We start from the raw sequence: 259547 nt of genomic DNA, 5'->3' as shown, positions 1-259547 counted from the left end.
TTCCAAGATGACAACGCCCATTCTCATAAAGCACACATCGTTCAGGACAGTTTTTCTGAGTACGAGCATGGATTGTCGCATCTTCCCTGGCCACCACAGTTAACAGGCCACAGTGCTATTGAACCTTTATGGCCTACTTTGGAGAGAAGAGTGCTTGATCCTTGTCCACCTTCATCATCGTTAAAAACACACAGGACCCGTATTTATCCATGTGAGGGAGTTGGCTGATGGATGATACGGTGGTCGGTCGGAACCGACTGATCCATCTGTTGTCAAAAATGCGATGATTGTATTATAGAATCTACTAATTCTCACAGACACAGATATCTACGCTTTAAGTTGGAGGTCTCCAAACTTTTTTCTCTCGTAGACCACGTGGAAATTTTTTCTTCTTTATGTGAATCCCCTGCCTTCTACACAAGGAACGATCAGAAAGTTTCCATTCGGAGGGCGCACCGTCCATAATCGGTATGCCAATCAGGCAAAATCGCTGTGAACACTGAGGCAATCAGCCCACCGACGCACCACGTTGAAGATACCGGTTTACAATAACTCCGTGTCCTGTTGTGTGTCGGTAATTGTCTGCTGCACATCCTTGTTCGCTATGCATCGTCAGCCACTCCAAGGCATTTTTAATGGATCGAAAGCGCGCTAAACGCGTGGGGAGAAATGAAGACTATAGGGTGGGTGCTCGATAGTCTCCCGTTTCAGTTAGCGTAACTTCTGCGTTACGACATTTGCGAAATGTGGACGTGCGTGATCATGAAACAGCAGTGCCTCGTTTCGCACCATTCCACAGCATTGGTTTTCTTCATTCACCGGCGCATGTATGCCGGTGTTTGTCCTTCGGCAGCTAAGGAAAGAATAAGAGCACGTTGGTCTTGTTTGGTCACATTTGATAATAACGTGAAAGTTCACTATTACGCGTTTAACGCACGCACGTCGGGAAGACGCAAATGGCACACTGATTCCCTACCCACATGTCGGTGCTCATATACCGGCTTCGAACTTACACTACCTTGTATATACACTACAGGAAAACGCTAAGATGGAAACTGTTTTATCGCCATTTATACAAATTCATCAACTACAAATCCATTTTTATAACATATCCAGTGCTAGTAACTTTGATCGGTTTAACTGTAGAAGTGTAGAGAGAAGAACTTAAAAAAAAACATGTTAAGTATTAAATATTTATTTCTTCGGACGACACAAAATCGGAATTTTTAAAAAAAATTCAGTTATAAGAGCTTTTAATGGGAGGGATGAGCTTGATGCTTTATGAGCCGCTTTGAGTATTAGGCTTCATTTAATTGGGTTTTTGACTTTAAATCTTCTAGATAAGTGATTTCAAATCTGTTTCTTATTTTTCTGTTATAAGAAGATTGACAATCATGCTTAAATCACTTTACAGAAAGTACGAAGATGGAAAAGCAATCAAAAATTTTCTCACGGTAGTCCATAATATAGGATAAGCCCAAGGTATGTCGCTCTGAAGCCAAAACTGCCCTTCTAAATTATAGCTATGGTTCTTCGTTACTGCTTATTCCGATCAGTTCATCTTGTGAAATGACATCCGTTTCTTCAGTACCAGGTGTATGGATTGGTAAACCAAGGTGCTGTTCCCATATTCAAAATAGCTTTATGCCTCGTTTCGAAGTCTGTGTGAGGGCATTTAAATTCTGAACGTAGGATGAAGAGTCATCACCGTAGGACTTTGTCTGTGAGCAATTGGGAAAGTTGGAAAATTCGCACTCTCCTTCGTTTTGCTTCATTAGTTCAACTATGGCAAGAAAAGCTGAAGTGATGGATCGTTTTTTATTGTATTTAGACTGTCACCTTGTAACTGCGTGCTAACCACCTTAGATTTAATAAATAAATCAGCTAAGTAAGCAATGTACGGTTTCCGTTTGATTAAACTGTATTTTAAGACCGGATTTTTAGCGTCAAAAACTTCTAAAACAGTCTCAAGAAGTGAAGAGAAATCATGTAAAACATAAGCATTTGCGCAGCCGGTTTACTTTAGTCTGAGTAACGGATTAAAGTTCTCGTCAATTACTCCACATAAATGCGCAAATAATCTAAAATTTAATAGTCGCTTTAAAGTTGTTAACTGACGTGATGATAAATGGTTCAAATGGCTCTGAGCACTATGGGACATAACTTCGGAGGTCATCAGTCCCCTAGAACTTAGAACTACTTAAACCTAACTAACCTAAGGACATCACACTCATCCATGCCCGAGGCAGAATTCGAACCTGCGACCGTAGCGGTCCTGACGTAATGATAAACTGAAGGCACTGATGCCATCTACCACTCAGATTTTTAGCAAATGAATGTTGTCGACGGTTGACGCAGTGTATTAAAAACATCCCGGGTACATTTCGTTTTTAATGACAAAATCTACAATAAACCCAAACATGGCAGATGTACTATCTACTGCCTCTGATGGCATTCACTGGTGTGCAAAACTTGGGGATGAAAGTAACTTCTGCGTGATGTATCACTGCCAAGTTACGAAGCTCGATGAAACTTGGATCATACATTATAAGTAGTGCTGCAGTGTTTGACAAAAAGTAAATAAACGATGTACTCAATGAGGAGATTAGGTATAGCACCTCTATTCTAAGACGGTAATTATACTGAAGTGAGCTCGATTTATGGTAGTTGCTGGACATTACAAAAGGTGGGGCATGGTTAGTAATAGGGTGTACGATCACCAGGGACGGCAGCGCATGCTCTACAATCAACTTCCATGCTGGCCACGGAGGTTGGTTAAGTTCTTGTTGTAGAGCTTTCCTTTCCTCCGCCAGCGCCCTTGACAACTGTTGGCTGGACGCTGGTGAATGTGGTCGTGCTGCAGCACGCATCGTCCTCGCGTCTTACACGTGCTCGGTGGGATTTTAAGTCCTGGGTAAGGGGCAGGCCAGGCCATTCGTCAAATATCCTCTCGTTCCAAGAGCTCCTCTACCTGCGCTGTTCGATGCTGTGAATGTACCGTGTTCAAGTACTTGGAGCTCAGTAGGGGCCATTTAACATTTCCTCTCCACACCATAATACATGGACCATCAAAACGATCATGTCCGACAACGCACATGGGTGCGTTACGTGTTCCCATGCCTCGCCATATGAGGGTACTTCTTATGTTGTGAGGAGGAATAATGTTGCACGAGCTAGTGAGATGGAAGTGAGTAAATAAGTTTCATTTTGTTACTCGTCATTGATTGATAACATTTTAGCCATTTTATCCACATTCCTTTTTTTAAATATTTGTAAGGCAGCTGATATCACCACCGTTGAGCGCCCGTTAACTCCAAACACACGTTGTTGAAGGAGCTTATGGGCGCTCAACGGTGACGTTATCAGCGTAACACACACTGCTACATGGGCGCACTGACCTGGTAATGGTAACACAGTACACTCACTGGGCACGGTTTTTATGACATTATTTCTTCCCCACGTCCGCATAGAACTGCGGAGATGGAGGAACACTTGGAATGAGAGGATATCCGGCGGTGGGACTGGCATGATCGTTCTACCTTCTTAAATCCCGTCTAGCACGTGTGGGATAGTCTGGGTAGACGTACTGCAGACCGTCCACGTCCACCAATGACTATCCAGCAGTTGTCAACCGAGGTGGGGGAGGCATTTATCACTCTGCTACAAGAACTCCATATGAAGCTTACGGCATACATAGGTGCACGCTGCAAGCAAGCATTATTGTTCGTGGTGATCACACACGTTGTTCAAACAATGTCCCGCCTTTTGTACTGTCCAGGGAAACATTATAAATGCCGGAGACCAGTTACTGTTTTTAAATAAAAGTATCATTTGTTTTCGTCTCTTTGCGTATCTCTTTACTACCTGTTGTAATATACTACAGCAGTTCATTCTATGATGCCAGTTTCATTGAGATATTTTAGTGGGCAGAGACACACCTCGCGGAAGTTACCTTCGCCTTAAGTTCTGCTGTAATATGTTCATCCTTCCTGCCGCTGTAGTGTTACCTTGAAGCTGCTTGGAATCAGAGACGATGCTTGAGCACAGACGAAACTAGGAGAGATGTTGTTACATGAAATAAACCGTATGGGGAGAGCCTTGCGAAAATGCAGACGCCTCCAGACGCGGCCCCAGGGCGCTAGTTATCCTTCAAGGAATTAACATGTAACTTCATATGTCGTCTATACGCTGTGGTAGGTTGCAACTGTAGAACATTGTAACGGGCCCTTATTAGCGTATAAACCCACCTTGATACCAGCCCTGAGAGCAGCAACGTCAGTAGGCTCACAAGGGTTAGAAAGAGAGCGAAAACGCCAAAAAACTGTTGACGTAGCAGTCCCCACTCCGGGCAGCCCGAGGGACGGGGATAAATGACGTATAAAAATAATGTTACAAGCCTTGTTTGGCAGAGCAGTTACGTTTAGCTTTCAGCTGAACAATGCTGATACCAAATACTGACTTAGTTAGTACAACTGCGTTAACATCCTCGCCTTAGCAGCTGTAGAGGGGACCTAACTAAACCGCGACTCGCAGGCGCCTGCAAGAGACCTCCGGGGTTGGCTGGGCGGCTTTAAGTGGGAAAAATAGTGCCCCCGTGCCACTCTTTAAAACCTCTAGAGTCCGCATTTTGGCGGAGTACTCAGTCAGAAGATCTGGGCGCCGAATCCGCGTCCATCGACTCCAGCCTCGGTCCAACTCCGCGTAAGTCTGCTCTCTCACTTGGAGTGACTCAGTGAACAGGGTCACATTCAATATGTTTTGTGTTACAACTAAGTTGTGCCTTAAGATGCTGCTAGTGCTTGCTACTTAGGTTAGCATCCATTCCTGGGGCTCCTGCACTGGCTTCTGTTGTAACAGTGTTATTCATGCTTTTCCTAATCTTAGAACTAGTCTCCAGTGTATTAGTTAGTCCTGTCCGGAATAAACAAATATTTCAAAACCTTGTTTGTCCAAGAGTCTCCACAACGAGTTCCCTACCAAGTCTCACCACCTGCATTTCTAGTAAATGCCTGTACCAGTGTTAGATAGAGGAAAACACTCAAAATGCCTTCACTGTGAATTGTCCTTCTGCCTTCTGCTCTGTACCGCTCGGGAGCGCAGACTGACCAGTAACTCCTCATCTCCCTCACCCATCTATGTCAGGACACGACACTGCACACTAGTCTATTTGATTAGGGAATTGCTTTTTCCATGAAATAATCTTTCAAGACATTAAATATTGATTCATCTTTAGTGTATGTTATTACAGTACTCGCAACGAGCAATTCTTCATGGATTATTTGCTCCATAATAAAACGAACTTATGACTACATAATTATTCAATGTCATTTGAAGTTGATTAAAGCTGAATCATCTAGTTGTATGTCCAAATGGGGTGTTCGGAGATAATTACGCATGTGCTTTCAACACCGTAACTCTTTTCATCAATACGTTTTTGACCTGTGTTATTGTTCAAACGAATTCTTTTAACTATATTGTTAGCAGGTTCGTGTAAAAGAGCTTCTGGAACCTCTTCAGTGACTGGCAAATATAACTATTCCCAATAAGGTACGGTTTTCCAGATTTTGCTGTAGGCAACGAGATATAGTAAGAAGCCTGCAAAACATCATCGTCTTTGTGACGTAGATGCGAACGTAGTGTTCACCGCGGGTCTCTTTCAAATGTTTTCCTCAAGCGTCTGAAACTATCTATAATCTTTCGACTGTTTCATCAGTTGATCCTCCAACTTCAATGGTTTCATAGCGTCATTGCTTGATACTTCGTTTCATAAAATGTTCATAGGTAATCGTTTGTCTCTCAATGAAGGAATAAATAAAAAAAAATAAAAACTCTATGGTCTACATCTCTTTTTAAATTAGGTCATGTTTCGTAACAGAAAAAATAACGCTAATTAGGTAATTTGATAAGATGGAAAGATGAACTGGGGAAGAACAGTTCGAATTTAGATGAGAAAGAGGAGCAAAATGTGCTATTGGCCGGTTGAGAATCATAGGTTAAGGAAAAACGGGCTGTCCCAATTGGTCTCTGAAAGCGGAATGTTATTATTCAACAGCACTGAATGTCTGTAATACGTTTCAGGTAGGTCCATCATTTGCTGCGATCAGGCGCTAGAGCGGACCTCAACGTGCTGTGGCTGTGAAGGCCTTTTAGAAAAACGGTGACTGTGTTGCTGCTGTTAAGACGGCAATGTCGTCATTTTTAACCTGAGACTGAATGATCCTGTACCATCGCCACATGCAATCAGGTTATGGGTGGAAAACTTTGAAGCAACAGGAAGTGCCCTTAAACTGTAATTGATAGGTAAGCCCAAAAGTTGTCGCTGAGGGAACGAACAGAGGAGGAGCAAACTGTAGTAATCAATAGGTCAAAGCGTTCTGTGAGCTAATCTGCGGTATTATTTGGAATGTCCAGTCTTAGTATGAACAGAATTGTAAGGGGTAGGTAAGCCCAAAAGTTGTCGCTGAGGGAACGAACAGAGGAGGAGCAAACTGTTGTAATCAATAGGTCAAAGCGTTCTGTGAGCTAAACTGCGGTATTATTTGGAATGTCCAGTCTTAGTATGAACAGAATTGTAAGGGGTGGGTAAGCCCAAAAGTTGTCGCTGAGGGAACGAACAGAGGAGGAGCAAACTGTTGTAATCAATAGGTCAAAGCGTTCTGTGAGCTAAACTGCGGTATTATTTGGAATGTCCAGTCGTAGTATGAACAGAATTTTAAGGGGTGATTTAAAGTTGGAACCGTAGAGGGTACAGGCAGTGAAATACATATTTGAAAGTGATTATGAAGAGCGAAATGACACTGTCTGTTGAACTACTGATTAGAATTGCGGCCAATAAAGGCTTCTTAAATTTGCCAAGGATGAGTGACGAGGCACAGTTTCGTCTCAGTGGTTACGCTAATTAACAAAACTGCCGTTACTCAAACGAGGATAGTCCTCACGAACTCCATCAGTGGCCCAGTGTTGAACGCTATCTCTTCAGTGGGCATTATCGGCCCTTTCTGTTTTCACGGTCAACATGGACGAGCAACCACAGTCACATCTCAGCGCTAGGCTGCCACGGTTGACTCTTCCCTCGTACCTGATTCTTGAACAGTAAATGATATTTGTTTCAGGAAGATGGTGCTACGTATCATGCTCAAATTTCAACGTCGCCAGTGCACAGAGGGTTTGGCAACCACATAATTTCAAGGAACGGAGACATTTTGTGCCCTCCCAGATGGTTCAAATGGCTCTGAGCACTATGGGACTCAACTTCTGAGGTCATCAGTCGCCTAGAACTTAGAACTACTTAACTCTAACTAACCTAAGGACATCACACACATCCATGCCCGAGGCAGGATTCGAACCTGCGACCGTAGCAGTCGCGCGGCTCCGGACTGAAGCGCTTAGAACCGCTCGGCCACAGTGGCCGGCGACCCTCCCAGATCTTCCGACGAATCGGTCTGTGAGTGCTTTCTCCGGGGGGCCAGTGTGTATGCAGACGTACACAAACAATTGCGGAACGGAAAGGCGCCATTCGTGCAGAAAACAGAAAAAATCCTATACAGATACCTGATCGTGCCGTGAACGAGTTACGTAGCAGATTGATTAAGTGTCAACGTAACAGTGGTGGGCACCGGTGTAAGACATCATTCTCACAACATGAAAAGTGAATGAAACGGAAATACGCAGGGGTTTCGTTGTTTTGACTGAAAAATATTTTACGATGTAATGCTCACGCTGTTTCGGTATATCCAAATCGACCCGTTTTTCTGCCACATCCTGTACAGTGAGAAAGGTGGAGAGTTTTATGCTGTTTTTACTGATCACAGAAGCTTTCGACGGAGGTCAACGAAAGACGCTGATGGGCGTTTTGAAGAGCGAAGGAGCAGATTAGAAAAGGAGACGAATGGTACAGAATCTACATTTACAGCCGAAAGTGAGAACAGGGATTGGAAGTGAAATGTCGGAAAAAAGCAGCATTGGAAAGGATATTAGACAAAGTTGTTGCCTTTTTAATCTGTTGTTTAACTTATACCTGTAAGACATTATTGTGAAATACTTATATGGATGTATAAAATTTGTTGATGACACAGTATTAGTGGCAGAAAGTGACCGAACTGTCAATGAAATCCTAAAAGATATAAGTGACTCTTATGTGGGATATGGACTGAGAATCAATATAACAAAAAAAGGCTATGGTGATGGGTGTAGGAAGGATATTGGCAATTTGTTATCAACCAAGTAAGAGCATTTAAATATTAATAAATGAATAGCAACATATTGTGTATGTTCTACACGATTAATTTATTCAGATTAATCGCTTTTCCGCATATAAGGCTTCAGTCCGGAATCGCGCGACCGCTACGGTCGCAGGTTCGAATCCTGCCTCGGGCATGGATGTGTGTGACGTCCTTAGGTTAATTACGTTTAAGTAGTTCTAAGTTCTAGGGGACTGATGACCTGAGCTGTTAAGTCCCATAGTGCTCAGAGACATTTTGAACCGCATATATGGCCGTCATTAAACTTTAACTGAATATCGTCGTCAGAGAAGTTACAATGTTTGTAAACAACAGTGGAAAAGATTTTACTCGTTTAGACTGATGGATAGGCACACAGTAAATGCCTTTCTTTTACAGTATGCAGTTTAGAAGATAAAACGTTGAAAAATAAATAAACATAAGGGGAGCAAACCAGAAAAGAAACATTAACACTAAACTCAGAAAACATTCCCTCATAACATTTCACATTGAGTAAACAAACTCAGTAAAATAAAATAAAATTTGTACTTGACAAGACTGCTTCAATGAAGTATTACAGTTGGAAAGTGATACAGAAATCAAAAACGAGAAAGAGTTAACAACTGAAACAACAGAGTATTTGAAGTACAAGTACAATCAGAATAAAATAAAAAGAGATGAATCAATGCAGGAAAATGGAGGAATACAGTGAAAAGTAATGGGAAACAGACGATAGTGTGAAATTTGGGAAACAGACGATAGTGTGAAGTTTAGAAGAGGTCATTTAAAATTAAATCATTTAAGATTTAATCACGACTGTAGGCTAGATGTATTTTGATTACCAGAGCGTCCAGCGGTTGAATTTTTGCTTTTGTTTGCGAGGTCAAGGAGAAGTGACTGGCTGGTAGTTGTGGTCTTCACTCATTACATGCAAAGCAAATGTAGTGTCATAATACTGCAACTTCCAGCTGCGCCCATATTCAGGCAGCCTAGTTGATGTATCTGTGCCTGACTGACCAGCATAAAACTTATCGCAATCAGGACAAGTAATTTTGTATACCACTCTCTTAGCTAGTATTTGGGTATTATCTTTGCTGTTGAAAATATACAGTGCTGTGGTGTTCTTTACGTAGTACGAAATTCTACAGTTAGAGGATTTCAATGCTGTGTGATACAAATTACAGGTGTATCATTCTGCTCCACTTCTCCAACAGACAAGAATTAACTGGTGAAATTGTAACGACGTTTTTCAGAAAATCATTAAGTGGTTCTCTGCAAATGGGCTCTCATTAAACTTTGAGAAAACACAGTATATACAGTTCCATACAGTAAATGGAATGACACCATTGATAAATGTAAACTTCGATCAGAAATCGGTAGCTAAGGTAGAATATTCAAAATTTCTAGTGTATGCATTGATGAGGGGTTGAACTGGAAAAAACACACTGAGGATCTGCCGAAACGTTTGAGTTCGGCTACTTATAATATTAGGGTCATTGCAAATTTTGGCAATATACATCTGAGTAAATTAGCTTACCATGCCTATTTTCATTCTCTGCTTTCCAATGGCATCATATTCTGGGGTAACTCATCATTGAGTAAAAGAGTGTTCATTGCACAAAAGCGTGTAATCAGAATAATTGCTGGAGCTCATCCAAGATCATCCTGCAGACACTTATTTAAAGAGCTAGAGATCTTCACTGTAGCCTCTCAATATATATATTCACTTATGAAATTTGTTATTAACAATTCGAACAAATTCAAAAGTAATAGCAGTGTACATGGCTACAACACCAGGAGAAAGGATGATCTTCACTACTCAAGGTTAAATCTAACTTTGTCTCAGAAGGGGGTAAATTATGCTGCCACGAAAGTCTTTGGTCACTTACCTAATAGCATCCAAATTCTGACAGATAGCCATATAGCATTTAAAAGGAAATTAAAAGAATTTCTTAATGGCAACTCCTTCTACTCATTAGATGAATTTTTTGATATAATAAGTGGGTAATTTCCCCAACCCCCACAAAAAAAATTAAAAATATTCAGTGTCATGTAATATTTTGTGTAATGTAATATCTTGTGTAGACACCTTTTATTAACCTGACACGCTCCACATCATTACAAAGTGTCGTACTCATGATCTATGGAACAAGTACTAATCTAATCTAATCTTCCTGAAGACAGCGGAAGAGTCAGCAGATGCAGCACAGAGGAGGGGTATCATTTTCAGTTTTTGTTTTGTATACAAGATGTGTTCATTCAGGACAAGACTGTAGTCATCAATTGAGCCAATAAAATTTGTTGTGTCTAACTGTGATTTGAAATCTTCTTTGGGTATGGGAACAGACATGAGATGGTGCATCAGTGAGTCGAAAGCGGTATGTGTATGTGTTACTGGGTGTAACTGTGTGTTACTGGGCAAGAATGTATTACTGTAGTTGCAGCTGTAGTTTTGAAACAATATGTGCCTATGTACTGATGTCGATGGTGAAAACCTTCATAATGAACTGAATATTTTTATGTTGAGTGTGAAGTTCTGCAAAAATTTGTCGAGGTGACTTGTAGCATCTGTCCACATACACTGCACATCACCTATATATCTGAACCAGTAGTTAATATTTGCACTCAAAGGTTCTTTATCCAAAAAATGTGGTTCAAAATGGTCAATGAATGTTTGAGTGTGTGACTTGTTAAGGAACCAAACTGCAAAGGTTAAAAAAAAATTGTTCAAATGGCTCTGAGCACTATGCGACGTAACTTCTGAGGTCATCAGTCACCTAGAACTTAGAACTAATTAAACCTAACTAACCTAAGGACATCACACACATCCATGCCCGAGGCAGGATTCGAACCTGCGACTGTAGCGGTCGCTCGGCTCCAGACTGTAGCGCCTAGAACCGCACGGCCACTCCGGCCGGCAAACTGCTAAGGTCATCGGTCCCTAGACTTCACACTACTTAAACTAACTTATGCTGAGAACAACATACACACCCATGCCTGAGGGAGGACTCGAACCTCCGACGGGAGGGACCGCGCAGTCCTTGACATGCCGCCTCAAACCACGCGGCCACTCCACGCGGCATGAATGTTTTAGCCAAAATTGAACTAATAGTGGACCCCCATAGCTAAGCCATCTAACTGTTGGACAGAGTCCTTTGCAACTGGGAATAGTTTTGTGCTAAGTTTGTGTGAGTGTCCAGTCTGACGTCATTCATTTCCACAGCGTCGACATTAGAGATTTAGGTCTCCCTGAAGTATGATCACTTCAAAAGATGAAAACTGGCATTCCTATAGCGAAGGAGGAGTTCAATAGAAAGAGGAGATTATTACGTCGCAAACTAGACAAACGTCTGAGGGAAAGGTCTGACAGGTGTTTTGTTTGGTGTGCGGCGCTCTATTGGGGCAGAAACACGTACACTGAGACGAGGGGATGACAAAAGGCTGGAAGCATTTGAGATGTGGAGGAGAATAGAGAGGATAAGGTGGAGAGAAAGAATGGGTGAGAAAAGAGCTTTCGAAAGTGTTAGTGAGTGGGTAAGACTGATGCAAGCTAGAAAAGAAAGGAAGTAGAACTGGATGGGATACTTGCTGAGACAGAGTGCTTGTTGATAGGCGCTTTGGAAGGACTTGTTTGTGAGAGAAGACTGAGAGGAGGGAGGAGATAAAAGGTTATAGACGACATCAAAGGAAGCGAAAACTACATGGATCTGAAGAGGATGGCTAAAGACAGGAGAGATATTACTGGAAAATCTACCTTCGGGGCGGGACAATTGTGATCATGATGATGATAAGTAAATATGGTAAGACACAGCAATCAAAATCAATTCTCTCAGCAGCGAGTCATGATCAGTGCACCGCAACGCACTGGAAGGATCTACTTAAAGAAAAATGGATGACAAAAGAGACTCACTTTTCTCCAGTGCTCCCAAAGAACATGACACTGAGTCTCAGAAACTTGTGTTATATCTAACTATAATCTGTTCACAAAGAGGCTTCGGCCCGCTCGTGCCTTGTGTCCAGCTGCTGCCAACCACAGAACCTTGATGTGCGGCCACTGCGAGGTGGCTGTTCAGAAGTGTCCTGTGTGTCGCAAATTAATACATCTGTTGATGAATGAGGATGAACCAAGCATTGAGAGAACGAGAAATTCAATGTGATAAAAATTGTTTTGATTTCGCCAACTAGAGCCATTCTAAATAAATAGCTGACTTACCTGATAAAAGGAAGAAGTATCTGCGCTTGAAACGTAGAGCTGAAATGTATTCAGAGCCGATGACAAAGACAGAGATAGGGAGTTTCTAGAGGAAAATCGAGACGGGATGGGTATTAAATGCTCAAATTTACCAGTTTAATTAATATAAGATCGCACATTCAGTTTACATCTGTACCAATGGCCGACATTCTTTGCCTCTCTTGCCTCGTATCATTGGCCAGTCCTACGAACGCCATTACTCCTCTCTCAACTCTGCTGCACTTCAGTTGTCACCAAGTCCTCGTTCCTCTGATTTTGCGTTGTTGTTTTCTATGGGCATAGCTAGCATTCACAGTGCAGAAAATGTGCATGTAAAAAAATTTATACATACTTTTATACATATCATATAACACAGATTGCCTAAAAAAGAAAAAAAGAAAAGAAAATTCGATTATACCCTTGTTCCCTGGGTCGGACTTATTTAAACACAAAAAGGAAGATTAGGCTTTAACGTCCCGTCGACATCGAGGTAATCAGAGACGGAATAAAATCTCGTATTGATTCAAGGATGGGGAAGGAAATCGGCCTTACTGTCAGAGGAACCATTCTGACATTTGCCTGTAGCAACTTAGGGAAGGCAAGGGAAAGCTAAATCAGGTTGGCCGGACGCGGGCTTGAACCGTCACCCTCCAGAATGAGAGTCCAGCTGCCTCGTTCGATTGTTAAATACAGATTTCACAAACTGGGTATCGACTAGAAATAAACTGAAAAGTATTGTAGTTATTTAACTTGGGAAGAGAGTACCAAACGTTATATGCGATTGCAGGGTTTCTCGGCGTATTTCAGCTATGATATCTTCACAGGTTATCAGCCGAGTGGCGTCGTCTTCTAGTTCCTACGTTTCAGTGGATTGCGTATTCATCATCTTCAGGAGAAGTCTGAAGATGATGGATACGCAATCCATTGAAACGTTGCGACTAGAAGACGACGTCACCCGCGGCTGATAACCCGTGAAGATTTCTTACCAAACGTTATTTCTCAAAAGCTTGACATCATTCAAATGCGATATAGGCCAAGTTAAAGTTACGGTCTTCTCAATGCTACGAACTACTGCTTCTAGGAAATAGCGACAGATGCTACAGCTCATAGGAATTTTAGCACACCGGACAAAGAACTTCCTATCCCCTGAGACAATACGCTAGAAACAGATGTCACCACCTCCAGCCTTGATAATGACCTTATTTTGCTGAGGAAGGTGGTCCACGTGTTTCATCAGGCAAGCTTTGTCCGATCACCCCACTCATCTATTAGGTCCTGTTGAGCTTCGAAATTATGAATATTTTGATTGAAACGTTTCATCCACTATTCAGAATATTCTCAAAAATTTCTGTGTGGTTGAGATCGAAGCATTTCTCGGCCCAGTTTTGGTGCAGTAGTGTTAGTGACGGTTCGTCTGATCTACAGCTTACTGGATGTGGACGAAGCTATAGATACACCTAAAACACAGCACATTAGCATGTCCAGTAAGGTGCAGGAAATCTTCAACATTCAAAAGAGCTTCCAGTCGTCTCTGAACGGATAAATAGAGGTCCCGTATGGTTTTCAAGAAAATGTTATACCATTATTCTTGCCAAATAGTGGCAAGTTCAGGTAATGATGGTGGTGGTATAGCAATCACACTCTCTCCGCCCCAAAGTAGTCCACAAAGAGTCAGTTACATTAAGAATTGATAACTGCTGTGGCCAGGTAAGATGCGACGATTCATCATCGTGCTCACAAAATCAGACGCAGACGTCGTTTCGCCTTGGAACACAGGATCACCATCACCATTGTGTAACGAACATTGTGACATGGGTCGGTCCTGATCAGCCAAAGTGGTCACATAATTCTTGGAAGAATTGCGATCTTGTAGAGTAGCCATGGGACCCATACCATACTATGATACGGCTGTCCAGCCATATTTTCACTCATGGAACATAAACTTGGTCAGAAACAGGAAACAGTGTGGAACAAGACTCATCCGACCAAATTAATGTCTTGCTCCACAGCCCAGGATTTATGGCTTCGGCATTACGGTTTGCAGTTACTGTCATTTCCATCACTGATGTGACGTCTTGGAAATCCAACTCGCCTGCAATTTCCAGCTTACGGAGCCCACTCTCTACTGGTTTGGTGCTACACGGTTTGCGAGTGCGAAATTCAGTTCTGCGACTTTTGGAGCTGTCGTTCTCTTACTTTTCGTCGCAATCCCTCTTTCACGATCACTCAGCACACTCTTTCGTCTACGTTGTGACCTAGCGGACGAAGTTTACCAATCTTCCTGTGCGGTATAAATCTTTAGCTACATTCGAATTCATTTATCTCCGACATACCTGTAATGCACTCACAACTACACAGAACATTGTTCTGAGCTCGACTGGCACTTGCAACGTGTTGAGACCATTGCTTAGGTGTCGTTCAGCACAACCTGCTGCTTGGCTACCACCTGTATTTATGTTCAGGCATGCAATTCTCGTTGCATTTTCATATTTTTGTCCAACCCTTGGCTGTGTACAGCCCTGAGACACGGCATTTATCAGCTTGGACGACGTGAGTACCAAAATCATCTCATCATGAAATTGTAGAAGAAATGGCAATCCTTTTTTTCCACGTTTAGCTAATGCGTGAACAGTCATGGTACGAAGACACACTCAATACATCACAGAATCATTTCCAGCCTAAACAACAACCTCTACATATAGTCGGTTAAAAGCCTCATTGAGCTATTTTTGATTTCATCGCCCTGCAGCGTTTGAAATGAGGCTTAATTTCGTCTCTTCCGTCCACGCTACGCTATCCAGTCAGCTACTGTTTCGACCACTGAACGTGCCGCTGTAATCAAGGACACACTGCGAAGTGCTCGAATTCAAACGTCAATTATATGCAGTTTCCTTCGCAATAATCTCTTAGATACTTGTTGAGATTGCCCGACAGCAACAGTTCCCGTCGGTTTGGCAACCAACTGTACTTCATAAGACGTACAGCACAGACCCGGTCCGTCGGTTGATACCGTTTTACCATCACTGTTCGTACACCGTATTACGCGGCTACAAGTGGCAGAGGATTCCTTGTACACGTGTTGAAGAGCCAGCGTTGTTACAGTAACAAAGCGGATTAGGTGATTCACTGTGTGGTCACGAGGACATCCAAACACGATCTACCATTTTATTTCGTCGCCCCACGCCAATGCGCTAATACCATACAACCGACTGCCACTTAACACCGTGGCTTACGCTGTTGCTGTAGAGTGATACGAACGCGTGGTAGCTATTCAACTCAGTCTACAACTCTCCAGAGCTACCAGTGCGCCCATCTAAGCGAGTGAATAATATTTTGTGCGGCGACCTTGTTTATTCACCTGAATCATCAACTGTACTACAGTGTCTGTGGTGAATCATCATGTGGAATACTCCGCTTTAAGAATGAATAGTCTCACGGCGACATTATTGAGTAAATTCTTCCTGGTACTCCAGCGGCGCCAAGTAATCATTCATCCCCGACCGTTCAATCAAGTTATACGTCGGCTCTACGTCTGCCTGGCGATTAATAATTCTGATTGCATGTTTGGAGCTATGTAGCGTTCTAATAGCATTGCGTTAACTAGTCTGCTCGTTCATCGCTATATTTAAATGATATCGCACGTGTGCATTGTCTTTTTGAACAAACTACAACCAATGGCTGATACACTCCTGGAAATTGAAATAAGAACACCGTGAATTCATTGTCCCAGGAAGGAGAAACTTTATTGACACATTCCTGGGGTCAGATACACCACATGATCACACTGACAGAACCACAGGCACATAGACACAGGCAACAGAACATGCACAATGTTGGCACTAGTACAATGTATATCCACCTTTCGCAGCAATGCAGGCTGCTATTCTCCCATGGAGACGATCGTAGAGATGCTGGATGTAGTCCTGTGGAACGGCTTGCCATGCCATTTCCACCTGGCGCCTCAGTTGGACCAGCGTTCGTGCTGGACGTGCAGACCGCGTGAGACGACGCTTCATCCAGTCCCCAACATGCTCAATGGGGGACAGATCCGGAGATCTTGCTGGCCAGGGTAGTTGACTTACACCTTCTAGAGCACGTTGGGTGGCACGGGATACATGCGGACGTGCATTGTCCTGTTGGAACAGCAAGTTCTCTTGCCGGTCTAGGAATGGTAGAACGATGGGTTCGATGACGGTTTGGATGTACCGTGCACTATTCAGTGTTCCCTCGACGATCACCAGTGGTGTACGGCCAGTGTAGGAGATCGCTCCCCACACCATGATGCCGGGTGTTGGCCCTGTGTGCCTCGGTCGTATGCAGTCCTGATTGTGGCGCTCACCTGCACGGCGCCAAACACGCATACGACCATCATTGGCACCAAGGCAGAAGCGACTCTCATTGCTGAAGACGACACGTCTCCATTCGTCCCTCCATTCACGCCTGTCGCGACACCACTGGAGGCGGGCTGCACGATGTTAGGGCGTGAGCGGAAGACGGCCTAACGGTGTGCGGGACCGTAGCCCAGCTTCATGGAGACGGTTGCGAATGGTCCTCGCCGATACCCCGGGAGCAACAGTGTCCCTAATTTGCTGGGAAGTGGCGGTGCGGTCCCCTACGGCACTGCGTAGGATCCTACGGTTTTGGCGTGCATCCGTGCGTCGCTGCGGTCCGGTCCCAGGTCGACGGGCACGTGCACCTTCCGCCGACCACTGGCGACAACATCGATGTACTGTGGAGACCTCACGCCCCACGTGTTGAGCAATTCGGCGGTACGTCCACCCGGCCTCCCGCATGCCCACTATACGCCCTAGCTCAAAGTCCGTCAACTGCACATACGGTTCACGTCCACGCTGTCGCGGCATGCCACCAGTGTTAAAGACTGCGATGGAGCTCCGTATGCCACGGCAAACTGGCTGACACTGACGGCGGCGGTGCACAAATGCTGCGCAGCTAGCGCCATTCGACGGCCAACACCGCGGTTCCTGGTGTGTCCGCTGTGCCGTGCGTGTGATCATTGCTTGTACAGCCCTCTCGCAGTGTCCGGAGCAAGTATGGTGGGTCTGACACTCCGGTTTCAATGTGTTCTTTTTTCCATTTCCAGGAGTGTATTTACGTTTTCTTATTGGAAAATGTAGGTTTTTGTGATCCGAACCGTGTAAAATTTTCGTAACTCCAGATCTACAAGGTCCAATATATCACTTAATTTTCATCAGCCATCGAATATTTACAGAACGTCCTCTGACTGTCTTGTCGTATAAGCCTACTATTTATCCTATATATTTCCACAAGCTACATATTATTGATTGAAGTTTAAATGGTTCAAATGGCTCTCAGCACTATGCGACTTAACTTCTGAGGTCATCAGTCGCCTAGAACTTAGAACTAATTAAACCTAACTAACCTAAGGACATCACACACACCCATGCCCGAGGCAGGATTCGAATCTGCGACCGTAGCGGTCGCTCGGCTCCAGACTGCAGCGCCTAGAACCGCACGGCCACTCCGGCCGGCGATTGAAGTTTACCTTCACGTCATCCGAGAAGAGTGTAACGGAAAACGTCGCCGACGATGTAGAACACGCGCATGCGTCGCAGTTACAAATACTCAGAAAAGTAGTCCTATTTTCTGTCTATCACTTCTTTTATTATTTAATGACGGATTTCTGACAACGTCGACCATCTTCAGATCATTTCTCGTCATATGACGGTGAAACTGGTAGCTCAGTTAAAGGTGGACTCTAAAACTAGAAGAAATGATATCAACTGGATGTGAAATAAAAAGAAAAAACAGTGATCGACAAACAGAAGATAAGCCTATTTTTTACATATAAGTATCGCGGGTAACAAAACTGACCTGTTTTGACACAAAAATATATAGAGTGAGAAATCCGAACGAGATATACTAATGATGTCGCAGACTGTGATCATGCCTTGTGGTAGCGTCACAACCAGTAACTGTGGACAGTTACACTCCTTCTGAAGGCTCTGAAGACTGCTGCTCTGGTAAATGATAACAGAGAAATAGTAGCTACTCAACATATGTTGACAAAAATAGTTGCTCAACATAAAATGACAATAAACACCTGTTCACAATACAGCCCTTTCCTCATAACTCTATTACAGTTATTTATAGTCTGCCTAATATATACCATGTTTAGCAGTTTAATTTGATTTATGGTGGAAGAAGAAGTCTTTACAAATGTGAAAAAATACCAGCAGTGAGACTTTAACTCGAAACTTTCCTCCTTAAAATAATCAATTATTTGACCTACCGTGTGAAGACTGGCTTCGCTGTGATGAAGGGTTAGGCGGTGTTATCGGTAGTTTTCCCTGATTTCAAAGATGGCTTTTGAGAAACAAACTGTTGCGTACGATTCAGTATTTTTAGTCTTCGATCAGCTAAGGTGGTGCTCACTAAGTGCACAATATAAGTAAGAAATAAATGATTATTTTAATACAAGTGCTGCGCAACCAAACCACTTTTTCTGGAGACACTTCCAAGGATATATCTAAATGACTGTCTACGGTATGTCCAAAGATGCCTCTGTCTCGCGATAATTCACTTGCAGATCCTCTTCAATCACACTGCGCACGGCAGCAATGTCTTTTGCAGCAACAGTTGATTTTCTTTGACATGTATGAAATTCATCATGGACGGAGGCAACATTAGGATGAAAGTCTGCAACTCTATTGCGAACCGTCTTCTGAGCGAAAATGATTGCAAAAAATTGAAAGAATCGATAAATTTAGGGCTTTATGATAACTTTAAAAAATTGTTCAACGAATGTCTTTATTTGAAACTTACGCATCTTCACATTAGTGGTGCCTAAAACACTCACTGCAAACAAGCTACTCGGCGATATCGGGGCTGACACTCTTTTAACAATAATAAATGACAGATTCTAAAAATAATATTAGTGTATGTCTTGTTATGTTTCTGATGGTACGATAATTCGTTTTGCTGAATATCGGTCTCTTCATATATCATCGCAAAGTTATACTGATCAGTTCATTTTGTCATTTTAATTAGAGACTTCTCTTAAATGATTAAATAACTATTTTACTTTTATTGACGTATATTTGCTGAGGTAAATAATATTCAAAATTCTAGATTGAAAATAAATTATTTAAATATTGGCATTTATAGCAGTGGTATACAACTCTGATATCTCTGTAGTTCACTGTACATGTTTATATCACCATACATAATAAGTTGTAGCGATGAACAACATTGACAACATTTTTACGGTTTTAGTGTGTTTTCCATATCCAAAAACGGTTCGTTACAAAAGATGTTGAGGTGTGATTTTACTTCAGATTTTTATGTCCAATTTCCCCATACATCAAGAAAAATCGTCTGCTTGCACCGTTTTGACGCATTCCTACGTTTGTCACTATAGTTTTTCGCTTTATCTCGCGCTGGTTTCAGCACTTCACAATCCGTGACGCGAAGAACGACACAGTGCATCATATCTACTGATTGTTTGTGTTCTGTTCAACAAGGCTACTACTGCACTTGGCCCTTATCGAGAACAGGCGCTGGCGTTGCAGTAAACATGTACAGTGCTGACCAAAGGAAACGCATGCTACTGTCAACGCTTTCAGATCAGTTGTGCATGTACTGTTAACCATAATTACGGGCTGACTCCCAATACAGTAATATTGTGGTCGATATAAGTACTGACACCAACTTAACTGCTAGTATTGGTTTCGACTCGATCGCCTCTGCTTTGTCATATGTGTGCTTTGTAGAGTAGAGGAGTGGCATGGAGACTGAAAACCTAAATAGACACTAGTTGGATGGGGAGCGGGTGGGGAGGGGGGGGGGGGGTGAGGGAGAGGGAGGAGCGGTAAAGATGAGTGAATGTTGTGAACAGTGAAAGGCAAAATAAATAAACAAAAAATTGAAACTGACGAACCAAACCACACATTAAGAAACAGATATAAACAATGGTAAATGTAATACAAGTAACACATTCACAAGAAAATGCCAAACAAAGATTTACCACAACAAACTCACATCCGAATTACGTAACACATTCAAAAACAGGACGTAAACGTCGACTACGGAACAAATAATATAATACAGAAACATATCCCAAAACTAAAACCAGAACCGAACAGATGCAAACAGTCTGCACCTGGTAGCTGAACTACAGGGATTGTAACAAAATCTAAATCAGGATGATAAGCAGGATGTTGACGTAAGATATAAAGAGCACATAAGAACGTGGAAATACAGTACAAACCACTCAACACTTGCAGACCACCTTAAACACGAATATCCTTGGCTAATCACAACAGAAGGACACATGAGCATCACACAAACCACTCACTGTTCGGGAAATCCACCACATGCACAAAGCACTAGCACTCAATAAGCAGCTGCTTAGTGAGCAGATAAATAACGGAAACCACAAACAATACGAAGTCATTGAACAAGTAACATAAAAAAGTTACATCTCTTATAATGTCTTTCCATTACACTCTCTCCTCTATTTCATCCTACCTCCTCCTTCTTTTCTACATTACAATATCAGCTCACTGTCTCCTTTCTTACTTCACATTCACTGTTGACTAAGTTTGCATATCTTGTCCGCCACCCTCCTCCCCCCACCTAGAATTACTGTCGAGTTCGGCCCGTAACTCACACGTTGCTCATTTTGACTTAAGTATTAAATAAGTGCATTTTAAGACTATTAAAACGACGTAATAAACATATAGGGCACTCTGAAATTCTCGTCACAAACTTCTAGGACTTGTACAGTGGACTTAATAGACAATATTTTGAATCAGAATCCATGTCCAGAAACGTACCGTTCCCCTGCTACAACAGTATGTCTGCTAGGAAGGTATGTAATAGCGCAGTCACGGTGAGGAGTGCCTATATCGGAACGGCTATTGTAACTTGACGACTGTCCTACCTCTCTGACATGGTTCCAGCCTCATGCCTGTCTGTGGGTGTTAGAGCAACATGACTGAGTACACGTGTGCAGAAAACATCTACGTTATTCTTCTGTGTGCCGAAGCTGACGTTAATGAAAGAGACGCTCGTCGCCGTTATGTACAACGTTCGACCTCATTGGCCTTTTTTCTCTGGGGGTCGAATAAGGATGTATAAAATGCATGTTTGATCATCAGCTACTTTTACTTGAAACCGAAATATCAACCGGTTCCAGTCATGGACCATCTTTCATGGACGCTCTTCTCGGATAAGGATTAAAATGATTTAAGACACCACATTACCTTTGTTATTACTTAAATAATGTGTAGATCACGTCATGAATATGAATAAACGACACAGGACTATTAAAAGCAACCTACTACTACTGAGTGTGTACAAAGAGCAGTACTGAAGGGAAGACCTTCTCTTCCGTACTGCTTATGATGAAGTCAGGTATCAGAATATTTTATGGTCCGTATGGATGATATACGTGGTTGTTAATCATGTAAATATTTTTTGTTTTTTATGTAGCATGAGGCCTTTTATACTTGGCGTCAGCACATTGAACTTAGTTGGTTAGACCTTGTTTTTTTTTTCTTTAACGGATCTGAAAATGACAGTAGCCGAAACCGTTAACAGCGGAATGTAGAAGTTTGTGAATTTTTAACATTGTGCAGCATTGCAAAACTGTGATAATTGAACTTGTAACACGTCAGCCTCAGTTGCAAATGTAAACCAACGTTTACCCAGGTTTCACCCAAAATAATTTGGCCTACTTCAGGAGCCAGTGACACTAAACTAATGCATGCCAAAGTTTGCCCATGTCAAATATGAAACTGTAGCACCATAGTAACCAGTTATAAATCTACATTACTTGGGTTGAAGAGAAACAGCAGGCCCACTGCCCCGACGAGGTCGGTAGGTCGCTAGAGCTGCACTGACGTGTTACACGAGTAAAAGTTTGTGTGATGAAGAAGGCACACTAAAATAAAGCGGCAGTAATTGGAAATCGGAAATTCGTGGTAAGGTCTTATGGGACCAAACTGCTCAGGCATCGGTCCCTAAACCTACTCACTAATTAATGTAATTTAAACTAACTTACGCTGTGGATAACACACACACCCATGCCTGAGGGAGTACTCGAACCTCCGACGGGGGAAGTTGCACGGACCGTGACTAGGTGCCCCAGACCGCGCGGCTACCCGTCGCGGCTGGCAGTAATTCACCATCCTCTGAACAACGAGTGTATCATCATTTCTTGAATGAAGGTTGCTAGTAGGAGCAGGCTGCTGAGAGATGAAAAGTGGAACAGACAGCTGCTGTAGATTTTATTAACATAATGTATCCTTGTTGTAAATATAATAATTGCAGTAGTCGAGGAAAGAGATGTGGTTTGAGGTAACGCATGGTGACCTCTGTAGATATGCACTTGATACCACGTTTGAAATGTATAAGACAGTAACGGCAGGTCTGTGTTGGGTTTTTCAGGGCGCAGCGGCGGGTGACCGGTTGTTGGTGGTCGGTCGGCTCGAGTGGCCTACCGCGGCCACAGGCGCAGCTTGACGCCGCTGAAGGGCCGCAGCACCAGCTCGCCCATCAGCTTCAGGTCCTCCAGCCTCTCCACCGTCTGCACGCGGAAGTGGCGCAGGATGTACGACAGCACCGTCTTCTCCTCAAGGATGGCAAATTTCTGACCTGTAAACGTGCGCAGAAAAGCAGTGTTTACGTTTAAATTTTCAAAATAGTGTCTACTTAATCTACAGGGTGAAGAAACAATGCCGCACTTGGAGGTCTGCATACGATTTCTCACCCATATTCAAGACCAAACATTATCTTCAAAAATCTGGTCGGGTGCGTTTTGAAAACAAATGTATGAAAACGAGGAGCTGGCAACGGTCACATAGTGTGGCGCATGGGAGAATGTACAGGGGAATCTTTAGAACCTGTATCACACCGTACTACCGTACCAGCCGTCGTATCTCACTAAGCAGTCTGCTGGGACATCAAGCAGACATCCACCATGTAGCTAGGGTTGCTTCTGTGCGCTAGATCTCGTCGTTTAGAAGAAGGAAATCATTTTGTCACAAGAAAATATTCTGTCACATGACAGTGAAATCCACTAAACTGCACCCTTGTGTCTACTAACCGCGCACAACCATAATTGGTCCTGCCTAGTTCATGTAGGGAGACTTCCCGGTAGAGTACAAATTGGAAATTTGTGATAAGGTCTTATGGGACCAAAATGTTGAGGTCATCGGTTCCTAAGCTTACGCACTACTTAATATAACTTAATCTAAGGACAACACTCACACCCATGCCCGAGGGAGGACTCGAACCTCCGACGGGGGCAGATATAGTACACAAACAATGAATTCGTCGATATGCTTTTGGTGCTGGGTGCATCCGATAACGCAACTACTGCTGCTATTGTTGCTCGTACGTATGCTGCACGATACCCTTAAAGGTATCATGCCGGTAAGAATATGTTTCGTCACCTGGAGCTACGCCTTCGGGTAAACGGTAACATTTTTCCGCAGTAATGGACATAGATCGTCCAGGAATAAAACGTACTCCACAGACAGAGGATGCGTTTCTTGAGACCGTTAACCAGTCACCTCGACGAAGTACCCTTGATGTCGCAAGGCAGTTCCAGATATGTCAAAGACTAGTTGTTGAGCTGTTGCACGATGAAGAACTGCACTCAGATCATTACGTGTTAACTCAACACCAGCGGCCAGAAGACAGCATTCGACGAGTACAGTTTAGTGAATGGATTCTGCACCCAGTGGAAGATAACGAACATTTTATATATAACTTCAATGGATTGACGAGCCTAGCTTCAGTCGTAAGGTATTTTCAAGCCCCCAGAACAGGCATTATTGGCTGAAGCAGAGCCCAAAAATTACCCATGAACGTGACTTTCAAGCACGCTGTGGCACAACGATGTGGGCTGGAATCGTGGGAGAGATGCTTCCAGGCCCTTGCCTGTTACCGGACAAGTTCAGTAAGCTCCTGCAGCGTACGTTTCTTTGCAATACTTCGCCTTTGCATTAGAAAACGTTCCACTTAATGTTCGGCTACAGCTATTTTTCAGCATGACGGCACACCGCCACCCTTTGGAATGAATATAAGTACGTAAATGTTTATTCCCCAAGGAAACCAATTGGACGTGGAGGTTCAACGTTTTGGCCTCCACATTCCCCGGACCTAAATCGATCAGATTTTTGTTTGTGGGGACACTTAAAGGAAAAATTTTATAGTGTCCCATCCAAGGATGTACAGGACCTAGCAGCTCGCGTAAATGACACTTCAGCAATAGTGGATGCAGGTGTGATGAGTAGAGTCCAGCAAAGTATGAGCCAGCGAGTGGTGAAGTATTTGCAAATGCAAGGTGGTCGCTTTGAAAAACTTCTCTAAAATGAACGTTGCTTGTGCGTATACGTACATCTACACCTGCATCTACATAGTTACTCTGCAATTCACACTTAAGTGCCTGGCAGAGGGTTCATCGAACCATTTTCATACTACTTGTCTACCATTCCTCTCTCAAATGGCGCGTGTGAAAAAGGAGCACTTAAATCTTTCCGTTCGAGCTCTGATTTCTCTTATTTTATTATGATGATCATTTCTCCCTACGTAAGTGCGTGTCAACAAAATATTTTCTCATTCGAAAGAGAAAGTTGGTGATTGAAATTTCGTAAATAGATTTCGTCGCAAAGAAAACCGCCTTTGTTTCAGTGACTGCCACCCCAACTCGCGTATAAAATCAGAGACACTATCACCTCTATTGCGTGATAACACGAAACGAGCTGCCCTTCTTTGAACTTTTTCGATGTCCTCCGTCTGTCCTACCTGATAAGGATTCCACGCCACCCAGCAATATTCCAGTAGAGGACGGACAAATGTAATGTAGGCTGTCTCTTTAGTGGGTTGTCGCATCTTCTAAGTGTTCTGTCTACAAAACGCAGTCTTTGTTTCGCCTTCCCCAAAATATTAGCTATATGGTCTTTCCAATTTAAGATGCTCGTAATTGTAATTCCTTGGTATGTAGTCGAACTGACAGCCCTTAGATTTGTGTGATTTATTGTATATCCAAAATTTATCGGATTTCCTTTAGTACCCATGTGGATGACCTCGTACTTTTCTTTGTTTAGTGCCAATTGCCACTTTTCGCACCATACAGAAATTCTCTCTAGATCAATTTGTAATTGGAATTGACAATCTGATGATTTTACTATACGGTAAATTACAGCGTCATCTGCAAATAATCTAAGGGGTTTGCTCAGATTATCACGTAGACTATTTATGTAAATTAGGAACAGCAAAGGGCCTATGCACTACCTTTTGGAACACGAGATATCACTTCTGTTCTACTCGATGATTTACCGTCTATCACTACGAACTGTGACCTCTCTGAGAGGAAATCACGTATCCAGTCACACAATTGAGACGATACGCCCTATGCACGCAATCAGATTAATAGTCGCTTGTGAGGAACGGTATCAAAAGCCTTCTGGAAATCTAGGAATATGGAATCGATCTGAGATCCCTTGTCGACAGCGCTCAGCACAAGAACGATATTTTCCGAATCCGTGTTGGTTATGTATCAATAAATCATTTTCTTCAAGGTGATTCATAATGTTCGAGTACAGTATATGCTTCAAAATGGGGTCAGTGATATGGGTCTGTAATTCAATGGGATATTCTTGTTTCCTTTCTTGAATATTGGTGTGACTTTGTTACTTTCCAGTATTTAGGAACAGACCTTTCGTTAAGTGAGCGGTTGTATATGATTGCTAAGAAAGGCACTGTTGTGTCTGCATACTCTGAGGATAAGACTGAACGCCAAACGTACAGAATGGAATTATTGTGCATAGTATAATGTGCTATCTAGTGTAGCCTACCTATTGTGTTTTTTATATCTCATTAGATACAGACGATGTTATTGTATCCACTATTATTTTCTGTTTGCTTGATTTGTGTCATGGACGAAACAAAATGGTCGGTTAGGTCTGTAAGAAGTTCATGTTTTGTTTTAATGTTTAAATACAGCTCAGATAACAGTAGTAGAAAGACATACGCAAGATACGCATTGTGGAGGTGTTAATTGGATACTATTTCATGTTTTAACTGAAAAAAAATAATTGGCGCGAAAGCCGCATATCCGTTCCCCACAGCACCGCTTCGTCTCACTGAACTAATAGGACAGCTCCAGCACAGCGCAGAGCTCATGCTGTCTGTTTTTGGCCACGCCACACGCAGTTACAGCGTTGCCAGAGCCTCGTCTTTAAAACGCGTTTCTATTAAAGCTATTGGCGAAACAAGGTTTTCCTAGATATCTTTTTGGCCATTAATCGCAGGCCGACCACCAGGTGTTGTATTATTTCTTCACCCTGCATATGGGCTCCTTTAACATAATGCGCAGCATGCCAGCTTGCGAGACAGGAAAGTCAACAGACACGGCTCGAACCCGTGTGGTGGATTAGCAACGTGAGGTGGTACATCGACCATGATCGGTGTGGTGTTTAGGCGGTCGCCCACGCTCGTTTAGGCAAATGCTAGGCTGGTCCCCAATTCCGCCTGAGAGAACACGATACACAAACAGATAAAATATAATACCACACAGAACAAAGTTTACGCGATTCAGAGGCAGATGGAGTAGTCGATTACCCTCTTATAAGCTACCTTCACGAATGTTTAGCTGTCGATATTACCTGCAAGTTATTCGAGGTATGTAAAGTACAGGACATTTTTTGTATAGTTTAGGTGTTTGAAATAGGTAAGTATGCACACAGGGAGGAAAGGCTGTACCAACTACTCTACGCGCGGTACTTTACGCTGCAAAAATGAGTGCCCTCAACATGTTTCCTAAAACTACTTGCAGTGCGTCTTAGCAGCTAAAATTTTGACACTGCTTTTGTTCCTCTGTATTCTTTCTACGTATAAAATACCAGGGTAGGTTTCGATATGTCGGAATGGACCATTCCCTTGTGAGCTGTACGGGGTACCCGAAATCCATCTCCAAAATATCGGCAGTTGATCAGGGACCGATGTTCTCTGGTGGTTTCACAGCAATAATCTAAATACGATTTATTTCGTTTGCCATTCCAATTACCTTTGGTATTGCAAAAATACCTTCACACCGCAATATGCAATCAGCGAATAGTACAACCTATTTGAGTTGAACTGTTTCAAGAGAAGATGGAATAGGCCGAACACGTAATGAATTATTTAACGATCTACAGGAAGCTATATTTTAATATACACTGCCTGCACCAAACAAGTGAAGTACCAAGGAAGGCAGGGGGAAATGAGATGAAATTTCATGGACTGAGAAGGTGTGTGAAGTATTTCAATGATTAAAAATTCGAGTAAAATTCACAAACAACTTGGCAATATGAACCCACTTGTCAGCATGAAGTTGCACCCGCTCATCCTGAATGTCTGCACGGATTCAGCTAGAAATTTGAAATTTGAAATTTGTGGTAAGATCTTATGGGACCAAACTGCTAAGGTCATCGGTCCCTAAACTTACACACCACTTAATCTAACTTAAACTAACTTACGCTAAGGATAACACACACACCCATGCCCGAAGTAGGACTCGAACCTCCTACGGAGGGAACCGCGCGAACCGTGGCAGGACGCCCAAGACCACGCGGCTACACCGCGCGGCAATTCAGTTAGGAAAAGTATGATAAAGCCTCTGTATCTTCTCCTGAGGCAGACTGACCAGCAACTGTTGTAACTGGTTCTTAATATCATGATACTGGGAAGCAGTCGACATCACAGGTGGCCCCCGTTCTATTGGAGACAGATCTGAGGATATTGCTGGCCACAAGAGCACCTCAACATCACACGGACAGTTAATAAAGACGTGTGCCGTGTGTGGACATACATTGTCGTGTTGGAAACTATCACCACGTTCCCATTGAGTGAGAGATAACATATGAGGATGGAGGATGTCCGCCAGGAATCGCTGAACCGTGAGGGCTCCCCAAGTCACAACTAGCCATGACCTGAAGTCACACCCAGTGGTTCGTAACACCACGTCATGGGGAGTAACATAGTTGTGCCTCACTAAATTGTTGCAAGGATGGAACTTCTCCTTAGGTCGCCAACATATTCGCCTACGATGGTCACCTGGGGCAGTGAAGAACGGCGATTCGTCACTGCGCGACTCCATTCATCAACCGACACAAAATTTTGCTGAGAGTTCCTTAATTGTCCTTCGATAATATGCACAGATGTGTTGGGTTTACGATATGATTGCTGCACAATACGGCTATGCTCCATTGTGGCGATCAGACGTCGTCGAGCGAAATCTTGACGATAGTATAGCTGCCCTGACATTCCAATGCAGTCCAACATCACTATCACGGGCGAATGCCTCAAAACTCTGTGTGATGCACGATTCGACCAGTAGATCAAATAGAGAACGACAATGAGCAGCATTTCAGACTCAATGAAATACGCAACATCTCTGTGTCTTTCACAGTAATAATTGAATATCTGAGTTTGTTCATGAGCACTAGATTGTATAACCTACGAAGCATTTTAACAATACTACACACCAACAACAGTAACGAACTCTGGTGGCAGTTCTACTTGCCACAGAGAAATGCAACTCTAATACCTTGGACACCCGTAGATGGGTTGTAGATATACGAAGTTACATTGAATCCAATATTGTCTTATGGGTGTTACTTTTTTTATTTTGTTAGGTAGTGTACATAACGCTAATGACCTTGCCGCAATGGTAACACCGGTTCCCATCAGATCACCGACGTCAAGCGCTGTCGGGCTGGGCTAGCACTTGGATGAGTGACCATCCGGTCTGCCGATCGCTGTTGGCAAGCAGGGTACACTCAGCCCTTGTGAGGCAAACTGAGGAGTTACTTGATTGTGAAGTAGCGACTCCGGCCTCGTACATTGACATTCGGCCGGGAGTGTGGTGTGCTGACCACATGCCCCTCCATATACGCATCTAGTGACGCCTGTGGACTGAGGATGACACGGTGGCCGGTCGCTACCGTTGGGCATTCCAAGGCCTGTTCGGGCGGAGTTTAGTTTTTAGTGTATATAACGATGGCGAAGCGATAAGGAACTTCTTTCCTTCATTAGCATAAATGTTTCAGGAAACATTAGTAATTATTTTTTCATATCATTCTCGGTTGTTAGTACCGGCTAAGAGAGTGTGAATTAATTAATCTTCAGCAGTAAAATTGAGCTTAGGTCAATGCGTAAAATCTTAAGTCCGAACGGAACTATTCCATGTTCCACAATCCATAATATCTCATGCGAGGCAGACCTGCTGGGGACGCAGAAGCCACCTAAAGTCCGAATTGCTCTACAGAAAGTCTGCATTCCAGTGCTTTTTTCATCTCATCCAATAAATTTACTCATGACTACAGAGGACGGATGATGGGCTAATACTACTCGTGACACCACCCTCCAATCTGTCGCTCCTTCTCAATCTGATGCTTCTTTGCCGCTTCAAAATCCAACACAAAACGTTCACATGTTCTCTAAAATCACATCTGTCTACGTAATGAAAATCTTGGCTAGTACATGTTATTTTTTCTCCGTAGGTGCTTTAATTCTTGTGTCGTCTTCGGGGTATGTATGTAACAATCTTCCGCACATTGCTTCAACACCAGATTAAAGGGCTCCGGAAGTGTTTCGTGTTCAGCGTCAGGGGGCGTCAGTGTGCCACTGGGCGGGCCGGGGTATTTCAGGCACGACGGGAGTTGCCCTGCGGCCGCCCGCTTGCTACTGCCTTGAACGCTTGGGGCGGAGTCGGTGGCCGTCTTGCCTCTTGCCCTTCGGAGGATTGACTGGACGTCTGTCGAATGATCTACAGTTGCCCCACACGCATTTGTCAGCATGAGTTGCGAGGTGTAGCTTGGCCCCATCCAGTTAACTCTTCATTGTTTGATGGCGCTTATTAGCTTTCACAATGCGGTAGCTCAGCGTGTTCGGTCAGAGGGGCGCTGGCCCTCTGTAATAAAAATACTGAGTAAACGAATCAACGGTCAACTTGAATGGATGTCCTATGACGTCCGCCTAGACCAAACGGAATGAACATTAGCGAACAAAATAAAAAAAAAAAGAAATATTCTCGGTCCCGGGTTCGAAAACCACATCCGCTTAAATTTTGATTAATAATGATCATTGGCAATTGCAGACTTCGAGCATAACAAGTCACCCTCATTATGGCAACAGTCTTGCCAAACAGGGCAGAGAAGCGGACAGAGATTCAGGGCACTCTCTTGTCCTTGGGTGGGAAACGACCCCCTAAAGGCGGAAGCATCGGCAATGATCAACGACATGAGGATGCAGAAGGCAATGGAAACCACTGCATGAAAGACACATAACGTCTATCCACAGAACATGCGGCCTGTAACTGAAAAAGTGTCATGATGATCTCTCCATTGTCAAAAGATTCTGGAATAGTCTCCCAGTGGAATGTCAGGGGGGATATGACCATGAGAAGACTGAGTAATCAACGAAAGGATAACGTATCACGAGTCGGGGCTTGAATGTGGTAAGGAAGTTAGAAAATCTGAAAAGGAAAGTGCAAAGGCTTAATCTAGGTACAGTAAGGATCAGTGAAGTGAAATGGAAAGAAGACAAAGATTTCCGGTCAGTTGAGTACAGGGTACTATAAACAGCAACAGAAAATAGTACAACTGGAGTAGGATGTGTGATGAATGGGAAGGTAGGGGAGAGAGTATGTTACTGTGAACAATTCAGTGCTACGATAGTTCTTATCAGAATCGACAGTAAAGCAACATCGACAACTATAGTTAAAGTTTAATGCCGACGACGCAAGCTGAACATGAAGATAGAGAAAAAGTATATGTCCATATTGAAAGGTGATACCACACAAAGGAAGATGATAATCTAATAGTAATGGGGGACTGGAATACATTTCTAGGGGAAGGAGTGGAAGAAATGGTTACAGGAGAATATGGGTTGGGACAAGGGATGAGAGAGGAGAAAGACTGAGTTCTGTAATAAATTTCAGCTAGTAATAGCGAATACTCTGTTCGAGAATAACGAAAGGAGGGGTATACTAGGAAAAGGCCGGGTGATAGGGAAGGTTTCAGTTAGATTACATCATGCTCAGAGAGAGATTCCGAAATCATTGTAATGCGTAACTAGGAGCAAATATAGACTCATATCACAATGTAGTAGTGATGAAGAGAAAAATGAAGATCAAGAGATAAGACAGGAAGAATGAATGCACAAAGAAGTAGTAAGGGAAGACGAGACACTTGAAGTTCTCTAAGGCTATAGATACAGCAATAAGGGATAGCTCAGCAGGGAGTACAGTTGAAGAGGAATGGACATCTCTCAAATGGGCAATCACAGAAGTTGGAAAGAAAATCATAGGTACAAAGAAGGTAACATCGAAGAAACATGGATAACAGAAGAAATACTTCAGCCAATCGATGAAAGAAGGAAGTGCTAAAGTCTTCAAAAAACATGGAGACATGGCTTAGCCACGAGGTTCTGGCAGAATTGAAGCTATGAGGGCGGTTCGTGAGTCGTGCTTGGATAGCTCAGATGAAGGCAAATGTCCCGATTTCGAGTCTCGGTTTGGCACTCAGTTTTAAGCTGCCAGGAAGTTTCATATCAGCGCACACACCGCTGCAGAGTGAAAATCTCATTCTGAATGAATCTGGCAACATACAGTTTGACTTTCGGAAAAATATCATCCACACATTTCCGAAGACTGGAAGAGCTCCGAGAATTATCGCACAATGAGCTTAACGACTCATGCATCCAGGCTGCTGAAAAAAATAATATACATAATACAAAAGGAAACTGAGAATGTGATAGATGGCGATCAGTTTTCCCAAAGAAAAGGAAGTCACCAGAGATGCAATTCTGACGTTGCGGTTGATAATGGAAGCAAGACTAAATAAAAATTAAGACTGGCACGTCCACAGGATCTGTCAGCCTGGAAAATGCGTTCGACAATGTAAGATGGTGCAAGATGTTCGAAATTTCGATAAAAATAGGGGTGAGCTATAGGGAGAGACGGGTGATATACAATATGTACAAGAGCCAAGAGGGAATAACATGAATAGACGACCAAGAACGAAGTGCTTGGATTAAAAAGGGTGTAAGGCAGTGATGATGTCTTTCGCCCGTAATCTTCAATCTGTACACCGAATAAACAATTATGGAAATAAAAGAAAGGTTCGGGAGTGATATTAAAATTAAAGGTGAAAGAATATCAATGATATGATTCGTTGATGACATCACTATGCTTAGCGCAACTGAAGAAGAATTAAATGAGCTGCTGAGTGGAATGAACAACCTAATGAGTATAGAATACGGACTGACAGTAAATCGAAAGTAGTAGTAGTAGAAATGAGAACAGCGAGAAACTTAATATCAGGATTAATGGTCATGAATTAGATGAAGTTAAGGAATTCTGCTTTCTAGGCAGCAAAATAACCTGTGACGACCGGAGCTGGGGGTACAGCAAAAGCAGACTAGCACTGGCAAAAAGGGCGTTCCGGGCCAAGAGAAGCCTGCTAGTGTCAAACATAGGCCTTAATTTAAAGAAGAAATTTCTGAGATTGTGCGTTTGGAGCACAGTATTGTATGGTACTGAAACATGTTCTTTGACAAAACCGCAACAGAAGAGAACCGAAGCATCTGAGATGGACTGATGGTGTCAGGAATGAGGAGATTCTGCAGAGAACCGGAGAGGAAAGGAATATGAGGAAAACAGTGGCAAGGAGAAGCGACAGGATGATAGGACATCTGTTAAGACATCAGGGAATGACTTCCATCGGACTAGAGGTAGATGTAGAAGGGAAAAACTGTAAGGGAAGACAGAGATTGGAACACATCTGTCTATTTCATGTTGTACTGGATATCGTCAATCAGTGAATGTTAGATTTAGTGAGGCTCCAATTTTGAATACTTCCATCAAAGGATCTACTCTGTAAGGTATTAAGAAATGGAAATAGTGCTTTTTTAGACTTCTGTTGTTGCTGAGGGAGGTGTCGCAGTGGTAGGCCACTGGACACGTATTGGACAGGGCGACAATTCAAATCCACAAAAGTCAATTCAGATTTAAGTTTTCTAATTTTTCTAAACAGCTTAGGGAGAATTCCAGGATATTTTACTTGAATGGGTATTGCTGATTTCTGTCCCCAGGCTTTCCTAATCCGAATTGGTACACCATCTTCAATGACATCATCGTTGATGACACGTTAAACACTAATTTTCCTGCCTCCCTTCTGCTGTTTAAACCGTGAGGTGTCTGCATTATAAGAAATGGCTGTAATTTTTGTGATTTCTGCCACAAGGAGTTCTATACATGAACACACTCTTGGATTAAATCCCTTTGGCAAAGAGAGTTACTGTTATATTGGAAATATAACTACGAAATTCGGTTGCTGTACCAATCATCCAACGGTGGAATGCAGTGAATACTTAAGAGATATAGTTACGTGCAGATGTCACTTCCTTCTTTCCAGCGATACTTATGACTCTGTTTTGTCGACGATCGTACTGTGGAGACTCTTCTGTGAGATGCTGTCTTCCGTGTCTATATTTATGAAATTAGGTGAGAAGTATCATAAACTCTGCTTTTTCCTGCGATCACTAGCACAGTGACATGTGTTCAAGAAATACGTGGATTGACTGAAAAGTAATGCCTCCACCTTCGTAACTCTTTAACAGCTGGCAGCAATGGTTTGTGGCAGATACTGGTTTGTTCTGTAGCCTCTTCTCTACAGCTCCAGTTGGTGGGAAGCCTTAGAATTGAACGGTTGTGTTGTTGCAATGTAAAGAATGGATCTCTGCACAGACGGTCGGTCAATGCGATTCAAACAAAGTGCAGTCATTGAATTTTTGACAGAAGATTCATCAGAGAATGAAAGAAATTTATGGTGATTGTGTTGATGTGAGTCTGTGTGTCGGTGGGCGAGTAAGCTTAAAGATGTTGAGGCTGAAATATCTGACCTGCAAGACAAACGAAGAGTTGGACGTCCTGTGACAGCAACCACCGATTTCACAAGCAAAATATTGACAGATTGATTCAGGACAATTGTCGTATCACTCAGAGAGAACTTGCAAGCACAATCGGCATTTCACAAGAACGTGGGGGTTACAGTATTGCTTTGCTTGGCTATCGGAAGATCTGTGCAATGTGGGTACCCCGGATGCTGACTCCTGAAATGAAAGTGCACAGACTTGAAATTCGCCAGGAACTCCTCTCGCGTTACGAGAATGAAGACGCACGGTACTCACATCAACACAACCACAATAAACTGTTTTCATTCTCTGATGAATATCCTTTGGGGTGACACCTTCTCCTGTCGAGAATTCAATGACTGGACGTTGCTTAAATCGCATTGACCGACCATCTGCGCAGGGTTTCATACTTAACACTGTGACAACACAGCCGCTCAATGCTAAGGCTTCCCGTCAACTGGAGCAGTAGAGAAGATGCTACGGAACAAGCCGGTACCTGCTGCATACTAATGCTGCCAACTGTTGAAGGGTTATGAAGGTGGAGGCATTATTTTTCAGACAGCCGTCGTACTTACAACACTCTGCGCCTTTTTAAATGCACCGAATGCAAAGACAACTTTTTGTCACAGTTGCTTAATGCCCCAATACTGTTTTCCGTTTCAGACTTGTGAATACATGATTGTTAGCGACAAACATAGAGTTCTCATTCAAATGTAACTGAAACTATCAGTGTGTTTTCTGAGTTCTAATATAGTTTTAGACAGGGAAGAGTTTTCCATTTATTTGATCCGAAACCTCTATATTTTCGCTTGATGATTGAAAGTTGAATGAGGATGACCATTCTAAACAAGCATTCCACAGTCGTTTGATAATTCTTGAATCTTTGTGTACGCTTTGCAGACAGCGTGATGTACTGTGATGGACATTTACTTAGCAGTGCATTGGACAGAAGCGTGATTTATTTCAGGAATACATGCCGCTCGTTGATTGTTTACAGGTACTATGTCAGAGCAGGGGAGATCTCCGCTGCACAGGTAACACTGCAGTTTTGGAGCCATGATTAACGGGTTTTGGATACTTTCAGGGAGGAGTGACCTTTTATCATAGTCTATATAATTCCAAAATTGTTTCATAACTGCACGTAGACTTAACATACTTCAGCTAACCCCACAAAGTCTTGATTGCTGATGGTCAAGCTGTCTAAGACGTGCCAGCACGTGTCTGGGCATCAATATCAGAGACTCTTGTCACAAGTGCACTGTGGAGCTTGTTGTCTGTGGCCGAGGCAGAAGTGTAGCCACAGTCTAACATGACAGTTACAACACTCCATCGTCTTTTTACTACCCACTGTGATTGCAGCGCGCCAAGTGGCCAGCAAGTGACACCTCTGAGTACGATATCGGACGATTACAAGCACTAGTATTTTTATTAATTTGTAACACAGTTTTCACAGAAGGGAGTGCATGAAACGCCATAAAAATCGACAGTAACTTAAAAAGTCACCATTTTTGTCATTGTCTAGTTTTCTAAGACTCGCGAGGGTATGAAACGGTACATTACAGGACAGTTCATTTACGATTTTCTTGTAACGTGCGGATATTTATGAATAATGTCGTTTCCAGTTAATAACAAAAAACTGCTAATAAACACCGGAAGATCCCACTTTTTTTTTTTTTTTTTTTTTTTTTAGAAAAACATATATCTTCCCAGAAATGCGAAGTTTTATTTGCTACACTTCCAGTAAAATCAGTGACCGTGGAACGTTAAAAACTTGTGTGAAATGGAATACCAACATAATTTAATGTGCAAATATGCCACCACACCTATAGCTGATGGGAAAACCGCATACACATCATAATAAAATGGTTCAAATGGCTCTGAGCACTATGCGACTTAACTGCTGAGGTCATCAGTCGCCTAGGACTTAGCACTAATTAAACCTAACTAACCTAAGGACATCACACACATCCATGCCCGAGGCAGGATTCGAACATGCGACCGTAGCGGTTTACGCGGTTCCAAACTGAGGCGCCTAGAACCGCACGGCCACGCCGGCCGGCTTCATAATAAAACGTCAAAAGAAATAAAAGTTCCTCATTAGAGAAGAAACCAATTTTAGTATTGTCACTACAACTGACCCGCAACCGGCATGAATCTTCAAGACATTCGCTTTTGAAGCAAAGGTAATTACATTTACAAAAATATTCGTATGTCAGAAACTGGGGCGAATCATTAGAGTCCATAACTTTTTAGGTGCAATTAAAGTGACTGTAAGTGGAGTACGCTGCAAAACGTACACACATTCGAAAGTATTTATTTAGTAACAAGTTGTACATCATGGCACTGAATCTGTGAAAGTCGGATGTGTTTACGCTTATTTCACGATAATTCATGTCTCTTTGTAATTTACTAATACATGGAACGCAAAAATATAACAATTATTTCGTTACTTATATTGAAAAGTAATTAAAAACATGCATGACTCTTACAACGGATGTGACTGTCTGCTTTTTCACCGCCTGGAAGCGCTATTGTCGATCTAGCTGTGAAACGGTAACAACTTTGACACCAGAGAGTGTCGTGACTGTATATACACACACACCAAAAATGTTTTTCATCACCTCGTTCCCGAAAGTTCCGGAACCTGTACAGAAAACTGGAATAAAGATCAACATAAACACCATTTCCGCCATTTTTATTGCTCATGAAAACCACACATTGCATGTTGTACCACCATACAGCGAGACCTGCAGAGTTGGTGGTCCAGATTTATGTACACACCGGCACCTCTAATACACAGTAGCACGTTCTCTTGCATTGATGCATGCCTGTATTCGTTGTGGCGTACTATCCACAAGTTCCAGATTTGTCCCACTCCTCAACGGCGATTAGCTGTAGATTACTCAGATTGGTTGGTGGGTAACGTCGTCCATAAACAGCCCTTTTTGGAATATATCCCAGGCATGTTCGATAGGGCTCATGTCTGTCGAAAATGCTGGCCACTCTAGTCAAGCGATGTCGTTATGCTGAAGGAAGTCATTCACAAGATGTGCACGATGGGAGCGCGAATTTTTGTTCATGAGGCGAATGCGTCGCCAATATGCTGCCGATATAGTTGCACTATCAGTCGGAGGATGGCATTCACGTATCGTAGAGCCTTTACGGCGCCTTCCATGACCACCAGAGGCGTACATAATGCCACCCCAAAAGAGCAGGGAACTCCCACCTTGCTGCACTCGCTGGACAGTGTATCTAAAGCGTTCTGCCTGACCGGGTTGCATCCGAAGACGTCTGCGACGATTGTCTGGTTGAAGGCATATGCGACACTTGTCGGTGAAGAGAACGTGCTGCCAATCCTGAACGGTCAATTCGGATTGTTGCTGGGCCCACATGAACCGCGCTGCATGGTGTCATGGTTTGCAAAGATGAACCTCGCCATGGACGTCGGGAGTGAAGTTGCGCATCATGCATCACATTGCGCACAGTTTGAGTCGTAACACAACGTCCTGTGGCTGCACGAAAAGCATTATTCAACATGGTGGTGTTTCGGTCAGGGTTCCCCCGTCCATAATCCGTTGGTAGGAGTCATCCACTGTAGTATTAGCCTTCGGGCGGCCTGAGCGAGACATATCATCGACAGTTCCCGTCTCTCTGTATCTCCTCCATGTTCGACCAACATCGCTTTGGTTCACTCCGAGACGCCTGGACACTTCCCATGTTGAGAGCCCTTCCTGGCAAGAAGTAACAATACGGTCGCGATCGAACTATAGACAACATGAGCTGTGTATCTCCTTCCTGGTGGAATGACTGGAACTGATCGCCTATCGGACCCCCTGAGTCTAGCAGGCGCTGCTCATGCATGGTTGTTTACATCTTTTGGCGGGTTTAGTGACATCTCTGAACAGTCGACGGGACTGTGTCTGTGATACAATATCCACAGTAAACGTCTATCTCCAGGATTTCTGGTAACCGGGATGATGCAAACCTTTTTTGGTGTGCAGCAGTCGCGACTGTGGTGCAGCAGTCGCGATCTGCTTATGAATGAGGAAGGGCACATACGATTTGCTGGCTGCTACCCAAGACAGAGTGCCTTGGGTAGCAGCCAACCTGTGTATTTGAGTTGTGGCTTCTATAGTGACCGCTGAGTGCAGGCTTTCTTTTAGTCTGCCATATCTCAGTGGTGTGCACTCAGTACAGCGCCCATATTGACGTCTTGGTATAACCGGCACCGAATGCAGGCTGTCTGCCTGATATTGATTCAGTGCCATGTACCAAATACTAGGAAGTGTGAAACTTCGCTCTCATTTGCTCCTAGTGGATGAATATAGCATTTAAGTTACTTGTCATTTGTCTATTTTGCCTGTAACCATGCGTGTTACATGGTGTTACACGTTTTATTCAGACGTCAAATTGTGAAACTTCTCGCCAGTCCAATACTCAAAATATTTATCACACTGATAGTGCAGCGTTGTCTGTTAGATGGTTGCACATACGTGAAGCTACTGATCTCAGGTTGTTATCGCGCGATTCTGATAGGTTTAGTGTGTCAGCTGCGCCAAACCTATGTAAAGACTTCGATGTGTGTTAGGTTAATGATGTACATGTCAAGTATGTTCCTTTTTGTAGAGTTTTGTGTTCGACATGAACTTTGAAAAATTTATTGTCTGCTTGTAAATGTGTCACCACTTGATTCTGTGAACTTTAGAGCGCCATTTGCATTAAGGTAATATAACTGACGTAAATAAATTAAGCATGTTTTATTCTGTGAAGCTTCTGCGTGAACATTTATTTTAAAAAATTGGTGGGTGCTTGTAAATACCCAATTTAAGAGCAGAAAGTATAACTGGTTGCGAAAGTACAGTAACTATAAGTTCAAAATTTGTCATCACTGCTCTCTTTGGTTTTATATTGGACATTAGCATTCAGTTTTTTCATCACCTTTGGTGAATCATTTTGCCTTAATACTGCGCCTATGTGAGTTTTGTTATGTTTTCTGCATAATGAGCACTGGACATCACAGCCACACGTAGTTTGCTGTTAGTAATGAGGCCAAACATTCATATTCCTAGGGTTAAATGTCGTTAAGTATATTTCGACTTGAAGCTGTGTTGCTATCATTTATTATCTTATGGACAATCGTGATGAAATGTACTCAGCGTCAAAGTGTTGTGATCAACCAGGATGAAGTCGATTCATAATTATGCATAATGTTTAGATTTGGCCATTAATTAATAAATGATTAATTGAAATTTGTCCAGTGAAACCACCAGCATGTCGACTCTCACGTTCCCTGCCATATCACTGTCGAGTAGCGTCTGTCACAGAAACAGTAGCTACTTCTCATGTTCAAACATCTAATAACGAAAGTCATGGAACAGATTGCATATTACCGATTCCAGGCCAAGGTAATGAAGTTACGCAGAAAAGGTAAACAGACACCGGTACAGTCTCAATTTCAGTACATAAATTCCGTGTATTGCAGCAGCACAGTAGGAATCATTATTTAGTTTTCGTGTGACAAAACAGTATTTATCAAGTTATCACTCACTGACGCTGTCATATCCCAAATTACATTTACAACATCGCATTTGATAAACGTTAGACGTTGCGTTCGGAGAGTGTCAGTGACATATTGGATTTTAGAATGTTACGGTAAAGATCATTCCACAGAAGTTACTAAAAATTATATTACTATCGTTATTATGGCATTTCACACGAACGTTACTCAACTAGAAACACAAACATAAACTTACAAATTTACTAAATTTAGATTGAGTAGGGGAGATAGTACGAAATGTGGAATACCTTTGAAACTGTTGTGGATATTTAAAAGGGCTTTCAGGAAGTGTGTATCTACTACGAAAATTTAGATTTGCAAATGTTGTTTACAGCTATCTCAATTATGACGACTGTAGTCACAAAAACCATTGCTTTTCACAATATATATAAATGACCTAGTAGATAGTGTCGGAAGTTCCATGTGGCTTTTCGCTGATGATGCTGTAGTATACAGAGAAGTTGCAGCATTAGAAAATTATAGCGAAATGCAGGAAGATCTGCAGCCGATAGGCACTTGGTGCAGGGAGTGGCAACTGACCCTTAACATAGACAAATGTAATTTATTGCGAATACATAGAAAGAATGATCCTTTATTGTATGATTATATGATAGCGGAACAAACACTGGTAGCAGTTACGTCTGTAAAATATCTGGGAGTATGCGTGCGGAACAATTTGAAGTGGAATGATCATATAAAATTAATTGTCGGTAAGGCGGGTACCAGGTTGAGATTCATTGGGAGAGTCCTTAGAAAAGGTAGTCCATCAACAAGGGAGGTGGCTTACAAAAAACTCGTTCGACCTATACTTGAGTATTGCTCATCAGTGTGGGATCCGTACCAGATCGGGTTGACGGAGGAGATAGAGAAGATCCAAAGAAGAGCGGCGCGTTTCATCACAGGGTTATTTCGTAACCGTGATAGCGTTACGGGGATGTTTAGCAAACTCAAGTGGCAGACTCTGCAAAAGAGGCGCTTTGCATCGCGATGTAGGTTGGTCGTCAGGTTTCGAGAGGGTGCGTTTCTGGATGAGGTATCGAATATATTGGTTCCCCCTACCTATACCTCCCGAGGAGATCACGAATGTAAAATTAGAGAGATTCGAGCGCGCGCGGAGGCTTTCAGACAGTCGTTGTTCCCGCGAACCATACGCGACTGGAACAGAAAAGGGGGGTAATGACAGTGGCACGTAAAGTGCCCTACGCTACACACCGTTGGGTGGCTTGTGGAGTATAAATGTAGATGTAGATGTAGAAGACCGATATGAAATGCGTCCATCTAATGGAATGTGTCGATCAAATGGACTGTCGGGTCAACTGTGTGTCTGGAGTCTGGATCCAGTAAGCAGAAAGACGGGACTTACAAAAGTCGTTCAACTGATCCTTGAATGTTGTCGTCAGTCTAGGACACTTACAGGGGGGGGGAGTTAAAAAGATGGAAACTATCCAAAGAAGAGCGGCGCGTTGCAACACTGGTTAGTTTAGGAAGTGCGACAGTGTTATGTGAATATTCATCCAATTACATTGATAGCGTCTGTTAAAGACGCACTGTGCCCAGTGAAAAGTTTAGGGTCACAATTACAACAACGTGCGCTACTAGAAGAGTCGAGCAATGTATTATTTCCTCCCACGTATAACTGACGATAAGATCATGAGTGGAAAGTGATGATCTTGAATGTATGAGAATTTAGAGCTCATACTAATTATCAGTCTTCTTTCCCACGCACCATTTGCGAACGACACAGAAACTGATGGTCATATCGGCAGTACTCATTATCTGTTACCACAAAACGGCTTGCGAAGGTTAGAGGTAGTTCTATCCTCTGATATGTCTACCGTTAATACGGAAAAATAAAGAATGAGCCAACAATGAGAGCTGTGACAAGCTGACTCACCAATGCAGTTGCGTGGTCCTCCGCTGAACGGTACGAAGGCGAATGGGTGTCGCTTCTGTATGTTCTCCGGCAGGAACCTGTCTGGGTCGAAGCGTTCGGGGTCCGGCCAGTGATCGGGGTCCCGATGTGTGTGGATGATGTTCATCGTCAGCATGGTTCCCTCAGGAATATTATATCCGCCTGCAACATGCGTGATGCTCTTGAAACTGAGTCTCATCCACAGCATAACTAATTTGGGAGTTTGTGGGAAAAATCTGCGTTTTGTACAACATCTATCTTTTTTGGCTTAAGGACTGGCCGCCCAACTTACATTTGCTGCTGTAACATGTCAGAAAAAGAGAATTATCAGACTCCAATGAAACAGTCTCGTCTTATTCACAAAATTATTAGCTAAGGTATATTTCTCAATCATTTATTTCTTTACGTATGTTTTTGGATAGGGCCCGCCTTTAGCAAAACACAATTTTGTTTCTTAACCCAAACATGTTTCACGAGCAGTTGCAGCATCTTCAGTGGGCTTTTATATTTTATCTGTTAAAGATAAAGAATGTTCTTTACTGTTTGTACACATGTAACTATTAGTTTTTAAATCGTAATTACAGACATTTGAAGAAAACACATTAATTGTGAATTCATACCTTTTTTAGCACATGGTGTGGTTTTTCTGATGAGTTGTGCTTCTACATTGACTGTTTTGTTCCACAGTTTGTCATCTGCAACCACTTACACCTTAAAGTAGATAAATTGATTAAATCAAAATTACTATTTGAAAATTGTTATTTCTATGCCTGGAATTCACTGTGATCCGTTGATCACCTCAAATGAGAGTGTTCGCACGTGTGAACGCGGGAGATCGAAGAAGTTCTTCGCGAAATTGTTGCTGTGATTACAAACGCCTCGCCAATGACTCACCTTGCTTTTGTTCACTGCCAAGTCTACGTAGAGATTCTGCAAGCACATACGAGTATCTACCGTGCAATAGATTGTCGAGAAAGGAAACTCACTGGCAACTGTCTGCCTGACACGCTCCTTCGTTACAGAGTAATTTTGAAAGATAGATAAGGTACCGCCACCTATCGGAACTTCATGAAACTATAGGGATTGAAGAGGCAATTTTCCCTGGTGATCCACAACTAATTCCTCATTATTCAAGTGAAATTGGCTGAAGAAAGAATGTGTTGCATTACTTATTGAATGTCTCTCGTGTATGCATTGTAAAACACATCGTAGTAAAGGTGACAGTCTCCATGAATGTTTCACTGAAAGCCGAGGAGAAAAGCATCTGGGGAGGAGAGAATGTGTTCAGCAATGTTGAAGGATGTGGGTGGAAAAATATATGGCTCCGTTAAATAGGAAACTATAAAGATGGGGTTAGGTGTTGGAGCGGATAGTGGGAAGACAGAAGGCAAGGAGGAGTTTGCTGTAGGGGTGCATCAGTAGTATCAGGAAAATAGGCATAGGGAGAGATGGAGAGCGAAAAGCGGAGGGGAGCTCTTGTATATGGACTGGGATAGGTGACGAAGCGTTGTAGTCGGTAGGTCGGATAAGGCCGGTTCTCATTGTCTGGGAGAGGTAGTTGGCTGGGGATAGGGTATTGAGTAAGTGTATGGTCGGGACAGGCGGATGTGTTTGTAAAGAAGAGGCAGCACACCAGAAATAGCGATTACAAATAATGGAAATGAGCGTTGGGCGTCATTGGCCGGGAGGCCCCTTACGAGGCAGGTCCGGCCTCCTTGGTGCAGGTTTTATTACATTCGACGCCACATTGGGCGACCTGCGTGCCGGATGGGTATGAGATTATGTTGAAGAAAACACAACACCCAGTCCCTGAGCGGAGAAAATCCTCGACCCAGCCAGGAATCGAACCTGGGCCCGTAGGACAGCAATCCGTCACGCTGACCACTCAGCTATCGGGGCGGACATTAGAGATGATACAATAGGGTTACTAGAATCTTCGAGTAGCTTGCAGATAGGGTAGGATATGCAGAGGTATTCGATGTAGGTGAGGAGAGGTGGAAGTTTGGTAAGATGGTACAGGATCCAAGGGTAGGAGGGTGGTGGAAGATAAAAGAATGTGGGAAACGAGGCGAATTGCATAACGTTCAAATAATTGTAGGGACTTATGGAACTTAGGTGGGTCATATATCAATGCAACAATTGCTTAGGAGAGTATAAAAATGGTTCAAATGGTTCTGAGCACTATGGGACTTAACATCTGTGGTCATCAGTCCCCTAGATCTTAGAACTACTTAAACCTAACTAACCTAAGGACATCACACACATCCATTCCCGAGGCAGGATTCGAACCTGCGACCGTAGCAGTCGCGCGTTAGGATAGTATAGGTCAGGTTAACATATATTCATCTACACTACTGGCCATTAAAGGTGCTACACCAAGAAGAAATGCAGATGACAAACGGGTATTCATTGGAAAAAAATATATGATACTAGAACTGACATGTGAACACATTTTCACGCAATTTGGGTGCATAGATCCTGAGACATCAGTATCCAGAACAACCACCTGTGGCCGTAATAACGGCCTTGATACGCCTGGGCATTGAGTCAAACAGAGCTTGGATGGCGTGGACAGGTACAGCTGTATATGCAGCTTCAACTCGATACCACAGATCATCAAGAGTAGTGACTGGCGTATTGTGACGAGTCAGTTGCTCGGCCACCATTGACCAGACGTTTTCACTTGGTGAGAGATCTGGAGAATGTGCTGGCCAGGGCAGCAGTCAAACATTTTCTGTATCCAGAAAGGCCCTTACAGAACCTGCAAAATGCGGTCGTGCATTATCCTGCTGAAATGTGGGGTTTCGCAGGGATCGAATGCAGGGTAGAGCCACGGGAGGTGACCGAGACGTGTAACCAATGGCACCCCTTGCCATCACGCCGGGTGATACGCCAGTATGGCGATGACGAATACACATTTCCAATGTGCGTTCACCGTGATGTCGCCAAACACGGATGCGACCATCATGATGTAAACAGAAGCTGGATTCATCCGAAAAAATGACGTTTTGCCATTCGTGCACCCAGGTTCGTCGTTGAGTACACCATCGCAGGCGCTCCTGTCTGTGATGCAGCGTCAAGGGTAACCGCAGCCATGGTCTCCGAGCTGATAGTCCACGCTGTTGCAAACGTCGTCGAACTGTTCGTGCAGATAGTTGTTGTCTTGCAAACGTCCCCATCTGTTGGCTAAGGGATCGAGACGTGGCTGCAAGATCCGTTACAGCCATGCGGATAAGATGCCTGTGATCTCGACTGTTAGTGATAAGAGGCAGTTGCGATCCAGCACGGCGTTCCGTATTACCCTCCTGAACCCACCGATTCCATATTATGCTAACAGTTATTGGATCTCGACCAACGCGAGCAGCAATGTCGCGATACAATAAACCGCACTCGCGATAGGCTACAATCCGACCTTTATCAAAGTCGGAAACGTGATGGTATGCATTTCTCCTCCTTACACGAGGCATCACAACAACGTTTCACCAGGCAATGCCGGTCAACTGCTGTTTGTGTATGAGAAATCGGTTGGAAACTTTGCTCATGTCAGCACGTTGTTTGTGTTGCCACCGGCGCCAACCTTGTATGAATACTCCGAAAAGCTATTCATTTGCATATCACATAATCTTCTTCCTGTCGGTTAAATTTCACATTTGTAGCACGTCATCTTCGTGGTTTAGCAATTTTAATGGCCAATAGAGTATATGCCGATGTCGCAAGCCGAAGATAATGAGATAGAGAAAGTATATCTTCATATTAAACGTGTAATGCAGATCGTAACATGAAAATCTAATAAAGATGGGGGAATGAAATGCGGCTGGAGTCGAAGGAGCAGAAGAATGAGTTAGGGAAAAATGTGGGCTAGGGAGCAAAAATGAAGAAGGAGGAGGACTAACTGCGCTCTGCAATAAATTCTAGTTAATAATAGCGAATACTCTGTTCTAGAATCACAAGGGGAAGAGATATACGTGGAAAAGGTCCGGAGATATGGAAGAGTCCTGGTGGATTACATCATGGTCAGACTGACATTCCGAATCAGATACTGGATTTTAGGGCGTACCCACGAGGAGATATAGGCTCAGATAACAATTTAGCAATGATGAAGCGTAGACTGAAGGTTAAGAGAATCTTAGGAAAACTGTGAAGAGGTTGAAAAAGTAACGATTGTAGGATGGACCGACTCAGCATATAAACAGGTCTAAACAAAGTTTGGTAAACTAAAAAAGAAATTTTTTTGCACTTTTCATTCTTTTCTCTGATGGAGGAGTGCGGGCTGCTCGAGGGCTTGCTGTATACTCGTTTCAGCCGTTGGATTTTACATTTTATTTTTAATTGCATTTATTTATTTTCATGCAATTCAGTGCACATTTCATTTTGACAATAGAATTAAGAGACAATGCTCTCATCATCCTGTTGTTCACATTCAGTTTGTAGCGCTCATTAAATAAAATTTTCAAAATCACATCGGTCTCTTGCTCCTCAACTTAACACAGGTTGATTCAGCAGCCCTTTCCTATGGGTTTTATGCTTCCTGCAACACCTTCAAATACCACCCACAAATCTTCATATTGCCTCGCTGGCTACGTGCAAACTATTAGTCTCACAGCAGAAATGAAAAGAACTTTCTTGTAGGATATTTAATTTAGTTAAATATTGTCCCGGAATACGTTTTCGCTACAGGCTGTAGTTTTCGCATTATTCAAGGAAAACGTACAAAATTTACCTTCAACCAAGCGTTTCTTGAATAACTCGAAACTAGTGGCTTAACGGTTCGTTTGTAACGAGAGAGACAATATGAAAATTTCACGTGAGGTTTTTGATATCATTGAAGGTTGCATAAAACTCATAGGTAGGGCCAGCTGACTCACCCTGTATAAAGTCGTTGACTTCACAGAGTTGTGCAGCACACCCTTTCCCCTTCCGCAGCTACGTGTACCAAGAGTGCTTCCCCTGTTGTCCAGAGATTGTTGTGAGCTGCTATGCTTGAGGTACCACTGTGTATGGCAACTCGTTTTTATATTTCTAAAGATGCGGTGGGACCGCCCAATTTTTATTTTATTTCATGAACGCCACAAACTGAGCGTCAACAACCTGATGATGAATGATTGTCTATTGAAGCACATTGTCCAGTTGTGTCACATACATAAGAGGTTTCGTGAAAATAATTACTAGTGATAAAATATAACAATCACTATGCAACATCCGAAGAATGGTAATATTAAGACTACTACATTGCTTTCACGGGAAGATAATGGTAGTCTGTCGTTACCTTACATGGAGATGCCGCTGAAGTCGTCACACATACGTAAATACATATTTCATGATCAATATTTTTTGAAGGCCAGCATAGCTTTTATATTAACAGAAATTGTGCAGGGTGACCACAACGATAAAATCAAAGAAATTAGAGCCTGTAGGAAGTGCATCGACAATTTTTACCATGTACCATTGGCAAATGGAACAGGACGCGTCGATGATAGTAGTTCGAGAAGTACATTCAGCCATATGCTGCAAGATGCCATGTGGGATATGTATCTAGATGTAGAAGTAGGTGCTGGACATTCGACGCGAGTCAGAGAAAAAAAGCGTTTTGAGATCAGTCTGTCACTGATATATACACTACAAAGCCAATAGCAGCTGTGACGTCGCACACCAGTACCAGAATTGGTTATTCGATGCACAACCTTTACTTTGAGCCACAGCACTTGCTGCGGTCAAAGACCGCCTGGCTTGTACTAGTTCGCGTATAACGTCTGACACAGAAAATTTGTCGCACCTGAAACACCTTGTATTTCTAATACGTCACACGTTTACGAGGCTACAGAACATTTTCCATGCAGGTGAATTCACTTCTAAGGTCATTCTCCGTTGTATCCACAAAGTGGTGAGGAGGGGGGGCCCCAAGGAAGTAGCTGCTATACTAATACACTCGCATCTGTTCGTTTGCGCAGTGCGCAGTCAAGAAAGTAGTAAACGGAAACACGACACCATTGAGCGGTTTAATTGATCCCCTGTTTGTGATTAATCTCATGGGTCCATCGCTCTCGACATTCAGAGTTAATATGAAGCAAGCATATGACCATATCAGATCCATTGCTCTCGACTAAAATCTCGTTGTTCCTCTATTCTAAATTTTAACATTTTGAAAATTCGTTCAGGTGCAGCATAAGTCATGGCATAGCGACATTAACACGCATAGATGGCGGTTGTATCGCTTAGAAAAGGTATAAAGGGGCAGTACATTGATGGAGCTGTCATTTGTACTCAGGTGATACGAGTGGAAAGATTTCCGATATGACTGTGCCCACATTACGGGTATTAACAGACCTTGAACGCGAAAGGGCAGTTGGAGCAAGACAAATGAGACATCAAATTTTGGAAATCAACACACCGGGACCCATAGAGACAAGAGTGTGCCGAGACTACCAAGTTTCAGGCATTACCTCTCACTGTGGATAGCGCAATGGCCGGCGGCCTTCTCTTAACGACCGACAGCAGCAGAGTTTGCGTAGACTTGTCAGTGCTAACAGACAAGCTGCACTGGGTGAAATAACCGCAGAGACATATGTGAGATGTACGGCGATCGTATCCGTGAGGACAGCGCAGCGAAAACTGGCGTTAATGGGCTATGGCAGCAGGCAGACGACGCGAGCACGACACCGCCTTCAGCGCCTCTCCTGGGTTCGTGACGGAATCGGTTGGAGTCTAGACGGCTGGGAAATCGTAGCCTGGTCGCCTGACTCCCGATTTCATTTGGTAAAGAGCTGATGGTCGGATTCGACCTCACTAAGACGCGGTCCCCAATTGTCAACACGGCACCACGCGATATGGTGTTGCCTTCATAACAGCGTGTTGACATGGTGCGACAGGATCCTCTGGTTCAACTGAACTGAGCGTTGCCTTGAAAAGACTACGCTCGGGTAGTTGCAGATCATTGGCAGCCTTTTATTGACTTCATGTTTCCAGACAACGATAGAATTTTTGTCGATGACAATGCACCATGTTACCGGGCCACAACAGTTCGCGACTGGTTTGAAGAACATTCTAGACCATTCCAGCGAATAGTTTGGCTACCCAAATCGCCCGACACGTATCCTATCGAACATTTATGGGTCATAATCGAGACGTCATGCACAAAATCCTGCACAAGCGATAGTTTGAGAATTATGGACGGCTATATAGGCAACATGGCTCAATATTTCAGCAAGGACAAGATATTCTGAGGTACCCCATGACTTTTGTCACCTTATTGTAAGAGGACTTAAAATTTTCTTTTCCTTTTGTAGTAATCATAGTACATAATTCATGCATCAGTTTTCAGCATCTTCTCAAATTTTTCTAATTTGTTTTCTTTTCAGAAAATTGGTCTAGGTTACTGAGAAAAAAAAAACAGTGGTTACTGCCAGCAGTGAGATAATAAGTTTCGGGGGTAGGGGGTTGTGCTTCCCTGACATATGGTCACCAGTATCATATGGGAACGCAGTACTGCTTCAAATGGGCGCGTTTCAGAAAGAATTTCTTGAAGTAATCGAGGACTGAGATAAAAGAAGCCCTCGTTTCGCACATTTCGGTCCCCGCACATGAAGACATTTTAATTAATTTGAATCACTTAAAATATCACTATGACACCATCTATTATTGTTGAGACACGCTGCTTACGTAAAATCTCGAAAATCTTACTTGATCGCAGATTCCACTTTCAGATGACAACACGTCTCTTTTAATGTGTACATACGGAAGTGATAGCAGCATCTCACAGTGAAAGACATTTTCTTGAACTGCTTTGGGACCTGAAGTTCCCCTATAAGGCATTATTAGATGTGACTACTTATTTACCTTCATGGGTTCTATCTTATCATACTTGACATAATTCAGAAAATAACAATTATATAGGCCGTATTGCAGATTAGCGTTACGATGACCAAGGTGTTGTTGAACCCTAGTGATATTTGGTCGTAATTCGTGTCAGGTATCAGCCTTTCCGGAAGCATCTTGGATGCTTATGAACTTCCACCAGTTTTGACGAACATCTTAGACAGTGACTGTTATTTATCACGGCACGTATTGTGAAGCTTACAGTAATTCATGTCTCCTGGAATTGCAGTTGTAATACGTGCTTGGTACATATAGCACTTAAGACTGCCCTGTAAGGCTGAAATTGGACAATCGTGCTGAACGTAATAAAGTATATACGAGTACTTGTTAATTGACAGCGTGGCAACCATGACACTGTCCTTCAACTTGTGAGTGTGTATCTTGGCTGAATGAGGCCGTGAGTTAACAGTCTGACGAATATAAGGTACACATGCTGTACTGTGGTGCGATGTGTATGATTTGACTTCATGTAATGTAACACGGCAATCTTATAACAAGTAACATGAGATCAGATGATGGCAGCATAAGGCTATTGAACAATAAAAGAGTCTACAATGCAGTCATAACGTACGAAATGCATTCTTCCTTTTGCAGCTTGACGAAATTACCGAAACTGAAATACGTGGAGAAACGCTGGAAAAAAAGAGTTTTATTTGATAAATAGAAACACAGATGTACACGATTACAGTAGCGTTTAGGTATTTTTATGAGAAGATATTTGCATTTCACAATGATGTATATCGTAATATATATAAAAACCTTATGTAGTTTACGCACCTATTTCTACGTCTTGCGTAGCCTTCCGAGCGATGAAAGGGACGCTGGGGTAAAGCCTCAGCGATTCTTTAATGACCATCTCAAGGTACTTCATATTATGTAAGTCCTGCATCGTTGGTTGCCGCTTAGGATCATCTTGAAATAGGTCTCGTAACTCAGCATAGACTTTCTCCTATAGAGAACGAAAGATTTTCGCGATTCAGTATCGTCAACAGGGGGGTATGTTAGGTTACTATTTAAAACACAAGCAAACGAACCTGTATTTCAGTATGGTGTCCCAATAAGAGAAGAACCCACGTCATGCCTGCCGTGGTTGTATCGTGGCCCTGAAACAAATGTAAAGTTTTAGATTGAAAAGCAAGAACTATCTAGCTGATCAGACTTCAGTCACTGCTGGATTTGTAAGGATGTCAATATCGGTAGAATCCGTTCAGTTTACGTGTTCAGATGCCTCGCAATGTCATCAGATGTAACAGTCCTTTAATCATATCAAATCAAACGGTACTCATATTTCCATCTAGAATACGCTTCATCATCGTAAATGGTCCTAGTATCGAGAATCTCTTCGGATATTATTCCGAAATCACCCTTTATACATCCTGTTTAAATATATCCCTGACAGTTGCATCGTTAGCTGATAGAGCTATTGTGTCAGATGGTGTCGAATGTGGGGATATTTACGAAACATTAATGACTAATACAGTTACTGCCATCAAGCGCTGAATGCGGGTCATAAATTCAGAAAAATCCATTGTAATGCTACATTATACTAATAGACATAAATTCATGAATCAATAACCTCTGTCAAATATTTCCTTCTACGTAATCGGTCTAAATAATAAGTGGAGTGGTGGTGGAAAGTGGAGGGAACAAAGAATCCTCCACATAGCCGTGAAGAAGGTTACTACCGAGCCGTAGATCGTTGCGAGACTTTCGGGGAGGTGTTGGCTGTCAGTGAAAGAAATATTTCACAGCACTTTAGCACGATGAAAGTCTTGTGAATACTTGGCACACGTCGAACCTCTGAAGTTACGATAACATTTCAAATTAAATACAAGAAGATGAAGAACGTACTCAATCTTCCCAAACCATAGCACCTAACCGCCTCAACCGAGGTCCGCACTGTGGAAGACCTGCGAAACAGTAACGAAATTTGACACAAAGTATTAATGGAAGAAGGTCTAGGGCACATCAAAAGCTAGGACTGACACCCTTGGGACTACTTCATCTTGTAAAACCGATGACTTTCAAGTCACTAGAATACTATGGATGGGATTGGCTCAAGTGAGAATGGGAGTGAGGAGATTCAAAACTGTGATGACAGTGTGTAGTCTACGAGGTGACCCTCTGTTTTACAGAGAACAGATCCAGGCAATGAACACTTACTTGGCTGTGATAACTGGGTGATCAAAAAGTCAGTATAAATTAGAAAACTGAATAAATCACGGAATAATGTAGATAGAGAGGTACAAATTGACACACATGCTTGGAATGACATGGGGTTTTATTAGAACAAAAAAAATACAAACGTTCAAAAAATGTCCGACAGATGGCGCTTCATCTGATCAGAATAGCAACAACTAGCATAACAAAGTAAGACAATCCAAAGATGATGTTCTTTACAGGAAATGTTCAATACATCCACCATCATTACTCAACAATAGCTGTAGTCGATGAATAATGTTGTGAACAGCACTGTAAAGCATGTCCGGAGTTATGGTGAGGCATTGGCATCGGATGTTGTCTTTCAGCATCCCTAGAGATGTCGGTCGATCACGATACTCTTGCGACTTCAGGTAACCCCAAAGCCAATAATCTCACGGACTGAGGTCTGGGGACCTGGGAGGCCAAGCATGACGAAAGTGGCGGATGAGCACACGATCATCACCAAACGACGCGCGCAAGAGATCTTTCGCGCGTCTAGTCATATGGGGTGGAGCGCCATCCTGCATAAACATCGTACGTTGATGCTATTCTGTAACATATCGGCGTACCTCTCACCCGTCACGGTAGCAGTTTTGCTGTCCAGCGCCATCTGTCGGACATTTTGTCAACTTCGTTTTTTTTTTTTTTTGTTCTAATAAAACCCCATATCATTCCCAGCATGTGTGTCAATTTTTACCTCTCTATCTACATTATTCCGTGGTTTATTTAGTTTTCTAATTTATACTGACTTTTTGATCAGCCGATATTTCGATTCTACAATGAACCTGCACAGTTGCTTAAGTCTAGCATCGGAATTGCTACATTTAATTAGTACTGTAATACTGAATTATAAAATCATGCTTTTGACACTAATTTTGGAGTTATTTATTTTATTATTTGTGAATTATGTGTGTAGTCCTGTGATATAAAACGTGTAACTTAATTAATGAAACTTATCTGTTAGTGAGACTTGCATCTCTGAAACTGTTACTTCGCTGCCAAGGTTCAAGTGGAACAGTCAAACAAGAATGGGGAGATTTCTTAGTGTTCGGAGCAGAGAGTCCTGTACAGGCAGAAAACTCTGGAGGGGGCCACCATAAGAGAGGTACGCATCACTCAGAATTTATTAATACAACTGAGTACCAGCACTCAGGGTCAGCTTGAGAGAAAATAATGTTATGTTACCGTTTTTCTTTAACAGTCCCGTAGCATACCTAAAATTATATTGTAAAGCCATTAAATCGGAATAATTAATCAACACCGAGAAACGTGATACACAGGGTGGTACATTGATCGTGACCGGGTCAAATATCTCACGAAATAAGCGTCGAACGAAAAAACTATAAAGAACGAAACTTGTCTAGCTTGAAGAGGGAAACCAGATGGCGCTATGGTTGGCCCGCTAGATGGCGCTGCCACAGATCAAATGGGTATCAACAGCGTTTTTTTAAAATAGGAACCCCCATTTTTTATTACATATTCGTGTAGTACGTAAAGAAATATGAATGTTTTCGCTGGACCACTTTTTTCGATTTGTGATAGATGGCGCTGTAATAGTCACAAACATAAGGCTCACAGTTTTAGACGAACAGTTGGTAACAGGTAGGTTTTTTAAATTAAAATGCAGAACTTAGGTACGTTTGAACATTTTACTTCGGTTGTACCAGTGTCATACATGTACCTTTGTGAACTTGTCATCTCTGAGAACGCATGCTGTTACAGTGTGATTACCTGTAAATACCACATTAACGCCATAAGTGCTCAAAATGATGTCCGTCAACCTCAATGCATTTGGCAATACGTGTACCGACACTCCTCTCAACAGAGAGTAGTTCGCCTTCCGTAATGTTCGCACATGCATTGACAACGCGCTGACGAATGTTGTCAGGCGTTGTCGGTGGAGCACGATAGCAAATATCCTTCAAACTTTCCCCACAGAAATAAATCCGGGGACGTCAGATCCGGTGAACGTGCTGGCCATGGTATGGTGCTTCGACGACCAATCTACCTGACATGAAATAAGCTATTCAATACCGCATCAACCGCACGCGAACTATGTGCCGGACATCCATCATGTTGGACGTACATCGCCATTTTGTCATGTCTTGTAGTAACATCGGTAGAACATGATGTAGGAAATCAGTGTACATTGCACCATTTAGATCGCCATCGATAAAATGTGGGCCAATTATCCTTCCTCCCATAATGCCGCACCATATATTAACCCGCCAAGGTGCTGATGTTCCACTTATCGCAGCCTCGTGGATTTTCCGTTGCCCAATGGTGCATATTATGCCGGTTTACGTTACCACTGCTGGTGAATGACGCCTCGTCGCTAAATAGAACGCGTGCAAAAAAATCTATCATCGTCGCGTAATTTCTCTTGTGCCCAGTGGCAGAACTATGCACGACGTTCAAACTCCTCGCCATGCAATTCCCGGTGCATAGAAATATGGTACGGGTGCTATCGATGTTCATGTAGCATGGTCGACACCGACGTTTTTGAGATTCCCGATTCTCGCGCAATTTGTCTGCTACTGATGTGCGGATTAGCCGCTTCAGCAGCTAAAACACCTACTTGGGCTTCATCATTTGTTTCAGGTCGTGGTTGACGTTTCACATGTGGCTGAACACTTCCTGTTTCCTTAAATAACTTAACTATCTGGCGAACGGTCCGGATACTTGGATGATGTCGTCCAGGATACCAAGCAACATACATAGCACACGCCCGTTGGGCATTTTGATCACAATAGCTATATATCAACACGTTATCGACATTTTCCGCAATTGGTAAACGGTCCATTATAACACGGGTAATATATCACGAAGCAAATACCGTCCGCACTGGCGGAATGTTACGTGATACCACGTACTTATATGTGACTATTACAGCGCTATCTATCACAAAGCGAAAAAAGTGGTCCAGCTAAAACATTCATATTTCTTTATGTACTACACTAATATGTAATAAAAAAAACTGGGGTTTCTATTTAAAAAAACTCAGTTGATATCCGTTTGACCTATGGCAGCGCCATCTAGCGGGCCAACCATAGCGCCATCTGGTTTCCCCCTTCAAGCTAGACGAGTTTCGTTCTTTGTAGTTTTTTCGTTTGATGCTTATTTCGTGAGATATTTGGCCCAGTCACTATCAATGGACCACTCTGTATAACAATAGTCTGGCTGTCATCGGCAGAGTTTACTCTTAATTTACGGTTTTATTGAAATTTTCGTACATTATATAAAAAAGAGGACTCTGAACGCAGTGAAAGACAAGGTGACATTACCGTGGAGTCATGTGAGCCACCACCCTTGGAGCGGTTGGTGAAAGCTAGCGCCGGGAGGCACGTAGGTCAGTGGCACACAGGCCAGCTGATAGCCTTGTCTAGTGCTGCACTTGGCTGGCTGAAGCACCACAGGCAAACATAGATAAAATTTTCTATGGCGGTACCCAGCAGCAACCATTTTTACAACCCAGAAGTGGAATAAGAAGGAACGCTGTGCACAAAAAGTAGAAAGCTGTGTTTCCTCCTGAAAGCACTAGGTGCTACGATAGCTGTCTCTAAAATGTAGCGGGGACCCGGGGAGGACCCGCAGTTTTGGGAAGATTTGAAAGGGTGGGACTCCACTGAATGTTGACTTCACAAAAACCAAACATTTATGCAACATATTAACTTCCTGGATTGGCTAATATGAATGACCTGGAGATTAGACACAGAAACTCAACTGTGCTGATGAGAGCCACTGGTTAACCATCTCAACAAGAGGAATCGTTAGCCCTAGGATTTCACCCGGAACAAGTTCCGCCCACTCACCCCTCCGAAAAAGTCCCACCCATTCACTTCCGGTTTTCCCGGGCTTTTTTCCGAGCCTGGGCATCGTTTCAGTTGACCCACGTGGTTTACCGCGTTCGGCTGCACTTAATATCTTGCTAGGTCTTAAATTTTGCCACATAGTTAAAAGACACTTTACACAAAACTGGCACAATTGGCCTCAGCTGTGCCAGGTACTTCCACAGCAAACATAAGAGAAAACAATTTAGCATAAGAGAAAACAATTTAAATATGAGAACTCAGTATTAAGATCAACAGTCTATGAAGAATCATACTTCTATGTGAGAAAAAACACCCAAAGCTAAAACAGGAGAAACCTACCCTCAAAGAATAATTTTCTTGGAGAAAGAGGAACCACAGTATACTTGACACTTAAGTTTCAGAACTCAGTCAGTATATGTGAAACAATCACCAATGTTCACTATACTTCCAAAAGACATCAAAATTACTTTTTTCTTGCTAAATCGATCCAAGCTGTTTTTGCGTGTTATTCATTGAATAGTTTTGATGAAAAATTTTAGTGGTGGAAGAAGAACTACCACAGCATGAAGGACGTTTTACAGCCGTGAAACACTGCAGCATTTATCTCTTCTATAACTGCTCTGTGACAAACATACACATCATCATTATTATTTTTTTAAAATGGTTTGAATGACATTTACGAAGTTAATAAATCTTTCGGCTAAAAACGGTCAGACCAAATAATAACGACAGATAATTTTCCAGAGACGTTTGCAACAGCATATAGGACACTAATCACATAGAAACAGTGATAATTCCTTATAACTTCGCTTATAATGCGTTGGTATGGCATTGGAAGTGTTGTGTTGGGAGAAGAGCCGACACCGTGTTACTAGTGGAGGCCGCAATGAACGCGTTTTAGCTCACGCAGGCTGGCGTGAGGAGGGAAGAACTATTCTGACGTGAGGTCTGGAACATGACAAGGAATTAGAATTCAGAAAGCGGACGTAATTAGTTTGATACTTAACTTTAATCCATTAATGATGAACGTCGCTCTTGACGGTACATGATTCTAAATATTATCTGATCAGAATACATTCATAGCAACTGAATACGGCGCCTTGCTAGGTCGTAGCAAATGACGTATCTGAAGGCTAAGCTAAACTGTCGTGTCTGCAAATGAGAGCGTATGTAGACAGTGAACCATCGCTAGCATAGTCGGCCGTACAACTAGGGCGAGTGCTAGGGTGTCTCTCTCGACTAGACCTGTCGTGTGGCGGCGCTCGGTCTGTAATCACTGATAGTGGCGACACGCGGGTCCGACGTATACTAACGGACCGCGGCCGATTTAAAGGCTACCACCTAGCAAGTGTGGTGTCTGGCGGTAACACCACAGGAAGAATTTAAAAGTTAAAATTCACCCATTACCCATGCAAATACTAACGAAATATGTCATACAAGCAAATATGTTACTGCTTTCTTTAGGCATTTCTACTTTATGGCATTCTTATATTCTTTAATTTCCGTGAGCTACTATGAGGGCCTATATAAACAAAACGACTTTGACTTATTTCTATATAACGCTCATTTTAGACAACAGAGTTATTCGACTGCGTTCGTGGCTTTACTACCGACGTAACAGATTCAATACCACTATTTTTGCATCGTACGTTTGCTCTGCTGTTTCTCTCAAATAAACGTGTTATAATAAGTGAATTAGTTAATGACAATTTGTCCTTATTGCCCTTAAATAACATCACGTTATTTTTTGTTTTCTGTTGCTGGCGATGCTTTCAGTTTTTTATAAATATATTTATTTCTTTAATAATGCAGATTCATATTATATTACTATCCAGAAAAACTTAAATTTCATATCATTACTGAATTTCATCACAGTGTAACATGTGTCGGACTGTGACGATAACAACTTTGGTGTAGCTTCCAGTTTGCGGAACTGGCGGCTGTTTAGGGGAGGGCCTTACACTATGGATAAGCATGGAGGGGGGGGGGGGGGGGGGTGAATGGGCGGGACTTGTTCAGGGTGAAATCCTAGCGCTAAGGGCCTCAACAAGAGGCCAAGGAAGGTGTGCAGCGTTTTCTAAGGAACATTTTTACCGATTGGTGCCTCGAAGATCCATAGGCCAGCCAGTCCGACTAGCCCCCATCCTGGAACCACTCACGGCCAACCCCACAACCCCACCTCACCCAGACAAGAAAACACACACACACACACACACATACATACATACACACGCCCACACACACGCATATATGCACACACCCAAACAAGCGCACTTACACACACACACACACACACACACACACACACACACACTACAACCAACACACGACCATGAACTACTCAAGTAGCTACAACTATCTCTAAGAACCTCCACACTGTAAACAGAAACTGTAAATAGAAATTAAGACTCTACACTTCAATCTGTACCACTCACTCTCCTCTAGGAAAAAGCTTACGACAACCTGCTCCGCTCTAATCGCTCTTTCTGCTCTCCACACTATCATTTTATGTGCTATGTAACATTATTACATTTGAACTAAGCAAAATGCATATCACATTAGAAGCAACACAATCTTTGAGTAATATTATTGTACTACAACTGCAGGAAATGCACAGTTTGATAGAAAAAAAAATCTCATTGTAACAATATCAGAATGAATGATCCAAACTGTAATGTCACTATGAAAGTCTCAATTGTATTGTAAAAATGAAATGTGCACTGAATTGCATGAAAATAAATAAATGTAAATAAACATAAAATGTAAAATCCAACGGCTGAAACGAGTATACAGCAAGCCCTCGAGCAACCCGCACTCCTCCATCAGAGAAAAGAATGAAAAGTGCAAAAAACAAAAAAAACAAAATTAATTCACCAAACTTTGTTTAGACCTGTTTATACGCTGAGTCAGTTCAAATCATTCAAATGGCTCTGAGCACTATGGGACTTAACATCTGAGGTCATCAGTCCCCTAGAACTTAGAACTACTTAAACCTAACTAACCTAAGGACATCACACACATCCATGCCCGAGGCAGGATTCGAACCGGCGACCGTAGCAGTCGCACGGTTCCGGACTCAAGCGCCTAGAACGGCTCGGCCATCGCGGCCGGCCGCTGAGTCAGTCCTTCTGACAATCGTCGCTTTTCCAACTCCTTCACAATTTTCCTAAGATTCTCGTAAACTGCGGTCTGCGTTTCATCATTGCTAAATAGTTATCTGAGCCTTTATCTGCTCCTGAGTAAAATCTAGTATCTGATTCGGAATGTCAGTCTGACCATGATGTAATCCAGCAGGACTCTTCCATATCCCTGGGCCTGTTCTACGTACATATCTTCCCCTTGTGATTCTTGAATTGAGTATTCTCTATTATTAACTACAATTTATTGCAGAGCGCAGTTAGTTCTCCTTTTTCATTCTTACTACCTAGCCCACATCTGCCCTAAACCTTTCTTCTACTCCTTCCACTCCAACCGCATTTCAATCACCCAACTTTATTAGATTTTCATGTTACCAACTGAATTACACGTTCAATATGCTCATATACATTCTCTATCTCATTATCTTCGGCTTGCTACGTCGGCATATATATCTGAACTATCGTTGTCGGCGGTGGTTTGCTGTTGATTCTGGTGAGAAGTACTCTACCACAGAACTGTTCACAGTAACTCAGTCTCCGCCCGCCTTCCTATTCACAACGAATCCTACATACGTTATACCATTTTCTGATACTGTCGGTATTACCCTATTCTTGTCTGAAAGGAAATCATTGTCTTCTTTCCGTTTCCCTTCATTGACCCCGAATATGTTGATTTTTGTCAAAACCTGTAAGCAGCTAATGGTCTGGATTTCCTTCTAATTTCATTCCGACTATATCGAGACTCAGCCTCAGCATTTCCCTTTTCAGATTTTAAGTCTTCATGTTCGAATTTCTGACAACCCAAGCCTCGACTTCGTTGATTATTCAGTCTTTTTCTCAGGTCACCTCTCTTTTGGCAGTCCCCTCCCGGGAACCGAACGGGAGACTAATTCGAAATCTTTTGCCAATGGAGAGATCATCATGACTCTTCTTCAATTACAGGCCAAACTTACTTATTTCGGATGTCTACGACCGCCATTACCGATGATTGTTATTAAAAATTTAAGCATTGGCTACGTTCAAACACAGGACCCTAGATTTTTGATTACTAGTCAAAGATGGTACCCCTATATCGCGGGTACAATCTCTATTTAGGGTATAAGACTGTTAAGTAAACAAATTCAAGTGGCAGAGCTCAGTTAAGAAGTCATTGTATTTCACAAATATATGTTTTTAATACCGATATTAGTGATTGAGTAGCTGTAATGAAGAGTTCCATTGTGGGTGAACTGCTCCATAGTATTGGATGCTATACAGTAAATACAAAATACTATAAAATGAAAAACATATAAACAACGCAGTAATACAGAAAAATCAGCAGAATGTTTGTACCTGCAGACAGGACATAGGAGGAGGTTAATACCACAGCTGTTTACCTCGAACATAAACGTGTCCACTTCCTCTTGAATCTCTTCGTCCGTTAGCTTCTGACCTTGCTCTGATTCAGTGAGAAGCAAGTCCAGGAAAGCCACGCGTCGTTTTCTCCCTGTGAAAGAAAGTCTCATTATCATCCTGTTTTAGAAACCGTATCTGTTTACGAGAATCTCATATGAAAGGTAAAATACCTAGTTCATCGTACTGTGGAGTTTTACCATCAATTTTAACAGTCATCCTCGCCTTTTTCTTCTCTTGGATCACCTGAAAATTAATGGCTTTCGTTATATCAAAATCTTATTGATGTTCTATTCTGTATCTTATTGGAAGTAGTTGATGCAAAATTCACACTCAGAGAGCTAAGTACTTCTCTAATGAAAGTTAGTACAATACGAATACTTAGATGTTGCATGACTGTTTATTTCTAACTACTTAAGTACAAGCATCTTGTCATAAAGCATACATCGGTGAGTCAAAAAAAAAATTTAGATATCCAGAAAAAATATGAAGACAAGAACCGTAGTGATAGAACTTGAGACAGTAAGCTGCTGGCTTATTGTCATATCTGTCTGGAGCCGTTGCGACAACAAGCGTGTTCGAGGATGAATCGATGAAATCGACAAACAGAACACAATGCGAAAGATTCTACCCACGATTTCGGTACAGAAATGTGAGGAGCAAGAAAATGCCATCGTTTCTTTAATACAGCCTGAAGGTTAATCAGAAGTGTGACGGGTCTAACTGTTTCTCCAGATGATTTAATACGTCCCAAAGACAAAAAGAAACAAGTATAAATTTTTCACCTGCTAGGAAACATCTGTCTGCTGCATGAATCAGTATGCCCATATAACGCGATTTAAGCATTCACAGTGTTATGTGTTTTCGATGGCAAGAAAATTATGCAACTCCTCTGTAGTCTCCGCTGTTTGCCTTCTATATGGATAAATGGATCCACATAATGCTGCAGAAGTACTCATACGTGTATTACTGCACCATAATTACCCGATAAGTCCTCTGTATAACAGGAACTAGCTGGATTATGTCTCTAGGTATAGTCATTGTCTAGTTCAATTTGCCTCTCAGTGCAAGAGGAAAACTGATTGGATGGGCACGATGACATTCTGTTAAGATCGCTTAGTTTTTATAGGAGAAAAAGACGAAGATGATGAACAATGTGACAGACGGCTTGGTAAGTTAAGCACTACAGAAACGGGGACGAAATGCCGAGAGAACTGCAATTGCTGTAAGTACACTAAACAAGAAAATTCTATTCTTAAGATTGAGTATTGTACTGTAGATATGGTTCGTGCTGACAGTCACAGATGGTGGTTTGGGGCTGCAGGTCTGCGCTCTTCCAGTAGCTGTACACTGCACACCAGCTCTAGTCTCAAATGACGCTGGACAGAAGGCGTGAGCAAAGTCTCTGTCCATTTCACCGATCTAAATAAAACCATAATCCACCGCCAAGATCGTTTTGTGGTTAACAAAACTAGTATAAAGAGAAACGCAAACAAAATTAGTAAATACAGCAGAGTTGCTATCGTCAAACGAGTGCGACGGGTTACTGATCGCTTCATAGAAAACTGTAAACTTGAGACCCATTATGCCATCTTATCAGCCAGACCCTCCACTAATATTTTTAAAATTTTTATTCCAAATAAACGCGGCAACTAGCCCATACAACCAAGTACATGACTGGAAATCTGAGTCTAAGTTGTAAGACATATGCACAGCGAAACTTTTACAATTAAAATTTATATACGTTGTTTTCATGAATACAAAGGCAAAGAACATTGTGTCGTTCACATTGAAGCTTATCCGTAATGTAAGAGGTAAAGGAACCTGTCAGGTGATAAATACAGACTTATGTATCATTAGACATTCATTTTACAACAACGGTTTTTCAAATACATTACAGGTTTGATTCCTGCATACAGCTTTTCCTCCCGTGACAGTTACCTTCCGATGAAGGGAAGAATTAGAAAGCCATTGCGTATGAGGTATGTGCTGTTACATAGTCCGGGGCCAAGTTCCACATTGTATAATGATGATCGTTCCTCTTCCACAGTAATTGCAAGCTGTCGATGCTAATCACCGTCTGAAAGGAATATCATAGTGGGGGCAAGTAGACTGCTATCTTTATCAAGAGGGTCAGCGTGTCAATTGCCCTTACGCCGATGTATCCCGGTATCTAATGGAAATATATAAATGTTGACCTATCGATCTCGTTAGATGTTGTAGGATGCTGTGTGTTACATAGTTGGTTGTTTCCTCGGAAGCGGCTCTTTCAATTGACAAAAAGACACTCATGGAGGTGGTATGCATGAGTGCTCCTTCTACTTTTAGCTCCGTTACAAATAATATGACCTGTAAGGTAGCGAATACTTAGCTGTTAACTCTATGAGTAGTAAGAAGGATCGGCTAAATCCACTTACTTCTTAGTAGGACATAGCTCCTGCAGAGATGCGAGAAATTTTCGATCCACCTGTAAACAACGTATGTATGCAGAGTGAAGCGACGAATGAAAATTTTTACCAAGGCCGAGATTGTAATCCCACGTCTCCTGTTCTCTAAGGAGACGCTCTAACCATTACGCCACGCTGTCACTGTGGCGTTGCGTAGACTACTCTAGCAAGCCTTCCTCCTCAGTCCAAATTCCCGTTCATGCCTCAGCTCACTTTGCTATTCTGTTCGCTTCTGTCTACATATGTACATAATAGATGTTTGAGACTTGGAAAGATCTCTGGAACAATGTAGATCCATTTCATTAAAGCACCCGCGCCTGGATTTCAGGCAGGATCCCCCATTTCATTCGACCGAAAGGTGCCAATACAGTTCGAGAGCCTCTGCAATGTTCGAGTTTAGAGGGCATGCCAAGTGAATGCGAATTTGGATTGAAGAAGGAGGCACGCTGTGGCAGTCTGTGCAGATGTGCAAAGCCACTGTGCCGGAATGGTGTATTAGTTAACGCATCTGCCCAGTGAGCGGACACCCTGGTTTGAATTCTGGCCTTGGTACAAGTTTTCATTCGTCATAGAGGGCTGGGACGTGAAAAGGTCTCTAGAACCATCTCTAGAACCATATAGTGTGATTTCATCTATAAGCATTTTGTCCCGGACGTTTCTAAAGAAATACACTCATCAAAAAGTATCGCACCACCTCGGTTCCGATACTTCTGGAAACCGTACAGAAAATTGGAATAGTGGTCAACATAAACATCATTTTCACCCATTTTATTGCTCATTGAAACCACACATTGCATGTTGTGCCACCATACAGCGAGACCTTCAGAGGTGGCGGTCCAGATTGCTGTAAACGCACCAGTACTTCTAATACCCAGTAGCACGTCCTCTTGCATTGATGCATGCCTGTATTCATCGTGGCATACTGTCCACAAGTTCATCAGTGCACTGTTGGCCCAAATAATCCCAGCCCTCAACGGAGATTCGCCGTAGATCACTCAGAGTGGTTGTCTGATTGAAGGCATATGCGACACTCATCGGTGAAGAGAACGTGATTCCAATACTGAGCGGTGAATTCGGATTGTTGTTGGGCCCATCTGTACAGCGCTACATGGTGTCGTGGTTGCAAAGATGGACCTCGCCATGGACGTCGGGAGTGAAGTTACGTATCATGCAGCCTATTGCGCACAGCTTGAGTCGTAAAAGACGTCCTGTGGCTACACGAAAAGCGTTATTCAACTTGGTGGCGTTGCTGTCAGGGTTCCTCCGAGCCATAATCCGTAGGCAGAGGTCATCCACTGCAGTAGTAACCCTTGAGCAGCCTGAGCGAGATATGTCATCGACAGTTCCTGTCTCTCTATATCCCCTCCATGTCCGAACAACATCGCTTTCGTCCACTCCGAGACGCCTGGACACTTCCCTTGTTTATAGCCCTTCCTGGCCGAAAGTAACAATGCGGACGTGACTGAACCGCGGTATTGACCGTTTAGGTATGGTTGAACTACAGACAGCACGACCCTTGTACCTCCTTAAAAAATGGTTCTGACCACTATGGGACTTAACTGCTGTGGTCATCAGTCCCCTAGAACTTAGAACTGCTTAAACCTAACTAACCTCAAGACATCCATCACACACATCCATGCCCGAGGCAGGATTCGAACCTGCGACCGTTGCGGTCACCCGGCTCCAGACTGTAGCGCCTAGAACAGCACGGCCACTCCGACCGGCGTACCTCCTTCCTGGTGGAATGACTTGAACTGGTCGGATGTCGGACCCCCTCCGTCTAATAGGCGCTGCTCGTGCATGGTTGTTTATATCTTTTGGCGGGTTTAGTGACATCTCTGAACAGTCAAAGAGACTGTGTCTGTGATACAATATCCACAGTCAACGTCTGTCTTCAGGAGTTCTGGAAACCGGGATGATGCAAAACTTTTTTTGATGTTAGTATAATTAATACAGGGCGGTGAATCTTGTTAGCTTAGTTGGAGTTGTTATCCATCAATCAGTTACCTTCTAGCCTTGTTTCCTACCTCAGTGTTTGTGATTGCCTTCATGTATTATATACATTTAGTATTAAATCAGCCAGATTCAGTGTCAGTAGTTTTAAACAGTATCCCTAACTGTTTGATAAATGGTGAGCCACTGCTCACTCCGAAGCGTAAGTGAGGATCGACCTCATTCCTATTTTTCAAAATCAAAGAAGAATCATATGCAACCAACTGAATGAAAATTTATGACGATACCCTGTTAGGAGTAATAGTGATCGACATTAGTGAACAAGTGGCAAAAATCCGACTTCTTCAAATTTCTTAGGCCGTTATAATCGTATTGTGCACACGTAAAAGAGATTAGCGTTTAACGCTTCGTAGGTGACGAGGTCATTACAGACAGGGCACATCCCAGACTGAGACAGGATATCGGAATCGTCATTTTCGTAATAACCACACGAGAATTAATTGTGTTTTACTGGCACCTGCTCAAAGAATTTCGGACAGGGTTTGAACACTGCTGATACTCCAGAATGGCAGTCCACTGACTTGATCAATGCCGTTACCCCGTTCTGTGGATCAATGCGAGAGTCCAGGTCATACATCTGTGACAACCATAGATGACTTCCAATTGTTCTTCTTCATAATAACGGATATTATTTACAATTTTTCGTGCATATCGATGCTGCTAGACGCAAGTAAACTTACTTTTTGGGAGAATCCATGTAGTACTTTAAGCTGCTTATAGAACTCCCTCCCTGACGGAGATATCCGGAAAATGAAATCGCTCTGCAGCCACGGGCTAAGTATTCTCCAAACTGTGATTTCTCCGACTCTGAAATAAAATAACGAAAATGATGTAGTACTTGTAACACAACTGTTCTCATAAAATAGTACATAAATCACGCGGAAGTAATATAAGATACTAGTGATTCGTGTGCCCTAACTGGAAAAATTGTTGAATTCCCTTAGACTCATACCTTTCCTCATGGAAATATTTACACTGTAGCTCATGTGTGATCATTCGGTGTATATATTTCTCACGACGGAGAGTGGAGTGTAATGTGGAGCATTTGGTGATAGTGGTGTAAATACTTTACTGGTAAATTACATGGAGCTATTCTTACCATACGTAATTTAACAATATGTGACCAGAACTAGTGGTACTAAATCATTCAGTTTTATTGATAACCAAAACAAATAAATATCTTCTAATGTTCAGCAAACATTTATGTCAATTATAGCAAACCTAGTAAAGTACAACGCTGTGCCGAAGCGAACTTAAGATGACCTGTATTGTGAGTAGCACTGTAGTGGATCAAATCCAAGTGAAGCTTCAGAGAACCGCGGGTGAGAAGAACCTCTCTGCTCCTCTTCCATCCTCCAGCCCTCGACTGCTTCCCCTTCCCTCCCTGTCCCCTCCCCTCACCTCCCAACATTCCTAAGTCACGCCCCATTTTCATAAGCTAAACTTTTTAGGAAGTAGGTCAGTCAGAGAGCTTCAAAGCCAAAGTAAACAATTTTGCTCTCCCCACCACAGCCCATCACTTTACTCTTCACATTTTTCAATTCCTTCTCAAGTAAGCCACGCCCTTTCTTGGGAAAATGCCAGAGAGCTTCTAATTCAACACACACGCACACATGCACACAAACAAGAGAGCGCGCACACGTACACACGCAAACTGCTCTCTCAGTCACAACCCAGTTCGTTATTGCCGTAAAAAGCAACACCATCTTTGTTCTCATAGTTCGTTCTATGGAAACCTTAGCCACCATCTTGTTCTGCTATTTCGATCTCTAACATTGTGTTCCGGCTTCTTTGCTCCCGTAGTTTGATCTATGATCCCTGTTCTCCCATCTTTTTCTCGTAGTTCAATTTTTAATCTCTGGAGCTGACACAACGTATCACTTGTAATCGGTGGCATTCTTGCACGTGTAGTTCAAACTCTTGTCACATGGATATTACATTAGTACGTTGTTCTATATAACACAGAGGCTCCCTCCTGCTCTGTTTGTTCGATTTCTGCCGCCTCCTCTCCCACCCATGCTCAACTACTTCCTATTTAAATCCCCTTATCTGCCTTCTACGCTCTTGTAGTTCAATCTCGAACCCCCAAAGATATTACTAAGTTAGTCTGTTACGTGCATTCCAGAACACCCTTCTTACTCTGCTAATTCGGTCCCTGAACCCTTCAGCGCCACTTTCATTTCTTGTAGTTTGATATCTGTTTCCATTCCCTCCCATCTTTGGTCTCTGATCCCTAAGATAGTTTCACTATGTCGATATTGACCACTGCCGCCCCATTTTTGTCCTTTTAGTTCGTTGTCTTACGACCTTCCCTGCCATCTTTGTTCCTTAAGCCTGATTCCTGACCGACGGAAACGTTACAAAGGAGTTTGTTCTATGCACCCCGCAGCCTCCACCTTGCTCTGTGAGTTTAGTCGCTGACGTCTTTCCGCAACATTTGTTCTCATAGTTCCGTCTCTGAATACCTGCTCCGCCCTCTTGATCCTTCAGGAAACTGTAAGTTAAAAATTAAGCTGAATTCATTTCTTAAATAATCATTACGTAAGAATTACTATATCTGTGGAATCCTGATCCAATGGAAGGGCTGGGTGTTTTATATATGACAGAACTATGTTGTCTGACTGGGTGCAGGTTCCAGTACTGGGGAGGAAGGCTCCAGTGACCATATACGCTGCACCATGATCAACGAACTCTAAACTTGAATGTCACACAGGATCTTTCAGGTGTGCAGCAAGGGCTGTGTACATCATTGTGAGACGTCCAGTGCCAGGCAAGCAAGTTCCAATCATTGAGTATGCTGAGACCTGATCTTAGGCCGGCCGGTGTGGCCGTGCGGTTCTAGGCGCTTCAGCCTGGAACCGCGCGACCGCTACGGTCGCAGGTTCGAATCCTAACTCGGGCATGGATGTGTGTGATGTCCTTAGGTTAGTTAGGTTTAAGTAGTTCTAAGTTCTAGGGGACTGATGACCTCAGATGTTAAGTCCCATAGTGCTCAGAGCCATTTGAACCTGTTCTTAAGAAACAGGGAATGACTTATCGGTTGTAGCCGAAGTAACAAAAGATACAACTGATATTCGAAATAAATCTGAGAAAATCGTTGTACCATTTAGCACATTTGACAAGGTATTACATGATGATAATAAATCGACTAGAGAGTATATATGTCAAATTGAGCTGCATAGAGTTTCCACTACAAAGCAATGTAAATTGACATTATCAGCAAAAGGTGATATACACTTCATGCTCGATGGTGAAGTAAGCACTATAGTTGTAATAGGGAACTTATATATTTGTTGAGAACTAGACATCAGCTCAACTACCTTTGTCACATCTATATGGGTCAGAGATCGAACTACAAGAACAAGGCAGTGGAGAGGCTGTCAGGGATCGAACTATCAGAGCAAAGATGATGTAGCGGGGTTAGAGATCAAAGTAGCAGAGCAACACGGCAGCTCTGGTGTTCATACTGATTGGCCTTTTCACTTTTTATGGCAGTAAAATGCAGGGTTATGATTGGGAGAGAAAGATATTCGTGTGTGTGTGTGTGTGTGTGTGTGTGTGTGTGTGTGTGTGTGTGTGTGTGTGTGTGTGTGCATGTATGTATGTATGTGTTTTGCCTCATAAGCTGTCTCTGTGGCCTATGCTCAAGAAAAAGGTCTGATTGAAGATGGAGTTGAAAAGCGCAGTACGCACATGTGTGTGTTTTTTGGATGCAGCTGTGTGCTTTGTATAGAATGTGATACAGCATCCCATTGTTCTCCTTGTCTCAGCCCTACCTCTGCATGTAGGTAACCCAACGGTCAGAGGTCAATTTCTATCCAGAATGATTTTTACTACTAAAGTGTATTGATATCCAATAGACGAGCATTTCGAGGAGGTTAGTTTTTGTCATGATGTATTGTAATACTATGGTCAGCTGGAGTGGAAGTTATTCAAGGAAGTCAGCCGTCCACTTTCTCGACCGCTTACACCCAGAATCTGTCTCCATCACAACGGGTTTATTGTTCCACACGAAGCGTTTCAGCAACAGCCATCACCTGATCAAAATGAGACCTGAAGCATACAAACACTTATCACATCAGTGACTGCTCTGTACTTTATAGTGATAAATGTTAAACTCTGTTAACGTGAAAGGAGAGCTTGTAAGTATAATCGTCTATCTGATTGAGTTAGTGAAGTTAGAAAATTTTCAAGTTAAATTTCGCACCGGCATTGCTGTATGAGAATTTCAGTACTTTGTATCTCTTTAGGTTACATTTACTTTTTTTGTGTGACACTGTCAGCATTGGCTTACTTAGGTTCTTATTCCTTGCATAGTGTGGAATACTAATTTACATCGAAAAATCTTCTTTTCATGTCGTGTTTAGATGGTTTATGGTAACTGGAAAGGTGATGACGAATGTGGTGAACGTAATTAGATAAAGAAGTGAAATTACAAAAATTAAGGGATGTATTGTGATAATGGCTCTTTTTCTTAATGACATTAAGTTAAAATCATCGTGCAATAACACCCCAATATCTAACTTCTTTATAAATATCATTATATGGAGGAAACAGCACTAGAAAAAATTTAAATCAATTGCAGATATCTTGAACGCCTACATCCACTGGTACCTCATTTTATATTAGTGGCTTCAACGTCGTAGCTCTTTTAATAAAGAGAAAGTAAGGAATTTATAAACAACAGCTAAATCTAAACACTAAGCAAGTGGAAGAAAAACAGTATGTTTCCTGATTGTGACTGCATACAGACAGTTATCCAACATCTCCAACAGTAGAAACCTTACATGTTTTTAACTTACTTGACTTCATTGTCCAGTCTCACAACTTTTCAATTAACACATTGTTTACTTTCTTTCCAGTATTTACAAAGTATTTACAAGTTCCTCAATCCTATCATTTCAGGTTGATATGTACTTAGTTTGACTAGGACAGACTAGATAACAGAATGTATAAATTACTCTTATGTGAGAAGGTAAATAAGTGGTTAATATGGACTTTTTATGCCTCATTATTAACTAAAGATCAATAAAATTTTCTCGTAAATGTTGTGAACAGCTACGTCTAGCGGCATAATGTTTGTTTGGTATATTGCCGGATAGAATTACTAAATTTCTGTATCAGTCCAAAAGCTACAAATGTTGTCAACCCCAATATGAGTTAGCTTGCGTCCTTATGAGGCTTGTTTGTGATAAATGGGTGACGGTAAATAAAAATCCTACATTGTGACGATATATTACATCTCAGTGCGAATATTCACCTATTATTTGATGAAGAACGTCTGAGAATGTAGTAGATCAATAGATCAACAACTACATACAATCATGTTTCACCGTATGCATCACGGTTATGCAAAATAAAGGGACTGTGAAATTAGTATGCTATAGTAGCTAGGTGAAATGTTTATGTTCCTGGATCATAATTTGTCGAATTGGCATATATACACATTTCGTTTTAACAAATGAGTTCGTTAGTTTCGAACGTTTTTGGTTTATCACGTGTACCCCCATGTGAACTGGAGATCAGTTGGTAGTAAATAAGCGTATACTTCCAGCTTAGTATAATTATTATCATGAATACTATTTTTATTATTTATTCTGCATATTTTGGGAGTAAATGAATTGAAACAGAAGGTAGAAAGATCTTTCCACGTTTGGAGCAAGAGAGTAAGTAGAATGGCGATGTATTACCGTTGGGATAAATAAGATTACCTGTATATTGAAGTCACATAAGCAGACTCGAGATTCTTCTGTGCGTTAACGGAAGTTCCCATCGCCGTTTCTGTAAAATGAAGAACATATTCCTCTCATTTGAATAGAAGAATCTTTCCGTACAGAGTTAAATTTTGTTACATAACTTAATTACCAGACCCAGCGTATAATCCGAATCACACTTCAGGTTAATGTACGTGTAACTGTAATGCACCTGATGATGGTAGCATGCTATCAAGACGCAAGGTGCAGATAAATATTAGTGAAAAAGAGCTGAAGCAGCAAAACGTATTTCATAAAACATTCATTCAGTGTGGGAACGATATGCAAGTGGTAATAATAGTTCCTCTAGCAAATAGTTGTCGAACAGAGCAGATAGCATCTTTCTCATCGTTATTTATAGGAAAAATCTGGCAGGAACAACATTTAATTTCGGATGACATAACTTTTGCTCTACCCCAACGAACCAGGAATTGTGAGAACCTTACTGGCCTATTTGTACATTCACGGTACACAATCTGTAGTCTAAATATAGTCAAATGTTCTCTTATGTGGCACAAAATCATTATTACAAATAAAGTTATGTTAGAAGGTGGCTCTAGATTCTGTGTCGAAACTTGAAGTGATATCACGATCGTAAAGACACTTTAAACTAAGATATAAGCACTATTTACACTTGCAAACGTCTGCTCATGATAAAATATAGTAACAACGCAATTGGAATGGAAGTGTACATTTTGAGTGAAAGAAACACATTAGCAGGCCTTTTAAGAACAATTCTATTGTGTCGATTTTTGTTGATAACACATTATAATCAGCCATTTGTTAGGACTGGGCCATTTCTTTATGCAAGGTCTGAATTACACAAATCAAGGAATTTCTTGTGCTTTATACTAGTGATGGATCTGCTGATGAAAATATTTATAGCAGATAGGGCTGCATGCTCGTATTCACTCATCTTTCGATGCTTGACGGTAGTCTTTTAAGTAGCTACCGTCGCTAGCGAACTAAAACTGTAAGTTGTGATTAACTCGTATTAACTCCGCACATATACCAGGGGATGAACACTGTTTACGAATAACAAGTCCTTCCTTCCAAAAACTTAATTAAAAGTTTTAGACCACTTTGTTATGGGAGTGTATACACTGAAAATGATCATGTCACCAGGGTGCTCTTATTTTCACTAAGTGGGAGGAGTTAGGTTGCCACTGTTCCAGATTTCTACTGTTGCTGGAATTGTCAACAATCCTAACTGACAAACGGTCACCACTAAGGTGTTGACATGTTCAAACTATCATGAAACAGGTTAATGATTATTCCATCTGACTCTGAAAAGGTAACTACACTGTGCTATAAACTCTGGATAGAACACTGAAAATGACCATGTCACCAGGGTGTCCTTATTTTCACTAAGTGGGAGGAGTTAGCTTGCCACTGTTCCAGATTTCTACCATTGCTGGAATTGTCAACAATCCTAACTGACAAACGGTCACCACTAAGGTGTTAACATGTTCAAACTTCACGAAACTGGTTACTGATTGTTCCATCTGACTCTTAAAAGGTAACTTCACTATACTATAAACTCTGGATAGAACAAAATTTCATGTAGTGGTCTACTGGACAATGGTACACAGTACAGCGTCGTAACACTTCCTTTGAGAAAGTCTGATCTATGTTGTGTTTAGCAGGAAAGTGGGAAACCTAATACTGAATCAATCGTTGAGACAGAATGGGCACACTGTCACATTTATTTTATTTAATTACTTATTACTTAATTAGCTTGAACAGATTAGGACCTTAAGGGCATTTCTTACATCTGACCACGCAAAACACATACAAAAAATATTATGTAGCAGTCACAATAATAATAATTTTCAGTAGTAATAAAATAATAATTAGCAATAATAACAGTAATAATAAGATGATGATAAAATAATGGAGGAATTAAGACTGATATTAATTTAGTTGTTACATAACAAAGTGAGAAACGATAATTTGCATTATTAACAAAAATAATAATTTATAATAATAATAATAGTAAAAACACTAATAATGATAATAAAATAATGAAGACATTAAGAATAATACTGATTAGATTAGCTTTTTTGAAGCCTTGTTTGTTATTAGAAGAAGTGGAAAGAATAATGAAAGAGGAGACTTTGAAGTGGAAGTAACAATGGCTGCTATGAAAGAAGTATTTTAATAGAGAAGTCTGTAAACAAGGAGAGGGAACAATGGTGGGGAAGAAAGGGCTAATGAAAGTGAGCTGGAAGAAGACATATCTGCCGTATTTTACAGACTATAAAACACTATGGACTATAAGATACACCTTAATTTTTAAGTAATTTTTTAAAAATATAGCACTTCTACAGTTTTTATTATTAGATTGCAAGTCCAGACTAAGAAAAAGTCTTCTTTAAAATCACTGAAATCAACATCTGAATATTCTTCTTCATCTTCTTCTTCGTCATCGTCGTCATCTTCGTTGTTCTGTTCATATATAAGACGGTCTTCACTACCACCGAGAGCGGTACTTATGCCGCACTTCTTGAAATACTTAACAATAATGTCTTCTCTCACTTTAGAACACGACTGTTTTTATCCCCTGGCACACTTGTTTCATTGTAGATAGTTTTAAAGCTACATTCGGCTTGAATTCATACTGTGTTTCATCCATCATCCATCCATTCCATTGCTTTCCAAAATGCACTTTAAATGGTTTATTTAACGAGATATGAAGACATTGCAGTTATGAAGTATGTCTTCCCACAATAACAGCAAGCTGTGTATTTCCCTGTTTCAGTTTCTCTTTCACAGAATTTTTCAAATGATTGCTTAGCTGATCTACTACAAGTTGGGAACACTTCTTCAATAAAGCATCTTTCCTTCTCTCTGCACCCCGTTAAGCCGTAATTTCACACAAGAGTGGTCCATCCATCCCTTGTCATGTACGTGAACAACAACACCTAGCCGCTACGGTCGCAGGTTCGAATCCTGCCTCGGGCATGGATGTGTGTGACGTCCTTAGGTTAGTTAGGTTTAAGTAGTTCTACGTTCTAGGGGACTGATGACCTGAGATGTTAAGTCCCCTAGAGCTCAGAGCCATTTGAATCATTTGAACAACACCTGGCAGTATTTTAGAAGGTTTTGGCACTGTTTTGCCCTTGAAAATGATCATTGGAATAAGTTTAGAATAGTCAGCACAGCATCAAAGGGCAACAGTGTAGTTCTTTTTTCATGCCTACCTGTTTTTACAATTACAGTTTTAGCACCTTTCATGGTAACAGTTATATTGCTAGGCACATCAACTGTCAGAGGAACTTCGTCCATATTCGCTATTAGGCGTAGTACTAATCTTCTTTCGATGTTGAATAATAAAGCAATAGAAAGATGTTTTCTCTTCAAACTATTCCGACATTTCCTGAGAAATTTTGCTTTTGGTTCGCCTTGTAGAACCAATCAACTCCACCTTGAAACTCTGTTAAGTTCCACTGTAGCGTTAGCTTACGAGCGTCTCTGTGAATCAGTTTTGTATTAATTCCAGGGCCATTTTGATGGTTTCCTTGAATCCATTTCAATGTGTCATCTTCTAGTATTGACCATTTTGCACTCCGTCCTTTATTTGCACGTTTAGTCTTCCTCATTTTTGTCAGTTCTTCTTTACTAGTCCGCCAGCCGCGAATGGTTTTTTCTGTCGGTGAAGAGCCGAAATGCCTCTCAGTTGCTCTGTTTCAACGTTCTTCTGCACATGCTATTACTTTCAATTTATTGCCCGTATCATATGAACCCCTTTTATTTTTTTTCCATTACGAAACTAGCTAGTAACAAGAGTATTGTACTGTTACCGATAACACACATCACTTTCAGTTCAAGTTTCTGGCACCGTAGGCTGCAATGGCGTATGATGAGCTAGACAGTGTTCTGGGTTTATGAGGCGGGAGCGGAGGGAGACAGTGTTAGCAAGCTTCTGAATCCCTGCAACTCATGTTCGTCGCATCGGTACACTGCTGCTGCGAGTTGAATCCAATGTTGCCAGACAGAGATAGGTTTCCTGCGGCATCGAATATATGGCCATTTTTAAGACTAGCAGGAATTTTAAATGAAACACTGGACATTTTTATATTAATTTCAAATATAAGAGGCACCTGAAATTTGCAGGCAGTTCTTGGAAGAAATAAGTGAATCTTACAGGTCGCAAAATACGGTATTTGCTAGAATGTGAGCCGTTAGCGATTTTGAAGTTTGAAAGGATTTTAAATTCTCGAAGGTTATGACAAAGATTATTTCAAAATTGGGTTCCTGATACAGAAAATTATCTAGAGAACATGGCAGGGTGGTTTAGTGGTACGAAGATGATACTACTTTGTTGAGAACGAGTATTTCTGTTGTGTTGTTCAGACAGTAGCGTAAGGATTGAAGATAAACAGAGAGGAATGCATTAATTGAGAAGATGATGCAGCAAATACAGCTTACGATAATGTCTACGCTCATCGGCATATAGTCATGGTAATTGTTCATAGGCAGGAGTAGTTGGTCGAAATAGCGTACATCATAAATGTATCGCACAATAGCATTCATTGCCAGTTACAGCTGATGTGAGCTATCATAGAAAAATCTTCAGAGAATAGGATCATCTTAATCAAGGATCGGGGAGTACTAGTGGATCCACAAGTTCCTTTTTAAGCTCGAGAGGAAATACTTTCTTATATTTCTATAATGAATGAAGTGATGCTGACACCTTATCACAGACTGTAGTTGAGCGTTCAGTCCAGTATAGGTGATGGTCCAGAACTATCCCCAAATACTTTGCAAAAGAAGAGAAGGTGATTTCTTTGCTATTGAGGACTAAGCGTGGAAGAGATTCTCCGAACTGGGGAGCAGCCAGCGTTTTACGAGCGACTAAGACTGCTTGTATTTTACATGGGCTAAATTTCAAACCTAAGTTCTATGCCCATTCTGATAAAGTAAGTAGCTACCCGAATGAGTTGAACATTAAAACTTTCTTAATAACCCTAATCTTTACAATAATCTTCCTTCCGAGTATTGGGTCTGTTGAGCTGGCACGGTTTCCTCTAGAAGTCCTCCTGCCATCTTTTCTCTGGTCGACCTTGAGCTCTTACACCATTGGCATGTTAGTATAGCATCGATTTTTGGATCCTCTTTGAACTCATTCGCTGTAAATGATTTCTCCAGTTGTTTCGGTAGTTCTGTATATAATGCATGACGGGTGTTACGTGATCTTATTTGCTTCCAGCATTTCATTTCATAGCCTGGTAACCTTTTCGCATTTTTTTGCCTTTATTGGCCAGACTTCGCTGCCTTAGCGTGTCACAGGCGTATTCTGGTGTGCTTCTGGAGAAGAGAAGGTTTCATTACCTTATTAATGACTCCCATTGTTTTTGTACACCTGGTGTTTTCTTCAGTTGGATCAGCTTCTTTCCGGGGAGGACCGTTTGCTGCCTAAATATGCGAATACGTTTGCTATCTCCAATATTTAATTTTCCTCACAGATGCTACTTTGTTTTTTCGGTGGTAATTTCCATGCTGTATTTCTCGGATATGATCTGTTAAATGTCCAGAGAACGCTGCAGGTCATCCTCTGGTGGCACACAGTGAAGCAACTTGATTTTGTGTGGCTATTTTACTGCAACTCGGGTCTACTGGTTAGTATCGCTGCCTCCAGAACGTGGGGTCCCTCTTTCAATTCCCGGCCGAGTCGGCGATTTCTTCGCTGTGGGACTAGGTGTTAGCGTTCTCCTGCTCATTTCTTCTCGTCTTCACCACAAAGAAGCACGATTGGTCGAAGTGCTGTCTCAGGGAAAAAACTGCATCAGGCAGTCGAGCAACACCAGACAGGGTTTGCTGGCCAATAGTCAAAGAACATTGTTTAATTTTTCGTCGTGCTGTTGATTTGAATGAAGCCGTATGCCACTTAGCTCCACTCTTGAATGATTTTTTTCATACAAAAAATAGGCGATATTGGTGAAAAGCCGGATCGTTGTGGTACTTCTACCTGTATTCCGCCTCGCTCTGGTGATTTGTCCTCGTCCTTGAGAGAGATTAAATTTGATGTCTGAATTTATCATCCTTCAGTTGCTGGGGAACTTGATGATCTTCTAGAGTTTGTAATAATTCGTTTCTGTTGACTTTAACGAAAGCTCTTTTGAAATCGACGAAAGCACTATGTGTTTCTTGACTGAATTCCTCGTGTTTTTCAATCATCAATATCCATCATTGCGAGAGTTTTCTTTTCGAAAGCCAGAGTATCACTGTTTTTCAGATTTCCTTTCTTGAAGATGGGAATGCGAATTAACTGAGTACAGCTCTCAAGATTAATCGAATCTTCTGAGGGTTAGAAATTTTTATTTTGTTCATTATTTATAAGTTCACACTTAGACATGGTGTATCTTGAACAGCTCCATGAGAGCTGACCTGTAAGAGGCTCTGAAGTTTGAGGCCATAAATTTTGAAAGTATTGCAGCCGTTTAAATAAACTGATTCACTTTCACATCCTTTCTCTCGCAGTTCAGCGTTTTAAAAATTTTAAACATCTGTGGTTTGGACCTTTGAATATTATGTTATAAAAGGGCCACAAAATCGTCCCAACCAAGTCTGTATTTTGTGCATATTTCTCCTTCAGCGATAGTTTTTTTCCTATGACGTTCTATTTTATCGTTCCGTTTCCTTGTTGACGGATACTTCACAAATGCCTTTCGTTTGTCCACTACAACATCGTTAGCATCATATTTCTAGTTTCTTCATCATTTCTTCTTATGCCATTTTACTTTTCTGGCAAGGCTCTGATCGGCAGCTTCTCTTGGAATCTATTGGAGAGCCTCCCATTGGTCTTCTGAGCTCTTTCTTACATGTGGTATTTTTACTGGCTCACGAAGTCCTTTTTGGTATAAACAAGGTTACTGGGGTTTCTCAAAAGGCTTAGATGAAAAGCTGGTTCATTGTTCACTGGCAGTTTCCAACACTTCATTTTATGTCATTTTGGCCTCACTCGAATGTGAATTACTAGTGATCAGACTCAATTTCAGGACCTCAAAACCCTCTTGCATTCATTACCATATCAGCCACCAGGCGTTAAAACATGGCGAATGATGAAAGGGTTCAAATGGCTCTGAGCACTATGGGACTCAACATCTTAGGTCATAAGTCCCCTAGAACTTAGAACTACTTAAACCTAACTAACCTAAGAACATCACACACACCCATGCCCGAGGCAGGATTCGAACCTGCGACTGTAGCAGTCCCGCGATTCCGGACTGCAGCGCCAGAACCGCACGGCCACCGCGGCCGGCGATGAAAGGGTAAAGACACACTCGACCCGAACTCAGAATTACTAAAAAGAACTAAACCAGGAGCGCAAAAATAGCGCTCAGTGAGCTAGATTATTGCTAAGTTTAATTCAGAAGTATATCTCTCAGACTTTGGAAGTTTTCTAGATATATGACTGCTCCGCAAGTGCGATAAAAGATATTTATTTGGAACAGTTTCTTTAAACAGTCGAACGTAAAGACAATGTGATATCTGTCATGTATTTTTTTCAGTATTTCGAAAATACTGTACAATCATGTGGACATAACTCTAAACAGAGTTACTGTCATCAGTCGAAAACAGTTGATAATTACTTCTCGCCTTGCTGGCTTAGTGTGTTTCCTAATAATCCATCCCTTCTTTGTATAAACATTGTAGCACTATACAATGAAGTGATTAAAGTCAGGGGGTCGGCCGCGGTGGTCTCGCGGTTCTAGGCGCTCCGTCCGGAGCTGCGTGGCTGCTACGGTCGCAGGTTCGAATCCTGCCTCGGGTATGGATGTGTGTAATGTCCTTAGGTTAGTTAGGTTTAAGTAGTTCTAAGTTCTAGGGGACTGATGACCACAGATGTTAAGTCCCATTGTGCTCAGAGCCATTTGAACCATTTTTTAAAGTCAGGGGATACCTCCTAACATCGTGTCACAGCTCTCCAGCGTAATGCAACAATTCAGTGTGGCATCGTCTCAACAAGTCTGTGGAAGATCCCTGCAGAGATATTGAGCCATGTTGCCTCAATAACCGACCATAATTGAAAAAGGGTTGCTGTGCAGGATTTTGTACACGAACTGACCACTCGATTATGTCCCATGAATGTTTTATGGCATACACGTCGGGCCATCTGCGTGACCAAAACATTCGCTCGAATTGTCCAGAACGTTCTTCAAACCCGTCTCAAACCACTGTGGTCCGGTGACGCAGTGGATTGTCACCCATAAAAATATCATCTTTGTTTCGGAACATGATTTCCATGAATAGCTACAAATGGTCTCCCAAAAGCCGAACATACCATTTCCAGCCGATGATCATTTCAGTTCGATTGGAGAACGCAGTCCATTCCATGTAAACATAGCCCACACCATTACAGAGCCAATGTGCCTTGTTGACAACTTTGGTCCATGGCATCATGAGGTCTGTGCAACACTCGAACACCACCATCAGCTCTTACCAACGGAAATCTGGTGACGATTTTCCAGTTGTTTGAGTTCTAACCGATGTGGTCACGAGCCCAAGGGAGTGGCTACTCGCGATGTCACGCTATTAGCAAAGGCACTCGCGTCGGTCGTTTGCTGCCATAGCTCACTACCGCCAAATTGTGCCGCACTGTCCTAACGGATATGTTCTTCGTACGTCCCATAATGATTCCTGCTGCTGTTTCACACAGTGTCGCTTGTCTATTAGCACTGACAATTCTACCTAGTTGGTGTTGCTTTCAGTCGTTAAGTGGTTGCTGTCGGTCACTGTGGTACCCATGGTGAGAGGTAGTGCCTGAAACTTGGTATTCTCGGTACACTCTTGACACAGTGAATCTCAGAGTATTGAATTACCTAAAGACTTCTGTAATGTAATGCCCCATTTGTTTAGCTGTAGGTACAATTTTGCGTTCAGTGTCTGTTAATTCCGGTCGCACAGTTATTATCACATCGGAGACCTAATCATATAAATCATATAAGTACAAATGACAGCTCCGTCAATGCACTACCCTTTCCTCCACTGCAAAAGTGGATGAGTGCTGGCACCCGATCCCTTGTTTTAACAGCGTTGTGCCATAATTCCTTTCGTCTCCAATCCTCCTCATTAGTTATTCGATTTACCCACCTAATCTCCTACATCCATCTGCAGCATCACATTTCAAAAACTTCTGTTCTCTCCTTGTGTGAACTGCTTAATCATCCAACTTCCACTTCTGTAAAAGGTTATATTCCAGATAAATACCTTCAGAAAATACATCCTACCAATTAAAGTTATATTTGTTCTTTTTATCAGAAATGCTTTTCTTGCTGGTGGCAGTGCATTTTCTGTCTTATCTATTATGGCATTCATCAAGTATTTTCTTACCAAAGTTCAAAGGTAGAAAGTTATTTATACCTTACTGACATTCCAGTATGTTACAAAAGCCAAAGCCACACACACACACACACACACACACACACACACACACACACACACACACACACACGCACACACACACACACTTAGTTGTGTAGACTTCCAATATATGATGGTTCCGAGCAAAACAGCAAAGACTATTTATGTCAAAGGAAAATATATTTCCTTGTTAAGATATGCCTCGAGTGTCAGGTACTCTGTGGAAAGTAAATGGACCCTTAGAAATTTTAAATATAATCAGTTGATTGATTAAATATTTTTATAAAACTTTGTTGCCAAACAACTTTTCCTCTGCTGAACAGCTAATGAGATGGCTCGCAAGTACTTGAAAAACTTTTTGTAGCATGTGTATCTTCTTCTTCTTCTTGTTTCGAATGGGCGTACTTTGGACCACGCTTGTTCAGCTGTTGTGCTTTGATCTTTGCCCAGTATTGCCGCATCCTCTGTCGGTGTAACTCCTTCCTTTCTTCTGTCTAGGGGGTCCCCTTTCTTCAGGGATTTTCCTGAAATCCTCGGACTTCCTTCAGGGTGTTTCTCACAGACTGTCTGTTTTGGAGATCAGTTATTCCTAGTTCTTATTCCTAGTTCTTTAATGTCCTTCTCGGTTTCTGTGGTGCAGACCTTCTTGTTTTGCCTGAAGGTGAATAGACAGACGGTCTGTCAACCTGTTTGGAGGTAATCTTGCATCATGGCTATAGAAAGCTACCCATCTTTTTCTTGCACAGTCAGAGAGCCAGTTGATATGTTCATAGAGCTCTGAGTTGCCACCATCTGAATTCCCCAGCTTTTTCTACTGGGCCAAGGATCTTCCTGAGGATTCTCCTCTTTCTGACTTCCAATTTCTCCATCAGACCTCTCTGGTTCATGGAAAGACATTCCATGGCATACAGGGCTTCTGGTCGTATGACTGATGCGTAATGCTTCAGTTTCAGATTGCGTGACAGGCATTTCTTGTTGTAGGTGTTCAGTCAGTAGACAGGCTAGTTCCAATTTGTTGACTCTCACGAATATCGAAGTTTTTTCTGATAAGTTGGGTTCAATCAATTCACCGAGATATCTATTGATAAATAAGAAACTTTGAACTTGATCCTGTCTGCTTTCGTCATTTGTTTAACTATTGAGTTGTTAGAGCCTGCGATTTTTCTAATATCACTATCTCTTAAATCTACTAGAAGTACTTCATGATCTTTTTAAATTTCAATATTTTTCTTCCCATCTAAGCTTTGTCAGCACTGTTCTGGCTATTGCTGTCGAATTGTCTATGTTTACATGAGATAATTTGAGGCTTAAAATCTTCTCCCTTCTTCTAGAGTAGGGTTTTCCAAACTGTGTTCTGCAGAACACTGGTTTTCCATGGGAGGTGAATACATTTTCCACAAATAACTATTAATAACATGCTCATATTTTCGGACTAAATGACTACACTAATAATATTTTTTTTAAATTTTATTGTGAGTTTAATGGTGTTAGTTATGACTTAAAACCGAAATTCTTCTCATTTTTTAAAGTGTAATTAGCCTTCAAAATGAACAAAGCATTTCATCAAAGTACCATAGTTCTCAAAGCTTTCCAGGAGAACAACTGGTTAGGAACCCCTGTTCTAGAGACAGTTTCACATAGACTTTTCATTAGTATTGTTTAATTTGCTTCATTTCATACATCATACATAATACTAATTATCAGAATGTTTTAAATGCTGCACATATCCTCTGCTCCAGTATGGCTTTTCTATGTTCAAATCTGATAGATTCAAAATCCGGTTCCTAAATTCTCTGCAAATGCTTCTAAGATAGTAAATTTTGACTCACAAAAGTGCTTACTAAGATTGTGCCACACTTCCTTTTCAGTCTACTTAATGAAACATTTTCATTTACACCAGATATTAAAATTCGTTTTATTATGAGTTCTTGGTAGAAAGCAGACTCCCAGGTAATTGTCAGGACATTGTTCAAAATGCATGTGCAAGTATTATGTGTGAGCACTGCCCATATTTCGTGTGAGCATTACTCAAATAAAACAAGAATTTCTTTTGTTGCAATTACGTGTAAGATTTAAAAATTCTGCTGTCCTTACTGCATCAATACAGATACTTCATATTACAACTTATTGTCTGTTCTGCAAGCTGTTATCCAGTGATTTACAGGCACCAAACCTCTTACCACATATGATGTCCAGAGCACAGCGCGTAATATACGGATAAATGTCGAATATTTCACCATCAGCCTTCGTCTTCAGAATGTCTACTAATACTTCTGACTTCTCAGCAAACACTTCAGTGAAATTGTCGAGGATGCTAAAGTGGAAAGCAGGTGTTATCATCTTGCGTCGTGAGTGCCATTTTGCTCCTGAAAAAAATACATGCACAGACTTAGACAATCTGACCAGAAGAACTTTTTAATTTCATCATGACCAAATTGCTTTAACGTTTTTTTTTTCTTTCTCTGGTGGAAGCTACATTCAAAAATTTACTATACTAAATATCTTTTTTTTTAATTTTTGGCCTCGAATTACACATTTGGTATCATAATCAGATTGAAGTTTTTGATACTTGAGTGCACCACATTATAACTTATGCATATACGCAAAACCGGTTATGATACCAAGAATTTGACTGTGGTGAAGGGAAAGAAAAAAGTTTTGTTTACAATATGGACATTGGATTCGTCTTTGGCAGTGTGTTTGGTCCATATAAATTTAACAAATGTGCATATATTTTTCTGTTAGCACCATTTTCAAACGTATCATGTGTATAAACAATGTATTATATTCCTTTATAGGTGGTAATACACCTCATTTCTAAAATTTGGTATTCATTTTTCTGCTCTTTTGTTGCAATGTGAGAAATTAGTCCATACAGTTCTGTATGGAAACAAAATGAGGCTATTCCATTTTGTTTACTACAATGGATATTTACAAGTGAGTTTCATACCATTGTAATATCAAAGAGTGCACATAGTGTTTTGAAATTTCTTATTAATGTCGAGAGAGTAGATATTCTTGAGCAGACATGCATGCTTACCTGTTATTAACTACACTTTAAAAAATTCTAAAGTCATGTGAATTTCTTTCTTTTTTCAGTATGAACAGACAGGCTTAACTCTATATCCAACAAGTGAGAATTTCAATGCACATAAATCTGAAAATCCAGGAGTTTAGGAAAATTATTCCATAGATGCCTTATTGTATTTGACAACAGATTGATGTATGGTAGGAAGACTTTATAGTCAAATCAATAAACACTAACACCAGTGGAAAAAGAGGTTACCTTTGAGTAGTCCATCTAAGGGTGTTCTGAGACAAAGAGAATTTCTGAGCCAAATTTGCAGGATGCCGACCAAGAAAACAATTTCCCGGTTTGCCCCAATCAAAATATCTCATTTCCCTAAATCCAAAATCTAATTCTACATAAATACATTGGAAACAAAAATGTCAAGTAAAGTTGAGCTACTTAAGAAAGTTAGAAAACTATAGTAAAGGAAATCTTGATTTAATTAAATAAGGAAACAAAATTTTTAAAATATATTGAAATTCATTAACATGAATAGGCAAACCTATATTCGTCTTCTAACCACAATAAACAAAATTTAAATTTGCATTTTATCTAAACTATCTCTATCATTTTTAAAGATTTTAGAATAATGACCTACAAGAGTGATTTTATACGTCTCATCTAAAACCAATTATATTTTATCTTCAAATTTAGTAGGTAAAAGTACAGCATTTGAAATTGCATAAGATTTAATTTTCTTAAGTTCTGATAAATTGGTACACAATTGTGATGAACCATTACATTAATTGTGAAGGTCTGTTAATAGTTTTTCAGTGCTACCACTCATGGACATTTTTATTCATATAGAAAAAAATTAAAGAATAAAAAAATTAAAACACTTGAAGGGAGGAATAGTTACTGCCTTTAAACGTTTTAATTTGTGAAGAACTTAGGTTTTCGCTGTTTATCATCTCTAGTTTTCTGAAATTATTTAAAAAAGAAATGTAAAGAAAAATTTGAACAATCTAATTATTTCTAATTTTTCTGTCATTTACTTAACTAAAAAGTTTCAGTATGCAGTCTATGTTGAGAATTATAAGTTAAATTCTTTTTACCATACATAAGAAAATATCCAATTATATCATTTGGAATATTCTCATTAAAGGATGCACATAATCTTATTGTTGCTTTTTGGGTGATAAAAACATTCATTCTTTGAGTCATATTAATGACATAAATTTGAAAATTTAAATAAAATTGAAAGGACTTACAGTTACATCATTATTTAATTGGATTATTCCTTAAAACTCCCTAAACGAATCATAATCTTTTAGGAAGTTACTTGGTGGCTAAAGATTCCATAATTCATGAAGAAAAACTTAATTTCTTTGACTTTTAACATAAATATTTTGTAATTTAACATGATCGAATTAAGAAGAATCAATTATTTTGATTATTTATTCGATCAGTTTGGATTAAAACAAACGTAAAGTAAGGAATATGAAATTCTGTAGAATTATAATAACTAGAACTATCTAGTTCAAAATTTCTTTTTGCCTGTAAATCAGTAAATACGACTGTTGGGCATATGAAGTAAGAAAATCGAATATTTGGATTTTTAAGCCCTATGTATTCTAGTTAAAGTCAATATTCTGGTTCATATTTAACAAAAGGAGCATGAATTTCCATATATTTAAAAACCATTTTACCTCCTTTTGGAAGTGTATAATTATCATTTTCAGTAGTCCAACAAAGAATAAAATCATCATGATTTTTCCCAAACTCCCAGTAAAAATAACAGTTAAATGATCTTTTCACATAATTTCTTAATAATCTTCAAAAAATCGACCAAGTAATTTTAATGGATAAAAAACTTCATTTTGTTTAGTTATAATTTTTCCATTGTTAAAAATATGATCTTCCATATTTCACTCATTTGAAAGGGAAGAAGTTAAACATATAAGAGTTGAATGAGAATTTAAAGGATGTTCAATACTATATAAAATATTATTTCCTTTTTTAACTGTAACATGATCATAAAATTTCAAGACATAATTATCATTTAGTTTAATATTACATTTATCTCCATATGCAGAAAAATCAGTTCCAACTTCTTAATAATGTAAAAGGTCATATAAAGTTCTGCAAAATCAGGATGAATCCAGACATCACCAATATTATTATTAATTTCTGTTCCCTTGATAGGAAGATTATTATTTTTTATTTCCCATTTGCAGGAAATGAATAAAATTGATACCTTTCATTTTGGTTCATCATTTGATAAGGAAATACTTATTCATCCATTTCTAAAACAAGTGTTCCACAAGCACCATTGAACTCAATTAAATTTTATTTTCCTCAGTTAAAGGTAATTCTAAATTTTGAATATTACTGAAAATTGTAATTATCCTTGGATGCTTTGGTTCATAAATTATTGAGTGTCCTAATTCAGAATTAGGAATAAATAAGGCAATAATATTAGTTTCTTGATGAAAATGATCATTATGTTTACATAACATTCCATCAGCAAAATTAAAATTTACATTAATTAATTGAAATGGAATAATTATCGAACATCTTCAGCAAAGGATTTTTACGTTCACTTTTTTGATTATCAAACTCTAAAAAACTTGCACTATTATCTTGTTTTATATGCATGTATATTTTTTTACACTTTCAATAACAATTATATTTATAATTTTATCTGCTTTAACTGAATATTTGGATTTTTCGAGGGATAAATTTTTCTAAATTTCTCAGACTATATTGACAAACCGGAACTTCTATTATTTCTCCATTTCAGGAAAGTTTGTTATTCATTGCTGTATTATATAGAGTTAAAAAAGTTGAATGAAAACCTACTGGTTAAACACTTTCATACGTTTCTCTTTTTGGACAGTTAATTTTATTCTTCAGAGCAGAGGACTTATCATGGAATAGAAATAAACTACTCATTAATATTAGTAAACATTATGTAAATAAATGACAGGTTGGGAACCAACAATAAGAGTTCCAGATATGAAACAAGAAAACTTACATAGTAAACTTTTACCAAACTTAGTACATTGTGCAATTGTAGGATCAAGTTGAAGTGGAAAAACTAAATTAGTGATTTAATTATATTTTGGCAAAAGAGTGGTTAAACTGGCAGATATTAATAAATTGCATATTTATTGAAAATTTTAAATGAGTTCACATATCAAGAATTAAGAAAAAGATGTAAAAAAATTGAAGATAATATTACTGAAAAAAATGGTTAGTCTTATTGCAAATAATGACGAAATTATTATATTAGATGAATCTGAAAAACTTTCAGTTGTAGTTTTTGATGACATGTTTCTTGAAAATCAAGATATAGTTAGTGAAAATTTTTGAGGGGAAAAACATAAAGAAATATACTGTATTTATTTGAGTCAAACATATTCAAAAATTCTAAATCAATTAGTTAGGGAAAATATAACTTTTTAAAATATTTTTAGACAAGATGATACACATTTTAAATCATATTTACCACACATTTTTTGGTGGAGATTCAAAGTTAGATGAATTTAAAAAATTATATAGTAAACATTATTTTATAGCAATTGATATGATACAAAAAATTATTGAAACAAAGTTTTGAGAAAATATTAACAAATTTTTAATTACTACAAACAAACATTAACAGAAATGTTGAACATAAACTTTAAAAAGAAACGTTCAAGATATACATGAAACATAAAATATTGAACATAAATCTTAAACATTAACATTAAATGCTAAATAAAAATGATTATCGTGTTTTTATTCTTAATAAATGTTTGCAAAATATGATTGAGAAATTGTTCAAAAAGGAAATGAATTCAAAAAGGGAAAGAATAAGTAAAAGCTGAATTTCAGAAATGAAACAAATCATGAAGAACAAAATATGAAAAATTTAAAAAAGAAACAGTATCAGTTATCAATATAATTGAAAAAGTTTACAAAGGATCCAAAGACTATGGAGAAAAACTGTTAAAATCAGTCGAAGTAAACTGAGAAGTTATTCTCGACATTACTGGGAATAATTTAATGATATTCTAACGATTAAACAATATGACACTGTTAAAAGAGATTATAGCAAGTGAATCAGAAATACATGATTTATTAACGAAATATGAAGAAGATACAAAATGGGTAACTCCAAAAGAACAAAAAATAAATAAAAAAGTAATTGAAAGAATCTTCTAATATATTAATACAGTGAAGATAAAATGTTTGGATTATGGCCGGTGGCTGTACTTAAATACGTTAGGAAATTACCAGTAAAATTTAATGGAGTTAAATTAACTAATGGCGATAGGACATACGAAGGTAAAGATGGATTAATGAATCTCTTAAGTAAAGAACAAATAACAAAGGAAGACAAGAATACACTATTTACAGATCCTCATTTATCACATTATACAGGTATATTGTTCCAATATAAGGTAGGAATTTAAGGAGCTGGGACCTGGATAAACTGAAAGAACCAGAGGTTGTACAGATTTTCAAGGAGAGCATAAGGGAACAATTGACAGGAATGGGGGACAGAAATACAGTAGAAGAAGAATGGGTAGCATTGAGAGATGAAATAGTGAAGGCAGCAGAGGATCAAATAGGTAAAAAGACGAGGGCTAGTAGAAACCCTTGGGTAAAAGAAGAAATATTGAATTTAATTGATGAAAGGAGAAAATATAAAAATGCAAAAAATGAAGCAGGCAAAAAGGAATACAAACGTCTCAAAAATGAGATCGACAGGAAGTGCAAAATGGCTAAGCAGGGATGGCTAGACGACAAATGTAAGGATGTAGAGGCTTATCTCAATAGGGGTAAAATAGATACTGCTTACAGGAAAATTAAAGACACCTTTGGAGAAAGGAGAACAACTTGCATGAATATCAAGAGCTTTGAAACCCAGTTCTAAGCAAAGAATGGAAAGCAGAAAGGTGGAAGGAGTATATAGAGGGTCTACACAAGGGCAACGTGCTTGAGGACAATATTATGGAAATGGAAAAGGATGTAGATGAAGATGAAATGGGAGATTTGACACTGTGTGAAGAGTTTGACAGAGCACTGAAAGACCTGAGTCGAAACAAGGCCACCAGAGTAGACAACATTCCATTAGAACTACTGACAACCTTGGGAGAGCCAGTCCTGACAAAACTCTACCATCTGGTGAGCAAGATGTATGAGACAGGCGAAATACCCTCAGACTTCAAGAAGAATATAATAATTCCAATCCCAAAGAAAGCACGTGTTGACAGATGTGAAAATTACCGAACTATCAGTTTAATAAGGCACAGCTGCAAAATACTAATGCGAATTCTTTACAGGCGAATGGAAAATCTGATAGAAGCCGACCTCGGGGAAGATCAGTTTGGATTCCATAGATATGTTGGAACACATGAGGCAATACTGACCCTACGACTTATCTTAGAAGAAAGAGTAAGGAAAGGCAAACCTACGTTTCTATCATTTGTAGTCTTAGAGAAAGGTTTTGACAATGTTAATTGAAATACTCTCTTTCAAATTCTGAAGGTGGCAGGGGCAAAATACAGGGAGCGAAATGATATTTACAATTTGTACACAAAGCAGATGGCAGTTATAAGAGTCGAGGGGTATGAAAGGGAAGCAGTGGTTTGGAAGGGAGTGACACAGGGTTGTAGCCTATCCCTGATGTTGTTCAATCTGTATATTGAGCAAGCAATAAAGGAAACAAAAGAAAATTTCGGTGTAGGTATTAAAATCCATGGAGAAGAAATAAAAACTTTAAGTTTCGCCGATGACACTGTAATTCTGTCAGAGACAGCAAAGGACTTGGAAGAGCAGTTGAACGGAATGGACAGTATCTTGAAAGGAAGGTATAAGATGAAAATCAACAAAAGAATAACAAGGATAATGCAATGTAGTCGAATTAAGTTGGGTGATGCGGAGGAAATTAGATTAGGAAATGAGACACTTAAAGTAGTGAAGGAGTTTTTCTATTTGCAGAGCAAAATAACTGACGATGGTCGAAGTAAAGAGGACATAAAATGTAGACTGGCGATGGTGAGGAAAGCATTTCAGAAGAAGAAAAATTTGTTAACATCGAGTATACATTTAAATGTCAGGAGGTCGTTTCTGAAAGTATTTGTATGGAGTGCAGCCATGTCTGGAAGTGAAACATGGACGATAAATAGTTTAGACAAAAAGAGAATGGAAGCTTTCGAAATGTGGTGCTATAGAAGAATGCTTAAAATTAAATGGGTAGATCACATAACTAATGAGGAGGTATTGAATAGAATTGGGGAGAAGTTTGTGGCACAACTTGACTAGAAGAAGGGATTGGTTGGTAGGACATGTTATGAGACATCAAGGGATCACGAATTTAGTATTGGAAGGCGGTGTGGAGGGTAAAAATCGTAGAGGGAGAGAAAGAGATGAATACACTAAGCAGATTCAGAAGGATGTAGGCTGCAGTAGGTACTGGGAGATGAAGAAGCTTGCACAGGATAGAGTAGCATGGAGAGCTGCATCAAACCAGTCTCAGGACTGAAGACCACAACAACAACAACATTGTTCCCATTTTAGCATTGTATTCTAATAATAATCGATACAAAATAAAATCCAGCAGGGGAAATATGTATGAGTATCAGATAAAAGAATTTTTGATAACAATTTCGCATCATTAAGACAAAAAATTTGATTGCTCATTATTAGTGATTCAGAGAAAGTGGTGAAGTTTCAGTATAAAAATATTCAGAAAAATGGGTCGAAGAAATTTGGATGAAAGATGATACAGTTTTAATTGACAGATTAACACTAATTCTTTGAGAACAAATAGCTTGGAAATAAAAGTTACCATAATTGGAAAAAAAATCTTAAGAAGCAAATTTAGTCATGTTAATAATAGCAAAAGAGTAAATATGGAAAAGGTTTAGTTAATACTTCAATTAACAAATATACCATTTGAAATGCATCTTCAACACTACAGATTTTGTGGTCTTGGGACTAAATTAGAAGGGAAATAAATTAGAAGAGATCAAGGAATTAATCCATTAGATGATGCATGTAAAGAACATACTAATTCTTACAGAGATAATAAAGAAGTACAAAAAATACACGAAACAGACAGAAAACTTCAGTTAATGGCAAAGGAAAGTGCTGCTTCCTTATATCACATGACAATACTAATCCAAAATTAATTTAACTAACACTCAGTAATGAATAAATGAACATTACTGAACCGTTTTTAATTTATGTTCAAAAGTGAAAGAGAGAGAAAAGAACTGTTCAAAATGTCCTTGTTTCAGTAACTATTCCTATTGTGAAAAGGATTGTTAAATATTTAACAAACAAAAAGGAAAACATACATCAAGGTGAATTTCTCCCATTACTCGTAGCTGTATTACCTTACTTAGTGAACACTGCTTCACTTGCCAGTGGAACTGCAGCAATTGGAAATGCAGTTATAAATAAGAAAAACCTTAATAAGGAATTAGAAGAACAAACAAGACATATTTTGGAAATGGGAAAGAAAGGAAACAGAGAAAACCAATTCAAAGAAAATAAGTAATTTTTGTTCCATTTTTATGATCGTTGAGTTACCTAAAGCAGGAATAGTAAATTTATATATTCCTGATCACAATGAAACTCAACGTGTAGTTATTATAAAAATAAAGATAAAAACTTAGTTTTTGATTTATATAGAGGCATTATTCCAAAACACCTAATTCACTATTTTGAAAAAATTTCTTTAGTTCAATATGGAAAGGAAACAAAATTTTGATATAGTATTTTGTGGACATTTGTGTCATTTTAAAAATATTTATCATGTATTACAAGTTTAATGATATTTTACATCTAATAAATGACATTTTTGGAAATAAACTCATTAGCAGTTTAGAAAAAATTAAAAATTTACGATCATCAGATTAATAACGAAATAACTTCAGAATTTTTAAGTTTTTTAATACCCCCAAAAACTACTGAAAAACCGATACCATCATTAATATTGTTAGGATCAAAATTCAAAGATTTTCAAAATTCAACATATACAAAAATAAATGATGTATTAGAAATGTTGAGAAACGATTTCTATGTTATTTCTAAGGTGGCTCAATATTATGTGTCTTTTAAATATAGAAGAATAGTTAATATTAACAAACCACATGATTTCCTGGATGCATTTAGTAGAAGATATTTGCAAACAAGACTTTGACAACCTAAACAACAATATGTAAATATGTTAACTATGTTCAAAAATTATTATTCCAAGAAAGATATTGAGAAAGATTCATCAGATCATATTATTAAACTCGAAGTCGGTAATTATTTCCAAAAAAAGAAATTAAAGACTGTTTCACCAATAGATTTAACACTGTACTTAAATCAATAAAAAAACGTCATTATATAGTATATCATAAACACATTATTGAACTTACTTTTATGACTGGAGGCTAATAAATAATGCACAAGTTCAGTTAATGTGATTTCATTCTTAAAAAAGCATTGTTGTTGGTCAAGAATTAACATTTGGTGATTTTGATATTTGGATAAGTGCTGAAAGTTATTAAAATGAAACCTGAAGTTCTGGAGTCACAATTTCGTGCAAATCAAATGTTTTTCCGTAAGTGTATAAGATTGTAGTAAAACTGTTCCTGTTGATGTAAAAATAATTTTATTTGAAGGAATGATACAATTATTTTAATTCCATATAAATTAATCATTATAATCAAATTTCCAGTTTGATGGAGGGAAGGTTTAATGAAACTAGTCATCCTCAAAGATTAACAACTAATAATAGAAAACAAAGAATCAAGGGTAATTTTTCAATTTGTAAGACATTAAAGTTAATGCAATTAAAAAAAATTCTTAGGTGAGGGGCTAAGCAAATCACTAACCTTCAATATTCGTGAAAAAATTATTAAACACATTACATAAACCCATCAGAAAAAACTTTAAATGAGAAAATGTAAATTCTTTGGCAGTAGATGATTAATGCTAAGCTCATTTAGTCTAAATGTAGTGTGGAAAGTTGAAAGTGATTTCGAAAACAAACAACAGTTATTAATATTTGTTAACTGTAAATGATAGTTTTTCAAAATTTGCTTGGGCAATTCCTGTTGAAAGTCAAACAAGTAGAAATGTAATTCACTCTTTTCAAGAACTATTCAAGTTCAAAAAAGCAAAACATTTGTGAAGTTATGACAACAAAAAATTTTATAATAAAAATTTCAGTTAGTAGCGAAAAATATAATATTAATCATTATTCTACTTTTAATGAATTGTTGAACGATTTAATAGAACACTTAAAGAAAACAATAAAACAGAACATTGAACTATAGAAGTGGCCCTAAAAGACATAAGTTAAGAAATTGAAGAAGTCTTACCAAAAACATTTTACAAAGCAAATTTGTTAGATACTGAATCAAAACATGAAATTAGTGATCAGGTAAGAATAAATAAAAATAAGGGAAATATTTAAAAATCATATACAGCAAAAAGATCAATGGCAATTTTCGTGATGCAAGATCTTAATCAGTCCAATCCAATTACAAATAAATTGAAAGATTGAATTAGAATACAAACATAAGGAGATTTTGTGAACACAAACTACTCAAAACGATTTTACAGATGTGTACCTTGCTGAAAAAGTTTTGAATACGATAGGTAATAAAATTTTTGTTAAAAGCTTGAGTTTCGATTATTTGCAAACCAGTACGGTTAGGATAATTCTCACAATAATTGAACAAATCAAACTGAAGTAATTTTTTAAAATGTTAAAAATAATTCTATGTATGAAAGGAGTTATCTATCAAAATTTTAAAAATGTCTGAAATTGAATATAATTTTTATATTATAATTGTTTCATTAAAATGATAGGTTTTTTATATTCAATTAAAGGTAAACAAAAACCATTTAATGTAAAAAATTATATGAGTATTTTAATTCTGAGTTGGTGGAACTAATGATTGATTTGGTGAATTTTAATTTTTAATATACGAATATAACAACCATTGAGTGACATTTAACTTTTTACTATGGAAAGATTACTTGGAAATTTATATTTGTATTTTAAGGAATGGTTTGCTAGATTGTTCATATCATCGATGAATTGCTCTCTTGAAAAATTATCTAAAATATTTGAGTACTTTCAATGGCAATCAATTATTAAAGTTTCTTTCATTAGGTTGCAAAAATTAACTGAATTGGGCATATAATTAATACTTAAAAATTCTATATAATTTGTATTTCTATTTCTGATAACATTTATTTGATTTTTAGCATTTTATTTATGTTGAAATAATTAGAAACCATTTTCAAAAATTAGTCATATATCCTTAAATTATCAAAATTTGGTCTTTAATTTTCATAATTTAATTGACCAACAGCATGTGGTAATAATATGTTTGATTCTTCGTGTCATTGGTTTATCATTTCTGAAGCAATATTAACTGTACCTTCCAAATTTTCTATTCGTTTCTCTTCCAACTTACTTATTCCTCATAAATGTAAAGTTTGATTTCTATAGGTATCTACTATTTCTTTTCTGACCTTGTACTCACCACGTTAATGATCTGCTGGTAAAACGTCTTCATAAAACTATATTAAAAATTTTCTGCTATAGGCAGTTTGCATTTCATAGCAAAAAACATATACCAAGGTCATTAAGAAATTATGTACGAGGGCGGTTCAGAAAGTAACCTCCGATTGCTCACAGTGCGGGTTGTGGGGGGAGTAGTGACGCCATCTGTGCGTTCACGCACTCAACAGGTCAGTCGGCATCAAGCCGTGGCGAGTGAACGTCGTACCTGCGCTAGTTTAGTTTTTGTGGCAGTTTGAAATGTGTGCTGCAATAGAAAACCCCGCCAAATGTGAAGTGCATGCTGTCATAAGGTTTTTTACAGCCAAAGGATATTCTGCAGCAGCTATTCATCGTGAGCTTTGTGCCATGTACGGACCAAGAGTTATGAGTGAAGGAGTTGTCTGTGAATGGGTACGTTTATTTAAAAGTGGACGAGAAAACGTTCATGATGAAGAGAGGAGTGGTAGACCATCATTGGTGACTGACGAACTCGTTCAGACAGTTGATGCAAAAGTTCGTGAAAATCGACGTTTCTCAATGTCGGAGTTGTCTACTGGTTTTCCACAGATTTCTAAGACTCTCTTGTACGAGGTAGTGACAGCAAGATTGGGTTACCGTAAGTTCTGTGCACGATGGGTGCCCAAAATTCTTACCGACCACCACAAAACTCAAAGAATGGCCTCTGCATTAGACTTTCAGTCACGTTATGAGGACGAAGGAGAACCATTGTTAAACAGAATCGTGACCGGTGACAAAACCTGGATTAAGTATGTGAACCCTGAGACAAAAGAAAAATCAAAGATGTGGGCACATTCAAATTCGCCTACCAAACCAAGAAAAGACTCGCAAGATTTTTCTGCCAGAAAACTGATGGCAACGGTGTTTTGGGATGCCAAAGGGGTGTTGTTGGTTGAATTCATGGAACGTGGTACGACCATTAATCAAGACGTGTACTGTAAAACAATAAAAAAGTTACGACGGGCTATACAGAACAAACGCCGTGGTATGCTGACTTCCTGTATCGTTTTTTTGCACGATACCGCCCGTCCTCACTCTGCTCGCAGAACAACGGCCCTTCTTGAGTCCTTCAAGTGGGACGTTATCAACCATCCACCTTACAGCCCAGACCTGGCGCCAAGTGATTATCACCTCTTCATGCATTTGAAGAAATGGCTCGGGTCACAGCGGTTTGATGACGACGAAGAGCTCAAAGATGCGGTCACAGGCTGGCTCCAGGCACAAGTGGGTGATTTTTATGCAGAAGGAATTTCAAAGCTTGTGAAGAGATATGATAAGTGCCTCAATCGCTATGGAGACTATGTAGAAAAATAGTGCAAAGATGTAGTTGTAAGATGTATATATTAAAATATTTTTATTTAACTTGGTGTATTTTTTTAAATCAACCGGAGGTTACTTTCTGAACGGCCCTCGTAGGTGGATGACTTTTTCTTAATATCACCATTTCAGTGCTATTAAACTTTCCGTATGTTTTCTAATATTTTGGTTTTACATGCACTTTAATTACGTATCTGTGATGTTCATATCCTAAAATATCAGTAACATGATTTTCATAAAACCAGATAGTATATTTTTCATCAATAATCGTTAAAATGCATTTATATACATAAGTTTATTATTTTTTAGATCTACAAGCGATTTCCTTTATATAGAAAAAAAATTAAATGTATTAATTTTTAAAATTCTTATAGAATTATTTCCTTATAAGTGAAAATCAAAAAATTCATGAAGCAATTAAAACAACAAGACATAATTTACCTTCAAAATTTTCCATCAAGCATGTCAAAGAAGGAGACAAAGAAAACTTCTTCGTAATTGGCAGGATAAAGCATTTATTTATAGGACTGGTGGTAAGAAAGCTAAAAATACTTCTACATATATTGTAACTGTGATAATACAGAAAATGAGAATTTAGCTATAAAACATAAAAATATAAAGAAAGTGACTATTGAAAAAAAGGTGAATGTTTTTGGTAAACTGTATTTGTAATTAGTATTTACCAAGACATAAATACTATAATATCTAAAAAAATATTAAAAAATAATTAATTTTTTATATTTTATTCTGTTCAACATTTTTATTTTTTTAAGAAATGATTTTTATTTTTTGTGCAACTGTTTAAATGTTTTAAGAACCATTTTTTTATCTTGTGTGCACCTAAAACCGTTAATATCATCTTTTTTTTTGATTGAATTTATAATGAATGTATGTTAATGTTTTCATTCCTTCTTGTAATACAATATGTTTACCATCATCAGACCTTAAAACAATTTTATTACACTGAACTGTACAAAACTACTGTTTAAATGAACTAACCAAATTATTGTTTCTATATTATTTTATTTTTTCAGTTAAACATTTTTAATAATCATCATTAGTAATTTCATTTTTCATAACTTCCTTCTTAACTCCTATAATTTTTTCCCTTCTTTTTCACCACCTGTATATGTATACATTTTTTATCTAAAACTAACATTATCAAACATAATTTTTCATCACTATTCATCTTTCATTTTTCCAAATAGTTTTTATATTTACTCGTAGAAGTGCAGAAATAATATGTTTTGTATAATTGGTTGTATCAAATTGGTTTATCGTTTATTTTAAGTCTTCCTAGAAATCTTCAGTTCTTATATCATAAATGGAAGAATCATTATCCCTTTAACATAAATAAACATGTTATCCATTTCCTGTTTTCATTGCATTGTAGTGAACTTTGTAGATTACTATTTTTGATAGATCTAGAATAATCATTCCAATTTAAATCGGTTTATTGAACATTATATTAATTTTCTTCATATTAAGTGTTACTAGCTTCTCTGGAATTGCAGTAGTATGTTCATGGTATGGTTTTGAAATATGTTTTATAATGCATATAATTTCCTGGATCTGCGTTAATAATTTATTTCCTCCTGTAGCGAAGAGTAAATCTCTATTAAATCATTTAATTTTCTTGTGTATTCTAAGTCAACTTTGCAATATAACCACATTTGTAATTATCTGGAACTTCAAGTATTTTTTCAGTATTAAAATTTTTGGATCCATTTAGTAGAATACTTAAAGAGTAATAACTGTATTTATTCTATAGCCATATAAATAATTTGCATCGAAATATGTAGTATAATTTTATGGATTTGTTGTCTTATAACTTTTGTAGTAATTGTTATTTGATTTAGCATATTTCTTAATACTTTAAGAAATTCCACCTCAAATTTCTTTTGCAAGCAATAATATTATATCATAATCACATAATAAATCCAAGTCAATTTTTGTCTTTTTTAAAATAGAATCCAAGATAATCCTGGATCTCTAAAACAGCATAATGGGTTAAATTTTTAGGATTTAATACATTGCTCCCTATAATTTTCGAAAAGTTCCAGCTAAAATTAAAGTTCAGATTTATTAACTCTGTATATAATTTTGTATACTCATCTCAATTTTAAATATTGAATTTTATTACAAACTGTTTCTTCAGTTTAATAATATGCATAAGGAATGTTTCCATTATTAAGGTTTGAATAAAACATTCCTTTGCAGATAATTTGGTTCCCTGATATTTTACTCCAGAATACATACATTTCTAAGGATACAACTATTTTTTATCGTTAAGTGTGGTTGTTCACCTGCAATTTATTTTGCTGTTTCCCTAAATGGTTTTGTCTGTAAGATTGGAAATATAATTTATCAATATTGACAGCAATAAACTTAAATGTAAGAATCTTAAACTTAATCCAATTTGAACATGTTTACTACAAGAAGTATAAATTTACAATTATTTGGAATTTTATCTAAATCTTTATTTTCAGTTGCTAATTCATTTATAAACAAATGAGCATCATAATTTGCTAAATTATGAATATAAACTGGGAGAAATATAGGATTTTTGTAATTAATCTTCATGTGCAACTGCTTGATATTTTCCTATTAAATGACACTGATCTTTTATTTTGTTTTCACCAAAAGTAAATTCTTTTTCACCAATATGACGAGTTTCTGGATTTTTATAATTGATCACATCTTGTTCAGTTTATTTCATTAGAATATTTTGCTTGTATATTCAAGCAATCTCTTGATACTTCGTTTAAGATTTCAATGAATTTTTTGCTGCATCTTTACCAGTGTATGTAGCTTGATCTGGAATATCAACTTGAGAATATTTATTATACTAGATGAATGAAATTGGGCAAAGTGCTTGATATTTGTAAATATAAGATTTTTCAAGATTTTGTTTACAAGTTTCAATATCTTTCAATAAATATTTCAAATCTATGTAAATTATAAATGGAACCCTTGATGAATAATTATAATCATTGAATTCAATATTTTGTCCTTTAGAAAGATATCTATTTTTACTTCTTTATGTACTTTACAGTAATGTTTATGAATGTCTAAGTGTCTTCTAAATCAAAATATCTTAAATGTCGATCACAAAGATAAATAATTTTTTAGTTGTATTTTCTTGTTTGTGTACTAATTTACCTACAAAGATCCGTTATCCATCAATAATGTGAATCAATTTCGCTTTCAATGTAACGAAGATTGACGTATTTTTCTGTTTATAACATGTATGATAAAGATAAATCATTTAATTTTTTCTTCATCTTCATTGTTTTCATATGCAGAAAAATTAATTAATAAATGTGGTTTTTTCTCTTTCCAAAATTTCAGCTAATTCTAATCCAATATTTTTATTTTTAACAACTCTTTTGGCATCATATTCTCCATGATATAATGCAGATTTCACTGAATAAAGAAAGCATTTCTTATCTACATATTTTTACAGTCCCTACAGATTTTTATCTTTAATTACTTTTGGTAAATTGATGAAAGAAGTGGACTGTGTCTATCGACATTAAAGTCCAAACTATCTTAATACAATAAAGATCAACCACATTATTTCCATTGCATTTCTTACACTTTCCTGAATAGATTATTCATTTATTTTTTAGCATAATCTTGTAAATCAGTTGTTCTTAATAGAACTTGAGCAGATTTTTTTAAATTAAATTCTTGCATTTCATATTTCCTTTTAAAATTACATATGTACTTCAATTGCTCTTCCTTGCATTAATAATTATTTACTTTGGTGATAATTGATTAAAAAATTCTTATGGTTCAACAATATTACCAGTAATTTGAATTACATAAATTATTAAACTTGAAAAGAGAAGAAGTTTTTGTATAAATTCGTGTAGCTGATTTCAAGAAATCTTCATCACCTAGAAAATTGAAACTTGGTAAATTTATCTGATTATTTTCTGTTTAATTTACTTGTATTAATTTACAAGAGATATTTGAATGTCACTCTCATTAGCATTGTGATTCTTTGTTTTTTTCCTAGAATTATCTATAAGATCGATTAATATTTGCTTCTTAAGATTAGAATACTTCTTTGTTTTGTTTTGTTTTACAGGCCTGATGATATTGTTTTACAGATTTTTTATTCAAATCGTTATCATTATTAATTTTACTTTCAGATTTTTTGATAGAACTGATTAATTGATATTTTCTTAACTTAGAAGAATTTTTGATTTATTTTTGCTTTAGAGATTTCATGAAGTTCCTTTGCTAGCCATTGTTAAATCTATTGTGGTTATCATTATTACTAATATAGTCAACAGGATTTACAATAAGATCAGTTAAATGACTTTTTCTAGGTTTAGAATAATTCTTCAATTTTTTGGTTTAGTAATTGAAGTTCTTTAAAAGTTTTATGTTTTAGTTCTGTCCTTATTCATTTTCTTCCAGTTAAAATAATCATCGAATCTGAAATAATCTTCCCCAGTTACATTTGAGTAACCTATGTCCTTGAAGTAATTTTCTAAATGATTATAACTCAAGCCATACTTCCCTTTTCATTAATTTTATAAGCTCTTATATAGCTCAGCTTTTCTTCACCATCTTTTTCCATTGTATTAATAGAGAAGGAAATATGGTTTCTCTTATTTAAACGTTTTCAGTTCAGTGCAGTGAGGTTTTAGGTTTGATGGCTCTTATGTATAAAGAATAAAATACACTCCTGGAAATGGAAAAAAGAACACATTGACACCGGTGTGTCAGACCCACCATACTTGCTCCGGACACTGCGAGAGGGCTGTACAAGCAATGATCACACGCACGGCACAGCGGACACACCAGGAACCGCGGTGTTGGCCGTCGAATGGCGCTAGCTGTGCAGCATTTGCGCACCGCCGCCGTCAGTGTCAGCCAGTTTGCCGTGGCATACGGAGCTCCATCGCAGTCTTTAACACTGGTAGCAGGCCCCGACAGTGTGGACGTGAACCATATGTGCAGTTGACGGACTTTGAGCGAGGGCGTATAGTGGGCATGCGGGAGGCCGGGTGGACGTACCGCCGAATTGCTCAACACGTGGGGCGTGAGGTCTCCACAGTACATCGATGTTGTCGCCAGTGATCGGCGGAAGGTGAACGTGCCCGTCGACCTGGGACCGGACCGCAGCGACGCACGGATGCACGCCAAGACCGTAGGATCCTACACAGTGCCGTAGGGGACCACACCGCCACTTCCCAGCAAATTAGGGACACTGTTGCTCCTGGGGTATCGGGGAGGACCATTCGCAACCGTCTCCATGAAGCTGGGCTACGGTCCCGCACACCGTTAGGCCGTCTTCCGCTCACGCCCCAACATCGTGCAGCCCGCCTCCAGTGGTGTCGCGACAGGCGTGAATGGAGGGACGAATGGAGACGTGTCGTCTTCAGCGATGAGAGTCGCTTCTGCCTTGGTGCCAATGATGGTCGTATGCGTGTTTGGCGCCGTGCAGGTGAGCGCCACAATCAGGACTGCATACGACCGAGGCACACAGGGCCAACACCCGGCATCATGGTGTGGGGAGCGATCTCCTACACTGGCCGTACACCACTTGTGATCGTCGAGGGGACACTGAATAGTGCACGGTACATCCAAACCGTCATCGAACCCATCGTTCTACCATTCCTAGACCGGCAAGGGAAGTGCTGTTCCAACAGGACAATGCACGTCCGCATGTATCCCGTGCCACCCAACGTGCTCTAGAAGGTGTAAGTCAACTACCCTGGCCAGCAAGATCTCCGGATCTGTCCCCCATTGAGCATGTTTGGGACTGGATGAAGCGTCGTCTCACGCGGTCTGCACGTCCAGCACGAACGCTGGTCCAACTGAGGCGCCAGGTGGAAATGGCATGGCAAGCCGTTCCACAGGACTACATCCAGCATCTCTACGATCGTCTCCATGGGAGAATAGCAGCCTGCATTGCTGCGAAAGGTGGATATACACTGTACTAGTGCCGACATTGTGCATGCTCTGTTGCCTGTGTCTATGTGCCTGTGGTTCTGTCAGTGTGATCATGTGATGTAACTGACCCCAGAAATGTGTCAATAAAGTTTCCCCTTCCTGGGACAATGAATTCACGGTGTTCTTATTTCAATTTCCAGGAGTGTATATTGAGTTTGAACATTTTTAAATGAGTAAATGAGAATTTGATTTTTATGATGTAAGCAAATTAGATATTTTGGTTCTTCTTTATAAAGAATGAAATTTATCAGTTTTGAAAATTTATAAAGCAGAAAATGAGAGTTGTTTTCGTTATACACAAATGACTTTTTTGTTCTTATCTATAATGAATAAAATTTGATATATTTGAAAACTTTTTGAAGAAAATGAGAATTTTATTTTTTTCAGTATGGGCAAATGAGATTTTTTTGGTTGGGGGAACTGTGAAATTAGAGTGTTGGTTGGCTTGTTGGAAATTAGACACAGAAGTGCTCTTTGGATCAGAACTCTCTTAGTCATACTACTCCTGCAGTCTAGTGAAAAAGAGACATTCCAGCATTAACTTCAGCTAAGTGCTCGGGACTGTTCAACAGACCGCTCTCTACTTAACATATACTGAAGCTTCCTGTACTCACCTGTGCTAGTGAGAAGTCCTTGCCCCAGCCATGGTTCGAGGAAGTGATAGACATGTGACTTTGTTATCAGTTCGCTGCTGGTCATTATTTTCTGAAAAAAGGGAAGAGAGTGCACACATGAGTCATTTACTTCAAAAAGGACACCACACTGAGCGAAACAGACAATAACGCTATTAAATATAATCTTGGCATACATTGCACCCAGATGGGCACAATTAGAAGGAGTTTATCTTGGGAATTTAAAAATGTTGATGGTAATACTGTTTAATGTAAACAGACCTTGTGCAATGAGTTTGTGCTGCTTTGGAGGGTAGGTTCCTTTAATAATAGGTAGCAGCAAATGCTATGGGTGAAGATTTAAATTTTAGAGTTACCAGGAAATAGTAAAGCAGTCTCAGTCTAGCTTTTTTTAATTTAAAGAAACAAAGGACTCACAGCCTGTTTAAGAATCGGAAAGCCATTTTGGTCCAAATGTCATTGGAATGCAAAAGTGTTACTCAGATTCCCAATGAAGCTATTGAAATCAGAGGTAGAAAGGACATGCAGACAAATTCCTCTCTCCTCCAATTATCGCTAAATACATAGTCCGAAGCACCAAAGGCATCTTTAAGAATATTTATCTGCCTCAAGTCATTAAGCATTATAACTGTTCTTGGCTCTATTTTTCAGCTAGATATCAATAAAAAGTATACCATTATCTCAGCTGACTAGACGCCTTAGTTCATTCCTATACACAATCCCTCCTGTTATCGAGATGTTAGAGATAGTGTGATAGCAATAATACGTTTTTTCTTAATATTTGCTCTCTGCTAAAATCTAGCTCTGTGTTAATTTCAGGAATGAGTCTGAATTTATACAGGTTGCTTTATATTTATGATCCCATACTCTCCAAGTATGGCAATATAACTTTTAACATAATACAGACTAAGGAATGTGAAGCGTTCCAGTCTAAAAACTAAACTGGGAACCTTAATAAGTAATTAGTGCGCCAATTTGCAAGTAAATGGCATGTTATGCAAGGACAGTCAAAACAATGCTCATAGAAAATAAGGCCATATTGGTCCATCGACTGATTACTTTAAGATCCGATGCTTTAAATAACAATCAAAATGAATAGGGAGCTTCAATTTTTTGACTGACAGAAAAAAGCCTTCATGTGTTCCTGCTGTAAGCATAGCCTATATCTGGGCCAATAAGAGTGGTCTGTTTCAGCCGCCACTGGACTGAAGGAGCTATTCACTATCTTGCCATAATCCTAAAGCTCTTTTTTTGTGCCAGACGAAAATACACTCGCCAGTACAACGATGGGTTCTTTGGCTTGCTCCAGCAGGAGACCAAGTGAAAATTATAACATAAAGTATTAGTTAACTGCATTAAAACATGAATAAGAAGACCTCTTTTTGTACAGTACAGGAATGTTGTGAGTATTTTCTATTGTCTCTGAACATTAACGTATAGCTTGACATAGAAAATACTGAAGTATTTCTATCAGACTACATTTAGCAGTAACTTTCTCTTTGAGTTAAGCATAATTGATTGATCACATAGCTGGAGCGCTAGAAGATGATGCTAACGTGTTACTCGATGATTGGAGGGGTTCTGTACTGGGCAATAAGCGGAAGAGTGGAGTGTATGTCGCACTGTCCCAGTTGTTAGAGTTTCTTCTCGATCCATTCACATATGCAAGAAGAATGTTGGTTTAAATGCCTCTGGGCGTGTTGTAATTAGTGTAATCTTCTATTCAAGATCCCTGGGGGAGCGATAAGTAAGGGGCTGTAGTATATTCCTAGAGTCATTTAAAGCCAGTTTTTGAAATTTTGTAATTAGGCATTCTCATGGTAGTTTACATCTATCTTCAAGAATCTGCCAGTTCAGTTTCTTCAGTATCTCAGTGACACTCTCCCGTACATCGAATAAACCTGTGACCATTCGTGATGTCATACAGTGTATCTGTATCTCCTGTTAACCATATCTGGTAGAGGTTGTGGTGTCATCGTACGACACCACTCATGTGCTGGCCGTCAAAAGAACGCCAGCGTGACAGTCGATATCTGTGGACACCAGGGGTGGCGCCAGTGTGGCAGTAAACACAAATCAGGTGCCACACGTCCCCTCTCCAAGAAGAGAACACAACACCAATGGCCTCTTCGGGAGTTGCATACAGGACACTGACAGCAGAGATCAGGGGGCCGGTTCATCAGTGTAGATCATTTCCTCAGTTTGACAACTCAGCTCCACGGGACAACGACTGCCGACGTCATAGTTAGTTAGATCTACGAGAACCAGGGTAGCTAAAAAGGTAGATTACTGTTTAGCTGACAAAACTCCTTATTCAGGGATTGGACATGCTTGCTATGTTCTACATGACTGCTTCTCAGTCAATAAGTACATGTGTTTGATTATTCAATTAAAGCACCGTCTATTGATATCCTGTAGTGGGGCCAGCTACCCTGAGCTGTCTTTTGCGCCCTAGTCTACGAATATTGTTGTGACCACCCGAGATACAACACAGGTTCCATACAACTGAGCAATATTCTGGAATGGGTCGTAAGATTTGCAAGCGGGCTCCTATGTAGACTACTTGCTTTCCCCAGTATTCTACCAATAAACGGAGGTCTAGCGCCTGCTTTAGTCACGACTGAGGCTTGTGATCGTTCCACTTCATTTCCCTACAAAGTGGTATGTCTAGGTATTTGTATGAGTTGCAGATTCCAACTGTGGCTGCTTAATATTATAGTCATAGGGTACTACCTGTTTCCATTTTGTGAAGTGCATAGTTTTACTTTTCTGAACATTTAAAGCAAGTTGCCAATCATGACACCACTCTGAAATCTAATCAACATCTGGATGAATATTTATGCAGTTTCTCTCAGACTTCATTACAGGTAATTGAGGCTACTGTTAGTAGTGTCTGCAAGGGCATTGTAGTACAGCATGAACAGCGAGGATTCCAACACACATTTCGCAGCTCACTCGTCCCCAAAATAAAACATTTCCCCAACTCCCGATTTACTGTGTCATCTAATCCCCTTGGCCACATAAGTGATCTCCTTCCGATCCTAATCACGGATCTTTATATCTGACCAAGACATTCAAACCATCTACCAAACATAACACATTATTAGTTCGACGTCAACTAGGATATTTACTTGTTATCCATCGCTAATAATATTCTAAATTTCGGAATAAATCTTGAAAACCAAGGCAACATTCCACTCACCGTAACGTGGTAGAACCTTTAAGTGAATCAATCCCGCCCCTGCCACTATGGAACACTGTATATGATTACCATCGACCAACCAATGCCAACCGATGTTCATCAGTGCACTAATACACACGTATTGTCAGTTGAACACAATTTACAATGTTATTGCTCAACACAACACAAGAAGCCTTTAATTTCGAAATGTTTCGTAGCGTAAAACATAACACAGCCTCTGGGCGCTATTCATTTCCCTAATGATAGTTGAAATAATTTTGCGAAAACTGATAGGTAAACGATCTCTCTGGCTCGAACGCACGACATATGAGTAATGTGATAGGCAAATTCGACGTGGTAAATCATGTAATACTAGCAAATGAGATAAATCGTGATGTTAGCACAAATCGAGGAACCAATGTGAATAGGAATCGAACCTTTGATGTACTAAGCGGAAATCTTCACACGACGACCTGAAACTACGTCAGACCATACATCACTTGTTCAATCTCCGTATACATATTTATATGTGTTCAATTAAAAAATGGTTTTGGTGGCCATTCTACACTTTAATAACCCAGACCTCGCTCCACTACATACTGAGACACAATTAAGGACACACCGCTACTGTAAATTAGCGCATTTAATTTTTTTATTTCTTTTCATTTTTAGGCAGGATAACTAGTTATATTGTGCCACCTTGCGTCCGAATAGCGTTCAAGTAGTACAGGGTGTGTTAAAAAGGATCAACCGATTTGGCACATCTGTACTTCTGAAACTGAAACACATACAATGAAGTTTATTTTTTGATGAACTGGGAACTCAATAAGTTTTTAATACCTTTTCATAGGTGTTCAGTATGTCCCCTTGAGATGCATGCCGAATGTCAGTGCAGTGTTCAAACTGTTCCCACCCTGCAGAGAGCATGTGCTGAGTTACAGCTACCACTGCTTCTATGATGCTATGTCTCCGTTCATTCATTGTTGTTGGTAACGCAGGCATATAAAGAATCTTGTACAAGCCCCCACAAGAAATAATCACATACAGTCAGGTGATCTTGGAGGCCAGTAACGTAAGGCTCAATCATTTGGTTCAGTGCAACCGATCCATCATTCAGTAATCTTTTGATTTAAAAATTCCCACAATTAGAGAGGCCAGGGTGGCGGTGCCTGATGGTAAATAAAATCTATCGAATCATTCTGCAACTGTGGGAAAAGAAAGTTCTCAACCTTATCGAGATTTGATCTTCCTGTAACAGTGTTCTCGGCTAAGAAAAATGGGCCACACACCCTTTCCCATGAAACTTCACAAAACATATTAAATCTGTTGCACAACTTCATTTGGTTTTTCCGTACCCCATAGTCTCACATTATCACAGTTCACCTTTCCATTTAAATGGAATGTTGCCTCGTCACTAATCAATGAGCGTGGAAGAAAACTGTCATCCTCCATCCTGCCAAGAACGAAATTACAGAACTCCGAGCACTGTTGTTTGTCACCTTCACGAAGAGCTTGCAGTAGCTGAATTTTGTATGGTTTCATGTGTAAACGTTGCCTCAACACACGCCAGACGGACATCAGGAAGGTCGCAGTTCGTATTAATAGACGGCAAATCGTCGAGTAAAACTGAAGTTATATCAGGTGTTCCCCAGGGAAGCGTCCTGGGACCTCTGCTGTTCCTGATCTATATAAATGAGCTGGGTGACGATCTGAGCAGTTCTCTTAGGTTGTTCGCAGATGATGCTGTAATTTACCGTCTAGTAAGGTCATCCGAAGACCAGTATCAGTTGCAAAGCGGTTTAGAAAAGATTGCTGTATGGTGTGGCAGGTGGTAGTTGACGCTAAATAACGAAAAGTGTGTGGTGATCCACGTGAGTTCCAAAAGAAATCCGTTGGAATTCGATTACTCGATAAATAGTACAATTCTCAAGGCTGTCAATTCAACTAAGTACCTGGGTGTTAAAATTACGAACAACTTCAGTTGGAAAGACCACATAGATAATATTGAGGGGAAGGCGGACCAAGGGTTGCGATTCATTGGCAGGACACTTAGAAGATGCAACACGTCCACTAAAGAGACAGCTTACACTACACTCGTCCGTCCTCTGTTAGAATATTGCTGCGTGGTGTGGGATCCTTACCAGGTGGGATTGACGGAGGACATCGAAAGGGTGCAAAAGAGGGCAGCTCGTTTTGTACTATCACGTAATAGGGGAGAGAGTGTCGCAGATATGATACGCGAGTTGGAATGGAAGTCATTAAGGCAAAGACGTTTTTCGTCGCGGCGAAATCTATTTACCAAATTTCAGTCACAAACTTTCTCTTCCGAACGCGAAAATATTTTGTTGAGCCCAACCTACAAAAATAGGAATGATCATCAAAATAAAATAAGAGAAATCAGAGCTCGAACGGAAAGGTTTAGGTGTTCGTTTTTCCCGCGAGCTATTCTGGAGTGGAATGGTAGAGAGATAGTATGATTGTGGTTCGATGAACCCTCAGCCAAGCACTTAAATGTGCATTGCAGAGTAATCATGCAGATGTAGATGTAGGAGTCATGTTGAGCTATCGAGCTGCGCGGCGAACGGAGTTTCTGCGGACTCCTTGCGAAATTATGGCGCACGGGTTCGACATGTGTCAGAGACTCGGGGACGGCCTGGCGATTTGCTTTTACACAAACAACCTGTTTCTTGGAATTGTTCATGCCATCGTCTAACGCTCTGTGCCGTACGAGTATCCGCACCATACCTAGTAAGAAAGTCGCGTTGAAATGTTTTTACTGACCTGCACTGCGCTAAACGTAGAACAGAAAACGCTTTCTGTTATCCTGACATCATTTTTACTAGAACTAAAGTGGGCGCACACTGCTGCTACATATCGGTAATTGTGTAAAACTCCAGAGTTTGCCCTCTCCGACACGCACATATCTCAAATAACATAATAGTTATGATTTTTTAAAACCATATGACTCTTTTAGATACATCCTGTATATCCGCCATCACGAATTTTTCCCATCGTTTCTGCTGATGTGCGTGGTAAGTGAGTGGACAAAATGTAGCACTATCTTAGCTATATATTTAGGGGGAAGCTTAAGTTTCTTTATGGGCTATCGACTATTGTGTTTACGAGAGGAACACAAAAGCCTCCTCTAGACTTCTTCATTTATTCGCGCCCATACAGCTCTTACATCTTCTCTACATCCATTCAAAAACATTCCATTAAGTCTTCGCCGCGGTCTTTTCCTCTGTCTCAGAATCTAGCAAAGGAGCGCATGTCTCATTTCGCCAGGCTACGTGTCATGTCTACTACCGTTTATTTATAATCACACTCATAAGCACATGTGCTCAGTAATCCATATTTTCCTCCGACTGTTCTAGTAATTCCCTAAGATGCATCTGTCTGTTGCTTTCTGAAGCAACTTCTGTTCTAAACAGATTTTGCGCACTGAAATTTCATGTATCGCTGCGATAAGTCTAACTGAAAGCGAATATTAACTATTAACTTTTCGTTTTCAGGCACTATGGAAGCTTAGTTCTGAAACCTCTATTTAGTTTACTGAAATAAATGGGCCCATTTTAGTCTCCTATAAACATAATCACTCCAGTTCTCGCTGTCGATTGACTCTGAGGGTTTCGCACTTGAATACGCGTTCTTTGCAAGAGAAGCAGTTGTCGAAAATTGCATTGCAACTGATCAGAAAACCATGTAGGAGGACACAAATTTTGAATTATGCAGAAGGGGTTGTTCATTTGAAGAACTAATGGCATTCTCCTGGGGCAGGTATTTCACGGATATAGAACCCCATGGAGTGTCATGGATACAATAAATAACCATAATGAAATATGCGATTCCGTTCCAACTTACCTCGATGTGCTCTGGTTTGACTACGTGTACGTCTGGTTGAAAACCAAGCCAAACTCGATACAGCGGCCAGTACGTCTTGGTCATCTGATCCAGGTAGGCCACGAAGTCTGTAAGCGAGTTTAACTTAATGTTAGTTCCATAACAGATTATAGCAAGTAATTCTATAAAAAATAGGTATTTGTCTCACATCCTGAAGCACTCATTGCCGACAGTTAGTTCCTTATCTCAAGATATTTCTATCAACTTAGTATGCTCTAATGTCAGAATAATTTTAGACCCGATGTTTTTCGACATGTCCTATACAGAACCTAAACATCAACAAATTAAATAATCATGAATGCTTGGCGTTCCACAGCTTGTAAATATTTGTTAAAGTACGTCTTTTGAACACGCTGAGTTACATTTAACATGTTTTATAGCCAAACCGTATGCGAACGTAGAACACATCGTTAGCGGCATCTGAGGCAGAGGACAACAAACGACTGTATACATATCGATATCTGCAACATAATTTATATACATAACAGTAGAAACGTAAGTTTACTTACTTCCCGCCGGCCGGAGTGGGCGTGCGGCTCTAGGCGCTTCAGTCTGGAACCGCGTGACCGCTACGGTCGCAGGTTCGAATCCTGCCTCGGGCATGGATGCGTGTGATGTCCTTAGGTTAAGTAGGTTTAAGTAGTTCTAAGTTCTAGGGGACTGATGACCACAGATGTTAAGTCCCATAGTGCTCAGAGCCATTTGAACCATTTTGAACTTTCCTCCCTTTATCAATATCTGTGTTAATTATAAGTTATTTGTGAGTACGTGAAGCATTTTATGTTGGGCTTACTTCAAAACGAGTTTTAGACAACATGTTAACGTAAGTGAAGCCAATCGTTCAATATGCAGTGCACACTTGAGAGAATACAAGTATTCTGATAACGACAACACTAAAAAAAAGTCACCTTTCTTTGCAAGGCAAAAAAAGGTATACTATTAAACACATTAAATGATATTGAAATGTACATTCATATGAAGAAACACATCGATAACATCCTTAATCAACAAACCGTGTCACGGAATAAGATGGAAATGCCTGTACGGAATTTTAACAGTGTTGTGGTCAGTTCAGAGTTCCATCCGTCTCCTAAATTACCTAATCTGAACTGATTCGTTACGTCTCCAATGGATCCAAGACCGAAATGACAGCCAAATATTGTCTTGTGACAGCCAGAGCGAGAGCACCAGCAGCAGCGAGTACTGTTTGTATAAAGCGCTTATTTTGCATTTTGTTTACGACCTTCCACTAAGGAAGGGATTCTATTTGTGATTATCTGCTCTTCATAGTAACTAACAGTTCTTGATAAAACTTTACGTAGTTTTCGTGTTAGATTTCTTAGTGTTTTCTTGATCGTTTAGAACAGAAAGCGCCCTAAAACCGTCTTTTGTTTGTTTCGCGGCCGTTAGCCACTAGTTACTTGAATCGGCAGTTGTCTTGTGACAGCCAGAGCGAGAGCACCAGCAGCAGCGAGTACTGTTTGTATAAAGCGTTTTTGTACTTATTTGCTGCGCTTAGCTTTTAAATAGTTTTTCTGGGAAAACCTAGCGTAGTTTTCGCGTCTCGTATTTCAGTGAGTGTTTCTTGATTATCAGAGTAGCTCATCAGAAGATTATCTTGGGAATTTGTCACCGTATAGAGTAGGGTAAACATAGTCATGTGTAGGGACTGTGGTTGTTGTGAGCGGACGCAAGGAGAATTGGCCACTCTTCGGGGGCAGGTGGAGGCTTTGTATGTTAGGCTCATCGAGCTCGAGGCGCAGGCGTCGGCTCGTAGTGGCGTTGGGGCAACTGTGGTGAGACCTATGCCTACTTCGGTGGCCTTGGAATCACATGGAACCACTGATGTCGCTGCGTCTTCCGGCAGTGAGCATCTTACCGGTCAGCCATCACTCCAGGGTGAATGGCGGACAGTGGTGGGCTCGCGCGTGCCTGGCCGAAAGGCGAAGGTGGGATCTGGCCGCGTGGCAGCTGCCTTACCCCTTTCCAACAGGTACGGGGTGCTTCCTAGTGGTGATGACATCGTTTCCGAGCCACCACAGGATGCCTCGCCTGTTGGGCCAGTGGCCGATTCTCCGGCAAGGTCCCGACAGTCACAGAGGGCGGGCCTATTAGTTATAGGGAGCTCCAATGTTAGGCGGGTTATGGAGCCCCTCAGGAAAATAGCGGGTAGGTCGGGGAAGAATGCCAGTGTGCACTCGGTGTGCTTGCCGGGGGGTCTCGTCCGTAATGTGGAGGAGGCCCTTCCGGCAGCTATTGAACGCACTGGGTGTGACCGGCTGCAGATAGTAGCACATGTCGGAACGAATGACGCCTGCCGCTTGGGTTCTGAGGCCATCCTTGGTTCCTTCCGGCGGCTGGCTGATTTGGTGAAGACAACCAGCATCGCACGCGGAGTGCAAGCTGAGCTTAATATCTGCAGCATAGTGCCCAGAGTCGATCGCGGTCCTCTGGTTTGGAGCCGTGTGGGGGGTCTAAACCAGAGGCTCAGACGACTCTGCGACTATAATGGTTGCAAATTCATCGACCTCCGTTATTGGGTGGAGAACTGTAGGGCCCCCCTAGACAGGTCAGGCGTGCACTACACACCGGAAGCAGCTACTAGGGTAGCAGAGTACGTGTGGCGTGCACACGGGGGTTTTTTAGGTTAGAGGGACCCCCCCTTGGGCGAAACGATAAAATACCTGACGGCTTACCAGAGAGGACATTATCATCGTTGATAAAGAACGTCCGTCCTCAGAGACCAAAAACAGGAAAAGTTAACGTAATATTGGTAAACTGCAGGAGTATCCAGGGCAAGGTTCCTGAATTAGTATCTCTTATTGAAGGAAATAGTGCGCATATAGTATTAGGAACGGAAAGTTGGTTAAAACCGGAAGTGAACAGTAACGAAATCCTAGACACAGAATGGAATATATACCGCAAGGATAGGATAAACGCCAATGGTGGAGGAGTATTTATAGCAGTAAAGAATTCAATAATATCCAGTGAAGTTATTAGCGAATGCGAATGTGAAATAATCTGGGTTAAGTTAAGTATCAAAGGTGGGTCAGATATGATAGTCGGATGCTTCTATAGACCACCTGCATCAGCAACCGTAGTAGTTGAGCGCCTCAGAGAGAACCTGCAGAACGTCGTGAAGAAGTTTCGTGATCATACTATTGTAATAGGGGGAGACTTCAATCTACCAGGTATAGAATGGGATAGTCACACAATGAGAACTGGAGCCAGGGACAGAGACTCTTGTGACATTATCCTGACTGCCTTGTCCGAGAATTACTTCGAGCAGATAGTTAGAGAACCAACTCGTGAAGCTAACGTTTTAGACCTCATAGCAACAAATAGACCGGAACTTTTCGACTCCGTGAATGTAGAAGAGGGTATCAGTGATCATAAGTCAGTGGTTGCATCAATGACTACAAGTGTAATAAGAAATGCCAAGAAAGGAAGGAAAATATATTTGCTTAACAAGAGTGATAGGGCACAAATCGCAGAATATCTGAGTGACCACCATCAAACGTTCATTTCTGAGGAAGAGGATGTGGAACAAAAATGGAAAAAATTCAGAAACATCGTCCAGTACGCCTTAGATAAGTTCGTACCGACTAAGGTCCAAAGCGAGGGGAAAGATCCACCGTGGTATAACAATCATGTACGAAAGGTACTACGGAAACAAAGAAAGCTTCATCATAGGTTTAAGAGTAGTCGAATCATAGCTGATAAGGAAAAGCTGAACGAAGCGAAAAAGAGCGTAAAGAGAGCAATGAGAGAAGCATTCAACGAATTCGAACATAAAACATTGGCAAACAATCTAAACAAGAACCCTAAAAAGTTTTGGTCATACGTAAAATCGGTAAGCGGATCTAAATCCCCTATTCAGTCACTCGTTGACCACGATGGCACCGAAACAGAGGACGACCGAAGAAAGGCAGAAATACTGAATTCAGTGTTCCGAAACTGTTTCACTGCGGAAAATCGTAACACGGTCCCTGACTTCAGCCGTCGCACGGACGCCAAAATGGAAAATATTGAAATAAACGATATCGAAATTGAAAAACAACTGCTATCGCTTAGTAGCGGAAAAGCATCCGGACCAGACGAGATACCCTTAAGATTCTACAGTGATTATGCTAAAGAACTTGCCCCCTTTCTATCAGCAATTTATCGTAGATCGCTGGAAGAACGTAAAGTACCTAGCGACTGGAAGAAAGCGCAGGTCGTTCCCATTTTCAAGAAGGGTCATAAATCAGATGCGAATAATTATAGGCCTATTTCGCTTACGTCAATCTGTTGTAGAATAATGGAACATGTTTTGTGTTCTCGTATTATGACGTTCTTAGATAATACAAATCTCCTTCATCATAACCAACAAGGATTCCGCAAACAGAGATCATGTGAAACTCAGCTCGCCCTATTTGCCCAAGAAATTCACAGTGCCGTAGACACTGGCGAGCAGATTGATGCCGTATTCCTGGACTTCAGGAAGGCATTTGATACGGTTCCGCACTTACGTTTAGTGAAAAAAATACGAGCTTACGGAATATCGGACCAGGTTTGTGATTGGATTCAGGATTTCCTAGAAGAAAGAACACAACATGTCATTCTTAACGGTTCAAAATCTGCAGATGTAGAGGTAATTTCGGGAGTACCGCAGGGAAGCGTGATAGGACCTTTATTGTTTACAATATACATAAATGACTTAGTTGACAACATCGGTAGCTCCGTGAGGCTATTTGCAGATGACACGGTTGTCTACAAGAAAGTAGCAACATCAGAAGACTCGTACGTACTCCAGGAGGACCTGCAGAGGATTAATGCATGGTGCGACAGCTGGCAGCTTTCCCTAAACGTAGATAAATGTAATATAATGCGCATACATAGGGGCAGAAATCCATTCCAGTACGATTATGCCATAGGTGGTAAATCATTGGAAGCGGTAACGACCGTAAAATACTTAGGAGTTACTATCCGGAGCGATCTGAAGTGGAATGATCACATAAAACAAATAGTGGGAAAAGCAGGCGCCAGGTTGAGATTCATAGGAAGAATTCTAAGAAAATGTGACTCATCGACGAAAGAAGTAGCTTACAAAACGCTTGTTCGTCCGATTCTTGAGTATTGCTCATCAGTATGGGACCCTTACCAGGTTGGATTAATAGAAGAGATAGACATGATCCAGCGAAAAGCAGCGCGATTCGTCATGGGGACATTTAGTCAGCGCGAGAGCGTTACGGAGATGCTGAACAAGCTCCAGTGGCGGACACTTCAAGAAAGGCGTTACGCAATACGGAGAGGTTTATTATCGAAATTACGAGAGAGCACATTCCGGGAAGAGATGGGCAACATATTACTACCGCCCGCATATATCTCGCGTAATGATCACAACGAAAAGATCCGAGAAATTAGAGCAAATACGGAGACTTACAAGCAGTCGTTCTTCCCACGCACAATTCGTGAATGGAACAGGGAAGGGGGGATCAGATAGTGGTACAATAAGTACCCTCCGCCAAACACCGTAAGGTGGCTCGCGGAGTATAGATGTAGATGTAGATGTAAACACAGATTTTGCATTACGGCCATCCTACACAATAAGTTGCTCACAAGAGATATGAAATATGGACCCTTCCGTATCCTAAATTACCTAATCTGAACTGATTCGTTACGTCTCAATGGATCCAAGACCGAAATGACAGCCAAATTATGTGGTAGATACAGATTTTGCATTACGGCCATCCTACACAATAAGTTGCTCACAAGAGATATGAAATATGGACCCTTCGGCCTGTATGTCTTCCATGTTTACGTTGTAAGACAGCTGTGTCGGATGCGACCAAGAAATAATAACGTTTAAGAAGGCATGACAACAGTAACATACGTGACAACCTCTGTACTGTGAAGTAGAGCAGATGTCATCTCCCACAATACTGACATAGACATGGTTGTAGGTACATTTTAAATACTCGCATGCCTATATGCCATCTGACGGTGTGCTGACCACATGCCCCTCCGTGTCCTCATCCAGTGACGCCTATGGGCTGAGGATGACACGACGGCCGGTCGGTACCGTTGCGCCTTCATGGCCTGTTCGGGAGGAGTTTAGTTTTAGTTTAGTTTGTATGTCATCTGATGACCATAGATTTAAACTTAACAAAGAATTTGTAATTAACACACACGTCATTGATAGAGAGATACATGATACGTAAGTAAACTTGTGTTTTTGATGTTATGTACTTAATTATTATCTTGTAGATATCAATATCCATAGATTTTTATGTTTTTCTCTGTACCAGATGCCACTGATGATGGATTCAACATCTAAATACTGGTTTGCCTATCAAATATTTTAAATACACCTCAGTTGGACTACCGCAGATTTCAATGTGAGGTACAGCCCCAAAGTCTAGATTGTACCAGTCCCACCACCGCAATCCTTAACCTATGGAATAAGAAATCGAAATTACCCGCCGAGAAGAACAGACATCATTGCGTTTAGTATGATGTATTAAAGCAGTTCTATGCACTTTTATTTTCGTTTCGTATCCTTTGCAATCGATTAGGCACTCACTTGAGCAAAATATATCTCTCCTCCAGAGTCATCTTCAATTGTCTCCCGCGAAGAACAAAATAAACGAAAGTGTAAAATGACTCTCCCCTCCCTGATGCAGTCTTGAAGAGCAGACACAAATCTAGAAGCTTGCTAGTAATTACAATAGCTTTGAGAAACGTATGGTGAGTTCTTGTCAAAATGGCATTGTCTAGGTTATTCTGGAATGGAAAAAAAATTACAGAAGCCGGCCTCAGTGAAGATCTGTTTGGGTTTTGAGGAAATGTACGAACACGAGAGGCAATAAAGAACATACGATTTATCTTAGTAGATACTTTGAAGAATGACATTTTTAAATTAAGAGAAAAGATTTGACAGTTACGACTGGAATTCAATCTTTGAAATGCTGTGGGTAGCAGTGGTAAAATACTGGAACGAATGGTTATTTGCAATTTCTACAGAAAGCAGACTTTAGTCGAAAGCCATGAAGGGAGAAAGTGATTCAGAAGGGAGTGAGACAGGGTTATAGACTGTCCCTGATGTTATTCGAAACGCGCATCAAATAAGTTGTGAAGCAACAAAAGGAGAAATTTCGGAAGGGATTACAGCTAAGGGAGAAGAGAGAAAAACTTGGCAGTTTACTGATGACAACGTAACTTTGTCAGAGACAGTAAAAGACTTGGATGAGCAGTTTAACGGAATGAATAGTGACGTGAAAGGAGGTTATAATGTGTACATAGACAAAGTAAAACAAGAGTAATGGAACTTAATCGGATTAAATCAGGGGATAGTGAGGATATTAGACTAAGAATTGAGAAATTAAAAGTAATGGATGATTTTTGAAATTTGGGCGACAAAAAATAACTGATGACGTGCAACAGCAGGTAAAGTATATCTGAAAAACAGAAATTTGTTAACAGTGAATATGCACTCAGGTGACTAAACTCGTGGGACATCTCCCAATACAGCGCCGGCCTCCTTTTGCTAGTCGTAGTGCAGCTGCTCGACGTGGAATGGACTGAACAAGGAGTTGGAAGTCCCCTGCAGAAACATTGAGACATGCTGCCTCTATAGCCGTCCATAATTGAGAAAGTGTTGGAAGTACACGATTTTCTGCGAGATTTGACGTCTCTATTATGTCCCATATTGGGCTATCCGAGCGCCCAAATTATTCGCACAGATGATCCAGAATGTTCTTCATGTCAGTCGCGAACAACTGTGATCCAGTCACAAGGCGCATTGTCATCCATACAAATTCCATCTTTCTTTTTTGTCATATGAAGTCCATGTATGGCTGCAGATGGTCTCCAAGTAGCTGACACCAAAGTTTTCACATAGAGTAACCAGTTACATTGGCCACTGATGCGGTACATATAGGGAACATGTCAGCCCCTTTAGCATCAATTACAGCCTGAAGATGGCACATTGAAGCGCAGAAATTGGTAGTTACAAAACAAATGAAATAATTTTCTCACAATTCTTGCATCGCGTGTTCAGTAGTAGTAAGTGGTTAAAACGTAACGAAATGTCCCGAATAAAAGCAGTAACTGAAAATAAATGTTGTTGTTGAGCGAAATCTTATGGGACTTAACTGCTAAAGTCATCAGTCGCTAAGCTTACACACTACCTAACCTAAATAATCCTAAGGACAAACACACACACACCTATGCCCGAGGGAGGACTCGAACCTCCACCGGGACCAGCCGCACAGTCCATGACTGCAGCGCCTTAGACCGCAGCTGAGTATAAACAGCACTCTTAGTTTGAATGGGAGAGAATCAGTCGAGAAAAGTTTATGTCGCGGAAACGGTTCACTATACGGATTCTGTCAATCTCATCATTTATGTTGTAACGTAGACAAATTATGCAGAAGTACCAGCTTTCTAATTAAAGTCGTCACAGATGTCACTGTCAACTCATTCCATTATTTATGTTGTAACATAGACAAATTATTCAGAAGTACCAGCTATTTAATTACGGTCTTTACTGATATCACTGTTAACTCGACTACCAGTATTTGTTTAATAATTGTCAATAATTTCATCACTGGTGCCAAAGTATGTTGTTCTCACGAACAACTAGAGAGATGGACACGCAGCACTGCTTTCACGCGCTGCAGCACAATCGCGAATAAAAACAGTGGCACAGAAAGTCTAGAGTTTTCTATTGAAGTTTTTGACCTTGTCCGAGGAGAAGAATAATTTTCAACGTGGTCTGAAATTAAAAAACATATGTTGAGAACTTCTTTAACGATATATTTTGAAAACTTCTCTATTAATATACTCTTCGTAGAATCAATCACGGCGAGTTTGAAATTTGCACCATAAGTGAGTCTGATTTCAAAGTTCGTTGTTGTTTTTCTGTCAACGCTACCACTCGCGATTTGCACTAAATTTAACTCTTCAGCTAGAGTCATGCACGGTTGCAGAACTATGGGCACGATAATAACTACCTAAATGAAATGTCGACGTCGAAAGCAGTTCTTTTGCCCGTAGAAAGGAAAGCTAGCAACACGCTTAGCACCATTGGGCGCATCTAAAACCATTGACACCAGGTGCCTGTAGTAAGCCTGCTGATATACTAACGCAAAAACGGCGCGTATATCACACAACACGAACAATCTCAAGGAGCAAAAAGTTGAGATTAGCCCTTAACACTTCATACAGGTGTTGGTGTAGTTTGAGGCTAGTAAATCTGTTATGTAATTGTCTGCATTCAGTATTTTGGGAACATCAGTTAATTATCTACCTCTCATTAAAGGTAACTGATGTCATCGTTCAGTTGGCACAATGAAAGGAGACTGAGAAAATGATACATGATATCGAGTGTTGGACCCCGATCGTGGACACGGAAGCATACAGTAAGAAAAGGTTAGTGAAGCAACTGTGTGTGACAGATGAACTGCAATAACGCATGCGATGCAGCGTATGACGTGTGATGCTGAGAACTGGCACGGGTGAAAGTGTACAATACTAGGCATACAAACTTTGTAGTGAACGTGGGTCCGCAAAAGAGCCGTTTGTGATGTAATTGTGAATGTGTTGCTACGGACCTCCACTGACATCAGTATCAAATGTTCTCGTAGTTAGAAAAAATGTATGAAATACAGACTTTCCGATTAAGTCCCCATCTAATCAGAATCAGATTATATGTAAACTCAGTTACTGTTAGCGTGTTACCGTATGAACAACATTTGCCGCTGAACGTGTGAGCAGGGGTAAATAAGAGTGCTGTAGTTACTGTTAGAAACACTCTTCAAACAGAAAATTGATATATTTTGTTATTCCATTTTGAAATGATACCGCTCACTTTGTATGTGTTGCAGACCTTTCCTGAAATTATATAAATCTATAATAATAGGTTTTTCCAATTGTGGATAAATTATTCCTAAGTCCAGCATAATCACATATCAAGGAACAAATTTTCTGTCCAAATTTAAAAGTACTGATATCTAGAAAACCTTGTCATTACTGTATGTCATAGTCTTTGTGTTACATTACTCTGCTACGCAATACGATAAGTGATCTCAAATGAAGAAGAGGCATTACAGAACTCTGTTACAAGGTACAGACACTTTAAAAGGTATTGATAAGTAACACATATATACATTTTCTAGACAGGGAAAATTGCTAAGTCGTTAAAGCAACTCAGTTTATTCTCAACTATCCCATGTTCCACAGCATAAGGCCTCTCTCTCTTCAAGGCACAGTGTGATGCATGACTGACAAAGTATAGCATAACCGTCTGCGAGTTATGTAACTATTTTTAAAAATGTACAGAACTCCACTCGCTAAAATGTAACTGAAGAATTACTAATATATTCCAAACAGCTTTGATATGTTATACAGCACGAAATGTGTAAAATTATTAATGTTCACAAACGATGCACAAAACGCAAAGTCGTATTCACAACAACAAAAACAGATGAAAATGCCAGAAACTGCTCATGGCGTTGTCTAGGGCACATTACTTAGTGATTCTAAATCGATCACTAGACTACCTCACGGACCAGGATATAACATTCTTTGATGGATGCACTATCCTCCAGGTACAACATTCTTCCCTACTAGATGACCGTCTCATTGGACCACACATCATTCCAGGGAAACTTTAAAGGGGACTTTCGGATATGATCTCAGAGAATTGCTTGAGAATATTCCTCTTGCGCAGCGTTGGGCTTTGTGGAACATACATGATGGTACAACGACGTACTTTGCTGTTGGTGGAGAGGACGACTAACCTGCAAGTATGATACGAGATGAATAGATCGTGCCAGAACTGTAGAATAAGATATCACCTGACCTCAATCCTCTGGACCTTACTGCCTGAAGTCATCACAAACGTGACGTGGACAGCACTTCCGTCCATACAATTAAAGAAATGGAGCAGCGAATTCTACAGCTTTTCCAGCTTTGCGAGATGACCGCTGGTTCTAATTCACTGCAGACATGAATGCAGTATTGTATTCAGATACAAGGATGACGCACCAGTCTCCTTTAATAGGTACTATATGTACGTTAAATTGTATTATGTAAAGTAAGAAGCATTATTTTATTTAATGTTACGGTCTGCCATGAGTGACGATCGAGGACTGTGATGTAGGAAGTTAATCGGAAGGATTACATTTTAAATAACATTTTAAATACAATTATACTCACTGTGTCAATCGTCATACTGAATCCAGTGGCGGCTCGTAACAGCACATCTACAGTTACGTTGCAAAAGACCCGTATGCCGATTTACGTTTACTGGAACATTTTTGATTCTGGTATCGTATAATTTCCTCTGTGTCTGTTTTCCCCATTAGTTACTATATGCCCAATATTGATCATGGGAAAGAGGTACCCCAGGAGTTGAAACTTATGTCACTAGAATTAATGAATTGAAAATTTCGTAGGGGACAATGTGATGGTTGGAAACATTGGATAAACTAAGTAGAATTATTTCTACTAGGGCACTTCCGTCGTTGAGTTGTCCGTTTACTCGGTTCACCTCACTGGAAGCTTCTTCAGCTGTAGCAAAACGTTTTCCACGGAGTTGTTCCTTCAATTTGGGAAACAAATCAAAGGCTCTTACCAGGAATGTATGGTGAGTGGGGAAGTATTACTCATCCATATTTATCGAGCGTTTCTTTCGCTGGTAGGGCAATATGCGGTCTTGTATTACCGTGCAAAATGAGAACCCCTGCTGCAAGCATGTCAAGCCTTCTTTGGCCGATTTTCGGGCGCCAAACATTTTGCAGAAACACTTTGTAGTATGCACCTGTTGCAGACGACCCTGGTGCACACTATTTGCAGCTATGACTTCATTCATGTCATCACGCAAAGATCATTAATAGTTTTACCTTTGATTGTTGGCGGCTGATTTTTTTCGGGCGTGGAGGGTTGAAATTTTTCCACTGTGATGACTAATAATTCAGTGGTGGCTCAAAATACACTCCTGGAAATGGAAAAAGGAACACATTGACACCGGTGTGTTAGACCCACCATACTTGCTCCGGACACTGCGAGAGGGCTGTACAAGCAATGATCACACGCACGGCACAGCGGACACACCAGGAACCGCGGTGTTGGCCGTCGAATGGCGCTAGCTGCGCAACATTTGTGCACCGCCGCCGTCAGTGTCAGCCAGTTTGCCGTGGCATACGGAGCTCCATCGCAGTCTTTAACACTGGTAGCATGCCGCGACAGCGTGGACGTGAACCGTATGTGCAGTTGACGGACTTTGAGCGAGGGCGTATAGTGGGCATGCGGGAGGCCGGGTGGACGTACCGCCGAATTGCTCAACACGTGGGGCGTGAGGTCTCCACAGTACATCGATGTTGTCGCCAGTGGTCGGCGGAAGGTGCACGTGCCCGTCGACCTGGGACCGGACCGCAGCGATGCACGGATGCACGCCAAGACCGTAGGATCCTACGCAGTGCCGTAGGGGACCGCACCGCCACTTCCCAGCAAATTAGGGACACTGTTGCTCCTGGGGTATCGGCGAGGACCATTCGCAACCGTCTCCATGAAGCTGGGCTACGGTCCCGCACACCGTTAGGCCGTCTTCCGCTCACGCCCCAACATCGTGCAGCCCACCTCCAGTGGTGTCGCGACAGGCGTGAATGGAGGGACGAATGGAGACGTGTCGTCTTCAGCGATGAGAGTCGCTTCTGCCTTGGTGCCAATGATGGTCGTATGCGTGTTTGGCGCCGTGCAGGTGAGCGCCACAATCAGGACTGCATACGACCGAGGCACACAGGGCCAACACCCGGCATCATGGTGTGGGGAGCGATCTCCTACACTGGCCGTACACCACTGGTGATCGTCGAGGGGACACTGAATAGTGCACGGTACATCCAAACCGTCATCGAACCCATCGTTCTACCATTCCTAGAACGGCAAGGGAACTTGCTGTTCCAACAGGACAATGCACGTCCGCATGTATCCCGTGCCACCCAACGTGCTCTAGAAGGTGTAAGTATACTACCCTGGCCAGCAAGATCTCCGGATCTGTCCCCCATTGAGCATGTTAGGGACTGGATGTAGCGGCGTCTCACGCGGTCTGCACGTCCAGCACAAACGCTGGTCCAACTGAGGCGCCAGGTGGAAATGGCATGGCAAGCCGTTCCACAGCACTACATCCAGCATCTCTACGATCGTCTCCATGGGAGAATAGCAGCCTGCATTGCTGCGAAAGGTGGATATACACTGTACTAGTGCCGACATTGTGCATGCTCTGTTGCCTGCGTCTATGTGCCTGTGGTTCTGTCAGTGTGATCATGTGATGTATCTGACCCCAGGAATGTGTCAATAAAGTTTCCCCTTCCTGGGACAATGAATTCACGGTGTTCTTATTTCAATTTCCAGGAGTGTATGTTTTCCTTCTTTTCGATAACCTTGAAGCAATTCTTCTGCGATTCTTTCGCGACCTGCTTTCAGCTGTTCACTCACATCTTGCAGAACCCATCTGGCAGCAACTTTCTCATCTTCAACTTCTCAGTTATGAGTCTGTAAACTGAAGTGACAGACATTCTGGCCTCATATGCAGTTTCCTCACATGTCTTTCGTCGATCCTCTCTCGAAATGTCATTAAGAATAACCTGAGAGGTGTAGTCTGTTGCAGTTGATGGCCACTCACTTCTTGAGCTGCCCTCAGTACTTACCCGACTTTCACGGAGACGAGCAGAGACACCGTGATACGGTGCTACAGTTCACTGTCTTACTCCCGCACGTCCCTGACAAAGCGTGGTAAATTTCCATTCGCTTCTTTCCAGGTACGGAACTACGGTAGCTACTTGACTCAGTTTCAGCTTCCATTTTAAAACTGAATTACTCACGACACAGCCATGCGAACCAGACTCGCCAGACTCGCTCACATCTGACTTGATTTTTAACTTTATAACGCCACCATAAAGGCACGCATGCGCAGTGAGTAGGACTTAAGAAATGACCTTCTTAACTGATGTTTAAATAGTTCGCTTTGGGAAATATCGCAAGCTTTATGTTTTCGTAGAAATGATCGCTCAACCAAATCCGGTTTACAGTCGTGATAAAAATTCACAAAAAGCTCAGTACTAGAGGATATGAGGAAGTATATACTGCTTTCATGACACGTCTCAAATGAAGATAATCCAGAGTCTGAATCAGGCAAACGCACTGGACATAGTAAAGGTACGGATCGAATACGCTCTGTTACCAAAGCACACAGCTGTTGGAGTACTCAGTCACTGGTGGTAAGCTGCTCGATTTAAGCCACCTAGTAGACTTGCGGATTCTTTACCTAAACTTGTTCACGGGAAACATCTGTTGGCTAGCTGTAGTGTTGGTGTAATGGCCTTCAACCCAAATACTGGTGTAGCTCCGATCTTGTCGTTAACATATTCTGCCCCAGTCTCTTCTTCTCATCGTGACTACTGCAAGGTACATTCATCTGATACTTCTTAAAAAATATTTCTTTGTCTCAGAGAGGCTTTTCTTTCCGTTGCCAGTTTGCATTTTACATCCTTCATATTTCATACTTTGGCATTAATTTTGTTCTTTTACTGCCTACTCAGTTTACAGACTACAACATTCCGGATAGGCTACAACCTACTCTCATATCCTTCTCAACTATTGTTCCCTTTCATGTCACGACTTGGTATGATTGCAGTCTGGTTTCCGCATAATCCGAACTTAGCCATTCTCTAAGTACATCATAGCATTGCTAACTTTCAGCTTTCAAAGAGCGAATTCCAGTCAACATTGTTGAAAGTTTATCTTGTTACACAAATGATTTACACACAGATTTGCTTTCTTCGGTCTATCTTCTAAGATTAGTCGTAGGGCTAGTATTGCCTTGCTTGTTCCTACATTTTTCTGGAACCCAAACTGAACTTCACCCTAGGTCGGGAACTCGCTATTATAATTTAGACAGAAAACAGTTACACATATTTCGCTGAGTAGCAGAACATTATGGTCCTAGTTGCCTGCACGTTCTGATTCGTAGTAAACATGAATGTTTTATTGCCGCAATCCCTTTGAAACGGTTATTACTGCGTGCGGTTTGGTAAAACAGCCGGAAGAAGTCGCAAGACCAAAACATTATTAATGAAAAGTAATGACATTTCGGGAATACGTATTTCGGTGATTGACATTGGAAGGTTACAGATTAATGTAAGCGTGAAATGCGAAATGTAGAGCATGCTGGATTACAACAGTGGTATGTGGGCGCGTTATTTCGTTGGAAACCAGCCCCAGTAACGCTGTTCCTGAACGGCAGCACAGCAGATCGAATCGTCAGATTAACATACAGATTTGCAGTGAGGCTACGTGGGGTGACCACGAGAGTGCTCCAGCTGTCATACGAAATCTACCACAGTCCATGACACCAAGAGTTCGTCCACTGCGTATAGCTTGCAGACAAGTTGGTTGCAGGTCCTCAGCTGGCCTCCTTCTAACCAACACAAGGCCATCACTGGCACTGAGGCAGAACCGGCTTTCATCTGAAAACACAACGAACTTCCACGCTGCCCCCCCCCCCCCCCCCCCCCGGTGAGCTCTCAATTTACACCACCGATGTCGCAAATGGCAATGTCTTGGAGTCTTCGTAATGCACGCTACAGGGCATTTGGCTCGGAGCTGTAACTGATTTGTAACAGTTCGTTTTGTCGCTGTTGTTTAGATTAGATTAGATTAATACTAGTTGCATGGATCATGAATACGATATTTCGTAATGATGTGGAACGAGTCAAATTTTCCAATGCATGACATAATTAAGCTAATTTAACAACATAATAAAGTTAATATAACAACTTTTTTATTTTTTGTTGTTTTTAAATCTTTTTTTATAATTTTTTTGTTTAGTTTTTTTCTTTTTTTCTTAATTTATATCTAAAAGTTCCTCTATGGAGTAGAAGGAGTTGTCAATCAGAAATTCTTTTAATTTCTTCTTTAATACTTGTTGGTTATCTGTCAGACTTTTGATACTATTTGGTAAGTTCAAAAATGGTTCAAATGGCTCTGAGCACTATGGGACTTAACATCTGTGGTCATCAGTGCCCTAGAACTTAGAACTACTTAAACCTAACTAACCTAAAGACATCACACACATCCATACCCGAGGCAGGATTCGAACCTGCGACCTTAGCAGCCTCGCGGTTCCGGACTGAGCGCCTAGAACCGCTAGAGCACCGCGGCCGGCTTTTGGTGAGTGACCAAAGTCTTAAGTGGCAGAATAATTCACCCCTTTCTGTGCCAAAGTTAGATTTAATCTTGAATAGTGAAGATCATCCTTTCTCCTTGTATTGTAGTTGTGCACACTGCTATTACTTTTGAATTGGGTTTGGTTGTTAATAACAAATTTCATAAGAGAGTATATATACTGAGAAGCTACTGTGAATCTCCCTAGATCCTTAAATAAATGTCTGCAGGATGATCTTGGGTGGACTCCAGCTATTATTCTGATTACATGCTTTTGTGCAATAAATACTTTATTCCTCAGTGATGAATTACCCCAAAATATGATGCCACATGCAAGCAATGAGTGAAAATAGGCGTAGTAAGATAATTTACTAAGATGTTTATTACCAAAATTTGCAATGACCCTTATGGCATAAGTAGCTGAACTGAAACGTTTCAGCAGATCATCAATGTGTTTCTTCCAATTTAATCTCTCATCAATGGACACACTTAAAATTTTTGAATATTCTACCTTAGCTATATGCTTCTGATTAAGGTCTATATTTATTAATGGCGTCATACCATTTACTGTACGGAACTGTATGTACTGTGTCTTATCAAAATTAAGTGAGAGTCCGTTTACAAGGAACCACTTAGTAATTATCTGAAAGACATTATTGACAATTTCATCAGTTAATTATTGTTTGTCAGGTGTGATTACTATACTTGTATCATCAGCAAAGAGAACTAACTATGCCTCTTCATAAATATAGAATGGCAAGTCATTAATATAACAACAAAGGACCCAAGACCGACCCTTGTGGAACCCCATTCTTGATAGTTCCCCAGTTTGAGGAATGTGCTGATCTTTGCATTGTTTGTGTTGTGAAAACTGTTGCTCACATTGCTGCTGCAGATGCAGTACGATGCGCCAGAGCCATACACTGAACGCAGTGGTCTTCCCTATCGATAGTGCCACGTAACTGTCTGAAGCCCGGCCATCTTGCGACTGTACATTCTCGTCACCAGCGCTGCGAGCAATCAGTACAGTACAATCGTACATTTCTGCTAAGCCTTTCTGTAATATCCCAGAAGGGACATCGAATCTCTTGTAGTCGTATTGCGTCACCTCGTTCCAACTCAGTGGGGTGTTGATAATGGCACCTTTGTCGTCTTAAGGCATTCTTCACTAACATCAACTCACCGCGTCCAATCTCAAAGGTAATAAACACTCACGACCGTTACAGCGTGTATTTAAAGCAAACCTGATTTGCATCCACATAGTGGCGGTCACTCTTACGCAACTGGGGCAAAATCTGAATAGACATCAACTTTTAGATGTTGAAACACACCTACCAACTTTCAATTATGTCACAAAACTCCTTCCTTGTGTGCAATTTTTTTCTCTAATTTATTTCTACAGCAGGTGTACTGCATCTCACCCTAACGTACCAGGGCTCTTCGTATAGTGGCCTCTGATTAGCTATTACGAAAAGAAATAAATACATATTTTTTTATATAAAATCTGTGCTTACATGTTGACATTACTTCAACACTGTCGCCACCCAAATTCAAACGTTACTCGTACCGTTCTGACTATTCAACCTCTCGTATCTGTAACTATTAATACTTTCTTTATTTGTGTTCCGTGTAGTATCAGACTTGAAGTAGTTTCTATTGATCTGCGCTAGCAGCGACATCTATCGGGCCTTTATAGAACTAAAAAAGTAGCGTCTTACTAGCGTCGAGTTCGTACAGCTCCCTTTAGGGAAAATTGTTAACTTTGTATTAACACCTAAAATATTTCACACACATCAAAAAAAGTTTCGCATCACCCCGGTTCCCAGCACTCCTGAAGATAGTCATTCCACCAGCAAGGAGATTCACGGTTCGTGTTGTCTGTAGTTCAACCATGCCTAGACGGTCAATACCGCGGTTCGATAGTGCTCGCATTGTTAGTTTCGCCCAGGAACAGCTCTCAACAAGAGAAATGTCCAGGCGTCTCGGAGTGAACCAAAGCGATGTTGTTCGGACATGGAAGAGATACAGAGAGACAGTAACTGTCGATGCCAAGCCTCACTCAGGCCGCCCAAGGGCTATTAATGCAGTGGATGATCGCTACCTACTGATTATGGCTCGGAGGAACCCTGATAGTTACCATGTTGAATAACGCTGTTCGTGCAGCCACAGGACATCCTGTTACGACTCAAACTGTGCGCAATACGCTGCGTGAGGGGCAACTTCGCTCCCGACGTCCACGGCGAAGTCCATCTTTGCGACTACGACACCATGCAGCGCAGTACAACGTGTCAAAAATCATACCGAATGGACCGCACAGGATTGGCATCATGCTGTCATCACCGACGAGTGTCGTATATCCTTTCAACCAGACAATCGTCGGAGACGTATTGGGAGGCAACCCGATCAGGCTAAGCGCCTTAGACACACTGACCAGAGAGTGCAGCAAGGTGGAGTTTCCCAGCTGTTTTGGGGTGGCATTATGTGGGGCCGACGTACGCCGCTAGTGGTCGTGGAAGGCGCCGTAACGGCTGTACGATATGTGAATGCCATCTTCCGACGGATAGTGCAACCACATCGGCAGCATATTGGCGAGGTCATCGTCTTCATGGACGACATTTCGCGCCCCCATCATGCACATCTGGTGAATGACTTCCTTCAGGACAACTCATCCCTCGACTAGAGTGGTCAGTATTTTCTCCAGACGTGAACCGTATCGAACATGCCTGTAATAGATTGAAAAGGGCTGTTTATGGACTACGTGACCCACCAACCACTATGAGGGATCTACGCCGCATTGCCGTTGAGGAGTGGGGTAATCTGTACCAACAGTGTCTTGAAGAACTTGTGGACAGCATCCCACGACGAATACAGGCATACATCAATGCAAGAGGACGTGCTAGTGAGTATTAGAGGTACCAGTGTGTACAGCAATCTGGACCATCACCTCTGAAGGTCTCGCTGTATGGTGGTACAACATACAATGTGTGGTTTTCATGAGCAATAAAGAGACCGGAAGTGAGGTTTATGTTGATCTCTGTTCCATTTATCTGTATATGTTCTGGAACTCTCGGAACCGAGACGATGCAAAACTTTTTTTGATGTGTGTATAACTATAGTTATTGTTGAAAAGCAAACACTGATTTAGGAACTCTTGACGTGTTTGTTGATTGAATATTCAAAAGAAGAGTCGCCTGGCAGAAATGTGGAGTGAGCAAGTGTTCACAAATACATAGATTTGAAAAAAGCCCATACCCTTAACATGTCAATACCGGAAAATGGCTGATGTTACGTATGATGGCAATGAAAGAGTAAGAAGACAAGACTAATGTTGCTGATTGATCTATGGCGCAGGAAAACAGCATTACGCCCGGCGGGAATGTCCTCAGGCGATACCTGCTGTTGTAATAACTGCTTTCAGATGGCCTATTAGAAGCAAAGGCTATAACTACATGCTCATTTTCTATTTGTCTTTATCGGTTAGTTATAATTCAGTCAAAAAGAGCTTATGTGGGTATTTACCTTGTTCAAACGTTCAAACAATGTTGCTCCCGTAAGGATCGGTATAATTACTGTGGTTATTACTAATTCAGTAGACAAAAATATTAATGTGTGAAGCAGTAACTCGACGTAGGAAATATTGAAGTTGTATGATTATTGCTTTACAGGTAATGAAGTCGCGTGTAATTGAATTCTGTCAGTGCCATCCATCTTGTAGTCGACCCGTAAATAAACGTTTATCAGGAAATTAATTTTAGGATTTGTAATTTTAATAGCAATTTTGCTATTTTAGTGATTACAGTACTGATCTTGAGCATGACGATGAAAGAATCTCGTTTCTACTTCGTTGTCCGATTGTCAGGCCGTAATACAAAATCGTACAGCTGCACAATAATATCAAGATTTTTAAATCAATGTATCTATGAATACGTCAAATTAGATGGAAGATTTGTTGTGCGGTTGTAGACAGCACAGAGTGTACCACGCCTATTACTACACGATAGTAAATTTCGAAATTGAATACTCACGTAAGGCCGTATACAGTTACACAGCGAGAACAGCTTATTTATTCCTCCATCAAAGAGTATGCCACCTGGTGCTTGAGGCAGTTGTTAACTGGATCCTTGAGCTCATCATTGCTCGTCAAATGCTGAGTAGCCAGCCAGGCCTTAATCCTGAACAAGATATGAAAGCCAGTAGGAGCCAAATTCGGAGATATAGGGAGAATGATGAAAAGTATCCCAGCAAAACGTCTCTTTTCTTTCATTCGATTTACAATACCGGGTCACCAATTTCGTGAAGGAGAATAATTTCTTCAGCAATCATCTTGCACCGTTTGTTTTTTATTGACCTTCGGGTTATTGCAGGAGTCTCACAATAAACTTGTGATGTTACCTTCTCGCGTTACTCTCATGAAATGCGTCGACAAAAGCGAGTGATTCAACGTACTAAGTAACAGGCCGGAGACGCAATAACACAGCGCAGTTCAGTCGCTTATTAGTTGCGCACAAAATTCCGTTTTTCCGACCACGTAAAAGTGCCAGAAAGCTACAAGGGACTTAATTTTTAATAGTCTAATCGAAGTTAATTTACGGGTAGCCCTCGTACCTACATATCAGGGAGATGAAACAGCTCGTAATCCTTGCTAGATGCTTAAAGTCAGATGTAAGTAACTTCTAATGTTCACCGATAATTTAGAAGAGGACAACAACATACTACGTGATCACTACGTCACTAGCAATGGCCAATTTGTGTAACACAAAAGCTACAGGTTAAAAGAATATTTTCCTTAATAAAAATAATCTTCCACGTGCGATCTGTCTTGTCCGACGTTTGCGGCGATGTATTGAAATAATCTTGTATTATACGCAATGACGTGCTATGAAAAAATTACCAAGTAACAGGAAACAGTTGATGACAGCTCACAATGCTGAGAAACTGGTTCTTGATATTAATCTTAAATAGCAGAGCGACGATAATTTTTCCACACCCTTAGGTGTCAGCGTGAGATAGTTTTACCTGCACTGCTATCTTTGAGTAGCAGAGTTCATCAACAGCACTTATCCTGGTGTTATCTATCCAACCTATGAACATATTAATTACAGTTTTAATCGCAAGCTGTACCGCTGAGATTAAGCTGTTGTTGTTGTGGTCTTCGCTCCGAAGACCGTTTTTATGCAGCTCTCCATGCTACACTATCTCGTGCGAGCCTCTTAATCTCCGAATAACTACTGCAACCTACGTCTCTCTCAATCTGCTTACTGTATTCATCTTTTGGTCTCCCTCTACGATTTTTACCATCTACACTTCCCTCCAACACTAAATTGGTGTCCCTTGATGTCTCAGAATGTGTCATATCAACCGATCGCTGCTTTTGGTCAAGTTTCGCGGTAGTTTCCTTCTCTCACCAAATCTTTACAGTACCTCCTCATTAGTTATGTGATCGACCCATCTAATCTTCAGCATTCTACTGTAGCAAAACATACAAAACCTTCTATTTTTCTTTTATCTAAGCTGTTTATCATCCATGTTTCACTTCCTTACATGGCTACATTCAGGAAAATACATTCAGAAAATACTTCGTAACACTTAAATATATATTCAATTTCAATAAATTTTTCTTTTTCAGAAATGGTTTTCTTGCCATTGCAGTCTACATTTTATATCCTGTCTGCTTCGACCATCATCAGTTATTTTGTTGCCCAAATAGCAAAACCCATCTACTACTTTAATTGTTTCGTTTCCTACTCTAATTCCCTTAACATCACCTGATTTAATTCGACTACATTCCATTATCCTTGATTTGCTTTTGTTGAAGGTCATCTTACATCCTCTTTTCAAGACAGTGTCCACTTCATTCAGCTGCTCTTCCAAGTCCTTTACTGTCTCTGACAGAATTACAATGTCATCGGCAAACCACAATTTTTTTTTATTTCTTCTCGCTGAACTTTAATTTCTACTCCAAATTTTTCTGTGGTTTCCGTTACTGCTTGTTCAATGTACATATTGATAACACCGAAAATAGGCTACAACTATGTCTCATTCCATTCTCAACCACTGCTTCCCTTTCATGCCACTCGACTCTTACAACTTCCGTATAGTTTCTGTAAAAGTTGTGAAGACGTATCCCTCCCAGTATTTTACTCGTGCTACCCTCAGAATTTCTTCAAAGGGTGTTTTCCATTCAACATTTCCAGAACCTTTCTCTAAGTCCACAAATGCTAGAAACGTATCTTTGCCTTTCCTTAATCTACACTACTGGCCATTAAAATTGCTACACGACGCAGATGACGTGCTACAGACGCGAAATTTAATCGACAGGAAGAAGATGCTGTGATATGCAAATGATTAGCTTTTCAGAGCATTCACACAAGGCTGGCGCCGGTGGTGACACCTGCAACGTGCTGACATGAGCAAAGTTTCCAACCGATTTCTCATACACAAACATCAGGTGACCGGCATTGCCTGGTGAAATGATGTTGTGATGCCTCGTATAAGGAGGAGAAATGCTTACCATCACGTTTCCGACTTTGATAAAGGTCACATTGTAGCCTATCGCGATTGCGGTTTATCGTATCGCGACATTGCTGCTCGCGTTGGTCGAGATCCAATGACTGGTAGCACAATATGGATTCGGTGGGTTCAGGAGGGTAACACGGAACGCCGTGCTGGATGCCAACGGCCTCGTATCACTAGCAGTCGAGATGACAAGCGTCTTTTCCGCATGGCTGTAACGGATCGTGCAACTACGTCTCGATCCCTGAGTCAACAGATGGGGAGGATTGCAAGACAATAACCATCTGCACGAACAGTTCGTCGACGTTAGCAGCAGCATGGCCTATCAGCTCGGAGACGATGGCTGCGGTCACCCTTGACGCTGCATCACAGACAGGAGCGCCTGCGACGGTGTACTCAACGACGAACCTGGGTGCACGAATGGCAAAACGTCAGTTTTTCGTATGAATCCAAGTTCTGTTTACAACATCATGATGGTCGCATCCTGTTTGGTGACATCTCGGTGAACGCACATTGGAAACGTGTATTCGTCATCGCCATAGTGAAGTATCATCCGGCGTGATGGTATGGGGTGCCACTGGTTACACGTCTCGGTCACCTCTTGTTCACATTGACGGCACTTTGAACAGTGGTCAGATGTGTTACGACCTGCGGCGCTACCCTTCATTCGATCCCTGCGAAACCCTATATTTCAGCAGGATAATGCACGACCGCATGTTGCATGTCTTGTACTGGCCCTTCTGAATACAGAAAATGTTCGATTGCTGCCCTGGCCAGCACATTCTCCAGATCTCTCACCAATTGAAAACGTCTGGTCAATGGTGGCCGAGCAACTGGCTCGTCACAATACGTCAGTCACTACTCTTGTTGAACTGTGGTATCGTGTTGAAGCTGCATGACAGCTGTGCCTGTACACGCCATCCAAGCTCTGTTTGACTCAATGCCCAGGCGTATCAAGGCCGTTATTACGGCCAGAGGTGGTTGTTCTGGGTACTGATTTCTCAGGATCTGTGCACCCAAATTGCGTGAAAATGTAATCACATGTCAGTTCTGGTATAATACATTTGTCCAATGAATACCCGTTTATCATCTGCATTTCTTCTTGGTGTAGTAATTTTAGTGGCCAGTAGTGTATGTTCTAAGACAAATCGTGGTGTCAATATTGTCTCGTGTATTCCTACATTTCCACGGAATCCTAACTGATCTTCTCAGAGATCTGCTTCTAACAGTTTTTCAATTCTTCTGTAAAGAATTCGTGTCAGTATTTTGCAGACGTGACTTATTAAACTGATTGTTCGGTAATTTACACACCTGACAACAACTGATTTATTTGGAATTGAAATTACTACATTCTTCTTGAAGTGTGAGGGTATTTCACCTGTCTTATACATCTTGCGCAACAGATGGAAGTGTTTTACCATGAATGGCTTTCCCTAAGCTGTCGGTAATTCTGATGGAATATCGTCTACTACCGGGACGTTGCACCGACTAAGATCTTTCAGAGCTTTGTCAAATTCTTCTCGCAGTATCATATCTCCCGTATCATCCTTGTCTACATCCGCTTCCCTTTCTATAATATTGGTTTCAATTTCGTCACTCTTGTATAGATCCTCTATACACTCCTTTCAGCTTTCACATTTCTGCTTCGACCGGGTTTTCCATCTGTGTTCTTGATATTCCTACAGCTGCTCCTCTACTGCCCAAAGGCTCTTTAATTTTCCTGTAAGGGGTATCTCTCCCCTAGTGAAATATGCTGCTAAATCTTTACATTTGTCCACTAGCTATTCTTGCTTAGAAATTTTGCACTTCCTATCAGTCTCACTTTTTAATTGTTTGTATTCCTTTTCGCCTATTTCATTTGCTGCATTTTTAAATTTTCGCCGTTCAACAATTAAATTCAATATCTCTTGTGTTATCCAAGGATTCCTATTAGGCCTTGTCTTTTTACCTATTTGATCCTCTGCTGCCTACACTATTTCATCTCTTAATGTTAACCATTATTCATCTACAGTGTTCCTTTCCCAGGTTCTAGTCAACCGTTATATAATGCTCCCTCTGAAGCTCTCGACAGCCTCTGGTTCTTTCAGTTTATCCAGGTCCCATCTCCTTAAATTTTTACTTCTTTCCAATTTCTTCACTTTTAGCCTACAGTTTATAACCAGTAAATTGTGGTCAGAGTCCTCATCTACCCCTGGAAATGTCTTACAATTTAAAATCAGGTTCATAAATCTCTATCTGTAACCTTCCGGTACCTTCAGGTCTCTTCCACGTATACACCCGTTTTATAGTTCGTAGACCAAGTGTTAGCGACCATTAATTATGTTCTGTGCAAAATTAAATCAGGCGGCTTCATGTTTCATTCCTTTCCTCCAGTCCATATTCACCTACTATTTTTCTTTATTTTTCTTTTCCTACTATCGAATTCCTGTCCCCCATCACTATTAAATTTTCGTCTCGTTTAACTACCTGAATAATTTCTCTATCTCATCACACTTCAGTCTCCTCATCAACTGCGGAGCTAGTTGGCTTCTATACTAGTGCCGCTGCGGTGGGCGTGGGCTTCGTGTGTATCTCGTTAAGATAATGCGTTCGCTATAGCTGTTCATAGTAGCTTACCCGCTTTCCCATTATCGTATTCATTATTAAACCTACTTCTTCATTATTCATATTTGCTTTCCTATTTATAACCCTGTATTCACCTGACGACAAATTCCGTTTCTCCCACCATCGAACTGAAAATTCCCACTATATCCAGATTCAATCTATCCATTTCCCAACTGAAATTTTCAAGCCTATCTGCCCGATTAAGGGATCTAACAAGCCACGTTCCGATCCATAGAATGCAAATTTTGTTTCTGCTGGAAACGACATCATCCTGAGTAGTCATCGCCCAGAGATCCGAATCGGGGAAAATTTTACCTCCGCTATATTTTACCCAAGAGGACGCCATCATCATTTAACTATACAGTAGAGCTGCATGTCCTCGGTAAAAATTATGGTTGCAGTTTCTCTTTGCTTTCAACCGTTCACAGTACTACCACATGTTGTTGATGTTGCAAGGCCAAATCAGTAAATAATCTACAATGTTGACCCTGCAACTACCGAAAAGGCTGCTGCCCCTCTTCGGGAGCCACACGTTTGTCTAGCCTCTCAACAGATAGCCTTCCGTTGTGGATGTACCTACGGTACTACTACCTGAATCGCTGAGACACTCAAGCCATCCCACCGATGGAAAGGTCCATGGTATATGGAGCGGAACATTAAGTATACACCTATTTAATACCTAACTCTGTAGCTTACTCTGTTGAACTCAGACCTGCCTTTACTTTAAAGCAACATACCATATTTAAATATGTGGTAAACATTGAACAATGATGTTAGTTGGGTTGGGTTGTTTGGGGGAACAGACCAGACTGCGAGGTCATCGGTCTCATCGGATTAGGGAAGAATGGGGAAGGAAGTCGGCCGCGCCCTTTCAAAGGAACCATCCCGGAATTTGCCTGGAGCGATTTAGGGAAATCACGGAAAACCTAAATCAGAATGGCCGGACGTGGGATTGAACCGTCGTCCTCCCGAATGTGAGTCCAGTGTGCTAACCATTGTGCCACCTCACTCGGTGAGGGTAGTTAGTAATATTATTGATTTTGTGTGAATCGTTTAGTGTAATGATAGACCTTTCGGAGAAGTGACCGGTGTGACTGGTGATACGTGCTGAAGAGTGTTGGCGTTGTATGCATGGAAGATTTTGAGTGCTGGAAAATAGTGATAGAGTAGTTGAGAATCTATGTCAGACATGGTTACTGGAGTAGGGGAAATGAGAGGCATTACGGTTAGCTTTATAAGGGGGAAGAGTCTGCTAGATGTAATAGAACTGTTGGATAACTGGACAAATTTAGTGATCTGGAGGTGAGATGTGGCTGATACTTCGTTACGAGATGTTTCAGGTATTATTGGTAAGGCTATATGGTTTGTTGTTAGTGCTGCAAGAATACCAGAGGTAAGGGGAAAGAATACCAGAGAAGGGGAATGAAAGGGGTTTGAGCAGTACTGCGTTAGTAGAAGACATAGGACTTTTAAATGCGTTCGATGGCGTTGTGGAAGGTACAGAACTGCGTAAAGCGGCATGTTCTGAGGTGCTCAAGGATTTGGAGGGATTTGTAGCGTCTTTGGATTGCATGCGAGTATATTGATTGCACGTTGCGGAATATAAGGATGGAATGGCTGCTGATAGCAGGCATAGTGGATGGTGCTTGATGCTTTAAAGAAGTGGGTTCAATTTGGAGTGGCATGCAGTGATAGCCAAAAGTATTTTAATGTTTTAGCGAGTAGATTATGATGGTTATTTATCTGAAAATCGAAGTCATGGATTCGTAAGCGGCGTGTAGCACGATTAGTAATTAGCGCTTAGGATCTGGTTAGATTTTTGTGAGGATATAATAGCTCAAGAGTTGACCTGTTTGAAGTAGTACTGCAGAAGTTTCTGGATTATCCGGAATATTGTCTAGGCGTGGTGGTTTAGAAATATGTACAATGAATATGGAACTTTCGTCGATGGTAGGTTGAACACGATGTTAATAATGGCCATCTGGGTACTAAGAATGTGTTGGGGCAGACACTGGAAGTGCGGGTGTTTGGGACGAACAAGAGACCAAAATGCCATCTTCGTAAGATTTCTCCATGTAAAGAGGCACGAAGATCGCGTATAAGCGATATTAAGAATTCGAGAAAGGAGATCAGTACTTTATACAAACTGTTCGTTGACTATGGGTATTAACTCATATTGGATGATCCATTTTGTGTTGGGAAGAATGGACAGATGAGTAGAATTAGCGTCCCTTCAACAACGAGACTTTAGGGACAGAATTCAAGTTAAAGGGACAGGTTGGCGCTATGAACCCTCCAGTGGAACCATCCCGCCATATGCTTCAAGCGGTTCGAGAGAACTACCATAAATCTACATCTGGATGGTCAGATGATGGTTTGTACCACCATCTTTCCGCATACTACAGCAGCGTGTTACCGCTGCGCCACTTCGTTCGATGTTTCTCTCATGGGTCTGGGGATTCCACTTGCCTTTACACGATCCTGTACGACACTGTTCCACAATATTTTCAGAGTCATCGGAGATACATCGTTACTCGGTCAGGAGTGGATCCTGGCTCCTCGATAATTTAGTCTGCTTACTCCACCTAACGGTTCCAGAAAGCAGGACCGCGCTCTCCTGTGACTCGGTGAGGGCAACTATGGTCAATGAGCGTTGTAGCTGCTCTCGTATAACTAGATATTTAACATGTTTGACGAATCGTAAGCCGTTAATGAATCTGCATATATTCGCTAAAAATGCCAGACAGGCTAACAACACCTTTACGTATCTGAGAGACTGATGTAAAGGCATTACTTTCTCGACATGAATACCGACCGATTTTTTACATAAGGATTTTCATACAAGGTACAAGATCTAACACAAAATTACACAACATTAGGTAAAGGCCTAATAATTTAGAGTACCAAGATTAATTCTTCATGCAGACTCCTCATTCACTCCATCAGACATTGGGATAGCATGAAAACTTTGTATTAATAATGAAACAAGATTGAAAATGGATAAAAGGTCCCGGAAATATGTGGAATAGCATACATTTCACTTTTGTTGTGAAAAGCTTCAATTTAATAATATGATGGACGTGTTCAGCTAGACTTCTTCTTTGTTATGTATGAAACGTTGTAGCATTCCGTTAGGAAACTAATATTTATTTAATATGGAAAATTCCTTTAAGTAATTTTTTGTATTTCAACAAGTATTTATGTCATCAACTTGAAATTGGAATGGTGAACTGCTATTGTTACTTGAGGGCGTTGCATAAACCTTTTTTACAATCCTTGTAATGATACAGATAGAAGTTAAATAACAGTACGCACTACACGGTACGCCAGCTGTCACATACACGGAGTGGGAACAGATATCTCGGCCATATATCTGCACAGGATCTATGCAGGCACGCAGTACTGATTCTTCATATGTGATTGCTTATGGCTACGCCACGGCTCATTTGCTGAGTTTGACAATGAGAAGAATTACATAGATTTTTCAAAGCCCTTTACAGCAGCTTCTGTGTAAAGAGAAGCGGGCAGGGCTGCAAATAAGGAGAGAGCGTATTTCCTAGGGTGTCGATAGGTGAAAGCAAGCCGCTTAACGCAAGTTTGAAATCCAGAACTGTTAAGGCCATATTACGTTCCGTTTGGGGTAAGCTTTGCAAGCGATGAAAGCTTGGACTAAGAAGCAGGTAGCTGTGGTTGTGCGTTCGTGGACTGTACGAGACGGGGCGTAGTCAACTAATGGATTGTCGTGGATGAAGATCTGAGAATGGTAACAAGCGAAGTAGGTAGTTTTCACGAAGCTACGAAGTAATCCTTGGTTCATGTCTTAGGACCGGTAACCGCCTTGTAATAATAAATAAGTAGACACCGTCTGGACCACAACTTTTCTTTTACCGACAACAGGTTGCAATCTGCGCTGCAGTTCACCTTCAGATCTGGTGCCACAAAGTGCAGTTTGTGAACGCTGTATGAAAATAAAATCCTTGTTTTCTAGTTTAACAGAACGTTGAAAAACTGCCCTTTGTGGTGCCAGACGTAAAGATGATCTGCAGCGCAGGTTGAAACCGGTTGTCAGTAAACAAGAAGTTGTGATTCACTCGGTGTTTGCTTGTTTATTAATCGTTCGTTGCCGTAGAGGAGCCGTCGGTAGACAGCTGGAAGATTTAAGGTCTGTGATAGTAGACTCTGCGGATAGCTTCTTAAATAAACAGATTCTGAATGCCTTCGAGGGGATTAACGGCCAAAATGAATGCCACTACTTAAATAACGACTAATTTTCGTCTAGAAATACTTGCAAAGGATTTTTTCTCAGAGTTTCTCGCCTGATACACCTATATCCGTCTGTAATGTGAAGCTGCACAGTAACTCATAGGAGAAGACTACCTTTCCTCGCTCTGTATGAATACAGGTCCGATATCGTCGAAAAACGTCGCTGGCATTTTAGCAGATGATACTTACCAGATCTGGAAACTTTATGTAGTAAAGATCCTGATGGACTGATCTGAACACTTGCTCCAATGTAGGTAAAGTGAATAATGATTAATTCAGCACAAGTCTGTTAGAAGACCATCGCACACTATTCAAGTGCCGTCATAGTAGGGAAGCAACCTGTAGCTTCCCCGATAGTTATTCAAAAGATGTAATTATCCATTCATTGTCTGCTTTCACTAGGTGAGGACGCGTACAATGCAAACTTTGCGGGTTCTTTTTTGGAAAAAGCACTTTCACAGCCACAATGCATTCTGTTTACTACGTTTATTTATTTTCTACTAGTATCGGATTAGGAACGCCGTCCTCAAGCATACGCTCTCTTTTAAATTAACCAAGCTATCAAGCTGCGGCTTGACATCATCACTACCCACGCCACTTAGTGAAGCAGTGGTGGCTCACTAACACTTGCTTGGGAATGAGAACTGTGTAAATCTTTAGACTGCTTTTCACTGTCTGCAGAGGATAGTATCGACTAAAGATTGTAGAGATAATTGAGAAGTCCATTAATGAAGATAAACAATTAAGGAGCTCTGCAATACTGACTTGGTGACAAGTCACAAATTTGAATGTTGTCGTCTGGCCACAATGTCGTTGTGTATTGTTTCTTTCCTTTCGTGTTCAGCTGAAATTTATTTTTTAAGCTGATATAACAGTATGACTGTCTAATATGTTATTTATGACAACAAAGGAACTTGCAGGTTTAAAAAGTAAAATCGTAAAAACGGTGTCAGGTAATCTTCCGAGGAATAAAGTGAGTGAAGGACGATCTGCCGGCCGGGGTGGCCGAGCGATTCTAGGCGCTGCAGCCTGGAACCGCGCGACCACTACAGTCGTAGGTTCGAATCCTGCATCGTGCATGGATGTGTGTGATGTCCTTAGGTTACTTACGTTTAAGTAGTTCTAAGTTCTAGGGGACTGATGACCTCAGAAGTTAAGTCCCATAGTGCTCAGAGCCATTTGAAGGACGATCTTTGTAAAACTTATATTCATCTTTCGTCCGACATCATTCACATGTCACTTTCCTTTTCAGCTTTCCTCCTCCTTGACTTGTACTGCGAAGACGTGCATATTAATGTTAGTTTATTTAAGTGAAAATAACCACTCATTCTTTTGCTCAAACATTGTGTTATGGTCTTTCTTTTATACTAATGTCTCCCTTTAAATGTTATTAATATGTTTTGTAAAAATATGCGGTCATATCTTCCAGTATGAACGGTAATAGCCGGTTTGGCTGAAGTTTACTTAGCCTCCATTGCGGCTCTCTCACCGAGATAGCTAAGAACTGTAGTAATTATTAGGGACCTGCATAATATTTAATTTAAAAAGTCCGATTTGCTGGACCGAACAATATTGGCGCACTTGAGATGTTCAAAACTGAGCCGATCGCGAAAAATTAGAAACCTTGCCAATTTTTCCCGAAACATACAAAATTTCTTACATGTTTAAAGATTTTCAGTTCATCGTCAGTTTAACTCTCCAGTAGAGTTGAAATGGCGACCACTCATAGGTCTAAAAAAAGACAGATAATTTATACGTTGCATATGTAATTTTACTTCAAAAGATCTATATTTCACTCCTGTTTCTTTTTCATGAAACCCTACGAGACATACGTATTAATACTAAAAAGGTCATGAAAATAAATAAAATTAACTAAATTTATAGGAAATTTGAGACGAAACTAAAGGAAGAATATAAAACAAGGAAATAATACAATTAATAAATTCTTGTGAAGACATCATTAGTAGCGGCTACAACACAAGGTAACACAATACACCATTCACTCCGCTTCGTTCTGCTTCCTGTAGATGTAAAATTCGTTTATATTAGGCTTAGTAATTCGAAAACTTTATTATTATTGTGTAATTATTGTACTTCTTGCAAAAGAGCCACAAGATGACCGAACTATGTAGGCTTTGGCATGGGTGCGTGTGTTGTCCTTACCGTAAGTTAGTTTAAGTTGGATTAAGTAGTGTGTAAGCCTAAGAAACCGATGACCTCAGCAGTTTGGTCCCATAGGAACTTACCACAAATTTCCAACTACGTAGGTGTGTACCTCCAAGGGCGTGTAGCGTGAGGTTGTGAACTGCCACTGTCTTAAAAAGAATGAAAGTTTGTTTATCTGTGAAGATGTGCGGTGCGCAAATAGCACCTGTGGACTGTCTACACAGATATTGCATTACGATGAGTAACAGATTCTACAAACTGCACTGCACGTTAGTATGGTGATAACTCGACAGCAGTTCAAAATAACGGCTTCTTCATTTCAGAAACTGAGCGTAATCAGGGAAAAGAGAGTGAAAAAATTTTAATAACATGATCGCTGCGACGAGTGAAATTATGCCACCGGGTATAGGCTAGACTATCTGTAAATCTCTTAGTGTTGCAACAGACCCTATTACGTTAATTTTACAAGAACTAGAGACTATGGATGATGACATGGCTTCTATGAAACAACAGCAAGTTAGCTTATCTAATCAGGTTACGCAAAGAATTGACGAGGTCAAAAACCAGACTGAGCATTTAAAAACCGAGGTTCCTAGTCACTTGACTAACGAGTTGCGAACTGATGTAGAAATCATAACCAACGAGATCTCACACTTGAAAACCAACATTAGAGGTATTTTGGAACTAGAACAAGTCCACCCTTTAGCAGGTAGTGACCCAAGTATATCACTCCAATTATCACGAAAAGAGAGCAGATGAGTTTTTAAAGGAAACGGATGATCAGATTACAGAAAGACTAGAAACAGCATTAAAGAAAGTAGTTCAGAAAACTATTACTAAAGTGTATTCCGAACGGAACGCTTTTGCACAGGTGGTCAAAGACTAATTAGGAGTTACACAAACAAATTTTGCGAAGATTTGCCTAAATTGCAAGAGAATATTCAACCTCATTTTAATCACCAGATAGGAAACATAGAGAAAGAAAATTAGTGAGGAAACAAGGTGGGAATGACGCATCAAAGGCGTTCTAGGCGCTACAGTCTGGGGCCGAGCTACCACTACGGTCGCAGGTTCGAATCCTGCCTCGGGCATGGATGTGTGTGATGTCCTTAGGTTAGTTAGGTTTAATTAGTTCTAAGTTCTAGGCGACTGACGATCCCAGAAGTTAAGTCGCATAGTGCTTAGAGCCATTTGAACCATTTTTGAACGCATCAAAGGCAACTCTGGCAGCTGAAACTTGCAGTATTTATCATCGTCCTGTACCCAATGAAAATACGTATTTTGAGAAAGGTATTGTGGTAATAGTTGTCACAAAACTACATAAAGCAGTGCCATGTGGGCAGAGCCCATTTTTTCCTTCCATTTTGTTGGAAGGAAACCTGTTGAAACACGAAGATCTTCAAATGTTTACCTTTATGACAAACAGTAATATTGAGTATGAGGAAAACCACACTAACAGCTACGGTGCGGGTTATCTCTCGCAGCTGCACGTAAAGTTCTGTTGGCGCGTTACGTACTACACAGTGAGGTCACTTCGGTGATGCAAGCGATGACGCGGCCTCTACGTTACGTTCGAGACGCAGAGTGTGGCTTGCCCTGTATCAACAAAATGAGACTGACGGAAACCCAAACGGTTACCGTCCTCCCAATTACGACGCGTTCACGATACAAAACATTTGTATATGCTATGACACATTACACAAACAACGAACCACCAGAACGGGTAGGGACAATTTAATTCCAAATCAGTCACTTGTTAGTATCTCCAACTACCAAGATCTTCTATAAGGAATGAAATTGATTTTATGGGATAGCTTTACATACTACAGTACAGGGTCAAAATACGAATATTACGTAATTCCCCCTATTTCGGCAAATGGAGCAAATCGGTTGGTTCTTTTTGTATTCGATGTGGTCTGCGATGGACCTGAGGAGACTTATGGAAGCATGGGTGGTTTCTCTGAAAACCGCAAAAAAAATTTTTTAACTGCATTTTCACTGTCACCAACGGACGAAAACCCAGCCGTGGATTCGTAGACGGCTAAGTACAGAAAATGGCCGAAATTCACAGGATACATCCCAAAGATCTCAATCTCGAATAACCTAAAAATTTTCTTCATATCTTTATCCGTTTTCGAGATACAGGGGTTCAAAGTTACCCTACATTTACAAGTAAAATACACACGTAAAACGGTGTGAGGCGAAAATATAGTTTATGAAGCGACATATAACGGAGAAATGTGCCTCCGTTATCATTTGGAAACCCCATGTTCTTCTACCGAAGCACATGCAATTTTTTGTTCACTTTAAATCCGGTCTCAAATGTAAAATTAGTTTTGCGTTACTTCAGTTTCTCATACGTAAACTGTAAATTTTACTGATCAATACATTTATTTTCATATAAGTTACACGCCCAGCTGCAACAGGGAAAGGGAGAGAACCAACGGAAAAATCCTCTTATCAGAACACAAAATCTGCGAGTGTGTCCCTGTTATTTAAAAAATTCTGATTGAAAAGTGGAATACCAGCTGCCTCATTGTTCCTTCCACAGCACCCTTAAAAACGTTCCCAAAAATTTTGGCATTCGAACATGCTCGCACTTTTCTTAACATGCAACTATCATCATTCCACAAGTTCCTTATGTGTAACTCCTTCGCACCCTCTAGTTCTTCGCTATAAATCTCTCATACCCACCCACTACTTATTGCCGTTTCTAACTCATTCATTAAGCTCAACTCCCTGCCATTATTTCTTGTGTGTCTCTCTTTCATTGTCTCCTGTGTCGTAGCGACAATACCCTTCGTTCAGCCCTACTGTTACAGTCTCTTCTTAGTGTCACAGTCTCCCTCTTGCCCTCTGTTATTGCTAATATCTTATTTCTTCCTTCCTGCTGCTACTACCTCTTCTCACTGTCACTACATATATCTCCTACTCGTTGTCATTGTCATACACTCTTTCTCTCATTATCACTAGCCGTCATCCTCTTTCTCTTTATTTCTTTGCCCCCCACCCCCGTGGCAGTGTCTGCTTCATTCTTTTGCTAGCACTGTTCTGTCACTGCCAACTATGTTCCACTATCACTGCGTCTCTCTCTTTCTCTCACACTGTCATTGTCTCCTTCGCTCTTTCTATAACACAACCACTGTCTACTACCTTCCAATATATGTTACTTTTCCGTCTCTTTTCCACTGCAGCTGTCTTCATCTCTCTCAGCATGAAAATAAACAGGAACGTATTTGCATTTTTGTACTCCGAAAGGAGCGTTTCTCCGCTGGTGGTTACATGAATTATTTGTTTTTTCTCGGTAAAAATGGTTCAAATGACTCTGAGCACTATGGGACTTAACATCCGAGGTCATCAGTCCCCTAGAACTTAGAACTACTTAAAACTAAGGACATCACACACATCCATGCCCGAAGCAGGATTCGAACCTGCGACCGTAGCGGTCTCGTGGTTCCCGACTGAATCGCCTAGAACCGCTCGCTCACTCCGGCCGGCCTTTTTCTCGGTAACTGGATTAGGAGTACCGTCCAAGTTCTCCCAGGTAGCATGGATGACGTGGTAAAAGACTGAAATCTTTAAGTCCAGGTTCTGTGACAGCTGGATCCGAGACCGGCTTACCTTCGCGCTCCAAGAAGAAGACCCGGTAGGTGTTGCCGAGGAGCGGTAGAGCCATCTCTCCCGGCAGCTTGTCGATCTCCGTCCAGACGCGCCACATCCTGGAGATGAAGATGGCCGTCACAGCGACCACCAGGGCAGCCAGCAACAACGCCGACACCCCCAGCATCCTGCCAGCAGCTGTGAAAACACACTGTGTTGGCGGCTCTCTGGCCCGTGCTGAACTAGACGGACTATTGACGCCGCCTGTCCTTCCAAGGCAGCGACACGCAGGCGATAGACGCAGATTCGTGATTTAACTTCGCTGATAGGAGCGCGTCTCTTTGAGCACAGCAGCACTTATACGGATTCTTATCTGGTTACGTAGGTATTTCCCTCTGGACTGCTCCCAAGTGAATTAATTAATGCGTCTCGTGCAGCAGCACTGGTCCCGGTGGAGGTTCGAATCCTCCCTCGGGCATGGGTGTGTGTGTTTGTCCTTAGGATAATTTAGGTTTAATTGTGTGTAAGCCTAGGGAATGATGACCTTAGCAGTTAAGTCCCATAAGATTTCACACACATTTGAACATTTTGCAGCAGTCTGAATTTTGCGGTCTGTTAGCGGTAATTCCATTATCACGACTGAAAGCGTTGATTAGAACAAACTTCAATGATCAGCAGTGAAGGACGTGAAATAAAATTAGCGTTGCGCTGTCAACTACATATTTGATCGGTGCATTAACTCTGAGCAGCGCGTATGAACACAGTCCGTCATTCTGGCATTCTATCACTTATCCCAAACTTATCAGAAATTCACATGAAATGGTTACTTACCAAAGTGTGATGAGCCCTGACGTCCTCCTCTATCTCCCTCCCTCTTACTCTCTCTCTCTCTCTCTCTCTCTCTCTCTCTCTCTCACTGTCTCCTGTACAACAACTTCTTACCCTTTTCTCTCTCTGGTAAAGGTTTTAATACGTTGCTACTCCTCACTACTTCAGCCGTCTTTCCTCATGACGTGGCAGCTAACGTTAACGTGAACGCGAAAGAGACATCTGACCCCACTAGAGTCAGCGCCTTCGGCACACGAGACGAGCTCGTGAACGTGATTTGCGCTTTCAGCGCTCTCCAGCAGCCGTTGTCGGCGTTATTTAGCTCGCAAGCCTCACAGTTTATTTACGAAAATGCACGCGCATATACACTCCTGGAAATGGAAAAAAGAACACATTGACACCGGTGTGTCAGACCCACCATACTTGCTCCGGACACTGCGAGAGGGCTGTACAAGCAATGATCACACGCACGGCACAGCGGACACACCAGGAACCGCGGTGTTGGCCGTCGAATGGCGCTAGCTGCGCAGCATTTGTGCACCGCCGCCGTCAGTGTCAGCCAGTTTGCCGTGGCATACGGAGCTCCATCGCAGTCTTTAACACTGGTAGCATGCCGCGACAGCGTGGACGTGAACCGTATGTGCAGTTGACGGACTTTGAGCGAGGGCGTATAGTGGGCATGCGGGAGGCCGGGTGGACGTACCGCCGAATTGCTCAACACGTGGGGCGTGAGGTCTCCACAGTACATCGATATTGTCGCCAGTGGTCGGCGGAAGGTGCACGTGCCCGTCGACCTGGGACCGGACCGCAGCGACGCACGGATGCACGCCAAGACCGTAGGATCCTACGCAGTGCCGTAGGGGACCGCACCGCCACTTCCCAGCAAATTAGGGACACTGTTGCTCCTGGGGTATCGGCGAGGACCATTCGCAACCGTCTCCATGAAGCTGGGCTACGGTCCCGCACACCGTTAGGCCGTCTTCCGCTCACGCCCCAACATCGTGCAGCCCGCCTCCTGTGGTGTCGCGACAGGCGTGAATGGACGGACGAATGGAGACGTGTCGTCTTCAGCGATGAGAGTCGCTTCTGCCTTGGTGCCAATGATGGTCGTATGCGTGTTTGGCGCCGTGCAGGTGAGCGCCACAATCAGGACTGCATACGACCGAGGCACACAGGGCCAACACCCGGCATCATGGTGTGGGGAGCGATCTCCTACAATGGCCGTACACCAGTGGTGATCGTCGAGGGGACACTGAATAGTGCACGGTACATCCAAACCGTCATCGAACCCATCGTTCTACCATTCCTAGAACGGCAAGGGAACTTGCTGTTCCTACAGGACAATGCACGTCCGCATGTATCCCGTGCCACCCAACGTGCCCTAGAAGGTGTAAGTCAACTACCCTGGCCAGCAAGATCTCCGGATCTGTCCCACATTGAGCATGTTTGGGACTGGATGAAGCGTCGTCTCACGCGGTCTGCACGTCCAGCACGAACGCTGGTCCAACTGAGGCGCCAGGTGGAAATGGCATGGCAAGCCGTTCCACAGGACTACATCCAGCATCTGTACGATCGTCTCCATGGGAGAATAGCAGCCTGCATTGCTGCGAAAGGTGGATATACACTGTACTATTGCCGACATTGTGCATGCTCTGTTGCCTGTGTCTATGTGCCTGTGGTTCTGTCAGTGTGATCATGTGATGTATCTGACCCCAGGAATGTGTCAATAAAGTTTCCCTTTCCTGGGACAATGAATTCGCGGTGTTCTTATTTCAATTTCCAGGAGTGTAATAGCTGCATTAACTCTGTTAGCGACTGTCGAATGAGAGCGGAGAAAATTGCGAAGAAATTTCTGGACTCGTCGATGGCTTGAACAGCGAATTCCTGGTAAAGGAACACTACGTAATACTGAACAACGATCTGAGATATATGGCAGAATTTAATCGTTAACTCAGTTGCATTTTCATCCTATTTTCTGTATTATATTTAAGATAGTTGAGGTATAGTTTCTAATGTAAGTCTGCGCTGGCATAATATCCGTATTCTCGGTGTTGCATTGACTACCAACATTCTGAAGTACCCTACTTCATCACATAGACTTCAAGGTCGAGATTAGTTTCGTAAGTTCATTCGAATGCAAGAAGAGATTTGTTCGAAGCTTCTCACCATCACTGAACAAGCCATTTGTCTGCAAGACACAAACACGAGCCAGCGCATAACCCCAGAGATATCTATACGCTGAAGCACCAAAGAAACTGGTATAGGCACGCGTATTAAAATAGATATGTGAACAGGCAGAATACTGCACTGCGTTCGGCAACGCCTGTGTAAGAAAACAAGTGTCTGGCGGAGTTGTTAGATCGGTACCTGCTGTTACGATGACAGCTTATCAAGATTTAAGTGAGTTTCAACGCGGTGTTACAGTCGGCGCAGGACCGATGGGACACAGCACCTGCGAAATAGCGATTAAGTGAGGACTTTCCCGTAGGACCATTTCACGAGTGTACCATGAATATGAGGAATCCGGTAAAACATCAAGTCTCCAACATTGCAGCGGCTGGAAAAAGATCGTGCAAGAATGGGACCAACGACGACTGAAGAGAATCGTTCAGCGTGACAGGAATTCCGTAGATTGTTGCGGATTTCAGTGCCGCGCGATCAATAAGTGTCAACATGCGAACTGTTCAACAATACATCATCGGTGTGGGCTTTCGGAGCCGAAAGCCCACTCGTATAACCGTAATGACTGCACGACACAAAGCTATACACCTCACCTGGGCCCGTCAACACCGACATTGGACTGTTGATGACTGGAAACATGTTTCCTGGTCGGGCGACTCTCGTTTCAAAGTGTATCGAGCAGATGGACGAGTACGGGTACGGAGACAACCTCATGAATCCGTTGACCCTGCATGTCAGCAGGGGACTGTTCAAGCTGGTAGAGTCTCTGTTATGGTGTGGGATGCGTACCCCTGATACGTCTAGATACGACTCTGACAGGTCACAAGTATTTAAGCATCGTGCCTCATCAACTGCGTCCAGTCATGTCCATTGTGCATTCTGAGGGACTTGAGCAATACCAGCAACACAATGCGACACCTGACACGAATTGCTATAGAGTGGCTCCAAGAACACTCTTCTGATTTTAAACACTTCTACTGGCCACCAAACTCTCCCGACATGAACATTATTGAGCATGTGTGGGATGCCTGCAATGTGCTGTTCAGAAGAGATCTCCACCCCTTCGTACTCTTACGGATTTATTAACAGCCTTGCAGGATTCATGGTGTCAGTTCCGTCCAGCACTATTTCAGACGTTAGTCGAGTCCATGCCACGTCGTGTTGCGGCACTTTTGAGTGCTCGCGGGGACCCTAAACGATGTTATGCAGGTGTACCAGTTTCGTTAGCTCTTCAGTGTATGTAACTTATAGAAAACTTCCAGTGTGTAGCTTGTGTTTACCTTATGTTCAAAATGGCTCTAAGCACTATAGGACTTAACATCTGAGGTAATCAGTCCCCTAGTCTTAGAACTACGTAAACCTAACAAACTTAAGGACATCACACCCAGCCATGACCGAGGCAGGATTCGAACCTGCGACCATAGCAGCAGTGTGGTTCCGGACTGAAGCGCCTATAACCACTCTTCCACAGTGGCCGGCTGTTTACCTTCTGTCATAGGCTGACAGTCACGTTAAGCTTTCTGGCCAATGCACAAATTTTCGTTGACGTATGCAACAAAAAATGCAGCACGTACATAACATCGACTTTTGAGGTAATACTTGCATTGAATGAATAAGAAAGATCCAGAATCTTTTAGGAAACAAACAATAGAAATTTTTTTCTGGAGGTAGGCAGACACGAACCTGCTATCTTCGTTTTCAGAATTCACAGCTCACTACGCACTCATCTGTATTACAGTTTAAACACTGCTGCCATGACTCTGTATGCCACATTCGCTGTCTAAAGACTGTGTATACACACATCATTATTTGATATTTAAAATGCAAATTGCACCAAAAAGATGCGCTTTTGGTTCTCACCGCGTGTGGTAGCACTGAAACAATATACGTTAGTAGCACACAATCAATAGCACCAGAAAAATCAACTAAAAGAAGCCGTCAGCTACTGATTTTTGTTTATTTTATTATAACAAGTCATAGCTAAACCGAAGCTTTTTCAAGATATCCTCAATTTTCTGATTCTATGAAACCGATTATATCCATACAATGTACTCTATGAGAAAGGAAACCACCAGACACAATGTTTAACGCCATGCGGTGAGGCTACTCCTTTTTTTTTGCTTGTGACGTAAAACGATGTCGCACCTCTTAGGACACGTTCCTCTCCACGAGGCAAATATCTAACATGACAGATTCTTTATTTGACGCTCCGCGGCGTAATGTAACGTGTAATTCGACGCTGTAACTTCACCAGCTCCTCGTCCATGTGTGTTTTCACGTTCCGTAAGAAGCTGGCCTAACGCTCCTGTTCATTTTAACGCGTCGACTGTTGTAAGCACTCTTTCGTTTCTACATTTAAAAGCAGTTTTCTTCTAAGATGTGTTCTGGTTGTAACTATTGCATTGTTAACATCTTTTCCTCGGTATTCGAAGAACAGTTAATTATTCAGCCGTTATCCATTCTGGCCAATGCACAAATTTTCGTTGACGTATGCAACAAAAAATGCAGCACGTACATAACATCGACTTTTGAGGTAATACTTGCAACCATTAAAACTGCAACACCATGAGAGTGGTTTTTGACAAAAGTCAAGTCAGCATTAGGAGGATACACAAATGATTAACATTTCATTGCAACCTCACGACCCAGGTATGAGTGACGCCATATACAGGATAAGGAAACATTACATGGCTATCAGAAATTATGTAAATTGAAGGTGGAGGGGGGAGGAGAGAAGGGAAAAGAAAGAAACTCTTGATGTCATGTGTATTGGGGCTCGATACGGAAATTAACGGTTGCTGATCTTGTTATTTCCACTCTCGAAGTCGGACCTTCTTCTGCGTCGGATCATAACGAACGAAAAGACAGTTTTGATAATCGTGTGAATGAATTTCCGCGTTTACATTTGCGACAGGTTTAGAATGCTATTGCCCCCATGACAGAACCTGCAACAGTGATAAAGAACCGTCGTCGCACTGATGGTGGTGAGTGTAAGGATATGGCTGTGCCTTCTTCTGCCCCAACTTCGTCCACATAGATTTTGTCCACTGCTCCTCTCGAAGATACGGTACCACCCGTCCGCGGTACGGTGAGTGGCGAAGAACTCATCTGCAGCATCCCTCCTGTTCACAAAGTGGCTCCTACTGAGCTGTCTGTGTGTAGAGAGGGAGCGGTATCCCCCCTACCCTTCGTCTTTGTGTACCCCGTTACAGTCTGAGACGTGGCAATGTCCACCAGCTCCTTCGTCTTCAGCCTCCGACGGTTTCCTGAATTTTCCGCCTACAGCAACCCTAGAGTAGAACAAAATTAGCGGCAAAGTATTATCTTTTGCATCTATAGTTTCATAAAATCCTTCCTCTTTAGTGACTGTACCTGCATTACATGTCCTTTGTCCTGAGAGGCAGGAACCTGTGCCTATGACTGCTCCACCCTCCGTCTGAAGAGGCCTCCGTGCCTCTCGGCCGACAGAAACAGCGTTTACAACCTGACCATGCAGTGGCAGGTAAGCAATTTAAGAAAAAAGGTTCGGCTGACAGAGATTCTGGTCCCTAGAAGTCTCATTCATTTGTGGACACCGCAATGGACTTCGACGCTCAGCTTCGACGTTCCGTACATCCCTGAATAGCTGTAGTCAGTGACGCAAGCCTACACCTTCCTTTCCACAAATGTTAATCGTGTGGAGTCAGAATTCCGATTGGTTTCGCTGCTTCAGTTCATCTATGATCCATGGACGGACATAGTGTTCTTACACGAGGTGTTATTTAGGCATTTCTAGTTACGTGGTTTTTGTATGATCTTTAACATAGCACCATAATATTCTGCGGGGACCGCCTTATTCTTTCGCGAAGGCATTCCTATTGCTGAGGTGGAAATGTTGGATTCTCGCAGGGGCATATGTTTTCAACTTTTTAATCTTACCTTAATTTTTTTATGCCTCGTCTGGCGCTGGTCGCACAGCGGATCGTTCGCGTTTTCGTAATGAGTAAGTTGTTTGTTGCGTAAGAGTTCTCCGGGATTTCTGCTGGATGGTGAGTTCAACTGTGTGTTGCGTCCTGCAGATCAATCTCCAAATTTTAATTTCTCTCGTGAATTACATGAATTCGTCAGGTCCTAACGACTGAAAGACGTATGGGTATATAAATATTCGATGTTAATAAAATTTACCCACTTTACTGCGACTTCTACTAGCAGATTAGATAGGTTTTACTTATCAGACTGCCAGCGCGATAGTATTGTTAATGCTGAAAATATCCCAGCTTCCTTTACGGAGCACTGTGCTGTGACTACAACTCTCAGTCTTGGACGGCAACCAGTCAAACTGTTTCGCACTCTGTGGGTGTTAAACGTCGCTCACCTGCCTGACCTCTCTCTCGATGACATGATGCGAGCCGAGTGGGAGCGTACTCTACGGTCCACAGGGAAGTATTCTTCCGTCCTCGATTGGTGGACGCAACTGGCAAAACCGAGGCTCAGGCAAGCTTTGATACTTTTTTGTGCTGACAGCGCGAGACTTTCGGAGAATTTACGAATATTACTATTCCATCGTGCGTGAACTTTATGAGCTGTGGATCATGCCCCTCTGTGAACTGCGCATGTTAGGCGTGTAAAGGCAAAATTGTTGGCCTTGAAGAGGATACAAACGGAAGGTCTGAAAATGCGATCCAAGCAACGTTCATTGGTGACGGAAGAACTGACTTCCTTGTATCATTTTCTTCGGCATCAGACACGTCGCCGGCCCATTTATATTGATTCTCTCACGACAAATGATGGACTTACATGGCGCATTTGATACAGTGCTTGTCTCACACTAATACTATGTAGACATCTACAACATCGATGAGTCCGGTGATACTTTGTACGACCTACTAGTCAGCACCTTGGATACGACAATTACACCTGAACATAATTAAACGCTTTTAGCTGCCTTTCAGTCTAAGGAAGTTTACAAACTTATTGTGCGATCGCCTTCTCAAAAGTCCCTTGGTCTGGATGCTACCCTTACGTTCCTTTTGAATGAAGTGGTACAGGGGAAAGTAGTGTCGATCTCGTTCCAAGTGTGAAAAATTGCTTTAATCCCGAAACGCTGTGGACCGGCTGCCCCTGACAGCTTTCACCCACTTACTTTGTTAAGCTTTGAATATAAGACTGTGGTGAGGGTAGTTAATAGTAGGACGTCGGCTGTGATGGAGATGATTGTTGTAAAACATTAAAGCTGCGTACGTCGTCGTACCGTTCTTACCCATATAGTCGAGTGACGTGACGTGGTTTCGGTCGCTGCTGTAACGTCTCCCTCGTGCCCTTGCTTTTCTACACTTCGATAAGGCATTTGACCATGTTAATTATGATATTTTGCTTCGGTTTCAGGATACAGTTGGTTTTACAGTTGACACACGGCGAGTGCTCTCAAATCTGTTTACCGGTATTTCAGCTTCGGTGGTTGTTAATGGCCAACTGATCCCCCTCCCCCCCCCCCTCCTCGCCACAATAAATATCCGTCGGAGAGTGCCTCAAGGAATCCCGCTGTCAGCAATAACTTCCTTTGTGTCGTCTCTCGAGTCCCTACTTCGGATGCTGACATCACAGTTGGAAGGTTGAACGATTTCCGGAGAGACTATAACTGTTCGTGCATATGCGGATGATATGATGGTTCTTCTCTGCAACCCTGGGGAGATAATTCGACTGAGGGCTGTAATCGATAATTATTGTCAGAGTTCAGGTGCAATAATTATAAATGCAAGCTTCTTACTTTGCAAGGTTTCGATGACGCGGTTGTTCTATGGGCTACTGCAGTGGACCAGCATAATTCTCCCAGTATCGTCATTGATCGTTGTCTACTGAAAATGGCGACTCTCAACTGGAAGTCTGTTACGGACAAAATTCAGGGAGTGATGCTAGAACAAGAAAGGCGTTTTCTTACGCTGCTCCAGAAAGTCCGAAAACTAGATGCATACATCTTATGCAAAATTTATTACGTGGCCCAAATTAATCGGCTTTCTCGATGATTGCGAAGAAACTACAACAATTGTCTGGCGGTATCTTATGGAAACGACATATCTGTCGCTTGAGGTATTAAGTGGTGAAGAAGCCTCGTTGGTTTGGGAGTTCAGCCTGACTGATATACAAAGGAAGACGCAGATACTGTATGTGCGACGTACTGTTTTGTCAGTAACTCAAGAAACTCAAATATTCACGTCTCGTTTATTTCTCTGTGCCCATCCTACTAGTCATGAACCCCCTACTGATGTTGGTCATATAAATTATAAGTTAAAACACATTCGTAACTTCTGTCTTGAGGTGAGCTATTTAGGGGCTGACATTTTATGGAGACCCGTCCTCACTGTGAAATTTCTAAAGATTCGTTAGGAAGGAGTCTCTTGCCCGAAGCTTCTTGAAAGACAATCGCCGCAAACAACCTGGATGAGAGTTTGGTTCAATATCAGTCTTTCTATTTTGCCGATGCACGTAGCGTCCTCGTGGTATAAGGTAGTAAATAACTTAATTGCAGCGAATGAGCGCCTTTCCCGTACAGGGCGTAGTAAGACGTATTTATGTAATCGTTTTACTTCTGCAGATACGTCATCATTTTACTTGTGGAGGTAATACGGCAAATTGATCTTGGATTAGGATACAATTTGCCTTCCTTACTCGTTCTGAGACTGAATACATTACAGACATCATATTGCACCCAGATTCTTCCTTCTTTCCACGGTCGAAAACTCATACCCTAATGTGTTGCTGAGATACTTCTTGCATTATGTCGTAGAAGGCGAGGGGGAAGACCACACGGCCTTTAGGCAGTACATGATCACGGCTAATTGGACATGCCTACGACTGCCTCGATGTCGGTAACTCTCTTGTTTTTCGTCGGCAATTGTTGGTTAATCGTATTTTCTTGATGATCGGTCTTCGTTTTTGTTGTGTATGTCCCCATCTATTTGGTGTCGGCTTGTTCTCCCCTAGTTTTCCTGCTCGTTTTGTGAGGTGTTTTGCCTCGGTATCGTTCCATTTCTAGTGTATAATATGTATAGTATGTATAGATGATGCACATATACATGAGAGCGTATATAATCCTTACAGTTAAATTGGATTTTTTCTCTAGATGGAAGGGTTAGTTTTCGGTGTGGAGCATAGATTTCATTGTGCTTCTGCTTTTAGATTCTATACAAAGATTAAAAAATAAACATAAAGGAATGAGATTTTCACTCTGCAGCGGAGTGTGCGCTTATATGAAACTTCCTGGCAGATTAAAACTGTGTGCCTGACCGAGACTCGAAGTCGGGATCTTTGCCTTTAGTGGGCAAGTGCTCTACCATCTGAGCTCCCCAGGCACGACTCACGCCACGTCCTCACAGCTTTACTTCTGCCAGTACCTCGTCTCCTACCTTCCAAACTTTACAGAAGCTCTCCTGCGAACCTTGCAGAACTAGCACTCCTGAAAGAAAGGATATTGCGGAGACATGGCTTAGCCAAAACCTCGGGGATGTTTCCGGAGTGAGATTTTCACACTGCAACGGAGTGTGTAGGAGACGAGGTACTGGCAGAAGTAAAGCTGTGAGGACGGGGCGTGAGTCGTGCCTGGGTAGCTCAAATGACAAAGTCTGCTTTCGGCGGGCGAACCGTGCGGACGCGCTCTGTTTACGTCCTCGCCGCTGCTGGTCGGTTATGTTGTGGTGAGTGCTACGCCGCTGAGCGTACTTGTTTCCTTGTAGCAACGATTCATGGTTAGAAATTTGTAATGGCACAACCACCACGAAGAGACACATTGAAGTTGATGTTTGACCAGTCCTTAGTACGACCGACATCACTTCAAGTAGAGATCTTTGTAGAGGAATCTTTGAAACTGAATATGGACGATCTTATTGGAATTCACTTGTCGATCTGTGGTAGTACAGTTTACCTTAAGCTGCAAAATGCTGTCAAGTGTGATAAAATTGTTGAATCATGTGGAGGGACCCTGAAATTTAAGCATTCGGATGGTACTATCGGAGAGGTACAAGTTACTCAAGCTGGTTTAGGTCTTCCGACCGTTCGAATTTTCGAACTGCCATTCGAAATTACAGCCGAGCAAATTAACTCTGTGCTAAAACCTTACGGTACAGTTACCACTAATGTCGCAGAAAAATGGTCTACTATGCATAAATTTCCGGTGTGGAATGGTATTGGCCAAGTCAAAATTGATTTACAAAAGCATATACCATCGTATATCGATGTCTGCGGGTACAGAGCAATAGTTATGTAAGACGGGCAACCGAGGACGTGCGCAGTATGTGGTTCTCCCCCGGACATGTCCGCACTGACTGTCCCCAACGACGCCTGACGCAAATACCAGTAAGTGAGGCGGAAATGCAATCCAATATGTCGAAACTGCCGGTGAGGTATGCAGCGGTACTCATTATACCCCCGACCACCACATCCACTAAAGAGGACAACAGAACTGCCACTGAGGCTCTATTACAGCATGAAGTACTGGAGGATACACCCCATCCAGCAGTAACCGCAACTGACGATGAGATATCGGAAGTCGGAAGCACCGAGGTGTCAAAGGTGGACGGCGACTTACAACCAAATAATGTGATCTGCATACACGACGAGGAGAAGGCGGACTTACCGGATACTGAAATGATGGAGACAAATGGGAATGCCTCATGGATGCAGTCCCAGGACACCAAGAAGCGCAGAATTGATCATGCAGGGGCGGAAACATGTGTACCACCGTTGAGAGAAAAGACGACGCAGGTTCGTCATACAATGCACGAAACGTCATCGGAAAACCACCAACAGAGCCAGAAGACGGTCAAGAAATCACGGAAAGAGGACATGCCTGACCGTGCACCGGACACTCTGGAAGCATCTGGCTCTACGGGTACGGGAACGCGCCCTCCAAAGAAGAAGGATAAACAATCAGTGTACATGGTCGAGGAGTAGAAAGGCACACGCACAGACCATTCCTTGATTCCTTGCTGGACTGAGCCCAGGAGATGGAGGACGATGTTGATGACCGAGGACATGCACCCGCAGCTACTACGATAACCGAGGCGATCGCTTCACGCGGGAAAAGGATGATGACGAATCGGAATTTTACTAAATCGTGCACTGCAGATAACGGATGGGCGTACAACATACTGGATTCTGACACCCCAACATGAGAACTTCCGGACGTCAGGGAGTGGTGGTCCACCAACATGCTGGCCAACTGGTGCTGCTTGATAATGATACTATTTGCAGTAAGCGTTGACAACAGGACAGGATAAATACTTAAATCAATAAACCTATTAATCACAGAGAAACAAACACACCAAAGGGTCGTCTTCCCTTGAATGTCACATCTGCAAACTTATAAAATAGCTACATTGAACATAAATAAAATCACGTCGATACAGAAGGTCGACAGTCTCAGGGATTACCTATATAGTGTTGACGTTGATATTGCACGAGAAGTTGACAGTGGGTTCCGGATCAATACTGCAGGTTATGAAGTATTCTTAAACGCAACGTTACGTGGCACATCTGGCACCGCAATCTTATTAAAGGATGGAATAGTAGCATCTGACGTTGAACGATTGGAAAACGGCCGAGGAATATCTTGTTCAATAAATGGGATTCGATTAGTAAATATCAATGCCCCCTCCGGACACCAAAAGCGAGAGGAACGGTTCCGTTTTTACGCCGAAAATTTATTGTATTTGATAAGAGGAGTTAGAGAGGGAATGGTTTTAGCCGGTGACCTTAATTGCATGCTAGCCGGCCGCGGTGGTCTAGCGGTTCTAGGCGCTCAGTCCGGAACCGCGCGACTTCTACGGTCGCAGGTTCGAATCCTGCCTCGGGCATGGATGTGTGTCATGTCCTCAGGTTAGTTAGATTTAAGTAGATCTAAGTTCTAGGGGACTGATGACCACAGATGTTAAGTCCCATAGCGCTCAGAGCCATTTGAACCATTTAATTGCGTGCTTAAGCTGAAAGATCAGCATCCGAATTTTGATAAAAGTGCGGAGTTGGACCGCTTAGTATGAGAGTTGCGATTGACTTAAACATGGGAACTCATTAATGGAGACCGCCTCTGCTTCACGTTCCACACTTCTACACCGTCCAGGAGACTTGATAGGATTTATGTCACACAGTGTTTACGTGCAAATGTCAGGGGACCTGAAACGTGGCCAGTGTACTTTTCTGACCACCTCGCCTATCACTGTCTCCTGAAAATGCCTCGACAGAACATCTTCCGTGACAGAAACATGTGGAAACTCAATGTCGCTATTCTTCAAGAAGATGATTTGCGAACACGAATGGAAGACGTGTGGGGGGCCTGCAGCAGACTACGACGGAACTTCCCCAGTACCATATGCTGGTGGTACAAATGTGCGAAACCTAAACTCATCAGCTGCTTAAAAACGTACTGTTATGAATGAAACCGCGACGAATAGAATATGTTCGAATATTATTTCCGATGCCTTCGGGAATTATATGAAAGCAATTGTCCAACAGCAGACACCTTTTTACGAATTAAAAAAGTCAAGGCGAAATTAACGGCATTGAAGAGGAAACGAGTGGAAGGTATAGTGATCCGTTCCAGAGACCATCATAGCACGGTGGGGGAAATGCCCTCGGTATATCATCTGGGGGCAGAGGAGTGTCGCGCACAGCGTAAAATGATCTATAGTCTCCGGACAGAGGACGGTTAAAAGGTGAATGATCAAGGCGGCATAAAGACATGTGTAGCAGAATACTACACTAAACTTTATGCCCTGGAACCCGCGGACGAGGAGTCTGTGGTACGTATGCAAACTAGCCTATCTGAAAGACTGGACACATAAGATGTAGACCTGTTGGTGGCGGACGTAACCCCACAGGAACTCAAATCAGCACTCCAAAAAGCGCAGGAAAATAAAGCTCCTTGTGCGGATGGGCTACCAGTTAAATTTTATAAACAGTTTGGTATTTACTAGAAATGTGTTTGGTCGAAATATGTAATGAAATTAAAGAAGGGCAAAATATACCTGAAGGCTTCAACGAAGGCATCATCGTTCTCATCCATAAAGAATACCCCTGTAACGACATGAATAAAATCCGCCCCATTTCTTTACTCAATGCGGACTACAAGATAGCAGCCCGCCTCACGGCACCCAGGGTCAAACAAGTCCTTCCTAAAATAATACACACTAGTCAGACGGCGGCAGTTCCTGGGCGCACTATTATTAAGACTCTGACTGACAACAAAGAGATCATCAGCTACTGCGCAACTACACGTCCGGAAGCGGCAATTTTAGCACTCGATCTTAATAAAGCCTTTGACAGGATCCGACACCATTACCTTCTTACGTTGATGACCCATCTTGGATTTAGAGAACAATTCGTCCAAATGACTAAAAATCTCTTGAACCGGGCCACTTCAAAGATCAACGTTGATAGACATCTTACTAAACCAATTCCTATAGAGAAGTCTATGCGCCAAGGCAGTCCGTTGTCAATGATGCTTTTTGTCATTGCGATAGAGCCACTCAATAGGAGGATTAATCAACAACTCCCAGGAATAACTATATATGGCAGCACCATTACTTGCATTGCACACGCAGATGACTTGGGGGTAGTGCTTACTTCTGCACAGGACCTCCGTGATGTGCAATCTATCGTTCAGGAGTTTGAACAAGCGTCAGGTTCGAGGCTCAACAGACGTAAAACAAAATTACTGCCTTTAGGGAATGGGTTCCCTTTCCACGGAAATGACGAATATGAGCGAACCGACAATCTGAAACTTCTCGGCCTCAAAATGTCCAGTTGCCCTCTGAGAACGACAGCGGCGGCTTGGAGAAACACTCTCACCATGACGAGAGCGTGCCTGCAACAGAATAATAGTAGAGTACAAAATTTACTAGAAAGAGTACATTTTGTAAACACGAAAATCTTATCGAAAATTTAGTATGTGGGCCAAATACTACCTATAATTGACAAAATAGCCGGTAGGGTGATGGTAGCTGTCGGTTGGTACCTCTGGCGAGGTGATATCTTCGAAGTAGGAATCAATGTGACGACACTCCCACCCATTCACGGGGGCCTGAGTGTGGTTGACGTTGGCACTAAATGTCGAGCGCTCCTGATACGAAGAACACTCAAAATTTCTCACGAATACCCACACAGTGCACTAAGAGCTGTCATCGAGGCACACAGGCACATTAGTTTAGGGGCCCCTGTCCGCTTGGACACCATATCACCAACATTCAATCACATCAGCAGGTTTTTCCTTGACATGAGTTACCTTCGGCGGCAGACCATTGTCTTACGCGACAAAACAACAGCAGAGCTGTATAAGCATCTGAACGACAATGGTATAAAGAATAGAATGGAAATCAAGCACCCACATATACGGTGGCCCAAGATCTGGAAGAATATAAATAATAAGGTCTTGGATACGGGAATCAGATCCACGTGATACAAGGTAGCGAACGAAACAATTTCTACGAAGAAAAACTTCACAGAATCAAGTTGGCAGTCACCGAGAAGTGTAGCGTCTGCGACCTCATAGATACACAGCAGCACAGGTGTATATGTGGGAAAAATAAAATGTTATGAGAATGGTGTCGGCGGCAACTGGCGCTGGTCGGGAGAACTAGGATCACAGCAATAACACCCGAGATGATACTGCAACCTGATAACGACCTCTTCCCCCCCATCCAAACGGAATATGTGGACTTGGTTGGTAGGCCATACAATATATTACATTATGAATAAAAGGAAAGACGATACGTATGATGATTTCAGAATCAACAGTGTATGTAAAGCGACGCAACTCATCAGCAATCCAAGATATAAAATACTTTTTGCCAACTACCCCATGGCGCTCGAACTAACCAAGATGTCATTAAAAATAAGGAAAAAAAAGGAAACAAAAAAACAAAAAAAATAGTCCCGCACGCACTACTAACATGAGGACATTACGGCGGGCGGAGTCTTCGAAGTTATGAGACAAATGCAACAAGAGAACGACCTTTGGTAAACGATGTACACGTAATTTTATGATCAACAACGGACACACAGAGCAATAGATATCGAGAAGACGAACTTCGTAGAAGGCACTATGCTGATATGAATACGTTTGGCGAATGGAGTGTTCTTATTCTCTTCTTTAATGTTTATTTCATCTTTCGTTTGTGTTGATGGGCATTATTGTTTAGTTTTTATAACTGGATGGAAGGACACCCATTACTTTTCACACGAATGATCTTCACACGGCAGTAGAAACGTAAAACATACAATATAAATAAAAATTTTAAAAATTAGTAAAACTAGAGAAAAATTTTTTCCTATACATCATGAGGGCTTGGTAGTGGCTTGTCGTGTATGTTTTCGTTTTTTTTCCTTTCTCTTTTGTTTATTAACTGGTTACCATAATTAATTTTTTCTCCCATTTGCAGCTTATATTATATGAATACCTGCCCTATTGTCTACTGGAGTTTCATCATAGTACCAAATCACTCTGATAGTGATAAAAAAAGTGGCGGAGTGGTAAAAAAAGAGGCGTGGCGAAATAATTCCCTTAGTTACGACAAACACTGTCTCCGGATGACGCAGTGGTTAACGCAACTGCCTCAGTAAACAGGAGTTCCCGGTTCGAATCCCTATCCTCCATACATTTCCACTCGTTGCCGCTGATACCGCAGTAAGTGCTAATACAACTGACATCAGTAACTGCTTTCCTTTCTCCTCCCTCCTCCTTCAGTTTACGTAGCATATATCGCTGCTACTGATACCGCATGATGTCTGTTCTCTTTGAACATGTCTGAAAGGAAAGACACCACGCATTCATATAATCAATCAGAAATCACATTTGTACGTTGACTAGTTATGAGAAGATCGTGCTATGGCTTGTGTAAGGAAGAGAAACATCAATAAGAAGGGGAAACGTTCACCGTGTCAGAATTCTACAGGAGCGTGGCTCACAACACTACAGTTTATCGTTACGTGGTACTGCTGCTCCCATTGGCCGGGATCCCATAACTATCATGCGTGAGTTTGGAACTGACAAGTTCAGGACGGTCATAGTCAACGGCATACAGGAGACACGTACCGTAAACTTTTAATATACTGTCAAATAAGACTTTAATAGCTCAAAAAAGCGGGAAGGATGAGTAGGACTCGTGCTGTGAGGGTTCTGTACAAACTTGAATGCGTGTACAGACAATAATAATGTTAACTGCATGTGGCGTCCATGGTCTGGAGCAAGTCTTTCTATTGAACGCCTATTTGGTGGCTTGTGTGTCCCTAACCTACCTCATTATTCTAAACAGGGAAAGCGGTCCTACTTTTCAACGAGGAATCTAAATCACGTGTTTTTCTGGTTATTCCACACATCATTGAGGAGCCAAGGGTGGATTAAAACAAAGACTGATAAATCCGTGGTTCGCCCTTCGATTCCGTCCTGCGATTTCTTGGTTTCCAGGCTTAGCTTTAACTCTAGACCACCAGACTGAACGTGTACAAAGATCATCTACAGGTTTCGGTGAGTGAATTTGTGAGTATAAAAATATGTGACACATATGGTCGTATCATTTGACTGCGTTGACTTAGAGGCTTAACTTATTTACACCTCCAAGGGAGTCTAGACCTTAGTGTATGACTTTTTAAGAACGCAATAGGTTTTGATTGCAGTGACTTAGAAAAGTTTTACAGCGGCAAGGGACCGTAGACCATGGTACCCCTATTTGGCTCAAATATTAACTTGGTACGTCTACGCGTTCCTGAGAAAAAGTGTCTCCACGGGCGGCTGCACCTATTGATTGCCCTGACATAGGAGCTTAGGTCTTTTACACCACCAGGGGACCGTAGGACTTAGTATACCTCTAAGTGTTCCTAAGATAACGATGTCTCAACACACGGACAGACGTACAGACAGAGGGAGAAGAAATGGAGAAACTGATATAATTACAAATCAACAATTTCCATGTTTTTCCCTTTGCTTATACCATGAAAATTTCGATCACGCGAAATTTTATGATTCTAGGTCAACGGGAAATACCCTATACATTCAGATGAGTGAGTTTGCGAATATCTAAATACGTTACATAAATAGTCGTATCTTTTGATTCCATTGACTTAGATGCTTAAATTTTTCACGTTGCAAATGAACCGTAAACCTTAGTTTTCTATAAAAATTTGAACTTGATATCTCCTCTCGTTCCTGAGACAAAGTGGTCTTGACTGTAGGACAGACAGACAGACAGGTGAACATCAAATTGACCCTGCAACGGTTACATCTTTATCGGCTGACGTATGCGATCCTAAAACCACACAGAACAAAGCTTACATCATTCGCAGACAGATGACGCACATGCATTTCATTCCGTAAAGTACGTCATGCCTGAAGAAAAGTAAAGAGTATCCAATCAGTATATATTCAGGGTCGTCCATTGATCGTGACCGGGCCAAATATCTCACGAAATAAGCGTCAAACGTAAAAACTACAAAGAACGAAACTGGTTTTATGTCGCAGTCTTGTTCTTCATTCTTACTGTATGTACCATCCTAAGACAACAGGAAAATGATGGAACGTTCCCTGGAGGTGACTAAGTACATATTACAAGCCATGAGGTGTGACATGTAAGAGTATGCAGTCATGAGAAGGGTTTCGTTGATGTGAATAAAAATTGTCCTAAGGGATCAATGTGTGGCGCACTTAACCCTCAGTGATGGAATGGGTTGTTAGATTTTTTTGTGTGAGATAGCCCGTGTGGTGTTGAACTTCCAACAGTTGCGGTGTTCATATACATCGGTGATATATATATATATAGGGTGGTCCATTGATAGTGACCGGGCCAAATATCTCACGAAATAAGCATCAAACGAAAAAACTACAAAGAACTAAACTCGTCTAGCTTGAAGAGGTGAAACCAGATTGTGCTATGGTTGGGCCGCTAGATGGCGCAGCCATAGGTCAAACGGATATCAACTGCATTTTTTAAAATAGGAATCGCCGTTTTTAATTACATATATGTGCAGTACGTAAAGAAATATGAATGTTTTCGTTGGACCACTTTTTTCGATTTGTGATACATGGCGCTGTAATAGTCACAAACGTATCAGTACGTGGTATCACGTAACATTCCGCCAGTGCGGACGGTATTTGCTTAGTGATACATTACCCGTGTTGAAATGGACCGTTTACCAATTGTGGAAAAGGTCGATATCGTGCTGATGTACGGCTATTGTGATCAAAATGCCAAACGGGCGTGTGCTATGTATGCTGCTCGGTATCCTGGATGACATCATCCAAGTGTTTGGACCTTTCGCCGGATAGTTACGTTACGAGGTGCATTCAAGTTCTAAGGCCTCCGATTTTTTTTCTAATTAACTACTCAACCGAAATCGATGAAACTGGCGTCACTTCTCGATGTAATCGCCCTGCAGACGTACACATTTTTCAAAACGCTGACGCCATGATTCCATGGCAGCGGCGAAGGCTTCTTTAGGAGTCTGTTTTGACCACTGGAAAATCGCTGAGGCAATAGCAGCACGGCTGGTGAATGTGCGGCCACGGAGAGTGTCTTTCATTGTTGAAAAAAGCCAAAAGTCACTAGGGGCCAGGACAGGTGAGTAGGGAGCATGAGGAATCACTTCAAAGTTGTTATCACGAAGAAACTGTTGCGTAACGTTATCTCGATGTGCAGGTGCGTTGTCTTGGTGAAACAACACACACGCAGCCCTTCTCGGACGTTTTTGTTGCAGTGCAGGAAGGAATTTGTTCTTCAAAACATTTTCGTAGGATGCACCTGTTACCGTAGTGCCCTTTGGAACGCAATGAGTAAGGATTACGCCCTCGCTGTCCCAGAACATGGACACCATCATTTTTTCAGCACTGGCGGTTACCCGAAATTTTTTTGGTGACGATGAATCTGTGTGCTTCCATTGAGATGACTGGCGCTTTGTTTCTGGATTGAAAAATGGCATCCACGTCTCATCCATTGTCACAACTGACAAAAAGAAAGTCCCATTCATGCTGTTGTTGCGCGTCAACATTGCTTGGCAACATGCCGCACGGGCAGCCATGTGGTCGTCCGTCAGCATTCGTGGCACCCACCTGGATGACACTTTTCGCATATTCAGGTCGTCATGCAGGATTGTGTGCACAGAACCCACAGAAATGCCAACTCTGGAGGCGATCTGTTCAGCAGTCATTTGGCGATCCCCCAAAACAATTCTCTCCACTTTCTCGACCATGTCGTCAGACCGGCTTGTGCGAGCCAGAGGTTGTTTCGGTTTGTTGTCACATGATGTTCTGCCTTCATTAAACTGTCACACCCACGAACGCACTTTCGACACATCCATAACTCCATCACCACATGTCTCCTTCAACTGTCGATGAATTTCAATTGGTTTCACATCACGCAAATTCAGAAAACGAATGATTGCACGCTGTTCAAGTAAGGAAAACGGCGCCATTTTAAGTATTTAAAACAGGTCTCATTCTCATTCTCGCCACTGGCGGTAAAATTCCATCTGCCGTACGGTGCTGCCATCTCTGGGACGTATTGACAATGAACGCGGCCTCATTTTAAAACAATGTGCATGTTTCTATCTCTTTCCAGTCCGGAGAAAAAAAATCGTAGGCCTTTGAACTTGAATGCACCTCGTATTTAAGGAAACAAGAAGTGTTCAGCCACATAAGAAACGCCAACCATGACCTGCAACAAATAATGATGCCCAAGTAGGTGTATTAGCTGGTGTCGCGGCTAATGCGCACATCAGTAGCACACAAATTGCGCGAGACTAAGGAATGTCAAAAACGTCAGTGTTGAGAATGCTGCATCAACATCGGTTGCACCCGTACCATATTTCTATGCACCAGGAGTCGCATAGTGACAACTTTTAACGTCGTGTACAGTTTTGCCACTGGGCACAAGAGAAATTACGGGACGATGACAGATTTCTTGCACACGTTCCATTTAGCGACGAAGCGTCATTCACAAACAGCGGTAACGTAAACCGGCATAATATGCACTATTGGGCAACGGAAAATCCACGATGGCTGCTACAAAGTGGAACATCAGTGAACTTGGCGGGTTAATGGATGGTGCGGCATTATGGGAGGAAGGATAATTGGCCCCCATTTTATCGATGGCAATCTAAATTGTGCAATGTATGCTGATTTCCTACGTAATGCTCTACCGATGTTTCACTGCATGTCAGAATGACGATGTACTTCCAACATGATGGATGTCCTGCACGTAGCTAGCGTGCAGTTGAAGCGGCATTGAATAGCATATTTAAGGACAGGTGGGTTGGTCGTCGATGCACCCATACCATGGCCCGCACGTTCACCGGATCTGACGTCCCAGAATTTCTTTCTGTGGGGAAAGTTGAAGGATATTTGCTATCGTGATCCACCGAAAACGCCTGACAACATGTGTCAGCGCATTGTCAGTGCATGTGCGAACGTTACGGAGCCGGCCGAAGTGGCCGCGCGGTTCTGGCGCTGCAGTCTGGAACCGCGAGACCACTAGGGTCGCAGGTTCGAATCCTGCCTCGGGCATGGATGTGTGTCATGTCCTTAGGTTAGCTAGGTTTAACTAGTTCTAAGTTCTAGGGGACTAATGACCTCAGCTGTTGAGTCCCATAGTGCTCAGAGCCATTTGAACGTTACGGAAGGCGAACTACTCGCTGTTGAGAAGAATGTCGTTACACGTATTGCCAAATGCATTGAGGCTGACGGACATCATTTTGAGCATTTATTGCATTAATGTGGTATTTAAAGGTAATCACGCTGTAACAGCATGCGTTCTCAGAAATGATAAGGTCACAAAGGTACATGTATCACATTGAAACAACCGAAATAAAATGTTCAAACGTACCTACGTTCTGTATTTTAATTTAATAAACCTACCTGTTACCAACTGTTTGTCTAAAATTGTGAGCCATATGTTTGTGATTATTACAACACCATCTATCGCAATGCGAAAAAGGTGGTCCAACTAAAACATTCATATCTCTTTACGTACCACACGAATATGAAATAAAAATGGGGTTTCCCATTTTAAAAAACGCAGTTGATATCCGTTTGACCTACGGCAGCGCCATCTAGCGGGCCAACCATAGCGCCATCTGGTTTCGTTTTTTGCTGTTTTTTCGTTTGACGCTTATTTCGTGAGATATTTGGTGTCCCGGTCACGATGAATGGACCACCATATAATATATATATTTCAGATTACATTTATTTCTTCGTACTTACTCCATAAGATAGCTTAATGTACATGTCAGGGGGCATTTCGGTTCTACGATCATTTTTCCGCATTTGTGTTCGCCTCATGAAAGGTGAGGGTAAGCCTTTCAATTATTCGCATTTGATCAGAAGTTACCATTATGGTAAGATTTATATTTTTATTGAGGATTTCACATGCTGCTGTTATCGACAACCACACTGAAGAAGAAAAGCAAACATTTCTTAAGTAGAGATACATTAAATTTTCAGTTTGCCACTGTGAGAGACTCAGAGTGAAACCATGCTAATTCATTATATTAAGGAAGAACATTAATTTAAAATTACGATAAGACCTCTAATTTGTAAGATAGTGTAAGAAAACCAAGAGTATGAGAGCACTGCAACATATCAATAGATACACAAACTAGTCCTTAAAATGTCTGTTATTCTTTGTAATACAGAGCATTCAAATCAAAAATCCCAGAAATAACCATGAAATTGAGGAATGGCATTCTTTAACTGCATCGAGAGCACCTCTTTACTCTCTGGTGAGTAGCAACCACATAACAGAGCCCACGAGACGACATGTTCTTTAAAATTTGGCACTCCAGCATACGGTCCATTCTTAAATTAATTTATGAGGGGCAGTCAAATGAAAACCAAACACCCGCCACAACGGGACCATGGAATGATTCCATTCAAAGGTAACCACCATACGCGTTAAGACAGTGAACCCATTGGGAGAGGAGACGATCAGTTCCTGTTTCGTAGAACGTGATCGGCCGTTGAAGGGTCCTCAACCGCTACCACTCTTGTTCTCGCTCTTCCGACTGAAACCGAGGTCCAGGCATATCTTTCTCAGGTCCTCGAAGATGTGAAAAACACACGGTGAAGGATCCGGGACATACGGAGGATGTTGCAGTGTTTCCCAACCAAATCGCTGACGCTTAGCCTCCGTCCGAGTGACGGTGTACGGGCCGGCATTATCGTGCAACACGATCATTCCTTTCGACAGCCCGAGGGCAACCGGCAAAGTCAACAATGGAAACATCCCATATCTTTCCCCATCCCCCCCCCCTCCCAACAAAAGAAACCCAAAACTGTTCACATAAGTCCTGGTAAGCTCATCATAACCTCCTCCTTCGGCTGCAGGGGCCCTCTGCTCGTCGTGTTCCTCGAACGTGGTAACACAATCACTGCCCACCGCTAAGAAGACAGTTTGCAGTAACGGCGATTCGCCATGAAGTCCAGATGCCCAGAAATGCAGTCGGAGGAAGTCATCCTGTTGCACGATAACGTCCGCCCCCATCTGGCCAACCGGGTGAAGGGTACGATCATACTGCCCGGGTCGTTCACCGTGTGCTTTTCAAATGTTTGACAAACTGAAGAAAGACACACTAGCAAAATGGATTTAATCGCACGAAGAAATGCAAGAGTGGGTGCGGTTGTGAAACCGTCAGATGCCGACCACGTTCTACGAAACAATAATTGATCCCCTCGTCTCCCAGCGGATTCAGCCTCTTACCGGTTGTGGTTATTAATTTTGAAAAGATCTATTCCATGGTCCCGTTGTGGTGGGTGTTCGTGTTTCACTTGACTGATCCTTATAATAAACTACTTGCCGCTTACTGACCATCAAGCATTCTTCAATAATTTGACAATGGAATAAGGTGCATGTGTGATGTATGTGAGATTGGGGAAGGGTGCGCGGGAGGTGGGGGGGAGAGAGGGAGAGACCAAGGCTTGACTACTGCAAACAAGTGCAAACAATTTTATCGCACCGCGACAAAAACACTGACACGATTCAAAAATACAGTACTTTTAATAAACCGAGTTAATGAATACTATAAAACTTACAATGAAATGTTATGAGTTTCCTTTAAATTTCAAGTAAGTTATCTTCCAAGAAATCTCCCTTGCAGTCCATTCAACTGTAATATGGTCATGTGCTGTTCTCGTCGTATGTGAGGTTTTATCAGGTACTTATGAAAGCGTTCGTAGAGTTGTGTCGCTTTTCTTGATTTTGTAAAAAAATTTGTGATTTTGACCCTTCTTTTAATACATCTGCCACTTTCCCACTACAAATAATATTTTTTTTTGTAATAACTGCAACATTACACGGCATTCGAATCTCCATCAGGAAAGATTAGCATTCAATTTACAATAAAAAATAAAAAACTTGAAATCGTTGTATTAGAAAAACACAAAATGTGAAACTGGCCGGCCGCTGTGACCAAGCGGTTCTTGGCGCTTCAGTCTGGAACCGCGCGACCGCTACGGTCGCAGGTTCGAATCCTGCCTCGTGCATGGATGTGTGTGATGTCCTTAGGTTAGTTAGATTTAAGTAGCTCTAAGTTCTAGGGGACTGACGACCTCAGATGTTAAGTCCCATAGTGCTCGGAGCCATTTGAACCATTTTTTGTGAAACTGTAATGTATGAAAATTAATACAACTTAATAAGGAACATCAATTAGGCACAATTTAAGGAACACAGTTTACGAAAACATAGACTCCTAAATGGGTTTATATAGTGTAGAAATACTTTTTACCGAGAAACGAAATTCATTATGAACTTTCTTTATAACAGGAATGTCCATTTTTTTGTGTACCGCAAAGCACGAAGTTTTGTAATATTTGCAACAGCTGTATTCGTCAAAACAGTGTCTGTTCCTTCACACATGCAAGCATGTACGAAGGATATTGGGATGTACTGACACTGTATAAACACTGGCATTGTAATAATCGATGATATTAACAATTAATCTCAACTTAACCTTATACATGTAAAGTTTCACACCTCATAATCTGCCTCTCTCCATGAATAAATGACCCATGCACAGCAGCCAGTAGCAACGCTGACGTGTCACTGTTCTCGGCGTGGTACAGTATGAAGTAGCTTACAACAAAGTTGGCACTTCTTCCCCGATGTTGACAAATTGCAAGAGGGAGATGTCACGCTTTTCGTGCACGCTGGGGCACTTCACACGTAGTTTTCGGTAACAAAAGCTATTTTTTTTAATTTTTATTTACTAGGGCCACTGCTCTTGCGGGAGTGCGATATATTGCAATAAGGATGAAGAGGCTTTCGCAGGACAGACCAGCATGGACAGGTTCATGAAACCAGCCTTCGGACTGACGACCACAACAGTAACAGCTTATTGACTATGAGACTAACATCATAAACTAACGTTAGATAAGCGAGAAATGTATTGTCATCTGTCGCAGTATCGTTTCTCATACTTATTACTAACTATCTTAATGCAAGCTGCATCGCTCGATTGTATGTATATTACACTGTCTGCAAATTTTTGCACTGACACACCTGAACTATCGCCGTTATATCAGAACACTGCGCAACTGTGCGAAGTTTAACGCCAAACGGGCTATCTAACAGCCCATTCCAACGCTAACGCTCAAGTGCGCCACACATTGACCCGTAGAACAATTTTTATTCACATCAACGAAACACTTCTCATTACTGCGTATACTTACGTGTCACACCTCATGGCTTGTGATATTTACCTAGTGACCTCAAAGGAATGTTCCACAATTCTCCTATTGTCTTAGATGGTGTCCTGGAAGTTCGGCATTGTCAGGAGTTGAAAATGAAGTTCGTGTAAAGCTGAATCCAGTACAGGAAATAATGAGCCAGGCAAAATTGCAGTGAAAAACTGTTAACCCTGTCTCATACAACGAAGTATCGTGTCGGACATCCTTTTGCTGGGCGTAAACCAGCAACTCAACGTGGCAGGGACTCAACAAGTCTTTGGAAGCCCCTTACAGAAATACTGAGCCACGCTGACGCTATATTTTGTGCACGAACTGACCTCTCAATCATGTCCCACAAATGTTCGACGGATGGTCGAACCATTCACACGAATTTGTCCACCGATCGAGGTGGCGCAGTGGTCCACATTCGGGTGGGCGACTGCTTCCAACCACCCACAATTACGTTTTCCGTGATATTCCTAAATGGCTTCAGGCAAATGCGGGATTGTTCCTTTGAAAGGGCACGGCCGATTTCCTTCCCCGTCCTTGACACCGAACTCGTGCCCCCTCTCTAATGACCTCGATGTCTTCGGGACGCTAAATCCAATCTTCCTTCATTCCTTCCTTCGAATTATCCAGAATGTTCTTCAAACCATAGCAAACAATTGTGGCCCAGTGACACGGCATACTGTCATCCATAAAAATTCCGTCATTGTTTGAGAATTGCACCAGAAGACACAGTCCGTCCCATGTAAACACATCCCACACCATTATGGAGCCAACAAAAGGTTGCTTAGTGCCTCGTTGATAACTTGGCTCCATGGTTTCGTGGGGTTTGCGCCACACTTGAGTTTACCATCAGCTCTTACCAAATGAAATCGGGACTCATCTGACCAGCCCACGTATTTCTACTCGTCTAGGGTAGAATTAATACGTTTACGAGCCCAGGAGAGACGCTGCAGGCGATGTCGTGGTGTTAGCAAAGGCACTCGTGTCGGCCGTCTGCTTCGGTAGCCAATTAATGCCACATTTTGCCTCAATGTCCTTACGGATACGTTCTTCGTACGTTGCACATTGATTTCTGTGGTTATTTCATGCAGTGCTACTTGTCTGTTAGCACTGACAAGTGCAAACGCCCCTGCTGTCGGTGGTAAAGTGAAGGTCATGAGCCACTGCGTTGTCCGCCGTGAGAGGTAATGCCTAAAATCTGTTACTCTCGGCACGCTTTTGAAGCTGTGGATTTCAGAATACTGAATTCCTTAACGATTTCCGATATGGAATGTGCCATGTGTCTAGCTCCAACTAACATTCGGCGTTCAAAGTCTGTTAATTCGCGTCGTGCGGCCATAATCACGTCGGAAGCTTCTTCACATGAATCGCCTGAGTCGAATGACAGCTCTGTTAACGCAGTTCTTTTTGACCTTGCGTATGCGGCACTACCCATTTTTGTATATTACGTACATACTACTATCCCATGACTTGTCACCTCAGTGTAGATTTAGCGTGTCGGAAACGTTTCGATTGCCAGGAGTATCACTAGCACAGAAGCGTCGCCAATACAGTGAACGTACGATACTTCATATTTAGAGCTCCATCTTATAAAGGTTACTAATTTAGGAGGGAAACTAAGTATTTGCAACGGGGTGATGTTCTGAGTAGTGACTACAACGTTCTTCAGTGCTTTCTACAATACACTGTTTCGCTATCTAATTCTTTACATGTTATCTTCAGAATGATTCAATGTTATCAGCATACGAAGAACCATGAACTTTGCTTTTACTCGGTATAGACATGGGAGTTCACAGGCTGAAGCGGATTTCTTATCTAATGACATTGTAACGGCTAACAGCTTATTGTTAAGATATCTCACGCTGATATACAGCGAGATGCAGTTCTGAGAAAGGTTTTATCCTAGATGAATATCGTTAAACGTCGAGATACATCACATGGCAGTCAATCTAAATGGAGGGCATAACACACGCACCAGTTAAACGTAGCAAAGTTATCTTCATAGATTCAGCAGTCACGAAACTAAATTACCTGTAGGAAGGGTGTAATATTTGAAGCATTGTTTTCTGATGTACGACAGAATATTCGTTTATCGAAAGCTGCAGTCTTAATTGAGTTTCTAAGAAGAAGAGCCGGCCGCTGTAGCCGAGCGGTTCTAGGCGCTTGAGTCCGGAACTGCGCAGCCGCTACGGTCGCAGGTTCGAATCCTGTCTCCGGCATGGATGTGAGTGATGTCCTCAGGTTAGTTAGGTTTAAGTAGTTCTAAGTCTAGGAGTCTGATGACCTCAGATGTTAATCCCCATAGTGCTTAGAGCCATTTGAAGCATTTTCTAAGAAGAAGAAATTGTGGCTGGTAGGGAAGCGGCCACACGTTCCTTGCACAGTTTGAGGTTTTACAGCCACGTAGATAAGAAAACAGGGAGAGCTTCCTCACAGATTTAAAAGAAGCCGAAGCCCATTTTACAAATAAAAGCGGGACGAAGCAAAATATGATTTCAGGAGAAAAACTGAAAAACATCCGAAGAATTCGGGAGTTAAATTACTTCCACTGGCCTGACGTAGAGTCATAAGACGTATTCGTCTCATTGGAAATCAGTGAACGGCTCAAAGCTTACTTTTTGATGATGATATTGACTTATAACCTGAGTATACCTCAGAAAAGGCCCAAACAGCAAGATCTGTCACACTATTTTTGTCGTTAGGACATCCATACGATTATGTGTAAGAACTGTTACACTCCCTTGCAGCTTTTGCCATAGGCCATTGGAGTAAGGCAGGGTTCCAAGGAATTTACGGAAGTGTCATCCCAAATATAAACTAAAATGCAGCAATCGTCTCCAGGCGCACGAAAATACGGACATAGGTGGAATGGATGATACTCTAGTGCAGTCATTCTAGATACTGTATAATCCGAAACTCGTGGAAATGTAGGTCAGGATTGTCTTGTGTTAGATACTACAGAACTGTTATGAATGTTAGTTTCTTTTATTGATAGTAGAATATGATAAACTGCATTTTTTTTATTTTGATGTGTGAAGTGACGCACCTACATGCTCATTATCTCTCGAATTCACATTGCTTAAAATCATGAGATAAAGGCAGTAATAGCACGTGTTTACTTCAACTGATTGCGCTTTCACACATAGCTGGGGTCCAACTTCTCATGCTGACATTGATTTTTTTTATTAATTTCACTGGAATTTGAAAATGAGATGAGAATGATAAGTTTGTTAAGGGTCGCCATAAATAAAAGGGAAACCTATAACACTCGGTGATAGAATATAACCGTAAAACAATCACAGAGCATATGTCTGGATACCTGTTGCACTCGATGGTTGAAAGTAACAGTGAAATAGTCAGAGACCGAATTTCTGGAAATAAGTGACACGACACCAAACGGCTTGTCACATTCCCCTATGAACTCTTATTATAGAACATCCAGCAGGGAACATTTCGTTGTTATATGAAGCTGTTCTCTAGTTAACGAATGGGAGACGTCGTCAACATTTACTTGAAAACATTATGTGTCTTGTGGGTAATACAGACGAACCCATATGCATATTATAAAAATGGAAGTATGTTTGTGTGTATATCCGTGCGTCTGTTCCACATAGCTTCCTAAGCAACTAGAACGATTTCCATCAAACTTGGTGCACTTATCCTTCACTGGTAAGCAACAGTCTTTGTTGGAGTAAGACCCACTATTATTGTTCAGGATATATGGCGTCATGAATACCGAACTGCATGATAAACTGGAGATTGTTTGCTACTAACTCTTTTCGCAACATATTTCGCAGACAGTATTCACATACACCGCTGAATGTACCTGCGCAAATATTTAGTTGGACTAGACATAGTTCGAGCGATATGACGCTATGAATACTGACGAAATCCCGCTTCAGCCATGAAGTTTTAATACGTTTGTTATTTACTACGAACATGCTCGTACGGTCGAGTCAGCTTACGGAAATCCCTGACACCTGACAGCGCTTTTGAAAGCTTTGTGCTGCAGTGTGCAGACGGCTGTAGGTGGAACCATAGCCGCCTATAGAGCTGCGAAGAGGCTTTGCCTTAGAGACGTCTACTACATCTCGTTGGAGACACGCGAAGCAGCAGCGCCAAGTGTACAGAAACTGTCCGGGATTATCTCACACCGGGTCTACTGAAAAAATTCAAAGGTGTTCTCACGAATACTTGGAAATGAAATTTTTTTTATTACACTACAAACACAGACCATTTTTTGTTTTCGTTTCTAACAGAAAACTAGCACAATAAATACCAGTGCAATTTCGGGTTTTTCAGATAGGTTACAAATAAATAAAAAACCTCTACGTTCACGTACTGTCTATTTTCAAGAGTCTGTTCACGGTACTCATGAAACGGAGAATAGTTTCTGTGAATTCTGTGGAATGTGATGCACAATCTTATTCACCGTTAATCCACCAATAACTCTTTGTGTTCTGTCAAGTTTTCATCCTCCATTCTCTCCAGCTCATTCAAATATTAGTTAAGAAGAAGCGTACTGCCTATCAAGGTGAAATGTACATGATTTTATAGCAAGCTTTGATTGTGATTATCTGTGTCGTTGTTCAGCCACTATGCACAGTTCTTTATGCTTACCGTGGCCCAGTAAAGCAGCAGCACCTGTTGGCGGAAAGGCTCTGCCATGATCTCCCAGACTGAAGTGCATGGGGTAGCAACCCAGAGCGGGTCAGGTTGTGGGAAGGGGCCAAAATGAGGTTGCTGCCGTTTGCACTCAACATATAAACTTTATTTGTCCTCACACATTATTAAACAAGAATGCAAAACACTCAAAGTTGTTACGGATCTCCTTTGATTAACTTTAGATCGTATGAAGGCCACACTCAAAATCCAAGACACGAGGCCTACGTAAGAAATGGAGAGAGAAGGTTCTTTTGGAGGTGTAACCCAAAAATATTTTCTAAATCTTCAATCTAAACAGGGTGAAGTTCTTAAAACTTTAATTTTAATGGAACTCGGCTGGAGGACGCATATTAAGCAATAAGAAGTGTTTCAATCCAATGGCACAAGGCCTAATCTTAAAACAATTGAAGCAAATTCGTCTGAAGGCCCCATACGAAAACATCACGACCGTATGCCTCAAGGGCAAGACAAGAACATTAATTTAAGAGATATTAAAACTCGGCTGAAGGTCACACATCAAACAAATAACTAAAACTCGAACAGAGAAGCTGCTATGTGACAAACACTGAACGACGCTCAGAAGTTCAAGGGTCGTCCGTTTAGGCGAGACAGACAGCCTGACCAATAATCTCTTAATCGGAAGGCAACCCAACTGACAGACAGCCGATGCCAGGGAGGCGAAAAAACCAACAACACTCGTCTTCGAATATTGGTGCGTTAATAAGCCAAGGCACAATACCTGCTGACATACATGAACATCGCAACGGCTGTGAAACTAAACGCCGAGGCGGACAGCATCAACACAGTAAGAAAACATTCACTCACTGCTCTGTCGCAACCGACCAACTGGCTACTGCAGTACGCAGACAGCATTACAGCATTTAAAGCACTGATCAGTCGAACTGACACAGGGTACACAGTGTTCGACGAAACAGTTCCACAAAAACTCGAACACTCTTAAAACGAACTACTGATGAACAACTAGAACAAATCATAGGCGGACACAAACACAAAACCGAAAGACGGTCGGTGACGAAACACATGTTGTCTCCCCAGACGACCAACCAACAACCAACCAAGGTCGTTGTCACTCAAACCATGTGTGTCAGCAACAGTCGGGCGAGTCTTGACTATCCGGAGCTCACTGCAGCTCCAACCCGACTCAACCCGATGTCCGTCCGCAACTGGGAAACACGACGATCCGGGCACACTGGCTCGGACACAACCATACAGAGCGAACACAACCGACATCTCTGCACAGGAAGGAACCGGCCCAAATACACGTCGTCGATGAGACGACAGACCGAATGACCAACCAACAATCGTCCCTGCTGGTACTGGCTGTGCTGACCTCAATTGGGCTCCGTCCCCGACTGCACTGCTGATCCTTCTACAACTGACTGCCACACACACGACGACCCGGATATACTATCGGTCGCTCCAGAGATGGTACGACAGTGCAGTTATCGATACGCGCTGCTGCTGCCGCTCGTGGGCAAGTAAGGTATGAAGTTAGTGACGTCACTAAATGGAATAAGAAAACGAGGCGGCACTACCGTAATAGCAGATGGCAAACATTTAATGGGATGAAGACGAGACGTGCACGGTGTGTTAAGGCACCAGGGGTTAACCATAATAGTACTAGAGGGAACTGTACAGGATAAAAACTGTAAGGAAAGACAGAGACTGGAATACATCCGGCAAGTAATTCAAGCCTTAGGGTACAAGTGCTACTCCGAGAAGAAGAGGTTGGCGCAGGAGAGGAATTCACAGCGGGCATAAAATCAGTCAGAAGTCTGGTGATTGTTCATAGGATGAGCTCTGGCATTTTTTGAACAATGAGTACCTGATAGTGACAGCCACAGAATCTCTTGAAGTCAGCCGCGCGGGGTAGCCACAGGGCCTAGTTCGCCTTGACACGGTTCGCGTGGCTCCCCCCTCCCCCCCCCCCCCCCCTCGGAGGTTCGAGTGCTCCATCGGGCATGGGTGTGTTCTTCTTAGCATAAGTTGGTATAAATCAGATTAAGTAGTGTTAAGCCTATGGACCGATGACCTCAGCCGTTTGGTCCCGTAGGAACTTACCACAAGTTTTCTTGAAGTCAGTGGAAGATCATCTGGGGTTTGATGTAATAATTGGTCTTTCTGAGAATTAAGTGATGCTTTACAGCGGGCAAAGTAACTATCTGGGTCTGTTGGAAGATATGATAAAGCGTCAAAGTTGTAGTAGCGTGTTGCATATCGATAATTAATTGACTATTGGAAATTTCGCAAATAGAGCTCCCACCTTAAAAACAATGGCATGCCTTTCTTGTGGCAGGCAGACATCTTGGCTCCTACTCGTCCTCACCAAAAAATGTTCAAATATGTGTGAAATCTTATGGGACTTAACTGATAAGGTCATCAGCCCCTAAGCGTACACACTACTTAACCTAAACTATCCTAAAGACAAACACACACACCCATGCCCGAGGGAGGACTTGAAACTCCGCCGGGACCAGCCGCACAGTCCATGACTGCAGCGCTCCAGACCGCTCGGCTAATCCCGCGCGGCTCTTCCTCACCGATTTCGTCCAAATTTACGGTACGTGCAAGGCTTGGCTACAAATGAAAGTGACGTGAGAGCTCCAGATGCTAAAATATTCAGGAAAAAAAATCTTTTTTGATGCGGGGCGGGCGATGCATGAGCCATTTGTATTGGCGTAGTTTCCAGGCAGTAACGGAACAAGCAGAGAACGGTAATCTGAGGATCGTGGGATCCCTCTTTGGAAACATTTCTTTATTTTCAGTGTTTACGTTACTTTCACTAAAAATTAAACGAAATAACGCTAAGTGTTTTGTACATATTAATATTTTCATAAAAGGTGTGAAAAAGAAAAGCAAAGAAATTTTGGTCGATGGGCAAAATATAGGAATTCGTCATTACATTATCAAAATGTAAGAAACTAATAACAACCTAATACAAAATTTTTTGACGATTTAATGAAGCCTTACGTTCAGGACGACAAATTCCTTCTGTTAATTTACTAGTGGAGACGGGAAAAAAAGTCACAATTATGCGACAAGATTTATCAAGATGAAGGAGGTTTCCCATCTTCGTATTCAAGTGATCCCCACCACCGCCCCCCCCCCCCCCCCCCCGGGGGGAAAGAATGTACACTCGTTACTCGTTAGCGCTCCTCTGCGATGTCTACTTTCCTCGTCATGTAAAGACCTGTATCAAAATGCTTCAAAATTGACCCTGTTTCATCGAGAGACAAAAAGGAATCAGAACCGGAGAAGACTGCTTCAGCATACATGTCACTGCCAATATTTGGTGAAACAATGTGTTGCGCGTGATTTGCTGCCACACTCTGTGATGAGACAGAACCTTTCACAAATTTAAACCAAACTTATTTTTCTGTAGAAGCTTGATAAGAGGAGTTAGAGAGGGAATGGTTTTAGCCGGTGACCTTAATTGCGTGCTAGCCGGCCGCGGTGGTCTAGCGGTTCTAGGCGCTCAGTCCGGAACCGCGCGACTGCTACGGTCGCAGGTTCGAATCCTGCCTCGGGCATGGATGTGTGTGATGTCCTTAGGTTAGTTAGGTTTAAGTAGTTCTAAGTTCTAGGGGACTGATGACCACAGCAGTTAAGTCCCATAGTGCTCAGAGCCATTTGAACCATTTGATAACTGAAGTGAGGCAGAGATCGTCAACAGTGGCAGGCGAGATCTTCTTAGTGTCGCTTAGTTCTGCTGGAAGTCGGCGTATCATCTCTGGCAGCAGCGATGAAGATTCTGTAATGACGTATTGTTGAACTCTTCCTCACAACATGCAACTAAATTATCATGACAACAGTATTTCAATAAGAAGCTAAATTCTGAATCCAAAAACTTATCAGACATCGTGATATTATTCTACTTCTCACCAACATAAACTCAAGTGGTATGAATCGTGGTGTAAGTGCTGCTAATATCTGTTACACTACATCCACCTCCCGCTAGCCCAGTATTGCAGATAACAATACTATTACTAGATTACTTTATGTCATTGGACTTCGGAATAGTTGGGCACAGATTGTTGCGTGTGGAATTGAAAACGTAAAAGCAATATTTTAATATACCGTTACCTTAGAGCAGGCTCGTCCAAACTGTGCCCCTGGGGCGCTAGCGCCCGCGATCGCCCGCGGCCAGCGCTCCGGGCGAATTCGTATGTTGCTGCATTGGGCGAGCCTTGTCGCTTAGCTGGCCGTGCGGACCGCCCGAACGCCAGCCGATAGATATATTTGTTCGCCCGTTTTCCTTTCGGGCAGAGGACGTCTCACAAGTGCTTCAACTAGAGCTGATTGACCTACAGTGCGATATCAGCCTGAAGGACCGCTTTCTTATGTGTAAAACTTTGGATGACTTTTACAGCTGTCTTCCACGAGAGAAAAATCCTCTTTTGCTGAATCACGCGGCCAAAGTTCTCTCAATCTTTGGTTCCACGTATATTTGTGAGCGCTTTTTCTCTCTTTTAAAGCTTGCTAAAACTCAGAACCGTTCATTCCTTGGCGATTAAAATTTGACCAATTCTTTGAGGTTAACAGTCTCACGGAATATTGTACCAAGCGTAGACAAAATCGTTTCCTCGACAAATAAAAACGTGTAAAATGTTATTTGTCTTCTTTAACAATGTTGACTGTAAGAATTAAAGAGCTTTATAACCTTAATTCTATTCTAATAAGTTTTCAAACTTGGTCAGTTAAAATTATTACGTACAAAACAGCAAACTAAGGATCCGATTTCTAAACTCTGAAAAGGGATACAAAAAATTGCAGCACGAAGTATAACAAAAAATACTTAAATATAACAAAAAATACTTACTTGTGACTACTGACAGTAAGAGTGAGACTCTATATCCCTTATATAAAATTAATTCTAAGATAGAATATTTTGTTTACGTTAGATCTGACCGCGGGGCTGTTCAGCGCAGAGCAGTGCTGTGCGGTCTCACTCGCTCTGCAGCTCTCTCTCTCTCTCTCTCTCTCTCTCTCTCTCTCTCTCTCTCCTATGGCGACACTAGCGACACACGGTCGCGGACGGGGTGCGTAACTACACTGTCTCGTGCCCGCGGGGCGCGGGCGCGCCCGCCGGGCGCAATTCTTGGATGAGCCTGCCTTAGAGTAATATTCATGCAAGTTTTTGCTAAGCTATAGGACCTTATTTATCCTTATACCGAATGGCAAATAAAAGTTTGCTTACAGGTCATCATTACCACTTATTTTCAGTTATGAGTATAACTACTTCCCATATTATTATGGTAGCTCTTATAAGTATACATTCCCTTAGCTAATACATAACACAGATTTTTTATAATGTCTAGGAATAGTTTATTCTCTCTGTTCGTGCCTTTTCTTCCACATTCTGAACAACCTATGAGATGCTGTAACTGAATATCTCTTTTGAGTATCATTGGAATACCATTATTTTACCTGTTGGGTGTCAATATTTTATACGAATCTTCATAAAGACTTCAAAAAGTACGGAATTAGAGCTTGCTGAAAGATTATATTACAGATATTGCATTGTCGTAGCCACTTTAAAAGCTAGCTGGAAGTTATTTTACACTACTGAATTGTTGCAATGAGAACTGCTGATGATATTCACATAATTAATACCTCATAACAACTTTGTAGCGCTCTTACCGGGGGAGGGGGTTAGGTTTACGGAAGTGCACTATATACCAGATGTAGAAGTATGAAACCGGAATTTGATAGTAATAACTACACTTCTGAAGTTTGAAACTTATAAACAATATCTTATTCAAAATAATTTCCATTCCTATTTATACATTTCTCCCACCTCTCCGGTAACCCATGAATGCAACGCCAAAAAAACAGATCTTCTTCTGAATCGAACTAGTCAGCGAGCCATTTCCGTATATTTTCATACAAATTGAAGCGTTGTTCAACGACAGCGTTTCCCAGTGATGCAAATAGATGATAATCGGAAGGAGCAAAGCATGTAGAATAAGCCGCAAGCCCTAATATTTCCCAACTGAACGCCTCGATCGTTTCCCTGACCTATTTTGCTGTGTGTGATTGGGCGTCATAATGGAGCAATATGACTTTGTGTTGCCTTTTTCCACATTCCAGTCGTTTTTCACGTAATGCTCGATTTTAATCGATCATTTGCTGTTGGAAGCGATCAGGTTTTAGCATCCCATAATAGATGACACCCTTCTAATCCCACAGAGCATTGTCTTCTTTTCCAAAGCGATTTGCTCTTGCAGTGAATGTCCATGGTTTTCCTGGATTCACCCATGATTTACGGTGGTTAGGATTCTTAAAATATATCCATTTTTCATCAGTGTCCCTATTCGATGCGGAAACGATTTTCTTTTGTATCTGGTGAGCAGCAATTCGCAAATGATCTTTCGAATTGCTTGCTATCTTCCATTCAGTTCATGCGGAACCCTATTTCCCACTTTCTGCAGCTTTCCCATAGCTTTCAACCGAAGAGAAACGCTTTCTGCGCCACAATCAATTGTTCCGCGAACTCCTGTTGAGTTTGAGTAGCATCTTCGTCTAATAGGGCCTGCAATTCATTGTCTTCGAACTTTCTGGGTGGTTTCCCACGCTCGTCGTTTCTCACGTCAAAATCACCACTTTTGAATGTTTTGAACCACTCGAAACACTTTTTTCTTTTTTCTTTTTTTTGCCAAGAGCATGTTCGCCGAAAGTTCCGACAAGCATTCGATACGATCCTGCAGCAATTTGCTTCAAATGATAACAGAGAGCGAACGCTGTCCGCAAATCATAGTTCGTAGGCACAGATTTTGTCGTATCTACGTGTTTGAAACAGATACCGATGTTTGGAACTTGGGTTACTGCGTGTTGACATTCGTCGTCAGCCGTTACAGGAAGCAGATGGCACTACAGACGCAGTCTCGCGGGTCCTACACTGACGGCTAGCAAAATCTGTAAGGAAAATCCGGTTTCATACTTCTACACCTGATTACACATACACACACATACACACACACACACACACACACACACACACACACAGAGAGAGAGAGAGAGAGAGAGAGAGAGAGAGAAAGGGAGACAGAGAGAGAGAGAAGGGGGGGAGGGTGAAGGGAGAGAGTTGCTACTACGAGTATTTCAAAGGCACATGAGTCTCTCAATTCCCAATATCTCCCCTACCCTACCTTGGTCTGTCTCAAGGCGGATGATGAAATGGACTGGTCGCAAGATCTTATTTTGTCGTCTCTGCCATGCTTCACCTTTTCCACCACTGCTCTCTTCCACAAGTACCACGTCTCAGTATCCTCCATGGAATAGTAGCCAATTTGCCACCATGTAAAAAGTAAGATGTATCAATGCTGTTGCGACTTGCTTCATCCACCTGAGAGCAACCAAGAACCTTCTTCAACCAACGCTTGATGGGGCTTTCATGCACTCCGATCAACCTCCGAACCAAGCTGCCCATGATGCCACGTACTTCCAGGAGATTTCATGGTGGGTATAGTAGTACTGTATGCCAGTACACTCGACAGTTTCGGAAAGCTCAGATAGTTCTGTGCTGGCTGCATGGAATGTTGTAGCATTTTCTGACTCAAGAGTGAGTGGTAAGGTTCTACGTCCTGCAAACCATTACATGACTATCAGCAGTCTGCTGGTGGAATATCGATGACAAGTTCAATGTATATCACCCGTGTTGTAGCGAACATGAACAGAACCGTATAGGACTTCTTGATTTGGCATTCATTTTCAGCATACAGTGGTCCAGCGAAATCAGTGCCTGTTGCTAAGAATGGCCTTGTCATTTAAACACGGTAGTGGAGTCTCCATTTGCTCATAACGACTACTGTGTGTTACCTTACTTGGCAAACAAGTGTGAAGAAGTCTTCCAATAGCTTGTTGTACGCGCAAAATCCAAAATTCGTCTATCAGTTGTCCTATCACAATGTGTCCACCAAGATGATGAAGTTTTACATGTGTGTATTTGATGAAAAGCTCCGTGAAATGAAGACGTCCGTCCAGCATAGTTCGCTACTTCTGCGAGTTGGATAACGCAGTGCATTGTACACAAACTACTGAGCCGAATCACACCATAAGGAAGGAATGGATTGTGTCGAGCAACCTTTGGTCCTTTGGGTAATATTTTTCCCTTATGCAATGCAGAGAGTGCGACAGTGAAGAGCTCCTCTTCAGCCCTTCTGATGTAGTATGTAGGGCGTTCTGTACTTCCAGAGAACTCATACTACCAGTGTTTCTAATACTGTTCTTCATGGTCTCAATAAATCGAAACACGAAGGCAGTTATATGCAGTACTTGCCAGTATCAGTTAAATTGTGCAATGTTGTAGAGGGATTCGATCTACAAGTCTAACCCAGTGTATAGGCTTTACGTCATCCAACTGCGCATTCATTCAAATCATTGCAGAGTCTTTCTTCATATTATATTAATCAACTGCTTACAAGGATGGCAGGTGACAACATATAGTACATCCCTGGGATATACACAGTATGGTACAAAAGTCCGGTTATAAAATTTCCGTGACATCTGCATTGTGCTCAAAAGAATTGTAACGCAATAAATTATTGTTCATCTATTTATTTTTCAGTAATGGTTCAAATGGCTCTGAGCACTATGGGACTTACCATCTTAAACCATCAGTCCCCTAGAACTTAGAACTACTTAAACCTAACGAACCTAAGGACGTCACACACATCCATGCCCGAGGCAGGATTCTAACCTGCGACCGTAGAGGTCGCGCTGTTCCAGACTGAAGCGTCTAGAACCGCTCGGCCACTTTTCATTAATGTCTCAGCCTTCCGTGTGAGAAGGGACTGTGACTTGTGGTCCATGTAACCCATTAAACGAGACATTTGTCCCTCGTGCATTGCCTTCTGCCTTTCTATGAAAACCATTGCTTAGTAGCATTTAATATTTATATTTATTCTTAAATATATGTCCCATGGATACCGATAATATTGTGTGACTGTTATGCTCAGTTTGGCTGACTTTGGTTAATCCTATAGTTTAGTCTTCCAAGCTCATTTAATATTTTTTCATACTCAGGAATTAGTCTGTCCCACAAAAAATTCTTAGTCGAACAGTTCGTTCTACATAGAGCCGAAATTTTTTCATGAGCCGTCCTGCACGATTTCCCTGGGGAGGAGTGGGGCGATTTATAGTTGTATCTTAAAGGATGGTTAATTTCATACTATAGTAACAACGGTTTATACTGATTACTTAGAACTGTGATGTCATTATCCGACAGCAGTTCCGTTGGTAACCTCCAGTTAAAACAATAGTGGCGAGTGAGACGGGGAATTACACCTTGAGTAGTGAATCGATTCAATGCACAGAGTTTCAAATGTTTGTACCAACGTGCCAAAGCAATAAAAACGTGGGCGACACCTATTCTAAGGGGTATGGAACAAATAAAAGGTCCAGACAATTATACCCCTTATACTTTTCGGTCTAATTGGATACAATATATATCTAATAGTAAGTTTCCTATCTTTCATGTTTTGACAAGTTTGGCAGATCCTAAGTATTGGTTTCATTATTCATGTTACAGGCCTATTCTAAAGACAATAGTACGTCATAATGTTCTCGACACATTCCCTCACTCCATAATACCTGCATCCTTCATTTACGTAAGTTAATAGTTTCTCAGTTACTAATCTGGGTATAACACTAACTTGCCATGAAACAAACTAATGTTACCTTCTAGGAGGATTTGTAAGATTGACTGCACTTGTGTCTAATGGACCAAGGTATCGGACTATAATCTTGAATTTGGTGAAATTAACAGAAGAAACCCAAACTGACTTTAATCTTGGGAGTTAATGAAAGTGATAAAATTATAACTGAATGAGAAAAAAATGAACTGTCGCTAGCCCAATTAGGCACATTAATATGGAAATATACGTTTAAGAAAACTTAATATTGGTTATTGAAGTTACTTTCGTTGGTATTTCCCTTTGAATAGCAAACAGGATACAAACTGACACAGTGCACTCTGAACTGTTTGTAGCAGCATTTACCAATAACGCACACATAACTAAATTATAAGAAGTAATTTTGCACCAAGCTCATACCAATGTCAGCTACACTCAAGAGCATTACTTAATCAAATACTGAAATGTTACTGCATGAAGCGCAGAACTAAATATGGACATGAGGGGCTTTTATCTTAACTGACATAAAAATTAATAAAGATGGATAACATCATAAATACACTGTTTAAGTTCCTCTGCATACATAAGTTTTCCTTAGCAACAGTAACAGTTCAATTTTTTCCTAATAAGTGCAGAATATGATGGGGACCAATAAACTAGTATAGTAGTCAGCTCTCTCTGATTATTATAGTAAAAAAGAGACTAATTTAAAAAGATAACCATTCCCCTCACTTGGAGTAGTTCATAAATTACTTTGTAAGACAATAAAGCAGAACACTGTGCTTAATTAACTTCAAAAAAGGAACCATTCATGATAGAAATCAAACCCACACTATTCTTGAAATCGGGATTAACTTATTTGCCGTTTTATCACCTGTGAAGCAGGTATTTTAGACAATAATGTTTACGCAATCTTGCACTGTGTTCCTACAAAGTTATACGAGTACTTTGTAATAAACTAAGGATCGTTTAGCAAAATCCTATCTAACTTCGCTCTTGTGGTTTTAACTTTAACTTTTACTACTCCTTTCACGTTAGGCAAAAAATCAGTTTAAAATACTTGAAAGCAAGAACTGTTCATTTAAATCAGGATACTCGGTATTAGTGAGGCTTAGGTGAGGACCCTGCATAGGTTCGTGATCAGGATATAAAATATTGTTCTGGACACAAATTTGTTTTCGTGACTACTATTCAAACCACACACAAATTAACTGATCGATGCCCATACACGTTATTGAATGTATGAAGTTAGTGAAGCAGTGGTGAAAACTGGTGGCAAGCGACATGGCGGCCAACTGTTCTGACAGCTCTTGATGTTTGAATGGTCTATAAAATCTCTTCTTGGAGTCGGATTTTCACCATATTAGAGCCATTCCTTTTTGCCGAGAATACCAAATAATAGCCAGATCCACATCCGAGGTAAAATCCATTGTAAAGCAGCTTGTAATTGCCTCTCTTAGCACAGTCGAAGCTTACCGTGCTACGGCTAGCCACTTACTGTGTAACGTTCACACCAAGGAGCCGCTCAGTTCGACCGCCAAAACTACCTTTTATATCGCGCCATGCCTCTTCCGTTGCGGAGGGACTTCCATACATCAAATATAGTGCCCTAAGCGTGAACCAGCGTTCAATAAACATTTTCTTTTCATGAACATACACATATTATAATAATTTATCATTTAACAAATCATTTTCCTTTATTCATATATACATTCGAAACTAATTTTCCTGTCACAAATCAAGGACTTTAAATAACAAAGAAGACACACTCCATAGTTGCAGATACACAGTTACATAATATTAACCTACTTCTAATCGATATAAGCGTTACAAGGGTATGTGATTATCTAGGGCTTTCATCCACTTAGATACCTTCCAGTAAAGCTGCCGTTAGATTAACCACTGTTGAGGGATATTATTACCTTTGATTTCTATTTCTTCACAGTATGGGTGTCTTGTCATTCCTATTGTGTATCGCGTATCTGTTCAGAATTTATTGATTCAGCAAGTTGCCCCCATTTTCTACCACACTCTACATTACTTAAAAAATGGACTCGATGTTCGTTTTCCAGCCCATCAATAGTTTTAATATCGCCATCCCTTCATAAAGCTAAGACAAGGCCTCAGATTGAACCTTTTGCTTTCCCTATATGCCTATCGAATTCTTAAACACAAGGTTCCCATCGCTTCAGTCTATGATGAAACAAGCGACAGTTCATCAGAAAAGTTACTTCATGATTTGTGTGTAGCATAAGTTTTCTCCCTGTTAACAGACAACAGAATGTTTGAACCCTCAACCTACAGTAAGTGCCTTCTTTTCAGTGGCAGAGTAATTTATTTCGTGTTTGTTTAAAACTCCACTCGCAAAGGCAACTGGGTGGTGTAATCCCTCTTCGTTAGTTAGTTATCCGAGGCATATATCGAGATTTTGAACACTTGTTTCACATTAGGATGTCATACTGATTTCTATTTAAGTAGGGCTGGACAACTGAGTTCCTGGTAGAAACCGTCTAGAAAAACCTACAGTCCCTAAAAGGAGTTTAACTTTTTGCTGTTCTTTGGAATAGGACACTGAGAAATAGCTTCTACCAGAGAAGGGTCTGGGCTAACACATCTGCTGCTTATAATACCCCTGGGAAATGATTTTCATAGCCTATATGTAATTCCTTTCTCCAATAGTTTCATAAACAATTCTTTATTACAGCAATGTGTTCGGCCTATGTTCTGTTCATAACTATACATAATCCATATAAAGTATTAATTTCTGTGACAGCTACCCCCTAAAGCTAAATTTAATGCCTTTTACTAAAACAGCTAGTGAAATATTGAATCCAAAAGGCAACAACCTGACCTGGTAAGAAATGCCTTTGAAAATGAAAGTTGTGTGCCTTTTGGAATCTGAATGCAGCGGGATCTGACAGAATCCAGCCACAAGTTCCATGTTATTAATGTATTGTGCTCCATAGAGCTTCATTAGAATTTTTTCCATGGGAACAGTTCGGTCCGTTTCCATTTAAATAATTTGATTTAATGCACTGGCATCCACAACCAAACGTTCACTGTCGCCTGGTCTCTTCACAGCTAATAATGGGTTACTGAACGGACGCTGTAACCTTTCAGTAATCCCTTTTTTAGTAATTTTGTGCTATTTGTCTCACTGCGGCTTCTTTTAACTGTGAGTGTAGCACATGGACATTTAGAGAAAGGCTTAATGCTCTTAATTTTTAACTTACGCTTGTATTCTCTGATAACTCCTGAATTATCCGAGAATACTGCTATAAATTCTATTAGCAATAACTTCAGTTCACTTCTTTTTACCGTATTTAATGAACTAATTTCATTACATTTAGCACGTTTTTCTATTTCAACAGTGTTGACTGAGTATCATACATCAGCACTACACCCTCAAGGTTCCTGTTCCGACAGTAATCTCAACGGAAGTAGAAATTTACTTGTGTGTTTAATGTAACCTTTTCGTCCATTCATGATTCAATAAATTCTACAATGATTTCCTTGTCCCCATTCTTACGCAAAGATTATTAGGATTTAAATAAACTTTCTGCATAGTAAACCAGTCATTCCCTAATCATAATGGTACATTCAAATTTGTACCACTATAAAATAGTGAGTAAATAGTTCTCCGTTTAAAGTGAAGATAATAAACGCATTCCATGTGACTCACTTACGTTTACGTTCAGCAGTTGGCCCAACCTTGACGCCCGTGACTGGTATCTAGGAGAGCCCCACTATTTGTGTTTGGATTCATGACCAGAACATTATATTATGACCAGACATAAAGTCGCTTCCAAAATCTAAAATAATATTCACCCACGTCATACGAATATTTCCTCTAGTTCCCCGTTTTCTCATACAACGTAGGCTTTCACGGCCGGTACTGACTTATAATTTTGGGGACGATTGGCCGTGATCGACGCATGTAACTTTCCCATAACATTTCATCTCCAACATCGGGACACTTGTTCATAATTCGTCAATTCGCCTTTGTAAATTTCTCCGGCAGCCTATCAGCCCGAACGTTTTCAGTGAAGTATCATTTTCTATTTATAGCATATTCAACTAGTTTTGTTTTCAAACAGTTAATTTCTCTGCAAGCTCCTTTTGTCAACATATCCTACAAAATTAACCATTAGAAGCCTATCATGATACAAGGTTGACTGTCCTGGAGGTTGACCCGCAGCTCGGAACACCATCCGTTTCAAGAATTTTCTATGAAAACGTGCGCAGAAGGTTGTACATTTTCCTCTATGTAGTGATTCCCTTGCTTCCTACGTGATTTTGAACAATTCCACAAATTTTCTTAGCCCAAACTTCCAAATTATGGTGCTTCAGGTGACAATATCTGCTATTTCTATCGTTACTTCCTTTCTGATTCCCTTACTAAGTCATCTTTGTTATTCCTAAATCTCTCAGTTTTCCTGCTCTCAATCAAACTGTCCTGCTATTCCAGGTGGCTTAGTGTAGCGTTTGTCTTTGACCACACTTCCCCACTCATCTTTCCCCTCAGATAAACAGGCATACAGTAGTTAGGATCCTAATTGATTCTTAATACTGGATATACCCATAAATTTTCTTATATTTAGATGCTACTTTTCTTAAACCATCCCTATCGTCTAGTACAAGGGTCAGGATCGAGTAACTCAGTTGTAAGCTACTATTGGTCGTCTTCTGAACAGTATTTATCTTCAAATAGTGGCGAAAAGTCTGACCATTTTTAAACTCTTGTTTCTGAAGGACTGCCCATTTTGGCACTCCGGCCTCCAAATGTCTTGTCATAAAATGAATTTTCCTCAAATGGCACAAAATAGAACGAAGACCTCCCTCAAATGTTCTTGAAAATATTGTAGAGTATATCTCTCTATTGGTCACGAAATCTGGGAAACGGTTAGCCATTTGACCATCATTAGCTAAACTAAATATATATAGTCTCATTAATCTGATGGTGGCACTGCGAAGAATATTTGCTTATTCCAGCGCCCAGTGTATCCAGCGCATCGTTTGAAAAATGTAACACCGTTTCTTTCCCCGTCTTTCCTTGTTGACACTTCGATCTAATGCGAACGTTTTGACGCAGGAAACTCTGAGACGCATATGCAGACCCTCCTGCAAGTGGTTCCCTGTTCGTTCTAGCTCTCCAAACAATGCTGCTTTTCTGTCATGTGATTTTCCTCATAATATGAACACTCTTCATTATTGTTCTCGCGCAGCACACTTAACCGTGTTGCAGTTCTCATATACCAGGGATTTCAGTTTTTTTTTTTTTTTTTTTGTCTCTCGGTTTTCCTCCTCCAGCTATAACGGCAAATGCCCAGTTCTGGGATCTACCTTTCCTAATACTTCGGCAGATACCTTTTTAATGCATTAGAACACTTCCTTTGCGCTAGAAAAGTTTGATCAACAATCTCTTGTCGAATAATGAAAGTATTTTTATCAATTTCTTCCAGCACTACGATTTGCATGTTCACTATTCCCTCAAATTTATGATATTTTGTTTCATTTGAGTTTCTTCTTCCCTAGCTTCGCGAATATGCTCTTCTAAACAAGAATGCATTTTCATCAACTGGGTATCTAGCCTAGTTAAGTCGGTTTTTGTATCTACCACGTGTTGATTAAAATTTACTACCTAACTCCATATCTCAATAGTCTACTCTCTGATTAACTTCAGTTTTTAGACTAATAATCTGTTGTGTTATTAATTTGGTCTCCAAAGGCGAGTCCTCGTTTTCAAACTTTTCTTTCGACGTGATTACTAGTATAGTTTAACTGTGAGCAATGGCCTATGTATATATTAGTAGAATCTATAAGAAATCAAACAATACTTTGTCTAATTGCTTTATGTAACAAAGTACACCTTTTCGCTGTCAGCACTAATTGAACTTACTAGGAAAAGCTAATTATTGACTACTGGCTGGAATATAGTTTAGACTACCACCTCAGACCACCGACGGCTTCTGATTGCCACCACCAGGCCATGACATCTCCTCATAGACGTCACCTGGCTGCCATCACCAGGAAGAAAAGTTTCATCGTAGATGGTGCGCAGGTGCAACGACCAGGACGCAAGGCCTCTTAGTCAGTTAATCCTGGCAAAGGTCGATACTGTTTCCACACAATATGTCAGTCGTACAGGGCAACCTATGCGCCAGGGACTGGAGAACACCTTTTTACCGTATCTCAGCACCTATTGAGACAGGAGGCTATTAAACCCACGGTGCTGATACTCATGAGGCCTGCTTTTTCTGTGTCAAATATGGCTGAAATCGATCTAGGGGGTTGAGAGGAGATCCCAGACATACACACTACCCACATTCACTCTGGAAGGCTATCAAGATTTATGTGGGTTTGAATGTGGTACTACAGTCGGCGCACGAGTGATGGGACAGAGCATGTCTGAGGCAACCGTGAAGTGAGGATTTTCCCATAAAACCACTTCACCAGTGTGCTGTGAATATCAGGAATCTGGTAAAACATCAAATCTCTGACATTGCTGCAGCTGGAAAAAGATCTTGCAAGAACAGGAGCAATGACAACTGAAGAGAATCGTTCAGTATGACAGAAGTGAAACCCTTCCGCAAATTGGTGCAGATTTCAATGCTGGTCCATCAACTAGTGTCATTGCCTGAACCATTCAACGAAATAGCATTGATATGGGCTTTCAGAGCTGAAGACCCACTGGTGTACCATTGATGAGGGCACAACACAAGGTCTTATGACTTGCTTGGGCCTGTCAACACCGATATGAGACTGTTGATAACTGGAAACATATTGCCCTGTCGGTCGAGTCTCGTTCCTAATTGTATCGAGTGGTGGGATGTGTATTGGCTTGGAGACAAACTCATGAATCCATGGACCTTGCATGTCAGCAGGGGACTGTTCAAGTCAGTAATGGTGTTGGGCGTGTGCAGTTGGACTGATGAGGGATCCCTGATATGTCTAGATTCGACTGTGACAGCTGACACATACGTAAGTATCCTGTGTGATCACTTGCATCAATTCATGTCCATTGTGCATTCCGACGCACTTGGTCAACTCCAGCAAGGCAACGCCACACCCCACACGTCCGGAATTGCTACAGAGTGGCTCCAAGAACACTCTTCTGATTTCAAACACTTCCGCTGGCTACCATACTCCACGGACATGAACATTAATGAATATAAATTATAAATTGCAGCAATCAGTCGTCGTTTTTAAAATTTTATTATGCAGATCTATTATTCAATGAACTGTGGATGAAGCCCAATCAATAGGGACTTACATACTTTGAGCGAAAATAATAGTGCATTGAGAATGGCTAGCTTCTAGCCGAAATCTAGATCTGCATAATAAAATTTAAAAAGGACGACTGATTGCTGCAATCTATAATTTACAAGTCAATATAACAGTGGCTGAGTGCAACCGCTTTCCAAATAGAAGGCAACCTGATTAATGAACATATCTGGGATGTGTTACTACGTACTGTTCAGATGAGATCACCACCCACTCATACTCTTACGGATTTATGGACGGCCCTGCAGGATTCATGTTATCAATACCCTCCACCTCTACTGCAGACTTTATTTGAGCCCATGCCACGTCGTTTTACGGCACTTCTGCGTGCTCGTGAGCCCCTACACGATATTAGGCAGGTGTAGCAGTTCTTTTGACTCTTCAGTGTATTTTCAGTTCTCAGCAGTAATCATCAATCAAAGGATGTAAAATGACTTTCTGTTAGCTCTTGTAAAATAAAAAATGAGTGTAGGCTTGCTGACTGATACCTCAAACAAGTAATATTTACTTCTAATGGACTTTGTTACATCGTCAGTCTTTACAGTATTGTGTCAGTGAGCATACTGAATCATAGTATCATTACATATTACTGAAACGGATAGAATGACATTGACTTTTCATCAATTGAAACAGTTTCCTTAGGTAATTCAACTGTGGCAGAGGTGGGCAATAGTCGCTGACAGGATCTGACATGCTGACCAACGCTAGCATATGGCAGCGGACGGCTTATCTCTGGTGGGAACGACGAAGATGCTGCAGGCAACTTATTGCTGCAAACTTCCTCGTGTCGTGAAACAAACTGAAAACATATTTAGTTACAAAATTATCATTATAACATATTTAAATGAAAGTTTTAACTCTGAATCTAATACCTTAATAGATATGGTATCGTTATTGCATATTCTCACCTGCATACACTGGGGCTGTAAAGAATCCTGTTGGTTTCTGTTACACCACTGTGTCCAAATATAAACAAATTCATGGCACCTTTACGTTTTCTTAAGATATGGTGATGATGCTAGAAGGAAGTGGTATCAGTTAATATAACACATTCAAGACTCTGTCTAAGGAATGAAGTAAGAAAGGTGCATTTTATCGATACTGTAACGTGTTTTCGACCGCTAACGCTCACTATTATTCAAAATTTAAGCAGTGGCGGGATTCGAACCCGAGACCATGAACGTTTTCTTTACTAATTAAAGACTCTACCACTTTTTTTAATCTCATTTTGATCGTTTTCGTTCGTTGCATCTGCTCTTGGCAGACGTCGCTAGACACCCGTTCCAGTTCGTCGTTGATCCATTCACTCAGTTTTTTTTATTACAGAGGGCAGATAACCCACTGACCGAGCACGCTGAGCTAACGTGCCGGCGCCGCTAGACCACGCGTGCAGTCGCCTGTTTTAGCCAACGGCCTTCTCAAAGATGACGGAGGAGCCGCCAGGGCTTCAGGGCACTCTCTTGTCCGAGGGGTGGGAAACTGCCCTTAAAGATGGAAGAATTAGCAATGATTAACGGTTTGAGGATGCATACGGCAGTGGAAACCACTTCATTAAAGACCCGTAATTGTGAACAGTTCAGTGACAGGGTCGTTCTTATCAGAACTGACAGCAAACTAACACCGACAACGATAGTTCAGGTATACATGCCGACGTCGGAAGCTGAAGATGAAGAGATAGTTCAAGTGTATGAGGATACTGAAAGGGTAATACAGTATGCAAAGGGGGATGGAAATCTAATAGTCATGGGGGACTGGAACAGAGACGGTGATAAGGGGGGTGGGGGGGGGGCTATGGGGCTATAGCACCCCCCCTCCCTAATGGAGTGTAATATTACCCTGGATAAAATTACTTCAGAAATCAGCGAATATAGTACTTCAACAGATTCAATCCTTTTTTATAATTTGAAGCAATATAGGTTGCAATGTATTTGAAACACATTTTAACAAAATAGTAAGAGCGGAAAATAGTTTACTGTTCAAACCAATAAATATAATTAAACCTAAAATGGGTGTCTTATTATTTATTAACATACAATGGATGTATATTAATGAACGAGTACCACTTACAATAATCACGAAAGCACGAAAGCTGAATATGCGGGTATGCCTACGAACACTCAAATTCCTGACCCCAGACAAAAACTTGGGAATCGACGGGTATCTGGGCCAAATAGTATTATTTTCCCGGGCACATACATTCTGTAGACACGTTTTTACCCTGATTTCCAAATCAGTTACCAACAACTACCATAAGCAAAGCTACACCAAATTTGTAAAATTTGTCGGTGGAGGACCCCATCTCTTCTTTTGTTAAGCGATATTCCTTCCCCCCCCCCCCCAACCTCCCCCGCTGCCATTAGCCCACACACCTTGACAAACATCTAAAATCGCCCCTGGACTGGAATGCAGTTGACTTGTAGGAGAATGAGTAGGAGGAAAAGTTAAAGGAGAATATGGGCTTGGGACAAGGAATGAAAGAGGAGAAAGACTAATTGAGCACTGTAACAAGTTTAATCTAGTAATAGCGAATACACTGTTCAAGAATCACAAGAGGAGGAGGTGTACCCGGAAAAGGCCGGGTAATATGGAAGGATTTCAGTTAGATGACATCATGGTTAGACAGAGACCCCGAAGTTAGATACTGGATTGCAAGGCGTACCCAGGAGCAGATACAGACTCATATCACAATACAGTAGTGATGAAGAGTAGGCTGAAGCTTCAGACATTAGTGAGGAAGAATCAATATGCAAAGAAGTGGGATATGGAAGTACTAAAGGATGATGAGATACAGCAATAAGGAATAGCTCAGTAGGCAGTACTATTGAAGAGGAATGGACATCTCTAAAAAGCGCTATCACAGAAGTTGGGAAGGAAAACATAGGTACAAGGGAGGTAACTACGAAGAAAGCCTGGGAAGCAGAAGATATATTTCAGCAGACTGATGAAAGGAGGAAGTACAAAAATGTTCCGAGAAACTCTGGAATCCAACAATAGAAGTCGCTAAGGAATGAAATAAATACGAAGCGCAGGGAACCTAAGACGAAATGGCTGAAGAAAAAAAGATGAAGACATGAAGAAGAAATGACTGTCAGAAGGACAGACTGAGCATACAGGAAAGCCAAAACAACCTTCGCTAACATTAAAAGCAAGGGTGGTAACATTGAGAGTGCAACGGGAATTCCATTGTAAAATACAGAGAAGAGAGTGAATAGGTGCAAAGAATACATTGAAAGCCTCTATGAGGAGGAAGATTTGTCTGATGTGATAGAAGAAGAAACAGTAGTCGATTTCGAAGAGATAGGGGATCCAGTATTAGAATCAGAATTTTAAATAGCTTTGGATGACTTAAGAGCAAATAAGGCGGAAGGGATAGATAAAATTCCATCAGAATTTCTAAAATCATAATGGGAAGTGTCAACAAAACGGCTATTCACGATGGTGTGTAGAATGTATAAGTCTGGCGACATACCATCTGCCTTTCGGAAAAGCATCATCCACACAATTGTGATGGCGGCAAGAGCTGACAAGTGCGAGATTTATCGGACAGTCAGCTTAACAGCTCAAACATCCAAGTTGCTTCCAACAATAATATACAGGAGAATGGAAAAGAAAATTGAGGATGCACTAGATGAACAGTAGGGGCGAAAGGCTACATCTTTGTCTTACACCCTGTTTAATCCGAGCACTTCGTTCTTAGCTTCAGGAAACGTAAAGGCACGAGAGAGGCAATTCTGTCGTTGCGTTTAATAATGGAAGCAAGACTACAGAGAAATCAAGACACGTTCAAAGGATTTGTAGACCTGCAAAAAGCGGTCGACGGTGTAAAATGGTGGAAGATGTTCGAAATTGTGAAAAAAGTAGGGGTAAGCTACAGGGAGAGACGAGTTCATGCAATAAGTACAACGGCTAAGAGGGAATAATAAAAGTGGACGACCAAGAACGAAGTGCTCGGATTAAAAAGGGTGTAAGACAAGGGTGTAGTCTTTCGCCCCTACTGTTCAGCCTCAACATCGAAGAAGCAATGATGGAAGTAGGAGTAAAATTCAGTCTACTAATATCAAACATTATGATAGTGAAACATGGACTGTGGGAAAACTGGAACAGAAAAGAGTGAAAGGATATCAGTGATACGATCCGCTGATGACATTGCTAACCTCAGTCAAAGTAGAGAAGAATTAAATGATCTGCTGAACTGAATGAACAATCTAATGTGTACAGAATATGTATTGAAAGTAAATCGAAGATAGACGAAGTAATGAGAAATAGCAGAAATGAGAACAGCAAGAAATTAAAGATATGTATTGATGCTCACGAAGTAGATGAAGTTAAGGTATTCTGCTACCTAGGCAGTAAAATAGTCAATGGCGGACGGAGCAAGGAGGACATCAAAAGCAGACCAGGAATGGCAGAATGGGCATTCCTGGCCAACAGAAGTCTACTAATATCAAACATAGCCCTTGATTTGAGCAAGAAATTTCTGACAATGTACGTCTGGATTGCATCATTGTATAATAGTGAAACATGGACTGTGGGAAAACTGGAACAGAAATAATCGAAACATTTGAGACGTGGTGCTACAGACTTATGTTTAAAATTATGTGGACTGATAAGGTAAGGAATGAGGAGGTTTTGCACAGAATCGGAGAGGAGAGGAAGATGTGGAAAACACTGATAAGGAGAAGGAACAGGATGACAGGATAACTGTTAAGGCATGAGGGAATGACATCCACGAAACTAGATGGAGTTATAGAGGGCAAAAACAGTAGAGGAAGACAGAGATTGAAATACATCCAGAAAATATTTGCGGACATGGGCTGCAAGTGCTACTCTGAGACGAGGAGGTTGGTATAGGATAGGAATTCGTGGCGGGTCACATCAAACCATCCAGAAGAATGATGACACAAAAAAGGGAAATGTGACACAGTAGTTCACAGAAAAATTTAAGGATATTGTGTGCAACTGACATGCCTTTTACAGAGCTAATAGTCATATATGTAGAACACTATCTTTTGGAAGTTTTAATAAGGAGGTAAGCCCATAGCAAAAATGAAGGTTGGACTCGACTAATTGGGTTAACAATACAATAATTATATGTTCATTGATAACACTACAATTATAATTCGATCAGAACACTAAGTTACGCTCCTTAATATCATGAATACATTATCCCCAAACATACTTTTTTATATAACATTGGGTCGAGTACCATGACACGAGAAACCAAGCATGCAGGAGCAGTTAAGCTGTAAATAGCAATGAATATATCAAAGATACGAGGACACTTAAGGAAACGTTTAGCTAAACTTCAGGACCGTGTTCAGTTTGATACTAATCGGTACGGCCAGCATGGACAGCACTGAGTGCTAAGTATCATTATTCGTTTTGTGTAGAATCAACCTATTAAAACCAGTAAGGTAGTAATTACAGTAAAGACAATAATTAGGAACGAATCTTCCCCCACCAGAAGCTCGGATGTTTCCAGTAAGAACATCGTCATCAGATAGACCTTGGTTCTGCAGGCGCAGCCCACCAGTAAATAGAAGGCACAAAAAATCACGCCATAGGTAACCTGAAGCAGCTTAGTATTAGTAATAGAAATAACTGTGGCTTCCATAACTAACAAAAGTTACCACTGGTTCAGCCACCCCATGCTCCAACATATTACTCGTAACAAGGAAAATCTAAAGAGCCAAATGCAGTTGAAGACATTACTCCAATAGAATCTCCATAAAATTACAGATAAACATCACGTATTGTGTATCCCCGTGAACATAACTGATTATTAACACAGTTTACTGTCACACTTGTAACATAGAACGCCGGCCAGTGTGGCCGAGCGGTTCTAGGCGCTTCAGTCTGGAACCGCGCGACCGCTACGGTCGCAGGTTCGAATCCTGCCTAGGGCATGGATGTATGTGATGTCCTTAGGTTAGTTCGGTTTAAGTAGTTTCAAGTTGTAGGGGACTCATGACCTCAGGTGTTAAGTCCCATAGTGCTCAGAGCCATTTAAGCCATTTGGTGTTTGTCTGAATCGACACGAAAAAGCTTCAAGGAGTGACACAAAGAGCTTCAGTAAAACCATCCCTGTCCTTCGAGCGTTCATTCCCAAACATTTGATGGTCGAAACGCAAAGTCCGCAGACACTGTAGACAGCCGCAGGACGATTCAGCACTTTTCTTTTCTGCTGACAATGTGGGCCAGCAACCCAGCTGAATGTGCTGTCACCCCTATGGAGCGAAGTGCGACCGCTGTTTTTGCTTTACTGTACGGTGTGGAAGCACTAGCGACGATTCTGAGACATTCGACGAAATTTGAACGCCATCCGAAACAGCAAAGGATGATAATGCTTTTTTAGCCTCCTGTTTTACTCCCTCCTGTGGTATCAAGGAAGGGGACGATATTTACAGACGCGTGGATAAAATGGTAAAGGCCGCGTCTAAGACCCACCAGTTGGGAAATATTTTCAGTGCTACCTGACAGCTTTTGTTGAGCACTTCAAAAATGCACCTATACAGAGACAAGCCACCATTGTGTGTTAGGCTAGGTAACCCCCTGGCATGTCTCTAAATCTGCTGGCCTACAAGCATGGAATAGAGCAGTAGTGGCGGCATCTAGGATTCCATCATGGCTCTCGGTCATTATTTCCATAATTTGTGAGTTATTCAATAAAATGTTGCATTGTGTGAGCGTCCATAATTTCAATATTGACATTGAGAAGTGTATCTAGGTGTATTACAGACTTACTCATGCAGTCTTTCTTACGCAATTTAGCTCTTGTATAGGATATCACACATAAACTGGCTATCAACAAAATTACTGCATTAATACTGTATTAAAAAAAGTACCGTCGCAGGTTTATTTGTCAGTTTGACAATCAAGGCTTCTTTTGACCACATTGCCTGCCAACGAAGTAAATGTAAATAATGCATATTCGTATCCTTCTCAAACATTGCGGAGACCTTTTTTCAGAAGATAATATTTGTAAATATCTTTCCGAATGTGACGCCATACGTACTTCAACATACAGTGTGTTCGTGTTAATTTGGAACAGCTAAATATCTCGAAAAATGTGGAAAAACGTAGCCGATGAAAATTTAATATTATCAAGAGGAACACCTGTGCTGAAACTGGACAATACATAGCCTACCCACCCTTGATGGAGGTCACCATTTTATGTTCAAATGGGAGCTCCCCATTTTAACTACAGACATTTAAAATTGGACAATTAAATTACATTTAACATAACGTTGTTTTCGATCCCCTTCGGGTTTAATTTCGGTGAATCCTCACTCCATCAGCATGCTTGATTTCGGTAAGTCCCCTCGAATCTCACCATCAGACCGATTGATTTCGGTGTGTTCTTCAATTCAACCACCGTAATTCTCGTGGCGACTAAAGCACCAAGTACTACGAATAGAAAAAATTGTTCAAATAAACCCCTAGGTATTGTTTGGGGTAGAGCCCTAATCTTCTATAAAAAGAGGAGTCCTATTTGAAAATGAAAAGCTCACCCCTATTGGGGGAGGAGAATGAGAGAGGGTGGCCAGTTTTAGCATAAACATACGTCCATATTAACTTTTCAGCTGGAATATTTTTTTCATACGATGCTTATTTTTCTAGATATTCAATTGCCCCAATTTAAAATAAACAGCTTGTATACAGTATATCGTATTACAAAAACACAAGTTCACGTTTGGTTCCCAACAAGTCGCATTGACATTCAGGGAGGATAATAAAGTCGTGAATCAGCTAATTGATGTGCAAATCGAAATTATTTTCCTACAGACTATCTGCACGAACACGTAAGCGAGCTAAATAACGCAGTGGCCTTGAGGGAACCGAATAAAGTGCAAGGAGCGTCTGGAAAATTTCGCTTTTGTGTTTGCTTCTCACTTGACCTTAGGCTTGAGAGGAATATAACAGATTTATCTCTCCGATATTCATATCTAATCGCATACCGCGAAGATTGCAGTTAGGTTGTTTGTGGAGGAGAAAGTCATAAGGAACATGATGTTATACGGCGTATATGTACGAACTGCGTAGTCTCAAAATAATGAACTAGCGTATACTCTACCTCGTTACCCATGACATACCACAAGTTAACGGATCATCTATATACTGTCGTTTTCAGGCGTCAGATTTTAGGCTAGAAACTTATGACGTTGCACTTCAGCCAAGTGGTAGCAGGGCCCTGAAGGATTTTACAGATTAGAAATGAATTGCATCAGATCTAGCTTAATATCCACTAGCGTGGGAAGGCACGTTGTGGGTCTGAAAAGACCATTAAGAGAATATAAAATCCAAGAGCTGGACTCTAATGTGATCCACTCTGATTGCAAATGACACTGCTCAACACATACTAAATTACTTCAATAGGCAAACAAAATGTGAACTCTGGTATATAGGATGAATCGAGAACAACTATTTCACCGTACATTATGATGAATGTAGCTAGACTAAGATCAAGTCTTTAATTCAGTCTTCAAGAAATTTAATTGACTTTAGTATTATTTTCAATATTTGTATTTGTACTTTGTAGTGAAACACGATAGAGACACCAGCGATATGCAGGGTAACAACTAGAAATGTTACCCAAAATAATTATATATGTAACACACAATATTGTACCAGCTATTTCATGGTTGCAGCATCACTTTTAACTGACGAGTGACGTGTGAGACGAACTTCATCAATCCCGTTACAAGTATACGCGAACACCAGCAACCACGGTTGTGGTGTCGTTGGAAAGCATTTGCGGCGCAATAATATAACGTAAGAATGTAGGGCGTGAATGTAAGCACATGCGTAACTTTTAATTGTCAAGTAAAGCGATCATGCGTCACACACACGCTGCACCACTACAAAGAAAGGCAGCGGAGCAACATTAGGATAAGTAGGGTTAATACAGAGAATGCTGAAATGATAAGTAATTAGATTCAGCCATAATTAGCATATCTAGGGCTTTCATAATAAAATCAGGCCCTAGTGCCAAAGTAGCGAGGACAGTTACAAATGATGACCTCGCTATATCAAATACAATTCGCAATAGTGAAATAGGATGTGTAGATAGTAATAGTGCAGTAAGTGTATGTAGCGTAATTTACATTTTAAGTGAACTGTGCATCACTCAGATTAACTTCTATCAGTACACATGCGACAGCATACGTGCCTAAAATGTTCCAAAACACCTCTCATAAAAATGAAATTTTCGGTTGCTCATACCTCGGGTTATGTTGGCGCTAAAGAGATAGGATCAAATGTTTCGGATAGCCCTTGAGCTAGGGACTATTTGTAAACCCAACAGTAGGATCGTCTTACAGTCACTTTACAACAATGCAGGGCCAAATTCTGAATATTACACACTTCGTTTGGCTTAGGCGTATGGAGCAAATCGGTTGGATCTTTTTGCATTTGATGTGGTCTACAGTGTACTTGATGGGACTTACGAGGAACCATTATTTCATGGTCAGCTCCTTGGAAAATCCCACGAAAAGGGCTTGTTTACTATATTTTCGCCGTTACCAGCGGACCAAAACCCAGTCGAGGACTCCAAGACGGATATTCACAGTAAATGGTTGAAATTTTTACTATACCTCCTAAGATTTTCATCTCGAAACAACCTCAAAATTTTCTTGATATCTTTATCGGTGTCCAAGATACGGATGTTCAAAGTTACCGCAGTTCTACACGTAAAATCAAGTATGAGACGGAACCTAAATGATAAATAACAGAACAAATTGCTCCGATTTCAGCAGTATATTCTCTGGGCACTTACCTTGAAGAGCCAAATTCTTTATCCGTTAGCGAGAAATACTACAAAAAGGTGTTTTTTGGGTACGAAACCCAGCCTCGGATTCCGAGCAGATAACTGTAATTTTTTTACAATGTATTTCTAAGACGCCGATCTTGAACAACCTTGAAAACTTTCTACTTATCTTTATCCATTTTCGAGATACAGGGGTTCAAAGTTACTCTGCTTTTAGACGTAAAATAAGCATGTAAAATCTGGTTTTAACAGAAAACGTTGTTGATAAGGTGACTTATCACGGAGAAGTGTGCTGTGTCTCCGTTATCACGTGGGAACCCCGTGTTCTGGTACGGAAATAAATGCAACACCTTCCTGCAAGTAAAATCTGATCTGAAGCGTATAATTAGTTTTAGTTATTCCAGTTTCACTTAAGTAAACTGTCTAAATTTCACTGATAAGTACATTTCCTCTGATATGAGTTACATGCCCCGCCGCAGCAGGAAAAAGAAGGGATCCACCGGAAAAATGCTTCTCTCAGAGCGCAAAAAATGCGAATATGTTCCAGTTTATTCAAACACCTCTGACTTAAAAGTGGGATACCAGCTGCCTCATTTTAGCTCCCGCAGCACTTTTAAAAATTATTCAAAATGTTTTGGCGTCAGAATATATTCAGATTTTTTTATACTGAGGTAGAAGACAGTGGCAGTGTCAAAGAGATAAAAAAGTTATATATACTAGAAGATATTAGTCAGTAGATGTGTTATGGAAAGAGCGACCGAGACATTGGTAATGTGACAGAAACAGAGGCACACAGTGGCAGTGGAACACCGTAGGCCATAACACAACAGTGCTAGGGAAAGAGTGGAGGTGATAGTGCCGGGGGAGAACAAAGAGAAAGAGAAAATGGAAGTTGGTGAGGGTCAGTAATAAAGAGCGGCAGAGCATACGACAATGATAACGAGGAAGAGATATACAGTGACAGCGAGAAGAGGCATCTGCAGTAGGAAGAAAGGAATGAGATATTAGCAGTATTAGAGTGTACGAGGGAGACAATGACACCCAGAGGAGACTTAGAATATGATAGAACAAAGAGGACACAGGAGACAAGACAGAGAGACACGAAGAGACAATGACAATGAGTTTAAGTGTATGAGTGAATGAGAAACGGCATGTGGAAGTGGATGGGTAAGATCGACATACAGCAGTGAATTACTGGCTGTGAGTGAGTTACATTTACGGATGCATGTGGGAGTTAGAGTTGAGTTGCATGTTAAAAAGAGCACTTATAAGTTCGCATGCCAAAATTTTTGGCAAGCTTTTTAAAAGTGCTGAGGATGGTGGAATGTGGCAGCTGGTAACCTACTTTTCAGAGTTTTTCAAGGAAAAAGAGTACATTCACTTCTTTTGTGCTACGATAGGAGCATTTCTCCACCGATCAGGGCACTGAGTTACTTACACTGCAGATCACATAACCTGTGCCGGCCGCTGTGGCCGAGAGGTTCTAGGCACTTCAGTCTGGAACCGCGCGACCGCTACGGTCGCAGGTTCGAGTGCTGCCTTGGGCATGGATGTGTGTGATGTCATCTGGTTAGTTAGGTTTAAGCAGTTCTAAGTCTAGGGGACTGATGACCTCAGATGTTAAGTCCCATAGTGCTAAGAGCCATTTGAACCATTTGAACATAACCGGTAGTATTTGAAGGGGTAGGACAGCGCCTACAAGTAGGAACAGATAGCTTGGCCCCAGGGTTGTGGGTATTTTGTGCGGCAGGCAGGACTCGGCGCTAGCTCTGGTGACTTTTCTGGAGTGTGTCTTACGGTCAGTCACGCTGTGGTGGTCTGTTGACGTCTTCCAGCTCGAGAGCGCTGTTTCAGAGTGATAGACGTTATTCGGCGGCCGTCACTGCTACAATGAGCGTCACCAACTTGACTTCGTATTTTAAAGTAATAGCACACTTTCTAGTATCATTCTCAGCAGTCGATACCCGTCAAAATTTGAGCTATAATTCTGATAGTATGCACTTGTGATCTTCCGAATACAAAACTTTTAACAATCTCGCGCACCTGCTTGTCACTTGCACCATCCCGCTGCAGCCACCTAATTCCCGAGCACGAAGTACTCTACGGCGCAGTGACAACCAAGGCCCAACTATTCGGAGAATAATGAGTGGAGTGGAAATGAAGGTGTCAAGTCTGCGCAACGTGCTATGCAGCATTGCCTCAAAACGAAAGTGGATAAATCTGAGCAACTGAATAACTATTATGAAATGAGGTAAATGATTTTCGCTTTAACATTTAATCCTGCCGGTCAAGTTGCACAACAGCGCAACACGTGCCAATAAAAATCACTTTAACAGCGTCAGCTTTAAAATACAAAGAAAACAACGCACAACAGCAGTATTAATAATTAAACTGTGCTACGCCAATTCTTTAAAGACACACTTATTCATTTGTGAACTGCAAGAAAAAAATGTTCTGAACAGACGTATCGCTGGTAGTAGCCACAGGTGGGAAATTTCACACTTTGGCACAATGAACAAGCACATTGCCAACGTCAGAAGAGTATACCAGTGGATGTTCGAAGTGATCTTGCTGGCCACTAGTGTGGCTGCTCTGATGCCAGCCGCACTGGAAGATACTGGAAGACCGGCCGAAATACTGGTGCACATAACTGTCTACAAACTAGAGATGCATTTGAAGCGTGTTGTTACCCCGACCGAAGGTCACATCGATGCCCAGAAGAACCATTGAATACGCGGAAGCTAAACACATCCAGCGGTTGAAAGTATTTTGATTCACGTAGGGATAAAGTTAATATAGAAACTGCTGTGTCGTCTTGTAATACCTATTTTCGACCTATTTTCTGTCTGTATCGTTTTTCCTTGTCATTTTGTAGTGTTGCTTATATTAAAATGTTGTATCTGTCATGGAAATTCTTTAACTATATATACATGTTTCAGTTATGTGAACTTTTGAGCGATGTTATTTAAGATGTGCTTATGAATTTGAATAACTACTGGAATGATCGTTATATAATATATTGTAAATGACTTGGTCCATAATTAGGGAACATAAGGTTGAATGTAAAAGATACGGGGATAACCCATAGGTAAGGAAGTAGCCTGACAGAGTGAAAAAGGTGTGGTTGGCTCGCCAGTGGCAACTCGTCCTTTGTGGCGGGTAAGGAGTCTGGGCTGAGCAGTGCTGTGGTTAACACCTCGCTAGCAGTAGCTGATCATTGTGGTTCATATCTCTGGAGTTTTGAGCCCACAAGAGCTTAAGGGCAGTATTTATTGGCATTGGATGCAACATTTGGTGATATCATTACTATGGCATTGTTTTCTGCCCTATAAATATAATTCCGACGCCAAGAAGAAATGTAACACAGCAAGGCCATCAGTATTTCTATGATTGTATCGCCGCCAGGTTAACAGTCACTGTAAATTATGCCACCAGTACCACCCAGCCTTCCACTAAATTGTTTATATTTGGCACTCTGTAAATGGACCAGGTATTCGTGAAATACGAGGTGACTCGACTCACTCTGAAAATGGCTGGACGGTATTCAGCCGAAATATGAGAAGAAGAAGTCAAATTTATGTGGCTGCACGCCCGAAATTTTATGGATCAGTATATGCGCCGTGAAAATATGAATATGCACAATAATTGGGATGTTGCTAAAAACTCTATCTTATGTCTGTGATTATCCAAAATCACAAACCTGGACAGGAATCCTATCCTAGTAACTTTAATTCCGAGTGTCGTAATTTATTGCCGGCCGGAGTAGCCCTGCGGTTCTAGGTGCTACAGTCTGGAGCTGAGCGAGCGCTACGGTCGCAGGTTCGAATCCTACCTCGGGCATGGATGTTTGTGATGTCCTTAGGTTAGTTAGGTTTAATTAGTTCTAAGTTCTAAGCGAGTGATGACCTCAGAAGTTTAAGTCGCATAGTGCTCAGAGTCATTTGAACCATTTTTTTCGTAATTTATTGTGAGAAAGTGGTTGAATATGAAATTTATGTTGTGTTGTCATCTGCACAGCCTATTATACTTTAGAGCAGTTCAAAGGACTTCTTATGAAAGCGCATTTGTTAATTAAAGAGTTATAGTTTGTTGTGCTTTAATTCATTAATAATTAATGATACAAAATGTTTACCGTATCTGATACATACTGTGTCGTTTTGTTAATGAGCATGATTCTTCAAACCATGAAAGTTTAAGGGTCCTCATGTACTAGGCTAGTTAATTGGCTCTGAGCACTATGGGACTCAACTGCTTAGGTCATTAGTCCCCTAGAACTTAGAACTAGTTAAATCTAACTAACCTAAGGACATCACAAACATCCATGCCCGAGGCAGGATTCGAACCTGCGACCGTAGCGGTCTTGCGGTTCCAGACTGCAGCGCCTTTAACCGCACGGCCACTTCGGCCGGCTAGTTAATTAATGAAACAATTAATTAATGCGGGCCTCCTTTAGAGCCAGTAGATTATGATCATAAGTAGACCACCTGATTTAAATTCAGAGTCATTTCAAGCTTTTCCATGTTCAATATTGCTATTAGCTTCATGTGTGTCAGTAACTGATTTTATAAACTTTTACATCTAGTTCTTGTTGTTGAGAGGCGTATGTTACTGTTTACTACCGCACTGGCCATTTGTTTGTTAGTAGCACACTTATTTTCAATGTTAGGTTACTGTGTTGTAGTATGAACAGATATAAGGAAAGAGTTTAGTGTGTGTGTGTGTCAAAGAAAGTTGGGTTAGCCTAAATACTGCCTTCTGCTTTTCCATTTTGCTTGACACAAGAATGCCTAATTAGCCTGGCGCCCGGTTTTAATACAGAATGTTACAACTTGCTTTACCGCTGGGAGAACGGCTGTTCCTGACCGACCCGTTGACTGTTGGTTATACTTCGCTGGAGTGTTCCGGAAACGAATCCCAGTTTAATTTTTCTGTTTCCATTTCGTTATCTCACGGTCACATCTCAAAAATACCTCGCATACGTATAACGTTAGCATCGATTGCAGCTTAAGGTGGTCGGTGGTAGCGTTACAATCTGCAACCTACTCTTCATGCAGTGACCAGCTTTTGTGGCTGGAAAACGAGCCCATGATTAAAAATGTTGTGCTGCCATCTCGTCCCATTTTAGAAAGCACCGTTTGTCGCCATGTACTTCAGTATTCCTTGTTGACTTTTCCAGAAGCTGAGACAACTGGTAAAATATACAGTCCTCGTGAAACAAACTTTACTTGAGTCGCGGCGCAAACATCACAGTGGGCTCTTTTAAAACTAAAAATGTAGGTGACATTAAGTGTCCATCTGCAGATACCACTGGCGTGTAGTGGGCGTCGTATTAACCTCAGACAGCACCAACGTGTCCCATATTTAATAAGAGATGTAAATTAAAATCGATCTCATCGATGTTCTACACATTATGTCTACTGAGTGTTTTCGTAACAGCTGTGATGTCAGCTACAAAGAATTATGTGGGACTGTACATTTCAGAAATCTACCTGGGGTAAGTGGCAGCATCAGGTTTTAATACTTCACTTGTGGCTCGTCAGCAGTATTAGCAGCAAGAAAGAAGAAAACAGTCGCAGGCTCATACAGTTGTTAATTTCTCTATATTGATGCCAGCTAGCAAGTGGGGAAAATTTGGTTCTCAAACGCCGCACTTTCGAATTGTATTTTTTTTTTTTTTTTTTTTTTCTAGATCGGACTCAGAGAGAGAATTCTAAGAAGCAGAAGGCAATAGACCAATTCTACGTGCAGTCTGTATACATGTAAATGATGGAGAACAAATATTACTGGCATTGCAGAGGCCTAGCATATTTACCTGGGATGTAGCTGTCTATGACTGAATATAATCCGAAGATGGCTCGAAGCTCGAGGACTGTAGTTTGTATACTTGCCCTCTCTTCCCCATTTTATCATACGCACGTCCATTTCCGAAATGAATCGACCGAAGTAGAGGAAGATATCTATGCAGTTCTGCTCATGTTTTTCGTGATTGATGTGTTATGTGTGAATGTGTGCGTATGTATGAAGATATGCGTACCTCGTAAGACATTAATCAGGCGTAGAGTGGTTCTCTTCAGGTTTGATGGATCTGTGGTTTGCAAGTTGTGCGATTTGTCAAGGAGTGAAAACATCTTGATATTGGGTATTCTCGGCAAGTTTTATTTAACAGCTTTGATAGCGCCTGTTACGGTAACCTCTAGAAATGTAGTCTCTGCACGGAAACTAAACCGTATACGGCCCATTTATCTGAGGACTAAGTTCCGCATTCTTCTAGTAACAGACGCGTATTGTGATGATAAAGACCGCAGAATTAGAATTTCATATACCACAGTCGTAGTCGTGTGTATTCGAGTTTTCCTCTGTTTGGATCTAATTTTTCGATATAAGTTCATTCCTATGCTTGAAACTATTTCGCAGACATTAATTATTAACAAAGGGTGAGCATAATTATATAATTATTAATTCAGATCAAGCATCGAAAATACATAAGTCTACTTATTAAATTCCGATTATTTGTTTTTACAAAAAGAAAAATTGGATCAAACGATGTCTCTAGCAAAACAGCCTACTTTTTATTTTGTTGTTATTAGTATTACTGACCACTCTAGAGACTCCGGATTAAATTTTCTTGACGCTATTCTAAGCTATCGCTGTGAGATACACCGGATAATACGTATGGAGGTTCACCCATAACGTTTCTATGAACTTTACTGTTTTTCTCGCCATTTAATGAACTTGTTATAAAACGCAGATAAACTCATTTGACGGTGAGTAAGGTGATTCTCAATATAAGCAAACTACTGAACTGATGTACTAAGCCATCGGTGATATATCGTGGGAGATATGTACTGCCTTCAATATTTGGGAACTACAAATTGAACCCGGTTCTAGGCGCTGCAGTCCGGAACCGCGCGACTGCTACGGTCGCAGGTTCGAATCCTGCCTCGGGCATGGATGTGTGTGATGTCCTTAGGTTAGTTTGGTTTAAGTAATTCTAAGTTCTAAGGGACTGATGACCTCAGATGTTAAGTCCCGTAGTGCTCAGAGCCATTTGAACCATTTTTTGAACAGAATGAACCACAGTACGCACTCCATCCGATCTAGGACACAATACCTCAAAAAGTAATTATTATGGGTGAAATAGCCGACACGCTCAAACGTCACTGTGGGCATGAATCTCAAATTTCCAGGTGTTAAGAAATTAATAACATCTCGACCTAGCACATCGCGAGTCCACTAGAGAACCGCATCTATCATCTCTCAGTCCGGCCAATGGAAGAGAAACTGACGTTAATTATACAACTACCGACGGATCACACGGAGATTCACTTATGGTTATCCTTCCTATGCGCCATTCGTGAATAGAGCTGCAAACTTCATCGACCTGTTATATGTAACATGGCGCTTCACTCTAAGATGGATGAAGAGTGAAATGTGTATAAATTTATCAACAAAAATTAGAGCAAATAAGTAATTTATGTGGCATGAGGTATTTGAAATGTATGACTGATACACACGGACTCGCAAAACTTTATGACCTCGTGCGTGATAGCTTGTTTGTCTGTCTTTGGAACGAAATAATGGTGTATTCAGCTTATCAAGGATTCGACAGTTTGTTGGTATGTTGTGGAAGTATGTAGCATTAGGTATCTGTTCACAAGTCGCGTAATTCGGGTGAATAATGACCCAGATGAGTCCCACAGGATTTACATCAGGTGAATTTGGTCGCCAATACATCTGTGTGAATGCACTATAATTATCCTCAAACCACTGTAGCGGGGATCTGACTGCGAGATAAGGACAATTATACCACTGAAAGGTGACATCGCCGTCGGGGAGACATCAAGCATGGTGGGATGCAGGTGTTTCGCAGCTGTCAATACGTCTTCGATTACTACCAAAGGTCCCATGCAAGCGAAAGAGAATGTCAGCCATAGAATAAAACTGCTCTCACCATCCTGCGTTCGTGGCGCGCTGCACGTTTCGAGCCGCCCTTCTCCTCGATGGCTGCGTTTGTCGAGACGACCATCGTCCTAGTGTAGCAAAAATGTAATTCACCCGAAGAACCGGCATGTTTCCATTGAACGACGGCTGAATCCTGATTGTCCCGTGCCCACTGCAACCGTAACTGCCGCTTTCGTTGAGTCAACATGTGAACACGAAGATGTGTTCTGCTGCGGAACGCTGTGTTCAAAAATGTACGTTGGGCGGTCTTCAGTACCAGTAGTGTACTCTTTCGGCAGGGATGCCACATATCACCATCTGCCCTACTTTACAGAGCAGACAAGCCTCCGAACCGCACATTCTGTGCAGAATCGAGGACGTCAAATCACTTAGAGCCTAGTGGTAGTTCCACTGTCATTCCACCTCTTTCCGTAGACGTCACGACAGTGGCACATGAACATTCGACCAGCTGTTTGAAATACTCGTCCAGAGGTTCTGTCTAATAATAATCTGCCCTTTGTAAAAGTCGCTTATCCCAATGGATTTCCCCATACGCTGCCCATATCTACGCAAGGGTGATGCCCCTTCCGTGCCTGCTATGCTTACACGCTGTTTTTACAGCGTCACTTGCCCGTAACGCTGCCAGGCGTCATCCAAAGTTGCGGTGGGTAGTGGTCATAATGGTTTGGCTCGTCAGTGTGTGGCCGGTTGAACTGCTGGAAAACCTTTGATATAGGTAAAATTTATCCAAGAGTAAAGTGCTGACAGAATCATATATCACAACAGGAAGAGACGCGAAACGTGGAAAACGAATTGTTGGTTCATATGTTGGAACACCCGATATTCAAATCCGGTCTCATCAATTGGATGTAATTCTGCCACCCACCGACACACGAGTTTCTGGAAATGCTGGAAAATCTGAAAGCGAATGCTAGTGTTGAGTTAACGATCTTCACGAATATCAGCTATTGGTCCACTTTCGTCAATGTTTTGGACCATTATTGTGAGATGATGTGATTCCCCACTTGAGAGATAACTGGGCACCCATCGTGAGAATTTGCTGAACATGATTAAATGATGTGGGCTCTGATTATGAGGTATGAACAATCACAAAAATACGTAGTGGACAATCATGCAACGATGATATGGATCCTCATGTGCCGATGTTGTTGATCCGTGAGATGCTGCAAACCCTTATGTTGAGACATTGAAGCGGTGCTGGTAGTATGTTCCATTTCAGCATTTGAGAGCATAGTCCGATCACATGAAACAGTTGTGCAATTGAATTACTACTACATAGAGTTTGATCTGCAGAGGTCTTACAGAAAGGAACTTTTATTGGGGTAGCCGCGCGTGATTAGCCGAGCGGTCTTAGGCGCTGCAGTCACGGACTGTGCGGCTGGTCCCGGCGGAGGTTCGAGTTCTCCCTCGGGTATGGGTGTCTGTGTTTGTCCTTAGGATAATTTAGGTTAAGTTACTGTGTAAGCTTAGGGACTCATGACTTTTGCAGTAAAGTCCCATAAGATTTCACACACATTTGAACATTTTTTTTATTGGGGTATAAGTACATTTTTTTTCTTTACATTGATACAAATAAAAACGTAAGTTTATGACATATTAATTGTGTCTGTATTTTACATAGGTGGGTGGATGGGGGGGAGGGGCAGGGCAAGAGATTTTTTATTATTCGACTCTAAAGCGTCACTTTTACAGTGTCAAAGCTACTAAAGTTCGTTGTGAACTACCTGCTGCAGTTAAAATCACTCTTCCTCACTTAGTCAAGTTTTATTGTTCTTGAAACGCATATCTGAAAAATGTGTTTCAAGAACAGTAAAACTTGACTAAGTGAGAAAGAGTGATTTTAACTGCAGCAAATAGTTCACAACGAACAGGGTGATGAGCATTCGTAGCGACAATCGGCTCGGACACCCCTTCAGAGGCGGTTATTATCGTGTCACCGGCTCGCTAACTGCTGTCTGCAGAAATAGTGTTTGTGAAGTGAGCGAACAGGTGTCGCATTCCACATTTGAATAACACCGTCATCTACCTGCATCTCACCAGCAGCGGGCAACCCATTGCTGAGTATATCTCTAGTAAGAGCAGATTTCTTTTCCGTATAGCGTGCACTGGCAGTTTTACTTTCGCAGTCAACGTCAGCATGACTGCGCCACCACTGTCCTCGATGTGTTCATCACTGTCTATATTTCCGTCACATATTCACTATCGTAAAATTCTTACTGTTAGAAACAGAGTCCACATTACCATAGCCTAATAAATCAGTAATTTACAGTTCACGATGTTGTCTTCCATCAAAGCAGCCAAATGCTCACGACATATTTACGAGGCAACTGCTGTGTAAGGATCTTCACCACACATTATAACAGAGTGTTTTAAAATCATCAGTCTCGTTTTATATTCGATTCTGGCCCGACCGTTACGTATTCTTGCACTGTACAGGGATCATATTACTTACAGGTCAGGACGACATTGTCCATTTTTAGACTAAAATAATTGCCTTCGCACAGAGGGTCCGGTCAAACCAACACGTGGACACGGAAAATCAAAGAAACACAAAAGGAAATAGAAGACTCAAAGCTGAATAATACACACACTTAAAATCGTGAGGAGCTAGGAAACTGTACTAGTAGAGAACCTGCTAGTTCTAGTAAAAATACTATTCACAAAGTTTTGCACAGTACTAAAACTAAATCATTTCCTAGAGGTACTTTACAGAAACGCAGATTAAGTGAACATAAACAAAGGTTTGCTTGCATAGTACTCGTTACTGTGTCAAGTATTCCACATATGGATTCCACAAACACAGGAAGGACATTTCTGTTTATTTACCACTAAATATTGTAGAAATTACGGTAAATTGTTCACATCATAAGAAGTCACTAAGATGAATATCGGAGTTTCTTGGTTTTCTGTCCTGTGCTTAAACACTAAAGGAAATGTACAATGCATTTCTTTTCACGTAATATGGCCAGGTAATTTGTTGTAGCAAACCTTATCATTGAGTTCATAGATTAAAGTACTCATGGCAGAAATGTCGAGGATTGCCCGGAAAGTAATGCACCGCATTTTTTTCTCAGCCGAAAACAATGCTACGAATGCGAAATGTTATGTATGTATTATTTGAACTCTCCTCAGTGAGTGCGCGGAGTTTCCGTCACTTCCGACAGATAGCGTAGCTGGAGAACTGTTTCAAAATGGCGTCTCTAGATAATGTACGTTACAAGCGACGTGCCTTCATTGAATTTCTCACTGCAGAGAAAGAAATTGTGGGGAATATTCACAAACGCCTGTGCAGAGTCTATCGAGTATTTGGTGTCGACAGAAGTACAGTTAGTCGCTGGGCACGGAGGGTGAGGTCATCAGAAGGCAGTTCCGCGGAGCTCTACGATTTGCAGCTGTCGGGAGACCATCCACGGTTGTCACACCTGACATGTTGCAGCAAGCTTCCACTTCTTACTGCCATTAAAGGATGCCATTCGTGAAAGATATTTTGAGGACGATGAGGAGGTGATTCATACAGTGAAACCTGGCTGCGTCATGGATAAGGACTGGTACCGACAGGACATACACACCCTTGTTTCGCGATGGAAGAGGGTCATAGGATGGGATGGAGATTACGTGGAAAAATAGGGTGTGTAGCTAAAACACCATTATTTCGTGTGTGTGTGTAATTCTCATTATGTTCAAAAAATGCAGTGCATTACTTTCGGGCCAACCCTTGTATTACAGCACTTACGCCTTACGCCACAGTTATTGTTCAAATAACGCAACATTATCTTGTGTTCAGCGCTCCTTACAACTAGTATTTACACAATCTTGTACATCAGTTAATACCTGAGTATTCTAGGCAGCACAAGGTCTAGTAATTAAAGTATTCAATGTACACAGTCAGTTAGCAGGAGTTATGCTCACTTAAGCTTCATTAATCTAATTTTTTTTCTTAAGCGAATGTCTAATAACTAATAACTAATGGCATTAAGTTTCTCCAGTCTGAAAAGTCCTTTTCTCATGTAGCATCAAATCTTTCACAGACAACACTGGCTAATCCAGTTAGAAATTACAGTTAACGGTTACAATAAATGAAAGACACCCTATACTACACTCCTGGAAATGGAAAAAAGAACACATTGACACCGGTGTGTCAGACACACCATACTTGCTCCGGACACTGCGAGAGGGCTGTACAAGCAATGATCACACGCACGGCACAGCGGACACACCAGGAACCGCGGTGTTGGCCGTCGAATGGCGCTAGCTGCGCAGCATTTGTGCACCGCCGCCGTCAGTGTCAGCCAGTTTTCCGTGGCATACGGAGCTCCATCGCAGTCTTTAACACTGGTAGCATGCCGCGACAGCGTGGACGTGAACCGTATGTGCAGTTGACGGACTTTGAGCGAGGGCGTATAGTGGGCATGCGGGAGGCCGGGTGGACGTACCGCCGAATTGCTCAACACGTGGGGCGTGACGTCTCCACAGTACATCGATGTTGTCGCCAGTGGTCGGCGGAAGGTGCACGTGCCCGTCGACCTGGGACCGGACCGCAGCGACGCACGGATGCACGCCAAGACCGTAGGATCCTACGCAGTGCCGTAGGGGACCGCACCGCCACTTCCCAGCAAATTAGGGACACTGTTGCTCCTGGGGTATCGGCGAGGACCATTCGCAACCGTCTCCATGAAGCTGGGCTACGGTCCCGCACACCGTTAGGCCGTCTTCCGCTCACGCCCCAACATCGTGCAGCCCGCCTCCAGTGGTGTCGCGACAGGCGTGAATGGAGGGACGAATGGAGACGTGTCGTCTTCAGCGATGAGAGTCGCTTCTGCCTTGGTGCCAATGATGGTCGTATGCGTGTTTGGTGCCGTGCAGGTGAGCGCCACAATCAGGACTGCATACGACCGAGGCACACAGGGCCAACACCCGGCATCATGGTGTGGGGAGCGATCTCCTACACTGGCCGTACACCACTGGTGATCGTCGAGGGGACACTGAATAGTGCACGGTACATCCAAACCGTCATCGAACCCATCGTTCTACCATTCCTAGATCGGCAAGGGAACTTGCTGTTCCAACAGGACAATGCACGTCCGCATGTATCCCGTGCCACCCAACGTGCTCTAGAAGGTGTAAGTCAACTACCATGGCCAGCAAGATCTCCGGATCTGTCCCCCATTGAGCATGTTTGGGACTGGATGAAGCGTCGTCTCACGCGGTCTGCACGTCCAGCACGAACGCTGGTCCAACTGAGGCGCCAGGTGGAAACGGCATGGCAAGCCGTTCAACAGGACTACATCCAGCATCTCTACGATCGTCTCCATGGGAGAATAGCAGCCTGCATTGCTGCGAAAGGTGGATATACACTGTACTAGTGCCGACATTGTGCATGCTCTGTTGCCTGTGTCTATGTGCCTGTGGTTCTGTCAGTATGATCATGTGATGTATCTGACCCCAGGAATGTGTCAATAAAGTTTCCCCTTCCTGGGCAATGAATTCACGGTGTTCTTATTTCAATTTCCAGGAGTGTATATAGGTAAATCCATTCATTTGGGTAAATATTTCTTCAGATCATGGTGAACGTACAAACCTTCAGTATTATTGGTTTTAGGATTTGTCAGGAGATATCATCCTTCGTGAGGAGTACCAGCAATCTTAAAAGGACCACTGTACAAAAGTTGCCATTTGCAGTTTCACAGTCGAAGAAGTGAACCCTTTGGGTGTGTTTTCAGTAGAATGTATTTTCCTAGTTGATATTTCCGTGTTCGTTGTAATGTTTTGTTGTAATAGAACTTCCTTAGGCGTCCTTGTTCAGAAGTGAACGTGTTTCTTCCCTTTTCGTCCCAGGATCACCTTTCTCTGCACGTACATTGAAGAGGATTTAACCATTCATTTTTCTCCTTAGCACTATATATGAGTTCAAATGACGTATATTGTTTATTACAAAGGGACAGATTGTTCAGTACCGGCTCAAAATGTTCTAGGAACAGTCCATCTGGTTTGATTACTCTGTGCATATTACCTGATAAATCTGTTAAATTCTTGTAAATTCGTTGGCTTGGACTTAGTTCATGATGGAAGTGTGATATTGGTATTTATTTTCCAACATTTTCCTGTAATAATGTTTTTCACGTGTGAGAGATGACATCTGAAACATTATCTGACAGCAAGGCGGCAAGTGTTTGCTATTTTTTTCGTAATGGGACCTGCTGCAGCTGGCCTTGAATCATACAGTTAACATATTTTGTGAAAATATCACATAATGTTGCCACATATTTAACTCCACCTCTATCTGTAGGTAGTAGTCCTGCAACATCAGTCATGACAAATTCCAATGCTTTTGTTGGTATTATAAGGTGTAACTCTGTATGACAGCACTTGTTATTGTGGGCTTTGCCTTTTGACATATATTATATGTTTTTAAGAGCTGTTGTATGCGTCTTTTCATGTTTGTAAAATAGCAGTATAAGCAGATCTTACAAATGCACTTGGATGTGTCATAGCATTCCCATGCGTAATGTGTGTACCAGATTAATGGGCCCTCACATGTAGTTGGAATACAAGTGAAGCGTATGTCAGATTGGTGATCATATCATTCTACAATGTATACTGTTATTGTTGCTCATCTGCAAGATTTAGTGTAAACAACGTTTTAACAATGTTTTAACTTGTACTGTTAAATGTATCTGCCATGTGTTTGCACAGATCGTAATATTGGCAGCAATTGTTATCCTCCATGAGTAGAACATGGTAGTCATTAGACTCTTCAGTAATCTTTGAGTATTCTGGTAGGCCCTGTGATAGTAGTGATCGATCTGCTATAAAGTTATCTTTATCTAAAATGTGAATGACCTCATAATAGTATCATTACAGAAACAGAGACCAGTGCACTGGCACTAAATGTAGATGAAGTAATTTGCAAGACAACAATAAGCTTAATACTTGATGATCACAAGAAACTTAACCTTCTTTCCACAAATATAGTAATTAAATTTTATAAATGCCCATAGTACTGTTAATGTTTCCAGCTGTATGGTTGGGTATCCACCTGCACCTTCCGACAACGTTTAGCCTGCAAAACTAACAACACACATAGCCTGATACCCATCTTCCTCATTTACTTGAAATAGACAGATTCCTAGACCGGAAAATGATGTATGAGTGACTAGCAAAAATTCTTTAGTCATTTCAGGCTGGTGTGAAATGTATGAATTAACTAAGCCGTCAAAATCTTCTATATTCGTTAGTCCGCATCCACGGTGCAATATTTTCAATAGGCCTAATACGACAGTACTGTTTAAGAATTCGTTTGGGAAGAATATTCGAAAGAATGTACGTAAACCAAAAAAATGCTTTAAGCTGTTTTTTCGTGCAGGGGCAAGGAAAATTTTATATTCCATTGATCTTGCTGGGATGTGGTGTGATTGCTGCACAGGAAATTATGTGCCCAAAAATCTTAATTTTGTCCCTAAGAGATTTCGCCTTTTTCAAGTTTTCAGTAACCCTTGCTTCAGAAAATTTCTGGATTGTCTTTTGTAGCAAATATACGTGAAACTTATATACATGTTTTTCAGGTGTGAATGACTATTAATACATCGTCAACATACAATGTGACTCTGCCAAGTAGTTGAGGCCTAATACAGGATGTAGTGCAGTTATGAGCTCGCCTGAACTTTCGTTTGGACCATGTGTTAGTACACGAAATTGGTACTTTCTCCTTCTGAAAATGTAGGCTGTGTACATCCCAGATTCCTCAGTGAGACTCACTTGCCTGTAGAAACTTCTTAAATTAGTGCTGGTAAGGTATTTTACCCCATGATACTTCAGAAATTGTTCATTCAAGTTTAGTTGTTGAGTTTTTATTGGACCTTCTTTACTGAATCTTATTAATATCCCTCGCACCCAAAACCAGACAAATACTCCCATCAGATTTTGCCACAGTTGATAGGGATTTTGCGTCGAAGGTTAAATTATTCTCCATACAAACATATGCTTGATTTCATTTGTGACAGCTGCCATCTTGGCCCAAGGGTTGGAATACCTGTTATGACAGCAGATCTCAGTTGCGGGTGGGGGGTATATTTCGATAATACCAGGGTTTCTACCCAATAATAACAAATCTCTCAGTAATAATAACAATAACATATATCTCCATTCTGCTTGTGCACTGTCCCAATATTATTGGATTCAACAATAAGACCTTTCAAAAATTTCCTTGTATCTCCAACCTGACTACAGAGTGAGTGTGTGCTGCTGGTGTATTGCGTTTTTGCCTTAAGTAGTTGTACTCTTAAAGTCTACCAGTATTTTGAGTTTGCTTGATTTTACTAAATCGCGACACTCTTCTGGCCGTCTATGTTCAGAAAACACTCCCCATCAGAGAATTCCATTATTGCATACTTCTCTCAGAAATCAATGCTTAAAATGCATTCTACCACTAATCTCTTCATAATTAAAGATGGGCGTTTTATTACTCTATTTCCTGTCTTAACATCGACATGAATCTGAATCTTGACATTATCTGACTTCACACCAATTGCTCAGGTAACTCTAGAGTTCTGTAATGGATATGTGGATACTTTACGACATCACAGATTTTATTGAATAAAGTAGACGATAACGTGCTTACCATGGCACCTGTATCTAATACAACTGGAATCATTATCCCTCCTACTACCGAATGTATTGTGGTGCACACAGTATCTTTGTTTTGAACATGGCATATGGATGATACATGGGTGTACACATCATCACTACAATGTAACATGTTTATTGTCTTGACTGCCCCCACCCGATCCCTTAACAAACATTTGAGGGCACAATGTAGCTGGTCTCGGTTTTCTGAACCCTTGTTAGCGTGTCACGGTCTTCCGTCACTTAACTGATGTTTACAGTGGAGTGTTGTTTCTGCCAGACACTTTCAGTGGTGTGTCTGTGTATTGGAAACCCCTGCATATTATTATTACTGTTGTTATTTTGCGTGGGTAATTGGTTATGATTTCCCGCACAGGAATCCTTCCTATTGCAGTCATAATTACTTTAATGGGAAGAACGTGGAGAGGATTTAGTATTGTTAATGTTACTATTGTTGAGTTTAGCATTTTCCTGTATGAGTTCCAGGGAGTCGAGTACTGACGAAATGTTCAACATCGTTCTCAAGTACATGGACTAATTAATATCCGATATCGAGTTGCAACTTAGTCTTTAATATACTGAGATCGTCCCAATTAAATATGGGCTCATCCTTATATCCTGTTTCATTCATGTATTTTTCAAAATCCTTGCAGAAGCTACCCTGTTTCCTGTTAAAGGGCTCTTGATTAAACATTTCCTTTCAGAGTCTTTTCCGGATACACTGAGACCAAAACTTTGCTAAAAACGCTCGCTCACTTTGCTCATAATCTTGATAATTCTCTGCAGTCTATGCGACCCAAGAAGCGGCGTCACGTTATGAGGCCTATTATGAAGTAAATTCTTTATTTTTGATTCCATGACAGACGTAGCATATATTTAAAAGACTCTATGAAAACAGCTACATGGATACATCTTTTCTTATCTGGCATGAACACTTCACACTCTCATTGAGTAGACTATCGTCCTGTAAGACAGATGACAATTGTGCTGCCCTCATCCCATACAATACAGGGCGACCTGTGCCATCCAAACTATTACCATACCTTCCATCACACACAGTGAGGCTTTGTTTCTGGTCATCAGCTTTCTGACTGGTTTGATTCGGCCCGCCAAGAATTACTCTCCTGTACTAACCTCTTCATCTTATCTTAGAGTAGCACTTGCAACTTCTGTCCTCAATTATTTGCTGGATGTATTCCAGTCTCTGTATACCTCTACCGTTTTTACCTTCTACAGCTCCCTCCAGTACCATGGAAGTGATTCCCTCATGTCCTTCAGATGTCCTATCATCCTGTCCCTTCTCCTTACCAGGATTTTTCACATACTCCTTTCTTCTCCTATTCTGGGCAGAACCTCCACATTCCTTACCTTATCACTCCACCCAATTTTCAAAATTTTTCTCTAGCACCAAATCTCAAATGCTTCCGGTTTTCCAAACGTACATTCTCAGAAATTTCTTCCTCGAATTAAGGCCGATATTTGGGATATTAGTAGACTTCTCTTGGCCAGGAATGCCCGTTTTGCCATTGCTAGTCCGCTTGGAGGCTTGCTCCGTCCGTCATTGGTTAACAGTGGAATTCCCGCTGCACCCTTGCTTTTAATCCCACCGAAGGTTGTTTTGACTTTCCTGTATGCTCAGTCTGTCCTTCCGACAGTTATTTCTTCTTCGATGTCTTCATATTTTTCTTGCACCCATTTCGTCTTAGCTTTCCTACACTTCCTATTTATTTCATTCCTCAGCGACTTATTTCTGTATATTCCGGAACATTTTTGTATTTCCTCCTTTCATCGATCAATTGAAGCATTTCTTCTGTTACCCATGGTTTCTTCGTAGTTACGTTCTTTGTACCTATGTCTTCCTTCCCAACTTCTGTGATGGTCCTTTCTAGAGATGTCCATTCCTCTTCATCTGTACTGCCTACTGAGCTATTCCTTATTGCTAAATCTATGACCTTAGAGAACTTCACGCGTATCTCGTCATTCCTTAGTACTTCCGTATCCCACTTCTTTGCGTATTGATTCTTCCTCATTAATGTCTTAAACTTCAGCCTACTCTTCATCACTACTATATTGTGATCTGAGTCTATAGCTGCTGCTGGATACACCTGACAATCCAGTACCTGATTCCGGAATCTCTATCTAACCATCATGTAATCTAACTGAAGTCTTCCGTATCAACCGACCTTATTCAAGTATACCTTCTCCTCTTGTGATTTTTGAACAGAGTATTCGCTACTACTGGCTGAAACTTGTCACAGAACTCAATTAGTCTTTCTCGTCTCTCATTCCTTGCCCCAAGGCCACATTCTCCTGTAACCTTTCCTTCTATTCCCTCCCTTACAACTGCATTAGTCTCTCATGACTATTAGATTTTCATGTGCCTTTACATACCGTATTACCCTTTAAATATCCTCACACACTTGCTCTACCTCTTCATCTTCAGCTTGGGGCATCGGCATGTCTACCCGAACTATCGCTGGGTTTGCTGGCTATTCTGATGAGAACAATCTTATCACGGAATTGTTCACAATAACACACCCTCTGCCCTACCTTCCAATTCATAAAGAATCCTACTCCCGTTATACCATTTTCTGCTGCTGTTGATATTACCCTATACTCATCTGACCAGAAATCCTTGTCTTATTTCCAATTCACTTCATTGACCCCTACTACATCTAGATTGAGTCCTTGCGCTTCCGTTTTCAGATTTTCTAGTTTCCCTACCACATTCAAGCTTCTGACATTCCACGCCCCGACTTGTAGAAAGTTATCCTTTCGTTGATTATTCAATGTTTTCCTCATGGTAACCTCCACCTTGGCAGTCCCCTCCCGGAGATCCGAATGGGGGACTATTCCGGAATCTTTTGACAATGGAGAGATCATCATGACACTTCTTCAATTACAGGCCACATGCCCGAGGATAACGTTACGTGTCTTTAATGCGGTTGTTTCTGTTGCCTTATGCATCCTTATGCCTTTGATCTTTCCTGATTCTTCCGCCTTTAGGGGCAGTTTCCCAGATCTAGGACAAAGGAGTGCCCTGAACCTCTGTCCGCTCCTCCGCCCTCTTTGACAGGGCCGTTGGCAGAATGAGGGGTGACTTTCTTATGCCGGAAGTCTTTGGCAGCCAGTGCCGATTATTAATCAGTAATTAAGCAGTGGGGGGATTCGAACCCGGGACCGAAGACGTTTTGATTATGAACCAAAGACGCTTCCTCTTGAACACTGGTGCACTTATCGTATAGCGCCCTAAAATACAACATACCGTGAATTCCAATCGCCACACAAATGCCTCATACGAAGACGTGACAGCAACTGCTTGGTCAGATGAGTAGCAGAGTACGTGGAACAGAGTCAGTAAAACAGTATCATGGTCATTCAGCGACGAAAAGAGCTATATATCTAATGTATAAGGCTGTAGAAGGGAGAACTCATTCACAATAATTTTTACCTTCCTAGTACTTCCGTCAATATACGCTTGATTTTACGCTTGAAATTCGTAATATAGTAAAGGCATGTGGTTGTTAAGTTTTCACAGGCGCAGTTAGAAATGAGCGGACGGTGGTCGGTCGGTGAGTGTGGTCTAGCGCGGCCACGGGCGCAGCTTAATGTGGCTGAATTTCCGCAAGGGCCGCAGCATCAGTTCGCCCATCAGGCTTCAGGTCTTCCAGCCGCTCCACCGTCTGCACGCAAGTGCAGCAAGATGTACGACTGCTCCATCTTTTCTTCAACGACGGTGAACTTCTGACCTTTAATCAGGAGGAAACAAGAAGTATTTTTGTTTTAAAGTTCAGTATAACGTGTCGCCAATTCGTACCTCCTAGTATACAGTAACGCGCCGAGCGCTAGACTGCGGGACATAGGAGTAAGGCATAACCAGGTAAGGCCTGTGCAGTGGGTTAACGACCGTGGAATTGTGCAACAGGCACTCTGGTTGTGGTTTTTAGGCGGTTTCCTACGCTTATTTAGGCAAATGCTAACTGGTCCCCAATTTCGCTTCACAAAAGCACAAGCTGATAAAAGGAGATACCAGAAAGAACAGAGTTTACACATTTAACAGACAGATGGCCACACGACATTCCTTTCTTAGGTTACCTTTACGACTGTTGTGTCATGAAGGACAACTACATATACAGCGGCATCTTGATACATACCGTGCATACCACGGCACGGTGCGTGGCGGAGGTTACCCTTTACCATTACTTGTCCAGCTGTCTCCCGTTGCACTCGAAAATAGAGCGAGGGAAAAACGATTGTCTATATGCCTCCATATGAGCCCTAATGTTTCTTAGCTTCATGGCCTTTAATCGAAAGTTTGTTGGTGGCAGTAGAATCTTTCTGCAGTCATCTACAAATTATCACAAGTATTCCTCGAACAGAACTTCACCTTACCTTCAGGGAATTCCATTTGAGTTCGCGAAGCATCTCCTTAAGACTTACGTGTTTTACGAAACTACTGGTAACAAATCTAGCAGACTACCTGCGAACTGCTTCATGTCTTCCTTTAATTTCGACCTCGTCCGGATCCCAAACTGTCGAGCAGTGTTTGGTTGCACTAGCACTCTATATGCGGTCTTCTTTACAGATGGACCACACTTTCCTAGAATTCTCCCAATAAAACGAAGTCGACCATTTGCCTTTCCTATCACAACCCTCACATGATAGTTACCTTTCACATCGCTTTGGAATCTTACGCCCAGATATTTAAACGACGTGACTCTGTCAAACAGGACACTACTAATGGTGTATCCGAACATTAAACGTTCCTAGTCATCCGCATTAACTTACATTTTTCTAAACGTAAAGCTAGCTCCCATTCATCACACCATCTATAAATTTCATCTATGTCATCTTGTATCCTCGTACAGTCGCTCAGCTTCGACACCTTACCGTACACCATAGCAAACAGCCGCAGGTTGCTGCTCACCATGTCCTCCAGGTGCTTTATGCATATAGGAAACAACAGAGGTCCTACCAGCACTCCGTGAGGCACTCCTAGCGATATCCTTCCCTTTGATGAACGCACGCCGTCAAGGACAACGTACTGGGTTATGTTACTTAAAAAGCCACAATTTAAATGATAAAGTAAAAATTGCCAAATCCTGAAGAACCGTACCCGACGTCCTTCCAGTTCAGCAACAAGGAATAATTTTAAATGTCCCTACTGGTTCCAACAGCGTGAGTGTGAATAATTAGGTCAAACAAAAGAATACAGCGCAGCCCCTTCAAAAATAATTCTTAATGTTTGCATATACTTTACGTCTAATCGCTTTTCTTAATGTTATGCATGGTTACTCATTTCACTCTGAGTTCTACTGGTAAACGTGAAATCTATCTACAAAATTTCTGCATGTGATCAGGGATGATATGTTACAGAGTAATTACGTACAATATCGTAGTCACGATTTATTCGGTTCGGTTTATTATCTCAATTTCCTTTGCTTTAGAGAAAACACCCTCACAATAATGAAAACCTTTAATATGCAGTCACCATGACATACATCAGAAACACACAGTAATGCAACAATCCTCTGATGCAAACGTACTACGATATTCCCGTTGCCGCTGGAACAGTTCAGCGCAGGGTTGTTGTGCTGCTCTTCATTGTATCAGCGAACCCATACGCGAGGGCCAGTCTGTGTGGCCGAGCTGTTCTAGGCGTTTCAGTCCGGAACCGCGCGACCGCTACGGTCGCAGCCTCGAATCCTGCCTCGGACATGGATGTGTGTGATGTCCTTAGGTTAGTTTGGTTTAAGTAGTTCTAAGTTCCCGAAAACTGATGACCTCAGATGTTGAGTCCCATAGTGCTCAGAGATATTTGAACCATTTGAACCACACGCGAGGTGGAATTGAACAATTGTTTACCAGTTAATCTTCCCATAATGGCGTGTGTCACTGTTAAAGTATATCTAAGCGCGGCGGATTACCAAGCGAAGGGGCCTGGGTTCGCGTCGTGCTGTCCTACGTGTTCATATCGTCATCACTGATATTTCACCAACAAAGCGGTTGAATGGGCATATCAAGACAGCCAGTATAAAATTTTTACCTAACACAGCTGTAGAAACAAAACCGAGAAGTTCCCGAGCTATACTGTTTGCAAGCCATACGGCGAAGAGTTGTGCGGGCAATACTGTTGTCAACAGCAATGAGCGTGAGGGAATGGAACGATTCGGTTTTCAAACAAGACACACAGCGCATACTATTCACATTTTCATTGTTATACACACAATTCCGGTACAATACAGATACCAATGTTAACGAAGGTAATAAATGAAACGAAATGCGATTACCTTATAACGAATCGCTGAAGCCACCGGCCCTTCATCCCAAAATTCTCAGAAAGTTTTCCTGAAAGACCTACGAAAAATTATCGATGTTACCTTTCCCCCTGTCTTTGTTTAAGGTAAAAGTTTTTGCATTATGAAATGGGAAAAGCAAAAACATGTAATCAATTATCTAGCGATCTAGACGAAAAGTACATTTTAGTATACATATAGATTTCAGATTTATAGCAGTAATGCCTCTTTTTCACTTGTGTAAATGTTCCAGGAAGTGCACGTACTGATCTTTCTCAATTCAGTCTCTCTAAGTTTAGACCCAGGTAACAGCTTGAGAAAAAATTAACGTGTAACAGGGAAATTCAGATTTTTGCGCCAGAAATGGAACTGAGACGTCGAAATTTTCATCAAAATTGACTATGAAAGTATTGTTCTGTCTCAGTTGCGCATGTTTAATTCGATTACATTTTTCTATCACTCTGCCTCAAAAAAATGGTTCAAATGGCTCTGAGCACTATGCGACTTAACTTCTGAGGTCATCAGTCGCCTAGAACATAGAACTAATTAAACCTAACTAACCTAAGGACATCACACACATCCATGCCCAAGGCAGGATTCGAACCTGCGACCGTAGCGGTCACAGACTGAAGCGCCTTTAACCGCACGGCCACACCGGCCGGCACTCTGCCTCATATTCAGAGCTACGTAATTGCTTAGGCAAGCTCTCTGGTATACTCAGAACCACGTGTCAGAGTACAATACTCAGATATGTGATTGTGAGTGGACAAGAGGGTGAGCCGTGGCACCTTGTGTGAGGGCCCGCGCGCGGTCCTACTGGCGCCACTTGTGCGCGCGTTCCATCGATTCTGGCCCTTGCCGTATCATCTTTGCCCAGGGGCTGTGTGGTAGTGAGTGGTGTGTGGGACACGAAGCTGGACGGGTGTCCCTGAGTACTTGGCGTCCTGGCGATTGCAGCGAGTTGAAATCGTTGGGCAATGGGGCTCCGAGTTTTCCTCCAGCGTTGACCGTTGCTACTGGCGAGTTTAGGGGCCAAGGAGCGGCTCTCGTCTCGTGCAACGTGGTCACGAGTGCATCAGTCATTGTGGTGTGCTAAATACGTTGATATGTATTGGACAACTTCTTAGCAGTATTACCCGGCACTTACCTGGAGTTCTGAAACTATTAGCATTCTTGGCGTTTCTGTGAAATTATATATGAAGACTGAAATCATTGTTTGTTGTCATTGAGTATTTGATACTACTGATTGTAATATCTGATTGTTGTGCACCTTATGGCCCTTTCTGCGGCGAGCTACTGGATTTGGCCTGTAACTAAAGTCGTGTACGCTCAGCCTAAATGTACACACGTTTGGTTCATGTGTGTGGCCGCGTTTCTATTTGTATACTTTCTTACTCCAGGTTGAGGAGCCCTTTGAATTATAGCTGTATAATTTAACTGGCCATCTACCATTTACTGCGTATCCAAATTGATGTTGTTGTTGTTGTTGTTGTTGTCGTCTTCAGTCCTGAGACTGGTTTGATGCACCTCTCCATGCTACTCTATCCTGTGCAAGCTTCTTCATCTCCCAGTACCTACTGCAGCTTACATCCTTCTGAATCTGCTTAGTGTATTCATCTCTTGGTCTCCCTCTACGATTTTTACCCTCCACGCTGCCCTCCAGTACTAAATTGATGATCCATTGATGCCCCAAAACATGTCCTAACAACCGATCCCTTCTTCTGGTCAAATTGTGCCACAAACTCCTCTTCTCCCCAATTCTGTTCAGTACCTCCTCATTAGTTATGTGATCTACCCATCTAATCTTCATCATTCTTCTGTAGCACCAAATTTCGAAAGCTACTATTCTCTTCTTGTCTAAACTATTTACCGTCCATGTTTCACTTCCATACATGGCTACACTCCATACAAATACTTTCAGAAACGCCTTCCTGACACTTAAATCTATACTCGATGTTAACAAATTTCTCTTCTTCAGAAACGCTTTCCTTGCAATTGCCAGTCTAAATTTTATATCCTCTCTACTTCGAACATCATCAGTTATTTTGCTCCCCAAATAGCAAAACTCCTTTACTACTTTAAGTGTCTCATTTCCTAATATAATTCCCTCAGCATCACCCGACTTAATTCGACTACATTCCATTATTCTCGTTTTGCTTTTGTTAATGTTCATCTTATACCTTCCTTTCAAGACACTGTCCATTCTGTTCAACTGCTCTTCCAAGTCCTTTGCTGTCTCTGACAGAATTACAATGTCATCAGCGAACCTCAAAGTTTTTATTTCTTCTCCATGGAATTTAATATCTACTCCGAACTTTTCTTTTGTTTCCTTTACTGCTTGCTCAATATACAGATTGAATAGCATCGAGGAGAACCTATAACCCTGTCTCACTCCCTTCCCAACCACTGTTTCCCTTTCATGCCCCTCGACTCTTATATCTGCCATCTGCTTTATGTACAAATTGTAAATAGCCTTTCGCTCCCTGTATTTTACCCCTGACACCTTCAGAATTTGAAAGAGAGTATTCCAGTCAACATTGTCAAAAGCTTTCTCTAAGTCTACAAATGCTATAAAAGTAGGTTTGCCTTTCCTTAATCTTTCTTCTAAGATACGTCATATGGTCAGTATTGCCTCACGTGTTCCAACATTTCTACGGAATCCAAACTGATCTTCCCCGAGGTCGGCTTCTACCAGTTTTTCCATTCGTCTGTAAAGAATTCGCGTTAGTATTTTGCAGCTGTGACTTATTAAACTGATAGTTCGGTAATTTTCACATCTGTCAACACCTGCTTTCTTTGGGATTGGAATTATTATATTCTTCTTGAAGTATGAGGGTATTTGGCCTGTCTCATACATCTTGCTCACCAGATGGTAGAGTTTTGTCAGGACTGGCTCTCCCAAGGCTGTCAGTAGTTCTAATATTAGTCCCTAAGAGGCCTCATTAGATGATACCTTGAATTATTTAATGTTGTTTAAATTATTATGAAATTATTTTCAAATCACTTTGTGCATAGTTTCTTGTCTGCTAGGAAGCTTGACTTGTAATCTTTATGAGCGGGACGCTCATATACCAAAGTTTTAATAGTTGGTTTCCTTGAAAATAAACATTAACTGGCCGTTTAAGTGCTATATATGTTAATTTCTATCACACTTGTTGTTTAGCGTATGTTGACAGCTTTGTATAGGCAGCGGTTGACGCGTTGCTATACTGTTGGTCCGGGGCAGGGACGCGTTTTTTTCCTCCTTTAGCGGTTTTCCCGTCATCGCACGAGGCGTAGCTGTTGGCAGGTCGCACGCGATTCTGCGGATCTCTCGTAGAGTACTTTATTGTCGTTCTCTTGGCATCGTGCCGCGGCGGGGGTGTCCCCGGATTAGAAAGTAATTTACTCAGTGTTTGTGTTACTGTAAGATTCTTGCAGGAGTGTGATGAAAGCCTTTGGGCAAAATGAGCACTGATGTTCTTGATTTCTTAAACAAAAAGTGGGTAATTGTCAGTATCATTTTGATAGTGTCCGGTAGTTTATTAAAGTACTTGATTTTGTTAACGAGTAACAGGCTTGTGACCAATCAGTGAAGTACTGCTGTTTGCTTCGGGTGTTTGCGTGGGTATCGTTTGGCCAGCTTGGCCGCACCTTGTCTAGTTGAGAGCAGAATAACCAGTGGAGATGTACGCATTTTACTGTCTTTTACTTAACGTTTGTTGAACTTATATTCAAGTTTTGTTGTGGAATTAGCCTACAGCTGCGATGCTAGTCACGCGAACAGAGTGCCACCACTTCTTCTTTTAATCAGTTAACTATTTGTAATCGGGCCATCATTGTATTGCACAGCTGACATCTTCTTCGAGTACCATTTGTAATATTATGTGTAATGCAGATTCATTATGCATTGTGATTTTAATTTTAAAACCTTAACTACATGCATATATGTGGAAAGAATATTGGTAACTGTTAGATGGCTTATGATGGAATTATTATTGAATAAATATATTTGTTTGGGACTGATGAAAGACGCGTCAAGTTTGGCCACCCTTCCAAGTGTTTTACTTAAATTGATCCGTATCTTTGTCCCGGGTCTCAGATGGATCTCTGAAGCTACCACGTAGATCTCAAGACGATCCAGAGTCATCGAAACATTTAATCTAATAAAAAATGTGTAAATGAGGCAATTTATTTGTCGAACACCGACACAAGTAATGGAAATTGAAATGAGCGTTTGGCGTCATTGGCCGGGAGGCGCCTTACGGGGCAGCTCCTGCTGCCGTGGTGCAGGTCTTATTACAATCGACGCCACATTCGGCGACCTGCGAGCCGGATACGGATGAAATGATGATGAAGACAACACAACACTCAGTCCCTGATCCGAGAAAATACCCGACCCAGCCGGAATCGAACCCGGGCCCGTAGGACGGCAATCCGTCACGCTGACCAGTCAGATATTGGGGCGGACGACATAAGTAATGACACATGGGTTCATCACTTCGAATCGAAAACAAAACGGCGATCTATGTAGTGGCGCCAAACCGCCTCCACACCGAAGAAACAAATAATTTGTTATCCTCAGGAAATTGATGAAACGACCTCAGCGTGTTCGTCACCACAAAATTCACAAGAACTTCTGCTTCTACATGAAAACACAAGACCTCACGCAAGTCTGTTCACCCGAGACAAGCTATCAAAAATTTTTTGGGTTGTTCTTCCTCATCCACCCTAAAGCCCGAATCTCGCATCTTCCGACTTCCAACTGTTTGGCCAAATTACGGATGCACACGGGAAGCAGTTCGTGTATGATGGGGAGGTTATTTATGTAGCAAGACGCAGTCTCCGACATCGTCCAATAGAGTGGCACCATGAGGGCATATAGGCCCTCCGAGTGAGATGGCGTACGGTCTTCGCACTGAACGGAGATTATTTTGAAAAATTGGGTTTCGTAACCAGAAGAGTGGCGAATAATATAGTGTATTATAATCCTAAATAGAAAGAACCAACCTGCTTTAAGAAAAAGAGTGTGGAATTACTTATTTAACGCCCCTCGTATAATTACAAGAGTGTACGGCCCATCAAAGTATGGCAGTATATTACTACTTCCAACCAACACCCAACAATATGAGTACTATGGGGAAGTGGGAGAATCTGGAGCTCGTACGGAGGCTTGCCAACAGTCTTCATTCCCATGCACCATGCGCTTATGGAACACAAATGGCAGTGGTAACGAATGTGCCCACAACCACACACCATAAGACGACTTTCGGATGTTAAATACGGATACTTCCGCATGCGGAAAAATTTTAATGATTGGAAAGGAATGACTGATGTAAATAAATGGCTCACCGATACAGTTGCGTGGTCCTCCGCTGAACAACATGTGGATGAATGGCTGCCTCTTCTGTTGTCTGTGAGGCATCTGCGCTAAAGCGTTCCGGCATTGGCCAGTGATCGAGGTCCCGATGTGTGTCGAAGAGGTACAGCGTCTCCATGGTTCCCTCTGGAATCTTGTATCCGGCTGCAACATACACAGTGCGACCCAGTTCCGTTAGGACTGCTTGTGTGATATTCCAACCTGCAATGCTATCAGGTGGCGAGACGCTGCTTGAAATTTCAGCAGCATCCAAGTAGAAGGCCAATGTGATGTATCTTACATTAGATAGACAGTTAGGATGTTAAAGACGAAATTCCCCGACCACTTATTGAACAAAATCGGTCAGGCGTACACGACTCGGCCTTTGCCGAACTCTTGAGAGTTAGTAGTCATTAGTCGTCGTTAGTTTAACTACCGGTATAGTTCATGTTGAAAGAAAGGGGCAAAAACGGAAGTTACTTGAAGAGATGGATATTGCTATGAATTTGCTGGTAATAATGGTGGGCTTCTGAATGCTCAGTTGTTCAATAAGAACCAGCTCATGATACCTGTTATAAAATTCCTTCGATTCTCTTCCAGTTCTTTTCATTATTTCGCACAATGTACTATTAGGTGTGTAATAGTCTGATCACTTTCATGTATATAGTTATTTAGGTTACTCTTTTTGTACATTCGTTTGGTTCCTCTTGGAATCCCTTATTGTTTTTTGTGGCAACATTTGTTTTATTATATTTCTTAATCTTAAAAGTTTCTTTTAATTTTCAAGCAATTTTTATGCTGGGCACTATCATACACTTTGGCCCGAAAGTACAGACACCATAATGGGCAACAAGCACTACATTAGTAGTGGGTGGATAAGTTGAGAATTTGGGTCTGACGTGAAGCGTATTAGGGTAGTCCAAAGCAGTTGGATGACCAATGTGCCCGGATGGCGCAGTGGTCAGCGCACCTGCCTAGTAGGCAGGAGACGTGAGTTCGTATCAAACATTTCCCATTGATTTAATCAATGTTCCCTCACAACCATTGTTTGGCATTCCTTTGTCTCGTAATCAATTTTATTTGTTGTTGGCAGCCACTTGTTCTTATAATCACACGTCTACATTAATTCAGTTGTACCTTCTGTTGCTGTACCGCCCTAATAGCGCAGGCAACACGGTTTTCCTATTCATTCTAGTTTCAATGTGGTCGTTTATAAGATCGTTTATCCACCTAATGTCCAGCTTCGTTCGATTTAGCTCTACGCTGCACATCATCTGACAGCTCTGACTATTTTAAGATACTTCCCATTACTTTAATTGTCTGTGTCTGGCAACAGCCTTTAGCAGTTTTTAAATTCATAGGAAGGTACATTAGCTTCAACAACGAAAATTTTGTCAGATTTATTTCTTCATACGTGACAGAGTGTACTACTATTTCAAGAATATCCCTTGACTATTGTTTGAAAGGGACGTTATGGCTTTATTTGGCCAAACTACAGATTCATCATTACAACAGCCTACGATGATGCATAGATCATCCTGATCGATGGTTAGTGGATGTATAGGGAGAACTTCGGCCCACACGTCATCATCTGTGTCTCACCCACAGTCATCATTTCTTTTTGATGTTTTAATTGTTACGTAATTGGACAACTGTCGTCGTCTTTTCATCGAACATTCTGTAACTGCACACATAAGACTTTTTTCAGTATATGAGAATCGAATAATAGCACTTTTTAGCTTTCAGCTACGAAGATCACTTGTAGCACATCGCCGAGCAAACTACAACATTCTTGAAGTACTACATCGCGAATTCCAGTAAACTTAATTTGTCGAGAGGTGAATTCAAATAGCGTCGTTAACTAACATCACTCCTGGACTTTAAGTAACATAGAGGGTGACCAAGAAATGTTGCGGAAAACTTCACGAGGTCGCAGAGATTATCACGAGGAATAAATTGAGGATAGAAACTCCTGTCTGGAAATGTCATCGAACGACGCTACAGAAGCTACCCCTTCGGTAGCAAACGTGACTTTGTACCATGACGGACCATAGTTGGAAAGTCTCGCAGTGTTTGTTATTCAGTGATTGCGACTGATTGCCACGATCGCCAATTGAGTAGCAGATGGGGCTAGCTGCTGCGTAGAAATGCGATGCTCTGTTACCTCGATGGATGACGGTATCAGACACGGGTTTCGATCCGAAGTTCATTTTGTTCTTGGAGCCCTCTAAAATCTCCAGTTTTTTCAGTACACAGGAGAAAAGTAAACTGTAGATGGAAACCATTGTCCGGAACCGTCGTCCACCAAGGAAACAGAGCAGCATGTTCATAGGAGGCAAGGCCGGCCTGCGCAGCTTCTGGCTGCATCCACTTCACTGGTTATCACGGCAATCAGATGCGATAACTGAATAATAAACAGCATTGCGAGACATTCCTCCAACTGTCCGTCAGTGTACAAAGTGGAGGCCTAACAGCAGCAGGCGCCGGCACCTATAACTCTAACGCTCTGCAGCTTCGTTGGATGACGTTTCTGGACACTGACTCGTATTCTCGATTTGTTCGTCAAGACACCCTCAAAAACCCCTTGTAGTTTGTGGCAGCATTTATGGGACCACCTGTAAGAATAACATTCAAGAACCTAAAACTCAAGCTCTAACTCAGCTTTAATTAAATCAATAAATGCAAAACAAAGAGGACAATTAATGATTTTTATTTATATGTTAGACTGTGTGGCAGCAAACTGCAGTCTGTGTACATGCGTCATATCATTAACACCTTGCGGAACTCTAGACTGGTGTGTGAAGCTGTTATTAATTTCATACGCGCTAATGTAAGTCCTCTAATTTCGAAACTGACAACATTACGCTGTCGCGAAGAGATAGTATGAGATTCGAACATTAAGCTGTCGGTGATCGAAAGCAGGCAGTTTTCAACCAACACTTAATGACTTTGCAATGAAGGATGACACTGTCGCGAAGAGTTAGTATGAGATTTGAACATTAAACTGTCGATGATCGAAAGCAGGCAGTTTCCAACCAACACTTAATGACTTTGCAATGAAGGATGACACTGTCGCGAAGAGTTAGTATGAGATTTGAACATTAAACTGTCGATGATCGAAAGCAGGCAGTTTCCAACCAACACTTAATGACTTCGCAATGAAGGATGACACTGTCTCGAAGAGTTAGCATGGTATTCGAACATTAAGTTGTCGTTGGTCGAATGCAGGCAGTTTCAAACCAACACTTAATGACTCTGCAATGAACGATGCTTAGCTTCCGTTGTCTAGCATCGAGTAAGTTTACTTACTCCTGTTGGTCCTGCAATGTGTACTTAAGTTGCCTGCAAGGATGTGAAGGCTGCCATAGCTACGTCTATTTTACTAAAGTAAATGACGTACGCGCTGCTGAGATCTTACACTTCGTACTTTCGACACGTATCACTTTTTTACAGTTAGTACAAAAAATACCAACGTTCTCCCAGAAATTCGCCACTTTATGTTGTCTAGCACAGAAAAAAATCTATTTGTACTTTTCTATTTCTGTTTTCATTTACTGACCTCTGTTATTTTACTACAATCTTGGGTCCAATCAGCACGTTCTTTGCAGATACACAAAAAGGACCGTAAATCTTAATGCCCTTAGGTAATATTATTGTTTCTGACAAACGCGGACATGAAAGACTGCAGCCGTGGGAGTGTAAGTCAACATTTTACTGTCACGACGGGTCTTATGCGAAGCAAGAGCCGCGTCTATTTCCGTTCCTTCAAGTTCTATTTCCGTTCCCATTCTGAAAGACCGGTTTGCTTGATATGGATAAGCCAGTGTCTGCAGATGTCAACAGGAAAATGCCTGAGAGTTTTTGGTACTATTACACGACCATAAGCATTTACGTCTTCGCCGAGGGTACGAAAAGCGTGGGATGCAGTGGTTGCTATCTATAAATGTAGGATTAACTGATACTGGATTATGAAAGTGCATGGGTTTAGTAGATTTCACATAATCGAGGAGAGCTTGTAAAATTTAATTTTTATCGTAATAGCGTTCTTTTAGGGTTCTCTTGGTTTCCTCATTCGTGTCAGGCATCAAAGCGACACTGTCAGCTTAGTATTTTCGATCCCCATCTAAAGAGCCTTGCAAAAAAAGCCATGTTAATGAATGGTGGGTACCTCGGAATCTTGGTCAGTCGATTGCTGGAAGTGTTCCCAAAAACCAGCCCAGGTCTCATCATCTCCACAAAGCGTCTGGTGTTTCATAGTGGAGTGGGCGGGCGAATATTAGCTGGTGAAAGACCTGAAGTGACGGACGGAGTACGTTGTTTATGACTGACGGGTGCACGAGCCATGGGATGCATCAGCTTTCATTCTATTATCCTTGACATGCGCAAATGGCAGCCTTGGCTGTGTCTATATTTCGTCATATTTGGATCATCAGGTGCGTAATTATCGTCGTCGAGAAGATAGTGTATTTCGCTATGAAGGTTTATTAGTGTACACAATAATTCTTGTTATCTATGTTCAGAATATCCACAATCTTCAATGAAGTCATGTCAGTAAAATTGTGTACTTTATAGAAAATGAGTCTAATGTTAGTTCTTGCTCTTGCTCGTACTCATTTCCGGTGGTGTCGCTGTTGCTATTAGTACTTTCTGTGACAGATATCGTGAGATGATTGCAGTGCTATGAGTCGCCGAAGGTAGTGCATAGTTTGATAAATAACGAATAGGCTTCCTGTTTTGTGCTTCAGCACAGAGTATACGTATTGCGTTGTATGTAAGTTGAAAGTAGAGGGAGACGAAAGTAGGGAAAGAGAAAGGATTATTGACGTCAGCTGTACCAGGTTATTACGCGGAATCGACGCAATCAGTGAAAATGTGCACCGGACCAGGATTCGAACCCTGGGTCTCTTACTAATTAGGCAATTGCGTTAATCACAGCGCCACCTTGAACAAAGTTTTTATCGCAACTAAGCGGACACACTCGACACGCCTCCAGGTAGCGCTTAACGCAACTTCCTAGTAAGTCGAATATCCCAGGTTAGAATCCCGGCACGCCATCCATTTTCACTCGTCGCTGATGGTTATAGGTAATGTCCCGATGCAGGTGATATCAATAATCCGTTCCATTTCCTTTCATTTCTCCCCCTGCACCTTCAATTTACATACAGTGTATCACAGCTGCGGGTTCCGAGTGGTGTGTGTTATTTAGGGCATGTCCGAAAGAACAGTCACTACGTATTCATAAATGGGTAGTGCGTAATTTTATAAATATCTAACAGGTGGCAGCACTTGTCATAAAATGTCTACACGCATAGTGTAATATGACAATCCGACAAACCGGCAACTGCGCAGCTTCAATATCAGTATACAGGGTGATTCTTACTAACGTTTACACGACTCTGAAATGACGTAGAGATGCTGAGAAAAGTAATTTAATAAAAGAATTATGTAGGGAATTACTCCAAAAATCGATCAAACATGTTTAACATGTGACGTCACCAGATGACGTACCCTGTGACAAGTGCAGCATCTGGGCCTGGGTGTGAAGGGATTCATTCAAGAAAGCGGTGCAAAAGTATTCTCCTCGCTGTAAGAAAGTAAAAGCTGTTCTCATTTTGTGTATCTTTCCCTTTCTCCCTTCGTTTTTTGTTTACAGACATTATTTAGTAACGAAAACGTGGCTCATTTGTTTGTGGTTCAAATGTCTCTTAGCACTATAGGACTTAACATCTGAGGTCATCAGTCCTTTAGAACTTAGAACTACTTAAACCTAACTAACCTAAGAACGTCACACAGATCCATTCGCGAGGCAGGATTCGAACCTGCGACAGTAGCGGTCGCGCGGTTCCAGACTGAAGCGCCTAGAACCGATCGGCCACTCTGGCCGGCTCATTTGCTTGTAATAAAGCCATTCGGAAGCTTACACTCATTTACTTCTGATGCAGTACGGTAGGTTTAATTGTACTGCACTCTGCAATAAAGCAGCGGAGACCACAAGACCGGCAAATAAACAAATAATTTTCTAACCCGATGAAAAAAGAAAGAAAAAGATACTGCCTGCCAGACGCGAGACTCGCACCCTGAGGACCATGCGCTAAGGTCAAACCCGTGGGCCTAGGGACACTTCTACGTGAATATGTGACTTGGGTTGGGATGAACAGATACCACAGACCGATACGTTCAGCCGCGGCACATTAGTATCATTCTGTAGCGCACAATAATGGAAACAACTGCATATACAAAAAGGGCTACAAAATGTGTGGCGTGATAAGTCATTGCAACGTATCTGTTTATGCAGGCAGTTGTCGGAGCAGTTTGCTGCCTGGCGTGACTCACCACTGCAGCAGTTAGTTTCTGCCGCGCGAAGTTAGTTCAAAAATAATGGTGTCACAGCAGCTATCGTGGGAATCGTTCAGTTCGGCACCGATTTTTCAGATGGAGCGAAATATATGGCAGGGTGTTATGCTCCATTTGTTGCGAAAGAGAAATCAGTAGCGCCGAATGCTTCTTGGACACTTCGCTGCATTAATAGACAGGCTCTCGTTTCTAAACGCATGCCCGATTTATTGAATGAAATCTCTGCTGAGGATGCAGTAAAAATAATTAATTGCGTGTAGGCTCTCCCTACAAATTCCTGCACCCTTGCAGCGCTTTCTGAGGAAATATGAAGCATTTATAAGTGTTTACTGTCTTACACTTATGCTAGGTGGCCATCCGGAGGTAGAACTATTGTAGATGCAGATTGTATGAGCTTAAAGATGAAGTTTTTCTCACCAGCCATGCCTTTCATAAAACAAAGTGCATGGAAGATGAAATCTGGCTTCAGACTTAAGCTTATTTGGCAGACTTTTACTAAAAAATTATCGCTTTACATTTATCTCTTCATTGGTCAAATATAAACGTTCATTTTGTGCAAGATCGTATCGAATCACTCATTAAAAAACTTAATTTTTGGGAAATGTGTTTCAGTATTAATCAAACAGAGTGCTTTGGTTACCTTCGCCACTTCCTGGTGGAAAGCATATTTGTTGGGCAAAAATGTCATGAATGTGGTTAAAGAATATTGAAATTCAGTAAGAAGAAAGCTTCGAATTCTTATCTGAATTCTTCACAGATAAATGACATGTCACTCTGACCAGTACTGATTCAGTCCGTAATCTATGCTGGCAAATGTTTGGTATCTGTTTAGTAATGTATTTATTTTCAAGTTGTTCACATCTTGTATAATGAGAAATGGAATCGAAATCCCTTCGAAGAGTCATCGATTTTAGAATCTGCATTAAGCATAAATGAAAAAGAGCAGGTTCTTGAAATTTCCACTGATTTTCAGTTAGAGAAAAAATCTTTGTTATCAGATGGTTTTTGGTTAAGTTTAAAGGAGTTTCCAGTGTTAGCGAATAAAGCATTAACAATTTGGGAGAAATTTTCAATCTCAGTGATTACACTATAGATACTTATTACCCTTTTCATCCACATATTTCTGCGAAAAGTCGTTTTCTTCCTATGTATACTTAAAAATAAATACAGAAACAGACTTTATGCTGAAAGTAATTTGAGACTTTATTTGACATCTATGGTTCCTGACTTCAAAGCTTTGTGCCGTGGAAAGCAGGCGCAGCATTCTCACTAAATTCCGATGAAGAGATGAGTAATTGCAAAGGCAACTTGGATTTATTGTTGCAATTAGGACTACACGTTCTGTTACTTTTAAGCCGTAACTAGAGTTACTTTGGGTTTTAAACATTAAGGGTTAGGTTAAAGTTATTAAAACTTTCGCTTGGGATTAAAATTAATGCATGCCTACTGCTTGTGTATTTAAAAGTCAGTACTTCATACAACTAAGATAGTTGTAGAAGGGGTTCACGAGTCGAGTAAGATTGGGAACCGCTGACCTAGATGATCACTCGATTTATATTTAACCAACGGGTCCAAAAACAACAGTTTGTTTTCCTTTCAATTTTCACCGTAAACCTGATGTTTTATTGTATGGCATTCACATCGTGAAATAATTGCTGCAATGTATCTATTCGATGCGAACAGATTAAAAAACATGTCCAGAAGTTCATACAATTACTATCTGCTGTAGGTCAAATACAAGCCGAGATTTAAAACCGAGAGAATTTTGTACAAGAATGCGGCTGTGAGAAACGTAGAGGCCAAATGAATCCGATATTGGACAACGGATTGGAAAGGAATATTTTACAAGTAAAAAACTTTAATTTTATGATCGACACACAGTGTTCTCAAATCTTGACAGATGCTTGTAGCTGTACATTTAGTATTTATTATTAATAGGTAGCGTTGACATTAGATATCAGGAACCTAACGCACGTGTCTTTTACCAGCTATTTTTTAACAAAGCGACTGTCAAAACGTGTCTTTGGTATTGATTTCGTATCTACTGTCCTTCGATTACAATGGCCACACAACATACTGCATTATGCTGCCTGCATTGCGCGGATACGCAGTATAAATTCGTCTATCATTAATCTTAAGTTACCTCATCATTGAATTTATGAATCCGCAAAGTCCCATTTACACATAGCTCCTATACACCGATACACGGCATACATCGTGTCGTTAATTTATAACATGCTCTCCTAATTATCAAAGTAGTTAGAGTAGTGTGGAAGTTCTCTGTTAAGCTCATAAATTATTGGTTAATTAACGTAATTGTAACATTCTGAGAGAGAGAGAGCAAAATTAAATGCCTCACCGCTCTCCAGATTTGGGAAGTAGAATATGTGGAAGAAAAGCCAACATCTTTATATATGCCTCTCTACCTTCTATAATACATCCAGAAGTAATGAAATGAAGGTGTCATAAGTGCAAATGTTAAATCTAGTCATCACACTGATATTAATCCTAAGTTTGCTTCGTCAGTATATGTCTCGCCTAAATTTGATAGTAATAGAAAGCATCCTGAAAGATTAGATGTAAGAGACTGTTAGGTATCTTCGTGAACTATTGAAGATGTGGAAGGGATGACTCAATTATATATTAGTTAATATAACACTGAAGTAACATTATCTCATTATAGAACTTCTAGTGACAATCACCTCAACAGAAACATGAAATCTAAGTCATGCTAACGATATGTGAGGAAAGTACAATTTTAGTCTGTGTACTAACAGATGTAGTTGAAAAAATTATTTTTCAAAAGCTGTGATGTAATATCTCGTCCACAAGCTATGTGCGTATGGTACCAGAGCGTCTCGCACAAACAATGCCCGTCTTACAGATTATGGTCACAACTTTTTAACGCTTCTAACAACTGCAATTTCACTTCAAAATCAAGTCCAATACCACAAACGGCAGCCACACAATGACGATCTTCCATTAACTTGGCCCATTTCCAGGAAACGTTCTCAAAATTGATGTCACCGGTAGCGCGCGGAGGCAGGGGGGGGGGGGGGGGGCACGTTAATCTACGTCTTTTGAAAAGCTGTTATCTTTTATTTACGGATAACAAATGACGTGTGAAACCTTGATTTTTCTTCTTTCCCGCTTACGTTTAAGATAACTAAACTTGCTACATTGCTACATCCTTCTGTTCTACATACAAGCGAACTGTTAACGACCAAGTATGAACAAAATTGATCTCAGACAGGCTGCTGGCTGTGTTATTTCACTAGGTGACGGCTCCTGTTTTAACGACCAACTCCCCCCCATAATCGACAGAACTGAAGTGCAGACGAAACACTTAGTCATACCAGCATGCTGTTTGCAGGTTAGCATTCTATCAATAGGTTAGCATTCTATCAGTAAGCGGATAATGATCGACTAAGTAACTTGAATTGTAACAAAAGTTCTGAACATGGTGAGCGTCAGTACTTTTGGAATTGTTAATCAAGTACTGAGTAACTTGTATTGTAGGAGACGTTCTGGACATGGTGAGAATTGGTACTTCTGGAATTGTTAATCAAGTACTCAGTAACTTATATTGTAGAAGTTCTGGACATGGTGAGAACAAATACTAACGGAATTGTTAATTAAGTACTCAGTAACTTGTATTGTAGGAGAAGTTCTGGACATGGTGAGCGTCAGTACTTGTGGAATTGCTAATTAACTTCTCAGTAACTTGTATTGTAGGAGAAGTTCTGGACATGGTGAGAATCAGCACTTCTGGAATTGTTAATGAAGGACTCAATAACTTGTATTGAAGAAGAAGTTCTGGACATGGTGAGCGTCAGTACTCCTGGAATTGTTAACAAAGTAGTGTGAACGACACGCTGCCAGTTAAAAGAGAAAAAAAAATTTGGGAGATATTTTCGGTCTCAGTGATTTCACTACAGAGACTGAAAGAACTACGTAGACTCTGCCAAAACACTTACATTTTCTCCTGGTTGAGCAATATAAAAAATGTCGAACATACAAGCACATAAAATAATGCAGTACATAATTAAATACCTAATAATGGTACCAACGAGACTACTGAACAATTATCATTTCCTAGGAAATGAGATTGTTGGTAACATTGAAACGCAAAAATGTGAGACTGGAGATGAGATTCTGATTTCAAAGTTGATCAGATCTTCTCAATGGACCGTTATACACAGGGGAAGGAAGAGAGTTAAGTGCATTTATCTTCTGGAAGCTGAAGCTGGATTTCTGCAAACTGTTCGTTATCAACATCAAACAATACAATACAATATATGTACACATTTTACTGGCAGATTACAGACGCGGATTTCTATACCCACCAAGAACAAACGAAATTTTCGCTTTACACTCACTTAATTGTTTGGTAATCGTCACATGAATCTAGCGAATAGAATGCCGCGAAGACTTATAAGCGTTTTGGAACTGATGGAGACGGTAATGCGCGATTGGCCTCACGTTGGGTGCCATTCCATTAGGTGAGGGTAATGAGTCCCACCCTTGCAGCTGCCTACATCTCGTGTTTGCTACCCCGTTAGTTGATGTTATTGTTTGCAAGCAATAGCTTATTTAAACGAAATTCGTGGGAAATACAAAATATATGTGTTCTTAAAACCACAAAATATGGCCATACATTCATTGATCGGGATTTAATAACACAATGGGCCACTATAGGTATGTAATAAAAAAATGCAGCCCCAAGGTGGACACAACTGATGTAGTAATGGGTCTGGTTTTAATTTTATGAGCTATTGAGTTTGTTAAAGCCCTTTATGTAGACGGACTTATGTGAATATGTCTATGAATCATAAAATAAATCGCACCGGAGTGCAACATTTCTGGTTAATCCTTACCTTCGGGATGTAAAGAAAACAGATTACAATTGTTTTATTCCTACCAAAGCTATCTGTTCTGGACCACGGAAGCACTGTTTAGGATCACCTCTCATGTAACGTATTATGACGTAATCAATACTTGTTATCTGCAGCCGGCCGGTGTGGCCGTGCGGTTCTAGGCGCTTCAGTCCGGAACCGCGTGACTGCTACGGTCGCAGGTTCGAATCTTGCATGTGTGTGATGTCTTCAGGTTAACATCACATTACCTTGACAACTATTTCACGGTCCCTTTCTAGGTTTTAGTTATTACTTTGAAACAGTGGCAGGTGGACTTCTACGTGCAGGCTTTACGGATACCCATTACCATGCGGGCAGTTAACAGTATGCTGGCGTCTTGTGACTGCTTGCGGGAGTCCACAGGCAGCATCCAGCAGTGGTGTATTGTGCACACGAAGATAGCGGGTGTTCAGTGCGTGGCAACTACTTGTGCTGGACTTAGACAGGTGTCTGCTGTCTGTTATTCTGATAATCAGTGCACTACAAACAGCGCTGAGTAATCTCCTACTAGCGCTCTGCCGCGCGGCATTAGCCGAGCGGTCTCATGCGCTGCAGTCATGGAATGCGCGGCTGGTCCCGGCGGATGTTTGAGTCCTCCCTCGGGCGTGGGTGTGTGTGTTTGTCCTCAGGATAATGTGTATGCTTAGGGACTGATGACCTTAGCAGTCAAGTCCCATAAGATTTCACACGAAGTTGAAGTTGAAACAGCGCTCTGCTAAACTAGCTCTGCCGGTGTTCATGCCAGCTTACGTACTCCATGTCAACAGTCACATTATTCACTAGCAACTTTTGATACTGTAGGAAGATCCTCTTTTACTCATTCTAAATGAAACCCTAACTTCCGCGCGGGGAAGCCGCTCGGTCTGAGGATTGCAGTCACGGTCGGTGCGGCTGCTCCCGTCGGAGGTTCGAGTCCTCCCTCGAATGTGTGTGTCGTCCATAGCGTTAGTTTAAGTTAGATTAAGTAGTGTGTAAGCTTAGGAACTGATGACCTAAGCAGTTTGGTCCCATAAGATAATACCACAAATTTAAATTTAAAAGTAACATTTTATTTGACAGTATCAGCAAAACTCAGGGTCCTGTTGAGGCGGCATGGTGTCAAGTCTCTTGATTGTCGCCTTTAATGTGCAATATATCTGACCCAGCAGGTCACCTGTACTTGCTGTTCCCAATGTGGTCCAATCTGTCTCGACATGCTATAACTGTGGGGTCCGCCTCCCTAGGGCAACGGACGCAGGATCCATTCTTCTCGAAACCAGTTAGATTAGCAGGTAACAGGATCCACTCCTTCTCAACTAGCCTAAGGCCTCTAAGTGCCTCGATGCCTCCCAGCAGTTTGCGAGCTCATGTCTAAAACCAAGGCGGATCATTCTAGAATGAACATGTCCTCCGACGCGCTTGCCGTTTCAATAAGCAGAAGGAGAGATAAAATATTACTTCTGACAGATAACATCTTCGGGTTTCAAAAATTGTTGAAAAATGGTCTAACGAGAAGGACGTACAATATTAAGGATTGCAGAAGCTTTATTAGAACTAGTTTTAATGAGGAGATCCAAAAAGACCGCAATCACGTGGAAATAGATTGTGACAAAATTCGGAGGTAAAAAAATGGTAATATGAAGAGTATAATCACAGAAGATATTTGTGAGAGATCATCGGAACTACTGAATAATCAGTTGAAATGTGAAGATACGCAAGTAATAAAAATCAGAGATGTCGAAATCTTTTCAACATCTATTTACATTCGTAGGCTGAATATTCTGCCGAAATTGCCACCGATTATTGAAGAAGTTGAAAACACTGGATGTGGAAACTACAAACGGTAAATACCTCTTGCTAAGAAATGACGCCGAGGAAACAGCTTGTAATATTTTGTGAACGAACCGGAATGCCTTAAAATTCTTACTTAGTGTGACACAATGTATGTTTGTGGAATATTCAAGTGTTGCACCAAGTTCCCCTATCAGTTGTTTACTATTCTCAAGATAGTTAATCGATATTGTAGCCCAATGTTTGTTTTCTTTACTGAACAACAAAACAACTTCGTCAAATCAGAATGTCATTCAGTTGTCGATGAATATAATTATGTAGTTCCGAAATTTTCATCATCAGTAATGTTTCAGGCTTTTAAGCCAGCGTAATAAAGTCGGGAAGTGAAGCCTGGGCAGATATAAGAATCTAAGGATGCAAATTTCATGTAATCCAGAGCTGGAGGGAGAAAATACAAACCGACATGTTACGGCATTCCGCCTGTACGGCCTGCAATTCATCTGGCACAGTGACGTTGCGGGTTGCCTACATACCACGCAAGCACTACATAGCTACAGGCGGGCATAGGCTCCACTACGACGATGCTCCCTGCTGCCGACCAGCTGCCTCCTCGACGGACACAGCTTGACCTCTACAGCTCCGCCGCGGGTCCAGTCTCCGTGGTTGGATGTTGTAACCGGGTTCACGATTTTTGGTAGAACATTGACTGTATTCTGTTTTTTCCAGGTTTTATATCGCTTTGCACGTACTAGAAGTAAACTCTTGTGAGATACGAGTCTTAGAGTTATTGCACAAAGGCCTCCGGCCTGTCAATTTTGAACGTTAATTGTATTTGGTGCGTCGGAGAGCTGACGAGCATACTATTTATTTTCCATTAAACTTCACTTGTGGAAACATAGCGACATACAAACGTTGGTACTTACACATGACTATTGCACAAGAAATGAAATTGGAAGGTTCCTGTTATATATATTTGGTTTTCCGATGCTGGACCCTGATATGGTAGGTGATTGTTTTGTTGAGGATTTTATATCAGCGACGCATGCATTGGGGTTTCGTGATCAGTTACTGGAAGCTTGTATAGAAGAATATGCACTGCATCCTCCATATATGTGGACAGAACTGAGCTTTAATAGACAGCGAACCACCATTGCTAATAAAAGTTTCCATAGAAAATGTGATAGCCAGTTCAGACACTTACAGATAAAGAAAATTCGGCTCATCTCTAAAATCGCAATAAATTCGTCAAAAACTAAGAAAAAGGAAAGGAACCGTCCAAACTTTAAGCTCGTAGTACAGCAGGTGGGAAATTTCCAAACTGGAAGAATTTCCAGGCTTCAGTATTAGAAATCGGTTTGTTACAAAGCGAAACCAGTGATGACACAGCAAAAAAAGATGTGACTGTAAATGTACATATACATATTCGGATTTAAACGAAGAAATTTTGTAAATGTATTTAAAAATTAAAAATAAATATTTACATACTTTCGGTGTGTCCATCAGTTCGCCTTCTCGCGGGGCAGCCTGGTTAACGCTAAACGAACTGGTATTCTTAACATGCGTTTAATGACGTTCGTTTATAACAACATGAGTTTATTCGCGAGAAACAGCAGTTTTCATTCAAGTGATACTGGCCAGAAATTCAGTCTGCTTTTGGAACACACCGTCCTAACTGTTGGGTAGAAAGGTGTATAGTATTCTTCCGCATCCCTTTTTCTTCCAGTAAGATACCTTGAGACGTCAAAGACACTACCGGTAGTTCTCGCACTTTCCAATTTTAATTGAACAATCTCCTTGTGATACACTCCTTTTATTAAGTCTAGTAGTTCCAAGGAGAAATTTCTATCAGTACCTGTGTTTCGTTGTTGTCGAGCTAGTTTATATCCAACTGCTTTATGGACTTTTTATTTTTATTTATTTATTTATGCATTTATTTTACCTGGCAAGATTAGTTCCTTCAGGCCCTCTCTTACACCCAACCAGGCATACTCAGATTCAACAAATTTCAGTTTCTACAGAACATTAAGGACATATGTCATGTTATACAGTATTAATGTTAAAGAATAAAATAGAGATTTTAAAAGTAGTACAATGATAATTATAACAATCAAAAAATAATTATAACAATCAAGAATAATAATAATAATAATAATAATAATAATAATAGTAGTAGTAGTAGTAATGACTATGTATATGAAAGTAAACATATTTTTCTTTTATGAATGTCAGTCCTATTGCTACTCCACGAGTAAAAATTGAAATCTCTATCACAATGAACCATATTTTCGATAAACGCTAAGAAGTTTTACACCTTCTACTGTAAGTGTATATGGTAGGATGCTTTGTTTGCACAGGCTATTCATGAAGTTTATACTCAAGGATGATCATCAAAAACGCGCTCGAGAACGCTAACGGTCCTCGGGCTGGCCAAACACTACAGTCTTACCGTCTGATGCGCTGAAGGCAAGTCACTAGCTACCAAAGATACGCCTATCTGATGTAGACGGAAGAAATGTGTCTCATCCTGTTCCGGACTCTTGCAGGCTTTGGAGGAACAGATCCCATTTTTCTGTCAGCGAGAGGAATGCGTCATGCCCCTGAGGCTACACTGTCCACTGGCGGCCTCTGCTTTCCCTGTGCCCCCTGGCGGCTCGAGGCACTATCGTACAAATCCACAACAAAGTGTTGTATGCCCAAGGAGCCTTAGATCTTCATTAATTTACATATAGGTTGTAGAAATTAGTAGCCGGCATTCTGTTGATAAAAACATAGATACAGCCATTCCTCTTTCATCACATTCATGTCCATTTTATTTTCTATTTCTGAAACTTGAAAGGTGGCTACACTGAGGCACGGCGCCAGAGAGTGCGCCAAAGAGTATTATTCAGCCGCCTCCACTGGCAGAGTTTGTTGAGATGTGGTAGTGGAGAGTGCTTGTCGAGAAGTCGTGGTGCAGAGTGCTTGTTGAGATGTAGCAGTGGTGAGTCGTTGTCGAGAAGTTCCCATGGAGAGTGCTTGTCCAGATGTTGTCATATTGTTTTGATGGGCTAGACACCAGATATTGTTGGAATGGGGATGCTGTAATGATCAGAGTGCGCTTTTCGTCAATATATATGAGGGTAAAAAATTCCTTTTTTTTATTATTTCAATGTCTTAAACAATAATGCCTCTTGGTCACAGGATTACATAAATGACCTTGTGGATGACATCGGAAGTTCACTGAGGCTTTTTGCGGATGATGCTGTGGTGTATCGAGAGGTTGTAACAATGGAAAATTGTACTGAAATGCAGGAGGATCTGCGAATTGACGCATGGTGCAGGGAATGGGAATTGAATCTCAATGTAGACAAGTGTAATGTGCTGCGAATACACAGAAAGATAGATCCTTTATCATTTAGCTACAAAATAGCAGGTCAGCAACTGGAAGCAGTTAATACCATAAATTATCTGGGAGTACGCTTTAGGAGTGATTTAAAATGGAATGATCATATAATGTTGATCGTCGGTAAAGCAGATGCCAGACTGAGATTCATTGGAAGAATCCTAAGGAAATGCAATCCGAAAACAAAGGAAGTAGGTTACAGTACGCTTGTTCGCCCACTGCTTGAATACTGCTCAGCAGTGTGGGATCCGTACCAGACAGGGTTGATAGAAGATATAGAGAAGATCCAACGGAGAGCAGCGCGCTTCGTTACAGGATCATTTAGTAATCGCGAAAGCGTTACGGAGATGATAGATAAACTCCAGTGGAAGACTCTGCAGGAGAGACGCTCAGTAGCTCGGTACGGGCTTTTGTCAAAGTTTCGAGAACATACCTTCACCGAAGAGTCAAGCAGTATATTGCTCCCTCCTACGTATATCTCGCGAAGAGACCATGAGGATAAAATCAGAGAGATTAGAGACCACACAGAGGCATACCGACAATCCTTCTTTCCACGAACAATACGAGAATGGAATAGAAGGGAGAACCGATAGAGGTACTCAAGGTACCCTCCGCCACACACCGTCAGGTGGCTTGCTGAGTATGGATGTAGATGTAGATGTAGAAAGCATCTGGCTCGTGTTCTTGTATAGACTGTATTTCTGGTTTCTATGTGCAATTATAGTATTTCTGGTTTTTTTAAATTACTTCACTATAAATGGTATTTAAAATATTTGGTCTTATTGAGGAAGAACCGTGCCAGATGTGTACGTTGAATCACACTTCCACACATAGAACAGCTACACCTGTGTTTTGTTGTTTCCTAGGTTTTATAGTTGCTGGGGACTTAATTAATTAATTGTGTTAACGGAAATTTTCTTTCATTCTTTGTTGTTGTTCTATGCAGTCAGATTGCATACTAATACTAGTCAGGGCCAACCGGTTACGAGATAGCGTAACCAAACAGACAGCTACTAAATGAAAAAATTAAAAATATTTGCATTCTAAAATAATTAAGCCCCCATGCAAACTGCATTAATAATTTTTGTGTAGACGATGTTGAACAGCTTTTAGCGATGTTAACAGTAGTAATTGAACAATGTGTAGATTACAATTGGTACTGCAACTGTGAGAACGCATAGCTGAATTGGGTTTGAGATCCGAAGATAGTCTGACTTTGTGTCGAAATCGATTATGTTCAGTACAAGATAGTGATACAGCTCTGTATTTTATAATGCAGTTTTTAAGCTTTAATGACTGACTGACCTTTCCTGGAATGACAACATGTGCTGTCAGTTCTTCTTTCTTTCTGCATAGCCCCCAAGTGTTTGCAGCTGCATATTGTCATGAATTCTATTACCTCCTTGTTTCATTTTTAAGAGATAAGCTAACCGCTGTTTTATCCCTGTCTTTCGTCCAAATAAAAGCTACCTTAAAACGGCAAAGTGTAATGCAATCGATCACACTTTTCACAGTGCCACACGCTGGAAATAGAAATACCGAGTGACTAGGGCCTCCCGTCGGGTAGACCGTTCGCCTGCTGCAAGTCTTTCGAGTTGACGCCACTTCGACGACTTGCCTGTCGATGGGGAAGAAATGATGATGACAAGGACAGCACAACACCCAGTCCCCGAGCGGAGAAAATCTCCGACCCAGCCGGGAATCGAGCCCAGGCAGTTAGGTATGACATCCCGCCGCGCTGACCACTCAGCTACCAGGGGCAGAGAGATCTACATGATGAAACTGACACACTTACAAGAGAAGGAACGCGGCTGTCCCAACTTTTTAGCAATCAACTTCCATTATTGTTGTTAACTACGTCAATAATGGAGTGCACAGTATGCCCGATAGCACACATATCAAAAAAATTTTGCATCACCTCGGTTCTTTTCGCCCTTTTTATTGCTCGTGAAAACCACTCATGCATGTTGTACGACAATACAACGAGACTTTCAGAGGTGGTGGCCCAGATTGCTTTTCACACCGGTACCTCTAATACCCAGTAGCACATTGTTGTGTGCATAGTTCCGCATAGTCAGCGCGTACACAACTTTCCCAATAGAGCGCGCCCCACTAAGCACAACAGCGCAGGCGCAACGCTCGTCCATCTCCGCACTACGAGATGGCGCTGTCTTAGAGACGGACCAAATTCTGCTTCCGCCAATGCGGGTATTAATATGTAATGCAGCCAATGAGATTGCTGCTAAGTAGAACCTTTTCTCCTCGCAGATCACACTCGCGCCGTGATACCTGAACGCTCAAGGTATTATAACGAGTGTACAGACCTCCGATTAGTCAGTCTGCATTAGTCTCCATTAGTCTGTAGTCAAGTTTCAGTCTGCGCCTAATAAGATTATCATATTCCTGTACATAGCCATGAAGATAAATGTATAGACACTTCGTCAAGTATCAGAGATATGTCAGAATAAGATTAGTGTACCAAGACCAAAGGAACTTCAGATTGTCAATTGTAAATAGCAGCCAGAATCAAGTTAAGTTATTTTTAGACTTGTTATTATTTTAATAAATGTATGTGAAAATTAATCAAGTTCTGTTTGAAGTTGGTCACCGTCAATCTGCTACTCTAAGCGTGCAAGTGGCATTTCTATCGTCTGACCTAAAGGCAGAAGATAAACACGCCACGATAAGACCACGAGACACATTGCTGGCACTCGCCTACTTCGTTAAAGCGACAAGTCAAATAATCTGATGGTGTGTGTACCAAATGTCTTACAGTACGCACACCACACACGTACTCTTGCATTGATGTATGCCAGTATTTTCGTGGCATACTATCCACAAGTTCATCAAGGCACTATTGGTCCAGGTTGTCCTACCACTCAACGGCGATTCGGCGTAGATCCCTCAGAGTGGTTGATGGTTCACGTCGTCCATAAACAACCCTTTTCAATCCATCTCAGGCATGTTCGATAGGGTTCATTTTTGGAGAACATGCTGGCCACTCTATTCGAGCGATGTCGTTGTCCTGAAGGAAGTCACTGACAAGATGTGCACGATGGGGGCGCGAATTCTCGTCCCTGAAGACGAATGCCTCTCCAATATACTGCCGATATGGTTGCACTATCGACCAGAGGGTGGCATTTATGTATGTACAGCTGTTACGACGCCTTCCATGACCACCAGCGGCGTACGTCAGCCCCACATAATGCCATCCCGAAACAGCAGGAACCTTCACCTCCCTGCACTCGCTGGACAGTGTGTCTAAGGCGCTCAGCCTGACCGGGTTGCCTCCAAACAAGTCTCCGACTATTGTCCGGTTGAAGGTATATGCGACACTCATCGGCGAAGAGAAAGTAATGCCAATCCTGAGCGGTCCATTCGGCATGTTGTTGGACCCATCTGTACCGGGCTGTATGGTGTCGTGATTGCAAAGATGGACCTCGCCATGGACATCGGGAGTGAAGTAGCGCATCATGCAGCCTCTTGCGCACAGTTTGAGTCGTAACAGACGTCATGTGGCTGCACGAAAATCATTATTCAACATGGTGGCGTGGTCGTCAGGGTTCCTCCGAGCCGTAATCCGTAGGTAGCGGTCATCCACTGCAGTAGTAGCCCTTGGGCGGCCTGAGCGAGGCATGTCATTGACAGTTCCTGTCTCTCCGTATCTCCTCCACGTCAGAACAACATAGCTTTGGTTCACTCCGAGAGGCCTGGACAATTCCCTTGTTGAGATCCCCTCCTGGCCAAAGCAACAATTCGGACGCGATCGAACGGCGGTATTGACCGTCTAGGTGTGAGTGAACTACACACAGCACGAGCCGTGTACCTCCTTCCAGGTGGTACTTGAACTGATCGGCTGTCGGACCCCGTCTGTCGAATAGGCGGTGCTCAAGCATGGTTGTTTATATCTTTGGGCAGGTTTAATGACAACTCTGAACAGTCAAAGTGACAGCGTCTGTGACACAATATCCACAGTCAACCTCTATCTTCAGGAGTTGTGGGAACCGGAGTGATGCAAAACTTTTTATTACGTGTGTATGTATCACTTCTTCTTATGAATATGGTGATAGTCTTATTATCATGTTATTTTACGGCAGACATAGTCTTTTGGAGGGTACACAAACTCCCTACGTTGTAACTGCTCATTTCTCTGTGTAATGTCAGTAAATCTAACCAGTGGCATGGTGGCGCCAACTGTACAAAGACTAGACCCAAAATTAGTCGGTAATAATGTGATAAGTAATTATCTAATGTGGCAAGCCTATGAGACCGTGAACACGATTCTTACCGGTTTGGTAGAGCTCGCTCTTCAAGTTCAAAACGGAAAACTTCCTTCCGCTATCGTTTTCAGTTGAAATCTTAAAATGTGAAACACATCCTCTTTGTCAGCTAAATAGCAAACTTTATGGCCACGCTTACTTTGTTTCATTGTCATACACATCATGCCGAACGATCGACCTACGCGACGTAACAAGAACTTGCCAGCAACCATAACAGATCAAATATTTGCTTCAAACTAACATTAGGTTCACTAGTTAGAAGTGTTAGCATCTGGAGATTGTTAGAGCCAAAACTTCCGTGTGTGTAGTCTTCATTGCGAGCAATCATGCAGAAAGGGATCACTGCCTAGATACGGATTCAGTTCAGGTAAAACATGCATTCACAGCAAGATGACAGTAACAAGGAATGACAATGTCTAATTATGACTCATCGTTTTGACGAGCTTATATCTAACACTTCATTCTCTGTCTTCAGTAACACAGGAATTTCCTTGATCGTATTTGCTTCCAGTAATAAAACCACGAAAAACAGAAAGGAAACCATCAAGCTCCATGTCTTAATATGTCAAATAGGAATACACTGAGGCAAACTCAGAATCAGATCTCTCAAACTATGTTAAACTGTCTAACCAAAAAAATGCATTTAGATGTAATACTGTGTCTGAACTTCTCCAGCCAGTGCCTGCACAAAGTAAGATTATAGGAGTCTTTATAAATTATATATTGCTGTTGCTACCACTGGCTGATGCCGGTGATTCAACTGCACTTTCGTACGGGTTTTATGCAACCACAACGCCATCAAAAACCTTGCACAAGGTTTTCGTATTCTGTCGCTCGCTACGCACAAACCATCAGACCTGCAGAAAAAATAAACATGATCTTTTTGTAGGAAATTTTGTATTGCGATATGTTTCGCTGGATGGCACGGTTTTAATCATCCAAGAAAAACGTGTTTGAAGGTCACTTCTGTATGTTTTTTTTCAATAATTCGAAAACTATGGCTTCTAGTGAAAACGTATCTCAGTAGAATGTTTAGCTACATTAAGATTCCTACAAAAAGGCCCAGTTCATATTCTTCTACAGGACTAATAGCCTGCACGTAGCAAGCGATAGGACATCAAAATCTCGTGTGTGGTTTTTGAAGCTGTTTTGGGTTGCATAAAATCCATAATTAAGGGCGGCTGAATCACCTTTTATAGCAGCTTGAAAAATATGTAGTTGTAGTGCTATCTTCTCGTCACATTTTCCTGTTAATTTTGCTAAAATATTAAAGAAAATAAATAGGTACGAAACACATGTGTCTTGCCCACGTTTTTAAAACATACTACAAGGAAAACAGAAACGATGAATAATTTGCTGGTCGTGTATTCCAAAGAATGAATATTACGACATACGTTGGTAATTGGTAACTTCAGCGCTTAAGTTCTGACACCGTAGCAACAGCCTATATAGAAAACTACAGATGTTTCTGCAGGAATTGTCACCTGAAGAAATACAAATGGGCCATAAAAATACTGTACAATAGGAATGGAATGTTAACACTTTATTTCCAGTAAAAGAAATTACAAAGAATTTCTCTATAGATATTAACTAAAAGAAGAAGAAATTGGATGAGTGTTATATCCACGAATAAGTTATTGCCATGTCAACGAAGAAATTATTTGGGGCAGATCACACGCTCAGATTGAGGAAAGATCGGGAAGGGAAGTCAGCCAGGTTTTCCCCAAAGGAACCATCAGGTTGGCAGGACGAATAGTTGCATGGTCGTCCTCTCGAATATGTCTCCACTATGTTACCATTACGTCACATCACTCGGTCTCTGTATGAGAGTCGTAACTAACAGAACATTGCAGTCTAATTGGTCAACGAACATTCTTACCAAGTGGTATACTGGTATAGGAATAGCAATAATTAAAGGGAGAAAGCCATAAATATCTGCACTGAAGTGGTCTCCCACAACTTTTGAAGGACAACACTGAAAAATGCCACTAGTTAAAAAAAACTGAGAAACAATAAACAGGCACTTCAGTCATCAAAAAATCGGTCTATTGGCTTCACCAAGGAGGCCTTAGGCATGTTCAGGTGAAGGAGCCGCACAGGGCCTCGTGTTTCTAGAGGCCCCGCACAAATAATTAGAAGGTAGTTTTCAAACTATGACGTGAATTGTCGGTGTTGCAGGTAAGCTTAAAAAATAAAGTGAAGTGTTTCTGAAACAGATTTTTATTTTATTACGATTGTAATGTAATTGAAGTATGTACCCACTATGACACGAATACATGGCTACTAGTGTGTATAACAGAAACCTATCGCTGCAGTTTGATTAAGAAATTGACGACATGGTTAACAGGACACAACAAGGAGAAAGAAGAAAGTGATTTTTTTTTCTACTCTATCGTTCACACAGTATTAAAGAAATACTTATTAAAGAAATACTTATTAAAGAAATACTTATTTTCTCCATAAAGTTTAGGATGCTTACACGAAATAGAACTGAAAATGCTGTGCAAAAGATTGCAAAAAGAGCTAAGTGTAAACATAAATGATAAATGTTCAAAAGACATTGTCGCATCAGAACTTTTGACAGAAATGAAAGTGTTCAGAGAAATAGTGCCCAAGGTTATGAAACCTTTAATGCTAATATTGAAATACCTAAATGATATTGGGGATCCATTTCTTAACATTTATATTGTGAGTGTGTGGGTTTTATTTTGTCAAGTTGGGCGATGGATTGATCCAACAAGTACTCTCTGGTTCCTGGAAGAAACAGTTTCCACCTCACACTACTACAGAAGTCAGATAGACGCTCCTAATGTACCAACAAGAACTGATTGAAAAACATTCAGCAAAAAATATCTTCTGGAGTCGTCAGCTGTAAGGAGGGACACAAAAATATTCTATATTCTTATGTAAGTAGTGGAACACTTGGGTACTGGAGTATTGCTAGTTAGTGTAAAAAAAACATTAAACGAAGGAAAAATATTATTTATTGCAAAAAACAAATCTGAGAAATCAAGTGAAACTTTTTTTTTACAAAGTAATAAATTTAAGGGTTCCTTTCGGAACAGTAAATGGCCTCTTATGGATACAAATGCTATTATTGTACAAATTATGGTAATAAATAAAATATTTGTTTGGGTTAATGAGAAGTTAAACAGAATTGTTAGAATTCAACGGACAATTTAAATTCCGGGAAAACTAGCATTCTCGTTGCGTTGTCCAAGAATATATCTCTTACTTGAGTGAAACATCTCAATTGAACCAGTTTTTAGAAGTTAATAGAATTACAGAGTGTACGTACGAAATATTGACGGCAAAGCTTCACAGCTCCCATAGACCAGAGATCATAGGTTGAAGATCGTCTTTCACTAAATAGGTTTAATTTGCGTATGAGGGAAGACATAACTAAGTTTCCTGAAACTAACACTTCCAGAGTTAATTGGTATAAAATTGCAACCAACTATATCTCATACCGATATGCGATCTGTTTCCCAAGCGTATTTATAACTTGCACAATTCTCGGGTGTCCTCCCCGGTCATATCGTAATTACTCCACAATACTTCGACAAAATGAGTCGTAGACATCTTCCGGTTGTCTCTTATGACGACGTGACCCGGCTGAACACTCTAAAATTCTACATGGTTCAGAGACCATCTGAAGAGGCAACGAGTCAGTCTGCCAAAACATCCTGGAGTAATTACGAAATGATCCTCCAGGACACTCAAGAATTCTACGAGCTAAGTCCTATGGTACCTTCGTAGCAAATGAGAAATCCACATTTACAAAGTTAACAACCACAGTTCGTGTCTAAATATCTGTAATTATATTTGTGCTTAACTGAATACTGTTAAGACTCGTAGCTGCATAATGTAACGTACTTAAATGTTATTTATTATTTACTGTTTGTTTTTCCAAGACATGTGTCAGCCCTGAGGTTATTGTGAAAGGTTTGTCGCATTATAATGACCTCGTGTTCCGTCTATTAACAGTGCAGTTTACATTTGCTATTTGGAAAGAGCTCTTTACTACCTGTACATTACGTGTTATTAATAAGCATGCCGAAAAAATGACTTTGTGAGCTGATGTATGCTGTGAGCCCAGAATTTTAGGTAAATATGGACAGTTCAGTATCTTTCATGTGAGTTACATAACGGTTAGCTATTTGTTTACAGTACAACAGACTGGCCTATAGTAATGCCCAGAGTGACAAATCTTAGCAACGGTGAGTAGAATTTCTTCATCTCGCTTCTTAGTCCGAGTATCTGGAACGGCTGATTAGAGAATCGAACATAAATTTTAAAAAGTAGCTTACAGTACCGAGAGCTATAACGGCGACTTAGGAGTGGTCCACTACTTTCATTCCTCCATGTACCAAGTGAGCCATGATGGCTCTTATCGATATCTGCTTCGCTGCCTGTCGGCGTGACATTACCGTTCCGCCGTGCCGCTAGTTTTGCAGTGATCTCTGAACCGAGTGTAAGACGGTAAGAGAGGGAGGAAGAGACGGCGGTTGTGACGCGAGATAGTGCCGGTGTTGAAATAGTGTGTTGCCTTCTACGCGGGAACCGTCACGGAGGAAGGTTGATCTATGAGGAATCTAGAAAGTTAGAAAGTTCGGCGATTGGAAAGGTGTTTTTCTGATGCATTCCATTCATAGATTAAGTGCATCAGCCCATCGGATTCATGGTTTACTTGCATTAACTTGGACGCCGTGCATCTCCTGCGAGAATAGTTACTGACGCCGACAGTTGCTTGGGGTCGGGCAGCCAGTGCCTTCCTATTGCGTCGTATTGCTTTCCGTCATTTTATTAATGTTACTGTGATTTTTAATTGTTCCCTTAAGTTCTTTCTCAATGTAACAAAATAATTTGTAAAAACGCCTCTGCAAGTCGTGATCAGTACGTTTTAGATGCGTGGTTATAATAATATATTTACTTTCGTGCGTCAACATACAGCTATAATTGGCGGTGGAAATATATTTGCAGAGAAAAGCACATAATGATGTATATTGTATTTTAGACCAATAGACATAACTAGTTATTGTAGTGGTTTTGAATACCTTTACTTGTCAGGGTTAAACGAATGTTGAAAATATAATTGTTTTTGAATAGTTCAACATGAATTTCCTAACGGACCGAAGTTTTTTCATGCATTTACCGGTAGAATAAGGTGTGGAGAAACTATTTCGCCGTATGCAACTTCCGTCCAATTTGGGCGAAACAATTTGTGACTGTGAACCATCAAAATTTGCATAAACATAAAAGAAAATTAAATACGTATGGTCATGAAGTAGTGAGACATAGGTTCTATACTAAATAATTAGTCCATACACAAGTTCCATTTAACTTTGAATTTATGGCAGTCGATATATAACGTACTTACATCTTTTAACATTTCCAGTTAGACGTCGCACAATATAGCTTCTCACATGAATCTACTGCTATGCAGTATGGCACTTTCACATTACGCTAAAATAATATTATTTTTAAACAACAGTAATACGGTGGCAAGACATGCATATCCGACACCAATTACGGGAGACAGAAGAATGGATAACTGTTCATCGAGAATATTTCATACATCCAAAGAATGGGTAAAAAATGTTCATTTGTCTGCCTTTCGCGCAGCGGCTCTCAGAGTCAATAGCTCACTGTATCTCTGAGTGCGCTTTCACAATAAACACGTCACGTCACTGGACGTTATTTGCTAACTGTAGCTGCTGCCGAGCGACTGCTCGGTTAGTGAATGATTTAAAATGGTAGGGCAATCACATTATGTTACATTGCCTTCCACGGAAATCTTGGAAATCAAGGAGATTACCAAGATTCACATGTCGTCGTTAACATTATGGGATTGAGTACCTTACCGATTTACATGGATCAAACATAATATTTCTGTCATTTGACAGTTAGGATTACACAAATAAGGTGATCTCTCATTCTGAGACAAAAGAAAATTCTTAAGGTAAATATACACAGAAAAATTTTAAAACTAAAACAGTAAATCTACAAAGCTTACAATGGAGATTATACATTATTCTCAATATATTCCTTTTTCAGAGTTCATAAGGACCATCTTTGTGGTCTCAAGTTGTTGTCCAGAGCTCATAAGCTCTTTGCTCCAGAAGGAAAACACACAGACTTTAATCTTTCTATACACATATAATTCTCACACGTGGAATTTCTCACACGTATCCGTCTTCCATTGCTCACTAACTGTGATGATTTTTACGCTTTCATTGGTTTTGTATTTTACTGGTAAGTTAAAATTGATTCTTCTCCAGATGAAGCTTATTCCTTGAGAAGTTCAATTGCTACTTTGCGTTCTGCGAGAAGAAAACTTTTCATCAGCTCTGATGGGCGAGTCTCGTTCGTACATTAGGTACACACGTAACATGTAACAAAAAAATATAAATACCTATTAGTGTAAGAACTAACCTTAAATCTAATTTTAGGGCTTTGGATTCATAGGAATATGACTTTATCACTATTCACGTCAGGTTTGGCTGTTCGCATTTCATTCACGGGATTACATTTTTTTTTGTGTTGTGAATCAATATAAGAGTCTTTTATTCTGGGAGCGGCTTGCAAGGAAAGTCCGTTTCGTTGAACCGCAGTGGGAGTGGTGTGATGGTACATCACCTTAAATTTAACGCGTTTGTTGCGGCGATGGGCGTTGGCACAGGCTGATTGTTAGTGCTGAATCGAAACTCCAGGCGCTCACTAGCCGCCACGCGGTATTTCAGCTTTCCCGCGCACGGTTCAGTGAACACGTTGCGTCGATGGTGTCTTATTTTGTGTTTTGCTGAGCTGCTGTGGAGGGACGACGATTACCAGGGACAGAGACTCAATTTTCCATCCCTGCCTCCACATTTTCCAGCCGATTTTGAAGATTTTAAGGTAGCCTAGCGCTCGCACTTTGCAAAGAAGCTAACACTTACACTTGGTTTTCGATGCCCTGCACTTTATCACATCACCGCCTTCGGTTACACAACCGGAGTATCACTGTTCGTCGCCATATCTGCACGTTTAACACTTATTATTTTCATCGTGAATGTAATTATCACTTATTTATAACATCGGCGTATTGCTTCATGTCTGTGGCAGACTTCCAGAGCATTTTAAGCCTTCACTTATACACTACTATGTACACAAAACATATTTTTACAGTTTATAATCAAATAGTTTGTCTCACTTTTAAGCTTGCTAATTTAGAGCTTCGATTATCGTGTTCATTTCAATTTATGCCGATTTGTTGGTAACCACCTTAACATTTCGCTTTACATTATTCATCAGCTTTCTCTAAGACTAATTACGCTTTTGATTCACAGTCACAATACATTAGTTTCTCCGATTTATTAGGTATTACTTTTTTTATTTGAATCGTTCTTTCTATTCATTAGATTCATTTAAGTTATCACTGTCATTTCGACAAAAATTTCCATTTTACTAGATGCGGGGATCAATCAGTCACACTTGATCGCCCTCTCACATGAGAACAAAACACCATTCAAGAAAATATCGCGATCGCAGTTCGCCTCTCGGATTGACTTTAAAAGAAAAAGTAAGGACATTTCAAAACTAGCTTTTCCCGGTTTCGTACAAGCGTTTCCTTTTGAAAATCGTTTGCCAAACCAGCCTTCTACGTTAACCACATTTCTCAATCTGTTACGTCAAGTCTACTGGACGGGTTTAGGCGGGTTAGGATATTTACACAAAGTCAGGATAAAGACATAGATATAATAGTACATAGAAGAAGAAATATAGCAAACAACTCCTTGTTCCTTATGACTTAGAAATTAATTTTTCTTTCCGTCGTACGTCTGCGTACGCTCTCTAATTAAGAACTACCTGCTTTGTTTTACTGGCGGTTTCACTGTCATTTTATTCTCGATTTGACGCCTGCTTATGTTCCGCTGCATTGACCTCTATATATGACCTAAGTCATCATTGCTTTCTCCTTGTCACTTACTCTCTTATGCTTGATATTTTGTTTCACTTATGGCTTTAAATGTATCTGACCTGCGTAATGCAATTACAATTAATGCTACTCTGTTTATCTAGCTGAAGGGTAGCGCTTTGATTGTGACGCTGATACTTACAAGTAACTCACATGCTTCGTAATCATTACGTTATTTTAATGCAGAGAAGAACCTGTTCTAGATTCTATGTACATTATAACTTAATCTAAACATCGCTGACTTAGAAACTAGTTACTTATTTTCCTTTTCAGTGGCATAATGAACCATCAATTGTCAAGCGACCCTTGTCCTTGACGAAAATAAATTTCCTTTTTCGATCATTGCTCCCTGAACTTAAAAAAATTTCTTACATACTACATTTTACTTTCGTTTCTTTACCATTTCATATCGCAGAAGCCGGCTTGTTAGGCACATCCTTCGCTTTATACAGGGCTACTACAAATGATTGAAGCGATTTCACAGCTCTACAATAACTTTATTATTTGAGATATTTTCACAATGCTTTGCACACACATACAAAAACTCAAAAAGTTTTTTTAGGCAGTCACAAATGTTCGATATGTGCCCCTTTAGTGATTCGGCAGACATTAAGCCGATAATCAAGTTCCTCCCACACTCGGCGCAGCATGTCCCCATCAATGAGTTCGAAAGCATCGTTGATGCGAGCTCGCAGTTCTGGCACGTTTCTTGATAGAGGAAGTTTAAACACTGAATCTTTCACATAACCCCACAGAAAGAAATCGCATGGGGCTAAGTAGGGGGAGCGTGGAGGCCATGACATCAATTGCTGATCATGATCTCCACCACGACCAATCCATCGGTTTTCCAATCTCTTGTTTAAGAAATGCCGAACATCATGATGGAAGTGCGGTGGAGCACCATCCTGTGGTACGTTTAGCCTTTATTCGTTGACTTCCGCGGGCTACACGTGAAACTTGCCCGCACGCGTTCAACCGTTTCTTCGCTCACTGCAGGCCGACCCGTTGATTTCCCCTTACAGAGGCATCCAGAAGCTTTAAACTGCGCATACCATCGCCGAATGGAGTTAGCAGTTGGTGGATCTTTGTTGAACTTCGTCCTGAAGTGTCGTTGCACTGTTATGACTGACTGATGTGAGTGCATTTCAGGCACGACATACGCTATCTCGGCTCCTGTCGCCATTTTCTCTCACTGCGCTCTCGAGCGCTCTGGCGGCAGAAACCTGAAGTGCGGCTTCAGCCGCACAAAACTTTATGAGTTTTTCTACGTATCTGTAGTGTGTCGTGACCATATGTCAATGAATGGAGCTACAGTGAATTTATGAAATCGCTTCAATCATTTGTAATAGCCCTGTATTTCATTTTTCTCTCATAAATATTTCATGCTTAAAACTAACTCTTAAAACTAGAGTTCTCGGAGTCGATCACTTTCTTTGCTAACCAAGAATATTTCATCAGCTGGTCTGTACATAAATTATGGCTCAAGATAACTTATTTTAAATTATCTGCTGTATAGCAAGACAGGCTCACAATCGTGTAGTTTTTCCTAAGTATTTTTAGCGAAGTCAGATCAGTTTTCCCTTAGTTACTAGCGGCTAACCTCCTCTTGCCAATATAAAGCTTTCTTTTGATTTATTTTGTAGCATGATACTTTCTAAGATCAGATTGATGGTATAATCGTTTTATTTTTCCATTTGCGGGAGCAGAAGTCAGATAATACCTTGTGTGCGGTATACAAAGGATCTCGTAAGGTCCCTCAAAAAGACTTTGCCATTTTCGTTTTTTGCGTGAGAGCAACGGT

General features: G+C 41.2%; 1 protein-coding gene across 1 annotated transcript; it reads right to left on the bottom strand.

Annotated features, from left to right (window-relative positions):
* Window positions 1-22782: 22782 nt before the first annotated feature.
* Window positions 22783-144035, bottom strand: LOC126412174 (cytochrome P450 4C1-like). Its single transcript, XM_050081655.1, has 12 exons — window positions 143833-144035; window positions 108421-108527; window positions 101361-101451; window positions 82042-82227; window positions 70454-70523; window positions 65423-65549; window positions 60456-60528; window positions 60267-60376; window positions 50774-50842; window positions 50517-50688; window positions 41850-42029; window positions 22783-23088 (listed from the first exon to the last, which is right to left on the bottom strand). Exons 1-12 carry the CDS (start codon window positions 143996-143998, stop codon window positions 22931-22933), a joined length of 1509 nt encoding a protein of 502 aa, XP_049937612.1. The 5' UTR covers window positions 143999-144035; the 3' UTR covers window positions 22783-22930.
* Between the last annotated feature and the right edge of the window lie 115512 nt (window positions 144036-259547).

This window comes from Schistocerca serialis, chromosome 7 (assembly GCF_023864345.2).
Source record: "Schistocerca serialis cubense isolate TAMUIC-IGC-003099 chromosome 7, iqSchSeri2.2, whole genome shotgun sequence".
In the NCBI taxonomy this organism is placed as follows: Eukaryota; Metazoa; Arthropoda; class Insecta; order Orthoptera; family Acrididae; genus Schistocerca; species Schistocerca serialis.
The sequence above is the reverse complement of the archived record's forward strand: the minus strand, read 5'-3'. Positions and strand labels throughout refer to the sequence as shown.

Coding starts and splice junctions, on each gene's coding strand:
- LOC126412174 (XM_050081655.1), bottom strand. CDS start 143,998: ATGCTGGGGGTGTCGGCGTTGTTGCTGGCTGCCCTGGTGGTCGCTGTG. Junction 101,452..108,420: donor TCAAACCAGAGCACATCGAG/GTAAGTTGGAAC, acceptor CCCTTTTTTCAG/AAAATAATGACCAGCAGCGA. Junction 60,529..65,422: donor TACATGGATTCTCCCAAAAA/GTAAGTTTACTT, acceptor ATTAATTTTCAG/GTGATCCAAGAGAAGAAAAA.